This window comes from Schistocerca serialis, chromosome 11 (assembly GCF_023864345.2).
Source record: "Schistocerca serialis cubense isolate TAMUIC-IGC-003099 chromosome 11, iqSchSeri2.2, whole genome shotgun sequence".
NCBI classification, from domain to species: Eukaryota; Metazoa; Arthropoda; class Insecta; order Orthoptera; family Acrididae; genus Schistocerca; species Schistocerca serialis.
The window spans coordinates 149,240,928-149,504,578 of record NC_064648.1 but is presented as its reverse complement, the minus strand read 5'-3'; the positions used below and the strand labels follow the sequence as shown (position 1 = coordinate 149,504,578).

At 41.4% G+C, this 263,651-nt stretch overlaps 2 protein-coding genes across 4 annotated transcripts; one reads left to right on the top strand and one right to left on the bottom strand.

The window, feature by feature from the left end:
- Window positions 1-51,459: 51,459 nt before the first annotated feature.
- LOC126427353 (ankyrin-1-like) lies at window positions 51,460-148,928 on the bottom strand. The gene is made up of 5 exons (XM_050089685.1): window positions 148,884-148,928; window positions 76,711-77,284; window positions 74,374-74,514; window positions 56,498-57,013; window positions 51,460-51,559 (listed from the first exon to the last, which is right to left on the bottom strand). Exons 2-4 carry the CDS (start codon window positions 77,271-77,273, stop codon window positions 56,533-56,535), a joined length of 1,185 nt encoding a protein of 394 aa, XP_049945642.1. The 5' UTR covers window positions 77,274-77,284; window positions 148,884-148,928; the 3' UTR covers window positions 51,460-51,559; window positions 56,498-56,532.
- Window positions 148,929-157,027: 8,099 nt separating this feature from the next.
- Window positions 157,028-218,658, top strand: LOC126427192 (ankyrin-1-like). 3 transcript variants are annotated; one of them, XM_050089418.1, is made up of 5 exons: window positions 157,097-157,147; window positions 197,842-197,980; window positions 202,991-203,567; window positions 215,038-215,184; window positions 218,085-218,658. In XM_050089418.1, exons 3-5 carry the CDS (start codon window positions 203,002-203,004, stop codon window positions 218,566-218,568), a joined length of 1,197 nt encoding a protein of 398 aa, XP_049945375.1. In that variant the 5' UTR covers window positions 157,097-157,147; window positions 197,842-197,980; window positions 202,991-203,001; the 3' UTR covers window positions 218,569-218,658. The 3 variants fall into 3 exon arrangements, with proteins under 3 accessions (XP_049945376.1, XP_049945375.1, XP_049945377.1); XM_050089419.1 differs by lacking the exon at window positions 197,842-197,980 and having other exon boundaries at window positions 157,028-157,147; XM_050089420.1 differs by lacking the exon at window positions 215,038-215,184.
- Window positions 218,659-263,651: the final 44,993 nt, after the last annotated feature.

Below are 263,651 nucleotides of genomic sequence, written 5' to 3'. Positions count from 1 at the left end.
CTTCGCCACAGCACTGTTTAAGTAAAATGTTAACAACGTGCGTTTTTAAGTATGAAGTAATATGTAAACTGAACACTGTAGGTTAAATTCGAAGCTTAATTTCCTGTGCTGCTCACTTAATAGAATACGTGTACAGCCTTGTAATACAACAGAAAATACACGTAATGTGACGGATTCGTTTACTCCTGTCCTGTACAAGATAGTCCTATTGGGGAAAGTGTGAGTACGCTAATCCAAGTTTTATGTGAGATTTGGAAATTGCTCGATTTCTCCAGCTACAGCATGTTTATAACATATGAAGACATCCAGATCGAAAAGGTTGACAGTGTTACCTTTCTGGGACTACAACTCGATAGTAAATTCAGTTGGGAAGGGCATACCACAGAACTGATGAAGTGCCTAAACAAGTCTGTATTTACAGTGAGAATGATGTTAGATGTAGGAGACATAAGTATAGAAAAGCATTCCGCTACACCAACAAAAATCTGCAGGAATCGGACACTTCCCTTGAGCAGTATGAGTCAACCACATACCAAAACACCAGTACCCACAACTAAAAGTACGAAAATTGGAATCAGACGTTTTCCATGACTTACATAGGTCAACCTCAGATGACGATACCAAAACATCAACACCTACAACTATGAAAATGGGAATCGGTCATTTCCTGTGACCTATATAGGTCCACCACAACTACTGATGCCAAAAAACCTACAACTGCGAAAAATAAAACCAAAACCACAACCCCAAAAATCCACAAATCAAACATCGCTACATAAATTAAAACACATTCAATACTCCATAAATACACAAAACATCACAACTAGAAAAAAATTAATTACCACCAGCAAATTCCGGCACTGCATACTAGATCGGCGAGCCCCCCCCCCCCCCCCCCACCCCACACACACAAAAACAACTCATAAACACCGTGCCGTATTGACATTCACACACCACAACATCTTTACGTCAAAGCAGACGAGTGGAATCAGACGCTTCCATTGACCCCTCCTTCTACTCTTTAGATGAATATCGTAACAGAGACTGATAGACCAGCTTAAGTAAAAATTCTGCTATATTTCAGTTTTGACAGCACTTGGTCGCAACAGTCATGATCGGGTATTCTGTGAACGATAAATTTATTAAAAGTGCATAACTGTGTTTTGTTCTGGAAGTTTATCAATTCTGTAAATATTAGCAGTTACTGTAATATATTCAGATATTTTGACAATCTCCTGACAAATGAAGAGGATAATAATTATTATATTCAAACGTATTATGTTATACTTTCTGACATCATTCGCGATGGCCAGCCGCTATTTCCGAAGAAGTATGAAAATATTTGTTTGCTCCAGTTGCTATCCTTCCTGCAAATATCACCGGGGTCCAAGACTAGAGTAACTGTGTCAGGAACACAAACACAGTTATTCCGCTACCAGCTTCCAGGCTACTTGTAGAGGTAACTCCATAACTGCCAGAGAAGGTGAACTGTGAGCCAAATACGATAACCACAAGTGAGGAATACCGATCTCTGACACTTATTTCTATAGTCGCTCCAATTCCTTATGGTAACTCTCCTTGTACTATCCGTCCAAGCTAAATTAACCCATAAATCGGTGGCTCAAGGGATCGACTGTACTTGTTAATGCCTGTACTGCAGCTCCTATCACCCACCGCTCGGACATAAACTTTATTTAATGTTGATGATTTTCACTTATGGACCGTCTGACAGCAACTGAATAAAACACAATTTTAGTGCCATACGCGTTTCGCCTTTATTTTCTGCAAGGCATCATCAGTGGCAGGTTGCGTAGACAGTTTCTTACATATTACGCTCCTGTTGCATTTTTGGTCTTGTTCTTCTTCCTATGAGCGCCAATTTGCTGTTTTTTCTGCATTCCACAGCACTATGCACTGAACGCTTTTAATGCAATGTTTTGGTTTCTGTTGCCAACTGAGTTGGCAACAGAAACCAAAACATTGCATTAAAAGCGTTCAGTGCATAGTGCTGTGGAATGCAGAAAAAACAGCAAATTGGCGCTCATAGGAAGAAGAACAAGACCAAAAATGCAACAGGAGCGTAATATGTAAGAAACTGTCTACGCAACCTGCCACTGATGATGCCTTGCAGAAAATAAAGGCGAAACGCGTATGGCACTAAAATTGTGTTTTATTCAGTTGCTGTCAGACGGTCCATAAGTGAAAATCATCAACATACCGTAGTATTACGCGCAACTGAGGAGGACAGGACCAAAAAATTGAAGATGTTTATTTAATGGTTTGTGCTAAAAGTAACGAAGGCCCACGAAATAGTACACAGTTCTTATCAACAGATGGCGCGCAGTCTCACAGTTATTCCCATGGCCTATAGAACGCCTTCCAAATGCGCAGTACGATCTTCGGTCAACAGATGGCGCGATGCACTGTTGACACTAGAGAGTTATTGAAATAACTGCCAGAATCAGAGGAACGGTTATCGCAGTAACCGCTACTTCTCAGTAACCGGTTATTTCTATCAGTTACGTTATTTTTTTGCCACCTCTAGCGTGCAACGGGCCGCCACGCGGCCAAAGCGTCTCATGCTGCGCCATTTAACACAGGAGCTATACATCACGTTCACTCAGGGAAAGATGAACAATCTCCCTCCCTTTGTAATTTTATTTTCACGGCAATAAACGAGAACATGTGAAATAAGCTTGGAAGCAGCATCGCAGACGTCGACACCTTGTCTGGCAGCACGACGTTAGTCAGTTGGTCCCGATAAAGATGGTGTACATTCTTGTCCTCGTGTTGAATTTTTATTCAGATCCTTAAAATGTCGAGAATGTTCGAGAGCGCCTGGCGCAACAATCTCGTCGCGATCTCACTTTTAACGGAGCACAGCTGTTTCCGCGGTACTTGATGAACTGCTCGTGGTTACAATTGCTCTGTTATCTAATGCTGAGGAATTACATACCAATAAACTGATGAGAAATATGATTCAAATGATGATTTGATTAAGGGCTTAGCTTGCAAGACAGATCGATAACGCAAAAAATTGGCGCCTACGCTTTCGCTTCAGAGAGTTCAACGTTGAGCGTGTTAGCTCAAATTCCACTGCAGAGTGGAAATTGATTCCGAAAACTATAATCGTTGCTTACACAAATTTAAGTTTAATTAACATTAATACTGTCAGTCTTCAATCTTTGATAAGGAAGACGATTGCCAGACGTCCCGGTTTTCCGGGACAGTCCCGCTTTCGGATTTAAAAAATGAGCGTCCCGAAAATTGCTTTCGGGACGCCACTTTAGCCCGGTTTTGTGATGCTACAGAAATACTCTCATACAGTTGAATGCAATGGACAGTGTCTTCAAAGGAGGGTATAAGATGAACATCAACAAAAGCATAATGAGGATAATGGAAAGTAGTCGAATTAAATGGGAATGAGACTCTTAAAGTAGTAAAGGAGTTTTGCTATTTGGGGAGCAAAATAACTGATGATGGTCGAAATAGAGAGGATATAAAATGTATACTGGCAATGGCAAGGAAAGCGTTTCTGAAGAAGAGAAATTTGTTAACATCGAGTATTGATTTAAGTGTCAGGAAGTCGTTTCTGAAAGCATTTGTATGGAGTGTAGCCATGTATGGAAGTGAAACATGAACGATAAATAGTTTAGACAAGAAGAGAATAGAAGCTTTCAAAATGTGGTGCTACAGAAGAATGCTGAAGATTAGATGGGTTGAACACATAACTAATGAGGAATAGAATTGGGGAGAAGAGGAGTTTGTGGCACAACTACCATGTACGGAAGTGAAACATGGACGATAAACAGTTTAGACAAGAAGAGAATAGAAGCTTTCGAAATGTGGTGCTACAGAAGAATGCTGAGGATTAGATGGATAGATCACATAACTAATGAGGAGGTATTGAATAGAATTGGGGAGAAGAGGAGTTTGTGGCACAACTTGACTAGAAGAAGGGATCGGTTGGTAGGACATGTTCTGAGGCATCAAGGGATCACAAATTTAGCATTGGATGGCAGCGTGGAGTGTAAAAATCGTAGAGGGTGACCAAGAGATGAATACACTAAGCAGATTCAGAAGTATGTAGGCTGCAGTAGGTACTGGAAGAAGTTTGCACAGGATAGAGTAGCATGGAGAGCTGCATCAAACCGGTCTCAGGACTGAAGACCACAACAAAAACAACAACAGTCTATTTCTTCCCAAATGGAAGCGTCTATTTGTATTTTAACTGTCACTTTTAGGCAAAATAATGATTTTTGTTTCATTGTTGCACCTGCCAGTGTCTATTAGGGGCGTTTATTGCGCGTAACGCTTCTTTCTGTTATTAACTCTTATCTTGCGATTCTCTTCAGTTGAGGCGTTACAGGTACGCGGTTCTCTGTCGGAGGCTAAGTTCATATTTTTGTGTGTGTGGAGTGAGCTCCGAAAGTTTTCCTATCAACACAAATATACAGAGGAATGGTCTTTCCGTCAAACGAGAAAGACATGACTATGAAGTGGAATGTCGAATATTTAAGTCGTATTCTTCCATTCCACATGGAGGAAGGGCGGATATTACAGATCATTTAGGCAGCCAAAAGCATAAACTAGACATGTCCTCCGCTAGGACTTAAAAAAAGACAACTTTTTTTATTTGAAAATCATCAAAACAGAGCCAATGAGTAGCAGCTGCGCAATGAACAATATGTTATCATACCGTTACACATCATATGTCTTTGAAATGTGTAGACTGTACTTCTAGGCTAAGCTGCAATCTTTTTAACTATTCTGTCACAGCGAGGAGTGTGACATCGGGCAGAACCAAAACAACAGCACTTTTGAGAGCAGTTATGGCACCTGACACGGTCAAACAAATATGCGACGATCTTTCAGTGGTCCGCTGTAATTCAATAGCTACAGATGCGAGTAATCGCAAGGCCGAAAAAATATTTCAATTAATAGTTCAATATTTTACATCTCAGAATGGCATTCAAGCAAAATTGCTTAAATTTGTTTCGCTACCAAATGAAACAGCCGCTACAATAACTATGTACTACAATACTGAACTAGAAGAAAATAAAATTGATAAGAGCGAGTGTATTGCATTTCGCAGTGACAATGCTTGGATGAGTGCGACGAGCAGGTACAAACAATGCATTTGCTAGACTGATAACTGAAGTAAACGAAAATCTTTTAGGAGTTGGCTGCCCTGCTCGCATACTGCACAGTGCTGCCAAGACAGTGGCTGGCGTGATTAGTGTTGACGCACAAACCTCTATAATTAAACTTTTCAATTACTTCTCCACATACACAGTGCGAACGGGGCGTATAAGGGAGTTTTGTGAGTCGCATAGATTGCATTGTTGTCACATACAAAAACAAGGTGGTTAATTTTTCTTTCTGTAGAGAGAGCACTGAAGTTCTATGATGCTCTTAAATCATTCTTCCTCTTAGAAGAAAAGGCACCTAAATTTCTGACAACCCTCTCTCAGAATCCGTTAACGGAAGCATGTCCGTGATTCCTGCATAGTCAGTTGGGCGTGTTTCAAGACAAATACTTAAACTTGAGAAAGCAGACAGCAGTGTTATAAAAGCAGCTGCCATTTTGGAAACTACTAGCAGAATCATACAACATCGTAAAGAAAAAAGTTTTATTCCACTCAAAGTGACATCTCTATTGCAGAACATCAATGTTGAATTAACTAGTGAAATTCAAAAACATCATTTTGATGTAGAAGAGCTTTATGAAACGTGTACAACTTATTTAGAAAAATAATCAAGAAATAGATATTGGTGGACACAGAACCTGAATGGAGCAATGTGACAAGCACAGTAACATTTGTACAGGGAAGAGGATTGTCAGTAAATGAAAGTTTATTGATCGACCAGTTTTATTTACTCAAGCAGTGCTCTGAATCAGAAATCAATAAAAATAGCGGTAACTGGGGTAGTACATCATGCCAGGAGAAATAGACCTACTTCTTCCGACAGACTGGATGCGAAGAACATTATTCTCAGCCGCTGAATCTGTGTGAATTCGTCTTCAGTATTCCAGGGCATGATGCAAACCTGTAACGAGTATTTTCTCTCATAAATGTGTAGTGGACTGAGCAACGAAACAGATTACAGGTACCAATGGTCGAAGCAATATTTAAATATATTTTTGAGTATCAAATGAATTGCTCTAATTTTATGAATACATCATACAGCGGAAAGATGTTCTTCCCAAAAGCTCAGAATTCAGATAAATATGTGGCGTAGGACAACAAATTATGTGAACTTTGCTCTTGAACATACAGTGTTGCAGTAAACAATTTTGTATCTCGTATTAATGTTTGTAAATAAAAAAATTCTTGTGTTACCAGTACTAATAATGTAAAACGTTATAGCCATTTGAATCCTCCCCCTTGGGTTTTATTAAATTAATGACAGTATAAAGTGTTCATTAATTTTTTTTATTATACTAAATCAATTGGATACAGCAGTAATTTGTACAAATATTTCACTTTTTTAACGTTAAGCAAAGTGTCGGTTTATGATTCACAAATTATGGTCGTATTTAGCTAATTTTATAGAAACGTCTCGGTTTGCTAGCGACAAATGGTGCCAGCCTTAATAAGGAATAGCTTCTCAGTGCACTGGCATGACATTCTATACGCATCAGAGAACTGATCTAGTCATACCCTTTGTAGGATTCTTGTAAGAACAGCGTATAGCTGTCAATGTACACCTTACGCTGCTGTAATCATTTTAGAAGACTCATCGTCATTTGAAGTTATTTTCGTTAATGGTAGACATCAGCTACGCAGTCAGAATCTGTGGTGCAGTGGTTGGAGACTGTACATGAGTAATTAACCGGAAGTATGTGTGAGTGCGTACACAACGATGTGTCATCAAGCAGTGGGTCAACTACACTGCAAAGACTGACTGCAGCTGTGGTTTATAACCAGTTGGTCATTGGTTCGATATCGACACTAGCTGGCAGTGAAGATACAGTCTGAGTAAGGTAAATAAACGTTACCATTCGTATCTAAAACTGTGTGTTAGGGACGTGTACTTGTTGTTTAGTGCGGAGTTGGTGGCAGTAATTGTTATATTTTTTGTGAAAATATCACACGGCAATTTTCTAGAGTGCTTTCTTCAATCAGCTAGTTAAAGTGATGAGCAGAACGAAGTCACAGCACACCAACTGCCGACATATTCAGTTTCTGGAGACAATTATTTCAGGACACTTCGCACTGTTCGTCGCCCTGGACCAGGGAGTGGATTTGTGGAACGTAGCATCCACACGTCCATACCACTCCAGTTGTTTCTGTTCCGTCCTTTGTACCAATCCTGGGCTTATTTCCACCTTTCTCTTGCTGTCTTCACTTCCTACCTCGTCCACGAATGCGATTTTTCAACTCATTGTCCTTTACAAAACATCTATTACATGTAACCTTTCTTTTATTTCCTTTGAACAGTGGCCACGTTTATGCCCCATGCGACAGAGCGCTTTCCACAAAACCCTTCTACGGTCGCTCCTTTAACTTTGAAGAGGTTGTTACGCCCTACCTTCCAAATTTTTACCATGGTTGTTAGCATTATGACAACACAGTGCGTATTCAAGTTCGTATCAAGTTATCCATTACCGTAAGGTGTATAGAAAGGGAATACGTACTGATCGTTGTCTGCATAAATAGCCTAACCACCACATTAGACAAAGAATAAGAAGAGGTGTAATAAAAACCTTGGTAGAAAGGGTGTACAAAATTTGTGAACCTGTTTATTTAAAAGGTGAGACTGAACACCTACGGTCACCCTTCGTGAAGAATGGCTATTCTAGCAAGGAGATAGATCGATGACTTCGCTGTAGGCAGAGAATCACGAGCAACAACGAACAACAGCCGCCCAATGGCGAGGTTTTTCTTCCGTTCATTGGTAAGGTTACAGATCGCATTGGGAAAGTGTTAAGCAAGCACAGGGTGGAAACTATTTTCAGACCCACCAGGAAAATAAAAGAATATTTAAGATCGACAAAAGATGCACGACATGCTTTGCCTACACTGGGGGGGTATATACACTACTGGCCATTAAAATTGCTACACCACGAAGACGACGTACTACAGACGCGAAATTTAATCGACAGGAAGAAGATGCTGTGATACGCAAATGATTAGCTTTCCATAGCATTCACACAAGGTTGGCGCCGGTGGCGACACCAACAACGTGCTGACATGAGGAAAGTTTCCAACCGATTTCTCATACACAAACAGCAGTTAACCAGCGTTGCCTGATGAAACGTTGTTGTGATGCCTCCTGTAAGGAGGAGATATGCGTACCATCACGTTTCCGACTTTGATAAAGGTCGGATTGCAGCCTATCGTATCGCGACATTGCTGCTCGCGTTGGTCGATATCCAATGACTGTTGGCAGAATATGGTATCGTTGGGTTCAGGAGGGTAATACGGAACGTCGTGCTGGATCCGAATGGCCTCGTATCACTAGCAGTCGAGATGACAGGCATCTTACCGTATGGGTGTAACGGATCGTGCAGCCACGTCTCGATCCCTGAGTCAACAGATGGGGACGTTTGCAAGACGACAACCATCTGCACGAACAGTTCGACGACGTTTGCAGCAGCACGGACTATCAGCTCGGAGACCGTGGCTGCGGTTACTCTTGACGATCGCAGACAGGAGCGTCTTCGATGGTGTACTCCACGACGAACCTGGGTGCACGAATGGCAAAGCGTCATGTTTTAGGATGAATCCAGGTTGTGTTTACAGCATCGTGATGGTCGCATCCGTGTTTGGCGACATCGCGGTGAACGCACATTGGAAGCGTGTATTCGTCATCGGCATACTGGCGTTTCACCCGGCGTGATGGTATGGGGTGCCATTGACGGCACTTTGAACAGTGGACGTTACATTTCAGATGTGTTACGACCCGTGGCTCTACCCTTCATTCGATCCCTGCGAAACCCTACATTTCAGCAGGATAATGCACGACCGCATGTTGCAGGTCCTGTACAGGCCTTTCTGGATACAGAAAAGTGTTCGACTGCTGCCCTGGCCAGCACTTTCTCCAGATCCCTCGCCAATTGAAAACGTCTGGTCAATGGTGGCCGAGCAACTGGCACGTCACAATAAACCAGTCACTACTCTTGATGAACTGCGGTTTTTTTTTAGATGGGGCCCCTCCACGCCCGCACCAACGTGGAGACCAAACCAAAAGTTCTACTGTCACCTCTGTCAACATGTTAGTTATCTAGTAAGTGGATCACAGGATGCTGGGCTGTGGTGTTATCCGTGCGTCTGTGTAAGACTACGCATTAACACGGTCCATCAGGTGATAGATAGTGGACGAAACGCGAGTGAGGGTAGCGATTTGAAGAGCAGAGGGAAAAAAGTGCCAAGGCTAGTGCCGTGGGAAAAAAAACCTCTGCGACAGTGGGATGGGTAGTAAGAGCAGTAGTGGCTTACTAGCTGCGATAGTTCGTGCAAGGTTGGATTTGTTAGTATGGGTATCATGCATCATTACCGTGGCAAGCGATGGCAATGTATCCCAGTTGCTGCAGCCGCTGCATTCCTGGAACAATCAAGATCGTCATACAGTAGTGGGAGATCGGCCATAGATCATCTCACTGTGTGGGGGATGTGTGGAGCTCGTCTGCATGCAGTGTACGGTACGGCTTCCCTGCGTGGTGCCAGTTATTCGGCAGTGTATTCCAGCTGGATATCCAGTAATGGCGTCTGATTAACAGGTGCTCACCTGTACCGTTGTGTTTGCGTGTGCTTGGCCATAGATGTTAGGTCCTTATAAGTATGTCTTTTGGCCTTTTATGTTTCCATCTATGGTTGTGGTCGTAGTTTCCCAGATTCAGAATAAACGGGTTCTGCGAATGTCTGGAGTTTCTGTATAGTCTTGTGGTGAGTTTGCGGATTACCTCCGTGAGATTCTCAAGTCGGTATTCCCGGTGAAGGTCCGCGATGCGTGTGTATCGTGGAGCATTGCTTATGATTTTGAGTACTTTGTTCTGTATGAGCTGCAGACGGCGCAGGCGTGTAGGCGCAGCGTATCCCCAGACAGGGGCTGCGTACGTCATCAGGGGTCGAATAAGTGTCATGTACATGGACCTCTACACCCTTCAGTGTGCTACGCCTGTTGAGCATGGGGTAGAGCTGTTTGAGCCTCGCGCTAGCTCGGTTGGTCATGTGTTGTATGTGGTCCCCCCCAGAGTAATTTCCGGTCCAGCCAGACACCGAGGTATTTGACTTTCTCACGGAAACGTATTGGGCTGCATGTAGAGTTATTGGTCTGCAGTATCGGTGTTTGCGCAGTCGCTTCGGTCTTCTAGTAAACAGAACGGCTTCGCACTTATCGACGTTTACTCTAACACGCCATTTCTCCAACCAAAGCTCAGCCACTGTGAGTGCGGTCTGTAAGCGTGACGTAATGTTTGATGGTTTCCAATCTTGCGCAAGGATGGCTGTGTCATCCGCGTAGATTGCCATCATTGTGTTGCGTGTGGTTGGGAGACCGTTTATGTAGAGGTTAAACAGTAGGGGCCCTAGGATGCTTCCCTGGGGTGCTCCTGCGTGTATACCGTGTCGTGTTGTTTTCCCTGCACGTCAGTGTTGAAACTCCTGTTGGTTGGTTGGTTGTTTTGTGGAAGGAGACCAGACAGCGAGGTCATCGGTCTCATCGGATTAGGGAAGGACGGGGAAGGAAGTCGGCCGTGCCCTTTCAAAGGAATCATCCCGGCATTTGCCTGGAGCGACTGAATATGTCGGCAGTTGGTGTGCTGTAACTTCGTTCTGCTCATCACTTTAACTAGCTGATTGAAGAAAGCACTCTGGAAAATTGCTGTGTGATATTTTCACACAAAATATAACAATTACTGCCACCAACTCCGCACTAAACAACAAGTACACGTCCCTAACACACAGTTTTAGATACGAATGGTAACGTTTATTTACCTTACTCAGACTGTATCTTCACTGCCAGCCAGTGTCGATATCGAACCAATGACCTACTGGTTATAAACCACAGCTGCGGTCAGTCTTTGCAGTGTAGTTGACCCACTGCCTAATGACACATCGTTGTCTACACACTCACACATACTTCCGATTAATTACTCATGTACAGTCTCCAACCACTGCACCACAGATTCTGACTGCGTAGCTGATGTCTACCATCAACAAAAATAACTTCAAATGGCGATGAGTCTTCTAAAATGATTACAGCAGCGTAAGGTGTACATTCACAGCTATAAGCTGTTCTTACAAGAATCCTACAAAGTTGTATGACTAGATCAGTTCTCTGAGGCATATAGAATGTCATGCCAGTGCACTGAGAAGCTATTCCTTATTAAGGCTGGCACCATTTGTCGCTAGCAAACCGAGACGTTTCTCTAAAATTAGCTAAAAACCTAAATCAGGATGGCCGGACGCGGGATTGAACCGTCGTCCTCCCGAATGCGAGTCCAGTGTCTAACCACCGCGCCACCTCGCTCAGTGAAACTCCTGTCTGTGAGGTATGAGTGTATTAGACGCAGCAGCCCGTCGGGGAATCCCGCGTCGCTGAGTTTGCGAATGAGGCCGTTGTGCCATAGGCGGTCGAAAGCCTTTTCGATGTCCTGGAACACCGCCCCTGTTGCTTTGTTTATGTTGAGGCCATGTGTTATATGTTCAACGACCCGTAGGAGTTGTTGTGTTGTGGAGTGGTGATTCCTGAAGCCGAATTGCGCCGGTCTCAGGATGTCATTTGTTATGCAGTGCCTAGTGATGCGTTTGAGAATCAGCTTCTCAACAATCTTACTGAGCGAGCTCAGAAGGCTGATGGGTCGGTAATTTTGTGGGAGGCTGTGGTCTTTCCCCGGCTTCCTGAACACCAGGACCTTGGCCGTGTTCCAAAAGGCGGGGAAGTGTTGGTGTTTTAGTATGGCATTCGTTATGTGTGTTAGGTACTCGGTAGCTTTATCCGTGAACTCCTGGAGGACACTGTTTTGTTGAAGCTGCATGGGCAGCTGTACCTGTACACGCCATCCAAGCTCTGTTTGACTCAATGCCCAGGCGTATCAAGGCCATTATTATGGCCAGAGGTGGTTGTTCTGGGTACTGATTTCTCAGGATCTATGCACCCAAATTGCGTGAAAATGTAATCACATGTCAGTTCTAGTATAATATATTTGTCCAATGAATACCAGTATATCATCTGTATTTCTTGTTGGTGTGGCAATTTTAATGGCCAGTAGTGTAAAATTCCTTGTAGTTGTGGACAGGTTTATATCGGTACCACAAAGAGAAGTCTTAACACCCGTCTAGTTGAACATAAGAGGAATTGCCGCTTGGGTCACGCAGGTAAATCGGGCGCAGCAGAACATGTTTACCAGAAACGTAATCATGAAATAAAATGCAGCGAGACGAGCGTCATATCTGAAACCTCGCATTTCTTTCCTAAATTCCTGAGGGATCAAACTGCTGAGGCCATAAGAACAACACAGACACACACAAACGCGCACGCGCTCTCTCTCTCTCTCTCTCTCTCTCTCTCTCTCTCTCTCTCTCTCTCTCTCTCTCTCTCTCACACACACACACACACACACACACACATACACATCCGTGCCCAAGGTAGGCTTGGTACCTCCGGCGGGAGTGGCCGCGCAGTCCGTGTCATGGCGCCTCGAACCCCGCGGCCACTCCGCGTGGCATCGCATTCCTATGTGCGCATACAAAGAGAGTCTATCGAGATTGATAAACAACGTAATAATTTCGACAGGAAAGAGGAAGGTGTTATACCGGATAAAATTTTGATGTCAGCTTTGCACCGGAAGCATGTCGATCGATTACTTTCAATCGAGGCCGGCCGGTGTTGCCGTGCGGTTCTAGGCGCTTCAGTCTGGAACCGCGTGACCGCTACGGTCGCAGGTTCGAATCCTGCCTCGGGAATGGATGTGTGTGATGTCCTTAGGTTAGGTTTAAGTAGTTCTAAGTTCTAGGGGACTGATGATCACAGATGTTAAGTCCCATAGTGCTCAGAGCCATTTGAACCATTTTGGAACTTTCAATCGAGAACGTTGGCATTACCAGAGACAGTCTGATAGCAAGCGCCTCGTGATGGACAGCGGCGCCCTCTGCACGGCCTATATAATCAGCGCTTCCTCGAGTTCTCCTTGCAGTTCGCCGTTTTACCTCCGAGGATGTCTCCCGCAGTTGGACACGAAACGTTAGGGGAGAGTTTTATACATCGGCCACGGCCTACCAGCCCGGAAGTAACTACAGTAGCGGCCGTGAAAGCCTACATTGTGTGATTATCCGTTATCTAAAACTTCATGGCAGATTAAAACTGTGTGCCAGACCGAGACTCGAACTCGGGACCCTTCTTCCACAGTACTAGTTCTGCAAGGTTCGCAGGAGAGCTTCTGTGAAATTTGGAATGTAGGAGACGAGGTACCGGCAGAAGTAAAGCTGTGAGAACGGGGCGTGAGTCATGCGTGGGTAGCTCAGATGGTAGAGCACTTGCCTGCGAAAGACAAAGGTCCCGAGTTCGAGTCTCGGTCTGGCACACAGTTTTAATCTTCCAGGAAGTTTCATATCAGCACACACTCCGCTGCAGAGTGAAAATCTCATTCTGGAAACATCCCCCAGGCTGTGGCTAAGCCACGTCTCCGCAATATCCTTTCTTCCAGGGGTGCTAGTTCTGCAAGGTTCGCAGGAGAGCTTCTGTGAAGTTTGGAAGGTGGGAGACGAGGTGCTGGCGGAAGTAAAGCTGTGAGGACGGGGCGTGAGTCGTGCTTGGGTAGCTCAGTCGGTAGAGCACTTGCCCGCGAAAGGCAAAGGTCCCGAGTCTGGCACACACTTTTAATCTGCCAGAAAGTTTCATATCAGCGCTCACTCCACTGCAGAGTGAAAATTTCAATCCGTTACCTAGTTCTTCAACATCACTACAGCATGGGGTGCGTACATTTGTTGGCAGGATTCTATGAAGCTGTGGTTCATGTGTTGAGTAATTCATACAGAACAGACTACTGAAACCTGTATCCCAGTGTTTGCAATCTTTATTACCTGTCGCAATATCAGACAGTTAAACGAGTTTTAAGGCATGTTGCAACGATCTTAGCGGGTCAGTATTGTGCAGATAAAAGTGTAACTGGGATCAACAAGGAGTTTACATGAGACTGTCACGAGGAAAGGCAACCTTTCTGCAAAACCCAGTTGGGTAAATTCAGAAAACAGGCGCTGAAAATAAAATTTGCAATAGCTTCGCTGGCTGTTTCGTTTACCTACATGGGGACTTTGAGAATAATGTGAGGCACTTTACGTCAAATGTGGAGGCAACACAGGAAATAATTTTTCCTGGCGCAGGCCGCAAACGAGTGAATCAGTACTGATATGGTGAAGACCTGGACACAGCCATTTACTGTACAGTACTCGTCAACGTTTCTGAACATTTCTCCTTGAACAGCTACACTTCGTAACCCATTGTAGTACATGGTAGAGGATGCTTTCCGTGATTCCGCATTCTAAGCACTGTTCCCACTCACCTCTCGTATGCAGCTAAGGAAGAATGAGTGAGAAAGTTGCTTCTGTGGGCCTGCAGTAATCAGTATAGTTTTCACTCCGTGGTCCCTTGTAATGTTGATGCATTAACTTGTTCTGAAAGCGGTGCTGATATTCAAGACAATAAAAGCGTGTTAAAAGCCATGAGCTATCTGGGGAAGTTAACCTTGCATTACTGAGCAACTGTATCACCAGGTATCCAGTCTAGCTTACCAAATTCCCAACCAGACTAACATTAATTATAATCTTTTAATAGTCATCTTAGGACAACCGGTGATATACACTCCTGGAAATTGAAATAAGAACACCGTGAATTCGTTGTCCCAGGAAGGGGAAACTTTATTGACACATTCCTGGGGTCAGATACATCACATGATCACACTGACAGAACCACAGGCACATACACACAGGCAACAGAGCATGCACAATGTCGGCACTAGTACAGTGTATATCCACCTTTCGCAGCAATGCAGGCTGCTATTCTCCCATGGAGACGATCGTAGAGATGCTGGATGTAGTCCTGTGGAACGGCTTGCCATGCCATTTCCACCTGGCGCCTCAGTTGGACCAGCGTTCGTGCTGGACGTGCAGACCGCGTGAGACGACGCTTCATCCAGTCCCAAACATGCTCAATGGGGGACAGATCCGGAGATCTTGCTGGCCAGGGTAGTTGACTTACACCTTCTAGAGCACGTTGGGTGGCACGGGATACATGCGGACGTGCATTGTCCTGTTGGAACAGCAAGTTCCCTTGCCGGTCTAGGAATGGTAGAACGATGGGTTCGATGACGGTTTGGATGTACCGTGCACTATTCAGTGTCCCCTCGACGATCACCAGTGGTGTACGGCTAGTGTAGGAGATCGCTCCCCACACCATGATGCCGGGTGTTGGCCCTGTGTGCCTCGGTCGTATGCTGTCCCGATTGTGGCGCTCACCTGCACGGCGCCAAACACGCATACGACCATCATTGGCACCAAGGCAGAAGCGACTCTCATCGCTGAAGACGACACGTCTCCATTCGTCCCTCCATTCACGCCTGTCGCGACACCACTGGAGGCGGGCTGCACGATGTTGGGGCGTGAGCGGAAGACGGCCTAACGGTGTGCGGGACCGTAGCCCAGCTTCATGGAGACGGTTGCGAATGGTCCTCGCCGATACCCCAGGAGCAACAGTGTCCCTAATTTGCTGGGAAGTGGCGGTGCGGTCCCCTACGGCACTGCGTAGGATCCTACGGTCTTGGCGTGCATCCGTGCGTCGCTTCGGTCCGGTCCCAGGTCGACGGGCACGTGCACCTTCCGCCGACCACTGGCGACAACATCGATGTACTGTGGAGACCTCACGCCCCACGTGTTGAGCAATTCGGCGGTACGTCCACCCGGCCTCCCGCATGCCCACTATACGCCCTCGCTCAAAGTCCGTCAACTGCACATACGGTTCGCGTCCACGCTGTCGCGGCATGCTACCAGTGTTAAAGACTGCGATGGAGCTCCGTATGCCACGGCAAACTGGCTGACACTGACGGCGGCGGTGCACAAATGCTGCGCAGCTAGCGCCATTCGACGGCCAACACCGCGGTTCCTGGTGTGTCCGCTGTGCCGTGCGTGTGATCATTGCTTGTACAGCTCTCTCGCAGTGTCCGGAGCAAGTATGGTGGGTCTGACACACCGGTGTCAATGTGTTCTTTTTTCCATTTCCAGGAGTGTATATATATATAAAGAGAATTTAGATAAAAAGAAATAAATCGGTTTATATTTGGACATTTATTTTAACATTGATCATTGTTCCGTTAAAATTTCAGCATATTAAACTTGATTCTTAACTAAACTGGTGCGTTATTTAGGATTGTGAAAATGTGAGTTTGTAATGTTACGGAACACATCAAATATGGAACCAAGATTTGGAGACTGCATACAACACTGCATTCATAGAATAAGACACGAAGAACGGTGAAACACATGCAAGAGGAAATTAACCACAACCAACCGATTCAATTTTCATCCAAAGAAGTTACGTTCGTAGCGCAATCCTGTCCGCCATGAAATTACCACACACTGGTATACTAAATTCATACTAACTCTCTGTGAAATCTTCCCGAAAAGAATAGCTGAGGGCTACTTTGATGATTACACCACATGCTTCACGTCGTCAACTTGGTTTACACAAAGAGTGTAACTCCACCATAATTTTAATAATTAAAATAAATTACATCGAAACGCAATTTACAAAAGAAAAACCTCGAACTGGTTACTATTGTCATACTATTAACCTGATGGGTCGAACAATTGTATAAGCACGTGGTACTGGTCTCACAAAGTACACCCCACATGGGTTGAACATAAAGAAAAGTTGCTATATTGAAAAATATTGTCAAGACGAGACGTTATAATCTCACGCACATTCGCATTTAAGATTGATGATCTTAGTTAGAGTTACGGATCCTCAACACGTGGTTCCACTTTACTCACAAAGTAGTGACAAAGAAACTACTGGAAGATATTCTGAACTTCACACTCGAATTACACTGTGTTGCAATTTAAGATAACATAAGATATTTTAAGTCTAAATCTGAAATAAAGGTGATTAAATTGTCAGTTAGGCTGAACTTAAGAAATCCATTGTCCTACGGACTTAGCAGACACGCGCTTAGCCGGAGATCTTACCACTTCAGACGCTCGCCGCGGACAGACTGCCGTGGTCCCTTCCTGAGGGTGCCTCACAAATACAAACGGAAGTGGCCAGAGAGGCAGCTTCCTATACCAACATGACAAGGGATGGACAGGACCATACTAAGAATAGAAAGCTCTCTGCTTTTAGAAAGCGTAGCTACCTGTTGCAACGTTGGTCCTACTGTTCTCTAGCTGACAGGCTTGTCTGCTACCATCAAGCATGCAACTAGAAACACATTTGCTCATCCATCCTTTCACACAGAAGGGAAGGGGGATGACAGTATCATATACAGTATATAAAAGAAAGCAGATGTAGGTTCCGTATGAGACTGTGTGACATGAATTACATATAAACTGTGTTTTCAAGGGTAGTAGTGTGACATATCGTTCTTGTTTATGTGTAAAAGTAACACGTTCCACTGCTCAGTCTCCTCCCAGATAGAGTCAGAAACACCACAGCAAATTTAGAAGAGGAATTTATGCCGTAGATGACAACAGATTTAAGAAATTAACATGAAAGGATTCCAACAGACACCTTTCACCCTTACGTCGAGGGTGTGCAGTACACTGCTGCACACGTCAAGTAAACTTTGAAATGTGCTACCTTCGGGCATCTGCCAGATCAGGTTTTTCGCTACTTCTGCGGCGCTCTTTCGTGGATGAGAGAGACCTGTGGCCACTAGCGCTGTCCTTCGTCCTACAAATTCTTACCCCCTGTCAGTTCTAATGGCTCTAAGCACTATGGGACATCAGTCCCCTAGACTTAGAACTACTTAAACCTGACTAACCTAAGGACATCACACACGTCCATCGTGCCCGAGGCAGGATTCGATCCTGCGACCGCAGCAGCATCGCGGTTCCGGACTGAAGCGCCTAGAATAGCTCGGCCACAGCGGCCGGTCCTGTCAGTTCTCTTTGGTATTGCTGAAATCCGCAAGAGCAATATATATATATATATATATATACACACACACACAAGATAGATGTTTCGTAAGTACTGGGTGAGCCTATTGCCCTCGTACAATTATCAATATACTGAGGTGATGAAAGTCTTGGCATAGCGATATGCACACATGCAGACGACGGCAGTATCGCGTTCACAGAGTGTAAATGGACGGTGCATTGGCGGAGCTGTTATATGTGCTCAGGTGATTCATTTGAAAAGGTTTGCAACGTGATTGAGGCCGCAAGACTGGATAACAAAGTTTGAAAGCAGTATAGTAGTTGGAGAAAAAAATGGGACATTCCCTTTCGGATATCGTTACGGAATTCAATATTCCGCTATCCACCGTGTCAAGAGTGTGCCGAGAATTCCAAATCCGAGGCATCGCCTCTCACCTCGGACAACGCAGTGGGCGACTGCCTTCACTTAACGACCGAGAGCAGCGGCGTTTGCGTAGAGTTGTCGGTGCTAACAGACAAGCAACACTGCCTGAAATAGCCGCAGAAATCATTGTGGGGCGTACGACGAACGTATACGTTTAGAGAGAGCGGTGATATCTGGCATTAATGGACTATGGCAGCAGACGACCGACACGAGCGCCTTTGCCCGTCGCCTGCAGCACCTCCCGTGGGCTCGCGATCATGTCGAGTGGACTCTAGGCGACTGGGAAACAGTGGCCGGGTGAGTCCCCATTTCAGCTGGTAAGAGCAGACGGTAGCGTTCGAGTGTGGTGCAGACCCCACGAAGCCGTGGATCCAACTTGTCAACAAGGCACTGTGGAAGCTGGTGGTGGCTCCATGATGAAGTGGGCTATGTTTACGTGGAATGGACTGGGTCTTCTGGTCCAACTCAAACGACGATCGACTGGAAATGGTTATGTTCTGCTACACGGACTCTATTTGCAGCCATTCACGAACGTCACCTTCAACGGCCGTTGTGGCCGAGCGGTTCTAGGCGCTTCAGCCTGGAGACGCGCGTCCGCTACGGCCGCAGGTTCGAATCCTGCCTCGGGCATGGATGTGTGTGATGTCGCAAGGTTAGTTAGGTTTAAGTAGTTCTAAGTTCTAGGGGAAATTGCCCCTGAAGGCGGAAGAATCAGCAATGATCAACGACATGAGGATGAGGAAGGCAATGGAAACCACTGCATTAAAGACACGTAACGTGTATCCACAGGACATGTGGCCTGTAATTGAAGAAGTGACATGATGATCTCTCCATTGGCAAAAGATTCCGGAATAGTCCCCCATTCGGATCTCCGGGAGGGGACTGCCAAGGAGGAGGTTACCATGAGAAAAAGATTGAATAATCAACGAAGGGATAACGTTCTACGAGTCGGGGCGTGGAATGTCAGAAGCTTGAACGTGGTAGGGAAACTAGAGAATCTGAAAAGGGAAATGCAAAGGCTCAATCTAGATATAGCAGGGGTCAGTGAAGTGAAGTGGAAGGCAGACAAGGATTTCTGGTCAGATGAGTATCGGGTAATATCAACAGCAGCAGAAAGTGGTATAACAGGTGTAGGATTCGTTATGAATAGGAAGGTAGGGCAGAGGGTGTGGTACTGTGAACAGTTCAGTGACCGGGTTGTTCTAATCAGAATCGACAGCAGACCAACACCGACAACGATAGTTCAGGTATACACGCCGACGTCGCAAGCTGAAGATGAACAGATAGAGAAAGTGTATGAGGATGTTGAAAGGGTAATGAGAGTATGTAAAGGGGGACGAAAATCTAATAGTCATGGGTGACTGGAATGCAGTTTTAGGGGAAGGAGTAGAAGAAAGGGTTACAGGAGAATATGGGGTTGGGACAAGGAACGAAAGAGGAGAAAGACTAATTGAGTTCTGTAACAAGTTTCAGCTAGTAATAGCGAATACCCTGTTCAAGAATCACAAGAGGAGGAGGTATACTTCGAAAAGGCCGGGAGATACGGGAAGATTTCAATTAGATTACATCATGGTCAGACAGAGATTCCGAAATCAGATACTGGATTGTAAGGCGTACCCAGGAGCAGATATAGACTCAGATCACAATAAAGTAGTGATGAAGAGTAGGCTGAAGTTCAAGGCAAAAGTCAGGAAGAATCAATACGCAAAGAAGTGGGATACGGAAGTAATAAGGAATGACGAGATACGTTTGAAGTTCTCTAACGGTATAGATACACCAATAAGGAATAGCGCAGTAGGCAGTACAGTTGAAGAGGAATGGACATCTCTAAAAAGGGCCATCACAGAAGTTGGGAAGGAAAACATAGGTACAAAGAAGGTAGCTGCGAAGAAACCATGGGTAACAGAAGAAATACTTCAGTTGATTGATGAAAGGAGGAAGTACAAATATGTTCCGGGAAAATCGGGGATACAGAAATACAAATCGCTGAGGAATGAAATAAATAGGAAGTGCAGGGAAGCTAAGACGAAATGGCTGCAGGACAAATGTGAAGACATCGAAAAAGATATGATTGTCGGAAGGACAGACTCAGTATACAGGAAAGTCAAAACAACCTTTGGTGACATTAAAAGCAACGGTGGTAACATTAAGAGTGCAACGGGAATTCCACTGTTAAATGCAGAGGAGAGAGCAGATAGGTGGAAAGAATACATTGAAAGCGTCTACGAGGGTGAAGATTTGTCTGATGCGATAGAAGAAGAAACAGGAGTCGATTTAGAAGAGATAGGGGATCCAGTATTACAATCGGAATTTAAAACAGCTTTGGAGGACTTACGGTCAAATAAGGCAGAAGGGATAGATAACATTCCATCAGAATTGGCAATAAAACGACTATTCACGTTGGTGTGTAGAATATATGAGTCTGGTAATATACCATCTGACTTTCGGAAAAGCATCATCCACACAATTCCGAAGACGGCAAGAGCTGACAAGTGCGAGAATTATCGCACAATCAGCTTAACAGCTCATGCATCGAAGCTGCTTACAAGAATAATATACAGAAGAATGGAAAAGAAAATTGAGAATGCGCTAGGTGACGATCAGTTTGGCTTTAGGAAAAGTAAAGGGACGAGAGAGGCAATTCTGACGTTACGGCTAATAATGGAAGCAATGCTAAAGAAAAATCAAGACACTTTCATAGGATTTGTCGACCTGGAAAAAGCGTTCGACAATATAAAATGGTGCAACCTGTTCGAGATTCTGAAAAAAGTAGGTGTAAGCTATAGGGAGAGATGGGTCATGTACAATATGTACAACAACCAAGAGGGAATAGTAAGAGTGGACGATCAGGAACGAAGTGCTCGTATTAAGAAGGGTGTAAGACAAGGCTGTAGCCTTTCGCCCCTACTCTTCAATCTGTACATCGAGGAAGCAATGATGGAAATAAAAGAAAGGTTCAGGAGTGGAATTAAAATACAAGGTGAAAGGATATCAATGATACGATTCGCTGATGACATTGCTATCCTGACTGAAAGTGAAGAAGAATTAAATGATCTGCTGAACGGAATGAACAGTCTAATGAGTACACAGTATGGTTTGAGAGTAAATCGGAGAAAGACGAAGGTAATGAGAAGTAGTAGAAATGAGAACAGCGAGAAACTTATCAGGATTGATGGTCACGAAGTCAATGAAGTTAAGGAATTTTGCTACCTAGGCAGTAAAATAACCAATGACGGACAGAGCAAGGAGGACATCAAAAGCAGACTCGCTATGGCAAAAAAAGGCATTTCTGGCCAAGAGAAGTCTACTAATATCAAATACCGGCCTTAATTTGAGGAAGAAATTTCTGAGGATGTACATCTGGAGTATAGCATTGTATGGTAGTGAAATATGGACTGTGGGAAAACCGGAACAGAAGAGAATCGAAGCATTTGAGATGTGGTGCTATAGACGAATGTTGAAAATTAGGTGGACTGATAAGGTAAGGAATGAGGAGGTTCTACGCAGAATCGGAGAGGAAAGGAATATGTGGAAAACACTGATAAGGAGATAGGACATGATGATAGGACATCTGCTAAGACATGAGGGAATGACTTCCGTGGTGCTAGAGGGAGCTGTAGAGGGCAAAAACTGTAGAGGAAGACAGAGATTGGAATACGTCAAGCAAATAATTGAGGACATAGGTTGCAAGTGGTACTCTGAGATGAAGAGGTTAGCACAGGAAAGGAATTCGTGGCGGGCCGCATCAAACCAGTCAGTAGACTGATGACAAAAAAAAAAAATTTCTAGGGGACTGATGACCACAGATCTTAAGTCCCATAGTGCTCTGAGCCATTTGAATCAACGTCATGTTCCCAAACAGCGATGGTAGTTGTATGGATGACAATGCGCCAAGTCACTGACGTACTACTGTTCGCAATTGGTTCGAAGAACGTTCTGAACAGTTCGAATAAAGGATTTGTTAACCTGGGTTGCCCGACATGAATCCCATTGACAGATATGGGACGTTATCGAGAGGTCAGTGCACAAAATCCTGCACCGGCAACAATTTGGCAGTTGTGGGCGGCTATAGAGGCGGCATGGCTCAGTATGCTTGCATGGGACTGCAACGACTTGTTGAGTCAACGCCACGTAGAGTTTCTGCACTACACTTCGCAAAAGAAGGTCCGATACCATAATAAGGAGTATCGCATGACTTGTCAAAAATGGCTGAAAGGGCTCTGAGCAGTATGGGACTTAACATCTGAGGTCGTCAGTACCCCTAGAACTACTTAAACTTAACTAACCCAAGGACATCACACACATCCATGCCCGAGGCAGGATTCGAACCTGCGATCGTAGCGGTCGCGAGGTTCCAGACTGAACCGCCTAGAACCGCTTGGCCAGAACGGCCGGCATGACTTGTCACCGCAGTGTATTTATTAAATAAAAATAAAGCGCCAAAGAATATGGTACAGGCATGCGTATTCAAATACAGAGATATAAATAAACAGGCGGATTATGGTGCTGTGGTCCGCAACCCCTACACAAGACAGAAAGAGTGTGGCGCAATTTTAAGATCGCTTACTGCTGCTACAATAGCTCGTTATCAAGATTGAAGTGTCTAAATGTGGTGTTACAGTCGGTGCACAGGCTATGGGACACAGCATCACCGAGATACCGATGAAGTAGGGACTTTCCCGTACGACCATATCACGAGTGCACCGTCAATATCAGGAATCCGGTAAAGCACCAAATCCCCGAAACAGCTGCGGCCAGCGAAAGATCCTGCAAGAACGGGACCAATGACGACTGAAGACAATCGTTCAGCGTGACGGAAGTGCAGCCCTTCCGAAAACTGCCGCAGGTTTCAATGCTGGGCCATCAACAGTGTCAGCGCGCGAAAAATGCAACGCATCCTCATCGATGTGAGCTTTCGAAGGCGAAGGCCCACTCGTGTACCCTCGATGACTGCACGACACAAAGCTTTACGCCTCGCCTGGACCCATCAACACCGACGTTAGACTGTTAATTACTGGAAACATGATGCCTGATCGGAAGAGTCTCGTTTGAAATTGTATAAACGTGTACGGGTATGGAGGCAACCTCATGAGTCCATGGGCCCTGCATGTCAGTGGGGGAGGCTCTCTAATGATTTGAGGCGTGTGCAGTTGGAGTGATATGGGGCCTAACATACCTCAAGATATGATTCTGACAGGTGACATGTACGTAATAATCCTGTGTAATCACCTGCATCCATTCGTGTCCACCGTGCATTCCGACGGACTTCGGCAATTCCAGCAGGACAATGCGACACGCCACGCGTCCACAACTGCTACATGGGTTTCGAAAAAGACGATCGTGTGAAACCCAGCTCGCGCTATTCGTCCACGATACTCAGAGGGCCATAGACACGGGTTCCCAGGTAGATGCCGTGTCTCTTGACTTCCGCAAGGCGTTCGATACAGTTCCCCACAGTCGTTTAATGAACAAAGTAAGAGCATATGGACTGTCAGACCAATTGTGTGATTGGATTGAAGAGTTCCTAGATAGCAGAACGCAGCAGGTCATTCTCAATGGAGAGAAGTCTTCCGAAGTAAGAGTGATTTCAGGTGTGCCACAGGGGAGTGTCGGAGGACCGTTGCTATTCACAATATACATAAATGACCTTGTGGATGACATCGGAAGTTCACTGAGGCTTTTTGCGGATGATGCTGTGGTGTATCGAGAGGCTGTAACAATGGAAAATTGCACTGAAATGCAGGAGGATCTGCAGCGAATTGGCGCATGGTGCAGGGAATGGCAATTTAATCTCAATGTAGACAAGTGTAATGTGCTGCGAATACATAGTAAGAAAGATCCTTATCATTTAGCTACAAAATAGCAGGTCAGCAACTGGAAGCAGTTAATTCCATAAAATATCTGGGAGTACGCATTAGGAACGATTTAAAATGGAATCATCATATAAAGTTGATCGTCGGTAAAGCAGAAGCCAGACTGAGATTCATTGGAAGAATCCTAAGGAAATGCAATCCGAAAACAAAGGAAGTAGGTTACAGTACGCTTGTTCGCCCACTGCTTGAATACTGCTCAGCAGTGTGGGATCCGTACCAGATAGGGTTGATAGAAGAGATAGAGAAGATCCAATGGAGAGCAGCGCGCTTCGTTACAGGATCATTTAGTAATCGCCAAAGCGTTACGGAGATGATAGATAAACTCCTGTGGAAGACTCTGCAGGAGAGACGCTCAGTAGCTCGGTACGGGCTTTTGTTGAAGTTTCGAGAACATACCTTCACCGAGGAGTCAGGCATTATATTGCTCCCTCCTCTCGCGAAGAGGACCATGAGGACAAAATCAGAGAGATTAGAGCCCACACAGAAGCATACCGACAATCCTTCTTTCCACGAACAATACCAGACTGGAATAGAAGGGAGAACCGATAGAGGCACTCAGGGTACCCTCCGCCACACACCGTCAGGTGGCTTGCGGAGTACGGATGTAGATGTAGATGTATTGGCTCCAGGAACACTCTTGAGTTTAAACACTTCCAGCGGCCATCAAACGCCCCAGACATGGAACATTAACGAGCATATCTGGGATGCCTTGCAAAGTGCTGTCCAAAAGAGACCTCCTCCCCCTCGTACTGTTACGGATTTATGGACAGCCCTGCAGGTTTCATGGAGTTAATTCTCTCCAGCGCTACTTCAGGCTTTACTCGAGTCCATGCCATTTCGTGTTGCGGCGCTTCTGGGTGCCTGCTGGTATCCTACGCGACATTAGGCTGGTGTACAACTTTCGTTGGCTCTGCAGTGTATATAACGTAAAAATTTGTTGTTAGTGACACGTGAAAGAATGAATCACTAGTTTTGTTTGCATATCTTCGTTGCGTGAAGAAGCTGAGTAGAGAGCAGTACAATTGCTGTCGTCGTAAAATGGCGACACGCGAGGACAAGGCGCAGTTTGTTCTGAGGTATCACGAGACAAAAGCAGTATGGAAGGGAAGCACCTGGCAGAAGAGGTATTGTTCCGCGATACGTGAAGTTTAAACATGTCGGGAGTGGGTTGCGAATGGGTTGCACCTTCCACAAGCAGAGCGGCTCTCGGTCGGTGAACAAAGTGTGGGAGCTATTAAGGAGGTGCCGTTCCGAATCGACTTGTCACGCATCTCGTGAATTAGGGATTTCTCGGACCACAGTATGAAGAATTCTACACACCAGATCGCACCTGCAGTGGTATAAGATCCAGTTAAGACACGCATTACAAGCATATGATGGAACTCATCAAGCAGTTTTTGCTACTGAGATATTAGCACGAATTGACACCAGCGTTGACTAGCATCAACGAATTTGTCTTTCAGGCGAGGCAGCTTTCCACATAGAACAGAGTTAAGAAGCACAATGTGAGAATCTCGGTTTCGTAATGCCCACATGTTACCTTAGATCACGTCAGTCATCTGGAATTTCCGTAGTATGAAAGCTGTGAGTACCCTTGGAAAGGCATTCACCTATCTGTATATTAAATCATCAACCTATGAGATGAGACCTAATTTTTAAAAGACATTTGTTTTATATAATTTACGTAAAGATGCGCATCTAGCGCGGACGCTAATACATCGATTGCGCAGTCAAAGAAACATTTTAACAGAAGCTGAACTGACGTTCCGCTTCGATCTAAATAAAAGATGACAGTAAAAAAAAAAAAAAAAAAACTTTTGTAGATCTACAGATTTTAATGTACTACCTCTGTTTGTAATGTGAAAACGTAAAGAAGGTCGACTTTAAGCTAGAAAAGTGAGCGGTCTTGCCAGCGTGCAGACAACATTATTAATTAATAAAATTCAAGTAATTTATGTTCGAAACTGTAAATCGGCAAGTTATTGTTGTCTTTAACGAAGGAGAAAAGTAATGACTGTAATTTGTGACAAAAACGTAAACCAAGGAGACAGCACAGGGCAGGCTGAAATCTGATCGCACCATACAGTTAGAAAAGTACATATGTAAGTTATGTTGTTTATAAATAAGCCCTAATTTGACAGTGAGAATTGTTTGAACATATTTAGTGTTTACCAGATTTCTTATTCTGTTCTTTTCCTTTATACTTTTTTAACCTCCATCCCATATTATTTTTATAAATGCCAAACAGCCTTTATTACAGCAAAGAATACTGCGGCATCCTGGTCGTGTACAGAAGGCCGCCCCTTGTCTTCTATACAACTCATAGCTTCCCCATTTATTAATGATTCCATTCGCAAATGAAAATTTTTTTTTACTATTCATTGTTAAAGGTCCCTTAGGTAATTATAAAATTCATACTGATTACGTAAAGAAATCCGGGTTGTTCTTTTCCAAATAATAGAAGTCTTTGCGTAATCAGAAACTAGCCTCCTTCTGACAACGATCAGGAGCCGACCAGAAGGCGGACGTCTTCGACCGCTTTCGTGTCTCCTGTGGCAAAGCTGTGGCAAACTGGGAACACGGCATTCTAGTATGAAACACGGATTTAAATTGAAAGAATTGAAATATATTTAACCTAATAATTTTTTTGATCATACTAGATGTGGCGCGCGAACAGGGACCTGTAAATTTTTTTTAATCTATTCTGTAATTGTTTCATGACATCATCCGGTGGACATCGGGAAGCCGTAAAGTAAGTACTGAACAAAACCGTGGAAGTAAAAAAAAAATTTCGAAAAATAACAGCAGTGCGCAAAACGACTAATGTAAGTACGGTTTTCATTACGCATAAAATCTCGCGTCTTGTATAAAAAAAGCCGATTTCCGGAATTTCTTTCCTTACTGCTTCATTTTATCCTATCGCTGTTATTTCCTTGCAGTTTTGCTTATTTACGTAGTTAGAATTCATTTCTGATCATCTCTTCGTGCAAAGTTTATTTGTTAGCATTATTAGCATCTTCATTGTTGCTATGGTTAAGAACACAAGATGGATGCCATAATAGCAGGATTAAGTGTCTAGTAGGTGTTTGTCACTTATTTTCAAAGTTAGGTGCCATCTTGTCTTCTGCCGGGTATAGCTCTGCAATTGTCACCTACCGCGGTGTGACGTTTGAGTCGCAGCGTGCGCATCTGAGAGTTGACAATTGGCGTGCTGCGATAGATTTCTTTGAGCAGTTACGTCACAAACTTGAAAATAAACATGTCAGATGACAGAGGCAAGCCGACAAACAGTCTGGATGACGGTGATGACACAGTTGTCAAGTCATACCCACTACGTTCGCGAACGGGAACAGGCAGACCCGATTCGCGAATGGAGAGAACGGTAGACGATGATGGTGTGCGTGACGTATCGTCACAGCAATCATCGTCACAGCAAGCGGGAGAAAATTCGATGGTTGAAATGATGAGAATTTTTTTTTTCAAGAAACTGGAAAGGGATGCTTATAAATTACAAAAACAACGAGATAGACAAGAAAGGGAACAAAAAGATAGGGAAAAGGAACGGGAGACAGAGCGAAAATGGTTTGACCTAAATACCACGATTGGGACAATGAAAAATAGGTTAGATAATATTGATGCCAACTTAGAGGTGGAATATATCTCGGAATTAAGTAGTAAAGTTAATGAAAGGATAGAAGGTATTCTGCAGACGGTAGATGCATGTGAGAGCACAGTAGGTAACGTGCACAAAGACATCAAAGTACAAATCGAAAGTTGCCAGGCAGTTACAACAGAAGTTTCAAAGAAGTCCGCTGAGGTCGGAACTAAAGTAAAGAAGCTTGCAGACAATGTCGTCACTCTGCAAGGCCAGGTCAATGACCTGACACAGGCGCTATCCGAAATGAACATTGAAAAGAGGGTGAATGATGCTGCAGCAAACGTACGTTCCACGATAGGAAAAGAATTTGTAGAATGGGTCGAGACTAAGGAACAGTACATAGAAAACAAGGTTCAACACGACTTAAAAGAAGCCGTTAAGTCAGCCACAGTTGAAGTTTTAGCTGCTCCAGGTACATCAGGAGATACGATTCTCACTGAGTTAGGAGAGATTCGTAGAGTTTTTCACCGAGATCTTCCCGAGTGGAAACGACACCTCACTGAGGAAATCGAGCAGTTGAAACAACAAGTCAATGATTTTCCTAATGACAATAGAAGTGAGTATTCACACTTGCTTTCTTCAGAACATGAATACAATGATAATCCCGTATCTCGTGTAAAATTGTCTCCACTTGTACATGGTCACAGCAGTAAGAATCCGTTAGTACGCGACCAGAATGATCAAATAACTCTTGTCGAGCTCATGAAAGAAGAAAGCGTTCTCAAGCACCGCGTATTCCAGCCTTTTCTGCCAGAGAAACGCAACATCCACCCAATGGTTTTTCTGAAGTCATTTAATGGTGTTTTTCCTGAGAGCTGGGATGACAAGCAACGTATGCGCTTCATAGTAGGTTACATTCAAGGAGAGGGTTCTGTCTGGGGAACAGAAGTAATTGACAGATGTAATAATTACGCTGACTTCGAAAAGCAATTCCTGAACAAATTCTGGAGTTCAGGCATACAACAACGCCTTAGGAAGGAAGTATATAATGCTGAACCGTTTAATACGAGAAGTGCTGGTCTCCGTAGGTACTTTGAGAAATATCTGCGGCGTAGGCGCAGACTCAGATATGTCATACCAACCCAACAAAAGTAAAGGACACAACTTGCCGTGTGATAATAACAAATACTATCGCCGCAACGGGAAGCAGAAACATAAATTCCAGGATCAAAACAGGTATCACCCCATATACCAGACAACACAACAGCAATATGGTAATTCACCGGTTAATTACAATGACCGCTATTACTACAATAACGATCGCTAAGGCAATAATAATGATTTCAATGGAAAAGGACGCTGTATTAATACCGACAGCCAACATTAGTATGGTAACCAACCTAGATTCAAGCACTGTTCTCAAGGGAGAAATGCTCCAGATCCTTCCAAGCAACACAAACAACGGTATGCTCCAAACTTTAGGAATAGTCCGCCGCCTTTTACTAACAATCAGCTTCAAAATCATGAACTTCAAACTTCTCGAATCTATGCCCGAGCAAACCGGCCAACACACACAATCTCGGCTGAAATTCCAGCAAATAGCCCTCAATTTATGTGGAATACGGAAGCAAACTTCCTACCAAGCGTACCAACCAGTACTTCAAAGGTAATTATGAGCGAAATTCAACCTAATGAACATCTGGAAAACAAAAAGCAGCTTCTTTTTCTTGCCTCCTTGGGGAAGCTGTGGAACATGTTTGGGGCGATTTCGTTAGAGGACAAAACAACATTATACGATATGTGACGTACGGGATGACTTGTTGAAAGAGAATTATGTTTTGAATGGTGAGGATTTATGGGAAAACCAGGTTCAGGCATCCACTATGATTCATATTCATGATGTACCACTATATTAGATACTGGTGCCAATATCAATGTTTTGTCTTTATGTGTATATAAGAAAGTGTGTTATGTAGCAAAAGTTCTGTCATTGCCAGTACAAGGGTGTACTGTATCCCCAGCTGTAAGCTCTTTGGTTCAAAAAGTGACGCTACAAATTCATGTACCAGTGAGATTTGCATCAGACACCGTACCATGTACTTTTCGTTGTTAAAAAATCTGTCAGTACGTTGCCTTCTAGGAATGGAGTTTCTACGTAAAAATCGTGTCATCATAGATTTGTATGAAGGTATATGCACTCTCAGATGCAGTGATAAGAGTCTAGTCATTCGACTTATGAGGACCAAAGTAAAGTTGTCCAGCCAAGAAAATTAGGTGACCGACAAAGAAAGGAACTATACGACCTGTTGTCACAATTTATCAATGTGTTTTCTAAGAAACCGGGATCTATAGCCAACTATGTATTCGACATGAAAGTTAAGCCCCGCAGCACCTACTGTAAAGCCACCTATGCAGTTGCACAATCCTGCAAGGAAGCAGTACGACAGGAAATCAGCAAAATGTTAAAACTGGAAAATAATTGAGCCCTCTGACTCTCCATATTTGAGCCCATTATTGTCTGTATTTAAACACGACGGAAGTGTTAGACTTGTTCTAGACGCTAGGAACATCAACAAAATTATTGTTCCTGCGTGTACCCGGCCGGAAGCACTGGAGGAGCAACTACAAAGGTTTTATGGTATTAAATTTCTGACCTCCATCCATCTTCGAAGTGGCTATTGCCGGGTGAAGTTGTCGCCATCTTCAAGAAAGTACACGGCCTTTATGTTTGTAGGTCGGTCATATCAATTTCGTGTCGTACCCTTTGGATAGGCCTTGAAAAACTGAACACAGATCAATCGAGAAAACAGGAAGAAGTTGTGTGGAACTATGAAAAAATAAGCAAAATATACAAACTGAGTAGTCCATGGCAATGTGAGCTGTTTTGGTGATAGTTATCAATTTCGGTCTATCAATTTCATTAGCAGCGTTTATTCGCGGTTTGAACACTATAATTCCGACAGAACGTGAAGACAGAATCACAACGTATACAGACGACATCCTTATCGCAGAAGCTAACTGGTCTGAACCAGTTTGATTCTTGAACAACCGTTGCAAACTTTTCGTGCACAAGGACTCACAGTTAATCTTAGCAAATCGCACATTGGCAAAACTTCCATAAAATTTCTTGGACATGTAATTTCAGCAGAAGGCATCGCGCCTGACCCAGAAAGACTTCAAGCTTTACGTGACATTACTGTTCCAACGACCAAGAAACAAATACGCAGCTTTCTGGCTTTAATTAACTTTTTCCGTTAATTAATTCATTACTCTGCATTAGACACCCCTAGATTATGTCAGTTGACGGGTAAAAACGCTATTTGGTCCTGGGATAGCCAAGAACAGTCTGAGTTTGTCAATCTGAAACATGCCTTGTTGAACGCACCTCTTTCATCACACCGAGATCCTACCAGAAATTCCATTGCTACCGACGGTTCTAACACCGCTTTAGGCGTACACATTCAGGAAATTGAAGAAGACGGTGCTACAGTAATTAAAAACATCGCCTTTGCAAGTCGCATTTTGTCACCTGCTGAACGCAATTATTGTGTTACAGAACTTGAAACATTTACCACATTTGGGCATTTTCTTTATGGAAGACATACTACCGTACATACAGATCATAGAGGTATACTGTTTTTACTTTCCTCTAAATTTACACATGACAGGCTAAGCAGATGGAAGCTTTATTTACAGGAATTTAATTTTACGATTTTTCACATTCCCGGTACACAAAATATTGTAGCAGACGCACTATCCCGTTTCCTCAGCAACAATCAGCAAGACACCGCAACCGAGTTCTGCCAAGCAAATTTTAGCGTCATGTATATTCAAGTTGCATTTGAAAATTTCATTTCGTCGTCATTACGAGACATAGCACAAGAGCAGAGCAAGGACAACGTATGGAAAGAAATTAAACTCCTTTGGCAAGATAGGAATAACGTTACCATCTGAAACAATTATGCTGTACGCAACAGCATTCTGTTTCGCCACACTCACCCTGACAGCAACAATTGGTTATTGTGCATTCCTGACAAGCTTGTTAACAAATTAATTTGGTATACTCATTTACGTTATGCACATTATGGAACCACAAAATGTTTTCTTATACTGAGACAGAACTGTTACTTTGCCAACATGGAGAAACGTATTCGACGAGTTTTAGCGTCATGTAAAAACTGCCAGAAAGCTAAATCAGACACGACTTCACATATTCTTCCATTACATCCCATTGTACCGATTAAATTGTGACATATAGCCGCTGTAGACATTTTTGGACCGATTCCCAGATCTAATAGAGGCTTTTGTTACATCTTTGTCACTGTTGAACTCACTTCTAAATTTGTTACCTTCACTCCGTTACGTAAAGCTACTGCTAAATCTATTTTGAATGCATTTGTTAAACATTTTCTATTTCATGTAGGGCATGTATTGAAAGTGATTTCCGACAATGGACCACAATTTCGATCTGCGATATGGACACGTATATTAGGAGCTAGAAAGATTTCTCCGATCTATGTATCCAGGTGTCACGCTTCTTCGGACCCTTCCGAACGATAAATGAAAGAAATAGTTAGAATATACTGCCATAAAATACATATTGATTGGGACACACACATACTCTCATTCCAGGATGTAATTAACTCCATACCAAATGAATCTACTATGCTATCTCTAACTGCTATATTGAAAAATGTTGAACCACCTAATAAAATTAAAGAATTAGTATCTTTTCCTACATCTCGTCGACTGCGACACCATGAAATAATTGACATTGCGCTCAACATCAAACGTGTCGCAGAACGCCGCAGAAAACGACGAAAACAGGTTTGTACACGCCGTGAATTTCACAAGGGACAGAAGATGTTAGTACACACACTATTTATCCAACAGAGGAAAGAGTAGATGCAGTAAATTTGAGCTTCTATACGCTAGTCCATATAGAATTCGCAGCATTCCTGACCCCAATGTAGTACATGTCGAAACTTCGAGGGCCAGAAAAACCAAGGGCAATCACCATATTTCCAATATTAAACCCTTTATTGAATGAACATACTTCATGATTTATCACACTGTAATGCCGTTTCCTGATATTCATATGACCACTTATGCACTTATATCTATGTGACTACTTGCTGATAATGATCATATTTTTTCTTGGCAAGTGCCTGGCAAGGTAAGGTTAGCAGGTCGCTTTTCTTGTCATATATCAGACCGTGTACTTATTCCATTTTTTTGTATATATGATGATTTTCCTATCGAAAGTAGAATTTTCTCTGTATGCACTATGAAATCTTTAAGATATAACAAACACCAGTTGATTTGACATTTTGCCTTATGATATCCCAATATCTTGACTATGTTACATTTTTTGCTATTACATTATGATATTGTGTGTACATTTTTGCACTTGAAAATTGTCTATGGTTTTGACCTAATACGTTTTCTGATATGCTGTGCTATATGCTTAATCATATCATTAGAAACACGCTTTCATTTAATGGGTATATGATTTAAATGCAAGGTATTAATAAATATTCATCATTTTTAGAAAGCAATAACGTGTAAAAGAAATAAATTAAACAACCACAGTATGAAATGGAAATTTTACCATCAGAATGAAAGAATGAAGATACAATACTTTGTCATGAAAAGTAAATAGATTGCAGTTAACAAGCATTAACAAGAACATACTATACACACTGTATGATAGCAGTCTTGACTAATAATTTTTCTTTCAGAATGTGAGGCGATTGTGGCAGGCTGTCAGACAAAACTACTCATGTTAATTTTAGTGATGGATGCTAGAAGTAAGAAACTCTCTGATATATGAAATAATGAATGATAATGAATAGTTGTATGAAGAAAATGGTAATAAGAATAATGAATAATGAAGTGTCTATTTTTTGCAGATGATAATAAATGATGATGAATAGTTATATGAAGAATATTGTTAAATGAATAATGAAGTTTTTCTTTGCAAATGATGATAATGATGAAGTTTATATATTTACTATTAGTTAAGAGATGCTATGTTGTTATCTAAGTATTTGTTGCAGTTCTTTTTGACAGTATGTCATATGTCGCATAGTCTAATGACTGAATGTTTTGGAAAAGACAGCCAGAGTACATACAAATTAAGTACACGTTTCATTGCCTGTTAATTTGAAGTTTACTACTTTTCAGTATAATATGAATACATTTCTTCTTTCAGCTCAATAATACACTTTGTATTTTTTCCAGGAGAAGCATTTCATGATATTAACATCATTTCTGAAATATGTCCTTATGTTATATACTACAGGCACTCAGTTATTAAACCTGTTCTAGTACTTGCATTTTTTTACCCAGTTGTCTATCATTCATGAATGTGATCACATATACTCTACTTGTTTGATAACCTTGCTACAGCTAACTTATGATGAATGATGTTAATAATCCTTATTTCCAGCAATAAGTCAAAAGCAAATATTTTCATGCCCCAGCAATTGACTGTTTATGCCAATGCAATGAATTGCTAGTACAACAAAGAAATTATTACTAGTCCCAACTATTACCAGTATACAACTGAATAACGCTAACCATTTAAGATTATTTCTAATCTTAAATATAATGCAAAGTTTTCTGATGTATTGATAACACTATGTCTCTGTATTATTGAACTAAACACCTTGAGTACTAGTTCCAATGTCTTACATTTTAGATATGTCTTATGTCACATGCATGATATCGAATATAGTCACTAGCAGCTTGTTGCTACACGCAGTAATTCCTGTTTTGAATGATGACTTCTGAATAATACTGAATAATGTTTTGTATTACTACATAAATGCTTTGTAACTGGCCAGTGAGTGCCAATAATTATTCAAATTCGATGATACACTAGTGTAGTGTATCATTATGACATTATGACAGCTGCCACCCATTCCATATCAAACAATCCCTACCCTACAGCTTAGGTCTTCATGGCAAACAATCTGCTCCAGTCCTGAATCCCTGAACCATTACACCAACAACCTGAAAACAGCTTTCGCATCCTGTAACTACCCTCCCGACCTGGTACAGAAGCAAATAACCAGAGCCACTTCCTCATCCCCTCAAACCCAGAACCTCCCACAGAAGAACCCCAAAAGTGCCCCACTTGTGACAGGATACTTTCCGGGACTGGATCAGACTCTGGATGTGGCTCTCCAGCAGGGATATGACTTCGTCAAATCCTGCCCTGAAATGAGATCCATCCTTCATGAAATCCTCCCTACTCCACCAAGAGTGTCTTTCCGCCGTCCACCTAACCTTCGTAACCTCCTGGTTCATCCCCATGAAATCCCCAAACCACCTTCCCTACCCTCTGGCTCCTACGCTTGTAACTGCCCCCAGTGTAAAACCTGTGCCCTGCACCCTCCCACCACCACCTACTCCAGTCCTGTAACGATCAAAGGCAGAGCCACATGTGAAAGCACCCACGTGATTTACCAACTGACCTGCCTACACTGTAAAGCCTTCTATGTGGGAATGACCAGCAACAAACTGTCCATTCGCATGAACGGACATAGGCAGACAGTGTTTGTTGGTAATGAGGATCACACTGTGGCTAAATATGCCTTGGTGCACGGCCAGCACATCTTGGCACAGTGTTACACCGTCCAGGTGACCTGGATACTTCCCACTGACACCAACCTATCAGAACTCCGGAGATGGGAACTTGCCCTTCAATGTATCCTCTCTTCCCGTTACCCACCAGGCCTAAACCTCCACTAATTTCATATTGCCGCCCCCCGTACGTCACTTGTCACTCAACAACATCTTTGGCTCTGTACTTCCGCCTCGACTGACATCTCTGCCCAAACTGTTTGCCCTTACATATGTCTGCCTGTGTCTGTATATGTGCGGAAGGATATGTGTGTGTGCGCGAGTGTATACCTGTGCCATTTTCCCTCTATGGTAAGTCTTGCCACTCCCAGGATTGGAATGACTCCTTACCCTCTCCCTTAAAACCCACATCCTTTCGTCTTTCCCTCTCCTTTCCTCTTTCCTGATGAAGCTACTGTGGGTTGCAAAAGCTTGAAATTTTGTGTATGTGTTTGTGTGTTTTTTTATTGTGTCTATCTACCAGCACTTTCCCGTTTGGTAAGTCACAGAATCTTTGTTTTTAATATATATACATATATGTATATATATATATATATATATATATATATAAGATTCTGTGACTTACCAAACGGGAAAGTGCTGGTAGATAGACACAATAAAAAAACACACAAACACATACACACACAAACACATATATATATATATATATATATATATATATATATACATATACATATACACATATACATATACACACACACACACACACACACACACACACACACATATATATATATATATATATATATATATATATATACACTCTGTGACTGCAGAGTTAATAAACTAAATAGGTTATAGAGTAATTTATTGCTTATGGCAAGTCCAACTGACTCACCATCGTTGCCAAATTTTTACCCTCCCCCCCCCCCCCCCCCCAGTGGAGGGTTATGTAAGAGATCCATGACTAAGGAATTTATTGCTAGCGCAATCAAGCAGATGTAATTTCAATGGATTGCTCACACACTGCCTGCGATTTGTATACTACAATAGAATTGCAGACCAGAGAGCAGTTCCGTCAGCAGTAGTAGTTGTAGCTCCGGCAGCATTAGGGGTAGTAGCTCGCAGTCAGGCGGTTGGGTCGGACGTGGAGAGCGATGGCTGTACATGAAAGCAGCTGCATGTATATGTAATTTGTAACAACTGATTTTGTATTATTGTTATATCAAGTCCCATGTAAATGTTCTTAAAAATTCTTTTAATAATAATCTTTCTTATAAAATTAACTTTTGACAATCATTCATCTGAATTTAAAGATTTTACTAATTTCTCCTATCCATGGTCATTCCGATTATCATAAAGAAAAATCAGTTCTTTCTTTTTATACATGTCAAACCTAGTGGATAACATTGCACTGGGCTGTGCCAGAAAAAATTCTTATAGGAGCAGATATATACACGTTATCCGGCGACTTCATTGAGGTGAGAATTTTCAATCTATTCAGAATGATTTTCTCAGTGCCATGACACAGCATTGCTGACGTCCAGATTTACCAGTTTAGATTCACGGTCAGTTAAATGTTGAAAGGTTATATATGAGTCACAATTTTATTGAGGGGTTAGTCACATTTTATTATTCCGAGCTTATGGAAGTAAACTGTTGGGAGATTACAAAGTAAATGATCGTTATCTTCCGTATCCTATGGCGACATTCTTACCACTACGCCCATCTCAATTTGTCCATGGATCCCAGGGCGAAGCTGTGCTTGTTTGATAAACCGTATCAAGGACATGATGGTATTACCCTAGCACTCTTCTTTTTCTGTCTTGTTGTGGTGATACCTTTATCGGTCAGATCAACTTTAGAGGTAGGAGCAGGTTTTTAGCTTGAGGGGGCCCAGCTGGTCCATGGTTCAGCTTTAGCCGATCAAAGCGTACAATTGAAGTATGATTCGGTAACTTAATTTCAGCATTCACCGCGAAATTGGTGCTGTGATCTAGCTGTGTTTGTGTGGCTTTTCAGTTCTTTCCTGCTAATGCTTTTTAAAATTACAAACAAGTACAAGTAAGTAAATGATCCTTATCTTCCTTATCCTATGGTAATGTTCTTATCACTATACATGTCTCATTTAGTCCATGGACCTCAGGGTGAAGATGAGCTTGTTTCTTAAACCATAGCGAGGATGTAATGATAGCACCATATCTTTCTTCTTTTTCTGTTTTGTTGTGGTGATACCTCTATCCATCAGAGCAACTTTAGAGGCAGGAACAGGCGGTGCTGACTGAGCGAGCTCAACCAGTCTGTGAAACAGGTTTAGCTGATCACAGTGTACTATTGTGGTACGATCCGGTAACTGAATTTCGGCATTCAGAGGGAGGTGATGCTGAATAGAATACCAAGAAGTAAACTATTTAGTTCGTCCTTTTTTTCTATGGGATTTCGGAGCAATACCATGTTTATATTGAGAGAGTGTAGTGCCTTTGTTGCTGTGTTGTAGTTGTTTTTGTGTGGCTTTTCAGTTCTTTCCTGTTAATGCATTTTTTAAATACAAACATGTAAGTAAATGACTCGTATCTTCTTTATCCTATGATGACATTCTTACCACTACGCACGTGTCATTTAGTCCATGGACCTCAGGGCATAGGGGTACTTGTTCCTTAAAAAATAGCGGCTAAGTGACGACATCACCATATCTTTCATCATTTTCTGGGTTTTTTTTGTGACTGAAAGGGTATCTGCACAGGAATTAAATATCGCTAGAGATATGGTCCCCGCAACTACACAGGGCACGACTAGATCACTAATTGCGAATATGGAGAACAGCAATGAAATCTTTCTTATGCATAATTGTTATCCGATAATGCGTACCACGGAACATTTTTTCAGTGAGGAAAACGTGACAGGGAATAGAGGAGAGGATGCCCAAGGTAACGATAGACAGGAAAAGTTAGCGCCAAGTGACAGTGTGATAGGCCGAGCGGGAAGAAACTCTAATGAAATTTTCGATTTTAAGCATTTTATATCTGTACGAAAATTTCAACACTACAAAGACGAGGGAGACAAGGGACAATTTGATTTATCACTACCTCCTCACTGGCCTCTGATGTACAAACTGGACAAGCACGAAATAATGGTGAGCAGAGACTTTGAGAGTTCAGGGTTCCATAGTCCGGCAAAGTTTTTCAAAAACATGACCAAGAAAAATCAGTATTTGGACGATCCATGCACACCGGCTGAGATCATAACGTTATGTTACATGAAGTGCCAATTTCCTACCAGCAAATACTCGTCGGCCGATGTGGCAGTGATGTAGAAGGGTTCAAAGGTATCCTAAGACAGTTGGAGTTCACTTTCAAGGAGCAGCAGGCCCGAGAAAAACGTAGGCAGAGAGACGTGCAAGGTAAAAGAAAGGAGAACAACTGAGGGAATAATAGAGGCCATAATTGGCAAAACATTGTAAATCGTGCGCCTCCAAATACAAGGACCAGAGTTATCGTAGTGGGAATAATGGACAATGGAGGAACTATGGCAGAGAATATAGGCAACAAAAAGACTGGAGATGGGAGCCACAAAATAATGGCGCATCATGGGGTGACAATAGAGAAACTTGTCAATGGTCAGATCAAGAATGGGGTGTAATGAATAGCAACAGGCATCGGGAACACTCATTTGAAATTAGACCACCCAACCCTGGGAGAATGCAGCAAAATAGCGTAGAATAAGGAGGAAGAATGAAAGTGAGTTGGTATGGCGAAAGTAAAGTATTGTATATAGTTAGGAATTAAGTATTACACTGAAGGTATCTGTAGATGTACCAAATTTTCTATAATATTATCATGTTAAAAGAGGTACTACAGTACATAAAAGGGCGGGATGTCTTGGGTAAGAAAATTAGGGTAAGTTTTTTGTGTGGACCATAAATATGTGCACAGCAAGCTGAGTGTACAATTTTAGAAAGTGTTTAGAGTTTAAGATGTGCTCTCTGTCCATGAAGGAATAAAGTCAAATTGAGAAACGTGTGGTACTGTAAAAATGTTGTAAAGATGTGTGAATAGATAAAAAATTGTTAACCAGTTGGTGTAGAACGTATTAGGAGAGAACGTCAGAAAAGATTTAGAAATGTGTGTCTATTTTACATGTTAAGCAATAGGATAATAAATGAGTGACTTGCTAATAGGTTTTCCGGTGCACGCAGGTGTGCCTTCCAAGTATGATTTGTCTCCATTCAGAGAAACGGGAGATCAATAGGTGGCCAGCTCCACGTGTCTATATGAGAGCTCACCGTTATTTGTATGGGACAGTTGTATTTATGCTGTACAAAGAGATGGAATAGTTGTGTACATGGTGGCCAGTTCTGCGGAATTCCGTATGAGTGCACCAAAATAATATTTGTGTGTTAGAGGAATATGAAATAGAAGTGTAATAAGGGGATATAGACACGCAAAAGGTAATAAAGGAAAAGTGCGAAGCTGTACGTTCAAAGCACATGTCACACAGGTTAATACGTAAGGACATGCAGTCATGTTGATGAGCAGTAATTCTATACAACGTACTAAAATCTTTATATTTCCAGATACCATTCATAAAATGTAACTTTATTAAGATAAAAAGAAGAGACCACCAGAGAACGGTAACAGCAGCAGATCTGCAAAAGGGGGACAGCGACAATGAAGGTAGTATTGAGGAAGACCATGAGAAAAGGCACGTAAAAATATGATTAAAGAAGCTAGCAGCAATTTTTACTAAACTTGCTATGGAGTTAACAATTGTCTGCAGGAAACAAACCAAAGCATGAAATGAAGAAGAGGCCCACCTAATCATTCATCTGTGTATGTTTGTGTGTGTGCGAACGTGCACTTTATTGTTCACAGATATTCACGACGACAGCCACGACGGAACCAAGATCCATGAGATCGAATGATCTTGTGATACCCACGACAGTGTAGTAGTTAGACTAGTACAAAAATCCTACTGGCCAGTAATTAACAGTAGTGTAACAAATAGTTAACAAGTAATTTGCAATTATTAACATTGGATCTGGTGATGAGTATAATGCTACTACGGTTGTATGACAATTAATGAACATGTATTTTTTTTATATGTATACAGGTGCCGACAGATATTTAATAATTACAGTACAAAGGTTGGGGTGTGTTCTCTTATTAGTACCATTAACTTTTTATATGAAAAAATTATAAAAATAATAATAGTAAATACGTGTCTTGGCTAACAATACAAATAAAACAGAAATAAATGTAAAGGTAAATATCCTCACTAATGACGGCATCTTAAAATTTTATGTTTCATAAATGTCCGTAAATTGTGTTATGTATTGTATAGTAATTGTTGTAAATCGGAAACTAATTGTGGGCGTTAGTGAGCACAGGATTCGCAAAAAACTTTGCGAGTCACACAGGCAACAACATGATGTGCGGATGGAACGGGAGGCTAGAGGGACGCCGTATGTAAACCAAAGCCCAGTTGCGGACGTGGGCAAACAAATGGGCTATTGATGGGCGATCTGAAGATCTCTGGCGGCAGACAATGACGGCGCAGGTAACAGGCAGCAACCGCAACAAAAAATGGTTCAAATGGCTCTGAGCACTATGGGACTTAACATCGAAGGTCATCAGTCCCCTAGAACGTAGAACTACTTAAAGCTAACTAACCTAAGGACATCACACACATCCATGCCCGAAGCAGGATTCGAACCTGCGACCGTAGCGGTCGCGCGGTTCCAGGCTGAAGCGCCTAGAACCGCTCGGCCACACCGGCCGGCAACCGCAACAGTCCTGTTCGTTTGGGGCAACATGGCTATTTACACGGCCACTGATGATTTGTCTCCACTGTTGTACTACATGATGGAGATGAGATAAGCCAATTATACACATAATACAGTCAAGTAAGCCTACAGCAACTGATAATAGCTGTACGGAACTGTCAACTGTGTTTGCTTTCTTCTGCAGTCCTCCGCCATCTTCTGCACTCACCTGCCATTGACTTTTGAGGAATCTGAGTCACACACAACGACTCCAGTTCCATGTATACGGTCACCAAACAGCTAACCTACCTGTCCACAATTATCGATATCCTTATCCAGAATACAATAGTTATATCAAGATAAAGAAGCGACATGAAGAACAGAAAAGTAGAAACACACAGTAAAAGAAGAAACATGAACTGAAGACTAGGCACAATTACACTTCTCTTAGCCGACGCAGACGAATTCTAGGTGACCTATAACGATCTTTCCTGACTGTACCGCTCTCATTATGTGCAAATTCGACGAAAACCTGGCTGTTTCAAATCATACACCCACTTATCTGGCTGTATAATCTGAGGATCCATCCGCATAATCAATTCTGCGAGAGAATGGTAACCTGACGAGATCAACAACCGGCTAAGGGTCCCAAGACTGACTTGTAAAGGCAACATGTCCGATCTCGAACAATCTTCGTGTCCTAACTTCACAAAACTGGATCTTCCATCCCCACACACAAATGAAGACGAAAGTGTGTCGTGAAATCCGAATCAGTGTGTGACTCTTGATAAAAAAGGTAGTGAACACTGAACAGTTACACCCACAAACTAACAGTTTCCGATATCTACCATTTGTGTAAACGTTTTGTACTTATTTTCCAGGTTAGTCTTAAGAAAATATTTGTGTATGTATTAATGTAAAATATTGTTTGACATTCTCTTTGATAATGACGCGATGTCCTTCACGGTTTTTGTATATCTGCGTATTTCCAGAATTTTATTTGTGTAAGTATTTGTGTAAAATTATTGCTTGTCATTTCTTTGTTAATGATACTATGGGTTGTTAATGGCTTTATGTATTACATTTAACACACTGTGATCAAACACATTAGATAAATTGGTGGTCAATCCGAACTCTTATTACAAATATTAATTGTCACAGTAAATGTAAATGCAGTCATCAAAGAACACTTTAGAACAGGGGCGGGCAAACGTTGCACGCGGCTCATGAGCGCACAGCGCTGCAGGTGTGCTGCTCGCGTGCAGCCGTCGAATGGGGCTGTGGCGACAGCCGGCAGGTCGCGGCAGTGTAGTGGCAGGCTAAGCTGGGGGCGTTGAAGCGAAGCGACCACTACGTAGTGAACGTTGTATTTCAAGAACCGGAAAATGCAGAATGAATCAAGGAAACGGAGAAGTGGAGATTTGCCATCTTTTAAAAAGGAATGGGAGAATCATTTTTCCTTTGTGCAAAAACGTGAAAATTCGAAATGTTTAATATGTGGCAGTATTCTCGCTGGTCAGCGGAAGTTTAATATTGAACGCCATTATAATAAATATCACAAGGACGAGTACAATTTATTGTCGGATTCTGAGTGGGTGGGGAAATTGACTGGCCTTAAGAAGAGCGATCTGACGATACTAGGTGAATCTGACTTAAGTTGCTGTTGTCACGAGAGATCTGCGACTTTCTTTGGTCGTGTCTCTCTTCTAACTGATTTAACATTTTATAGAACACTGTTTACAATTTCTCAGGACGACAACAATGATAGCCCGGCGGTACGTGCAACTTATAAGATTGCGCTTAATATGGCGAGAGCTTAAAAACCACTTGCTGAAGGTGAATTTATAAAGGAGTGCATCAATGACGCTGCTGATATACTTTGCCCACTGAATAAAAATCATTTTCGAGCTATCACTCTCTCGGCAGACTGTAAGTCGTCGAATAAGTGCCATGGCAGGTGACATTTACCGTCAATTAAGGAGTGCAGTGCAGAAGTTTATTGCATTTTCCATCGCACTTGATGAGTCCATGTATATTTCAGACACCACTCAATTAGTGATTTATGTCTGCGGCGTGGACACTGCTCTGCACATAACAGAGGATTTTTTAGATATGACATCTTTAAAAAGCAAGACTACCGGCGCAGACATCCTAAAAGCCGTTGAAGAAGCTGACGATTCAGCTGGATTAAACTGGGAACGTTTGGTGTCAGTGAAAACAGACGGAGCACCTGCAATGAAAGGAGAACAAATGGGATTTTTTGGACTACTAAGAAAAAACCCTCAGCGTACAGAAGAGTCATTGTACAGCGTCCTCTGCATTTTGCACGAAGAAGTACTCTGTGCAAAAGCAGCAAAACTGGGGTACGTCAAGCAAGTGGTTATTCGGGCAGTTAATTATTTGAGATACCACGGTATTACATATAGTTTCACACATATTTAGCTGAAATTGGAGAATTGTTCCGTGACATACAGTACCACAGTGAAGGCCGCTGGCTTAGCCTCGGTAACGTACTCAAAAGATTTTTTGAGATGAGAATACCAATAAATCAGTTTTTAAACGACAAAGGAAGGTACGATCCCAAGTTAGAAGATCCAGAGTGGATAACAACCTTACGTTTTTAGTGGACATTACCGTACATGTGAATGCGTTGAACACAAGTTTGCATGGAGAAAATCGTCTACTTTGTGAAATGACTGAAAAGGTGCAAGCTTTCACTAGCAAGCCTGAGTTGTGGGAACAACAGCTCTCATCAGGGAACGCACTGCATTTCCCTACTCTGTCTACTGTGCGAGAATAGAATCGCAAGGAATATGTTTCCGTACTTAGTGCAATAAATGAGGAATTTCTCAAGCAATTGGGGGTTTATCATATTTATCCCAAGCTTTTGAACGATTCTCGAGACCATTTGCTGTTTCTATGGATGATATTCATCCCAATTTGCAAATGGAATTAATAGATCCAAAAACAGTTCAAATGGCTCTGAGCACTATGGGACTCAACATCTGAGGTCACAAGTCCCCTAGATCTTAGAACTACCTAAACCTAACTAACCTAAGGACATCACACACATCCATGCCCGAGACAGGATTCGAACCTGTGACCAGAGCGATCACGCGGTTCCAGACTGAAGCGCCTAGAACCGCTCAGCCACATCGGCCGGCAATTAATAGATCTACAGTGTAATTCTCGTCTGAGACACAAGTTCCTTTTGACAAGACATGTAATAGACTTATCAAGACTTTCGACAGCAAGAGTTTCCTCGTCTCCATTGTGAAGGAGAAGAAGGAGAAGATTAGTGTTTAACGTCCGGTCGACAACGAGGTCATTAGAGAAGGAGCGCAAGCTCGGCTGAGGGAAGGAAATCGGCCGTGCCCTTTCAAAGGAACCATCCCGGCATTTGCCTGAAGCGATTTAGGGAAATCACGGAAAACCTAAATCAGGATGGCCAGAGATGGGATCGAGTCCAGTGTGCTAACCACTGCGCCACATCGCGCCATTGTGAAGCCACGAAGATAATGTCAATGTGTGCTTCGACATACGCATGTGAGAGATTTTTGAAAATTAATAAGTCTCGGTTGGAGCAAACATCAGTGATGAAAATTTGCGTAACTGTTTGCGTTTGTCAGTATGTAGAAATTTTGTTCCAGACATTAAATGTATTGTAAACTCCACCTGTGATAAATAAAACTTATCGTAAGTAATAGGTACTCTTTCAAAGCATGATTTCTTTCAAGCACTCCTACAAACGTTATCCCTTCATTCAATAAAGCAAGCTAGGAAACAAAACGCATTACAGGGGAATGAGCGGAGAGACGGTATGGTGGGGATGGGAGAGAAGCGGGTGGCCAGCTTGCCCCTGTGTGCACGCAGAACACCTATTAACTGCACATGAGCAAGTGCACCTCACACATGCAGGATTCCCGCCCTCCCCTGCTATAGAACATAAGATTTTGGAAATGTTTAAAGAGTATATACGTTAGGGTAACACTACACTTGGTCAATCAGTTGGTAAAATGATGTTTTTTGTGATGTAAACCAAGAGCATGAATATGACCCGTTAAAAATTACGCAGAATGTTTCATAGAATTTTATATATCTGGATAATGAACAGTAGATAACCTCTTGAATAATTGATGTAACTGCTTGTCCTGCATATTAATGGCTAAATGAAGCACATATTTATTGGACGACCACTTTGAAAAGATTAGGATACTTTAATATATCTTGCCTCAACCTACGTCTTAGGGGTGGATGAATGACAGAGAGCGTGGGACTTAAGTCTAAAGAAAGATGGGAACTGCCATTTTTAAAAGAGCATTAAAATTTTTGGAATGTTAGATAATTTCTTTTGATGTTGTATATTCCAATTGTAACGTCTCGGAAAAGTGTCCCAAACATAAATAGCAGACAGATTAGCCGGTCGAAGTGGCCGAGTGGTTCTAGGCGCTACAGTCAGGAACCGCGCGACCGCTACGGTCGCAGGTTCGAATCCTGCCTCGGCCATGGATGTGTGTGATGTCCTTAGGTTTAAGTAGTTCTAAGTTATAGGGGACTGATGACCTCAGATGTTAAGTCCCATAGGGCTCAGAGCCATTTGAGCAGACAGATTATAATAAACATGTAATAAGTAAACTTATGGCAATAAACCCATCAACGAAGGCAGAATGACTTTAGAAGAACATATCATGATTCTAGTGTTCCTCTGCCCTCGTATTTGATACGTTGTGGTATGGGGAAACTTAACCAAAACTTAAGCAAAACTCAAAGGCTGCAGGAAGTGAAAGCGTAGACCCAAATGAGGTTACAGTTTCAAACACAATTTAATTTTATTAAACATTAAAAAACACTTGTTCACTGGTATACATATATATATCACAAAACACAATAAAATTTTTTAAACTCCAGACCTGAAGGGCCGCTGAACATTCACAACTGTAATGTCAGAATGGCAACCTTACGATTCAACATAAGGAGATAATTAAGGTCTGAAAGACCCAACACCTTTGATTAATTATTGACCAATACAATAAGTTACTGAAAGGAACGACTTTAATCATTTGACCAGAAGGGCCAATCAAATACCACAAATGCTGTTTTGATAATGCTACAAGAATGCAAAACCAACAGTTAATTTACTTGGTCCAAAGGAGTAGTAAAGACCAAACGACAAATTCATATACCAAAGGTTTTTTTTAATGATACAAAGTAACAAGATAAAATTAATAACCAAAAGGGGTAGTGACGTCGCCACTCGGCTTGAAGGGCATGAATATCAGTAGCAATAAATATTTGAGAATTGTTGAAGTTAGTGAGTTAGCACTTAAAACCAGCCTGTGCTCCTCACCACTAGAAAAAATTTACAATCAGCTGTGCAAGGACTGCCTGCTTTAGCAATTTGGCACTGATCGGCAGAACAGCTAGAAAATTCAACGTGGCGAATCGTCCACAAACGGCACGACAGCAACTCTCTATACCACATAAAATAAAAATTACTAAACATTGAAACGCATGGTTCAAAATATAACGCCTATCTAGGCAGGAACTGTTAATGACGCCCACTGGCTTTCATAAATCTTCGACTTAGTAAATGCGACGACCAGTACCAAATAATAATACCACTCAACAAATTGTAAAATACAAAATCGTTATTGCACTTGGGTCAGAATAAAATTTCAACCACAGATAATATTTTAGGTTCAGTTATTAAGGCACAGAGAGTTAACACTCTTTTCTAGTGACAGTTACACTTGACAGAATAACAGCACATCAATGAACCGGGATTTCGGGCACGCCTGAGCGTACTAAAATTGCGAAACACCCGACGACACGGGCAGAAATTGAGTGAGACACATCAAGTCAAGAAATTCTCACCGTTAGTCCAGAATGCAGACAAGCATTCGGCGACAGGTTGCAACCAGCACCAACTCGAGTTATGTCGATCGACCCAGTTCCGCCATTGCAACGTGGACACGTCGCGTCAACAGTTGCCACGCCGAGCTTCCTTATCACACAGCCCGTCCAGAACGACTGCCGCCGTCCCGAGTACACACGTTCGTAGCAGTCACGTGCGCTCACAGCAAGTTATACCACCTTTCCCGCAACATTGCGCTGCCACACAACCGAAAACTAAACTCCCTGTCTCACTCCGGCATCAGCACTCGATACTCTCGTCGTCAGCAGGTCTCTCTCCAGAACGCAGCGCCCTCCGAAATTTAAAAGCAAACGGACCAATCGCGGCAGAGCAAAGCCAAGGCTCCGGAAGACGACACACCACACCTAGGCAAAGATGAAGATGATACGGTTCAGTATTCTTATTACTTCGCTTGTACAGACAATTGATGGTCATATGATTTTAAACTGGATAAGATAACACTGTAAGAATTACCGCATCCTATAATTTCGCACCTCACAAGCACTCATCCACATACTTCGCCGTGATCTACAAATATAATTAGGTATCATGTGATAGATTGTACATCATATATATGAATATATAAAGCAAACTAACATTGTCATGTACGTCTTGTAAATAATTGTTCATTCTTATTGCATGAAAGGTGATAGAGTGTCTTTATTGTAAAAACAGTGTAATGAATGATTGCCCATACTAGTAGGGGTTGGAACACCAGTGGAAATGAAACTGCTGGCGAAACTGAAGTTCTGGGTGGAAGGCCCACACAGGTGTGACGGTCCTGCTTAAACACAGGAAATAGCGAGACGGACGTCATAGCACCTAAGCGCTGGAGCACAATAGAGTCGCGACCGGCCAGTGTTGTAGCTGAACCCGAAGGAAAATCTTGGACCCAGGTGAGAGGAATGAAGAAGCGGCACCTCGGAAACCACACAGATGTGTTATTTCCAAGGATTTTTACTCAGAAGCGTACCATTGTACGAGTATAGGTTTTTCCTGGCAAACTTTCAGAGCTGGACGACAAAAGACTAAAATATGTTTGATCGGCGTTTGGAAGAATCTGTAGAGCGGGAGAATATATCGTGGTTTCGGGAATATGATTCGTTTTCGGAATAACAATGGTGTGGAGCTGAGCTTTGCTGGGGAGCCAGCAGTAGAGAGACATGGTCTTCCGTTCTGAATGTCCGTGCGTGACGGTCACTCGGTATCAGCTTTGTTGATGCAGACAGACTTCCTGTTTCCTGTATTGTTTATAGTTATAACAGTTACGCACTGTACTGTTCGGAACCTATACGATTGTAGACTTCACCTCTGGGTTGGAAGTCGTAGTTGAGTATGCAGCATTCAGTAATTGAATGCACTTCCTCTGCCTATACTTATGTTGAGACATTATCTGAACTCTGTCTTTGGGGCTGCGAGTTGGTGCTTCTTGTTTATAGAACACAGAGAGGAGAAGACAGTATTATAGTATAGCCTTCTGCCGTCCTATTACTTGAAAAAGTTTATTTGTGGCTGGAGTTCTTCTAACACAGCAGACAAGTACGAGAACCATCACTTTGATGCACCGGATGCAGACGGTGATATCGCAAATTTCTTCAGCTTATTTTTCCACTGATATTCCACACCACCATCGATCATCTTTGAAAGTAGTGTCTTCCAGTGTTCGGTATGTGGATGATGTCAGTCATTTTGTGTTATTGATATTAGATCGCACATCATAATAAGGGGCAAAGTTTGGCAACTGATTAGTAATTTTGCTTAGGAAATGTAAACTTTGTAATATAAAGGTTTTTTTAAGCTACAATAAATATATAAGCAGGGACAACGTTTACCATTTTGTAGGATTAGTTGCCTTCATCATTTATGTTTAGGTTGTAACTTATATGTTAAAGTCCATTAACAGATCCTGAGATCTGATTCAGGGAGTAGTCAGACAGGCCAAATCTTCATTTTAGAGTTTTTTATTTTTCGTTGCGCACGTTTATTTTACACCTGCCTGGAGTAGAATCTTGGAATATTATGGCTGCACCATTCCGCTCTTGACCAAACTGTGAGGTGAAATGACTAGTGTGTGCGTTCAAGGGCCAAATGAAAAAGTTTGTGTGGAATCTTCACCAGATGGCTGGCCGGTGTGGCCGAGCGGTTCTAGGTGCTACAGTCTGGAACCACGAAACTACTACGGTCGCAGGTTTGGATCCTGCCTCGGGCATGGATGTGTGTGATGTTCTTAGTTAGGTTTAAGTAGTTCTAAGTTCTAGGGGGCTGATGACCGCAGCAGTTAAGTCCCATAGTGCTCAGAGCCATTTGAACCATTTTTTTCACCAGTTGATGCCCTTCTCAGTTTTCTGAGCACCTAATACTTCATGCCTATAGGGAAGCTGAGCAGTCTGGTGCCTTTTTTCTGACGTCCACATAGCTGAAAGGCTGGTGGCATGCCTCCTTGATCAGTTGTGGCCCTGGTCGCCATCAGAAGTTATCAGTTTGTGGATGTTGCCTCCATCGCTGCAGCCTGTTCTGACCCCCCACCCGCCACCCCACCCCAGCTCAAACCCGTCACCTGCTGTGGAAGCACCCATGTAATATCAGCTGTCCCCGACATGGGGCGTCCTGAGGTTCCAGTTTCGAGTCCATTGTTGCCACCTGCTGTTCCAGTTGGGCCACCTCCACCAGCCCCCTTGCCTCAGCCATCATTGCCAGTGGGTTCAGCCAAGACTTCCGTGCACTGAGACCTGCACTGGGTAATGGCAGCCTCCTCCGCAGTGCTGTCATTCGGCGGTGGCAGGCCCACTACCGTTGGACATGCCTCCACGCGTTGTGGTCCTATCATCTTGTGCCTGCTTGGCACATTTTTCTGCTCCTGCTGTTGGCACTGACTGTCGCGACTTCAGATCCAATGGATGTGTCTCTCATCAGGTCTCTGGCATCTCCTCTGTTGTGTGGGCACCCTCTCACATCATGGAGTTGTGTGCTATACCCTGCTGCTAGTGTGTGTGAAGTTGAATGCACCAAGTGTAGAGTCACTGTGTGTGTGTGTGTGTGTGTGTGTGTGTGTGTGTGTGTGTGTGTGGGTACTTAAATCAAGCGCCAATAGCAATACCATGGGCCAGCCACCAGAGGCCGACTGTAGGAGACATGCACGTGGCACAGTCTCTGCTGTGCTGTCTACTGGGGACTAACCCCTATATACACACACTATGTTCTTTTACTTTGTTCTGCTGACGTCAGTTGACCTGTGTATCGCTTATCTTGCACCTTCTGTATGATTCTTTTGTCTTGTTACGTGTGAAATCATGAGAAGCTTATTTCTGCTATTGTTCAGACTATTACGAATAAAACGAGATTCGTGTTACTTGTATCGATTTCGTCTATTACTTTATTACTACATTCTCAAGCAGTTTTACCAGTCTTCACATATTTTCGGTATACAGGAACAACCGACAGATCCACTTCAATGCTCTAAGATAAAGTATCAGAGGAATTTGCAACATTTGGTGAATTCAAAGGATTACGTTCCATGATTATCGTATCTGGCACACTATCATCAGAATTGAGACTGCTGACATTTTCAAATGGTGGCATTCTTTTCATACTAAATACTCATTTTCGTACATGTCTTAGCCTGTGTTGTGTTCTATAAGTGACATTGTTTTCGTCAGGTGCATCTGAATCACAGGAGTCAACTTCAGAGTCAGAGTCTTCCAAAAACATCTCTGTCATCTGCATAATTTATCTGCTTCACATGTTAGACGCATTTGAATGCATATTTCCAGCTATTGCACCCTAAAAAACCAGCCTGACTTAGAGATCAAGATAGGCTAGGACTTCCTTGCCGAATATAATTAATGAAAATAGTTGTAAAAAGGGTAGCAATCTATCTTCACAAATCAGCGAACAACCAAGAAACAAAGCTAAAAATTAATGTAACATAATAAATTAAATAAAAATTGTTACTGTGTAAAGTACATAACTATGTACAGAAAATGTATTTCGAGGGCGTAGTAGTTTACAAAGACACAAAACGACACTAAAACGAACTCAAACCATACTTAAAAGTAAATAACATTGTAGCTGCGATTTTTATGAGCAAAGTTACTCACTCCTAATTCCTCTAAGCAAACTCACTAAGACATAACTTAAGCTTTAGTGAATTCAAGTAACTTAAAATGTCACGTAAAAGAACTTACAAAGAATGTGTTGGATTATCTGCTTGTGAGGCACAATAATGCGAGTTCAGGAACATCAATCTGTAAGGCAGGTGAATACGTGCTCTTACCTCCACCATCCATCCGAAAGGCGGTGTGGGTCTGGAATGGAAGCAAGTTTTGTTCAGTAACTTGGCATGACGAAGCACGAGACCTTCACTACACTATGACTAAATTTCAAATGAGACCCTCTTTGGCTGGATAGAATTGTAGCGCATTTTTCGGTGTCTCTAGTGGAACAAAAGTGAATATAGCTGCCTTTAAGGTGGGTGTTCCATTGTAGGTGTTAAACGAACATTTGTACGTCGAGTTGGAATTAGAAAAGTGTACATACCTTTCAGCACGGACTTGGTGGCACCAGTTGGGAAATTGTGTGAAAATATATTACAGCTACTTTTCAAAGTACTTACTTCAGTTGGCTAGTGAACCTGGATTTGATGAACAGAACAAACTTGGAGTAGACCAATGGTCAACTTTACACAGTGTTTTCTACACCTTTTTTTGACTGAGCTACAGTGTATGTCACCCAAGACCAGGGAGGGACTTGTGGAACATACAAGGGCATGTGAACGCAAGTAGATAAAGCATAAGGAAGCCCCATGTTTTCTTTTCTATCCTCTGTGCCATTGTTTAGCATATTTCTTCCATTTTTTGATGTCTTTATTTCCTACCTTGCACATTAACAACTGTCAATATTACGGTAGCATTGTGAGTATGCAGGTTAGTGTCAGGCTATCTGTTACCTAGTGATTCAGCATCTAAACAGCATGGGATATTCACATTTATTGGGAAGATTAGCTGGAAGTGCAGTGCATCTGTTCAGTAGTTGACATACAGCGGACCATGCGAACTACTCAAGTGCACAGGTGTTTTGTTGGCATGATGCAAGACATTGAATGAGTTTTAAGACTTGTTCCAGTGACTTTAGCGGCACAATATTTTGTAGTGGAAAGTGTAACTAGCATTGTGAGATAACTTAAATGGGACTATTTCGAAGAAAGACAATCTTCTCACAAAATCCTGCTGGATAAATGCAGAACAAAGTTATTGAAAGTAAACTGTTCTACATTTTTGTTGGCTGTTTAGTTTTCCTGCACTGGGACGTCGACAATAATGAAAGGGACAGTATGCCTCATACGGAGGCAATACAGTTAATATTTTTTCCATTTGAGAAACAAATGAATCAATGTTAACATCAAGTACACTGTCATTTACTGTACACTGCTCAGGTGTGCTTTTGAACATTTCTATATCAACAACCAAACTCTGTAAAACACTGAAGTAAATGGCAAAGGATGCCTTGCTTTGTACTAAATGCAAAGGAGAGAGAGAAGAATGACCATTATTATCTCTATGTATGCTGTAATTATTCTAATCTTGTCTCTTATGTAGCGGTTCGTACTATATTCCCATAATGCTCATTCAATGTCAGTTTTCAATTTTTTTTAATTTTCTTTTGAAAGATATTTTTATATCTTCAGGCATCTGTCATTTCAGGTTCTTTTTTTTAGCATTCTTGTGACACTTTCTTGCAGAACAAACAAACCTGTGACTATTTACCCTGCCCTTTTTTTCTAAATGTTTAATATACCTCATTAAGTCTATTTCATGTGTTGTTAACAACATAGCAATATTCCAAAAAATATGCAAAACAGGTATAAACACTTTCCCCAGATCCTACATATGAACCAAAGTCTGCCACCCTCTTTATCTACAACTGAGCATATACCATCATTCCATTTTACATCCCCACAAACAGTTACACCTAGGTATTTCTATGAGTTGACTGATTTCAGTTGGCACTAACCGATTCAAATAGGATACTACGTTAAACATTTTGCGAAGTGCACAGCATTTCTCATCATTTAACATGACTGTCAATCTCTGCACCACTTTTAACTCTTATTAAGATATGAATAATTGTGCGTGTTTTTTTATCACACAGCACTTCTATACAGGTAACTCATCGACAAAAATGCTCACATTCTTTTTATTGTCTGCCAGGTCATTAATATATAATATGAACACCAAGGGTACAGACAGACTTGCACGGTGTACACCAACTTCTTTTGATGATCCTCCATCCAAGGTAAGATGCTGCTTCTTCCTGATGCAGAAAGCCTCATTACAGTCACAAATTACATTTAATGTCAGTGAGTCAAACCCTTCACCCTTTTTAGAAGTCAAGTTAAGAAATACTGCATCCACATGGCTGCCCTGACTAATGGCTTTTGGGTTTCATATGAAAAAAGCATGAGATGGAATATACATGCTTGATGAATTCAGAATCCTTGCTGGTTGTCATAGATGTGGCCCTTCTGTTCAAGATACTCTTTCAATGATTGTATCAACACATGTCAAAATTATATTTAATGTCCTATTTTGTTTCTTTGTTGAAGCTTCAGAGCACAAAATAGCTGATGCCATAAGAAGCACCCACTGCTGTCATAACGACGTACCAAGTGTATATTGCATATAAATAACCCAAATCATCTGTACTAAAACTAATGTGCAACCACTTTTGAATGAAAACTTCTCATGAAGATCTCAAACTGGCTGATGACTCACTGTGTGAATGACATTAGTAGTGCAGCTTTATTGAGGCACTGAAGTAAGAAAGGCTCATTGTCTGCAGCTGCCATTACGAGCATCAATACAGAATAGCTTATCTTTTACAAAAATTGAGAAAAATATATTTTGCTTTAACATTCAGTTAAACTCGGAGAAACTGTATAATATCAGTCAGCAAAGATATCTACATTGCTGCTGACCAATGCTTACAGTAAGTCACTTTTCACACGTTCAGACCTCTGTTCAGTTAGAATTATTAAGTTGATTTATGGGCCAGAGAAGCAAAATTTTATTTACTATGCATCTATGATTTTCACTACCGCCTCACCTGCGTGATTCTGCCTGATGTGTGCCACATTTCGTGTGCAGAATTAAGAAATGTGTCTTCTCTTGTTGTGCTCACGAGTGTAAATCCCTGTCCTGACTCAAGCACAGTTTCAGTTTTTTGGACAATTGTATTTTGATGAAGAAATGTATTCATGACAATATTATGAAGATAGAGATTTTATTCCTTGCAAGTACAATCTTTTATTTCTGTGTGTATTACTGCTTCTGGCCACTTCTCAAAATGTTTTATGGTAAACAAATCGGTCTTGAAACTTAATGGTAGATTAAAACTGTGTGCCAGGCAGACTTGAATTTGGGATATTTGCATTTCATGGACAAGTGCTGCACTGACTGCGGTGCGCAAACAGGACTCATAACTCGTCCTCACTGTTTTACTTTTGCCAGTACCTAGTCTCCTACCTTCCAAACCTCACAGAAGCTCTCCTAAGAAACTGGCAGAACTAAAGCTGTGAGGGCAGGCCATGAGTCGTGCTTGGGCAGCTCACCTCTTACCCAAAGGCAAAGGCCCTGAGTTCGTATGTCAGTCTGACACACAGTTTCAATTTGTCAGTGAGTTTCATATCAACAGAGTGCAGAGTGAAAATTTCATTTTAAAATCAATCTTTAGGTTATACTCCATTGTAGACTGTTTAACTATCTCAAAATTCAGATACTAAATTTCTTAACTTTCCATGAGAGCTACGTTGCAGGTTGTAATATGGGCTGTGGTTACTATTTGGTAGTCAGTGGCAATCTCCAAGAGAGACAAGGTTCTATTGTTGTTGGTTGGTTGTTTGATTTGGGAGAGGGAATCAAACAGCAAAGTCATTGCTCCCATCGGATTAGGAAAGGATGGGGAAGGAAGTTGGCATTTGCCTGAAGCAATTTAAGGATATCCCAGAAAATCTAATCACGATGGCTGGATGCGGTTTTGAAGTCCAGAGTGCTAACAACTGCACCACATCACTTGATGTTCTATTGTTATCTTATCTGTTTTAGATAATTACGAATTTCTGTCTATGTGCATAGTAATCTTCTAAAATATTACAAGCATTATTGGTTTTTATTCCTTCAGAGTCGATGACCATTCATGTCTCTTGTGACATATGTAGTTTTGTAATCCTCCCATCAGATGTACATTTCATCTGAGCCCTAATTGGGCAAACTGCCAGCTGGGGCAGTGAGGGTGCCATTAGCAATACCGCCTGCCCAGCTAGGGTTGCTATTCAGGTTGCATGGTGGATCCTCAGGTACAGTACTGACATGACACCAGGCTGAGGGAAATTCACTGAAGATCTAAGTAAGGAAAATGTGGAAAGTGGGAACATTTGCTGTTACATTCTGTAACATGAGATTGGTATAATTACCTGACAGATATTAATATGTTTTCATAATAGTAACTTTGCACCCATGTGAGGATCTTTCAATTTTACGTTATTGCCCACTTCTCCTTTATGAAATGTACACTGGTTATATGATTCCATACAATAAGAATATGGTGTGAGTTTAATATTGCAAGTAATGTAGTATTATAATTAGATACAGAAATTATTGCACCATCTGCATTGTAGAGATAAGTAAATTTAGTCCGTGCAGATGCATTCCAACTATATAGCTTACGTGGCAGTAATCTGGGTATGATGCAGTTTACACTAGTTTAACATGTTCCGACCTCTACCTGTCAGTAACCAAATTATGTAGAGGTCTGGTCAAACAACTTATGGGGATACAGCTAGATTAACTTCTTTGAGAATCTCTGATATATTGCCATTTGTATGTTGAAAACAATTGGGTGTGTATCTGTCAAAATATTGGCAGTTGTCAAAGATACCATATGGCTGGATTACAGTGAGTTGTTTGACATCGCACACTGGGAGGACAGAAAACTGGAATTTATTGGTAATGAAGCGAGTGTTTTCAAATTTTGAGTTCTGTAAAGGTTTGTCATTGGGTGTAGTTCAGACTGCTTTATCAAAAGGAAGGTTACTTACATTAGATAGAGATGTTTCCTGTTGTCAAGCCCATAGAGGTGTTACCAGTGCACTTATACGTACTACATAATGGCGGGTAGAAATGAATGATGATCAATTTCTTTTATTCTGTATATTAAAAATAATGATAAGATATACAGCAAAGTTTTACTTGTTTTACTGCAGATGTCCGTGAGACTTCAAGCTTCATGTCAGCAAATCAACAATTTGCTGGTGGCCATTCTCACTGGCTAGATGACGAGGGATGGCTCCACTGTCATCCCTGGCCCATTTGTTGGCTCCTGCCTCCAGCAATGCAGCTGCTGCCTCAATATGACCACAGTATGCTGCCCAGTGCAGCGGTGTCCTCCCCAAATTACCCCTGGCGTTAGGGTCTGCAGAATATGATGTCAGTAGCCTAATCACAGCTGCATGGCCAGCAACTGCAACTGCATGAAGAGGCGTGTTCTGCCTTATATTCCTGATCCCTACCTCGGCACCACTCTCCAGTAGAGACCTCACCGCCTCTACGTGTCCACCCATTCCTGCCCACTGCAGGGCAGTCCTCTTCTCCTCATCCCAAGCATTCACGTCTGCCCCTGCTGCCACCAGTGCCTGCAGCTCTTGCACTGCACCCGCCCGAGCTGACTCAATCAGCTTCCTTCCTTTCTCTTCTGGAGGAAGACTCCTGCACAAAACATCAAGATTATTACACTTTACCATAAATACACATGCCAAATGAAGGAAAATGTCATGGAAGTGAATCTGTGAGCAGTTTTGAATACCCATCTGTCCAATGACAAATCAAATACCTCCCTTCCATAACACATAAAAATCCAAAAGTCAGTGTAGAAGATACAAACAGATAACAGTGTCCCTTCGTCAAAGTGTTCATTTACTTGCCATTAAAACTTTCTAAATTCCACCTAAAAACTAATTCACTCTCATATTTTGTCAGAATTCATTACAAACAGTGAGTTACTTTCACCTCAGAAAGCTGCTTATAACGAACTTTAATACATTGAAACATACAATTAACACATGAAAAACAAACTCTCTATATGCAGGAGCCCCTACTGACATTTAAGAAGGAAAAACATGAAAGCAATCATGTGTATTTAAAGAACTTTTTCTTAGCTGACAGCGAAAAGTTCAGCCAAGTTATTTGCAAATTTTATGACACAATGTCACCAAATAGAGAAAGTAATTGCTTCACATGAGATTCGTTAGTCAAAATATTTCAGGTGTAAGAATAACCCTAAGTCAATTTTTCCCACCTGCCCTCTTCCTGTAAACTAACATTGGCTTCCTGAACACTCTGGATACCTGACACCACTGGTGTCTCTTGCCCAGTTGCTGCATTTGCACTAATGCCTGGCCAGACAAAGCTCTGTTTCATCAGAGCTACAGATGCATGGCCCCCAGGGAGTCTGAGATCATGAGAATGGAAAGGTACAAGAAGGAAGGGGGCTGATAGACCTTTTGGGCTGTGATAGATCTTTGAGCATATTCCATCAGATTTTACACTCAGAGCTTACCACAGGAAGTAAATGGACGTTGATGAGTCCTGAGGGGACCAGTTTAAGTCTGTGTAATCGTCTTGGGTGATAGCTAGAGCACTGTAATTTAGTGGCTCGGTGGTGGTGCAGGAATGGCTAAGGCAATCTGCCACAATATTATTGACGCTGGTGACAAGCCAGATTTCTGTAGGGAATTGCTCAATGTACACTTGTAGTCTAAAGTGTTGGGGGAGACCTGATTTAAATCTTTCCTACAAAAGCTGATGGTGAGTTAGCACTGATCATTACAGACCGTAAAGATGCATCCCTCAACTGAGAGTTGGAAATACTAAATGGTTTCATAGACAGCAAGAAACTTTTATCTGTGTGCAGCCCACCAGCGTTGTGCATCAGAAATCTTGGAAGAGCTTCCAGATGTTGCCCATGTGTTACTGGAGGATGACTTGAATAACACTTTGCCTTTTATCTACAATAATTGCCAGGAGGGTGGGTGGGACAAACTGTGGCATTGGTTAGGTCCTATTTTGTCTTTTCAAAGCTCTTGATCATGCCCTGTGTCCAAGAGACTGCTTTATGACTTTTCTTCTTATCAGTATGAAGTGCATTACTAAGAGGCTCTTTAGTACTGGTGGCATCCTTGAAGTGGTGTCAGAAAAAGCTGACCATTCTGATTAAACACCAGAGTCCTTTGTAAGTGGTAGGCTGTGGGAAGTTCGCTACTGCCTGTACTTTCTTGGGGAGAGGTGGGAAACAGCAGTTGAGACTACTTGTATGAGAAATTCAACCTCGTTTGCCCCAAAAACACATTTTTTAGTGTTGGCTACTACCACTGCTTTCTGTTGGTGAGAAAAACTTCATGGGCTTGTTGGCAGTGTTCTTGCTGTCTCTGCGGTAGATGGCTAATGGCTCTGAGCACTATGGGACTTAACATCAGAGGTCATCAGTCCCCTAGAACTTAGAACTACTTAAACCTAACTAACCTAAGGACATCACACACATCTATGGCCAAAGCAGGATTCGAACCTGCGACCGTAGCAGTCGCGCGGTTCCAGACTGAAGCGCCTAGAACCACTCGGCCACACCGGCTGGCGTGGGGTAGATGAATATATCATCTAAGTATACAAAAGGATCTAGTGCACCGCACAAGATGTTGTCTAAAAATTGCTGCCAAGTTTGTACAGTACTGCAGAGGATGAATGTCAACTGTGCTATTGAACAGGTCAAGAGGCACAATTATGGTTATTAGTTCAATGTCCTCTGAGGCGACCGGGCCTTGGATGCAGTTTTTGACGCAGTTTATCTTACTGAAGGTAGTTGCTTCCAAGGTGCTGCATAGGAGTGGAATGGTGCAGATGTTGAGCTTATGATAACTGCCACACAGGCACCAGGAACCGCTCAGGCCAAATGGCTTTTGGAAGGGCAAAGCATGCTGTTGATGAGCTGCTCTTCAAACTCATTCTGTGCAATTTTGCAAGAAGCTCAGCATATGGGTCTGAATATGCCAGGTGCATCACAGCGAAACATATAACAGAATGGGCACTGCAGCAGATGGACCTGCCGAAGGTGCTGTCAACTAAATAACACTTTGCTATGTTGGCCAGTAGACAGTAATGGCCAAGAAAATCGGTGCCCAGAATGGGGTCCACAACATCTTTGCTACTATGAAGTTCCACAGGAGTTCAAGATGAAGGCAGAAGTTGAGCGACCAGGTACGTACGTCATAAGTAGTAATGGTCGAGTTGTTGGCACTGGTAATTAGAATGGGAGTGACAGGCCCTGGATTGGGAGTAGTTTGTGAGGAAAGGGGGAAAGGTCACAGCCAGTGAAATGAAACTTGGGGTTGATTTTTATGAAAATAATCCTGTCTTTAGTCCAGGGATCTAACTATTACAACATACATGAACCGATTGCTAATTTAAATGACCACATAAGATATCACTGAGGCAATGTTCAGTATCTTACAGTTTCTAAAAATATTAACTTGAGCTCATGCGTGGGACCTGGTATGCCAGGGACAGATGAGAGATGCACTCGCTAGTGTTCATTCCTTACACACGACTCACACAAACAAAGGAGAGATATTTTGGTTACTATACAAAACAAAATTAAAACTAAAGAATGAATTTGTCTGGCAGTGAAGGGAACCAGCACAGTCAGAAAGGAATTTGTCTTTGGGCACACTTGTTGGTGAAAGGGTGCCAAAACATCCAGGTGCGTGAATTGTAAAATAGGTCAACTAGTACTTCCAGCACTCAGTATCACATCACTGCACTAATAATCACTTCACATGCTTAGTACTCCAGCACCAATACTGGAAGGATGTGCCAGGTATCTGGTGTTACATTTTTCTAGTACTGAACCTTCCAAAAGATCATAACTCAAACAGCGTGATTGTAGAATTACTTCCGCTTGCTGGGCTTCGAGTAACTATGATAACTGACTCTCAATATCAAGCTTTACCATTGAAGCTAACGCCATTGAGGCATGATGGCTAAGGTAAACCACGTGTCATTGTGCAGGCAGAGTTGTTGTGAGTGCTGCTGGGAGACATTTCCTTATAGAAGTGGGAACAAAGACAGTTAAGAGTGCATGGCTCCAGGTCGAGGTCAAAAAGCTACCTGCAGCAAAAGTTATTAGTACAGATGCTGGAGAAAAGCTGTGGTACATTAACTGACAGGAGCTGCTGATGTCTGGCAGGTGCAGCGCATCATTGGCTGTAGTCAGTGGGGTTGAATGAAAGAAGTCACCACAATGGAACACCACTATATAGTTGCTCAAATCATCACCAAACCCCCTCCATGTGCCCACCCTCATGGTCAAGGTCTCTAACGCACTCTTTTGCGGCGATTCCTCAACCTGGGGGTAAGCTGGTTCAAATCCTGATTGTGGAAAAACTTTTCACTCCCAGTATTTGGACAGCAAGGGAAGAAGAGGTAGTGGTGTTAAGTTCTTGATCACCAGAATTTGTGCCAGTGGCTAGGGTCAAATACCAAAACTATCTGCAGTGTCTCATGTGACACTATGATAGTGAACCACCCATCAGATGGGGATGTCAAGTTTGACAGTGCCCTTTGTGCTATCTGTGAGTACTAGACTCTGTTCTGGCAATGTGTTTTATCCTCTCTCTTCTCGTAACATCATCATCAGAATCATCATCATACAACACGCACACGCGCGCGCGTGCGGCCATGCCCGCACACACAGACGCACACATACGTGTAGCATTAAAAATAAATAATAGAGTATGACGTAAACAAATAAACACAGAACCTGCATGTTTCACTCTTGGGTGGAAACTTGGCTAGAAGTTGTAAACAGTGTGAAACAAGACTCATCCAACTAATGACACAAAAAGTGGATTTGGCTTGTGTAGTGTGTGAGCAGAATGACAGAGGTGGGGGACCAGTTGTTTTGTAGGTTAGAGCATTCAGTGTCAGTAGTAATGGTGCAGTGGACCATGCATCATAGCATTTTCGCTACTGAACATTTTTTAAAAAGTAATGACTCCTTGATGACAGTTCAACGACTTTTCCATACACATTTCACTGTTCTGATAAATGGTTGAAAACCTGATTACAGCAGAATGTTGCACTGGGTTGCCTCTTGTTGCACAACCAAGTCATTCTTGAAGCAGACATTACCTGGTCGTTCCCACATGGTGTACGTGCAGGAAAAGTCGATAGAGTAGAGAATCTGTTCTTCCGAGTCCTTGCTACTCTATTAGATGCCGCACTTCAACTCTGGGCTTTTCTCGTCGCTTGCTACAGCACATCCTGAAGGATGAGTTATGTTTTCATCCTTAGAAAATTATGATGGTGCAGAAGATTCATGATCTTGATTATGATGAACAGAGACAGTTTTGTGAGAGAACGCTTTATGTACTTGCTGCTCATGATGATGTGTTGATGATGAGCGATGAAGTGCAATTTCACAGACAGTTATGTAAACAAACGAAACTGTCACTACTGGGCAGCAGACAACCCACAAGACGTGCATCGAAAGTCAGTGTGCAGCATGTGAAGTGTCCAAAGTGGGAATAGTTGAGCTTTATTTTTGTGAAGAAAGTTGTGTTAGTGTAACAGTGAATGCTGTACATTAAGTTGCAATGATACACAATTTCATGCATCCACAACAGGACAGTATAGGGATGAACATAGCAGACATGTGGTTCCAACAACACCCCCCATGGCTAATGATCCCTTTGGTAGTTTTTCAAGAAATGTTTCCCCAACATGAGGTCTCATGTTTAGTGAGCCACCACGCTCGCCAGATTTGTCAGTTTGTGACTTATTCTTATGTGTTACCTAAAAAGTAAAGTGTACTGTAACAAACCTCATACACTCAATGACGTGAAAGTTGCAATACGTTAAGAAACTCCTGCAGTTTCACTACATGTTGATGAAATTGATGGTGAGCTTCGAAGAAAGACTTTTAATGTGTATTTATAAAGAAGGCCGGTATCTGCCTGACGTTTTTACAACATGAAAAACGTGACAATTTATAGATTGGTCACATTACCAATTGTAGTGATGTGAGTACATTTTTTATGTGATGAAAATAGAGCCAGTTACACTAGTTTCAAATCCATGCATTCTTTTTGTGCCACCCCGTACTTTATTCCACTACTCCATCATTCTTCCACTACTCCATCATTCAGGTTTTATGGCTTTGGCACTGTGTTTTCCTGTTAAGGGCATTTCCATCGCTGATGAGTGGTTCTGGAACTGCAACATAACATGTGGTTCTCTGCTTATGGAGCTCCCTTTATGTTGCTTTGGTGCTGGCAGGGTTTGTGTGTGTGGCGCTCAGTTCTGCAATGACCTTTGCACCCTCTTATTTTTTCATCACAGTTCTCTTCAATGAGTGTCCACATGATGGACACTCTGCACACATTTGTGGCCACATTGTGACTTAGCTTCTGCTGTAAGTGGTATAAATATTTGCTAGGAGACTCTTGAAACACTAAAAACTAACCATGGTTAACCAACATTTCAGTTCACTTAGCTCTTATGTAATGAACTAACAACTACACAGAACAAGCTGTTCTGACAAGGACTGACACTTGCAATGTATTGAAAACATAGCGCAGGTGCCATTTGTGGTCAAATATGAGGACAAAACCAGCAGGCCTGCCTAACACCTGCATTTATGTTTAAGCACACATTTTGCATGATGTGCCAGTATTTTTCATCAAACTCCTCTGTTAATTATTGGAAAGTAACAGAATTAGCTGACTTAACGAAAACAAGTACAAGTGGGCTGTGTGATATCACTTTGTAACGCATATGTGAAGTGCAGCAGCTTAATAAGCACACACTAAAATATAATTTTTATCTAAATTCAAGGAATAATGATACTCTGAGCACAATAATGATGAATTAAGGTTAATTGTCATGAAATATAGTATCCACTCAAAAGCATGCACAAGGAAGGTAAGCAAGAGCTGAAACTCAGACTTAGAAAATTTAGACATCAAAATCTAATTTTAGATACTATTCAGCTTTATGTAAAAGTGCAGGACTTATGTAAACACCAAAATCAAATTTATATTTAAAAAGTTATAATGTTTTGTAAAGTTATTACTGTGGAAAGGTATTTTGAATGTTTTGGCAATGATAACAGTATTATTTCAGCATGTTTATTATTATGAAGTGATTTTAATGATTTAAAACTCTAATTCTGTAACCTTTACTGGAGAACTACTACACTTGTAATTCTAAGCAATGCAGTTACTTTGTTAAACAATGCCTGTACTCATGCCTGGATCACTGTAAACTACCAAGGAATTGCGCCAACAGCTGAGAGAGACTAGAATTTTTCTAGTCTGTAGAGGTCAATGTTAAATTCATTTTCAGACATGAAATGTGTGCTAGTTTTTTATGCGAATATCACGGCTGGTTAATAAAAACAGGTTGATTTTTGCCCTAGCTTCCGTTATAAGTTCCCTATCTGTACCATAACATTTGAAAAGGGCAAGTTTTTATGTATAATATCCACAAGTGGCAGCACTCTCATATCAATAGGCAGCTTGTGGGGCGGCGGTTAAGTTTGTAAAAATAAATAGCTGTTTGCTGTATAAATGCTTGCATGTTGAATCAGTTTCAGGCTTTTAGAATGTCGTTAATGCTGTCTTTCGCCGTTCTCAACACTGGCTCTCTATTTACTTTTTAGCACCCAGAAAGTGATTTAACAAAACGTGGAGCCAGTAATTAGAGATCCTAGTGCCCACTTCATCTGAGAATACCATTATAGCTGCAGCTTATAGCTCTGAGGAATTAGGAGATTGTCCGGGATTTCTAATCAAAAACGGTTTTCCAAAATAGTTGAGTATATTCTGAAATTCACTGATAAAAAAACACAAGTATCCCTACAACCTAACTAACAGAGCAGTTCAGAGTCTAATGCGCTGATGCAACTATAAATGTCCGAATTAAATGTTAAAAAGAATGCTCGCCATAATTTGATGAAAATATTTCATCAAACGCCACGCTAAATAATTGGTAGAATGTCTGTCCCGCGACGGCACGTGAAAATACGACAATACGCAAACTGAAGCTGGATAATGAAAATCATCCCAGAATTAACCCTTCACTTGAAATGATTTCATGGTTCCGCGTATCTCTAGTAACTTAATATGGCACCCGAGGCTGTTTGTAGCAGTGACACTGATGCGACGCGGCTCCCGACACAGATGGCGTTTCATTCAGCGTCTGGAGAGAACTGGGGCCTTGCTTCCTCATGCAGCGTTCTTATATATAAAGCCGCGGTGCGGACGGCTAAGGGAACGCCTGATCAAATCGGCTCTCCCGACTAGCTGCTGGGCTAGTAACACACCACTTCAAGTTACATAATAATTTATAGCTTCTTTTGCTGATGGCCGATGAAGCTCGTAATTTAAATGTGCATTCAGCACGCAGGTAAGTATTGATAATAAAATTTTGACGTGGCTAAGTTAAATATTTTGGGCGAGAGAAATAATTTAATTACACTGCACGCAGTAGATGAGCTCTGAACTGGTCCTTTTGAGATCCGCTATCGCTATTATTTTATAGGTATTCAAAAGAAACTTTTCACATCTTCATAGTCATAGCGGACCTCCAACCTATTTAAATCTAAACATCCTAGCCTTATTTATTAGCCTACTTAATCTATCTTGCTTCCTTCAGTTTTGAGACGAAAACCAGAAAATCATGGATTTCCACTAAAGTCTTAATTTGTGAAATCCAAAGTACTGTTTTTATTAAATCATTCTGAAAGATGAATCTAAATATAAATTTTGAAGTCTCTAGCTCTTTTCTGTTGCGCCAATGATTTTTTCAGAAAAACGTCCAAATTTCGAAAATGGCTGAAGTTATCGAACTGATATTTAACACACATTAATTTAGTATTATTCCTGACATGCTAGAAAAGTTTTAGGTCATTTGCTTGATTTTTAAGGTATTGCGCAACATTTATTTCAGAGCTAGTTACAGCAGACTGGCTGGCACACAATGGAAACTGATTTGAATTTACTACAGCGTGAGTAGGCTGCTTCCCTACAAGCTGTTATTTGCATTTTGCATACCAGATAGTGGAGGTGATATGAGAGGAGCAGTTCAGCACAATAAAATTCTATGTTCACTGAAACAAAAAGCTGCAACAAGTGTAGGTTAAAGACGCACTGCCTCATGCAACCGTGTTTAGGTAGTTAAAGGAATTCAAAGAGGGTCGAATTGTCCATGCTGAGGAAGGCAGGCCTGTTGTTTTGGCTTCTGCTGTGACATAAGTCAATGTCTACACAGCTGGTGTGACTGTCCGTGAGGATTGGCAGAGAACATTACACAACCTCAGTGAAGTGTTGAGAGTTTCATACGGCAGTGTTTTTACAATTATGCATTACCATCTCCATCTCCATATGACCCGTACTGTGCCCATTGTGTGTCACATCTGTTGGCTCTCAAACAAAAGGCTGTACAAGTGGAGAGAAGCTGTAAGGTGCTGTGTCTCTTTTCTGATGGAGGAGGTGCATTTCTGCAATTGGATATCACCAGTGAAGAATCATGGCTGCATGATAATTATGTTAAAGAAAATGAGATAGCAAATTGTGTAAATCGCCTGGTTCTCCAACACCAAAAATGACAGAGTTGTTCCATCTGCAGGAAAGTGAAGTTGATCACATGTTTTGACTGTGGCGGAATGACTTACCAGAATGAAACTCCCCCTCATACTACGGCTACAGCAGCATAGTGCAAGTCAGTATTGGCTAAACTGAGGAAGCAAGGAAGTGACTAGAGCTTTCTCAGTGTCAGTGGCGACTTCATCAGAACAGTGTGTGGCCTCACATTTCCCATCACTAAAGGCAAAGCTTTCTGGCATTCGATTTGAAAACTCTGAAGCAGTGCTCATAAAAAGTCAGATGACTCTCAAGGACCTGACAAAGAATACCTGCAAGACTGGCAGAGATGTTATAAAAAGTGAATTCAAGTAGGAGGGAAGTACTTCAAGAAAGATCATGTAAACATTGAAATAGAGTAATAAACATCTGTCAAAAAACAACAGTCTCAGTCTTTGTTGATCAGCCCTCATAAATAACAATTCTAAAGCAATCAAAAGTTTTGGCAACATTATTTTCATATGAGCAACAAAACAGGAATTGCCTGATAGTGCAGACAACCTGAGATTTCCTTTCAGGTACAGATAACTGCAGCAAAAGATATACACCTCAAATTGCTATCATCAAGAAACTGCAAGTTAAGCCTTGTTTGTTGACTGGGGTCCTTCTAGACTTCAAGACTCTTTTACCTACAAAGAAACAGTTTAGACATATGGTTCACATCCTCCTGATATGCTTTTTATGGACTTTTTATTATAGGTGGGCAAATCATTTATGCATGTATCACTGTTCAAAGTACAATTTGAAATTTTTCCAATAGGGCCAGAAAATATTCTGAGTATGTAATATATGATTTCCAATATTATATTTCTTTACTATGGAAATAAAAACTTGGTAACAATTTATCTTCACAACCAACATTTATATGTCCACTGTTATAACCAATTCATAGAAAATACATACTAATGCATGGTTGGAACAAATTCATAGTTAAGAACTGTGTTTTGTTGAAGTAAGGTGTGGTGTTATATTTGATACATAATGGATCATGATATACACTTTGAAAGGGACTATAGACTCAAACAGGTTTTAGCACAAAGATAATGAAACAATTTTTGGAAACAGAAATAAAAGGTTGCTGTTGTAGGTGCGACAGGAAAATATACAGGTTGGAGATGAGGTGCATGTTAATAAGTGTGAAGATGATGATAATGGTATTCACGAAACTAGTGTGCTTACTCCTGTATCTAGTAGTGGACAGATGACCTATGACATAGTACCTGTTGATCAAGCAGACTTCCGAGAGTGTAACACCGAAACTGCACATAGTCCATGTTACCTTAGACCACAAATACAAAGAAGGGCAGAGTGTCTCAGGATTTTCATCACCAGTCACATGCAGAATCTGCTATAGTGCATACAAATGATTGTGCACAACAGAGTGAAATTCTATACCCATATCTTGAATGCTTGACTAAAATTGACTCTGTAGAACCATGGTATTCTTTGGTCTACTAATAATAGCTGGTTTATACACGGCACATGTGAAACTTCTGAGCAAATTTCAATCAGATGGATATTGCTTACCCATTTTTTGAGACAAAATGAGCTTTTCATGATTTTGTGGTGTTTTGGTGCACCTCTGGTCTGATGATAAAGTTACAAGAGAAGAAGGAAAAGCAGTTTCTGGATCAAAAACTGAACCTATATGGGCTGTGTTTAAAATGTTCATTGGTGCAGGTATTTTGTCTTGTATCTGTGAGCCTTACATTACCGTTTATGAGAACCTGTTTACCTCCAAGGGACAGTGCCCATTCCAGGTGTGCATTCGTTACAAAGCTGGACAGCACTAGATAAGCCACACGGGGTAGCCATGTTGTCTGATGCGCCTTGTTATGCTTCACTCGTCGGAGGTTCGAATCTTCCCTTGGGCATGGATGTGTGTCTTGTACTTAGCATAAGTTAGTTTAACTTAGATTAAATAATGTCTACGCTTAGGGACCGATGACCTCAGCAGTTTGGTCCCATAGAACTTACCACAAATTTCCAAATTTCCACTAGATAAAAGTGTGCTCTGCAGTAGATTGTGAGACCAATTATCTCACATGTACAATTGTATATAGCAAAACCACGTGACAGAAGTGCAACCCTACTGATATTGGCTGCAGATTTCAATGCTGGGCCATCAGCAAGTGTCAGTGTGCAAACCATTCAATAAAACATGGGCTGTTGGAACCAAAGGCCCACTTGTGTACCCTTGATGTCTGCAAAACACAAAGCCTTACACCTTGCCTGGGCCTGTCAACACCACCATTGGATTGTTGATGATTGGAAATGTGTTAATTGGTCAGACAAGTCTCATTTCAAATTGCATTGAATAGATGGACAAGTATGGGTACGGAGACAACCTCATGAATCCATGGACCCTGCACATCAGCAGCAGACTGTTCAAGCTGGTAGAGGATCTGTAATGGTGTGGGGCGTGTGCAGTTATATGGAACCCATGATATGTCTAGATATGACTCTTACAGGTGACACGTACATAAGCATCCTGTCTGATCATCTGCATCCATTCATGTTGTGCATTCTGATGGACTTGGGCAAATTCCAGCAGGACAATGCGACATCCCAAACGTTCAGAGTTGCTGCAAAGTGGCTCCAGGAACACTCTTCTGAGTTTCTTCTCTTGTCCACCAAACTCCCCAAACATGAACATTATTCAGCATATCTCAGATGCCTTGTAACATGTTGTTCAGAAGGTATCTCCTCTCCCTTGTACTTTTTCGGAATTATGGAAAGTCCTGCAGGATTCATGGTGTCAGTTCCCTCCAGCATTACTTCAGACATTAGTCGAGTCCATGCCACGTCATGCTGCAGCACTTCTGCATGCTCACAAGGGCCCTACACGACATTATGGAGGTGTCTCAATTTCTTTGGCTCTTCAGTGTATATTTCTGAATCTGTATACTGTATTCATCTCTTGGTTTCCCTCTGCAATTTTTAACACCACACTTCCATCTAGTACTGATTTCTCAGAATGTGTTGTACCAACCGATTCCTTCTCTTAGTCAGGTTGTGCCACAAATTTATTTGCTCCCAATTCTGTTCAGTGTCTCCTCATTATCTATGTGATGTACACATCTAATCTTCAGTATTCATTTGGAACCCCACATTTTCAAAGCTTCTATTCCCTTCTTGTCTAAACTATTCACTGTCCATGTTTCACTTCCATACGTGGGTAAACTCCACGCAAATACTTTCAAAAAAGACCTCTTGACACTTAAATCTATACTTGGAGTTAACAGATTGCATCCTCTACTTCAGCAATCATCAGTTATTTTGCTTCCCAAATAGCAAAAATCATCTACTACTTTAAATGTCTCATTTCGGGATCTAATTCCATCAGCATTAACTGATTTAATTTGAACACATCCCATTATCCTCGTTTTGCTTTTGTCCATGTTCAGCTTATATCCTCCAGTTCATTCACCTGCTCAGACAAAAGCAGACATATGTCTGTATATGTGCGGATGGATATGGGTGTGTGTACAGGTGTATACCTGTCCCTTTTTCCCCCTAATGTAAGTCTTTCCACTCCCGGGATTGGAATGACTCCTTACCCTCTCCCTTAAAACCCACATCCTTTGATCTTTACCTCTCCTTCCCTCTTTCCTGATGAAGCAACCGTGGGTTGTGAAAGCTTGAAATTTGCGTGTGTGTGTTTTTATTGTGTCTATCTACCAGCGCTGTCTCGCTTGGTAAGTCACAGTATATATATATATATATATATATATATATATATATATATATATATATATATATATATATATAGTTCTTTCATACATGTCTTAAACAACAGACACCAATTTGATCCAACAGCCTTTATGAATTAAGACACACAGGGATTTGAACCCAGATCTCGTACTTACTAGGCAGATGCTCTGACCACTAAGCCATCTGGACACAGTGATCTCTGCAACTGCACAGACTACCCTAGCAAACTTCCCTTCAGACACAAATTCTCAATGTATCAATCATGGACTACCAATCAAGAGGGACACTACTATAGTAATGTGTGGATACTTTGAGAATTTGTGTCTGATGGGAGGCATGCTGGGTAGTCCAAGCAGTTGTGATAGTAATTGTGTCTGGATGGCTTAGTGGTCAGAGGGTCTGCCTAGTAAGCATTAGAACTGGGTTCGAATCTCAGTCCAGCACAGATTTTCAACTTTTCCTATTGATTTAAATCAATGCCCACTTGGTATGAATATAGATATATGGATGAAGAACATCACAAAAAGTTTACTCATAGTGTGGACACAGAATCAAATGCAAGATCTCTAGTGAATTTTTACAGTGTATTCAGTAATGAAAGTTTGATGGGAGAGGACGACGATGACAATTATTTTGATGGATTTGGCTTACATAAGTTAATGACTAATGTTGTAGCATATATAGATGAAGAGTTTACAACTAATGTTGATGCTACAGTCATGTATCTGGCGGGGGGGATTGCATTAGATGTTAACAGTAAAGAGAGTGAAAGGAATGTGTTAAATGGTTATGATGAGATTAGTGATTATCAGTAATGAGGATAGTGAAGATATTGTAATGATGTCGAGCAGAAAACAGGAAGTGAAATAGATTTGTATAAAGGATTAAGATGGTACAATATACGTAGAAGTTCGAGAGAGTGTTTTCGAGGGAGGTAGTTATGAGAACAGTGATGATAATTATGCCTACTTAGGCCAGAACTGTGACAAGAGAGGAATGTAAGAGTAAGATTTTACCAGTTGATATTATTGATTACAGGTAGTTGTTATGAAGATAAAAAAAAGAGTTTGATAAATGCATAAGGAATGAAATTTTAAAAGTTACTTGGAACCATTGTTATAATGAAAGTAGAGATGGTACAATGATAAATGCAGTGGAAAGGGTACGTGAAAGTTTGCATCCAGAATGGTGGGAAGAGACAAGAAACAATTCAGATAACTTAGAACATACTAATACTGCTGTGGGTACCATGCAACTAAGAGTAGAAAGACACACACAGATAAAGATGAAATAATAGATGCAGGCTTAGCAGAAATTGAGAAATATGTTTTGTATGATGAAGAAAATAAGGACGATAGTAAGAGACAAGGCAGTCCAGACATTCATATGGAAATTGATAAGTTGAGAGGGAATCAATTGAATTGGAATTCCAATTTCTGATGTGTATGAAAGTTAAGGGGTAGAACAAAGCACAAACAGATTTTGTTGAGTTGTCTGTGGTGGGTATTTAGATTAAAGTAGCAATGAGGAGTTATAGTGAAGTTGTGAGTAAGTAGATTCTACTGTCAGAATCAATAACCTAACATTTATCCAGGGATACTTTGTGACAGCTGATCCCAATGAGAAAGTTATTTTGGGGATGAACTGAATAGAAAAAACTAAAGTACGATTTTGCAGGGCAGCCAAAGAGCTCAGTTTTAATGAACAGTAAAGTTGTATTTCTTCTCAAACAAAATTAATCATTATAAATGGGAATATAATTTATCAGATCAGGGGGGAGGTGTAAAGTATACAGGGTGTTACAAAAAGGTACAGCCAAACTTTCAGGAAACAATCCTCACTCATTATGTACTGTACTTCCTCGATTCACCGTCAGTTGGCCCAATTGAAGGAAGGTAACGTTGAGTTCGGTGCTTGTGTTGACATGTGACACACTGCTCTACAGCACTAGCATCAAGCACATCAGTACGTAGCATCAACAGGTTAGTGTTCATCATGAACGTGGTTTTGCAGTCTTTGCAATGTTTACAAATGCGGAGTTGGTAGATGCCCATTTGATGTATGGATTAGCATGGAGCAATAGCCGTGGCGCGGTACGTTTGTATCGAGACAGATTTCCAGAACAAAGGTGTCCCGACAGGAAGACGTTCGAAGCAATTGATCGGCGTCTTTGGGACCACGGAACATTCCAGCCTATGATTCGCAACTGGGGAAGATCTATAATGATGAGTACACCTGCAATGGACGAGGCAATTCTTCGTGCAGTTGATGACAACCCTAATGTCAGCGTCAGAGAAGTTGCTGCTGTACAAGGCAACGTTGACCACTTCACTGTATGGAGAGTGCTACTGGAGAACCAGTTGTTTCCATACCATGTACAGCGTGTGCAGGCACTATCAGCAGCTGATTGGCCTCCATGGGTACACTTCTGCGAATGGTTCATCCAACAATGTGTCAATCCTCATTTCAGTGCAAATGTTCTCTTTATGGATGAGGCTTCATTCCAACGTGATCAAATTTTAAATTTTCATAATCAGCATGTGTGGGCTGACGAGAAACCGCACGCAATTGTGCAATCACGTCATCTACACAGATTTTCTGTGAACTTTTGGGCAGGCATTGTTGGTGATGTCTTGATTGGGCCCCATGTTCTTCCACCTACGCTCAATGGAGCACGTTATCACGATTTCATGTGGGATACTCTACCTGTGCTGCTAGAACATGTGCCTTTACAAGTACGACACAACATGTGGTTCATGCACGATGGAGCTCCTGCACATTTCAGTCGAAGTGTTCGTACACTTCTCAACAACAGATTCGGTGACCGATGGATTGGTAGAGGCGGACCAATTCCGTGGCCTCCATGCTCCCCTGACCTCAACCATCTTGACTTTCATTTATGGGGGCATTTGAAAGCTCTTGTCTACACAACCCCGGTACCAAATGTAGAGATTCTTCGTGCTCGTATTGTGGACGGCTGTGATACAATACGCCATTCTCCAGGGCTGCATCAGCGCATCAGGGATTCCATGCGACAGAGGGTGGATGCATGTATCCTCGCTAACGGAGGACATTTTGAACATTTCCTGTAACAAAGTGTTTGAAGTCACGCTGGTACGTTCTGTTGCTGTGTGTTTCCATTCCATGATTAATGTGATTTGAAGAGAAGTAACAAAATGAGCTCTAACATGGAAAGTAAGCGTTTCCGAACACATGTCCACATAACATATTCTCTTTCTTTGTGTGTGAGGAATGTTTCCTGAAAGTTTGGCCATACCTTTTTGTAACACCCTGTATAGATGATAAAGGTTACACTGAAGAAGAGGAAAATAGTTTAAATGAGAGGGAAGATTGGGAATATTAACATTGTTGTATCTTTCTACTAGTGTGTGTGAGGGTGTTGAGTGAACAGTGTTGCAGTGTGTACACAAATCGACCACTAACTGCATCAGTGCTGGCCAGTCACTAGAGGCTGCCTAGAGGAAACATGCACATGGCAACGTCTCCACCATGGCATCTACTTGTGATTCATGCCTGTATATGCATGGAGCAGCACTAATTCACCCTCATTATGTTCTTTTATTTGCACCCAGTCACTTCAGTTTTTCTGTTTATGGCTTATGTTGCGGCTTCTGTATGATTCTTTTGTCTTGTCACATTAGAAGTCACAAGATGATTATTCCCATTATTGTTCAAAGGTTTATGAATAAAGCCACATTTCTGTTACTTCAATTGGTTTCATGTTTTACCTGGTTACTACAATCATAATTTTCAACTAATGATCAACTTCCATTGTGATTTGTGGCTGATGATCTCCATTCACGATTTCCAAATGCTAACATCATAGGTACTCTTTATATATCCTTTGCACTAAGGTATGTCATGGTCCTCCATCAACTCTGTTCCCCACTTGTTGTTATTCCCACATACGCCATGTGAGAAGCTCTGATACTAGTGTGTGAACATCATAAGTGGGAATATCAGTGACAATGAATGTTGGAGTCTGGATTGGAGACACACTCAGACAGTGTAATAGTTACGGTGACTGCTTGTGTTAAGCATGATAGCCAGGTTCTATTTTGGCAGAAAATTTCAATATTTAGGGATTCAAAAAATCATTTGACTAGATATCAAATCACATTGGAATGCACCCATAGCAAGCCATAAGCTCACTCAGATGTTAACATTCACTGTTTGCCTCATTTTTCTGCTTAATGTTGCTTCAAGATGTGTTTCTGAGAAACTCCAATTAGTAATTCTCACAACATCTCGGTTTCCTGGAATGGCAGTGCACCAAAACCCTGCTTTCACAACAGTTTCCTTGAGGACTAAATTTTATGACACACAACCATGACAGAGAGCAGAAACTACATTGAAGAATCTCTGGGAAATAATACAGTTTCTATGGCACACTTCCCATATAATTGCATTTATGTGACTTTGAACTGAACATAGTTCTCACTGTTAATCCAGAAAAGGATGTACACCTCCTTCATGCACACCTGTTCAAAATTTTAAATGTCACCATATCATAACTCAAAAACATAAAATAAGATTTTTCCTCATAAAGAGGAAAAAACAGGAAATTCAATTTTACAGTAACATATTTAACACCAAAATAAGTAGCACTGTGAGCGTGGAAACAGCACAAGTGGAACTCACCTCATGCGAGAGACGATGGCATTGTCCGGCGGAGGAGTATGGCTGGGAGCTGTGAGTTGCGCATTGGTGACACGAGTCTGGCTGTGGTCCCTGTGGAACTGAGAGCTGGAGGTGGGGGTGCTCCCTGTAGTGGCCAGCATGCTGTGCATAGAGGCAGTGGGTGGGTGAGTGCTTTCACATGGGGGTCAGGAGGTTGCTTACTTCAGGCAGTACTGCATTGCGATTGGGTACAAATGTAATAGAACACATGCTGCCACCAAAAATGGTCTATCATTTAACATAAATTACTTACAGTCTCCACAGGTGTACCTTACTACAAACTAAACAACAAACTGTTCAAAATTATGCACAAAGTAAAGGTAAATATAAGTGCCAATAGTATTGCTGGACTAACAGGAGAATTACTGTACAGAACAGTTCTAATACATCACTAAAGCAATAATCACACAGAAATTATAAGAGCATTAATGAAGTTGTCTCACATCTGTAAATGTATTTAATGTAAGACTGATCATCAAATGTTGTTCAAATCATTTGTAGCTTGTGTGTCACAGACTAGGCTATAAGAGGACAGAGAAATGAACAGAACAGACATAAGGTTTTGAACATAGCAACAAAGGCAATTCAGAGAAGATGGCATTCCACAAGGGTGATGATTCATGACAGAATGGAGCTAAATCAGTGGCAAATTTAGCTGCCATTAAAAATATTAGTAACACCATAGAGAACTTCAAACAAAGCAGGAGAGCAGAGATTAGATACCTATTTCTAATCTAATCTAATCTAATCTAATCTACCATGCTGACAATTGTGTTAACCAGTACACACCATCCATGTCTGCACTGTAGAATGGAGTGTGCTAAAATAGAACTCACATTCAGGGCTACGGCTTAATAGAGAGGAGTCAGTGTGAAAGGAAGATCCAGCATCTTCTGTGAATGCCTGCAGCAGCTATTTGGTTATATTGATTCGTTTGTTTTCTTTTAGGGTGTGCATCAGGTGGGTTACAAGTTATCAGCTAGATCCTACTGCGCCTGTGCTTACAGCACCTTGTTTATGGGATGTCCTGGATACACAACTCCACTGTGGCCCATACACTTCTTGTTAGAGCCTGGTGTATTTCGTATGATGTGCCTTAAAAATTATATCAGATACCCCCTGTACTGTTTGGAGGTAATAAAATAATTTACTAAGGAAATTGTTGGCACATTGTTGTCATATACTGAGGAAGTAAAGCCAATTACACAACACCCAAAGTTGTACGATTCCGTACTGTGGCAGGCACACGATGTGGCAGGATGAAAGAAATGTCAGCTCTTAATTACAGACCAATACACTGCACTTCTAATTAGGTGTTTTTATCCAGTGCAATCATCAATATTAATGTGGCTGCTTGTGAAAGTTGGAACTGCCAGTTACTAGGCTTCTGACATATGAAGAGATCTGTCTGTCAGCTCTAAGATGTGGTTATGGCCACTGAATGTGTACTGTGGGACATGAATGTGGGAAAGCTGTGGGCCTAGTGATAAGCTTTATTACATGTAAAAGTTGTACTAGGTCAGCATTTATAGTTGGCAACATGAGAAATGGGACTCTGTAAATATGTTATTCCCTTCCCTCTCTCATGTTTGAGCATACTACAACGCCCCTGGTGCTAGTAAAGAGTGACATACTTTCTCAACTTCAACTTGTTTCTAATGCTGCCATTTATAGGTGTATCATTATCAACAGCAGTAAAGACACAAAACTACAGGAGGCTGCTTTTTGTAAAGAGGTTTACTGTGACCTTTAAATCGTGCAAAACAAGAACTGTGAACTCGCTTCTCTAGCTACAAACTGCTTCTGTCATTGTGTCTGTTTTTGTGTTGAGAAGCGCACCTTTGTAGCCCCAGCGTGAATGCTATCTTCTGGGTACACTGTAAACAATTCTTTGTTCAGAAGCTTGATGCCAAAATTTAAATAACAATGTGTTGTACACAAGGAATATAACTGAAGTGATGAAAAAATAAGAATGGATTTGTTTAAGATGAAAACAGGTTACGAAGCTACAAAAAACTATACATTTCCACGATCTTCTAGCTTACTTAACTCCAAATAGACGTTTAGAGAACCATTGAACCTGTTATGAAAAGGAAATGAAAGTATCGTTAGTTACTTCGGAATGACCATCGATGGTGCATATTACAGCACAGACAAATCTAATGAAAATCAGTGACAAACAGTTTAACACACACACACACACACACACACACACACACACACACACACACACACACACACACACACACACACCAAACAAAATGGGAATAAAAGAAGAATTGCTTGTCTTGTGCTTACCTGGTTTCTGCTGATGGCTCAGCGAGGAGCCTAGTTACTTCAATCACATCTTCAAGCTGGTTCCGCATTGCATCTGCCCAACACTGTGTGGCCAATACTTTGTGCGTGTGGGCCTTCACGAAAGCGATGGCGGCCGCAGTGAGGTTCTGACATGAGTATCTCACAGCGAGGACAGCCGCGGCCGCTGCGTTGTCGACGGCCAGCTGTGCAATCACCTGCTGCTCACACAAAGATTTCAGGGCTGACAAGCCGTATTTGTCTGCGACTGCCAGCAGTTTGGGGGCCATGTTGGGCAGCTTGGGGGCCTGGAGCGTATACATATAGGTCAGCATCTGCCTCAGCACTTCGCCTTCCACGTCTGGAATAGTGACTTGGCCACTGCTGGCCTCCAGCGTGTCGTGCTGGAACATGGCAGCCAACACGGGGCTCCTGGCAGACAGGACTGCCTTGTGCGCCATCAACCGTGTCTCCCCCGCGATCATCGTCACAATGGCGCCATCCTCTGCATCCAGAAGGGCACCCAGGTCCACGGCTGCAGTCTCAACATTGATAATGGGTGCCATTGCAGATGTTTCTGAAACATAGCATCACTGAGCAGCCCTTTTCCTTTACACAGCACTCTCAATATTTGTACATTGTACAGGCGGATGAAACAACAGTTGGTAAATACCTTATTGTGTGTAGCTGATCCCACAGATAATAGCTACAGATCTTCAACAACACAGCATTACTATTTACAGATCTTCAACAACACAGTATCACTATTTCCCTTGTTGTTTCAAAATACCCTCATTCTGCACATGCCTTCAGAATGGGTGAAGACTGTTTCTTCAGTTTCTAGCTACAGTGCTGTGTCACTGGATCTCGAAGTCTTTCAAGGTGTAGGTCTAGCACAATACCAACAAGGTCAAAAAGAGCTATTGAAGTGCTACAGTAGATGCCTTTATCTGATAATCTCCCCACAATAACATGTATTCTGACGTTTATGTTTATGGCTGAAGCTCCAAAACTGGAGTACAGCTTTTTGAGTTATCAACTGTTGTTCCATGATGTGTCACAATGCTTGTGACCTCAAGAAAATATTTAACATCAAATCCTAGATTTATTGTGTCATAGAATACATTTTAGGCTAATGATGTATCACAGAAAACAGAGTTTTCTCATCAGGATAAAGAGTTGACAGATGTTAAGGATGTATATCTCTACCCATAATTCAGTTTATAATAAACGGGGAAACTACAAGTGAAAACAATCTCGTCATCTTAAGCACTATAATGATGATCAAAGTAGCAGTAGTTTAACTAAACAATAAATGATAATCAAATGTATTGAAATACACATTGCTGCACACTGTAATTGAAGAGTTCAGTGTTAAAGGTCACGTCCCCCTTCTTCTTATTCTGGGGTGTGGAAGAGTATTTATAATATCACTCTTTTCTATTGAGCAAATGTCTTCTCTAGGAGGGACCTATATTGTGGTTTGGCCACTGATAAATGAAGATTTCCTCGACAACAAAAAAATGGGGTCAACTGCATCAAATTTAAGCACCTCCCCCACATAATGTCTTAGTTAGGTTTTACCAGCGTACCTTACTACTGTGCAGTCAGTTGTAGTTAATCGCTCTACAGCTTTCAAAGCCCAATCATTCCTTTGTTCTGCTTCTTTCTCCACAGTTCCCCATTCCTCCTCTTGTGCCACACTCTCCTCCAAAACATCACTGTAGTAGTCCTCGTCGGATTCTCTGAGGCTGTACTCATCACCGCCTCATTCTGAAGTACCTTCCATAATTTATGAAGCTCCCGCATGTTGCAATAATTATAGGTCAGCAACTTCTGTTAAGCACTACATCCGAAAACCAGCCAAAGTTTCAGATTTCTCTTTCTTTATTCACTCAATGACCCATTTTCAGATCATTTTAACATATTCAAGAACAGTAATCCCAAAAATGCAAAAACCATGTCAAGAATGCACAAACGAACAGTTACACTGCATAGAGATAACTGGGCTGTAGTGTTTCTTTGCGCATTTTTAGCACACTTTTTGCATTTTTGGAAATACCATTTTTGACTATCTTATGATGAAAATTGGTCCCAGGCCGAAACTAGTCACTGAGTAAAAAAAGTGAAATTTGCAGCTTTGGCTGGTTTTACATTGTACTTCCATAAGCTGTCTCTTTTTAGAGATTCTTTTGCGAGAACCAGCAACCTTCCTACTGGTCATCCCATCAGCCTCATTTTTTAGTGATTTCTTAACTTTACGATCTTGTTTCAACTTTTCAATTGCTTCCGTTTACTTTTGTCGGGATATAAGCCTCTTATGCATTCATGTGAAGTTTTTACCTCTTGCGTGGGTAAACTCCTCCATTTAGAAAGCCTGTCTAACGGAAGGGCCTGTCCTCTCCCCATGAAAATTGAGTGCTGCAGCAAGTGAACAATCCTTTCCCCCACTGTTGAATTTTCATGGAAAAAATGAACAGCAATGCAAACACACATAAAATGTTTGAAAGGCTAATGCATTCGTTAAACTACAATATCAACACTATTTACTTACCCCCACAAAACAGAAAATATTGCAAACAATTCCTTGACGATAATATAGAAGCGCTGTTGATCTCAGTAACCTTACTGTAATGGGATGCATGACTAAGAAGCTTCTAGAAATGCTACGACTGATACCAGTGCATTCTACGTTAGAACGAAACACACATAGTTCACTATATGACCACACGGTGGCAGTTCTGCAAGTTCATTCACACTCACATACAAATTGATCACACTTATGAGAGACACTGGCCTTCTGCTCATTAATCTCACAAGTCCCACAGTTTTGTGAGGCAAGACTGGAAACAATATTCCTATAATGCAGGGAACAGCTTTCTGACTGGGCCTCACTGTGCATGGACGATTGTACTGATGGTGACAAAGGCTCTAACAGTGTAGGACCATAACGTCTAACCCAGTACATCACAGATTTCCAGGTGGTTCTGTCACATACACAGTTCACAGAAACAAGCGTAACTCTCATTCGAGAACAGTAGCCATTTTACTGATCTATAACTTTGATGTAAATCATATACTATTTCTATAACTCTATTGATATGCTGTCTCCATATCTGGAGCGTTGTTTGGGCTGAAACTTCCTGGCAGATTAAAACTGCGTGTTTTACTGGCATTCGGACCTGGGATCATTGCCTTTTGTGGGCAAGTGCTCCATTGACTGAGATATCCAAGCTTGACACACAACCTGCCATCACAGCTTCAGCTTAACCCTTCCAGACCCACTGGCTAAAACCGAGTACGTTAATGTTTAGAATGTATTAGCTGCAACAGCAGTATTTTCCCTCAATGGAAACCTGATGTGCATATCTGTGGGTGTTCAGTCTTTTCATCATGCACATGTGCTGCCACATGTTGGACATCACTGTACAAATATCAACAAGCGAATGTAAACACAGTCTTTGTGCAGCAGCTTGTCACCACAGGAGTTCACGGAAGTTGTTGGTTAGTGATACTGCACTGTATAACTGAGTATCATTATTATTTTCGAATGGTAATAATTGAATTATCAGTGCATTTGTCACAACAGTGTATATTTCAACACAAATTATTTTAGTCCATAAAATGAAGCACACTGTAAAAAGTATATATTCGAAACGAATACATATATTTGTATAAATTTTGCGTCTAAAATCATTAAAAAATCAGCTAAGATCATTAGAGCATAAAGAAAAATTTTTCTCCCTCCAGCAAAAAATCAAGTCTGAAAGGGTTAATTTGTTGTTGTTGTGGTCTTAGTCCTGAGACTGGTTTGATGCAGCTCTCCATGCTACTCTATCCTGTGCAAGCTTCTTCATCTCCCAGTACCTACTGCAACCTACATCCTTCTGAATCTGCTTAGTGTATTCATCTCTTGGTCTCCCTCTACGATTTTTACCCTCCACGCTGCCCTCCAATGCTAAATTTGTGATCCCTTGATGCCTCAAAACATGTCCTACCAACCGATCCCTTCTTCTAGTCAAGTTGTGCCACAAACTTCGCTTCTCCCCAATCCTATTCAATACCTCCTCATTAGTTACGTGATCTTCGGCATTCTTCTGTAGCACAACATTTCGAAAGCATCTATTCTCTTCTTGTCCAAACTGGTTATCGTCCATGTTTCACTTTCATACATGGCTACACTCCATACAAATACTTTCAGAAACGACTTCCTGACACTGTAAAAAGTGAAACGAATTAAGAGGCTTAGCATATTCCCGTACATGGCTGTAAAAGATAGAGACTGCACCAGTGGCATCATGAGACACTGCATCACCCGAGTGAGGGCGGTGTGTGGTGGCTAGCATCGAGGGGTAAGGGGTTGCCACTTATCAATCACACGGTGACAAGTAGGTGGAAAAATAGGACATTGTAACAAGTGGATCAGAGCAGATGAATTATTTTCTCACCTACTGACCCCAGTACCGTACTGGATTAATTTTTTCAATGGTAGAATGGTCGGCAAATGTTATTTTCCAACAGCTTACAGGGCACCAGACCAATTTCTGGGCAGGTACCCATTCACCTTTCTACCTGGTGTGGGTTCACTACGTTCCTTATCGATGTTAGTGGTCAAATCCACATCTACATAGCTACTCTGAAAATCACACTAATGTGCCTGGCAGAGGATACATGTAACCACTTTCATGAGAATTCTTCTATTAATCCACACTTTAACAGCATCACGTGCGAAGAATGGGCTCCTACATCTTCCTATCCTATATCCTTGGGACGTGTGCAGAGTCGGAGGCATTGAGTGGCATGATGTGTTTTTTACTAACAATCTTTTGTTCAAACTATATTCCATCGATTTCACAGACCAACAGGATGCTGTGAATTAAAAAAATACTACCCCATACATGTGAAGAATATCGATTTAATTAACTTGCATAAATTTTTTATATCATCGTGTTAGCAGTACAACAGTTAAGGGGAGGGTGTGTGCGAGTGGGTGACATGGAGCAGAACAGCAGATTAAGTGCAGAACGCTAGGTTAATTTACATAATTTTTATGTAAAACTCAGTACAAAAGTTTAAGGGAATGGGTGACAAAGAAGAAAGCGCCAGAAATGGAGTTCAAAAGCATGTCAAATTCGAAAAGTGTACCAGAAAATGGTGGGAGGACGTAACTAATTACTTCATTTGGTATCAAAGGCGGTACAATAGTTTAAGGAAATATGGGTGACATGTAAAAGCACTTAACAGAACAATAGGTTAAGTGCCAACAAATGGGCAAACATTAGGTTGACACCCAGAGCATAGTGCTGAACATTAGGTTATGCATCATGCTTGTCTATGTAATTACTTCTTACAGACCTACATGTTTCCAAACAGCAGAGAATGATGAGCAAGAGAATTCCAACCCCCACAAACTGATTTTTTATAAATAAACAACATACCCTTGATTTTCCCGTTATGAGGCCCTTCCTCTCCATCACCAGACCGCCATCTTGGATTATGTCAAGGAAATGATGACAGTGCCCTCTGGTGGCAGTACTGTGTACTAGGTCAGTTGGACTCCAGACATCATTGCAACCACACTGTTCCCTGCCATCTTGGATAACAGTACTTGCATCATCAGCTGTCTTGGATTACATCATGGGTGAGAGTGCCCTCTGGTGGTGGTACTGTTTACTAGGTCAGTTAGAGTCCAGACCTCATGGTGAACACATTGGATGGCTGTATTGCATCAAATTGTTTAAATAAATGGTGTGTGCAAAATAAAAAACTTTATATCTAATGAAGGTTGAGTCCTCTCCTCACCATTTCCTAGGATGAGGTGGCAATCGGGTGACTTAGGTTAGTGGAGGTAGTCCAAGTGCCCTTTCTTTTTCACTATTTTCTTAGGTTAGTAGAGATAGCTTGTTGACATATCTACCAGACTTCCTGCTAATCCCAAGGAATAGGTGGTGGTCGGATGACTTAGGTTAGTGGCTGTACTCCAAATGACCTATCTTTCCGCCATTTTTCTTAGGTTTGTAGATGTGTGTTGCATTATCCTGATGGAATTTGAACTTGCCGCCATTTTCTGGGGGAAGGGGTTAAGTTATTGGAGGTAGCCCAATTGATCTATCTTCCTGTCAAAATTCAAACCCCACCATAATCTGCCATCTTGAATTACGTCATGGTCGCCATATTGGGTGATGTCATGCACTTTTACCAAGTCTACACGTCGCAATCTTGGATGACATCATCGCCGCCATCTTGGATGCATCTGGCAACAATGCAGAGTGGCTCAGAACTGGCCTTGTCCCAATACTGGCATGCACTAACAGTTTGCACAGGCATAATAGCATCTTTAGGCTTTGGAAGAACAGTGCCTAGTACTAACAAATACTGAAATTGTCGATAAAGCCCGTCTACTACGGTTTATGGTGTCATCAAAATGCTGAAAAATCACATGTCAAATTCACGGTAACTAAAAATGCGCCATAACAATACTTATAGTTGGTGTAGAAAGTTGTTAGCCCAAGAAGAAACAAATGAAGAGCGGTTCAGACTTGATCCTAAGAACAAATGGGTGTACAATGACTACTTGGCCTTTGTAGATGACCTGGCCATTTTTACTAACAACATAGAGTCAGCAGTTAACAATTTCAATAGGCTGTCAGGAGGAAGATAGACCAGGCATCACAACCATACTGTAGCCTGTCATCTTAGGCTACGCTATAGATCAGACTGCCAGCACAATGTACATCACAAGACATAAAAACTAGGTACCAAGTAAATATCATCAGCGTTCTGTCATATCTCTGCCTGTGCTTGTATGGTATCACATGGCACATCATTACGCCATGGGTCGATGCCGCTCCCGTTATAGGTAGGTGTGGCCTATCCCAGTTTAGACAGTTGCCTAGTCTGGAAATATCAGTATATGCAGAACATAAGGAGTAGCGAGGCATTAAGAGAAGTGAAATGTAGACGTAAATACCCGACGGAAATCACAGCCAACTGTACTGTGTTAATTAAACAGTGGCTAAATTGTTATTAATAAATGCATCACAACCACGAAAATGAAATCATAGCAAATAATCATTATTGATAGCAAAAGAACGATTTTTCAAATATTTTATTGTAATGTTAACCTGTTTCAGTCTAGGCGTTGATCATCAGACCATTACATATCTCTGAAATGCAAATAATGTTTTTCTTAGAGGGAATCAGGAGCAGATAAGGAGAATATAAGAGATTTATAAACTTGGGTGGTGTGCAGAGACATGAGGCAGAACAAGAAACGTAAGGGAGACATTCACGGACGTATATAAGGGGGGAGGCAGGGGGTCCGGACCCCCCCCCCCTTCCTTAGTTTACACAAAAAAACGCCAATATTAGAAGAATACCCGCTTTTGAAACTCCGTGCCACAAAATGGTAGCACACTGCGCTTGTTTGACGTAGTGACAACTCATGGAGGAATGTGGCTGCAAAAAAATAGCTGTGCCCTGCGGCGGGGTGTCTACCCCCACCCGCACTGTGTGTGCAACGGAAGTGAGTGCAATCTTGCCAACCGTAGCGGAATTCCGCTACGCGTATTGGAGTTTTTTGGCCTTCGTGGCGTAGCAGCGAAATTATGAAATTGTTAAAAATTTAGCGGAATTCAACTTTCTTTTGCGAAATGTAAAACCCTCGTAAATTTTCACTGCCAAGTACAAAACATGTAATATATGCACGGGAATGCAGATACCGAACAGTCTTTCTCCATGATGACAGGCATTAAAACTAAAAGGCCTAGTATGAATAGACTTCCAAAACAAGAACCGTTATTGATCATTATTATATTTCGTACGTAATTACGGAGGGACATTTCCGTAAGTTTGAAAAACGTATCGATTATTATCTGAGAACTGAAGGTGATCAAAATATTGCTCCATCAACAAATTCATACATTTCACTGTGATTTTAATAAACATTGAAACGTTTCACACACACAATGCTAAAAAAAAAAAAAAAAAACCTTGTAAATTAATTCCTTACGCCTTAGCCAGATCAGATTGCATATACAGAGGAAAATTACCTGTCGCATCAAACTACAATTACTATATTAACAGCTACTATTTGAGTGAAGCACGATATTCAGGTCCACCAGTGAACACTGTCGTCCTAGCTGTCGCTGATCGTTAAATGCCCCAGCTGGAAAGATATGGGAATATATTAGTTTATAGCTTAAATTATTTATTTAGCCTGTATATCGTCAGGAATTATGTAGACTATATCATAAATTACATTTGAAACTGTAGTGGAATTTGGAAGTGCTCGTAGCGGAATTAACTTATTTTTGGCTGGCAACACTGAACGGAACCAATCCAGTGTGTTCTGTCGCTTCCCCTTGGATGGACACAATTAGAGATGGGCAAAACTGAAACACGTAACTGTTTCGAAACAAATGAAACAGTACAATGTAATGTTCCGATACGTTGTTTCGAAACAGTGAAACAGTTTGTGTTTTGTAATCTAATAAACCTACACATTTTATCATCTTGAATGTCTACTCTATAAGTATGTCCATATAAACACAAATGACGTGCGAGAGCGCTAATCATATCGCAGAAAGTATGAAACTATCACTTAGGCGTCTTGGCAGTTTCGTATTTCCTGCAGCAAATGCGCTGCTTTCGTGTCGTGTGGCTTTCATACTTTTCAATTGGCTGAGGGCAGCCATAGCTGAAGACAGAAGAACCACCACGAACGGAACTGGGGGTGGGAGCAAACTGCAGAAACAACGGATATGCTACTGGGATTTCCACATTCCCTTAGTATGGGTTATATACCCATACTGCTAATTTACATGCACACAAAGAGAATCATTGTGGATAATAGGCACAGTGACTATAGACTCACAAATAACGCAAAATAATTCGAATAAACAACAAAATATAACAGAAAAAATTTTTGTCTTTCGAGGTGTTTCGAACCGCTACTATAAATTCACCATGCTTCCCAGCCCTTCCCGTTCACCATTAGACTATCAGTGATATGTCAAACAGATTGCTGGCAATTATACCTACATCAAATTTATGTATATGTCTAATAACTGTCACTCTGCGCCTTTTTTTATTCAAAATGTTTAGGCTTACTTGCGTTACTCAATATGATTACTGTACATGAACAGAGAAGCGTATGTTATAAAAAAAGTGCAATTTAACTGAATGATTTTCACATATTTATTATTTTGAATGTGAATAGTATGCGTTGTTTTCTTGTTTGGTTAGTGTTTATAAAGCATTTGTTACGCCATTTCGTAATAGGACAGTCAGCTAGAAACGAAGCTTTATTTTCGGATATCCTAAGCTTCATGATATTGCCTGTCAAAAAGATTTCGACACTCTTGAAAGTGTCTCATGAAGTGGTATGTTAAATGTGTTTCAGTACCTGTGCCGAGCCCGAATCTCGTCCGACACAGAGCGGAATGAAACATCACTGTTTCGATGCAATCAGTCCGTTCCAGGCACAGGTGGAATGGAACAGCCTTATTTTGAAACAACGATACAGTTTCTGTGTCTGGCTCGAGATCGAATCTGGTTCCGTTATCCGAGAGAGGGGCGGAATGAAACACCACTGTTTCGAAACAATGAACCACAGCCGTTGCGAAACACTGAAACAGTTCCACGTATCGATACACTGTATCGATACATAGAAACAGTGGCCAAGTCTAGACACAATTAGAGTGACGAAGTTTGGGACGTCGTGTGTTAAGCCAGCTTAAACTGTGTGTGCGTGTGTTTGGTTGTTAAAAGAGTCGTCTTTGAAAAAAAAAAAAAAAAAAAACTATGAAACGGACAAGACAGAAATCCCTTCCGTTTTTTTTTTTTTTTTTTTATAAAACAGAGACACTGAATTCTGATGCACTTCTTTCGAAAGAGAGTGGCATGTCACCACGTGATGCGGAATCTCAGCATGAAGAAGCGGGACCATCCACGAAAACTGAGGATGAAGCAAAGAAGGGTGAGTCTCCTATTTACCATTATAAAAAGGGTTATATGATTTTGAGCCGCAGTTTTGTAAAAAATAAAGAAGAATCTTCTAGTTTAACATTTAATTACAAGTGAACAAATGGGCCTATCGCAAAATACGTCACACCAATTTTTTCTAGTTTAATTCTGCGTTAGGTTATTATATGAGAGAATTTGCTTATAATGTTTAATAACTATTTTCTATTTATATTTATAGTAACAACTGTCTGGATTATGGGCGTTTTCCCTAGGAACTACTCACTTCAAAACTCTTGAAACGTGTTAGTCTGATGTTAATGAAATTTCATGTGGTTACAGGCACATGTATTGGCAGTGTAAATCTCAACTTACAGAATTATTCAATCACTTATTGAAAGTTTCTTATAATTTTTCTAAAATAAGTTTTCCATGGTCAATATAAACATAGAAAGCGTGTGATTGTTTTGGAGCTCTCTTTTTGTGGTACCTAACTTGAAACTATGATCACTGAGACTGTACAGTGTGATATAATTTTATGAAGTTTAATATCGGATAATGGTTGCAACTATGTCCATGTTGAAGTAGCTTTTTATGCCAGCAAAAATGGTGACTGTTCATTGGATGAAAAGTAAATGTAACAAACTGTGGCGGATAAAAAAAATTTACAACCCTAAACACACCGTATTATACGCGTCCCACTTCATTTTGTGCGTTTGTTTTTGTCACTCTTATTCACGTTAAAGACACTTATACAATTGTCAAGCAACACCTGCACAAAAAAAATTTGTACATAAAAAGTTCCAGTTGAAAATCGTACCACACTGTACACGAGGAGAAAGCTTTTTACTTTAAACACAACACTGACTAGTTTGGATTACTTGACCAAACTGTGCTATGAGATAAATGAGATGATGATATGGCATTGTTGGCCGGGAGGCCCCATGCGGGGAAGTTCGGTCGCCGTATTGCAAGTTCTTTTTAGTTGACGCCACTTCGGCGACTGGCGAGTCAATGATGATGAAGAACACACAACACCCAGTCATCACGAAGTAGAGAAAATCCCTGACCCCGCCGGGAATCGAACCTGGGACCCTGTGCACAAGAAGCGAGAACGCTACCGCAAGACCACGAGCTGCGGACTGCTATGAGATAAAATCGTTAAGACAAGAATGACAATGCAGAATAATTTGATTTCATTGTCGCCTCTTTCTCTATTCTCAATGAACGTTAACTTAATAGCCGACAGCATTATGGCAATAATAACTTTTGAAAACTCGATTCCAGACGGAAAATGAGTGTTTATATTTCCATTGAGTCGCCAAGTAAACTAACAACATCTCAAACTTGTATTGTCGATTGTCGTCGTTACGGCTTGTTCAAACTACCAGGTTATTTCACAATATTAATCATTCTTGTCATGTGTTAGAGCAGTTATTTTGAAAACATAAAATATTCAATCGAATGCAAAAAAATGCCGACCTCTAAAGGTACCGCCCTTACGCTCGTGCCTGGTGGGCCTATACGTAAATCCATCTCTGAAGACAAAGGTACAGGTACAGTGCGTAATAGACTTGGCCACTGTTTCTTTGTATCGATACAGTGTATCGATACAGTGTATCGATACGTGGAACTGTTTCAGTGTTTCGGAACGGCTGTGGTTCACTGTTTCGAAACAGTGGTGTTTCATTTCGCCCCTGTCTCGGACAACCAGACCAGATTCGATCTCGAGCCAGACACAGAAACTGTATCGTTGTTTCAAAATAAGGCTGTTTCAGTCCACTTGTGCTTGGAACGGACTAATTGTATCGAAACAGTGATGTTTCATTCTGCTCTGTGTCGGACGAGATTCGGGCTCGGCACAGGTACTGAAACACAACATACCACTTCGTGAAACACTTCAAGAGTGTCGAAATCTTTTTGACAGGCATGAAGCTTAGGATATCCGAAAATAAAGCTTCGTTTCTAGCTGACTGTCCTATTCCGAAATGGCGTAACATCTGCTTTATAAACACTAACCAAACAATAAAACAACACATACTATTCACTTTCAAAATAATAAATATGTGAAAATCATTCAGTTAAATTACACTTTTTTTATAACATACACATCTCTGTTCATGTACAGTAATCATATTGAGAAACGCAAGTAAGCCTAAACATTTTGAATAAAAAAAAAAGGCGCAGAGTGACGGTTATTATATACATAAATTTGATGTAGGTATAATTGCCAGCAATCTGTTTGACATATCACTGATAGTGTAATGGTGAACGGGAAGGGCTGGGAAGCATGGTGAATTTATAGTAACGGTTCGAAACACCTTGAAAGACAAAAATTTTTTCTGTTATATTTTGTTGTTTATTCGAATTATTTTGCGTTATTTGTGAGTCTATAGTCACTGTGCCTATTATCCACAAAGATTCCCTTTGTCTGCACGTAAATTAGCAGTACGGGTATATTACCAATACTAAGGGAATGTGGGAATCCCAGTAGCATATCCGTCGGTTCTGCAGTTTGCTCCCACCTCCAGTTCCGTTCGTGGTGGTTCTTCTGTCTTCAGCTATGGCTGTCCTCAGCCAATTGAAAAGTATAAAAGTCACACAACACGAAAGCAGCGCATTTGCTGCAGGAAACTGCCAAGACGCCTAAGGGATAGTTTCATACTTTCTGCGACATGATTAGCGCTCTCGCACCTCATTTGTGTTTATATGGACATACTTATAGAGTAGACATTCAAGATGATAAAATGTGTAGGTTTATTAGATTACAAAACACAAACTGTTTCACTGTTTCGAAACAGCATATCGAAACATTACAGTGTACTGTTTCACTTGTTTCGAAACAGTTACGTGTTTCAGTTTGCCCATCTCTAGTGTGTAAACTTTTAGATGGCAGACCTCTCCCTAGTCCTGAATCGGCAGAAGTCGGTAAACGTCGGGAGGCTTCGGTAGGCACGCAGATTCGACTGCCGCCAACATTACGTAGCTGACTGTGTTGTACAAGGTAGCCATTGTCGTCTGCTTCGTTAATGTTTTGCGCTGTACTGTTCTGCGTGTTTTCATTGTGCAGTTGTGCTAAACATTATCAAAATGAGTGAAGAGGCAGTTGCTTTTTTTAACACGTTTGCGAAACGTGTTGCGAATAATGTTAGTAGTGAAGAAATAACAGAACAAAACGTCATGCCTGACGCGGCACTTTTTCACGCATCTCGATGTTTACCACGTCATATCTCCTGAATTATATGTCGTAAAGAGACATAAATCTGCCGGCGCATTTACTGATATATGTGGATACTGTATGCGAAATATATTGCGATTAGAGTTAATAGTAACTAAATAATACATTAAAACGCCATGCCTACTGGGGCAGATTTACGGTATGTACTGAGAAACTGTAGTAAGCGACAACCTTTTTCCCCTTTCATTATTTTGTGACGGGAGTCAGCGAGAAAAATTTTCCTAAAAGTTTGAAATTGTATGTAACGTTTGTTGCTAGTCGCTAAGTGCTCTCGTTCTCAAACAGTGGATGCATAAATCTGGGTATTTTCCCGCGGTGGCATCTCATTGTTTATGACTTCATATCTCCTCAAGAATGTGTCTTATCTCTTTTTTTTCGACTAGGAACCTTCGTGGGCGTACGGAGAACAAATCATCAAAATTTCACCGCAATCGGATGAATGGTTTGGGAACGCACAGAGGGCAGGCATACATACATTCATTTTTATATATAGAGATTGACAGTTACGTTATACTATATGACCTGTTTAAATTTTATAATTAATAGTTTAACATTGCGGGGAATGAAATAAAATGAAATAAAAATTGCGAGCAGTGGGAATCAATCCCGTGTCCGCTGCATGACAAGCCTTTAACTACTCAATTGCGCTACGGATGCTACAGTGACCTAATCGTTGAAACATTGTGCATTACTCTTTTCGGGCGTTCGGAGAACAACTCACCAAAATTTCATTGCAATCGGATGAATGGTTTGTGAGCGCATAGTAGACAAACATACATACATTTATTTGAGCCACCTACCGTTACCGCTGGATATATTTCGTAAACCACATCAAATACTGACGAACCGATTCCACAGACCGAACGTGAGGAGAGGGGCTAGTGTAATTGTTTAATACAAACCATACAAAAATGCACGGAAGTACGTTTTCTAACACAAACCTACGTTTTTTAAATGGAACCCCGTTAGTTTTGTTCGCACATCTGAACATATAAACAAATACGTAATCAGTGCCGTTTGTTGCATTGTAAAATGTTGATTACATCCGGAGATATTGTAACCTAAAGTTGACGCTTGAGTACCACTCCTCCGCTGTTCGATCGTGTGTATCGGAGAGCACTGAATTACGTAGGGATCCAGAGGGAACGGTGATGGACCTTAGGTACAGAAGAGACTGGAACAGCACATTACGCCCACATGCTAACACCTTTTTATTGGTCTTTTTCACTGACGCACATGTACATTACCATGAGAGGTGAGGTACACGTACACACGTACACACGTGGTTCCCCTCTCCTCACGTTCGGTCTGTGGAATCGATTCGTCAGTATTTGATTCCAGCGGTAACGTTAGGTGACTCATCCTTATACATATATTGATTTCAGTTTCATTTACGAACAACATTTAAAGCGAGTTTTACTTCCAAGCCTTTCGTCTGCTTTCGTGTGAGCTTCCTCCTCTGACCGCACTCCCCTCACATCTCCGCCGTCTTACAGTTAAACACACTGTAAGTCAAGTTCACAGGAGTTGAATGGGCAGTAGCAAGTACAAATCGGTCGATGCGACTTACTGACGTTCTCTGTCTAGCTGCTGCCATCCTCAGTGATCTGATACAGAACTTTGCATATGAAGCTACTGATAAGTGATTGTTGTGCCAAGTTCTTTTCATTGACACAATGTAAGTTGTACAACTGTAGTTCTTTTAATTTCGAATTGTCTATGAGTTGTTGTTGTGGTCTTCAGTCCTGAGACTGGTTTGATGCAGCTCTCCATGCTACTCTATCCTGTGCAAGCTCCTTCATCTCCCAGTACCTACTGCAGCCTACAACCTTCTGAATCTGCTTAGTGTATTGATCTCTTGGTCTCCCTCTATGATTTTTACCTTCCACGCTGCCCTCCAATACTAAATTGGAGATCCCTTGATGCCTCAGAACGTGTCCTACCAACCGATCCCTTCTTCTAGTCAAGTTGTGCCACAAACTTCGCTTCTCCCCAATCCTATTCAATACCTCCTCATTAGTTATGTGATCTACCCACCTAATCGTCAACATTCTTCTGTAGCACCACATTTCGAAAGCTTCTATCCCTTCTTATCCAAACTATTTATCGTCCATGTTTCACTTCCATACATAGCTACACTCCATACAAATACTTTCAGAAACGACTTCCTGACACTTAAATCTATACTCGATGTTAACAAATTTCTCTTCTTCAGAAACGCTTTCCTTGCCATTGCCAGTCTACATTTTATATCCTCTCTACTTCGACCATCTTCAGTTATTTTGCTCGCAAACAGCAAAACTCCTTTACTAATTTAAGTGCCTCATTTCCTAATCTAATTCTCTCAGCATCACCCGATTTAATTCGACTACATTCCATTACTCTCGTTTTGCTTTTGTTGATGTTCATCTTATATCCTCCTTTCAAGACACTGTCCATTCTGTTCAACTGTTCTTCGAAGTCCTTTGCTTTCTCTGACAGAATTACAACGTCATCGGCGAACCTCAACATTTTTATTTCTTCTCTATGGATTTTAATACCTACTCCAAATTTTTCTTTTGTTTCCTTCACTGCTTGCTCAATATACAGATTGAATAACATTGGGGAGAGGCTACAACCCTGTCTCACTCCCTTCCCAACCACTGCTTCCCTTTCGTGTCCCTCGACTCTTATAACTTCCATCTGGTTTCTGTACAAATAGTGAATAGCCTTTCGCTCCCTGTATTTTACCCCTGCCACCTTCAGAATTTGAAGGAGAGTTTGCCAGTCAACATTGTCAAAAGCTTTCTCTAAGTCTACAAATGCTAGAAACGTAGGTTTGCCATTCCTTAAACTTTCTTCTAAGATAAGCCGTAGGGTAAGTATTGCCTCACGTGTTCCAACATTTCTACGGAATCCAAGCTGATCTTCCCCAAGGTCGGCTTCTACCAGTTTTTCCATTCGTCTGTAAAGAATTCGCATTAGTATTTTGCAGCTGTGACTTATTAAACTGATAGTTCGGTAATTTTCACATCTGTCAACACCTGCTTTCTTTGGGATTGGAATCATTACATTCTTCTTGAAGTCTGAGGGAATTTCGCCTGTCTCATACATCTTGCTCACCAGATGGTAGAGTTTTGTGAGGACTGGCTCTCCCAAGGCTGTCAGTAGTTCATAAAAAGTATAGTAAACATTTTTCGACAATCTCCACTTCGGGACAACCTTTTGAAGAAAATTTCAGATCAAACTGAAGAGCGTAGCGTTCCGAAGGATTGGAAAAGGGCACAGGTCATAACCGTTTTCAAGAAGGGACGTCGAACAGATGTGCAGAACTATAGACCTATATCTCTAACGTCGATCAGTTGTAGAATTTTGGAACACGTATTATGTTCGAGTATAATGACTTTTCTGCAGACTAGAAATCTACTCTGTAGGAATCAGCATGGGTTTCGAAAAAGACGGTCGTGTGAAACACAGCTCGTGCTATTCGTCCACGAGACTCAGAGGGCCATAGACACGGGTTCCCAGGTAGATGCCGTGTTTCTTGACTTTCGCAAGGCGTTCGATACAGTTCCCCACAGTCGTTTAATGAACAAAGTAAGAGCATATGGACTATCAGACCAATTGTGTGATTGGATTGAAGAGTTCATAGATAACAGAACGCAGCATGTCATTCTCAATGGAGAGAAGTCTTCCCAAGTAAGAGTGATTTCAGATGTGCCGCAGGGGAGTGTCGTAGGACCGTTCCTATTCACAATATACATAAATGACCTTGTGGATGACATCGGAAGTTCACTGAGGCTTTTTGCGGATGATGCTGTGGTGTGTCGAGAGGTTGTAGCAATGGAAAACTGTATTGAAATGCAGGAGGATCTGCAGCGAATTGACGCATGGTGCAGGGAATGGCAATTGAATCTCAATGTAGACAAGTGTAATGTGCTGCGAATACATAGAAAGATAGATCCCTTATCATTTAGCTACAATATAGCAGATCAGCAACTGGAAGCAGTTAATTCCATGAATTATCTGGGAGTACGCATTAGGAGTGATTTAAAATGGAATGATCATATAGTTGATCGTCGGTAAAGCAGATGCCAGACTGAGATTCGTTGGAAGAATCCTAAGGAAATGCAGTCCGAAAACAAAGGAAGTACGTTACAGTACGCTTGTTCGCCCACTGCTTGAATACTGCTCAGCAGTGTGGGATCCGCACCAGGTAGGGTTGATAGAAGAGATAGAGAAGATCCAACGGAGAGCAGCGCGCTTCGTTACAGGATCATTTAGTAATCGCGAAAGCGTTACGGAGATGGCAGATAAACTCCAGTGGAAGACTCTGCAGGAGAGACGCTCAGTAGCTCGGTACGGGCTTTTGTTGAAGTTTCGAGAACATACCTTCACCGAGGAGTCAAGCAGTATATTGCTCCCTCCTACGTATATCTCGCGAAGAGAGCATGGGGATAAAATCAGAGAGATTAGAGCCCACACAGAGGCATACCGACAATCCTTTCCACTAACAATACGAGACTGGAATAGAAGGGAGAACCGATAGAGGCACTCAAGGTACACTGCGCCACACACCGTCAGGTGGTTTGCGGAGTATGGCTGTAGATGAAGATGTAGATCTCATTCAACGCTGATCTCCCTTTGTGAGAGGCGGTGGACCGAAAAGCATGTGGCTATTGAGAGAATTGCAGAAATGCTTCCTGTAGTACGCGCAACACTTGAGGCCCTTCAAGTCCCTGCTAGTAGGGATGTCGCCAGTGAAGCGTACTAGCTGCAGACTGCGATGGAAAATAGCCAATTTATCGTGTCGCTTGTTATATTACGAAAAGTTTTTTCGTATACAGCGAACCCGAATAAAGCAATGCAGAAGGTCAATGTTGACCTGATGAACACTTGCAGGTATGCGAAAACAGTTAAAAGTACTCTATAAAATATTCGGAATGAAAGTGAGTTCTCAGTCATTTTCGAGCAGGCAAAGCAGATGAGCTCAAGTGACATAACTGTTCCAAGAATGACTGGAAGGCAAGCCCAGGAGAAACTGCTGAAATATATTATCGTCGAAATGCATTTTACCCTTTTATTGAACATGTGATCACAGAACTTGATGCTCGTTTTAAACCACATGAAGCAACAGTCGAAGGAATTCAGATGCTTCTGCCCGAAACAACCGATAATGACTCCAGGACAAAAGAAAATCTTAAGAAGATAGTGCAAATATTTCTCGGTGAGAATGTAGGCACAACAATTCTGAGTGAATACGAGATACAGCACAATCACTGGAAATCTGTAGAGGAAAAACCTATCACTGCAATACAAGTTATTGATCAGTGTGATGAACTATTTTTCTCTTCGACAAAAAAGCTTCTTATCATATTAGCCAGAGTCCCTGTGTCAACGGCGGGCGACCCCTGAAAGATGTTTCTCGACTATGAAGAGGCTAAAAACTTACATAAGGAATAAAATGGGAGGTGAAAGACTTACTGGTCTTGCTCTAATGAGTGTTCATCGTGATCTGGCGATGCAACTAGATTTTGAAGAAATTATTAGTAAGTTAGCAGCAAGACGTAAAAGGCTAAATATAATACTTTAAATTAAATTAATTAATGTTTATTTTTAAATTAACTTACGACCTGAAGTTAGAGCAAAATGCCAAAGTGTCACAATTTAAATACAACGACTAATATAATAATGTTATTGCTTAATATAAATGATTAATAATGATATTCAAAAATATATAATTACCTCCAATGTTAGCTTACAATTAGTTGCTTTTTCATAAATAAATACCTCATCAGCTACAATACATATGTTTTATTTAAAGACGCTTGGATCATTTAGTGTTTCTCTACAGTTTTACCCGCATGTAATTAAATTTCTGCTTGATTTACTCTACTGGCGTTAACAGCAAAATCTTTTTAAGTGGTGGGCGAAGACAGGTTTACCTTCCTAAAAGATAGTGTTGGACCCCCCCCCCCGCCCATGCAAAAGCTGTAGGTACGTTCCTGGAGACATTCGTCGGATGCTAACTAGCGTAGGAACGATATGCCTTAGATGGGTGAAGCTCCTTCTCTCAGCTACTGCACGAGTACGGAAGGAGGCGTATGACGATACCGTATGAAAACGCTTAGAGTTATCAGTATGGGTGCATTATAAAAGAAAAAGTATAAAATAACGACTTAAAATTGCCTGCTGTAAACATTAATTACACTTCTGAAAGAAAATAATTGAAGTTACTTAGTCGAGAAATAAAAGGGCAGTACGTGGAAGTAACGACAAAATCGTGGATACGTGACCGATGCGAAGATAAAGGTAGAGGACGCCGTCAGTTGTCATGGAGTCGGACGTATATCAGCAAAGCACGTCTGCGATAAGGCTGATAACATACCAGAGATATAACGGCGACTGACGCCGCCCGCCGTCATGGAGATAAGGGCGTCGATGAACAGATATACGGGTGAAGGACACCGTTGGCCACCATGGTGACAGGAACTTTGTCTGTTGCTTCACAATGTTTCTATGTGTTGTTATGACTTTTACTGTACAGGTTATTATCACTTATTCGTTTTTTGTTGCCGAGTTCCTCTAAAGAAAATGTTGTTTAGACCTCGGGGATATGTAATGATGTGATGATGATGGTAAAGATCGAAACTAGTTACCATTAAAATAAAATACTTAAAAAATATACAGGGTGTTACAAAAAGGTACGGCCAAACTTTCAGGAAACATTCCTCACACACAAATAAAGAAAAGATGTTATGTGGACATGTGTCCGGAAACGCTTAATTTCCATGTCAGAGCTCATTTTAGTTTCGTCCACCTACGCTCAATGGAGCACGTTATCACGATTTCATACGGGATACTCTACCTGTGCTGCTAGAACATGTGCCTTTGCAAGTACGACACAACATGTGATTCATGCACGATGGAGCTCCTGCACATTTCAGTCGAAGTGTTCGTACGCTTCTCAATAACAGATTCGGCGACCGATGGATTGGTAGAGGCGGACCAATTCCGTGGCCTCCACGCTCTCCTGACCTCAACCCTCTTGACTTTCATTTATGGGGGCATTTGAAAGCTCTTGTCTACGCAACCCCGGTACCAAATGTAGAGACTCTTCGTGCTCGTATTGTGGACGGCTGTGATACAATACGCCATTCTCCAGGGCTGCATCAGCGCATCAGGGATTCCATGCGACGGAGGGTGGATGCATGTATCCTCGCTAATGGAGGACATTTTGAACATTTCCTGTAACAAAGTGTTTGAAAGTCACGCCGGTACGTTCTGTTGCTGTGTGTTTCCATTCCATGATTAATGTGATTTGAAGAGAAGTAATAAAATGAGCTCTAACATGGAAAGTAAGCGTTTCCGGACGCATGTCCACATAACATACTTTCTTTCTTTGTGTGTGAGGAATGTTTCCTGAAACTTTGGCCGTACCTTTTTGTAGCGCCCTGTATATTCGTGCGATAAAGACTGATTTTTTCCCTTTTAAATTTCAGCATAGATTGCTCGGTTTCCAATAATGACATCAAAGATCATAAACGAAAATAAAACGTCAGTGAATGGGATGTCGCACTCACATGGGCCAGTTCTGCGGCTCGTGCGAGTATCATGTAAGAACACACTGAAAAATTTTATGTAACTATCACAAATTCTGCACGTGAGCAAACAGCTTTACAATTAAAATCATTCAAAAACACTGTTGAAGACACTGCGTTTTCTAAGCTTCAATTGTTCTGGTCGGTTACTCAAAGTGTAGGTTGGAGCCAATATACGACTAGACGAAACCATCCTCAAATTCGTCGCTAAGCTCGAGTTTTAGCTGCCTGCGCTGCCCCAAGGTAGTCCTCGTCTCTCTACTTCCTCTCGTTATTGTGTAGCGTGCCAAATGGAATGCAGAATTCGTAGCTCTGTGATTAGTTCGACATACCATAGACATAGCGAAGATTCCAATCCTTAAGATTCAACCTTTCCCTTCTTCCAACTTCACACTTTTTTCCCTTTGGAAATTCATGGCAGTGACAAAATTATGCGCCACAATCTTATATTTGCGAATGTAAAACTAGCTTTGAGTGTACTTGGGTAGGACATGCGGATTTGTTGATTTGGCTTTGTGTGTTAAATACTTAATGAAACTGATTCGCTTCTTTCGATAGGCTTTACTTCTTCGACAGGAGGAACGAATTTATTGACAGAGTAATTCTGTAACGGTTCTGTTTCTGCCGACTGATGTTTGGAACCCTAAAAAGCTATGGAATGCAAAGGCCCTTCCTTAACTTGCATTGCGAACCGTAGGCATACAGCTAGTGGAAACTGAAAATGGATAAATCACAATCGGTTCATACAGTTCATACATTGGAAAGAACTGGGGCTACACACATTTCTAGCTTCGTTGAAGGTTGCACATAAAAATGTGCACTGCCCTTTCATCGTGTCAATTCAGAGTCAAGTAAACAAGTTGGTGATTGACAGTTCAAATAGCTCTGAGCACTATGGGACTTAACATCTTTGGTCATCAGTCCCCTAGAACTTAGAACTACTTAAACCTAACTAACCTAAGGACGTCACACACATCCATGCCCGAGGCAAGATTCGAACCTGCGACTGTAGCGGTCGCGCGGTTCCAGACTGAAGTGCCTAGAACCGCTCGGCCACACCGGCCGGCTAATTGACAGTATCGTGTTTACTATCTTTCACTCTTTTGTAACAAAAGAGTTGATAAATTCACAACCACGATGGTAACAACTTTTCTGCAAAACGAGCTGCATGGATATCAACGCTGTAGCGGGACTCTGAATTTCTCCGCGCCACACTCGTTCCCTCAGGGATCAATTATAGTGTCGCAGCGGTATGAGCGCTCGACGGCAGAGAAAACAAGAAAATGAAGGTACAAAAAATTGTAACTCCATTTGTTTTCTGTCCGTCTTTTGTCTATTGAGAGCGGAAGCTTAACTTACTTATTAGCTAGTCTTGGTCGGATTAAGACGAAAAACCTTATTGATGTGCAGACGTATTGTGGAATGAAATTTGGAGGATGGAAGCAGCAACGTAAAATACATTGCATTTAATATCAAGACGGTTTTGTATACATAAGTAATTCCTGGACAATGAAATTTATTGCAAGATTTCGGAGCAGCTACGACTTTTCACGCAGAAATGAAGCATGAGATTTTTGAAGACCTGGGACGCCGCACGCGAGAAGACATGTTAACATGGTAAAGGATGAACTCTTATCTACGTCATTTCCCCCTGTTAATCACATTTTGTTATTCTCTGTTCTCTTTCAATAATTTTTGTAGTGGAAATTGGTTTGACTTTTGCTCAGAAACGCCACAAGGACCACCCCAAAAATAGCTTTTCGGAATCACGAAGTCCGATAACTTTTCTGTAATACGAAGTCCGATTTGCATTTCATTCTTTCCCTTTTTCACGGTCATTAACGATTTTAAAACCCCCTTTTTATTCACCATTTCTTCCCACATTTTCAATCTTTCCTTTTCTTCTTTTCTCTTTTATTAACGACTACAACTCGGTTCAAGTAAAGTTTTCTGCGGCACAATTAAAAATACGACTTTCTTTGTAACTATATGTCGTACGAAAATTCCGCAGAACGCAACATGGGTACCGGTACATCGAAGCCCGACGGAACTGAATTCCGCGCAATTTTCCGTTCAACCCATGTTATTCTTGTTCGCCTTTATAGCGATGACGTGGCGATGACTGGGTGACAAACAACGGGTAGTAAATCACTGACCGCTCGATTTATAAATTGCTTCTTATTGCTTGTGACGACTCCACTTTTTCTTAGGTAATACAAAAAATTAGGTAACAGCGTTCGAACAGTCGTTCCACCCGCACTCTATACGGGAATGGAACGGCAGTTTGCGCTAATAACTGGTACGATCGGAAGTACCTTCTGATATGCACTTTGCAGTGGTTTACAGAGTACGCACGTAGAGGCGGCGTTGCTTTGCCATCAGCTAGCACCAAACCACAGAAACGTGTACAGGACAACGGAGCGACATTTCCAGCCCCGAGAAATTCTAGCACAGTTCGGCTGGTCTCCTTACCTTTCTATGTTGTTGCAGTGGAAAAGAGCACCGTACTTGGCTTATTGCTGATCGACTCGCTTCTCTGCAGAGAACTGATATGCGCGCACACTGCAGTAGACCGTGGTTGACGTCAAAGTGCGATGTTGCTGCTCTGTACCTGGCGCGTGCGGGTAAGACCCGACGGAATGAAGGCCAATTCACACTTGAGATGGCCAAACTATTTCATCCTTGGGAACTACTTCACTGGTGATTGATCTTTTTTTTGGGGGGGGGGGGGGGGGGAACCGTTCATTATTACTCGTTCACCGTTCACTTGTGCATGGTATACGGTTTTATGGGAAATTGAAAACTAGTAGCGTAGGTGACTGAAGGATGGAGGGCACCAACAGGGAGCACTTGCCTCCCATCTGGAGTAGAGAGTTTTCATTCATTACAGAATACTCGCACACTGCAGAAGTAGTTTTCGTGATTCTGCAGAACCTCTCGTTTAGCCAACTGTAGAGTTACGTGGCTGATCGTAGTGAAATAATATAAGGTGGCACACGAAAAAGCGGCCCCGAGTACAGACTGCTCGCCAGTTACGCACGATTTGTTGACCGCTACGAGCAGAATAGGTAAACGTGTAATAATCAGGCAGTGAAGAAATAACAAATAAGCTAATTCGAAACAATAGATGACGACTGGTGGGCGACAATGAGCAGACTAGTAGACGGAGCCGATTTTTCGTGCGCCACTGAAATACTGTTGTAGGAGTTATCGTATGCTCTTTACAGAATGTGACACCAGGCACTAGATTATGGAGCGCGGGCTTCATTCGGTTGTAAGTCGGTTTCCCATAACAATGAACATGCTGGATTTTTTTTTTTTTTTGTCATCAGTCTACTGACTGGTTTGATGCGGCCCGCCACGAATTCCTTTCCTGTGCTAACCTCTTCATCTCAGAGTAGCACTTGCAACCTACGTCCTCAATTATTTGCTTGACGTATTCCAATCTCTGTCTTCCTCTACAGTTTTTGCCCTCTACAGCTCCCTCTAGTACCATGGAAGTCATTCCCTCATGTCTTAGCAGATGTCCTATCATCCTGTCCCTTCTCCTTATCAGTGTTTTCCACATATTCCTTTCCTCTCCGATTCTACGTAGAACCTCCTCATTCCTTACCTTATCAGTCCACCTAATTTTCAACATTCGTCTATAGCACCACATCTCAAATGCTTCGATTCTCTTCTGTTCCGGTTTTCCCACAGTCCATGTTTCACTACCATACAACGCTGTACTCCAGACGTACATCCTCAGAAATTTCTTCCTCAAATTAAAGACGGTATTTGATATTAGCAGACTTCTCTTGACCAGAAATGCCTTTTTTGCCACAGCGAGTCTGCGTTTGATGTCCTCCTTGCTCCGTCCGTCATTGGTTATTTTACTGCCTAGGTAGCAGAATTCCTTAACTTCATTGACTTCGTGACCATCAATCCTGATGTTAAGTTTCTCGCTGTTCTCATTTCTACTACTCCTCATTACCTTCGTCTTTCTCCGATTTACTCTCAAACCACACTGTGTACTCATTAGACTGTTCATTCCGTTCAGCAGATCATTTAATTCTTCTTCACTTTCACTCAGGATAGCAATGTCATCAGCGAATCGTATCATTTATATCCTTTCACCTTGTATTTTAATTCCACCCCTGAACCTTTCTTTTATTTCCATCATTGCTTCCTCGATGTACAGATTGAAGAGTAGGGGCGAAAGGCTACAGCCTCGTCTTACACCCTTCTTAATACGAGCACTTCGTTCTTGATCGTCCACTCTTATTATTCCCTCTTGGTTGTTGTATATATTGTATATGACCCGTCTCTCCCTATAGCTTACCGCTACTTTTTTCAGAATCTCGAACAGCTTGCACCATTTTATATTGTCGAACGCTTTTTCCAGGTCGACAAATCCTATGAAAGTGTCTTGATTTTTCTTTAGCCTTGCTTCCATTATTAGCCGTAACGTCAGAATCGCCTCTCCCGTCCCTTTACTTTTCCTAAAGCCAAACTGATCTTCACCTAGCGCATTCTCAATTTTCTTTTCCATTCTTCTGTATATTATTCTTGTAAGCATGCTGTTTTACCTTGGATAAAAAGAGACGGAAAATGGCCACTTATGTGTGCTGTGTCGACTTCCTTTGCATGTGTAATAACAAAAAAAACTTGTGCTTTTATAAGTGTGTCTTCTGCTATTTTTCGAAATAGTGAAGTAAGCTGATATGCCCTTTTCTTACCTGAAAATATGTATGTATTACATACCACGTAATATTTATGTGATTTACGTAATTATAAAATACATTTTCATTGCCTGTCGTGGACGACGAATAAAACAGAAAAGAACCAGAATCAAAATATCCACGGGTGTACTGCCGGTCTAAAGTGTCCAACGGGCACAATATTTCGGCGATCACACATGTCGCCATCATCAGGTGAACTGACGGACTGAGCTCTTGTGAACGTGCCGGCACGGAGATCCGTACGCTATGGGTGCTCAGAGGGAACTGGGTTCGGTCGCGGCGGCGGCCGATTTAAATACCCTCCGCCCGCGGCGCTCTCCCTCCGCCGTCCGCGCCCCGCGCCACGGTCGCGCGGTGGAACAGATTGCGACGGCGTCTGAGATGACGTCGGTGTGATGGCTCTGTCCGCCGTGGTCGTCACAACTATACGTTTGCTCGATTTACTCTCGATTAACCCAATCGCTGGTTCCCAAGCCTTGCTAGGATTATAGCCACAGTCACGGTTTATGAGGTCGTCATTGGTGCGAATTTCGATGGCCTCTCTAACAACGCTGTCCCAGTATCTCGACGTCTGTACCAGAATCCCCGTGCGTTCATACTCCATGGCGTGATTTTCCGACAAACAATGTTCAGCGACCGCCGACTTGCTCGGATACATCAGTCGAGTGTGCCTCTGGTGTTCACGGCATCGATCCTCGACGGTACGCATCGTCTGACCAATATACGACTTGCCACATTGACACGGAATCTGGAACACGCCGGCCTTCCTCAAACCGAGGCCATCGTTGGCGCTCCCCACCAGTGCACGAGTTTTATTCGGAGGACAAAACACAGTTCCGACCCGGTGTTTCTTCAGAATGCGGGCGATTTTCCCCGAGAGTGCGCCTGTGTATGGAATGAACGCAGTGCCTACCTCCTCCCTCGCGATTTCATCCATCTCCACAGGTTGTGCTGTAGTGGTTGGGCGGAGAGCACGTTGAATCTGCCACTCTGAGTACCCATTTTTTCGTAATACAGTTCTCAGATGTTCCAATTCCTGGGGTAGACTCTCTGCGTCAGAGATAGTTCGCGCCCTATGTACTAGAGTTTTAAATACCCCATTCCCCTGTGAAGGGTGGTGGCAGCTGTCTGCGTGCAAATGCAGATCAGTGTGCGTTGCCTTCCATGACCTATACTCCATTCACCGAAGCAAGAAACGTATTCTAAACACGGCAACGCGCGTGACCACAGCGCTCCCGTCGAGGGGTGTACAAGGCAGGGGCGTCAGAAATTAAAAAACGAAAGTCGTGTTTAATTTGGCACCTGAGCATGATAAAGTGATCCGAGAACTACCTACCGACCCCTTTTTTTACATTACATTAAAATTTATTGGCACTGAAAAAGAGAAATATTTAAGCTTTCAGGAAAAGTTGTTTTATCGCGTTACTCTATATTCATCACGCCATATCTCCTAAACTGTGTGTCGCACAGCAAAATAATTTTATAATTGCTTCGGTACTATATGTTGATGACGTCCGCAAATTTTCTGCGCAATAGAGTCAGTAATTGTGAAGTAGTAAATTAAAATCTCACGTCTGATGCAGAATTTTTACCAAATCATCATCCGAAATATAGTAAGCGACAAACTTTTCGCCTTTAAATTTTTTTGTGGGGGTGTAAGCGAGAAAAGTTTCAGAAAGGTCTGAATTTAATTTTGTAGTTTTTTCGAATGCGATGGGCGCAACCGTTTGTCCTTTGCGAGTGGAAACTCAAATGTGGAAATTAAGACTGCATTATAGAGGAGAGAGAGAGAGAGGAGCGGTTTGTTATAAACCTCAACGAAAACAGTTCAAGTTCGACAGAGTGAACCTTGTTTCGTCCTTTCTCATTATTATTACTGGTATTGTTATTAAAATTAACAATTGTGTGTGAATGGAGCGTTTTGTTAGCAACCTGAATGAAAATAAATCTGCTTCGCCGGAATGAACTCAGTTTAACATTATTTTAACACTATTGTTAAATATATTTCGTACATTGTTGCCCAGGTTTCTCACGGTCCGCTGAGACAGCTCGGCAGCCAGCCGAACGCCGCCAACTGCAAAACGTGAGCCAAGGATTTTCCACACCCCTACGTATCACGTGAACAGCGAACGCTTTCTCTGGAAACGAGCGTAGTCGCTCACGTGACACTGTTTATGTTTCGTCCCAGCTCTCGGTGAATAGACTGTAGGGTACCGTCAGCCCTTCAGAAGTCCAGAGTTCAGTAAAAGTTTAAAACAGATCTAGAACGGTCGTGCGTAGCGAACGAAACGGACAACTCGATTCTCAACTAAGCAGCAGCAGTCGGCAGTGGAACTGCCACGAGCGGCCACGCGAAGAAGGACGAGTCCAGCCGACGGAGAGCGAGAACGAGACAGAGAGGCGAACGGGACCGAGGCTGGAGCGAGACCGGCCGAAGTGCCGTTCAGGGAACGAGGCCGACCGCTTCCCCGTTCCCGGGAAATACCAGTAGAAAGCCGCGACCGAAGTGAACTACGAAAGACCGTTCCTTTAGAATTCGTTCCTCGCTCATTCCGTCCATCTTGGTGAACCGTTCCTATGGACCCGTTAGTTCGTGAACGACCCATCACTAAAGGCCTGGCCAGACAGAACGCGCGGCCTGGCCGTCCGGCCTGTGGCCTAGAACAGCAGCCGGCAGGCAGCACTGTTGAATCGCTCGCTACTGTAGGAGGATGCTAAGTTCACCGGACTTGGATACGATGTGACGTCATTATGGCGTATCACGCTACATCGAACACGATAGAAACCGTATATCGACTATTCGACTTTTGTGGACTTTCGAGAGGTTGTAACAGGGTAGCGCTGTGCTCTGCGCCATTCGTTTAAATGTGTTTTGCGTTCCTTGCGTTTAAATCGTGTATTGTACTCTGTGTGTGTCCTGTGCGTTGTTTTTCGTTGCTCGTCTCTAATTATGTGTTCAGCATTCGAGAGACTAATGAGACAAAAGCTGAAAAGAGTTCAGCATCGATGACGACGGGCAATTGCGTGGTTATTGTGAATCTCAAGCAGAAATTGATGTACTTCTGACCCAGCTGAAGTGCGTCGGTTATTCGTACTCGGTCAGAAGAAGCACTCAGCAGCCAAAATCTTTAGATGCGTCAAGACACTAACCTTTCGTTAAGATTACATTGAGAAATCCACTTCCCCTCGTATTTCATCTCCGGTCGACGATTTTTCTTCAACAATGCCTCATATTTTTCTTTTTAAGTTCGAAATTCAATCATTCTACACACCAGTCATTACTGGACACTAAGGTACCTGTCTCTGCGGTCCGAGTGTAAAATTACTTGGAATTATGGTTGATAAAAGACTATCTTGTGATGGACATATAAATTATTTAACTAACAAACTTGCACGAGTTCTCTTTCAGCTATATAAATTAAGAAAAAAAAGTCAGCAAGAGTACGCTGCTACAATATAATATGTACTGACAAGACCAATTCGATGAAACCATACTAAAATATTGATAATAAATAAATATTATTTTCGGCGTAAGCATTCAATACAACAATCACACAATCTTATCTGGTCTGGACATAAGAAGACTTCACTTTTTTACGAAACGTGTTGTCCATGGTGTTTTCAAGGCCACGGTCAGGAATATTTCTATTAATATCCAGCACTTTTATTTTGGTGAAATACATTTACGCTGCCACACTGAGCTGTTATCAGAATCGAACGTGTCAAAACAAGCCACTAGCTGACGACAGTTTAGAATCTCGAACGTTCGTAAAAGTCGATAGGTGTGTTAATCGACTAAAGCGTATATACGTCATAATGACGTCACATCATATTCAGGTTGGGTGAACTTACCATCCTCCGCTACTGTATGGCGGCGGTAACACAGAGTGCGGCTCTGACGCACCGGCCGCCGCCGGGTTGTCACAGATCACAGATTCGCCGCAAGCCGGGGCCGCTGCCTGCCACTGTTGGCGCATTCAACAGTCAGTGTTGCCAATTTAGCGACTTTGTCGCTAGAAATGGCGACTTTTGCCTTCGTCTTAGCGACAAAAAAAACTTTTTAGCGACAAAAATTATTTAGCGACTTATCTGGCGACTTTTGGAGTACTGACGACTTTTGAAGTACAAATCAAAACTATTTTGGGCCAGTATTTTCATTAACAACACTAAGATTTTAACTATAGAATGGATGGTACACTGACTTTGTTCTAGATTACTAAGTTAAATTAAGTTCTTAGCACACCATGTAGCATTGTTCGGCATTTAGTAAACCTGAATGTGGGAATTGCTTACAGAGTAAGAAAACCTTGACCATAGAACAATTCATTATTCATTACCCACTAGCCTGTTGTCGTCGATAGCGTATCGATCTGTAATTCTTCACCTTTTGAACTCCCTTTATTTTTCGAATTGACAAAAAACATACGTAACATTAAGTATAATAAAATACATTTCTTTCTAGCAACCTCTAATTTTCCGAAATGTTAACTCGCAGTCAAATTATTACCACATGCACAGTGGTAACGCAAGAACAATTCGGTGGGGGTATCTCAGACATTATTACGTTTTAAACAATGAACAATAGGACTGATATCGAGTTACCGAATGAGTAGATTGTTTCATGACCTCTAGTTCGCCTGAGTTTTAATGTATTTTCAGTGGTTATAAATTAGTGAAACTTACGTTGTGGTGGCTTGCATAATGGATTTACCGCAGAAGAAGAAGCAGTACGCTGAAAAATATCGGGATGCGTGGGAAGCAGAACCTGAATTCAATGGGTGGCTGAAACCAGTCGTTGGAGACTTATCCAAGGCAAGATGCCAAGTATGTGCAACAGAGTTTTATGCTAAATTGTGTGATATTAGAAAGCATTCGAAAACTATTAAGCATAAACAAAAAATTGATTTAAAAAAAACACAAACCACCTTACCTGAAAAAAATGTCAATGCTGAAAGTTGAAGAAACACTAAACGTGAATAAAAATAATGTTGTAGCGGATGTAGCCTAAGAATTGGGTTTTAGTTGCGATTTCATAGACGGTATGCTGTAAGAATGGCATAATATCAACTTCATTAGGTGGAATAACATTACTAACACTGTTCGATATAGGAGTGAGGTTTTGCAGTATAAAAATGCCACAGGGGAAAATCCTTTTTCTTTGATTTCACAGCTAGCAATGACTGTTCTATGCCTACCGCATTCAAATACAGAAGTGGAAAGAATATTCAGTTCTATGAACATTATAAAAACTAAACAACGTAACAGATTATCGTTAAAGACAATTAATGCTTTGATCATATTGAGAGACCAGCCGAAGAAGCAAAATAAAGATTGTGCATCTTTTGACATACCGTCAGACGTATTGGAGCTTTTTGGAACGAACAAAAGTTACTCTTTTGCGACAAAACCAGTCGAACTGCAACATCATCTTTTGAGCAGTTCTGTCAGAGCATGAAACAGAAGAGGTATTCGATCTTCTGAGTGACGACGATGAATAGCTCACATACCGGTATGTAGATATTTTGTAACCTAATTTGAGTTCCTGCTTTCTCTTGTTGCAAATATAGTTGTATATTTCTAGTACATTTGACTACTGTGATTGAAACAACAATTTATGTGTTGCATCAATTATGATAACATGTTTAATTAAACGTTAGCGTATTTTATATGTATGTTGTTGCAAGCGATGCGTCATTTAATTAAGACAATATAGCAATTATGTATGAGACAATTTTTATTAATATTTTAGTAACCCCCCACTGGCTTATTGCACCATTCACAGCACGAAATTTTTAGTATACTACTAGTAAAATCAGTTTTTGCGACTTTCTAGCGACTTTTTATATTGAATCAAGCGACTCGGGTTTTTTAGAGTTGGCAACACTGATTCAACTGCTCTGTTGTCAGACTGGAAGCAGCGGCGTGAGGCGGCTTTTGTCTTGCAGCTCGTAGTGCATGCATCGTGGACACAGAAAGACTTACAGAGGAGGTGAGAGAATACAGCTTTTTGTATGATACACGCGACCCTGATTTGGAGGTATAGTCCGTGAGACGAGTGATTGGTACTGACAGTTCCGGCGGGCAGACGGCGCTGTTGCCGAACGTGGCTCACAGCACGCGGCGCCCTGTCTGCTACACGCATTCTCTAGCAGCAGAAATAAAAGCGAGACAAAATACGTATTGGTACGTGTGAATTTATTTAAAGTTGATGCTTGAAATATATTCACTCGAAAACTGATAAGAGCTATTTAGTACAAGTATCTAAGATGCTGAAACATAATAAAGTTATTTGTTAAACTTCACAACTGAAATGAAAACTATTTTCGCAAGTTGTTGAACATTAGCAGTTTTGGTTTCCATTGTTAAGTATTAGCATTATTAATTTGTTCTACTACAAGCTACAGAATAATTAGTCAGTGTATTAAGAGTTTTAATCTGAAGAAAGTACTCACAATATGATGATCTGGTTGTAGGTCGATAGCAAACTCCCTCCTTACATTCCTGAATACGTTGTAGTTACTGTAATGGAAAAACACCACTCACATCACTGTCAGAATCTGATTTGACATTGTCTTCCTAGGCACTACTCGAACTATCACTGCTCTCTCCCAGATGTATAATAAAATTTTCCATGCATTCTTCCACAACCCCTTCGGTTTTGGTCGCCTCTCTGATGGCACTTGCAGTGCTGTTCACAATTTTAGCCCACGTCTCGCTTGTCACTTTATTGATAGCTGCTGGAAGGAGAGTTTCCACTTCAGAGATCGTGAATTTTTTATTGTTTGCAGCAATGTAATTTTTTATCTGCGCCCACACTCCTTCAATTGCATTGAAGTGACAGTGGTATGGAGGAAGCCGAACGATTTCGTGCCCGTGCCTTTTAGCAATCTCGTCAATTACATATGTTGGAAACTGGGGTTTCTTTTGTGCCACAATTTCGAGCAGTTCCGCCTTCCTTAAATCTTCTCTGAAATCTACTTTTCGCCGTTTCAACCACTGAATGATATCGTCTTTTTTTGTTGCCAAGGTTGGTGCCTTATCGTGAACAACGGAATGATAAGGCGCATTGTCCATAACAATCACTGATGGACTTGTCAGATTCGTCATAAGCGATGTCTCGAACCATTCTTGAAATACTACACTGTTCATTTCTTCGTGGTAATCTCCCGTCTTTTTTGACCGAAACATTTTCAAGCAGTTTGGCACAAAACCTTTCGATGTTCCTGCATGTAAGACAATAATACGCCCTCCTTTGCCAACAGGCACTGCCATTGTCCCCTCGGGCGTTCCATCATTCCAGCCTCTACGTAAAGAATGGCTGGCATTGACCCAAGTTTCATCTAACCACACTATACTTTAGAATTCCACACCCACGATCCTGCGCAGAAATCTGCACCGCCATGCAACTACATCTGTCCTTTCCATTAATATTTTGCGTCCGTTGAACAGTGAATAGCTGAAGCCTATGTATTTCAACACTGTACGCAATGAAAATTTTCTCCCTTTAAAAAGATCGTCTTTCTGAAGCGACACCAGTAATTTAGATAGAGTGGGATGTTCCCTTCTCTTATAATAGCTGTATATATGACGACGAATAGCGTCTTTCTGAAAATCGTCCAAAGCTGTCACCTGCTTGCTTCTCGGTTGCTTCTTTCCCGGTGTGTGCAGCTTTGTTGTGCCACTCTCGTCACAATCTACACTATACTTTCCCTATCTTTACAACAGTGTTCTTACTTATTTTCAATGCTGCTGCAGTTCTCTTCCCAACCTGAACAACAGGAATTAAGGGCCCACCTTTGTCCTTTTCTTTCTCCAAGTAATCCCTCACAGGGCACACGAATTCACGGGCCTGGGTGTGTAGCACACTTTTCTTCCTCCGTTTCACTTCTTGTGTTGGGCTGGTACTACCCGCCGCACTAGACATTGTTTACAACGAAACACTAAAAACGAAATGAACTGCGAATTCAACTTCAGACAAACGACGAACGACCGCACCGCCTGCACGCGAGACACTGGTAAGTTTCATAGGCGCGCACGACCAGGTTTCAGAGCGGCAACGTGGGCCTTGCTACCTGCTCAAAGTCAGGCCGTCATTGGCTGCCTGCCTGCGGTCGCTAGGCAACGGAAAGACGCTACCGAGCTGTCAATACCAAAGACTCGTCTCCCAGACTATAGAATACTTTTGTCCTCGATATACTCTTGATAGAAAACAGAATAGTGTTGTCACTGTGACGTCCATAACTTCCAATATCAACTACTGTAAACTCGGTAGCATGGATCAACGATCGCCAGGAGAACTAGCGAAAAGAACTGTTTGTAACAGAAGAACTGGGATCCAGTAACCTGATAGCCTTTCCGTCTGCGCTTCCAAGGCAGTTCGGAAACCCCCAGTTCTATAAATCCTTCTTCAGATTTCTTCCACATCTCTGTTGTAGGAGTAGGTAAATACTTGGGCTGTAGAACAGTCCACATTGCCTGGCACACTTGTTTCGCAATATCTGAGACTGTTGAACGTCCTAACCGAAAAGAAAAAGCTATGGTCTGGTGACTGTCGCCTGTAGTCAAGTATCTGGAAAAGATTAAAATCAATTATGCCGATAGAACGAATAGATAAGTTAACAACCAAAGATATGTTTGTTTAAATTCAATGACAATGTTATGAATACAATGTCTCTAGTGGGACATACTGAACTAAATGTTACTATCGTTTGCTGTATTCGTAAACAATGTAGATAAATTTATCACTCCACTCGTAACTACGTTGTGCCATAGCACTTTCTTCCACCGAATCTTTCATATGATACAGCAAAGCTGCAATGGAAGCTGTGAGTACCGGGCGTGAGTCGTGCTTCGGTAGCTCAGATGGTAGAGCACTTGCCGGCGAAAGGCAAAGGTCCCGAATTGGAGTCTCGGTCGGGCACACAGTTTTAATCTGCCAGGAAGTTTCAGTTGCAATGGAATAATTTATATGACTTCTATTTCAAGCACAAAGAGGCCACAAACGGTAAAACTTACCTCAAACAAACGGCTTGTCTGTGCCTTGTATCAATTGGCTTTCTCCAGTTCGTTGTGCACTTCTCGGTGCTACCTTTTTATCATGCGATGCATTTCCTCGAAACATTCTCGCGACATACGAAAATATTTGAAGAACCTATCTTCGTCAGACTCTAGATCAATATACAGACGATGGTATTCTCCTAAGCTTTCTCTCTTGCTATCAATGTCGTGCACCCAACATCTCCTCTTCTTCGTGCCATTTCGTATCGCTAGTGCAAGATAACGTGTCGCGCATGAAGATTCCAAATCGTCTAACGCAAGACAATCGCGCTACGCATGCAAGCTTCATAATGGGTTTCGGCCCCTTCCACAGTGTAACACAGCTGACGCATCAACAGTCGCTGCGGCCGGACGGCCGTTGCCTGTGTGGCGTCCCTGGCCGCTGACGGGTTATACCACCACCACCTGGAGACAAGGCCGCGGCGCGAAATTCATAGCAGGTCGTGACGTCACTCGAAGCGGGCCACCATGTTGTGTTTCGAAGCGTTTGTTTATCTACACGCTTGTTGGATCGAGAGCTATATTCGTGCTTAAAACTAGCGATTACAGTGTTTACGTGTAGTGAAGCTACTGTGAACATGGTTTACAAGTGTTGTGTGCCAAGGTGTCGTGGGAATTACGGAACTCGATCGAAAGTAATGTTGTTTTCCTTTCCGAAACATGCGAATCTGCGTTGGAAATGTCTTTCAGCGATTCATCGGGACAATTTCCAACCCACTGAGCGCACGAAGGTATGTAAAAACTATATACCTAGTACAATTTTTATTTTTTTCTGGTGGAATATCTTGCATTTTGGATACATTTGACTAAAATTGTGAGCAAAAGTTCGCAGTAAATAGGCCTAGTATTCGTTATCAAGTGGCTTTATTTTGATTTTGAAAACGAAATATAAATTTGTGGCTCGTGTTACTTTTTATTCGTGTTCAAATTTCTTTGCAGTTAGTATTTTGTTACGCATTACCGTTACGCTTTATTCTCTGTTTGTGAGTGGGTGTTGTTTTTCACTCTCGCTATAGTTAGCATGAGTGCTAACGAATGTTGAAACTGCTGTTTTCATGTTTAAAAAGCGATCTCTCTGTATGAAGCATATCTGTTTTATTTTTCGATGTGTCAAACAATGGAACAAATTAATCTAGAAATAGGTTAAATTTATTATTGACGTTTTTAGCTTGACGCATTGTCTCATTCCAACTGCTGCAAATGTCTGCTGAAGGTTTGTAGATTTTCACTGTTGACTTATGCTCAAAATCTGCCATATTTTTACAGGAAAGAAAATTTACATTGCAATAACAATGCATAATTGTTTATGTGAGGTGAGTTAAAAGTGATTGTTTGCTTGGGGAATGTACTCAGCTTTCCTGACGGAGCTCTATAAACAGCTACACAATATGTATTTAGGATACTAAAGGCAGAGGAATTTAATATTATACAATGTATTAGTGCAGAATTTTTCAAGTGAGTGTAAATAATAGTTGTCTGGTCCAGAAAGAATGTACTTTATCACAGTGCATTTTTCACAAATGTACCTTGTTTTATCATGTATATCGCAATATTATTTACATCCCGCACTCGTACGTTTTCACTGGCTATTGATAAGTCTTATGCAATTACATTACCGGTAAAAAAGAATTATAAACTATAGTTTCTGCTATATCGTGATTGATAAAGTTACTTAATTTAACCATTCGGCAAAGTACTCTCCTCTTTGCGTGGTATCATTTGCCAAGATCTCGTTTCGTTATCTCCATCGGTTTACGAGATATGACAGGCATTATGAATTTTTCATTCCCGCGCGTTGCGATCGGAAGTGAAGTTGCTGCAGATGCTCAATTTTTTTCGAGATTGGAAGCAGATATTGATCCAAAGTTTTACGAAAATTTCAAAACCTCATCTGTATTTTATACTCAGCAATAGAATGTGTAATATACATAAAACACAAATTCATAGCGACCCCTATTTTTGATGGCAACGTTCTCAAATTTGATACTCATCTGTGAAATACCACAATAGTTATGACCATTATCGAAATGATTGGCACTTCATCATGAAGCTGCCATATAAAGCTAAAAGTATTTCAGAAATTAATTATTTTTTACGGAATAGGTTCTGTAAAACCGTTTGACAAAGATTTGCAGGCCGTGCGTCTCCATTCTTTAAGCGCAGCGCCAAGCCAACCCTGGCCCGCTTTGCGTGACGTCACAAGAGCACGCCGTGGCCTTCTCTTTAGGTGGTGGTGGTCCGGTCCACCGCTGCGCCGTCCGTCGCAGCGGCAGGCCGGATTCTGTCTGGCCAGGCCTTAACAAAGGTCGGGACACGCATCATGTCCGGACCGTGTCCGTGCCGAGACACGTCCGAGTATCGGCCGTCACCCGCACAACGAAATACGCCATTAAAACAAACGTGGCGTCGCGGGCCCCACTTGACTGGGCCCTGCACTGGGAAAGTCAACGGGCCGGGCGCGATTTGCCGTGTTTAATTTCTCACGTGACGGACACGGCCGGACGGTAGAGTTGTATTGTGAGCTGTGCAACTGCGCAGGACTGTTCTGTCTACAAAACATGGATGTGGAACGACTAATAGAAGGAGTTCGTAAGTTTCCTGCTCTTTACGATCAGGGAAGTGAAAACTGCAGGAATATCGAGTACAAAGACAGAGTTTGGAAGACAATTGCAACAGATCTACAAGCCAAAGGTAAGATAAAAACTATACAAATTTTAATACCCGAAAGATATTTATTTACTTTTTTATTTTACAAACAGATGTTTGGTTTATGTCATCGTTATATCGCCAAGGCGACATGTTCTTGCCATTCCACAGTCCCTTGTCGAGAATTCAGGAGTTTTTTGAGTTGTTCTCGTACAGCAAATGCAGCAGCTGTTGATCTCCCACGAATTCGAGGTAGGTTTCGAAGATTTGATGATCTTCCGGATCCCTCAGCAGTTTCCTTTTGATCCATCCTCTGTTCGGGCACCCTATAACCTTCCATTTTTCGTATAAAGTTGTACACTACACACGCAGCCGTCACAATCATTGTAAGGTTATTAGGATCTCCCTGAAGGATTCTTCTACATATTCGAAATTTCTGTTGCAATATACCGAATGCATTTTAGGATATTCTTCTTGCCCGACTCAAATGATAATTAAATATAGCCTCGTCATTTGTTAAGTTCCTGCCAGGATATGGTCGCATCAAGTATGTTTTGAGAGGGAAGGCTTCATCGCCTACAATTACCATTGGAAGTTCAACATCAGTTCCAGGTAAAGTTTTACTCTTTAGGACGCTAAGCGTACTTGTTTTCCAATGACTTTCCAAGGTTTGAATTTACTAGAATGCCTCCATCAGAGTTTTTTCCGTACGCTTGTACGTCTATTGCAATAAAATTATAACATGGGTCAACCAGAGCAAGAAGCACAATGGAATATGTTTTTTTTTTGTAATTCCAATAGAGACTTCCTGAGTTGTTTGGAGCCTGTATTGTTATGTGCTTTCCATCTAAAGATCCAATGCAGTTTGGAAACTGCCATTTTGTCCAAAACTCCTCAGCTATAGCATTCCATTTTTCTTCATTCGGCACAGGCATCACCTCTTCTAACAATAAATCGATAACTGCTCTAGAGGTGTCATGGACGATAGCTCCAACTGTGGAATTTCCCTACCTGTAGCTGAAGGAAATACTTTTAAAGGAATCTCCTGTAGCAAGGAACCTGAAAAAAATTTAACTGTATAAGATGAGAAATACTGTATAATCTATAAAACATTTGCGGCATTTTAAACATTGTAATATAAATACGCGATTTAAAATATTTTTGCTACAGGTGGAATAGAGGAATGCAAAAAAAAAATGGTCATCTGTTCGTGACCAACTAAGGAAGACCGTGCAGAAAAGGAAAATTGTTTCAGGGCAAGCTGCTGTTCATCAACATAAATACAAGTCTGAAGATCTCTTAACATTCCTGCTACCTTACATGGTAGAACGAGAAATAGTTTCCAATGTTCCTTACATGCAAGACAATAATGAGCATAAACAAGAATCAAATACAGATTCCCAAGAGGAGCAGTCTATTGTTGAAAACGAAAAAGAGTCTACACAAGAAGACATTGCAGATGAAGAATGGATCATTAAAACACAGGGTAGTGAAACAGAGAATTTGATAGAGCGCACTCGGCATTCCCAGGCGCCCTCAGCTCATTCGTCCGTCACTTCAAAGAAGAACACTTTTATGAAACCACCACTGAAACGAAAATTTCAGCGTGAGGTTAAACCACAAGAATCTGCATCAAGCCAGCTCATGGCTTACATTTTGGCAGAAAAAAAAGCTGAAAAACAGAGAGATATACAAAACCCAGTTGACGCTTTTTTGGCTGGTATAGCACCAGCCCTAAAATCGTGGCATTCACTACTTTTTCATCAAGCTAAAAGTAGGATTTTTTCAATTGTACAAGACTTTGAACTGAAGCAACTCACGAATGACGTATCAGTCCATCAATTCACTCCATCATCCTCCAATTCCTCAGAAAAATCTGTTTCAACACCATATCCTTCACCTGTGGAAAACGAGTCAACAGAACCTACACAGCAGCTTTTGGATCTGCAAAGGGATTCGCACAATTCGTATATAAATAACCAAAGCCATCATCCTCCAAGTTCCCCTGCATCCTCATCGGCTTCAGAAACTAATTCACTGAATAGTCCTATTTTGTTTTTCTTAGGGTAGTAGAAATTTAACTGTATTATTTACTAACTTATGTATTTATCTTTCAATTACTAAAGTAATAAAATAAAAATGCTGTCCTTAAAACTTCTTATTTATTTGTGTTCTGTGTACTTTTCTTTAACCTACCGTAAAAAAACAGCCAGTCTTTCTCTGGGTGAAACTGATACTCTCCAGAACGTGTCGTTTTTTCGCAGCCTTGGTTCTAGTTTCTTTAAAAGTTCACAGAAGTGTACTGCGTCATCTTAAATATTCATAAAACTTAGTCTCATAATCTACGAGGTGAGAAAATAGTGTTCGAAACTCTCCCTGTACTGGTCTCGTTTTCCAGGCACTGTGGCTCTGAGCACTATGGAACTTAACATCTATGGTCATCAGTCCCCTAGAACTTAGAACTACTTAAACCTAACTAACCTAAGGACAGCACACAACACCCAGCCATCACGAGGCAGAGAAAATCCCTGACCCCGCCAGGAATCGAACCCGGGCGTGGGAAGCGAGAACGCTACTGCACGACCGAGAGATGCGGGCCAGGCACTGTGGATCCATAATTTTCTTCGTCTTGTTTACCTTCGTTCTTTTTCCTCTTAGTCTAAAGCAAGTGCTGTAAGTCCTAATTCACTATTACGAAAATTGGTGAACATGTTTTACAGCTTTCACAAACAGAAACACAGATCACCGCGTCCGAGTCACTACAAGGAACAGCAAAGACACGGGTCATGTGTGGCCCCTGCAGGAACGGACCGGAGAACAGCCGTCACTCGTCCGACGCTCGGCCCTGACACGGTCCGGGCATGTGTGTCCCGACCTTAATTCACACCGGCCCTCGAGGCACCGTCACGTCAGAGCACCCGTCTCGTCGAGACGTGTTCACACGGTCCGTCACGTCAAGTCAATTCAAGTCACGAGATGTCAACTCGTGTGGCTGTCCTCAGTCGTTTTTCCTGGGAATTGCGATCTTCGCAAGATGATTTTAAACTGCATTTGCGTGAGAACTGCAGTTTGCGGGAACAGCTTGTAGATTACAGAAGAAAGACACAAGTTCAAAATGACGCAAAAAGAATGTGGATCCAAAAAAAAATGTCATTACGTTGCACAGAAGGGGAATTTCACACACTGCATGAGGAGCTTTAGGAAGAGGAATTTGTATTTTATGAGTCTTATAATTAAATTTTCCTCTAGATATTTTATAAATATTTTTAGTAAGTCGAAGCACCAGTTGTTTCTTTCTTTTACGTCAAATGGCACCCGGAATCGCTATAAAGAACTGCCACCACATCCTGTGAAAAGTCGTTTTGTGTAAGGTTGAGTTTAGTTGCCAGTCCAGTGCAAATTTTTGTGCAATAGTCATCTCTCCCACGTTACCATTCCCTTCATGATTTATAGAATGATTTTTACATCTTGTATTTGGCTTTTAATAGTTCAAGTGCTTTATTCCTGCCGGCCGGAGTGGCCGTGCGGTTCTAGGCACTAAAGTCTGGAGCCGAGCGACCGCTACGGTCGCAGGTTCGAATCCTGCCCCGGGCATGGATGTGTGTGATGTCCTTAGGTTAGTTAGGTTTAATTAGTTCTAAGTTCTAGGCGACTGATGACCTCAGAAGTAAAGTCCCATAGTGCTCAGAGCCATTTGAACTATTTGAACCAGCTTTATAAAGAACACAGTGTTACGAACTGCCAACATATCCTGTGAAAAGTTGTTTTGTGTAAGGTTGAGTTGAAACGTCCCCTTAGAACAATTGTACAGAACTGTGCTTAAACTGACACACAATATTTTTTAGCGCAACGCAATCTGACTTTCAATAATCCCTACAAAACAATGGCCCTGACTAACATTAATCTGTACCTTTCACAAATCACTTACCTCACAAAAATCTTCATTACTCGAACTACTGCAATACAGCGAGCGCCACTACTGCCAGCTAAATAAAAGATTCAAACTACGGAAGGCACTAACTACTAGTAGCAAATGAAAGATTTTAATAGAGAACAAACAATGTATTTACCTTAATAGTCATAGTATATATAGCAGTTCATGACATCCATTCTGTACTCAAAAATCCTCCATCTCATTTCCCCACATCCACCACTGCTGGCGGCTCACCTCCAACTGCGCAACGCTACGTGCTGTTCACATCCAGTTGCCGCTGCCCAACACTGCAATGGCTGACAACAAAGCAAACTGGCCACAGACTACACACAGCACAGCCAGTGATTTTCATACAGAGCGCTACGTAACGTTGCCAATAAGAAAACATAAACAGCCTACTTACATAGCCCCCATGCTCCCCACAAAAAATTTTACAAATTGTTTTGGGCAGTGGCCAATAATGATTTCAAAAATTTTTTCATGATTACAATAACAAAGATATCAAATGCACACACTTATTTATACAATGTTGGTCAAAAGCTAAAATTTTCTCACAGTCCATAAAGACAGGCCAGATTGTTCATCACAGTAAAATATCAGTGTTTTTTTTTTTTTTTTCAAAGTCTGAGCAGTAAAAGACAACGCACACGGAAGTAGTGGATTTCCATGCAGTCTTGAAGAAGTAGTGTTGTCCTTCCAACTGAAAGACAGTGCTGACTCTTGACATGCTGACAGGTAATGGGCCACAACAGAGTAAACCCACAGCAGAGTCATTCGAAGTTTTGAAGAATATTGGTAGGTAGGTCATCACAGAGCAGATCACTGTAGTCCTGGTAGAGATTACGGTATTTGTGGGCCACCAGAGGTGCAGACCCACTGCAGTCCTTGTAGAAATAGTGGACAGGCCCACTGTAGTCCTGGTAGAGATTGTGGTATTGGTGGGTCATCAGAGATGTAGACCCAGTGTAGTCCTTGTAGAGATGGCCAGCAGCCATCTGTTGTGACTGTGCGGGTGCACAATCACCATTGAAGAGTCTTGCAGTTAATATAGCAAGTCCATAACCACCACTTGTGCACTCACAAAGTTTTTGGAATTGTCCTTAGAACCAGCAATGCTGTTATCCAGTCCCTTGCTGAATTATCAACACACGTGCAAACACTAACAGTCCCTACTTCTCACATATTGTCCATATACTATGACCAACAGAAAAGTGTGCAGTGAAATGTAACTAACAAGTTAATAATATGATGAACTGGTATCAATTACAATTTTATAACATAAGAATACAATTACAAAGGTACAAAATACATCATTAAAGAACATAACAATACAGATAACATTTGTAGTACAGGCTTTACAACAGAATAGAAATAAACATATACATCATTGTTACAGGAATTATGACATAAGTCAATACATAAAAGATCAGAATAATTATTGAAACATCAACTTCACACATGAGCATTAAAACAAAACAGAATAAATAATGTCTAAGCATATTTACAAGGTAAATAACATATTATTAATGCCAATTATATTTGAGGATAACAGTATTCCTCATCATAGTGAATGTAGCTTAGTATTAGAAGAAGAAAAAATTCTATGAAACTACACAGAGACACAAAGAAAACAAATACACAAGGGTACACAAACATATAGTGGGATAACACAAAAGGAAAGAACGGGGTTCGTTTTCAGTGTAACATTTGGTACTGCAGTCCATCCCAAAACTTCATTCCATAGATCTTTCGTCTTATTTCAACCTTTGCTTCCACCAAAAAAACATCCTATCCAAGCATACTTTCTGTATTCTGTTCACATCCTCTTTCAAAAATAGTTTTTCTCCACTGTGCACTACTTTTTTGGCCAAACTATTTTCTTATAGCTTCTTAATGCATTTCTTCCAATTCATCATAGTTAGTTTCTTATATAGTCTACCCCCTCTTAAGCTAACTTAAATCTACTGAGCTCAGATATATATACCAAGGGATGAGGCAATGCAGCAGCATAAAACAATTGATACAAACAGCAATGACAAAAATTCAAATTGGCAAAGTAAGCAACAATATTACAACTAATATAAGGCAATGAGCAGCAAACAAGAATAATAAATTAGTAGCAAAACAGGCTTAGCAGAGTAACACAAAGTCAAATTCAGTAACACGATGCCTGGCAAACAGCAGCAGAAAATGAAATACCTAAACATGACATAGCTCAAGCATAAAAATATTACAGTAAAGACAACAATGCAGACAAGGGAAATGTATATTCACATCTTATTGTCTATGTAATTAAAGTGGTGCACCACAAAAACTAATTCTACAAAAAATTACCAAGTACTTGAAAAGAAAATTATATATGCAGTTATTGTTATCAGTCCCTTCTTATTGTTCTTTCCATTCCAAGAGCTCCTTTTTCGAAGAATGTGGATCAGAACATAATTATTTAATAGATCTGTTGACAGAAAGTGTTCACATTAGGAGATGCATTTAAGTTTATTTTTTAAAACCAATGCTGCAGCACAGCTGGAAAACAGATATCAAATGAAATAAGCAACTATGAAAGGCAAAGCATAAAAATAACATTCAATAGTCATGTGACATTTCATAAGTTAGTAGAAATTCTCTCAACTCTCGTAGAAAGATACTTGTCATAATCAGGTGTGCAGATGTAAGAATGTTTCCAAGTAATGAGCGTGTCGTATTTGCAGTGCTTTCTATAAAGGAATGTCAATAGCGAGGTTAATGGCTTCCCCTTTTTTTTCTACCTGTGCCTCTGAAAAGGACACTCACTAATGACTTGTTCTCCCGGCGTCTGACACAGCTGGGTGCCCACGACGCATTACGTGCAGGTGGTCACTTAACTTTCTTACTGAAATATTTATGACAGCAGTTTCCGCTACAGTGACAGTCTCATATAAAAATATTTCACAGGTCAAGAATTTGCGTTACAAATCTGTAGAAACAAAATCCTATAAATATAACAGTGTCCAAAAAATTTTCGCCGTTATTGTGATACATTCACGCATTTACATACATTTCATAACTCTTAAAGTATGATTCTTGGTTTCCAACAACCTTATTCACAAACCAGAGTCCCTAACCACTACTCATTATTCCTTACCTTATTACACATACACATATTCATATTCATCAACACGTCTTCAGTATTTCATCATAATAACTACATAGCATAATCAGATTCCTCATATAACATCAGCTTATTGATCATAAATATACCTCAACAGCATAATACACATCGTCGTCGTAAAAATAACATCATAACACCTCAGTAAAATCTCAAAAAAGTCGTAGCTTTCTGCAATAATTTCAAACCATAAAAAATATTCTCTGCTCATTTCAATAGCGTCATCTACCTCGAACGTACTTTAAAATCATGCTCCCTCACCAAATACATCATTAAAAGCTCTCATAGTATCACAATGGTTCCAAAAAAAATGAACAATTCACAAAGAACAGACAAAATACAATTTCATAAGTGTGAAGTTACCCAACTGTGTAATTACGTAAACATGTGTCACTGACATAGTAAAAAAATGTTTATCTCTCAGTTACATGATCAGATAGCTGTGTAATTTATGTGTTAGAGAAATAAGGTACCGATGTGTCAAGTTGTATAAGCAAATACCATATTAGCTAGGGATCCTTGTGCTTGCCAAACACATGATACACAAAGAAAGCGTGTACCCCCCTGAGGATTAATGTAATTATACCCTCAGGTGTTACAGATTACAAGAATGGAATTAAATGTATTAAGGAAACCCTTTGTATCATTGTATTTCAAATATGTTTAAAAATAAATGATTTAAGTACAAAATTAATCACTCAAATACGTGTCCTGTAGCGCTAAATGTGCGTCTTGCTGTAAGATAATCTCTGTGGAAGTGTCGTAGTTATTGTTCTCCGAAAGCTAAGTTCTGCAGAAGTCAATGTACTTACCTCATGATAAACAAAAGTGAAATGCTTTGCGTATAGATATCTTAGTTATTACGCTTATTGTTGTGATGAAGAAATTACTGTGCTGTAACATATTGTTGTGCTACGGAAAAGGCTGTCTCATTGTAGCTATACCACAAAAGTTGCTACTAAAACATGTTTTACTCTCCAGAAGAATTCAGAAAAACTGTGCAGATATAAAACAGAAACACCGCAAAAGCAACATTGTAAATTGTCACTCATTAGTAGCATCGTGATAAAATCGTGTAGCTGTCACATAAACTAACCACTGTCTCATCTGGTATCTCACAGAAAGTACTTTAAATCCAGAATGTATTTTCAAGTAAACCAAAATGTTGCATTAGAATCTCATTAGCAGTACCAGTATATGTTCTAAGTATGTGAGCCTTATAGTCGTTACTTAATTGTGTAACTAACAAGCAAGAATGTACACACACAATAACACTGTGTCGTCTGTTCGCAATAACAATGCATTCGTAATTTCTGTTTAAATAAGTTCTCTTGGTTCTTGAATGGATATTTAACTTCAAACATTGTTGCATGGTAACAGTTTCTAAAGCATACTAGTAACGTGAAGTGAAACGTTTTATGGCAAAGACAAAGTTAAAAAGCAGATTATCTTTCAATAAATGGTTTCACATGTGAAATGTGGTGTAGCTCTTTGCTCTTCCTAGTACGCAGAGTTTCAACTTGAATGCAATTATCATGCGGTATTCGTCCGTAAAGAACACTGGAATTCTGCTCAAGGTTAGCGTCAATGTTATTTTTCCCTGAGCCAGCGGGCGCAAGTGGCTGCCTGCGGTGTGAGTCATTGTCTGTTTCTTTGTTGGCGCGCGTCGTTACAGGGATTAGGAGACCTAACTTCTACAAATTCGCCTTGCCGAGAGGGCCCTGCTCTGTTTGAGTCCCGCCAGTTCTGATGAAATTCAGGTTTGTCGTTATGATTATATCGTCTGTCGTCATGTCGGTAGATCCCACAGTTTCTTTCTTGTCGGTCACGTCGTGGAGAATTTCTCCCTGAATCTTAACTGCCCGCTGAACTGTTGCGTCTGAAATTATTCTGTCTCCGTTGATAATAATAGTTCTGGTTACCATATTGTCTGTTTCTATGATTGTCTCTATCATATTCTTTACTACGGAAATGCGATCTTTCTCTGTAACTATTACTCTGCCAGTGGTTGTCATACGGGTGGTGTCTGTTTTGGTCACGATTTGTGTTGTGAGAATATCCTTGTCGTGTCCAGTTATTATTTCTGTCGTCACGGAATTCTGACAGATGTGACCTGTAGTGATTGTTTCCCTGTTTTCGCATCCCGCGACTGTCTGTGTCAATTTCCAGTTCTTGTAACAGTCCCTGAAAAGCTTCAATGTCGTCTTTGCAACGTCCTGCTAAAATAATATGTCTCAAATGTTCAGGCAGTTTGATTAAGCAAATGCGGATGAGTTCTGTGGGGTTGTATGGGTTTGACAGGTACTGATTCTTGTGCAACATGTCTTCAAAATATTTCACAAGACTGGAAAATTCAGATTGTTCGAAATGTTTCATCATTATGATGCTATGCTTTACTCGGTCTTGTGTAGTTTGAGACCAATATGCTGAGAGGAATGCATGGTAAAATTCTCCTTCACTGTGACAATCGTGAATGACCGATCGCATTCTTACAGCTGGTTCATTCTCCAAGTAGCCACACATAAATTCTAATCTGTGTTCTAATGACCAGTTGGGAGGAAAACAATGAGAGAATTGATGGAGCCACGCTTGTGGATGAATGTCGTTGGCAGAATTCTTAAACGTTATGAATTTACGTGTAGTAATGAACAGCTTATAGTCAAAATCATCGTGTCGGCGAGTCGCATGTCGGTCATTGTTACGTCGTGTCGGCGGTTCCATCTCAAAATTCGGTTCACATTGCCAATTTCTTTCATAACTTCCGAAATGCCCTGTGTTATTATTTTGTGGCTGTTCCGTATTTCTATGTCCCTCTTCCCGTATTGGGGCGCGAGTGTCCTCTGAACTACGTAATTCTTGTATTACCTGTGTCAGCTGAACTTGTACTTCCCGGATTTGTCTTTGGTGTTGTGTATTAATTTCATTCTGATTTTGTTTGAATTTCCTAATTTGTTCGCACTCTTCTGTGTCATTAAAGACTACTGGTTTTGTGTCATTCAGATTATCATCTACCTTCGTAGATAAATTATTTAGCTGATCCGAAAGTTCAACTACTTTCCCTGATAATGAACTAATTTCCTCCATGTGTCTTTCTGAACCAATTTTCAGAGTATCTACTGTGTCCTTTAAGTCTTCTTGAGTATTTGAAAGTTGCGTAACCAAATCGGTAGATGCAACTGAGTCAATTTTAGCTTGCAAGGTCTCATGATTTTCATGAACAATAGTTTGCAGTTCTTTTATGGCTGCTTCGTGATTCTGTAATGCATTTTCATGCCGCGAAAAAATAGGTTGAAAATGCTCACAAATTTGTGTTTTTACATCATTACAGACTTTTTGACATTTTGATTCAATGTTATGTAACTCAGTAGTTAAATCTTCACGTGTTTGTTCAAGCTTATGTTCCACTGTGTCTAACTTTTGAAGATTTTGTCCCATTTGTTTCTGATTTTGTTCAAGCGTTGTGTCTAACTTTTGTAGCCTTTGTCCCATTTGTTGCATTAACTGTAATAACAGTGCACTGGTGTCTGAAACATGTTCCTCAGCGCTTTCGGCAGTGAATTTGCACCGGAACATTCACATTTTGACAAGCGGAAAATGTGTCTTGACTCATTTGAGAAAACGGTGAGAACCCAAAACCTGAGTCTACAGTATTTGCAATATTGTGTTCTGTCATTCCCGATTCCTGAGGCGAGCTGTTGCCGACCGATCGATCGATAATGCTTCCCTGTTCTCTACCTGTTTCACTGTCTACTCCATTATTTGACGCCCGCTCCATTTCCCTATGCACAGTTACCAAATTACTACTTTGAATATTTGTTAATTCATTACATGGTGGCGTTAACACACTGCTTTCGTCTTCACTGTTTTTTCTCAGTTTACTTTGGAGCCTAGTATTACGTTTTTCACACGCCATTATTGTCACAATATTTCACACGACAACACAGAAAAGCACAATTTGAAGAGCAAAAATAAGAGAACACATTAACATAGCACTGCAAATAATATCTAGTTAATTGCAGCTGCGAAATACTTGGTGCAAATCTACATGCGTGCCACACCTGTTGTACTGTACAACAATGAAAGACTGCAACTACAAAGGAAATTCTCTCTATAATTACGCGCTAGCAATAAACAATAGCTACACTAATTGCACAAACTACAAGAAAAAAATCAGAAGATTCCAGTGAGGTACCCTAGGCTAAGGGTCGACATATGAAACGTCCCCTTAGAACAATTGTACAGAACTGTGCTTAAACTGACACACAATATTTTTTAGCGCAACGCAATCTGACTTTCAATAATCCCTACAAAACAATGGCCCTGACTAACATTAACCTGTACCTTTCACAAATCACTTACCTCACAAAAATCTTCATTACTCGAACTACTGCAATACAGCGAGCGCCACTACTGCCAGCTAAATAAAAGATTCAAACTACGGAAGGCACTAACTACTAGTAGCAAATGAAAGATTTTAATAGAGAACAAACAATGTATTTACCTTAATAGTCATAGTATATATAGCAGTTCATGACATCCATTCTGTACTCAAAAATCCTCCATCTCATTTCCCCACATCCACCACTGCTGGCGGCTCACCTCCAACTGCGTAACGCTACGCGCTGTTCACATCCAGCTGCCGCTGCCCAACACTACAGTGGCTGACAACAACGCAAACTGGCCACAGACTACACACAGCACAGCCAGTGATTTTCATACAGAGCGCTACGTAACGTTGCCAAAAAGAAAACATAAACAGCCTACTTACAGAGTTTAGTTGTCAGCTAGTGCAAATTTTTGTGCAACAGTCATCTCTCGCACGTTACCATTCCCTTCAAGATTTATAGAATAATTTTTACGCCTTGTATTTGGCTTCTAATTGTTCAAGTGCTTTATTTCTACTGGGATTAGCTAGTGAAACCACATAAATATTGACCACTGATGTTTGCAAAACAGTTTCACACACAATACAGACAACTACTTAACAATAACTAAACTTGCGAGAAACACGTATTCAAACAAACAGCTCTAGTACATTATTTGATGTATACTTCACAAAATCGGCATTATGTTAGTGTTGCAGTGCCTGAAGGTTTCAACAGCACAAATACCTGGCAACATACAAATAATTCCCATTTCCTAATCAGTTGGGTTCTACCCACAGCACATATTTCGCTTCAACTTACAGACATACTACAATGCATCTCATTCTAAGCCGGCCTTGGTGGCCGTGCGGTTCTAGGCGCTGCAGTCCGGAACCGCGTGACCGCTACGGTCGCAGGTTGGAATCTTGCCTCGGGCATGGATGTGTGTGATGTCCTTAGGTTAGTTAGGTTTAAGTAGTTCTAAGTTCTAGGGGACTGATGACCTAAGATGTTAAGTCCCGTAGTGCTCAGAGCCATTTGAACCATTTGAACCATTTCATTCTAAAAAATTACGTACGATACCGGTATGTACAAAAATGAACTTTATAAATGCAGTATGGGACAAGTAATTTTGTACGCTCACAATTCAGACGGCTGCCTCACTGCTTCAGTTAATTTTTCGTCATCTATTATAAAATTATAACTTTGAACAAAAGAAGTAACGAAACGACACAATTTATAACGAATAAAGAACAACAAAAAAACTGATAACAACCATGAAAACCACGACGAAGCGAAATAGGGAAATGTGCACATGGCATTGTATGGGGCGGAAACGAGCTCCGAGGTCACGTGATCGACAACGCCGGCCGTCAAATCTTTCTTCCGGACAAACCTGAACGGTGACGTGATGTGATATGAGCTGACACGACGGCCAGTATGGATGCTGCCATTTGAAATCCATTGTTGCGGAATGTTGTGACGGGATGTGACGTGAGGTAGCGTGACGGAAAGTGTGATGATGATGATAATGATGATGATGATGGTGGTGGTGGTGGTGGTGGTGGTGGTGGTGGTGGTTTGTGGAGCGCTCAACATCATGGTCATCAGCGCCCTTACAAGTTCCATTCTTTCCATTTTCAGTCTTACCACTACCCGAATGATGATGACATGATAAGGACAACACCGATACCCAGTTCCCGGGAGGAGAAAATCCCCTACCTGGCCAGAAATCGAACTCGGCACCCTGTGATCCAGAGGCAACAACGCTAGACCAAGAGCTAGTGCTAAGGAAAATTTGTATTCTGGTTTCGTCATCCAGATGTTAGTAAAAAAGTGAAGAAACCGTTATATCCTAGACCAAACAAACACAGAAAAATATCGGTTCTTCAGGACTAAACTAGCAGTATCCGTTTCAGACGGTCAGTTTTTCGCGTCCCTACCGCCTAATCTATAAGCAAGGGAACCATTAGGATAGTTTCTAGGTGTGTGTGTGGGGGGGGGGGGGGGGGGGGGTTCCTAGATCTGTGGATGTGGAGTAATTTTAGTATTTTGGAAGAAACAGAGCAACTTGTAAGAAGCCAAAAAAAAAGGCGCAGTTCTGACCTCACAAAAACCTGCGTAATACCAACTTTCATGTAAATTTCTGGAAGAAAAAACACCTGGATGTTTCTTTCCTTCCCCTGGGAGCTGGCCGGGGGAGGGGAGGCGGGGGAAGGAGGGTCGGACCCCCTTGCCTAACAGATAAGGGCATCTTTGTGCGTAATTTATTTTACACGCCAGTATTCGAGTAAACGTGTTCTAGACACTGAAGCACCTTCAGTTAAGCGCGGGCAGTCCCTATCACTGTCGGTGTAAGGCATCTACTTCTACATGATTACTCTGCAATTCACATTTAAGTGCTTGGCAGAGGGTTCATCGAACCACAATCATACTATTTCTCTACCATTCCACTCCCGAACAGCGCGCGGGAAAAACGAACACCTAAACCTTCTGTTCGAGCTCTGATTTCTCTTATTTTAATGATCATTCCTGCCTATGTAGGCTGGGCTCAACAAAATATTTTCGCATTCGGAAGAGAAAGTTAGTGACTGAAATTCCGTAAATAGATCTCGCCGCGACGAAAAAAGGCTTTGCTTTAATGACTTCCATCCCAAGTCGCGTATCATATCTGCCACACTCTCTCCCCTATTACGTGATAATACAAAACGAGCTGCCCTTTTTTGCACCCTTTCGATGTCTTCCGTCAATCCCACCTGGTAAGGATCCCTCACCGCGCAGCAATATTCTAACAGAGGACGAACGAGTGTAGTGTAAGCTGTCTCTTTAGTGGACTTGTTGCATCTTCTAAGTGTCCTGCCAATGAAACGCAACCTTTGGCTCGCCTTCCCCACAATATTATCTATGTGGTCTTTCCAACTGAAGTTGTTCGTAATTTTAACATCCAGGTACTTAGTTGAATTGACAGCTTTGAGAATTGTACTGTTTATCGATTAATCGAATTCCAACGGATTTCTTTTGGAACTCGTGTGGATCACCTCACACTTTTCGTTATTTAGCGTCAACTGCCACCTGCCACACCATACAGCAATCTTTTCTAAATCGCTTTGCAATTGATACTGGTCTTCGGATGACCTTACTAGACGGTAAATTACAGCATCATCTGCGAACAACCTAAGAGAACTGCTCAGATTGTCACCCAGGTCATTTATATAGATCAGGAACAGCAGAGGTCCCTGGACGCTTCCCCGGGGGAACACCTGATATCACTTCAGTTTTACTCGACGATTTGCCGTCTATTACTACGAACTGCGACCTTCCTGACAGGAAATCACGAATCCAGTCGCACAACTGAGACGATACCCCATAGGCCCGCAGCTTGATTAGAAGTCGCTTGTGAGGAACGGTGTCAAGAGTTTTCCGGAAATCCAGAAATACGGAATCAACTTGAGATCCCCTGTCGATAGCGGCCATTACTTCGTGCGAATAAAGAGCCAGCTGCGTTGCACAAGAACGATGTTTTCTGAAACCATGCTGATTACGTATCAATAGATCGTTCCCTTCGAGGTGATTCATAATGCTCGAATACAGCATACGCTCCAAAAGCCTACTGCAAACCGACGTTAATGATATAGGTTTGTAGTTCGATGGATTACTCCTACTACCCCTCTTAAACACTGGTGCGACCTGCGCAATTTTCCAATCTGTAGGTACAGATCTATCGGTGAGTGAGCGGTTGTGTATGATTGCTAAGTAGGGAGCTATTGTATCAGCGTAATCTGAAAGGAACCTAATTGGTATACAATCTGGACCTGAAGACTTGCCCGTATCAACTGATAGAACATATGTTTTATTAAGTAACTTACTATCATTATTTACCACTCTTCAGTTGTATCACGTAATTTATCCATACAGTTGGTGAACAAAGTATGAATATCGATAATGTGGTGTTGATTGGTAAGTCTCTGATGAAGTTAACTGCCACGTTGTTATCTTTTTACCATGTGACTGATTCTGTGCAACTATGGCTGAATTTCAAGCAACATATGGTCCACCTTGTTCAGCGTCGCGTATTGCTAGCCTGAGAGGTCCGGGATCGATTCCCGTCGGAGTTGGAGGTTTTGTCGCTCGGGCAGTGGGTGTTGTGCTGTTCTTACGGTCGTATCATGAGAAATGACGTTCCACTGTTGAGGTAGCCATATGGGAGCGTTCTAAAAGCCAACAAATACAAAGAAAATACCATGCATGTGAACAGCACTAGTGTACAGAACATGTTACTCGTTTCAGTGATAGGAGCCGATGACTCTGCTATCAGTAACCTTGCTGTAGTGACCCTCTGTGCTCGCAAGAATGGTCAGTCTTTGGCACTGTGGCAGATGTATTTATTGGTCGACCACAGTATTATAGCACCTCAGAGTGAGGGCGGTTCGGTCAGCTTATCGCGAGTTGTTATCGTTTCATTTGTGAGGTAGCGGGCTAGTCGTCGCGCCTTGATAATATTCTAAGTTCGGAGGAAGCAGTGGCGGTACGGGCCGCTCGGCAGGCCGACCATGTCTTGGCAGACGCTGGCCCAAGCAAGAGGGGTCCAGCCGCGTGGCTGGGAATTCCACGGTGACGCTGTGTTGATGCAGGAGACACGCCGGCAGCGCCAAAGACGGCGGACTTTGTGAAACCTTAATGGCAGACATTTCACAGTTCGTATAGAAATTAATAGTAGCCAGATGAATCATGTCCTTGACAAAGCATACGGCAGCGATGCGGAATACCCGCACTGCAGTACTAGGCAAGGTCCTAGTGGAGGTGGTTTACCTTTGCCTTCCTCCGACCATAATGGGGATAAGTGATGATGATGAAGACGACACAGCAACACCCAGTCATGTCGGGGCAGGTGAAAATCCCTCACCCCGCTGGGAATCGAACGGGTTCGAGAAGCGAGAACGTTACCGCGAAACCACGAACTGTGGACTTACTGAAATGAACTGTTGTGAATATACACCACTGTCCATTAAAATTGCTACACCACGATGATGTTCTACAGACACGAAATTTAACCGACAGGAAGAAGATGCTGTGATATGCAAACGATTAGCTTTTCAGAGCATTCACACAAGGTTGGCGCCGGTGGCGACACCTACAACATGCTGACACGAGGAAAGTTTCCAACCGATTTCTCATACACAAAAAGCAGTTGACCGGCGTCGCCTGGTGAAACGTTGTTGTGATGCCTCGTGTAAGGAGGAGAAATGCGTACCATCACGTATCTGACTTTGATAAAGGTCGGATTGTAGCCTATCGCGATAGCGGTTTATCGTATCGCGACATTGCTGCTCGCGTTGATCGAGATCCAATGACTGTTAGCAGAGTATAGAATCGGTGGGTTCAGGAGGGTAATACGGAACACCGTGTCTTGTGACAGCCAGAGCGAGAGCACCAGCAGCAGCGAGTACTGTTTGTATAAAGCGTTTATTTTGCATTTTGTTTACGACCTTCCACTAAGGAAGGGATTCTATTTGTGTTTATTTGCTCTGCATAGTAACTAACAGTTCTTGATAAAACTTTACGTAGTTTTCGTGTTAGATTTCTTAGTGTTTTCTTGATCGTTTAGAACAGAAAGCGCCCTAAAACCGTCTTTTGTTTGTTTCGCGGCCGTTAGCCACTAGTCACTTGAATCAGCAGTTGTCTTGTGACAGCCAGAGCGAGAGCACCAGCAGCAGCGAGTACTGTTTGTATAAAGCGTTTATTTTGCATTTTGTTTACGACCTTCCACTAAGGAAGGGATTCTATTTGTGTTTATCTGCTCTGCATAGTAACTAACAGTTCTTGATAAAACTTTACGTAGTTTTCGTGTTAGATTTCTTAGTGTTTTCTTGATCGTTTAGAACAGAAAGCGCCCTAAAACCGTCTTTTGTTTGTTTCGCGGCCGTTAGCCACTAGTCACTTGAATCAGCAGTTGTCTTGTGACAGCCAGAGCGAGAGCACCAGCAGCAGCGAGTACTGTTTGTATAAAGCGTTTATTTTGCATTTTGTTTACGACCTTCCACTAAGGAAGGGATTCTATTTGTGTTTATTTGCTCTGCATAGTAACTAACAGTTCTTGATAAAACTTTACGTAGTTTTCGTGTTAGATTTCTTAGTGTTTTCTTGATCGTTTAGAACAGAAAGCGCCCTAAAACCGTCTTTTGTTTGTTTCGCGGCCGTTAGCCACTAGTCACCTCAATCAGCAGTTGTCTTGTGACAGCCAGAGCGAGAGCACCAGCAGCAGCGAGTACTGTTTGTATAAAGCGTTTTTGTACTTATTTGCTGCGCTTAGCTTTTAAATAGTTTTTCTGGGAAAACCTAGCGTAGTTTCGCGTCTCGTATTTCAGTGAGTGTTTCTTGATTATCAGAGTAGCTCATCAGAAGATTATCTTGGGAATTTGTCACCGTATAGAGTAGGGTAAACATAGTCATGTGTAGGGACTGTGGTTGTTGTGAGCGGACGCAAGGAGAATTGGCCACTCTTCGGGGGCAGGTGGAGGCTTTGTCTGTTAGGCTCATCGAGCTCGAGGCGCAGGCGTCGGTTCGTAGTGGCGTTGGGGCAACTGTGGTGAGACCTATGCCTACTTCGGTGGCCTTGGAATCACATGGAACCCCTGATGTCGCTGCGTCTTCCGGCAGTGAGCATCTTACCGGTCAGCCATCACTCCAGGGTGAATGGCGGACAGTGGTGGGCTCGCGCGTGCCTGGCCGAAAGGCGAAGGTGGGATCTGGCCGCGTGGCAGCTGCCTTACCCCTTTCCAACAGGTACGGGGTGCTTCCTAGTGGTGATGACATCGTTTCCGAGCCACCACAGGATGCCTCGCCTGTTGGGCCAGTGGCCGATTCTCCGGCAAGGTCCCGACAGTCACAGAGGGCGGGCCTATTAGTTATAGGGAGCTCCAACGTTAGGCGGGTTATGGAGCCCCTCAGGAAAATAGCGGGTAGGTCGGGGAAGAATGCCAGTGTGCACTCGGTGTGCTTGCCGGGGGGTCTCGTCCGTAATGTGGAGGAGGCCCTTCCGGCAGCTATTGAACGCACTGGGTGTGACCGGCTGCAGATAGTAGCACATGTCGGAACGAATGACGCCTGCCGCTTGGGTTCTGAGGCCATCCTTGGTTCCTTCCGGCGGCTGGCTGATTTGGTGAAGACAACCAGCATCGCACGCGGAGTGCAAGCTGAGCTTAATATCTGCAGCATAGTGCCCAGAGTCGATCGCGGTCCTCTGGTTTGGAGCCGTGTGGAGGGTCTAAACCAGAGGCTCTGCGACTATAATGGTTGCAAATTCATCGACCTCCGTTATTGGGTGGAGAACTGTAGGGCCCCCCTAGACAGGTCAGGCGTGCACTACACACCGGAAGCAGCTACTAGGGTAGCAGAGTACGTGTGGCGTGCACACGGGGGTTTTTTAGGTTAGAGGGACCCCCCTTGGGCGAAACGATAAAATACCTGACGGCTTACCAGGGAGGACATTATCATCGTTGATAAAGAACGTCCGTCCTCAGAGACCAAAAACAGGAAAAGTTAACGTAATATTGGTAAACTGCAGGAGTATCCAGGGCAAGGTTCCTGAATTAGTATCTCTTATTGAAGGAAATAGTGCGCATATAGTATTAGGAACGGAAAGTTGGTTAAAACCGGAAGTGAACAGTAACGAAATCCTAGACACAGAATGGAATATATACCGCAAGGATAGGATAAACGCCAATGGTGGAGGAGTATTTATAGCAGTAAAGAATTCAATAATATCCAGTGAAGTTATTAGCGAATGCGAATGTGAAATAATCTGGGTTAAGTTAAGTATCAAAGGTGGGTCAGATATGATAGTCGGATGCTTCTATAGACCACCTGCATCAGCAACCGTAGTAGTTGAGCGCCTCAGAGAGAACCTGCAGAACGTCGTGAAGAAGTTTCGTGATCATACTATTGTAATAGGGGGAGACTTCAATCTACCAGGTATAGAATGGGATAGTCACACAATCAGAACTGGAGCCAGGGACAGAGACTCTTGTGACATTATCCTGACTGCCTTGTCCGAGAATTACTTCGAGCAGATAGTTAGAGAACCAACTCGTGAAGCTAACGTTTTAGACCTCATAGCAACAAATAGACCGGAATTCTTTACTGCTATAAATACTCCTCCACCATTGGCGTTTATCCTATCCTTGCGGTATATATTCCATTCTGTGTCTAGGATTTCGTTACTGTTCACTTCCGGTTTTAACCAACTTTCCGTTCCTAATACTATATGCGCACTATTTCCTTCAATAAGAGATACTAATTCAGGAACCTTGCCCTGGATACTCCTGCAGTTTACCAATATTACGTTAACTTTTCCTGTTTTTGGTCTCTGAGGACGGACGTTCTTTATCAACGATGATAATGTCCTCCCTGGTAAGCCGTCAGGTATTTTATCGTTTCGCCCAAGGGGGGTCCCTCTAACCTAAAAAACCCCCGTGTGCACGCCACACGTACTCTGCTACCCTAGTAGCTGCTTCCGGTGTGTAGTGCACGCCTGACCTGTCTAGGGGGGCCCTACAGTTCTCCACCCAATAACGGAGGTCGATGAATTTGCAACCATTATAGTCGCAGAGCCTCTGGTTTAGACCCTCCACACGGCTCCAAACCAGAGGACCGCGATCGACTCCGTGAATGTAGAAGAGGGTATCAGTGATCATAAGTCAGTGGTTGCATCAATGACTACAAGTGTAATAAGAAATGCCAAGAAAGGAAGGAAAATATATTTGCTTAACAAGAGTGATAGGGCACAAATCGCAGAATATCTGAGTGACCACCATCAAACGTTCATTTCTGAGGAAGAGGATGTGGAACAAAAATGGAAAAAATTCAGAAACATCGTCCAGTACGCCTTAGATAAGTTCGTACCGACTAAGGTCCAAAGCGAGGGGAAAGACCCACCGTGGTATAACAATCATGTACGAAAGGTACTACGGAAACAAAGAAAGCTTCATCATAGGTTTAACAGTAGTCGAATCATAGCTGATAAGGAAAAGCTGAACGAAGCGAAAAAGAGCGTAAAGAGAGCAATGAGAGAAGCATTCAACGAATTCGAACATAAAACATTGGCAAACAATCTAAACAAGAACCCTAAAAAGTTTTGGTCATATGTAAAATCGGTAAGCGGATCTAAATCCCCTATTCAGTCACTCGTTGACCACGATGGCACCGAAACAGAGGACGACCGAAGAAAGGCGGAAATACTGAATTCAGTGTTCCGAAACTGTTTCACTGCGGAAAATCGTAACACGGTCCCTGACTTCAGCCGTCGCACGGACGCCAAAATGGAAAATATTGAAATAAACGATATCGGAATTGAAAAACAACTGCTATCACTTAGTAGCGGAAAAGCATCCGGACCAGACGAGATACCCTTAAGATTCTACAGTGATTATGCTAAAGAACTTGCCCCCTTTCTATCAGCAATTTATCGTAGATCGCTGGAAGAACGTAAAGTACCTAGCGACTGGAAGAAAGCGCAGGTCGTTCCCATTTTCAAGAAGGGTCATAAATCAGATGCGAATAATTATAGGCCTATTTCGCTTACGTCAATCTGTTGTAGAATAATGGAACATGTTTTGTGTTCTCGTATTATGACGTTCTTAGATAATACAAATCTCCTTCATCATAACCAACATGGATTCCGCAAACAGAGATCATGTGAAACTCAGCTCGCCCTATTTGCCCAAGAAATTCACAGTGCCGTAGACACTGGCGAGCAGATTGATGCCGTATTCCTGGACTTCAGGAAGGCATTTGATACGGTTCCGCACTTACGTTTAGTGAAAAAAATACGAGCTTACGGAATATCGGACCAGGTTTGTGATTGGATTCAGGATTTCCTAGAAGAAAGAACACAACATGTCATTCTTAACGGTTCAAAATCTGCAGATGTAGAGGTAATTTCGGGAGTACCGCAGGGAAGCGTGATAGGACCTTTATTGTTTACAATATACATAAATGACTTAGTTGACAACATCGGTAGCTCCGTGAGGCTATTTGCAGATGACACGGTTGTCTACAAGAAAGTAGCAACATCAGAAGACTCGTACGTACTCCAGGAGGACCTGCAGAGGATTAATGCATGGTGCGACAGCTGGCAGCTTTCCCTAAACGTAGATAAATGTAATATAATGCGCATACATAGGGGCAGAAATCCATTCCAGTACGATTATGCCATAGGTGGTAAATCATTGGAAGCGGTAACGACCGTAAAATACTTAGGAGTTACTATCCGGAGCGATCTGAAGTGGAATGATCACATAAAACAAATAGTGGGAAAAGCAGGCGCCAGGTTGAGATTCATAGGAAGAATTCTAAGAAAATGTGACTCATCGACGAAAGAAGTAGCTTACAAAACGCTTGTTCGTCCGATTCTTGAGTATTGCTCATCAGTATGGGACCCTTACCAGGTTGGATTAATAGAAGAGATAGACATGATCCAGCGAAAAGCAGCGCGATTCGTCATGGGGACATTTAGTCAGCGCGAGAGCGTTACGGAGATGCTGAACAAGCTCCAGTGGCGGACACTTCAAGAAAGGCGTTACGCAATACGGAGAGGTTTATTATCGAAATTACGAGAGAGCACATTCCGGGAAGAGATGGGCAACATATTACTACCGCCCACATATATCTCGCGTAATGATCACAACGAAAAGATCCGAGAAATTAGAGCAAATACGGAGACTTACAAGCAGTCGTTCTTCCCACGCACAATTCGTGAATGGAACAGGGAAGGGGGGATCAGATAGTGGTACAATAAGTACCCTCCGCCACACACCGTAAGGTGGCTCGCGGAGTATAGATGTAGATGTAGATGTAGATCCCAACGGCCTCTTATCACTAGCAGTCGAGATGACAGGCATCTTATCCACATGGCTGTAACGGATCGTGCACCCACGCCTCGATCCCTGAGTTAACAAATGGGAACGTTTGCAAGACAACAACCATCTGCACGAACAGTTCGATGACGTTTGCAGCAGCACGGACTATCAGCTCGGAGACCACGGCTGCGGTTACTCCTGACGCTGCATCACAGACAGGAGCGCCTGCGATGGTGTACTCAACGAAGAACCTAGGTGAAAGAATGGCAAAAGGTCATCTTTTCGGTTGAATCCAGGTTCTGTTTACAGCATCATAATGGTCGCATCCGTGCTTGGCGACATCGCGGTGAACGCACATTGGAAGCCTGTATTCGTCATTGCCATACTGGTGTATCATCCGGCGTGATGGTATGGAGTGCCATTGGTTACACGTCTCGGTCACCTCTTGTTCGCATTGACGGCGCTTTTAACATTGGACGTTCCATTACAGATGTATTACGACCCGTGGCTCTACCCTTCATCCGATCCCTACGAAACCCTAGAATTCAGCAGGATAATGCACGACCGCATGTTGCAGATCCTGTACGGGCCTTTCTAGATACAGAAAATGTTCGACTGCTGCCCTCGCCAGCACATTCTCCAGACCCGTGATTCTACCCTTCATTCGATCCCTGCGAAACCCTACATTTCAGCAGGATAATGCACGACCGCATGTTGCAGGTCCTCTATGGGTCTTTCTGGATACAGAAGATGTTCGACTGCTGCTCTGGCCAGCACATTCTCCAGATCTCTCACCAACTGAAAATGTCTGGTCAATGGTGGCCGAGCAACTGGCTCGTCACAATACGCCAGTCACTACTCTTGATGAACTGTGGTATCATGTTGAAGCTGCAAGGGCAGCTGTACCTGTACACGCCATCCAAGCTCTGTTTGACTCAATGCCTAGGCGTATCAAGGCCGTTATTACTGCCAGGGGTGGTTGTTCTGGGTATTGATTTCTGAGGATCTATGCACCCAAATTGCGTGAAAATGCAATGACATGTTAGTTCTAGGATAATATATTTGTCCAACGAATACCCATTTATCATCTACATTTCTTCTTGGTGTAGCAATTTTAATGGCCAGTTGTGTACTTTCGTCAATTAAATCGTAATTTTTCACGGTAGGTCTTGTTGGTCACGTATTTTGAATCAAACTGAAAGCAAAACATGTACAGAATTAACAGTGAACTGGAGTCTGCTGCAAAAATGAATAAATAACCACCTGTACCTCTATTGCTCAAGGCACTGTGCAGTGTGCGGCAAACTGCACTCACGTCACAGACGCCACTACGCCCCGCCGTCGCGGTAGAGCGGTTGTTGCCCCTCTCCCCCCCCCCCCCCCCCGCCCTCCTACCCCCTCCCCTCCACTTGCAACACCACAACGGGTTCCAACCAGTCTGGCCGCGTGACGTCACCTCCCAGCCTCAGCTGTTTTGCCTGCACTGTGCGGGCGGCCGTTTCTAGCCTACAGACCACTTGCTGTCCTATAATCTGAGCCCAACTGACGGACATGTTTTTCGCCAAAGTACAGGGTGACACAGAATAACGGGACTGTTCGAAATGAGTAGCGGCACCCATGGGCAGGTGGCAGCACTGCAGGTTCGTGACAGTTAGCGAGTAAACAGTCCGCCATTTCAGTAATCATGGATCAGTGGAACGGACAACAGCGTGCGGTAGCCATAAAAATGTTTTATAAAACTAGTGGTCGTTTGGGGGGTTTCGACGTTTCTATAATTTAGGCCGTCATGATGCCGTTCCGTCGAAACACTTGGTAAGATGTTGGATTAATAACTTTGAAGAGACCGGATCTGCCCTCAAGAATAAACCAACAGGACGACCGAGAAGTGTGCGTTCTCCAACAAACGTAGATGATGTACACGAGTCTGTCTTACGGAGGCCACGGCGTTCAATTCGTAAGCAAGCAGCAGTGGTCGGGATGTCCCGGGAGAGTGTTCACAGAGTTCTTCATCTTGATTTAAAATTTCACCCGTACAAACTACAGATGGTGCAACAATTGAAGGTCAACAATTGCTAGTTAAGAGTAGGATTCTGTCAACAAATGATGACAAAAGTAAAGAATGACGACGAATTTCTAAACACGTTGTGGTTGTCAGATGAGGCACATTTTCATCTCACACATTATGCGAATAAACAGAACTACCGTTACACAAATCCTAAGGACGTTCGTGAACGCCCTTTACACGCTAGTGAAGTGGCAGTATGGTGTGATGTTTCATCACATGGGATTACCGGAGCGTATTTTTTCGCAAATGAACAGGGAAACACAGTAACTGTCAATGCCGATCGTTATGTGCAGATGTTACGAACTTCCGTTACACCTGCATTGAACAAGTTTCCAAACGTTCAAGAAGCCTGATCACAACAGAACGGAGCGACATCAAACACTGCACGGCACTCAACGGCATATGTGCGACAGTTGTTTGGCAACCATGCGATCTCACTATTCGATGATATTCCCTGGCCCCCTGGATCGCCAAATTTATCCTATTGTGATTTTTTTCTTGTGCGCCTACCTCAAGAGCAAAGTCTGCAGGACTCGACCAAAAACTCTGGTGAGTTAAAACAGAGAATTGGGGATGCAATTCATAGTATCCCAGCTGAGATGTCGCAGCGGTCAATGAGGAATCTCAACAGCAGATTTCACGAATGTATACGCCATCTAAGCCGTAATTAAAAAAAAAAAAAAAAAAAAAGATAAATGCCATCAAATGGCAAAGGGCAAAGTTATAAAGGTTCCGATTACTACGAATGCAAGTTCTTTCTTTCATTACTTCTAGGTTTATTGGATTATGGAAATGTACCTATTTTCCTGTGTCACCCTGTATAACATATTCTCACTTATTTACATATGAGTCACAATGAGAGTGGAGATTTCTAACTAAATGTGCCAAAGAATTCGTCGTAAATACGAGCGGGCGCTTAACTCTGAACTGCACTAATTATTGCAAACATAGTTTTTGCATTTCTAGATTTCCACGTAACCTAACATGAAGGAAAAGACAGGCCATAGATTTTCGCAAAGACAACTGGGAACCAGGACCTGTTGCTCAATTCTGTTCTGTAATTTACGATGTTGTTGTTGTTGTGGTCTTCAGTACTGAGACTGATTTGATGCAGCTCTCTCCATACTACTCTATCCTGTGCAAACTTCTTTATCTCCCAGTACCTACTGCAACCTACATCCTTCTGAATCTGCTTAGTGTACTCATCTCTTGGTCTCCCTCTACGATTTTTACCCTCCATGCTGCTGCCCTCCAGTACTAAATTGGTGATCTCTTGATGCCTCAGAACATGTCCTACCAACCGATCCCTTCTTCTGGTCAAGTTGTGCCACAAACTTCTCTTCTCCCCAATCCTATTCAGTACCTCCTCATTAGTTATGTGATCTACCCATCTAATCTTCAGCATTCTTCTGTAGCACCACATTTCGAATGCTTCTATTCTCTTTTTGTCTAAACTAATTATTGTCCACGTTTCTCTTCCATACATCGCTACACTCCATACAAATACTTTCAGAAACGACTTCCTAACACTTGAATTAATACTTGATGTTAACAAATTTCTCTTCTTCAGAAACGCTTTCCTTGCCATTGCCAGTCTACATTTTATATCCTCTCTACTTCGACCGTCATCAGTTATTTTGCTCCCCAAATAGCAAAACTCCTTTACTACTTTCAGTGTCTCATTTCCTAATCTAATTCCCTCAGAATCACCCGACTTAATTCGACTACATTGCATTATCCTCGTTTTGCTTTTGTTGATATTCATCTTATACCCTCCTTTCAAGACACTGTCCATTCCGTTCAACTGCTCTTCCAAGTCCTTTGCTGTTTCTGACAATTACAATGTCATCGGCGAACCTCAAAGTTTTTATTTCTTCTCCATGGATTTTAATACCTATTCCGAATTTTTCTTTGTTTCCTTTACTGCTTGCTCAATATACAGATTGAATAGCATCGGGAAGAGGCTACAACCCTGTCTCACTCCCTTGCCAACCACTGCTTCCCTTTCATGTCCCTCGACTCTTATAACTGCCATCTGCTTTCTGTACAAATTATAAATAGCCTTTCGCTCCCTCTATTTTACTCCTGCCAGTCAACATTCTCAAAAGCTTTCTCTAAGTCTACAAATACTAGAAACGTAGGTTTGCCTTTCCTTAATCTTTCTTCTAAGATAGGTCGTAGGGTCAGTATTGCCTCACGTGTTCCAACATTTCTACGGAATCCAAACAGATCTTCCCCAAGATCGGCTTCTACCAGTTTAATTTACAATAATATAAATAATTATAAAAATGAAATCAGTCGTAGGCAACTGCGTTTCTTCCCACCGCCAAAACTTTACTGAAGCAGTTCGTCTAAAAAGATTTCGGTTCCTGAGAGTTTTCGTAGTTTCCAAAGTGGAGAGCAATATTTGTGATGTATTTAAAAAATGGTTCAAATGGCTCTGAGCGCTATGGGACTTAACTGCTGAGGTCATCAGTCCCCTAGAACTCAGAACTACTTAAATCTAACTAACCTAAGGACGCCACACACAGCCATGCCCGAGGCAGGATTCGAACCTGCCACAGTAGCGGTCGCGCGGTTCCAGACTGCAGCGCCTAGAACCGCTCGGCCGCCCTGGCCGGCTGTGACATATTTATGTCGTTGTCTTAAACATACATACAACTTAACGGAATTTCTTATATGGCTAGTGTAGGACGAGTGATACTTAAGATATTTTATAGTGGATTGGTCATTGTGAGGGAACCTGCACAGGTAACGTGACCAGTTTTGACGCAACTCAACAAGCAACAAACCTATCATGAAGTAGAAATGAATACTGGTTAAATGCTAGATGAATGAAACTGTTAATAAATATTAGTTTCTCTGTGACAGAAAACGTCTTTTAATCATAAGTAAGTACGTTAAGAAATGCGAGATTTTTATTGCACAGAGGGGTCGGAAGGGGGGGGGGGGAGAAGAATAAACACCACTTTTACAAGTGCCTATATGTGGGTAGAAATTGATAAGTAGACAGAGGTTGTTACTACATAACAACCATATTTAAAGACATTGTTACCGATTCATACAGCAAAGTATTATTATATTTCAGTCTTCCCGTTATATGAAAAGGGCATTCTAGATACCTCCATACACATTAATTGATGATTAGAACGCTTCTACGAGTAATATCAAAAATTTTATAAGAAATATCGTATAAAGTTGCGTGTATAGATTCATCGCTCCCAAGATAAACATTGCCGATTGCTCAGGGTTGGGGGAAAAGATGTCGGACGATTCAGCCTATTATATAGGAGCTCCATGTCCCGCACTGAGGACGCGCTAGACGAAAACACTTGCGCGACCGTGCTTGATCAAGCACGCCCAAAATCCTCCCGCCTGTACATGGTTCAAGGATACTTGTACAACCATCAGTTCATTTGTCAGGAAATGTCAAACTCAGACAACGATGTCCTGGGTTTGGCGGCCTTTTGGCTCGTGTTAATGAAAAACAAAACAAAATAGAAAATGTTATATGTGTATCAAAGAATGGTCAGAGAAAGGAAAACATTATTCCCGTACTATTTGCGGTAGGCACACTGAGGAAGTTGTCTCATGGTACTCTTGTTTTTCTTCTATCTTCTCCCTGAAATATTGCATTCTTTCAGTTTATCTACATTATAGTACAACCTTTACACGTAATGTACTATTCAAATTTATTCAATGTTAGGCTCACAGCGTCTAACATTGAAAAAAAGGCGAATTCAGAGAACTAGAAAAAAAGAGAGAAAAATACTAAGAAAAATTCTAGCTCTTGAGAAAAACAATGAAAATAGATGGATTAAAAGGAGAAATGAAGATTTATACGAAAATACGGAAAATATAACAGATACAATGAGGAACAGACGGCTAGAATTTTATGGGTATTTAATAAGAATGGAAGAAACACGCATTACAAAGAAAATTTTTAATTAAGTTAGTAAGCTGAAAAAAAAACTGTAGGATGGATAGAAGCAGTAAGGAAAGATGCCAACAAAATAGGTGTTACAGAAGAAACAATATGTGACAGCAATCACTTCAGGCTACTGATAAGAAACGCAAACTATGAAGAAGATGAGCCAAAACCTCGACCTAAGAGAGTGTGGACAGATGAGCAGAGACAAGCAGTTGGAGAGAAAATGAAGAAGTACTGTGAAGAAAGGAATAAAAAGAAACACCATAAGTCTTAATTTGTATGCGGTCCATAGCTGGCCAAATTCATAAAAAAAGTAGTATAACAAGACCAAATAAAAATTGAGTGAAGTTACTGACGAATGCTTCCACAAGCCTCCCCTATTCTTGGCACACATGCTGAATCCTGCAGACCCTTGAATGCTTCCACAAGCATGCATAATCGAAATTCGATCAACCATCAAGTTGCTTGTACGGTTTTGACGCTTGCGCAAGTTTGTCACACACTCGGTCAAGCGTTCTTGTGCAAGTGTGTTTGTCAAGCATGCAAAACGTGTGTTGCCACCTTTACAACCTTCGCACCTGCAGGCAGAATGTTTACGGCAGCGTCCATCAATAGGACGCCAACCACGCCTGGACGATGAGGCAGATCGGACGTCTGTGCCGTGAATGAGGCATCAGCCCGGTCCCCTAGTTCTTACCAGCTGAGTTATCCAACCACATCTTACAGCAAAGCTTGAAACACATCTAGGCGTGCAGTGTAGATGCAACAAATACTTCACAGACGTAACCATTCTGCTAGTTCTAGAACGGCATAAACTCCACCGCATAGTTTACTATTCATTTTACACTACAACCAGTAAATGACCCACCCAAGATGCTTTAACGAAATGCGCTCCAATATATGTACCAGTTCCAGTCTTCTGATTACTTTACAAATGAATTAATCTTTTACGTTAAGCATGTAAGCGAGAAAAACGTAGGAAAGCTTCGAAATTACGTTTAATATTTTTTGAAGTCACTAACTGTTGTCATTATCTAACACTGAATGAATATAGTCTCGGTAGTTTGCGCTCCAGAAGCAAAACGTAGTTTTCCGCATGTCTCAGTGTTTCCTAGTATCGCCTGTGGTCGAAATTTGACCAACTGCGTCAGTGGACCTTATCTGTGATAGCAAATGTCATGTAGCGTATCTGAAATTTTAGCTGCAGAACTGATCTGTGGCACGTGCTACACTGTAGCTACGAGTGTTCTAGAAATAGCTCTTCCATTTCTCTTTAATTGCCCAGTTGATTTTATTTTATTTAGTGTTACATAGGTCCAACTGGGTTGAGTTCATAAGGACCCGAGTCACTTTTTTACAAATACAACATGATAATCTTATAGCATATACAGACATTTGAGTACATGATTATGTAAAAATTTATACAGTGTCTTTGAGCAGCAATACAGTAAAAAAGACGACACATATTTTCTTAGAATCAATAAAGCACTGCGGGAAAACAGATACACACAGATACCGAGCTCAAGTTAAATAACCTTCTTAGCGGTGTTACGTCAACTTGTATTAATATAATATTAAAATTTATAATTTATTTATTTAAAAATTCATCTGGATTGTAAAAAGCTTTTCTAGCAGAAATATTTTTAGTGCTTTCTTATACTCCTGTGATGAATCTCTGCCTTTATTTCAGGAAGAAGAGCATTGAAGAGTTTTTTTCCAGTATAGTGGACAACCTTTTGCACCAATTTCTATGCTCACTGTGTATATCATTCTTCCTCTGTGTGTTACGCTCATGATAATTACTGTTTGGTTGAAATACCTATAGTTTTTACAAACAAAACACATGAGAGTAAAAATATTGGCATGTAGTTGTGTATGTTTTAAGTTTTCGAAAGCAATTTCTTCACGAGTCTCTTGGGAGCAAACCACATATAACTCTTAGAGCAATGAACACTTTCCTTGCTAGTGGCTGGTTTCCCCAAAAAATAATGCCGTATTCAAGGAGTGAGTGAAAATAGCCATAGTATGCCACTTTTGTAGTGTTAGGTTCAACACATGTAGTGACAGCCTGTAAAGCATACGTAGCAGAGTTAAGCCTCTTACAGAGCTCTATAATACGTGAAGACTAGTTCATTTTCTTGCCAATGTGCACTCTAAGAATTTTTGTTGTTTCCATTATTTCTATTCGCTGATTACCACATGTCACACTTATCTCTCTCTTTTTCTGATTTTCTACAGAACTGAATAAAGTTGGTCTTACTGGAATTTAATGAGAGACCATTCACTCTGAACCAATTAACCACAAAAAATGGTTCAAATGGCTCTGAGCACTATGGGACTTAACATCTGAGGTCATCAGTCCCCTAGAACTTAGAAATACTTAAACCTAACTAACCTAAGGACATCACACACATCCATGCCCAAAGCAGGATTCGAACCTGCGACCGTAGCGGTCGCACGGTCCCAGACTGAAGCGCCTAGAACCGCTCGGCCACCAGCGGCCGGCAATTAACCACATCTGAGAGTATGTGATTAATGGAGTCCTCAAGATTACTATATGTTCTACGGGTAATAAAAGTTGTAGTGCCATCAGTAAATAGTGTAAATTTACATGGCAGGCTTCTACATGATGGTAGATCATTTATAAAAATCAGGAACAATAGAGGCCCAAGAATTGAGCCCTGAGGCACTCCACCTGTAACGAAAGTCCGTTCAGAATGTGAGGAAACATCACATACTCCACCTGAGCTATTAACTTTTTGTTTTCTGTTTTGGAGATACGACTGTAGCCAATTACCTGCAACACCACTAATTCCTATAATTTTGCTTTTTGCAAGAGAATCTGATGATCAGCACAATCTAAAGTTTTAGACAAATCACAGAAAACGCCAAATGCTACCATTTCTTCATTAAGAGTTTCTAGGACTTCATTTGCAAGTGCATAGATTGCGTCTTCTGTTGAATGGTCCTTTTGAGAGCCAAATTGGCTTGCTGAGAATTCCATTCTTTATGAGATGATCAGCAATTCTTACATGTATTAGCTTTTCTAGAATTTTAGAGAAAGCTGCCAGCAGAGAGATAGGTCACAGTTAGTTCAGTTTGATCGTCCTTTTTTTACAGGGGCTTCACAATGGCATTCTTAATTCTGCTGGGAACAACACATTTCTGTAGGGACCATTGAAAATATGACAGTATGTCCCTTATCCAGACACAAGAATATTTCAATAAATTACTAGAAATATTACCAAACCCTGCAGAGTTCTTACTTTTTGGAGACATATTTTTTTGAATTTCATCTACAATGACAAGATTAAGGTGCGTTTGAAAGATGTCTTTGATACAATGCTTTGAAAAATAAATTTTGTGTTTATGGCGGCAAATTAAGTTATCCCTTATTACAACACAATGTGAATGCCGTAAAGTCACCTCAGACGCGAAATAATTTGCTTTACGAAATCTCCAATGGTTCAAATGGCTCTGAGCACTATGGGACTTAACTTCTAAGGTCATCAGTCCCCTAGAACTTAGACCTACTTAAACCTAAGGACATCACACACATCCATGCCCGAGGCAGGATTCGAACCTGCGACCGTAGCGGTCGCTCGGTTCCAGACTGTAGCGCCTAGAGCCGCTCGGCCACCATGGCCGGCGAAATCTCCAATGTAAATTCATCAAACTGTAATTACAGTTCTCAGAAGTATTTGAAATTCTGTTCAGTGCACATTTAAATGCATCATTCAGAACGACAATAGAATGATTACTATCAAAATCTGCATTACTTTTCCTATGCAAAAGCTGTGTCCCTCTAGCTCTTCCTCGGACTGTCAGACCCTTTAATGTTCTTCTTCGGGGCAGGGTAAAACAAGTATTGTTTCCTTGCCATAAGAAACGCTGTGACTACTCAAAATAAAGATACTGAAAGTTGGGAACACACTAAATCTTGTAGCAATGGCGGCAAACGAAAAAGAGTTAGTTCCGTTTACTCTTATACCAAATTAACTGAACAAAAGACGCTAGCCGGCCGGGGTGGCCGAGCGGCTCTAGGCGCTACAGTCTGGAACCGCGCGACTGCTACGGTCGCAGGTTCCAATCCTGCCTCGGGCATGGATGTGTGTGATGTCCTTAGCTTAGTTAGGTTTAAGTAGTTCTAAGATCCAGGGGACTGATGACCTCAGAAGTTAAGTCCCATAGTGCTCAGAGCCATTTTGAAAAGACGCTAATAAACCACGTTTGTTGTCCCCGACGGCTTCGTTATTACGTTTGGTTTTCCACTGTTGAAAACATCAGTTGCGGCGCCCCAGCTGTCCAGTATACGACTGTTACTGCATATGAACTATCTGCAACGTTTAAACATCACTGTCTCTGGAATGCAACTTCACGAAACGTTGTTACTTTCGTGTTTAGTTTCTATCGTAGCACCTGATCATTAAGCCTGTTGGTAGCAAACACGAAGGAAAACTTTTCTAGTGTTTGTGTGTACGTGTGGCGCGTGCGCGCACGCGTGTATGTGTGTGTGTGTGTGTGTGGTGTGTGTGTGTGTGTGACTATATTTCGTCACCTAGAAGGAAAACTTTTCTAGTGTGTGCATGTGTGTGTGACTATATTTCCTCAACTAATGGCTATGTATACACATGATTTTGTTTTCTTTTGTCTAGAGGAAAGTAGTATCACACGAAAGTTGTGAACAAATCAGTGAGGATTTGCAGAAAATAAGTGTGTGGTGCAATGACTGGCAGTTGTCTCTCAATATTAGTAAGTGTAACCTACTGCGTATAACAAGGCGAAAATCCCCATTAATGTACGAGTACAACATAAATGCCCAGTCTTTGGACGCCGTAACGTCCGTCAAGTGTCTGGGTGTGACTATTCGAAATGATCTCAAATGGAATCATCAGATTACACAAGTAACGGGTAAGGTGAACTCTAGATTGCGGTTTATTGGTAGAATCCTGAAGCGATGCAGTCCTTCAACAAAGGAAATTGCTTACAGTACGTTAGTTCGACCAGCTTTAGAGTACTGTTCGTCTGAATGGGAGCCTGACCAGTTGGGTCTGATTCTAGAGATTGAGGAGGTCCAAAGAAGAGCGGCAAGATTCGTGACTGGCACATTTAGCCATCGCGAGAGCGTTACAAATCTCATAGAAAGTTTGAAGTGGGACACTCTTGCAGATAGACGGCGCGCTAAACAGCAGGGGCTGCTCACTAAATTCCGAAATCCGATCTTCGCCGAAGATGAAGAGCATATATTATTACCACCAACTTTGAAATCACGCAATGATCACCATTCAAAGATAAGAGAAATTAGAGCTCGTACTGAGGCATTCAGACAGTCGTTTTTCCCTCGCGCGATCCATGGTTCAAATGGCTCTGAGCACTATGGGACTCAACTGCTGTGGTCATTAGTCCCCTAGAACTTAGAACTACTTAAACCTAACTAACCTAAGGACATCACACACATCCATGCCCGAGGCAGGATTCGAACCTGCGACCGTAGCAGTCGCGCGATCCGTGAGTGGAAAGACGGGGTGAGGGTGGGGGGGGGGGGTGGGGGGAAGGAATATGACTGACGCGAATTGTGCCCTCCGCCACACACCGCTTGGTGGCTAGCGGAGTATATATGTAGATATGTAGATGTAGAAGTTCCTTCCGAATTGTATAAGTTTCATTGACATCTTTATATAATTAATTTAAAAAATGTTTAGTTCAATTTTCGATGGTCACGTATTAAAATTATGATCGCTATTATCATTGTAATGTCCACATTGTTATTACTTTCTCTATGCAAAAACTGTCTGTTTAGCCGTGCGCTTTCACTCTGACCCGCTAGCATTGAACTTACAACATCAGGAGACAAGAAAAATCGCATTCCAGTGAAGACTGTTATGGACCTTGTGTATTTCTTGGATGTTCTCTTAATTTTAGCTTGGATATAAACGACACTTTTTCACATGGAAAGGGATGGTTCACCGTTGCCATAGTAAGAGGTGGTAGCGGAGTTTCTAGTGTACCTGGTCTTGAAAGTTTTAATGATAGAGATGTAATTGCCTATCGTACCTATCATATGTTTGAAATTGGTATTAAACATTTTGGTAAATCAGCTTATGACTCAACATCTCCTCTTGTCTTGTATATTCGTAGCAAAAGAAAAATTAATCAAAATGAGTGCGCTTTCACTCTGACCCGCTAGCATTGTCCATTTAGGCGTACACAGAAACTAATACAGTTTTCGCACAATAAGCGAGAGTCGGAAGTCGTCGTAATTGAAACTGAAGAAATCATATGTTAGGAACTTGCTTCAAATTTTGTGGTACTGGCAGCAAATGACCACGCGGTTACTCTTACAGAAAAGTAAACGAAATACCGACGCCGACATGCAACGCTATTTACACACTCGGTTACTACGATACGTTGATTTCTACTGCTGACAAGATATCGACGTAGCAGCTGTCGCATTGCAGTTGTGCGGTATGCCATGTTTTACTGCAAATGAACCACGTAAACACGAAAGCCCACAGATTGCGATTTCGCGAAATTCGCACAGCCACTGACACCAGTGGACACCGCTTTTGAGGCCACACATTTCGCGACTCGCCACTTCCAGCTCCAGTAGATAACTGTCTGGATGTCTGACTTTATAATATCGCGTCTTTCAAAACTGGCTCAGCTGTCCTACCTCTGCTGTTCACGCGTCTGCCCTGTTGCACGCTCTGCTTGACACGTATCGCGAACGACTGCCCAACAAGAGCCAGCGCGGCAGCAGCTCTGACGTCACGCGGAACCCTCCCTCCCCCTCCGCCAATGCTGGCGGAAGGCCAACCGCGCGAGTCGTGACCTTCGCGTCTTGCAGCCTTTCTCCACGAACGACTTGCTGCGACTGACGTCATACAGTAATACAATACGCACACGATGCACGGACAGTATCAAGAAGCATATGAAATTAATCAGTGTCACCTATGAAAATGCCCTTGACAGATCCAAATGGCCGGCCGCGGTGGCCGAGCGGTTCTAGGAGCTTCAATCCAGAACAATGCGACCGCTTCGGTTGTACTATAATGTAGATAAACTCAAAGAATGCAATATTTCAGGGAGAAGATAGAAGGAAAACAAGAGTACAATGAGACAACCTCCTCAGTGTGTCTACCGCAAATATTACGGGAATAATGTTTTCCTTTCTTTAACCATTCTTCGATACACATAAAATATTTTCTCTTTTGTTTTGTTTTTCATTAACACGAGCCAAAAGGCTGCCAAAGCCAGGACATCGTTGTCTGAGCTTGACATTTCCTGACAAATGAACTGATGCTTGTACAAGTATCCTTGAACCATGTACAGGCGGGAGGATTTTGGGCGTGCTTGATCAAGCACGGTTGCGCAAGTGTTTTCGTCAAGCGCGTCCTCACTGCGGGACATGGAGCTCCTATATAATAGGCTGAATCGTCCGACATGTTTTCCCCCAACCCTGAGCAATCGACAATGTTTATCTCGCGGGTGATGAAACTATACACGCAACTTTATACGATATGTCTTATAAAATATTTGATATTACTCGTAGAAGCTTTCTAAACAGCAATTAATGTGTATGGGGGTATCTAGAAAGCCATTTGCATATAACGGGAAGACTGAAATATAATATTACTCTGCTGTATGAATCTATGCTCGCAACTTGCGTGATAATTTGTAAATAGTAAATGTAACGAGTTAAGAACTCGGTAACAAAATGGTTCAAATGGCTCTGAGCACTATGGGACTCAACTGCTGAGGTCATTAGTCCCCTAGAACTTAGAACTAGTTAAACCTAACTAACCTAAGGACATCACAAACATCCATGCCCGAGGCAGGATTCGAACCTGCGACCGTAGCGGTCTTGCGGTTCCAGACTGCAGCGCCTTTAACCGCACGGCCACTTCGGCCGGCCCATACTCGGTAACAATGTCTTTACATATGGCTGTTATGTAGTAACAACCTCTGCAAAAGTCCCATTTTGCTCGAGATAAAATCAAATTTTTGGGTCATCTTATAAATGAAAAAGGCATCTTACCGGACTCCGAGAAACTAAAGGCAATCAAAAACTTTGCAGTTCCAACAACAAAAAGACAGTTAAAGGGCTTCCTCGGAGTTGTTTCTTTTTTCAGGCGTTTCATTCACGACCACTCTATTAATGCAGAACCGTTGTACAGCTTGTTGCGCAAAAATACTCCGTGGGTGTGGACGCAACAATGTCAGAATGCATTTGAAGCAATAAAACATGCCTTAGTCAATTCACAAATATTATATCATCCGGATATGAGCCAAGAATTCGGTTTAATGGCAGATGCTTCGGAAATTGGAATAAGTTCATGCCTCTTCCAAGTAAAGATGATAGATAGGAAATCAACTTTCTGTCCAATAGCTTTTGCTAGCCGACTCTTAACTGCTTGTGAAAGAACATATACGACTACCGAAAGGGAAGCATTGGACGTAGTCTGGTCATTTAAGAAATTTTACTATTACTTATATGGAGCGAAGACAACAGTATACTGTGACCACAAAGCGTTAAGTTTTTTGCAAACATGTAAATTATTACATCCAAGATTAGCAAGGTGGACGCTCTCACTCCAAGAGTTTCAATTTGAAATTAAATACCTAAGCGGACAGGATAATTTCATTGCTGATGCACTGTCTAGAATGCCAGATGGAGATTTGCCAACTATCAACATCACCGGCAATCCGTCCGAATTTAATGTTCTTATAATGACTGATAGAATATATAGGAAACATTTTCTTGACATGTGTAAGAACATGGAAAAACTACAGAATGAAGATGCTCGTTGGCATTCAATAAAGGAAACTTTAGCAAAGCCTGGAAACGATGATCTGAAGAGACTGTACAAAGTTGAGGACGATGTCTTATTTTTCAAAGGGCATCTTGATTCAGATAATTGGAAGGTGTGTATTCCCGAGAAGAATGAGAATGACTTAATTTTGCACACGCACATCACTTGGGGACATTTTGGAGTATTAAAGTGTGCTCGGAAGATTCAACCATATTGCTACTTCCCAAACATTCGCAGGAAAGTGCACAGACAGTTAAGGAAATGTAAAATTTGTCAGCTAGCCAAACCAGGAAGTTTTTGTGCGAAAGATTTCCTACATCCTATTATACCCACTAAACCGCTGTCAATCATTTCGGTCGACGTCTGTGGTCCTCTACCATCATCAAGGGGAGGATGCAAATATATTGTAGCTTTTCTTGATATATTCACTAAGTATGTCAAACTTTATCCATTAAAATCAGCTACTGCTGCATCCATAGCCAAGAAGCTGGTCAAAAATTATATAGTCAAAGTAGGCAAACCAGAGGCTATTCTTTCTGACAATGGGTCAATGTTCACTGGATTTCGTTGGAGGCAAACATTAGCCAGTTGTGGTATAAAACAAATTCTAACATCAGTGTACCACCCTTCGGCGAATCCCGTGGAACGAATTTTTCGTGAATTAAACCGGTTCATGAGAACATATTGCCACAACCAGCAACCCAAATGGATCGATTATCTTCACGATTTTCAGGAAATTGTAAACAATATGCCACATACTACGACAGAATACACCCCATACGAACTGATGTTTGGAAAACAGGAACAGAATGACTGGATTCGACCAATTCCTAAAGTAGCTATTAACAAAATAGACCTACAAAATAAGGTACGACAATCCTTACTCAATATAATGGACAAGGCAAGAAAAAGGAAAATATATTTTGACAATCGACTTGGAAAAATAAAAACATATAAAGTGAAAGACCAAGTTTTAGTAAAAACTCATCCTAAGGCTTCACTTATACAGAGGAAGAACACAAAATGGCAATTATTGTATCAAGGACCATTTGTGATTACCAAAATACCCCATCCAGGAACTTATGTTTTGAAGGATGTGAAGAATGGAAAGGTGAAAGGAATGTATCCTCATCACTTGTTAAAGCAATTTCATGATGACTGAAGATTCTGAATATTGAAAATACTATTCTTATCAAATAATATTGATTAGAGAATTTTCATTAAACCTATGAATCATACTTAGGATAGTTTCTTTTTTTTTGCAATTTAGTAGTTAGTTTTTCTTTTCAGGCATACTGTACGAGAGATATGCAGACATTATGTATAGGTTTTCCACTGTAAGGATAAGTTTTCTTTTCAGTATGCAGAGAATTTAGCTATAGTATGAATGATTTCTTTTAAAAAAATTTTATTTAGTAGATAGTAATTTCAATCAGGTTTCACAATGCATAATGACCATGGGTTAGTGACTCAAATGAATCTGGTCTATGGCAAGATATTTTTTCTTATGTCAACTTAACAATCTCAATGTATGTTTGTATTTGCTTTTTTTACTCGCTGAGCTGAAGTCTTGCTGTTCGGAAGGGGTAACCCGTTCTCAGTTTTAAAAGGACGCCTATTACTTTGTTTCAATCTTTTGTGATGAACATTGTCTTTAGAATTGTACTATTGTTGTAACATACCTGTGTATGTAAATTATGTTATATCAATTGTTGCTCGCGAAGTTACCAACTGAGCGAATGCCTTTCAGTTATAAGCCCATCAACAAGTGTTAAAGCCCATCTGAAAGATGACGAGCATAAGTTGACACGGCAGCTCCAGTTGGATTTGTGTATAGTGCATTCTAGGGTTGTTGATAGAAATGAAGAACACCTTACGACTTCCGAATATTTCGAATTCAGGACAGAGAATTAGAAAGAACTTTAGATTAGATTCTATTTCAGCTCAGCATAGATCAAACACCTTTTCCACGGAACTTACACTGACTCTTATTTTCATGTTAACCATATGCGGAAAACCATAATACCCACGAGGAGACGGTGAAATGGGAATAGAATTCCATCAGTTACCAGGAGATGACTGATAGAAGGGAATCGTAGATGGACGTAAACCAACGAGTCGACGGTTCACCTCAAGACACAGAAGATTAACAGTGTTGTGTTTCTTTTGTGAACAGTGTTTAAATTCATTTAAAAAATATCCATATTGTAAATATTTTTTTTATTTTCCATTGTAATTCAATTAATTTTCTTTGCAAATGAGAAATACGAGGATGGTAAATCTACCCCGAGGTTTTCCTTGGTTTTCCTTTGTGGGGCTTGGCCGAATGGCTAGATTATCCGTTTGAGACATCCCAAGGCGAGTGACAGAAGCTTTGAGTGATGATGAAAAAGGTTTCTGATCACATCTCATGCCATCCTCGACAAATGAATAAAAGCAAGCATGTAAGCTATGCATATATGCTGCATCAGGAATTCAGCACAGCCTTTGTCAGCAGTATAGGCACCCAAATCTATAATTTACATTTAGATAGTCATTCACTAATACCAAAATATCATAAGAAATACAGTGGACATTAATACTCTAGTGGACTTTAATACAGCGTCTTAAACAATCACCGATATAGTGTTGTGTGAACGCTCGTGTTTGTTTTTGCCCAAAAAACGTTCGTCCACAAGAGGGGCATATATGACGTATCATGCAGCGTAACTTGCTGTGACAGTGCGAGAGAGAGACAAAGATATTGTTTATTACTCTGTGGCGGACAGCGCTCACATAATTATTCTTAGGATATAGTTTTGTTTGTTCTGGTTAAGAGTAATTTTAGTAGAGGAGAGCCATTCTTGTGATGTAAAAAATCGACGCCATTGCGAGTTTTTGATTCACATTGTAAAATATAAGTGCATATGGAAGGAAATCAGTTAATAGAACAATAAAATATTGTTCATTTCAAGAAGGTACGTCTTATTATACACCCAGCGATGTACTGCTATTGTGATTTACTAATAAACACCAGTTGAGAACAGTTCCGACGGGAGCGTTCAGTTCTAGTGAAATAGTTCGATGTTTTCTTCGGAAAAGAAGTCACTTCATGGATCATTCAAATCCACAATAGTAACTGGACATTTCTCAGAACTGAAAGCAATCTGATTGCTATGCAACAGACCCCCGAAGAATATTTCTACGTATTTTGGTTACCACTTTCAGCTCAACACGGTATCTGCAGCATCTGGAGCAGATTTCTACAACAGCGGAAGCGTGTAATCGCCATCAGTTTCACACACCGCCCTGTGTACGCTGTATGTATTTACCCACAACAGTGAACATACAGTTACTCACACAAATAGAAAGACAATACTAGGTGGTGTGGGGAAACATTTCAGTGTAATGGCCCTGTAGAGCTAAACAGTAATTAGCCTAGTAATAAGAGGAGTCGTTATAATCTGTAATGAAGAACTGTCTGAGTGAATCTGTACAGATATTCAGTCAAATCTTCATAAGATTTCCAAGTGCAGCAAATATTGCCAACTTGCTTTGTTGTACAGAAATGTGAAATTGCTCATATCAAAAAGACGCATGAATGTTCTATTCTATTACTGTAGTGTCAGTATCAATTGCCTTCAGTCAGCTTATGATAATATGGGAATATGAAATGAAATGACTAGATAGGCACTGCCTTAGGTAAAACAGGTGGCAAACTTTGGTTTGTAGTCAGGACATTGGGTAGCAAAATGGAGACTGCTTACAAATCGCTCTTGCTGAGCATCATAGAACAATGATAAAGTGTGTGCGATTCATTACAGATAAGACTGCCAGGGAATATTGAACGTATACAGAGAACGGCAGCACGAACAGCCAAAGGTGTGTTTGACCCACGAGAGAGTGCCACGCAGATGCTGAAACCCAGAACTGCCAGACGATGATATAGAACAACTATTCTGAGAAAGCCTACCTCCAAAGTTTGAGGAGTAGTTGAGAGTATGAAGTGAGGTATCTGGGAACATAGACCAGCCTCCCATGTATCACTATCGTAGGGCCGGCCAGCGAAAACAGATCAGACCGATACAGTGCACAGAGAAGCTATAAAGCAGTCATTCCTTCCGCCCTCCTTGGAATGGAAAGAAAAACAATGACTGTTAAGTGGAAAGTAGCCTCTACCATGGCCTTCATATGGGCTTGCTGTGTGTATTTACAAACAAACACACACACACACACATACTCAGATGGGCACATACAAACACAGATGCACTACGCTGTTTATGGAACTGGTGTTTATCAGTATAGTCACTCATAAACGTGTCCTGGCAGGTGGTTGTTTGGAATGCTGTCCTGTGCTATGCTATGTATTAGTGTGTTACAGTGCGCGAACAACTGACAGAGAATTTCTCCTCTTTTTCGAATAGTACACTTCGATTACACTGACTGGGAATTGGTTTCTGATGCCGCTATAAATTTGTTAATCTGACCATCCCAGACTTCGCTACCACAGCTTAGATGCTTGCTGGAAGAAACTTATTTTCCTTAATAGCTGACGCGGCAGGTCCCTGAGTCATAGAGTAACTATCTCTGGAGTGAGTATTCACATGCGCAGAACAGATTTTGTGTTGTCAACATACATTGCCGGCCTGGTCACGTGTTCTCGGGACGTCGTGTGTTTGTCCGTATAGCGCTCTGTATGTTTAGAATGTCACTACATCCCTACCACAGACGGATTCGTTTCGAACGTGTCGTGGATTGTTTATATATGTTGCGCAGACATTTTAACAGTATCGGTTTGATACCGGGAATAAACCAGCTACGTAACTTTTAAGGTTCAAAAATGGCTCTGAGCACTATGGGACTTAACATCTATGGTCATCAGTCCCCTAGAACTTAGAACTACTTAAACCTAACTAACCTAAGGACAGCACACAACACCCAGTCATCACGAGGCAGAGAAAATCCCTGACCCCGCCGGGAATCGAACCCGGGAACCCGGGCGTGGGAAGCGAGAACGCTACCGCACGGCCACGAGATGCGGGCCAACTTTTAAGGGCAAGTGATGTTACATCCTGCTTCTTTGCGATAGGTGTCACAGTTCAGATGCACTCGATTTTTGGTAGTTTTCGGTACGATGCGGCACTTTATAGTATTACAGGGCCTGACGTACGTTTTTGCAGTGATAGTCCTGCAAAACGACTTGACAGTACGCTAGTACTTTTGCAAGTGTCCGAAAAACACCGAATTTGCCACACATTAGCGATTATATCCCTGCTAATTCGTCCTTTTTTTTTGCTATTTCTGCGTATTTATTTTCTCGTTTTTGCGACCTAAACCACAATTTTTCTTAATGGTGACACTTTGAAGTATTTATTTAACGCATTTTACGTACTTGCTCCCAGTTTATTAAATAAATAGTAGATCGAGTAATCTATACACATAATCGACAAATCACTGATAAATGCATGGAGCATAGTATTTGCTGAAACAACTAACCATTCCCTTTCCTGTTCCACTAGCAAATTTACGAGAGGAAGCGAATGTTTGTAAGCTTTTGTACGAGCCGTAATATCTATTATATAGTCATAAAATCGTAGAAAAATAGGTCTACAGAATCAAGCCTTAATTATAATGCGTCTCGAAATTTTTAAACACATACACTAATATGATAACTATAATTAGAGCTACATGGTATGTACCCATGAAAAGTTACTATCTCTCCTTTCACATAGTTTTCTTTGCATCCGTAGCAACAGTAGTAATTCACCATCGCTATTACACTATCAACAAACGGTGAAACACAACAAAAACTCTTGATATTATAAACTTCAAACGCTGCAGAAAGCAAACACGCACAGCGAAGTCCCGAAAACACGTGACAATCCTGGTTTAATGTTGACAACATGCGCAGAACGCAATGCTCTCTCCAGAGACTTTTACTCTATGCCCTGAGTACGAGACTACATCACGCCGTTTGTTCTCCAGAACACGCGGCGGAGCGCAGTTGGTACCGCCGTCCTCTCAGCCGTTGGCAGCACTGATGGCGTGGTGACCTCCAGACGCTTCCGTGCAGCGCCGCATTACTTGCGATGGAGTTGCGGAGTGAGGGCGTGGCTTCTTTGACACTCCCACATCGTTAGTTAAGGTAAGGACGACTTCTTTTAATTCGTGCGCATTTTTACAATTTATCTTATTGCGTAGCGATGGTTGTTTTACGTTCTCAGTCAATTCACCGTCGAGTCCAGTACAGATAAAGCTTTTTCTGTTATTACGCTCTCAAAATGTTCGCGAATTTCGTGTTAAGAATGTTGCGTGTATTAGCAGGCCCACCGTTGTTCCCGTAAATTCTGGCGCTTCACAGATTGTAGCCACGTCTTTGAAAATTATTGGACGGTTGCGAATAGGGTGCCGCTAGGACGATTCCACTTTCTTAAAACGTAGGGAACGACATAATTATGGTACTGCACACGTAAACACGTGGTACGAAGAGAGCCTGCCGTCCTTATAACTCGGGAATACCGATACAGCATAGCGCGACATAATACTTATTTTTTAGTCGAACAAAGCGTTTTCCTTCTATAACTTTCCGTTACTTCACATGCATGGTCGCAAATTTTTTTGTCGTCAGATTACGAGTTTCGATCTATAGTTATCCTCTTCAGATCTGTTTTATAAAAACAGATCCTAATATACTCGTGACATGTTTTTATAAAACAGATCTGGAGAGGTCGTTACAGACCGAAACCGGTAGTCTCATGAGAAAAAAAGTTTGTGACTATAGACGTGAAGTAAAGGTGTATAAACACAACGTATGCCCAGCTTTTAGCTCCTGGTACTGTATCACCAAATCGTGGCGTGTGACGTCACGCAAATGTACAGCAAAGCACTTTAGAATTAAATGTTGATAGTTTTAATAATTGCTTTTTAGAATAAAAGTTTGGTAATATCTGAGATCCGTTGCGAGCGTGCGTCTCTCATGGCACCAGAGATCGATTAGTTTTCGACTTTGTTTACAACGTTGAATCAGGGCATTAACCAGCAGTGCCCTAATTGCAAGCATTCTATCTGCGGGAGACACAAGCGCTGCCCTCTAGCCTGCATTCTTTTTCTTTCCTTGATATTGTGGTGTGTCGGCCGTCGTAATTTAATATATTATTATTGTTATTATTATTATTTTTTGATTGTTGCCGACTTACGTGGTGGGCTTTAATAAAAATGATATTGCATTTAATTTTGATTTTACGGTTAAATGCTTTCCTGAAGTTCTCCTTTTTAACAATATTAATCTCAAATTATTTGTTACGTTAATGAATGTTAGACTTGCTGCATCTTAAAACATGAGCATACAAGCTGAACAATGTAATAAACTTTTCATATTAATTTCCTCGGCTGGTCAGTTCACTTTAAAGCAAAAGATCTTTAGTTATTAATTATAATTGCGGCCCACACACGCGCGAGAGTATTTTTCTTACCTCCGTTAACCATTGTATTGTAGTCGGAGTCCTGCCTCTGGCTGTCGGCTACGGAACTGAAAATAAGAATCTTAAAGCTACGTATTTCTGCAACTTTGTGCGGCTGTGGAGAAAAATTAATATTATGTTAATAGCGGGCGAGTATTTCGCTTCCGCTAATTTTTCATAAGCTAATATCGCCACGTAATGGCGTCGTTGGTTACATCGGCCGCTGCGATTGTTGAACTGTAAATTACTTGAATGCAGGTTAATTCAAGGAAGGCGGACATGAAATCCGGATCACCTCTTACAAATTAAAAGTGCACAATAATATTCAATTAGTATATTATCTGCTTAACTCATACAAATATGCTTACATTTGTCAGCACTCGCAAGATGTCCGTCTATACACACTCAAGACAAAAGAGGAAGTGAAGACGACTAAAAAATTGACAAAAGAGCGTATCTTGTCGTCTCTTTAGACCATTTTGTCATAAATTATTTCTTTGCAATCTAAACCTACACAGAGAAATTATTATTTTACGGCTACATGATAAAAATATATTATTCAATTTTTTAATGCCTCTTCTTTATAAATATTGTTTTTTAAGTCTTTTCGTAATATAGCACTGGGGACGCTATATTGCCCCCCGAAATGTTTATGTCATAAAAAATGTTCGTGTTTTTTGACATATATATTTCCTCTTTCATGTCCACAGTGTCCACACACAGATTTTTCTTTCACAGTCTACGCATGTCACATCGTATGTTTAAACCGTAGTTAATTACTGAGGCGCGTTGCACACAAGGTGTAATACAGATGAAGTTATCTACATACCAATGAAATATACAATTTGTTACGTATGCAGTCATGTACAAAAGAAAAGGACATAGAATACAATTAGTTTCATTTTGGCTGCTTCTTTTTAGGGTTACAACTTTTGCAGTGTTCAAAGGCGTGAAAGAACTTGACTTTGAGAAACACTATCTGTATCTTTCCAAATGCGTACCTCCCTGTGTTACCGCACATTACGTGTCACTGTTCCCATTTGTTGTGAGACTGCAGCACACGCAACGTGTCTAGTTGCTTTCAACGCTCAGAGTGAAAGCCAAGCGGTTTCTGATAAAAGTTCACCAGGCTGCACTCTTCTATAGATATCTCGTGTGCAGAAAACAGCACCGAGGTCGCAGATCTGTGGTTTTGAGACTGTAATAAACTGCTAGCGAGGGACTGTTACTACGCACATGGCCGAGTCTATGTTACTTTTTTGGGGTGCCAGTCGTGTTTATTCTAGCAGAACACGGGAAACTGTGAATTACAATCTTTTCCACCGTCTATTTAAAATTTCGCACGTCACTGATGTTTTCACAAGCCCTCTCTGTTAACACCGGTCATTGATCAGAGATTTACTTATTCTTTTCACAGTCCAAATGGCTCTGAGCACTATGGGACTTAACTGCTGTGGTCATCAGTCCCCTAGAACTTAGAACTACTTGAACCTAACTAACTTAAGGACATCACACACATCCATGCCCGAGGCAAGATTCGAACTTGCGATCGTAGCGGTCGCGCGGCTCCAGACTGTAGCGCCTAGAACCGCTCGGCCACTACGGCCGGCTTTTCACTGTTCTGGAGTTAACATTTCCTTATACAATCCAGCCATCGTTGATCACACCTGACAATGTATCCGTGCCTTATGACTGCTCATTTCGGAATGATTAAGCACCGTGCTCCAGTTCGCTTGTTCGCGCGTTTCAGTGACTCGAAGGTGCCCGAAGCGCTTCGTCTCTATTTTTGTTTAACTTTTGTTCTTAGTTTTGCTCATTGTTGTGAATTTTGAAATAAGCGGCGATACCCTGCTAGTTAGATATGCTTTTATTTTAGTGTCAAGGAACTTTAATGCACAGTTTTCATAATATTAATAATAAAAAAGTTAGCGTTTTGGCACGCCGTCTCCGAACAGAGCAGCCAGTCACAGTGGCAGACAACAGCTCGGGCGGTCTTCCCCACTAACGGGGTAGCAGTCGTTATCACCTGCTACTGGTACCTAACGTTACTGATTACTAGACATGTTGTTGTTGTCTTCAGTCCTGAGACTGGTTTGATGCAGCTCTCCATGCCGTACAGTAGGCGCAACAACAACAGAGGGGTATCTGTTGAGAGGCCAGACAAACGTGTGGTTCCTGAAGAGGGGCAGCAGTGTTTTCAGTAGTTGCAGGGGCAACAGTCTGGATGATTGACTGATCTGGCCTTGTAACACTAACCAAAACGGCCTTGCTGTGCTGGTACTGCGAATGGCTGAAAGCAAGGGGAAACTACAGCTGTAATTTTTCCCGAGGGCATCCAGCTTTACTGATTACTAGACATGGGCAAACTGAAACACGCAACTGTTTCGAAACAAATGAGACAGTACAATATAATGTTTCGAAACGGTTTCGAAACAGTGAAACAGTTGGTGTTTCGTAATTGTATAGGCCCACACATTATATCATATTGAGTGTCTACTGTACAAATATTGCCATAAAAACACAAATAAGGTCGAGAGAGCACCAATCATATCGCTGAAAGTATGAAAATTTCACTTAGGTGTCTTGGCAGTCTCGTATTTGCTACAGCAAATGCGCTGTTTTCGTGTCATGTGACTTTCATATTTTCAATTGGCTGGTGTCAGAGTTTGTATGTTTGACGCAACAGATTTCGCCAAACTCGTTTCCCTGTATTCTAGTGCCTAATTTTGATAGATTTCATGAGTGATGATCTGTATGTGCTCTTCAAAAGGCATATCGCAGAATATAATTTATTGAGATAGCATTCTGGGAAGCGAGGCACTGAATTAACATTTATGAGTGTGCCACTCACACTTTTATTACTCACAGTTAAATTCTCCCTTGTTTGCGGTATGTTTCCTTGAAGTATAAAATCCAAACTAAAGTTTAAAACAATTCATACAGTGTAATGCCTTTGTGATACCTATATCATGGCAGATCTGGCTCTACACTACTTACAATTCTTGTTAAGGAAGTTTGGTTGAAGTACAGGTGTATCGAGTTCCCTCAAGTACTCGCAACAAGCAGATGTATTATCATTTTATTATTACAAACTTCCCCAGGAAATCAGAGATAAAGTTAAGTTGCTGTCGAAATGCAATTTTTATCACAGCATCTGAAAGCCAAATCCAAAAGTTTCTAAGTACTGTTGTTGGTTTGCCTGAGAATTATCTATGATACACAAGTTAGATGCCTATAGTGTGTAATAACCAAACATAGCACATTTACAACAGACAAACATATACATACATAAATCAGATAATTATTCTCGAACACATAAATAAATGAATGTACTCACAAAAAAAATTAAACTCACTGAATGCTGAGCAAATACGGAGGTGTCTTCTGCGTGCAACAAATCTGAAAAAAAAATGATCTTAGGTAGCTACATCTAAGATTTAGTGGGCTAAACAAAATCCAGTCAAATACAAATTCAGTGCATATTTGCCAGAGAAGAACAAATTCATCTGAAATTTTACTGTTTCATTTCTGTGTAGATCTACTGTATCTGTTCTAAGTTGTAGTTTAGAAATACCATTTTTGATACTTTTTAGCTTGAAAGACGGGATAGTCTGTCTGTTATTGTTTGCCCCTGCTTTGATAATATGCGCTCACATGGAACAGAGGTGGCCATAGCACAAAGACGCCGTTTCATTATTTCAAACAGCGTAGGAAACAACACATAATTTTCTTTCCACCACAGCAATGGATCTTGTGATTCGCGTATCAGTGGCATCTTCATACATTTATCAAGCTCGACCGTAGTTGCAGCAAGTGTATGTTATAAGAGATGTGTAATTTAACTGAATGTTTTTCACACTTTTATTAGTTTGAATGCAAATAGTGTGCGTTATTTTGTTGTTTGTTGGTGTTTATAAAGCAGATATTACGCCATTTCGGAATAGGGCAGTCAATTAGAAATGAAGCTTTATTTTCGGAAGCCTTAAGCTTCGTGCTGTCGTGTGTCAAAAAGATTTCGACACACTTGAAAGTGTTTCATGAAGTGAGGTGTTAAATGTGTTTCAGTATCTGTACCGTGCCCGAATCTCGTCCGAGACAAGAGCGGAATGAAACGTCACTGTTTCGACACAATTAGCCCCTTCCAAGCACAAGTGGACTGAATCAGCGTTATTTTGAAACAGCGATACAGTTTCCGTGTCTGGCTCGAGATCGAATCTGGTCCCGGTATCCGAGACAGAGCGGTATGAAACACCACTGTTTCGAAACATTTAAACATAGCCGTTTCTAAACACTGAGACAGTACCACGTATCGATACACTGTATCGAAACATAGAAACAGTGTCCAAGTCTACTGATCACGTCAGCTGGTAAATGCTGCAATCTGAACTGGCCCGAGGACGGGGACCACTCTCGTAATTAAATGATAAACAAGTTGGAATGAGGTTTTGATTTGGACAAAATTAATAAGAAAGACTGATGCACTACTGGCCATTAAAATTGCTACACCACGAAGATGACGTGCTACAGACGCGAAATTTAACCGACACGAAGAAGATGCTGTGATATGCAAATGATTAGCTTTTCACAGCTTCCACACAAGGTTGGCGACAGCGTGCTGACATGAGGAAAGTTTCCAACCGATTTCTCATACACAAACAGCAGTTGACCGGAGTTGCCTGATGAAACGTAGTTGTGATGCCTCGTGCAAGGAGGAGAAATGCGTACCATCACGTTTCCTACTTTGATAAAGGTCAGATTGTAGCCTATCGCGATTGCGGTTTATCGTATCGCGACATTGCTGCTCGCGTTGGTCGCGATTCAATGACTGTTAGCAGAATATGGAATCGGTTGGTTCACGATGGTAATACGGAACGCCGTGCTGGATCCCAACGGCCTCGTATCACTAGCAGTCGAGATGACAGGCATCTTATCTGCATGGCTGTAACGGATCGTGAAGCCACGTCACGATTCTTGAATCAACAGATGGGGACGTTTGCAAGACAACAACCATCTGCACGAACAGTTCGACGACGTTTGCAGCAGCACGGACTATCAGCTCGGAGACCATGGCTTCGGTTACCCTTGACAGTTACCCTTGACGCTGCATCACAGACGGAGCGCCTGCGATGGTGTACTCAACGACGAACCTGGGAGCACGAATGGCAAAACGTCATTTTTTCGGATTAATCCAGGTTCTGTTTACAGCATCATGATGGTCGCATTGCAAGCGTGCATTCGTCATTGCCATACTGGCGTATCACCCGGCGTGATGGTATGGGGTGCGATTGGTTACACGTCTTGGTCTACTCTTTTTCGCATTGACGGCACTTTGAACAGTGGACGTTACATTTTAGATGTGTTACGACCTGTGGCTCTACCCTTCATTCGATCCCTGCGCAACCCTACATTTCAGCAGGATAATGCACGACCGCATGTTGCAGGTCCTGTACAGGCCTTTCTGGATACAGAGAATGTTCGACTGCTGTCCTGGCCACCAATTGAAAACGTCTGGTCAATGGTGGCCGAGCAACTGGCTCGTCACAATACGCCAGTCAGTACTTTTGATGAACTGTGGTATCTTGTTGAAGCTGCATGGGTAGCTGTACCTGTACACGCCATCCAAGTTCTGTTTGACTCAATGCCTAGGCGTATCAAGGCCGTTATTACGCCAGAGGTGGTTGTTCTGGGTACTGATTTCCCAGGATCTATGCACCCAAATTGCGTGAAAATGTAATCACATGTCAGTTCTAGTATAATATATATTTCCAATGAATACCCGTTTATCATCTGCATTTCTTCTTGGTGTAGCAATTTTAATGTCCAGTAGTGTAATTGAAGCTCTTTTTATGAATTTCTAAATTTTTCAGTCGTGCTTCGTCTCGATGGTACGTGAATTACTGCGCGGGAAAATTTTTCGCGCCTTTTCTTTTTTTTTTTTTTTTTGGATGTGAGGTCCCGAGTTTTCTTTTCTTGTTGTTGTTAGCTTATCAGTTTTTTATGTCTCAATGGAGAGACGTCTACAGACTCTGGCGTGCCACAGGGGAGTTTTATGGGACCATTGCTTTTCACAATATATATAAATGACCTAGTAGATAGTGTCAGAAGTTCCATGCGGCTTTTCGCGTATGATGCTGTAGTATACAGAGAAGCTGCAGCATTAGAAAACTACAGCGAAATGCAGTAAGATGTGCAGGGAGTAGCAACTGACCCTTAACATAGACAAATGTAATGTATTGCGAATACATAGAAAGAGGGATCCTTTATTGTATGATTATATGATAGAGGAACAAACACTGGTAGCAGTTATTTCTGTAAAATATCTGGGAGTATGCATACGGAACGATTTGAAGTGGAACGATCATATAAAATTAATTGTTGGTAAGGCGGGTGCCAGGTTGGGATTCATTGGGAGAGTCGTTAGAAAATGTAGTCCATCAACAAAGGAGGTGGCTTACAAAACACTCGTTCGACCTATACTTGAGTATTGCTCATCACTGTGGGATCCGTATATAAAATAAAAAAATAAAATAAAATATTAATTGTTATATATGTATGATAGTGATTGGTTGTAATTAATATTTGCTTATCTAGAACGTGGACTTATAATTATTTTGTATCAGACGCTTGACAATGGCTTTTTCTTAAATGCAATGTTATTCGTAGTTGACCGTGAAATGTGACTCAAATAATCGGACTTCGTATTTAAATCGTTTCCAAAGACTGCTGCGGTAGGTGCGGACTCAAAATCTCAATATTAGAATAATTTGCCAGCCATGTCAATACGTCGTACAGAGCTGACTGTCTACTAAACATAAAAAAGTTTACACAGTTAGTTAAATCAGATATATTCAACGAATAAGCCTACAGTTAAATAATTCAACTTACTTTCAAAAATATAGAATCTTTACAGAGTCGAGTGCCTAGTGAGATTGCAACTCGCAGTGTTCTTATATAACATCAAATATGGCGGTGTGCCAGTTAATAAAATATACGTGCCTCCCGCACCAGCTATTGTACAAGACCTACTTCTTCTTAATGAAACATAAGAGTGTCCTAATTGTATTTTTGTTTTATCAGCGACATAGCGCTGCAGTTCTGTGCCATAGGCTTTATTTATTTGTCGGAGATTAATTATTTAATTAAGATTTCGCGTTTCCGAGGAAACTCATGCACGGCATGCAAATGTGTCTTTATACGTACCAGGTCGGGTTGACAGAGAAGATAGAGAAGATCCAAAGAAGAGCGGCGCGTTTCGTCACAGGATTATTTGGTAAGCGTGGTAGCGTTACGGAAGTGTCTTAACAACCCTACCACAACAAAGGTGAAACTTTAATAACGATTGTGGTGTTGCTCACGCTGCTAAATACTGCATTTCGGGCAACAACAGTCATATTATGTGGCAGGTGTCATTAGAGCACAGTCAATAGTCATTTCACGTAATAATTAAAAAACTAGGCACTCATCTTTTCGTGTTTCCCACGCTGGTCTCGTCGTAAAATCATGGCTCAATCGTTGAAAATCTAGGGGGTTATGATTCCAAGCTCGGATGCAAAGATGCCTCGGTTTTATCCTGCTATATTCAAAAGTTATTTACATGCGCTTCACAAACCATTCTTGGAGATTAAACCTTTCAAAGTTAGAACAATGGTGATATATAAAAAAAAAAAAAAATCAGAACTCCGAAATTAAGTTACACTTCTTCTTAATTGCAATATCACGTAAACACAAAACATCACTTCACAATATACAAAACATACTTGAAAACATTTTCCTGACATTTTATAAACCAACTATAACATGCGTCTTTCCAACATTGACGTCCAAGACTTGACCTTTTCAAGGTCCGACTGTCTAACAACTTAACAACCAACTAATAATCGCTTACGCGCCCAAAAATCGGAGTTACAGGTACGTCAAAGATCATAGTGACAAAAGAAAGAATACACATAAGAATAATATCATTGCAATGTAAACATATCGATGTATCACAAATGAAATCAAATCTGAATGTTGTCTCAGAAATATGTTAAGTAGTTAACAGAAACACAGTAGAATATTACTGGTATCGAGAGGTTCAGGTGAGGTACCATAATGGTAACGTAATTCAAGTACCATTACAAGTGGCAGACTCTACAAGAGAGGCGCTCTGCATCGGGGTGTAGATTGCTGTCCAGGTTTCGAGGAGGTGCGTTTCTGGATGAGGTATCGAATATATTGCTTCCCCCTACTTGTGCCTCCCGAGGAGATCACGAATGTAAAATTATAGAGATTCGAGCGCGCACGGAGGCTTTCCGGCAGTCGTTCTTCCCGCGAACCACACGCGACTGGAACGGGGAAAGGGAGGTAATGACAGTGGCACGTAAAGTGCCCTCCGCCACACTCCGTTGGGTGGCTTGCGGAGTATGAATGTAGATGTAGATAAAGTAATTACAGAGACGTGTATGGTTGGTATCCTTCATTTTTAAAGCTCATGAGACGACCGGACACAAAGGAGGTGGCTTACAAAACACTCGTTCGACCTATACTTTATTGCTCATCAGTGTGGGATCCGTACCAGGTCGGGTTGACAGAGGAAAAAAAAATGGTTCAAATGGCTCTGAGCACTATGGGACTTAACTTCTGAGGTCATCAGTCCCCTAGAACTTAGAACTACTTAAACCTAACTAAGGACATCACACACATCCATGCCCGAGGCAGGATTCGAACCTGCGAAGTAGCGGTCGAGGGGTTCCAGACTGTAGCCCCTAGAACCGTTCGGCCACCCCGGCATGCTTGACAGAGGAGATAGAGAAGATCCAAAGAAGAGCGGCGCGTTTCGTCACAGGATTGTTTGGTAAGCGTGATAGCGTTACGGAGATGTTTAGCAAACTCGAGTGGCAGACTCTGCAAGAGAGGCGCTCTGCATCGGGTTGTAGCTTGCTGTCCAGGTTTCGAGAGGGTGCGTTTCTGGATGAGGTATCAAATATATGGCTTCCCCCTACTTATACCTCCCGAGGAGATCGAGGCTTTCCGGCAGTCGTTCTCCCCGCGAACCATACGCGACTGGAACAGGAAAGGGAGGTAATGACAGTGGCACGTAAGTGCCCTCCGCCACACACCATTGGGTGGCTTGCGGAGTATGAATGTAGATGTAGATGTAGAAAAAGTAACTACAGAGACACGTGTGGCTTGGTATCCTTCATTTTTGAAGCCCATCAGACGACCGGCCATTTTTGTGCGTCCGCGTGAGTTTCCGCAGGTCCGCCGCGCGTCTACGAGATTCCGCGTGTGGCGAGGGCGCGCCTTCCGCAGCGGCAGGCTCCAGGCTGAGGGAGTGTGTGCGGGCAACACCGACTCACAGGAAGGCCTCGGCGCTTGTTGGTGACGTCACGTCGGCTAGGCACGGCGAACGCCAGGTCTGTTGCAGGCAGAAACGCCTGGGCGCGCTTATCACTATAAATCTCTTATTTTTGGACAAAATGTTCGGTACTGTTTTGGATTCTGCAGTTTTGTTTTGACGAAAGATTTTCTTACTATCGTAAAGCTACAAATGAAGATCATAGTTCTGTATTACTGAACCCTGTCCAAACAAACGTAGATCGATATGAGAAGACGCTTTGCCCCATTGCAAGCTTCGGAAATTTCACATTCAAGTAACTACGAGGGCAGTTCAATAAGTAATGCAACACATTTTTTTATGAAACAGGGGTTGTTTTATTCAGCATTGAAATACACCAGGTTATTCCCCAATCTTTTAGCTACACAACACTATTTTTCAACGTAATCTCCATTCAATGCTACGGCCTTACGCCACCTTGAAATGAGGGCCTGTATGCCTGCACGGTACCATTCCACTGGTCGATGTCGGAGCCAACGTCGTACTGCATCAATAACTTCTTCATCATCCGCGTAGTGCCTCCCACGGATTGCGTCCTTCATTGGGCCAAACATATGGAAATCCGACGGTGCGAGATCGGGGCTGTAGGGTGCATGAGGAAGAACAGTCCACTGAAGTTTTGTGAGCTCCTCTCGGGTGCGAAGACTTGTGTGAGGTCTTGCGTTGTCATGAAGAATGAGAAGTTCGTTCAGATTTTTGTGCCTACGAACACGCTGAAGTCGTTTCTTCAATTTCTGAAGAGTAGCACAATACACTTCAAAGTTGATCGTTTGACCATGGGGAAGGACATCAAACAGAATAACCCCTTCAGCGTCCCAGAAGACTGTAACCATGACTTTACTGGCTGAGGGTATGGCTTTAAACTTTTTCTTGGTAGGGGAGTGGGTGTGGCGCCACTCCATTGATTGCCGTTTTGTTTCAGGTTCGAAGTGATGAACCCATGTTTCATCGCCTGTAACAATCTTTGACAAGAAATTGTCACCCTCAGCCACATGACGAGCAAGCAATTCCGCACAGATGGTTCTCCTTTGCTCTTTATGGTGTTCGGTTAGACAACGAGGGACCCAGCGGGAACAAACCTTTGAATATCCCAACTGGTGAACAATTGTGACAGCACTACCAACAGAGATGTCAAGTTGAGCACTGAGTTGTTTGATGGTGGTCCGTCGATCATCTCGAACGAGTGTGTTCGCACGCTCCGCCATTGCAGGAGTCACAGCTGTGCACGGCCGGCCCGCACGCGGGAGATCAGACAGTCTTGCTTGACCTTGCGGCGATGATGACACACGCTCTGCCCAACGACTCACCGTGCTTTTGTCCACTGCCAGATCACCGTAGACATTCTGCAAGCGCCTATGAATATCTGAGATGCCCTGGTTTTCCGCCAAAAGAAACTCGATCACTGCCCGTTGTTTGAAACGCACATCCGTTACAGACGCCATTTTAACAGCTCCGTACAGCGCTGCCACCTGTCGGAAGTCAATGAAACTATATGAGACGAAGCGGGAATGTTTGAAAATATTCCACAAGAAATTTCCGGTTTTTTCAACCAAAACTGGCCGAGAAAAAAAATGTGTTGCATTACTTATTGAACTGCCCTCGTATATTTACTCGATCCATTTTGTTATCGAAACTTACTCAAACCCCCTTACAATGAACTCGTTTCTTTCATTTATTTATTTATTTATTTTCGTTTGACATCGTCACTGGAAATGTGAACTAATTTACATATTTAAATGTCCAACTGTTGCCAGTCATTAGATTACACTCGTTTTCAACGAAAGGAATTCTAAACAGGAAACAAAATAGCTTCATACATCGAAAATACTGCTGAGCTTAAACTTTTTTAAACATGCTCATTAGAAAACATAAATATTCCCCTCTTGCAACTGAAAGGTGTAACTTTATAAGATAAAAAAATTTTAATTGATAAAACAAGTATCTCTCTTTTGCCTCTTCTGCTGTCCCCCACCCCCTCGCCCAACGTGTACAATCGCAAGATATTTCATTAACATTCAGTGCTCCTCACCACATAGTCAACCGAGATACCTAAAGAAGAGCACCAATATTTTCACAGCTTCTTGTAAAAGCAACCCAGTACAAACGTAACTTCCTCCGATTTACAAATAAGGTAAAGAAGCACGAATTCTGTTGCTGCTGGACAATGAACTTGTTTTTGTATGTCAATCCTTAAAACAGGTGGCAATTTAAGTTCAGGCGTACACTATTTGTTAAGAAGTGTAATGAATTGCACAATTAATTGATTGCAGAAACCTCTCAGAACAATGTGTGTTGGTCAACTACCGCCAATAGTTTCACATTATCCTGCGTCAGAGAGGGAGACACCACCATTATGAGTATGCCTGCAACAGACCTGGCGTTCGCCGTGCCTAGCTGACGTGACGTCACCAACAAGCGGCGAGGCCTTCCTCTGAGTCTGTGTTGGTGCGGGGCGTGTGTGGCAGAACAGAAGGCGACGCTCAGGACCGTAGTCAGCGCGCTGACCTAGTCACTTCCCAGATCGACGTTTTGAGAATATACTGCGCTGTCAGGCGAAGCAGCGGGCCGTGTTGGTGCTACGGAAATCTCACGGGGCAGGCAGATCAGAACTGGAGCCAGGGACAGAGACTCTTGTGACATTATCCTGACTGCCTTGTCCGAGAATTACTTCGAGCAGATAGTTAGAGAACCAACTCGTGAAGCTAACGTTTTAGACCTCATAGCAACAAATAGACCGGAACTTTTCGACTCCGTGAATGTAGAAGAGGGTATCAGTGATCATAAGTCAGTGGTTGCATCAATGACTACAAGTGTAATAAGAAATGCCAAGAAAGGAAGGAAAATATATTTGCTTAACAAGAGTGATAGGGCACAAATCGCAGAATATCTGAGTGACCACCATCAAACGTTCATTTCTGAGGAAGAGGATGTGGAACAAAAATGGAAAAAATTCAGAAACATCGTCCAGTACGCCTTAGATAAGTTCGTACCGACTAAGGTCCAAAGCGAGGGGAAAGATCCACCGTGGTATAACAATCATGTACGAAAGGTACTACGGAAACAAAGAAAGCTTCATCATAGGTTTAAGAGTAGTCGAATCATAGCTGATAAGGAAAAGCTGAACGAAGCGAAAAAGAGCGTAAAGAGAGCAATGAGAGAAGCATTCAACGAATTCGAACATAAAACATTGGCAAACAATCTAAACAAGAACCCTAAAAAGTTTTGGTCATATGTAAAATCGGTAAGCGGATCTAAATCCCCTATTCAGTCAGTCGTTGACCACGATGGCACCGAAACAGAGGACGACCGAAGAAAGGCAGAAATACTGAATTCAGTGTTCCGAAACTGTTTCACTGCGGAAAATCGTAACACGGTCCCTGACTTCAGCCGTCGCACGGACGCCAAAATGGAAAATACTGAAATAAACGATATCGGAATTGAAAAACAACTGCTATCACTTAGTAGCGGAAAAGCATCCGGACCAGACGAGATACCCTTAAGATTCTACAGTGATTATGCTAAAGAACTTGCCCCCTTTCTATCAGCAATTTATCGTAGATCGCTGGAAGAACGTAAAGTACCTAGCGACTGGAAGAAAGCGCAGGTCGTTCCCATTTTCAGGAAGGGTCATAAATCAGATGCGAATAATTATAGGCCTATTTCGCTTACGTCAATCTGTTGTAGAATAATGGAACATGTTTTGTGTTCTCGTATTATGACGTTCTTAGATAATACAAATCTCCTTCATCATAACCAACATGGATTCCGCAAACAGAGATCATGTGAAACACAGCTCGCCCTATTTGCCCAAGAAATTCACAGTGCCGTAGACACTGGCGAGCAGATTGATGCCGTATTCCTGGACTTCAGGAAGGCATTTGATACGGTTCCGCACTTACGTTTAGTGAAAAAAATACGAGCTTACGGAATATCGGACCAGGTTTGTGATTGGATTCAGGATTTCCTAGAAGAAAGAACACAACATGTCATTCTTAACGGTTCAAAATCTGCAGATGTAGAGGTAATTTCGGGAGTACCGCAGGGAAGCGTGATAGGACCTTTATTGTTTACAATATACATAAATGACTTAGTTGACAACATCGGTAGCTCCGTGAGGCTATTTGCAGATGACACGGTTGTCTACAAGAAAGTAGCAACATCAGAAGACTCGTACGTACTCCAGGAGGACCTGCAGAGGATTAATGCATGGTGCGACAGCTGGCAGCTTTCCCTAAACGTAGATAAATGTAATATAATGCGCATACATAGGGGCAGAAATCCATTCCAGTACGATTATGCCATAGGTGGTAAATCATTGGAAGCGGTAACGACCGTAAAATACTTAGGAGTTACTATCCGGAGCGATCTGAAGTGGAATGATCACATAAAACAAATAGTGGGAAAAGCAGGCGCCAGGTTGAGATTCATAGGAAGAATTCTAAGAAAATGTGACTCATCAACGAAAGAAGTAGCTTACAAAACGCTTGTTCGTCCGATTCTTGAGTATTGCTCATCAGTATGGGACCCTTACCAGGTTGGATTAATAGAAGAGATAGACATGATCCAGCGAAAAGCAGCGCGATTCGTCATGGGGACATTTAGTCAGCGCGAGAGCGTTACGGAGATGCTGAACAAGCTCCAGTGGCGGACACTTCAAGAAAGGCGTTACGCAATACGGAGAGGTTTATTATCGAAATTACGAGAGAGCACATTCCGGGAAGAGATGGGCAACATATTACTACCGCCCACATATATCTCGCGTAATGATCACAACGAAAAGATCCGAGAAATTAGAGCAAATACGGAGACTTACAAGCAGTCGTTCTTCCCACGCACAATTCGTGAATGGAACAGGGAAGGGGGGATCAGATAGTGGTACAATAAGTACCCTCCGCCACACACCGTAAGGTGGCTCGCGGAGTATAGATGTAGATGTAGATGTAGATCGGCGCTTCTAACAACGGAACGTTCCCATCGCACCCCCCTCAGATTTAGTTACAAGTTGGCACAGTGGATAGGCCTTGAAAAACTGAACACAGATCAATCGAGAAAACAAGAAGAAGTTGTGGGGAACTATGAAAAAAAATAAGCAAAATATACAAATTGAGTAGTCCATGCGCAAGATATGCAACATCAAGGATACTGTGAGCTCAGAAGCGCCGTGGTCCCGTGGTTAACATGAGCAGCTGTGGAACGAGAGGTCCTTGGTTCAAGACTTCTCTCGAGTGGATAGTGTAATTTTTTATTTTCAAACAATTATTATCTGTCCGTCAGCGCGATGCGAGGTAACTGCGCCGTAGTATGGGGACGCTACACCTAAACAAACATCGAAACAAACGACGTCAGTCGACTACAGCGCACGGAAAGAGTATTCCTGCTAACGAGGCTCCCTGACTGGCAGTTGACTGATCGCTACTTACAAGGTAACCTCCCCATCGCACCCCCCTCAGATTTGGTTATAATTTGGCACAGTGGTTAGGCCTTGAAAAACTGAACACAGATCAATCGAGAAAACAAGAAGAAGTTGTGTGGAACTATGAAAAAAATAAGCAAAATATACAAATTGAGTAGTTCATGCGCAAGATATGGAACATAAAGGATACTATGACCTCAGGAGCGCCGTGGTCCCGTGGTTAACATGAGCAGCTGTGGAACGAGAGGTCCTTGGTTCAAGTCTTCCCTGGAGTGAAGAGTTTATTTTTTTTTTTCAGACAATTATCAAAGTTCAAGCACTCACACACAATTAACTTCGCTCTCCAAAATTCCAGGACATGTTCAGATTTGCTTGGACATATGCAGGAATTGACGGTCTACACACGGAAAAATTTGAAAACGTTAAAAACATGTTTTGACAGAGCACAGAGAAAACTGTGCGACTGTGAAACTGTTGCATTCATTTGTTGCAGTTTATGTGACAAACTCTTATGTTTTCATCACTTTTTTGGGAGTGATTATCACTTCCATGATAAAACCTAAATCGGGCAAAGTAGAAGAATCTTTTTACCCATTCGGCAAGTGTACAAGTTAGGTGGGTCGACAACATATTCCTGTCATGTGACGCACATGCCGTCACCAGTGTCATATAGAATATATCAGACGTGTTTTCCTGTGGAGGAATCGGTTCAAATGGCTCTGAGCACTATGGGACTCAACTGCTGTGGTCATAAGTCCCCTAGAACTTAGAACTACTTAAAGCTAACTAACCTAAGGACAGCACACAACACCCAGCCATCACGAGGCAGAGAAAATCCCTGACCCCGCCGGGAATCGAACCCGGGAACCCGGGCGTGGGAAGCGAGAACGCTACCGCACGACCACGAGATGCGGGCAGGAATCGGTTGACCTATGACCTTGCGATCAAATGTTTTCGGTTCCCATTGGAGAGGCACGTCCTTTCGTCTACTAATCGCACGGTTTTGCGGTGCGGTCGCAAAACACAGACACTAAACTTATTACAGTGAACAGAGACGTCAATGAACGAACGGACAGATCATAACTTTGCGAAAATAAAGAAAGTAAACTTTTCACTCGAGGGCTGACTTGAACCAAGGACCTGTCGTTCCGCAGCTGCTCACGCTAACCACGGGACCACGGTGCTCCTTAGCTCAGCGTATCCTTGATGTGGCCTTCTTGCACATGGACTACTCAGTTTGTACATTTTGCTTATTTTTTCATAGTTCCACACAACTTCTTCCTGTTTTCTCGATTGATCTGTTTTCAGTTTTTAAAGCCGTATCTTCTGTTCCAACTTATAACTAAAGCTGAGGGGGGTGCGATGGGGAGGTTCCCTTGTGAGAGAGCTCGGGCAGCTGGTTTTGCAGAGCGCCGTCGCGGCTGCAGCGGCATGCTCGATGACCTTGAGGAAGGTGGTGGGAGGAGGGGACACGGGGGGGGGGAGGGGAGAAGTGGGAGGGCACTGCAAGGATGCCACTGACGCGACTGCTCCTGCTGCGACTTGCGTCACCGTTATACAGCGTGCTACATTGATAGTGACTGCTGTTGATATACTTTCCGGGATGTGAGGTCGTGGTCCAAGAACTTTTCTGCTCCTTACGTTTCGTCCAGGACTGCGCTGGACTTCCTCAGAGGCGCTGCTCCGCTGAGTCTTGCCGACTGACTGGTCGGGTGTCTGAGAGCGACTTATATATTGTGAGAAAGGGGGGCGTGGTTCAGGTGACACGTGATGAGCAGTGATAATCCATAGCAAAGATGTTGACTATCGATTACCACCTTGTCAAAGATAAAAATTGTTAGCAATTTTGTAGAGCCACTGTCCGTATATCGCTAAGTTTCATAGCCTCCTCTTTCCTATTAAAATTATCGTGATGTTTATAAATTTCGATAGCTTCTCTATATAGCCGTGGATAGTAATTTAACGTTGTAGATAAAACTTCTGTATCCCTTTCTCACAATATATAAGTCGCTCTCAGACACCGCGCCACGGAAACACCGCCACACCTTCACCCGCCCATGTTAGGCAAAATTTTTCTGCCTGACTCATGTAATACTATCACCGTCAGAGGGTGGTACGGGACTAAAAGTCCCACCGCCACACCTCCAAAGTGAATTGCAGTGACGCAGTCACTGCCCTGTGGAAATTTACTGCCTCACCAACACAGTTAGACCGCAATAGACCGGTGATGCTGTATTGTAACATATCACCCCGGACTACAAGTCCATTTAAAAAAAAAAAAAAAAAAAAAAAAAAACCCGACCAGCCAGTTGGCAAGACTCAGCGGAGCAGCGCCTCTGAGAAAGTCCAGCGCAGTCCTGGACGAAACGTAAGGAGCAGAAAAGTTCTTGGACCACGACCTCACAGCCATGTCACCCGGTCGTGAAAGCCTTCATTCTATGATAGTGACTGCGCCAAATATCTCACGAAATAAGCATCAAAGAAAAAAACTGCAAAGATCGAAACTCGTCTAGCTTTAAGGGGGAAACCAGATGGCGCTAAGGCTGGCCCGCTAGATGGCGCTGCCATAGATCAAACGGATATCAACAGCGTTTTTTGTTAAATAGGAACCCCCATTTTTTATTACATACTCGTGTAGTACGGAAAGAAATATGAATGTTATACAGGGCAAACCGGACGTGCTTTCATCGTCAGATATAAAGAACATCTTTTGAGAAAGAACGGCACCGGTCCCCTAAATTCATCCTTTGCCGATTATCTCTTAATTACTGGACACGTGCCTAAAGCCCATAACAATATTCTGCATACCGAAAAGAAGGGGCGTAGGTTAGATGTCTTAGAGGAATTGGAGATTTTCAAACATCTCACTTGTCATGATGGCCTCATTCTCAACGAACAGCTGCAGCTGCGAAATAAAAACTTTTTTGACTGTATAAAGCCATTGCTCGATCTTTGTTTCAGATTTCCTCATGCAGTTTGCCGAAATGTCGTTTTCCTGTCACATCATTGCTGTTTTCTTGTATGTCATAACTAACTTTTTTACGTTACAAAATGTATCTCTATTTAAAGCAGATAAATATGTAACTTCATCCTGTTATTATTAATGCTTACGTTATGCCTGAATCAACTGCATCACAATTTCATGTGTCTAATTTTGAATGTACAGTAGCCTAGTTGTTTCTGCGGCTACTGGATGGCGCTCGTAGCAACACCATGTTTTCTTGCCCACACTTTCTAGAGTGGGCACCTCAGCCTTGTTGCAACCATTGTCCACAGTACGAGCAGCCCTTAGCGGCTCGCCATCGCACAAGTGTTCATGACGTCGTCTTTCCGGCTTAGATCTTTTTTAATATGTGACTTGTAAGTACTGCATCTTTTCGAGTCAGTACAAACTTTAATTTTATTTATGTACTATATACCTAATGTTTTAGTACAGTTAGTCTAATTCTGAAGACGACGCTCATAGTAGCGTCGAAACCAGGTCAATTTTGAGTTAATATTTGTGACCGTGGGCTTATTTGTTACAATATAAATATGAATGTTTTAGTTGGGCCACTTTTTTCGCTTTGTCACAGATGGTGCTGTAATAGTCACAAACGTATAACTACGTGGTATCACGTAACATTCCGCCAGTACAGACGCTATTTGCTTCGTGATACATTACCCGTGTTAAAATGGACCGTTTACCAATTGCGAAAAAGGTCGATATCGTGTTGATGTATGGCTATTGTGATCAAAGTGCCCAACGAGCCTGTGCTATGTATGCTGCTCGGTATCCTGGACGACATCATCCGTTCGCCGGATAGTTACATTATTTAAGGAAACAGAAAGTCTTCAGCCGCATGTGAAACGTCAACCATTTTCTTTACGTACTACACGAATATGTAATAAAAATTGGGGGTCCTACTTTAAAAAACGCAGTTGATATCCGTTTGACCTATGGCAGCGCTATCTAGCGGGCCAACCATAGCGCCATCTGGTTTCCCCCTTCAAGCTAGACAAGTTTCGTTCTTTGTAGTTTTTTCGTTTGATCCTCATTTCGTGAGATATTTGGCCCGGTCACTAACAATGAACCACCCTGTATACAGCTGCTGCAGACAACACGCGCGCATGCACAGTGTTTATGCTGGACGGCAAACGTACAGTACATACTTTATTATTGATTCTGCGTGTTGAAGATTTACAAGCACATCCTTAAATATATCCTGTCATTCAACACAAAAAGTCAAACTAAGTAACGTAAATTTACCGATTATACACTGCACAGCCAAAGAAACTGGTACACATGCCTAATATCCAGTAGGGCGCCCGCGAGCACGTAGAAGTGGTGCAACACGACGTGGCGTGGACTCGACTAATGTCTGGAGTCGTGCTGGAGGGAAACTGACACCATGAATCCGTAAGGATATGAAGGGGTGGAGATCTCTTGTGAACAGCACCTTGCAAGGCATCCCAGATATGCTCAATAATAAAAATTTGTTGGCCAGGCGGAAGTATTTAAACTCAGTAGAGTGTTCCTGGAGCCACTCTGTAGCAATTCTCGAAGCGTGGGGTGTCGCATTGTCCTGCTGGAATTGCCCAAGTGCGGCAGAACGCACAATCGGCATAAATGGGTGCAGCTGATCGGACAGGATGCTTACGTACGTGTCGCCTGTCAGAGTCAGTCGTATCTAGCCGTATCAGGGGTCCCATATCACTCCCACTGCAGACACCCCACACCATTACAGAGCCTCCACCAACTTAAACAGTCCGCTGCTGACATGCAGCTGATCGGACAGGATGCTTATGTACGTGTCACCTGTCAGAGTCAGTCGTATCTAGCCGTATCAGGGGTCCCATATCACTCCCACTGCAGACACCCCACACCATTACAGAGCCTCCACCAACTTAAACAGTCCGCTGCTGACATGTCGGGTCCAGGGATTCGTGAAGTTGTCTCCATACCTGTACACGTCCATCCACTCGATAGAGTTTGAACGGAGACTCGTTCGACGAGGCGACATGTTTCCAGTCATCAACAGTCCAATCTCGGTATTGACGGACCCAGACGTGGCTAAACCTTTGTGTCGTGTACACGAGTGTGCCTTCGGCTCCGAAAGCCCATATCGGCGATGTTTCGTTGAATGGTTCGCATGCTGACATTTTGTGACGGCTCAGCACTGATATCTGCAGCAATTTCCGGTAGGGTTGCACTTGTGACACGTTGAACGATTCTCTTCAGCAGTCGTCGGTCCCATTCTTGCAGGATGTTTCTCCGGCCCCAGCGATGTAGGATTCCTCATATTCACGGTACACTCGTGAAATGGTCGTATGGGAAAATCGCCACTTCATCGCTACTTCGGAGACGCTGTGTCCCATCGCTCGTGCTCCGACCATAACACTTCATTCAAACTCACTTAATCTTGATAAGCTGCCACTGTAGCAGCAGTAACCGATCTAATAACTGCACTAGACACATGTTGTCAGGCATTGCCCACCGCAACGCCGCATTCTTCTTGTTTACATATCTCTGTATTTGAATACACATGCCTATCCCAGTTTCTTTGGGGGCGTCAGTGTAAGTTTCACTGTTGTTGTGGTCTTCAGTCCTGAGACTGGTTTGATGCAGCTCTCCATGCTACTCTATCCTGTGCAAGCTTCTTCATCTCCCGGTACCTACTGCAGCCTACATCCTTCTGAATCTGCTTAGTGTATTCATCTCTTGGTCTCCCCCTACGATTTTTACCCTCATGCTGCCCTCCAATACTAAATTGGTGATCCCTTGATGCCTCAAAACATGTCCTACCAACCGATCCCTTCTTCTAGTCAAGTTGTGCCACAAACTTCTCTTCTCACCAATCCTATTCAATACCTCCTCATTAGTTACGTGATCTACCCACCTTATCTTCAGCATTCTTCTGTAGCACCACATTTCGAAAGCTTCCATTCTCTTCTTGTCTAAACTATTTATCGTCCATGTTTCACTTCCATACATGGCTACACTCCATACAAATACTTTCAGAAACGACTTCCTGACACTTAAATCTATACTCGATGTTAACAAATTTCTCTTCTTCAGAAAAGCTTTCCTTGCCATTGCCAGTCTACATTTTATATCCTCTCTACTTCGACCATCATCAGTTATTTTACTCCCCAAATAGCAAAACTCCTTTACTACTTTAAGTGTCTCATTTCCTAATCTAATTCCCTCAGCATCACCCGATTTAATTTGACTACATTCCATTATCCTCGTTTTGCCTTTGTTGATGTTCATCTTATACCCTCCTATCAAGACACTGTCCATTCCATTCAACTGATCTTCCAAGTCCATTGCTGTCTCTGACAGAATTACAATGTCATCGGCAAACCTCAAAGTTTTTATTTCTTCTCCATGGATTTTAATACCTACTCCGAATTTTCCTTGTGTTTCTTTTACTGCTTGCTCAATATACAGATTGAACAACATCGGGGAGAGGCTACAACCCTGTCTCACTCCCTTCCCAACCACTGCTTCCCTTTCATGTCCCTCGACTCTTATAACTGCCATCTGGTTTCTGTACAAATTGTAAATAGCTTTTCGCCCCCTGTATTTTACCCCTGCCATCCTCAGGATTTGAAAGAGAGTATTCCAGTCAACATTGTCAAAAGCTTTCTCTAAGTCTACAAATGCTAGAAATGTAGGTTTGCCTTTCCTTAAACTAGCTTCTAAGATAAGTCGTTCGGTCAGTATTGCCTCACGTGTCCCGATATTTCTACGGTGTCCAAACTGATCCTCCCCGAGGTCGGCTTCTACTAGTTCCTCCATTCGTCTGTAAATAATTCGCGTTAGTATTATATTTCACTAGTATGCACAAATACCACACAATAAAAGGATAAGGAACTTCACTAAACACCAATGGTACGAATATATTTTCGCTGTTCATCCAGTGTGACTAGCAGAACGCTAAACTGTACCTAGACAGAACCTGTTTTAAAGTATTATCCATCTGAAAATTTGCCTTGGTACAAATTTACACAGTCCAATAGAAGACGCAGGTCGTAAACCTGTATTAACAGACGATTGCAAAATGTTGAATCAGCCAGAAATGTAGTTTTTTCTTGTAGAAGGTTCGTTTAGCCTTGTAGCTTAGGCTGGGCCGGCCGGTGTGCCCGTGCGGTTCTAGGCGCTTCAGTCTGGAACCGCGTGACTGCTACGGCCGCAGGTTCGAATCCTGCCTCGGGGCATGGATGTGTGTGATGTCCTTAGGTTAATTAGGTTTAAGTAGTTCTAAGTTCTCAGATTTTAAGTCCTCAGATTTTAAGTCCCATAGTGCTCAGAGCCATCTGAACCATTTTGGCTTAGGCTGCCTTCACACTGGCACCGCGAACAGTCGTCAGACACCGTCGCCAGAGGTCGCCCGATGACATCGGCCGACAGCCTGGTCAGAGTGCGTCCGATCCCCTCCGTCAGTTTCAGGCAGGGTCAAGAGGTGAGGTTGGGTTACAATCTGTTCTGTGTGAAGCAGATTACATTTTAACCTCTTAGGGTGGGGTGGATACCACGACGCCTCTGTGCCTGGATACGAGATCTCTATGGTGGCTTCTGCCCATTAAAGAGACGCCATATCAATGGGCTTTCCTGTCCCGAAAAGAGCGCGGCTAGTGCTGTACACTCCGTCCTTAGTTATCGGAATAACCAGGCGTTTTATGAATATACGAGGTTACAGGAGAAACGCTCTGTTACATAGTGGTGACCTAGAACAGCGAGTTGTAAACACTCTCTTTCGCTGTATTTATTAAACGTCATGTTGACATGCGTCGCCTAATACGAGGGTTGTTTTTTAAGTAAGGGCTGTTTTTATTTTTTTAAAAAGATACAAATACTTTTGTAAAAAAACTTTTATTTTCTGATTCTACACACTTTTACCTATTTTTCTACATAGTTGCCTTGTTTATTTAAGCACTTGTCATACCGTACAACTAAGTTTTTAATTCCCTCTTCAAAGAATTCGGCCGCCTGCTCCGACAGCCAAGAGTTCACGGCCGCTTTCACTTCATTGTCGTCATTGAAGCGCTACCCGCCAAGATGGTGTTTCGGAAAAGGTGAAAATCGCTAGGAGCAAGATCAGGGCTGTGTGGTGCACGGTCCAGAACTTCCCAGCCAAAAGAATCAATCAAACCCCGAGTCTTTTGAGAGGTGTGAGGCCTAGCGTTATAGTGCAGGAGCAAAACTCCTTTTGTCGGCATGCCGCGCCTTTTGTTTTGAATTGCTCTGCGGAGCTTCTTTAGAGTTGCACAGTAGGCATCTGAGTTGATTGTCGTTCCTCGTGGCATGAAGTCCACTAGCAAAACACCGCGCCGGTCCCAGAACACAGTTGGCATAATCTTGCGCTTTGACAGCTTCTGTTTGGCTTTGACCTTGACGGGTGAGGTTGTGTGTCGCCATTCCATCGATTGTCGCTTGCTTTCGGGAGTGATATGGGATACCCATGTTTCATCTCCAGTGACAATTTGACTCAACATGTCGTCCCCTTCTTCCTCGTAACGAATCAAAAAGTCCAATGAAGTGGCAAATCTCTTCCCTTTGTGGTCCTCTGTGAGGAGTCTGGGTACCCACCGAGAACATAGTTTCTTAAAGTTTAGGTTTTCAGACACAATTTTGTACAAAACCGATCTTGAAACTTGTGGAAATTCCGAAGAAAGAGTGGAAATTGTGAATCTTCTGTCCTCACGAATCTTTGTTTCGACTGCAGCCACCAAATCATCACAGAGTGCCGGCCTGAGCGTTCTTCGTCACGGACGTTTTGACGGCCATTTTTAAACTCTCTAACCCATTGACGCACTTTACCTTCACTCACTGCATTCAAGCCATAAACTTCCGTTAACTGACGATGAATTTCTGCAGCTGATGGGCTTCTCGCACTCAAAAAACGTATCACTGACCGTATCTCACACGCGGCGGGCGATTCAATAATCGTAGCACAGCGATGCGTACACGTCAGCTACAGAGCTGCAACTTGCATCAGTGTGAGCGGGAAGGATGCCGGCAAGTGGCGCGGTGGCTTGTTGCGGCGTCCGCGCGAACTACGGGACTATGCGCGCGAACGGCCCTTACTTAAAAAACAACCCTCGTAGTCAGTGACTGTAATTTAGCACACGAGTAAAAGGCAAGAATAAAGCGTATAATAAGGTACTATGAAACCGTAAAGCACTTACAAGTCGACATACATACCGTATACCACATTTGCAAAAGACTTCATTTTAACACTATCACTATTCTTACTTTCGGTTACGCCATAGTCCCGCAGTGATCACAGGGTCGGCGTAGTTACAAAGGATTCGGCAATGTTAGTTTTAGCGCTGGCCGGATGCTCTTCCTGCCGCCACCCCGTACCTCCCAGGGATGGAACCAGTGTACCCCAACTGTCTGCGTCTAGTGTAAATCGTGAATTAATGCGGACGTGTTTCATATATCTGCTACGCGTGTAACTGAGGCGGAACGTGGGGACCAGCCCGGTATTCACCTAGCGGGATGTGGAGAACCGCATAAAAACCACATCCAGGCTGGCCGGCACACCGGCCCTCGCCGTTAATCCGGCGGACGGATTCGATCCGGGGCCGGCGCGCCTACCCGAGTCTAGGAAGCAGGGCGTTAGTGCTCTCGGCCACCCTGACGGGTTAACGCTATCCCTATCCTATGGGTATAAAATCCCAGAAAGTAGTAATAATAATTTGTAAACAACTAATGACAACCTACCACAAAAAAGGTACAGTACTGTAGATACAGTACATATAAGATACACCTCACCCTTCATTTGAACAAATTAATTTTTGAGGTTATAATCTGTGCTCAAAATTTCCAACAAAGATTTGGCCTGTTTGAGGTTTCGAATAAAGATGCGATTTCAGTCCATAGATTCCGAACTATATTCCGATTACGGTATTTTCATCCTCAGGATGCCACAAATTCACTTTTTCTTGCAGTAAACTTATCAGTTCCTCACACTCGCATATTTCGTGCCCGAGAACATCGGTCGAAGTGACCTGAGTAAACAAAAGAATTGGTTCAAATGGCTCTGAGCACTATGGGACTTAACATCTGAGGTCATCAGTCCCCTAGAACTTAGAACTACTTAAACCAAACTAACCTAAGGACATCACACACATCCATGCCGGAGGCAGGATTCGAACCTGCGACTCTAGCGGCCGCGCGGTTGCAGACTGAAGCGCCTAGAACTGCTCGTCCACAACGGCCGGCCCTAAGTAAACAAATAGATTTGAATTTCACCTGTTGTCGTCCGAAGTCTCTACCTTCTGAAGACAGAATCGGCTACAGTGCGACGGCGCACGTAGTGGCGTACTGACGTGAAAGGATCAGCCGTCTGCGCCCGATGTCGGTCGTAGGCAGAATCCACCGATATCGGAACCGCTGTGACCGCAGCCTTTTAAGCCGTCGGCACACGGACCGTGCATCCGAACGTTGAGCGTTGAGCGTGCCGAGTTTCTGACGTCATAGCGTGGAACAGCGCGTTCGGGAGTCTTTCCGAACGTGCAGGGCAATATCTGGCATGGCAGATATTCTGAGCGTGCGTCTGAGCGTTGACCAATGAGATGGCACAACGCCACCTACGTCACACGCACGCCGTCCCCCTTCACTACAGAGTTGTGAGGCGCCATATTGGCATTCATTTCAAGCCTATATGTACATATGCCGTTTCTGAGCACCAGCAAATTGAGAATCACTGAAAAACCCGTTGTTAACTGTGTGATTCGTTCCAATTAAATAATGAAAAACATCATATTCGTGGCAAAAGAATTATTGTAACTTGCGTATAATGAGAGTAGGCTATTTGAAGGCAGCGACACACTGAAGATCCACCCAAAACGCATTGTTCTTGGTACAATTTGTTATAATTCAATTTCAGTTAGTAACATATCTACGATTAATGTTTTTAGCATGCGCTAAGAAACTATGATCAGTGCCAATATGTGAGATGTTGGTTTAGCGAAATGAAGAGCGTGAGTGTTCTGTAGGGAGTTCTTTTTGTTGGGGCAGTGGTTCGTGTCCTGACACAACCAATTTTTTTTCTTAACATTCACGTTTTTATTAGGTTCCGATACTTTATTATTAGTTTAATATAAGTGTAGACTATAATATTCGATGTTATGTAAATACAAGTTCACCTTTTTTTGGGGTGTGACTTTGTTCGATTGGCTTAATCTAAAGGACAGCTTGCGCTACTTGTTTAAAGATATTTTACTCCTTCTTCTTTTACGCTTCGTAATTCACATGTTGCAAAGATTCTGCTACTGGGTAGGAACAGTGATCAAGTAAGACTGACCTTGGAGTTTTACTAAAATGTGGGACTCATGAAATAACGTTTATCTTATGCGGAGAAGTATTGCAAATATGTAACGCACTGTCTGTAACGGAACTTTTATAAGCCTGTGTCCTTACTGATTGGTCATGGTACTTTCCTTTTCGTGGACGATGGAAGAAATGTGCGTTTTAATAGAGCTAACGTGGGAATTACGCGCACCCGTTGAGTAAACAGTGTGATTTACGAACTAGAAACATCCCTCAACTGTCGCTGGAGTGCGTTGCGATCGCATATACCACGTTGGGGCCCACGTACCGTGTGCACAAGTCGCATCGTTGCTGAGCGTTCAGCAGCTCGTTGAACTTGGCATGCTCAACGTTAACGTTTTAGATTAGAGAATTCCCTCCCTAGGCTCGACAAGACGCCTCCTGAGACGCGGCAAGGTAGGAGTAGGCAAAATGCAACAGGGAATAACAATATTAATGTGCTAATAGTAAACTGCGGGAGCGTCTATAGAAAGGTCCCAGAACTGCTCTCATTAATAAACGGTCACAATGCCCACATAGTACTAGGGACAGACAGTTGGCTGAAATCAGATGTAAACAGTAATGAAATTATAAACTCAGATTGGAATGTATACCGCAGAGACAGGCTGGACAGTGAAGGAGGAGGCGTGTTTATAGCGATAAGAAGTGCAATAGTATCGAAGGAAATTGACGGAGATCCGAAATGTGAAATAATTTGGGTGAAGGTCACGGTTAAAGCAGGCTCAGACATGGTAATTGGATGTCTCTATAGGCCCCCTGGCTCAGCAGCTGTTGTGGTTGAGAAGGATAATTTGGAAAATATTTCGAGTAGATTTCCCCACCATGTTATAGTTCTGGGTGGAGATTTTAATTTGCCGGATATAGACTGGGAGACTCAAACGTTCATAACGGGTGGCAGGGACAAAGAATCCAGTGAAAATTTTTTAAGTGCTTAATCTGAAAACTACCTTGAACAGTTAAACAGAGAACCGACTCGTGGCGATAACATATTAGACCTTCTGGTGACAAACAGACCCGAACTATTTGAAACAGTTAACGCAGAACAGGGAATCAGCGATCATAAAGCGGTTACGGCATCGATGATTTCAGCCGTAAATAGAAATATTAAAAAAGGTAGGAAGATTTTTCTGTTTAGCAAAAGTGACAAAAATCAGATTACAGAGTACCTGACGGCTCAACACAAAAGTTTTGTCTCAAGTACAGATAGTGTTGAGGATCAGTGGACAAAGTTCAAAACCATCGTACATAATGCGTTAGATGAGTATGTGCCAAGCAAGATCGTAAGAGATGGAAAAGAGCCACCGTGGTACAACAAACAAGGTAGAAAACTGCTGCGGAAGCAAAGGCAACTTCACAGCAAACATAAACATAGCCAAAGCCTTGCAGACAAACAAAAATTACGCGAAGCGAAATGTAGTGCGAGGAGGGCTATGCGAGAGGCATTCAATGAATTCGAAAGTAAAGTTCTATGTACTGACTTGGCAGAAAATCCTAAGAAATTTTGGTCTTATGTCAAAGCGATAGGTGGATCAAAACAAAATGTCCAGACACTCTGTGACCAAAATGGTACTGAAACAGAGAATGACAGACTGAAGACCGAAATACTAAATGTCTTTTTCCAAAGCTGTTTCACAGAGGAAGACTGCACTGTAGCTCCTTCTCTAGATTGTCGCACAGATGACAAAATGGTAGATATCGAAATAGACGACAGGGGGAATAGAGAAACAATTAAAATCGCTCAAAAGAGGAAAGGCCGCTGGACCTGATGGGATACCAGTTCGATTTCACATAGAGTACGCGAAGGAACGACTCCCTTCTTGCAGCGGTGTACCGTAGGTCTCTAGAAGAGCGTAGCGTTCCAAAGGATTGGAAAAGTGCACAGGTCATCCCCGTTTTTAAGAAGGGGCGTCGAACAGATGTGCAGAACTATAGACCTATACCTCTAACGTCTATCAGTTGTAGAATTTTGAAACACGTATTATGTTCGAGTATAATGACTTTTCGGGAGAGTAGAAATCTACTCTGTAGGAATCAGCACGGGTTTCGAAAAAGACGATCGTGTGAAACCCAGCTCGCGCTATTCGTCCACGAGACTCAGAGAGCCATAGACACGGGTTCCCAGGTAGATGCCATGTGACTTCCGCAAGGCGTTCGATACAGTTCCCCACAGTCGTTTAATGAACAAAGTAAGAGCATATAGACTATCAGACCAATTGTGTGATTGGATTGAAGAGTTCCTAGATAACAGAACGCAGCATGTCATTCTCAATGGAGAGAAGTCTTCCGAAGTAAGAGTGATTTCAGGTGTGCCGCAGGGGAATGTCGTAGGACCATTGCTATTCACATTATACATAAATGACCTTGTGGATGACATCGGAAGTTCACTTAGGATTTTTGCGGATGATGCTGTGGTATATCGAGAGGTTGTAACAATGGAAAATTGTACTGAAATGCAGGAGAATCTGCAGCGAATTGACGCATGGTGCAGGAAATGGCAATTGAATCTCAATGTAGACAAGTGTAATGTGCTGCGAATACATAGAAAGATAGATCCCCTTATCATTTAGCTACAAAATAGCAGGTCAGCAACTGGAAGCAGTTAATTCCATAAATTATCTGGGAGTAGGCATTAGGAGTGATTTAAAATGGAATGATCATATAAAGTTGATCGTCGGTAAAGCAGATGCCAGACTGAGAGTCAATGGAAGAATCCTAAGGAAATGCAATCCGAAAACATAGGAAGTAGGTTACAGTACGCTTGTTCGCCCACTGCTTGAATACTGCTCAGCAGTGTGGGATCCGTACCAGATAGGGTTGATAGAAGAGATAGAGAAGATCCAACGGAGAGCAGCGCGCTTCGTTACAGGATCATTTAGTAGTCGCGAAAGCGTTATGGAGATGATAGATAAACTCCAGTGGAAGACTCTGCAGGAGAGACGCTCAGTAGCTCGGTACGGGCTTTTGTTGAAGTTTCGAGAACATACCTTCACCGAAGAGTCAAGCAGTATATTGCTCCCTCCTACGTATATCTCGCGAAGAAACCATGAGGATAAAATCAGAGAGATTAGAGCCCACACAGAGGTATACCGACAATCTTTCTTTCCACGAACAATACGGGACTGGAATAGAAGGGAGAATCGATAGAGGTACTCGAGGTACCCTCCGCGACACACCGTCAGGTGGCTTGCGGAGTATGGATGTAGATGTAGATGTAGATGTAGATGTAGAACGTTCGACAGCACGGTCCGTGTGCCGACGGCTTTAGGCTCACTGGTGCAGTTCGGTAGTTCGACCTTTCCTGGTCACGTGAAGGTCGGCGGATGACGTACGCGCCGCGGCCCATCTTTCCAACACCGACTCAAACGAAGGCCTCGGCGCTTGTTGGTGACGTCACGTCAGCTAGGCACGGCGAACACCAGGTCTGTTGCAGGCATACTCATAATGGTGGTGTCCCCCTCTCTGGCACAGGAATATGTGAACTATTGGCGGTAGTTGACCAACACACATTGTTCTTACAAGGGAACCTCCCCATCACACCCCCCTCAGAGCAGCTGCGGAACGTGAGGTCTTTGGTTCAACTCTTCCCTCGAGTGAAAGGTTTACTTTCTTTATTTTCGCAAACTTATGATCTGTCCGTTCGTTCATTGACGTATCTGTTCACTGTAATAAATTTTGTGTCTGTGTTTTGCGACCACACTGCAAAACCGTGCGGTTAGTAGACGAAAGGACGTGCCTCTCCAATGGGAACCGAAAACATTTGATCGCAAGGTCATAGGTCAACCGATTCCTCCACAGAAAAACACGTCTGATATATTCTATACGACACTGGTGACGGCATGTGCATCACATGACAGGAATATGTTGTCGACCCACCTAACTTGTACACTTGGCGAATGGGTAAAAAGATTCTTCTACCTTGCCCGATTTAGGTTTTCTTGTGGATGTGATTATCACTCCCAAAAAAGTGATCGCATCGGACGGACAGACGGACAGATATAATTGTCTGAAAACAAAAAATTAAAATTTTCACTCGAGAGAAGACTTGAACCAAGGATCTCTCGTTTCACAGCTGGTCACGCTAACCACAGGACCACGGCGCTCCTCCCCTAACGCTCTCCTTGATATTGCTTATCTCACTTGGACTACTCAGTTTGTGTATTTTGCTTATTTTCTTCATAGTTCCACATAATTTCTTCCTGTTTTCTCGATTGATCTGTGTTCAGTTTTTCAAGGCCTATCCACTTTGCTAACTTATAACTAAATCTGAGGGGGCTGCGATGGGGAGGTTCCCTTGTTAGAGGTTTCTGCAATCAATTAATTGTGCAGTTCATTACACTTCTTAACAAATAGTGTTCTCCTGAACTTAAATTGCCACCTGTTTTAAGGATTGACGTACAAAAACAACTTCATGGTCCAGCAACAATAGAATTCGTGGTCCTTTACCTTATTTGTAAATCTGAGGAAGTTACGTTTCTACTGGGTTGCTTTTACAAAAAACTGTGAACATATTGGTGCTCTTCTTTAGGTATCTTGGTTGACTATGGGGTGAGGAGCACTGAATGTTAATGAAATATGTTGCGATTGTACACGTAGGGGGACGGGGTGGGGGACAGAAGAAGAAGCAAAAGAGAGATACTTGTTTTATCAAATAAAATTTTTTTATCTTATAAAGTTTCTCCTTTCAGTTGCAAGAGGGGAATATTTATGTTTTATAATGTGCATAATCCATGGAGAAGAAATAAAAACTTTGAGGTTCGCCGATGACATTGTAATTCTGTCAGAGGCAGCAAATGACTTGGAAGAGCAGTTGAATGGAATGGACAGTGTCTTGAAAGGAGGATATAAGATTAACACCAACAAAAGCAAAACGAGGATAATGGAATGTAGTCGAATTAATTCGGGTGATGCAGAGGGAATTAGATTAGGAAATGAGGCACTTAAAGTAGTAAAGGAGTTTTGCTATTTGGGGAGCAAAATAACTGATGATGGTCGAGATAGGGAGGATATAAAATGTAGACTGGCAATGGCAAGAAAAGCGTTTCTGAAGAAGAGACATTTGTTAACTTCGAGTATAGATTTAAGTGTCAGGAAGTCGTTTCTGAAAGTATTGCTATGGAGTATAGCCATGTATGGAAGTGAAACATGGATGATAAATAGTTTGGACAAGAAGAGAATAGTAGCTTTCGAAATGTGGTGTTACAGAAGAATGCTGAAGATTAGATGGGTAGATCACATAACTAATGAGGAGGTATTGAATAGAATTGGGGAGAAGAGGAGTTTGTGGCACAACTTGACAAGAAGAAGGGACCGGTTGGTAGGACATGTTCTGAGGCATCAAGGGATCAGAAATTTAGCATTGGAGGGCAGCGTGGAGGGTAAAAATCGTAGAGGGAGACCAAGAGATGAATTCACTAAGCAGATTCAGAAGGATGTAGGTTGCAGTAGGTACTGGGTGACGAAGAAGCTTGCACAGGATAGGGTAGCATGGAGAGCTGCATCAAACCAGTCTCAGGACTGAAGACCACAACAACAACAACAATGTGCATGTTTAAAAAAGTTTTACCTCAGCAGTATTTTCGATGTACGAAGCTATCTGGTTTCCTGTTTAGAATTCCTTTCGTTGAAAACGACTGTAATCTAATGACTGGCAACAGTTGGAGATGTACGCATGTAAATTAGTTCACATTTCCAGTGACGATGTCAAACGAAAATAAATAAATAAATGAAAGAAACGAGTTCATTGTAAGGGGGTTGGGGTAAGTTTCGATAGCAAAATGGATCAAGTAAATATAGTTACTTGAATGTAAAATTTCCGAAGCTTGCAATGGGGCAAAGCATCTTCTCATATCGATCTACGTTTATTTGGACAGGGTTCAGTAATACAGAACTATGATTTTCATTTGTAGCTTTACGATAGTCTAAATAAAACTGCAGAATCCAAAAGAATACCAAACATTTTGTCCAAAAATAAGAGATTTATAGTGATAAGCACGCCCAGGCGTTTCTTCCTGCAACAGATCTGGCGTTCGCCTTGGTGATGTGATGTCACCAACAAGCGCCGAGGCCTTCCTTTGAGTCGGTGTTGGTCTTTCTCGTGGGGCTCGGAGTGGGAGGCTGTCCCTCGTGACGTCACTGATGCTCGGCTGCAACCGCTGCGCTTCGTTTTCCGTCTTGACAGCCGGAGCGTCGATGCACGCTCGGCTGGCGCGTCTTACGCCCGCTTTGCTCAATTGCTAACGACTTGAAGATAAACGCACTCGTTTTGCTGTCGCGCTAATTTGCACGTGAGTATGTCGGTCATCTCCAGCTGCGGAAGGAGCGCCGTTTCGCAGTGCAGTGGTGCTCTGCCTCCTCGAGTCCTTTCTTCGTGACTGGCGTCACCGAACACTACTGGCCAGCCTGTGACGTCGTTTTCAGTCGCAGCATTGGCAAGGGCTGTTCGCCAAATGAAATAGTGTTCTGCCGTGTTCGGCTCGCATTCGCTAGTATTCGCTCGTGTTCCGCTGGCTGTGTCACTCTTTTAATCAACCACCAAAGGAACATTGCGTTTTTGCCCGCCTCGGCAGCTGGGCGGTCAGCGCTGCAATTCCTGACCGGAAGTCAAAAAAATGGTTCAAATGGCTCTGAGCACTACGGGACTTAACTTCTAAGGTCATCAGTCCCCTAGACTTAGAACTACTTAAACCTAACTAAGGACATCACACACATCCATGCCCGAGGCAGGATTCGAACCTGCGACCGTAGCGGTAGCGCGGTTCCAGACTGTAGCGCCTAGAACCGCTCGGCCACGCTGGCCGGCTGACCGAAAGTCCCAGGATTCAATTCCCGACCGGGTCGTAGCTTTAATCAGCGCGGAGTTTGGATGTGGTGTTCGCCTTTCGTCTGTGCCGTCATAATTGACATTCCCCTGTTGAGATGGCTGTCTGCACACGTACGGAAATCCTATAACAATAAAATAAAAGTTTGTGTCCTCTCCTCTTCACGCTTTTGTGGTTGACATGGGTTGTGTGAGCGATGGAGTGGTCCAAGAATAACCTGATGCTGCTGGTAAAAAAATATAGATTGCCTTCTTGGATCCACCAGGTTGTTGTTGTTGTGGTCTTCAGTCCTGAGACTGGTTTGATGCAGCTCTCCATGCTACCCTATCCTGCGCAAATTTCTACATCTCCCAGTACCTACTGCAACCTACATCCTTCTGAATCTGCTTAGTGTATTCATCTCTTGGCCTCCATCTACGATTTTTACCCTCCACGCTGCCCTCCAATATTAAATTGGTGATCCCTTGATGCCTCAGAACATGTCCTACCAACCGATCCCTTCTTCTAGTCAAGTTGTGGCACAAACTCCTCTTCTCCCCAATTCTATTCAATACCTCCTCATTGGTTATGTGATCTACCCATCTAATCTTCAGCATTCTTCTGTAGCACCACATTTCGAAAGCTTCTATTCTCTTCTCGTCTAAACTATTTATCGTCCATATTTCACTGCCATACATGGCTACACTCCATACAAATACTTTCAGAAACGACTTCCTGACACTTAAATCTATACTCGATGTTAACAAATTTCTCTTCTTCAAAAACGCTTTCCTTGTCATTGCCAGTCTACATTTTATATCCTCTCCACTTCGACCATTATCAGTTATATTGCTCCCCAAATAGCAAAACTCCTTTACTACTTTAAGTGTCTCATTTCCTAATCTAATTCCCTCAGCATCACCCGACTTAATTCGACTACATCCCATTATCCACCAGGTACCAGGCACAAATGCCGAAGAAAAAGACTGTGATCGGTGGGAAACAGTCGAATTACTTGAAGGTCCTACCGGAGATGTGAGGAAGACAACAAATTCAGTAGATACTTGTATCAGGTAGGAACGGAGCAAATACGAACAAACTTTGCAATTCTTTTTATTCAAAACGAAAAGCAGAATAATTTCTTTGTATCTAAACAAGTGCAAATGCGTACCTGTTCGGCTGATTAATATTAAAAATGTACAAAATACCTTGATCAGTCTCTCTGATAACAATCAGGGCAGTTGTAATTACATGCCTGATGAATCACTGTTCTGTCCGAGAATTTGGAGGCGGCCGTTTTGGCCGAGCGGTTCTAGGCGCTACAGTCTGGAACCGCGCGACCGGTACGGTCGCAGTTTCGAATTCTGCGTCGGGCAAGAATGTGTGTGATGTCCTTAGGTTAGTTAGCTTTAAGTAGTTCTTAGGGGACTGATGACCTCAGCTGTTAAGTCCCATAGCGCTCAGAGCCATTTGAACAATTTGAGAATTTTGATGACTAATAAGAGTGGTTTTTATGCGATCACGCTTTCTGGCCTCCAACAAACTGTATAGCAGATGTTGCAGGTCGTATCTGTATTTCACGTCTCATTAATCGTGTTCTGTTGAGATTGTTTTCCCTTGATGTACTTTAATAAAAACGAGCACGTGCTTTGCATACGTCACTGCAGACATCAGAATACCTGGGATGTAGCAGCTACAGAAAGGGGAAACAGTCACTAACAAACATGTCTCCGATCGCCTTTCTTCAGATTATGTTGTTCGTCGGTAATTATTGTTCTGTTTTTATATTTCCACCACAGCTGTGAAAGGAAGCTAATGAAAGGCGTCAGTCTATATATGTGCAAATTTTTGGACTGATGCTAAGGAAAGCAAGAGCTGCGATTCAGTTTTAGGTGCAGCTCCCGCTCCACGCACTTCATGTTTACGTAACAACTGAGACACCTAAATTTTTCCTTTGCTACACCATTTTGTTTCTTCGTCAAAAACAGTGCACTCGGCACGCAAAATAATCCTCTCTGATTATCAAAAGTTTTCCGTCGTGGCTCTAACAACGCAGCGCGAGGCAGCTAAGACAGACCAGTCCAAATGTAACCAAAATGATTAAATAAATAGATCAGCAGTTTTCGCCCAGCTATAGCGGACAATAAGACGAATTACCAGACGTTCACGAGTAATTTTTATCGTTTGCATTCGCCGAATTGCGACATCGAATTTGTTTTTCGTTCTACATTTGTGGCACTTGAAAGAAGTTTCTACTGAACTTTGAACGACATATCGTGGAGTGTATGGGACTGGATCAAACGGTATCGAGATAACAGTGCGTTAAGGGTTTGCTGAAATTTGCTACACTGGGACAGACTTTAGTGGAATCTCTTTTCCCGAAGGCGGGGGCCGTGGTTTTTCTCTCCTGTTACCTTGATATTATTTGATGAAGCAACATGTATGTTATGTTGTTCAGGTTCTCTTAGAAGCTTCTTTCAAATGCCGGAGAAGAGACAAACCGGCGTCACAATTCGATGATCGTGAACGATAGAAGTTAGCTGTGAACGTCAGGAAGTTCATCGTATTGTCTGCTATAACTTGGCGAAAACCGTACCTCAATATATTTAATCGTTCTGCGTATATCTGGGGCGGCCTTGTCTCAGCTGACTTTATTCGGCACATATCTTTGACAAAGATCTTTTGACGTGGCACTTAAAAGGGATTTTACCATAAATATCTCTGGAGTGAGCATTCACATGCGCAGAACAGATTTTGTGTTGTCAACATACACTCCTGGAAATTGAAATAAGAACACCGTGAATTCATTGTCCCAGGAAGGGGAAACTTTATTGACACATTCCTGGGGTCAGATACATCACATGATCACACTGACAGAACCACAGGCACATAGACACAGGCAACAGAGAATGCACAATGTCGGCACTAGTACAGTGTATATCCACCTTTCGCAGCAATGCAGGCTGCTATTCTCCCATGGAGATGATCGTAGAGATGCTGGATGTAGTCCTGTGGAATGACTTGCCATGCCATTTCCACCTGGCGCCTCAGTTGGACCAGCGTTCGTGCTGGACGTGCAGACCGCGTGAGACGACGCTTCATCCAGTCCCAAACATGCTCAATGGGGGACAGATCCGGAGATCTTGCTGGCCAGGGTAGTTGACTTACACCTTCTAGAGCACGTTGGGTGGCACGGGATACATGCGGACGTGCATTGTCCTGTTGGAACAGCAAGTTCCCTTGCCGGTCTAGGAATGGTAGAACGATGGGTTCGATGACGGTTTGGATGTACCGTGCACTATTCAGTGTCCCCTCGACGATCACCAGTGGTGTACGGCCAGTGTAGAAGATCGCTCATCACACCATGATGCCGGGTGTTGGCCCTGTGTGCCTCGGTCGTATGCAGTCCTGATTGTGGCGCTCACCTGCATGGCGCCAAACACGCATACGACCATCATTGGCACCAAGGCAGAAGCGACTCTCATCGCTGAAGACGACACGTCTCCATTCGTCCCTCCATTCACGCCTGTCGCGACACCACTGGAGGCGGGCTGCACGATGTTGGGGCGTGAGCGGAAGACGGCCTAACGGTGTGCGGGACCGTAGCCCAGCTTCATGGAGACGGTTGCGAATGGTCCTCGCCGATACCCCAGGAGCAACAGTGTCCCTAATTTGCTGGGAAGTGGCGGTGCGGTCCCCTACGGCACTGCGTAGGATCCTACGGTCTTGGCGTGCATCCGTGCGTCGCTGCGGTCCGGTCCCAGGTCGACGGGCACGTGCACCTTCCGCCGACCACTGGCGACAACATCGATGTACTGTGGAGACCTCACGCCCCACGTGTTGAGCAATTCGGCGGTACGTCCACCCGGCCTCCCGCATGCCCACTATACGCCCTCGCTCAAAGTCCGTCAACTGCACATACAGTTCACGTCCACGCTGTCACGGCATGCTACCAGTGTTAAAGACTGCGATGGAGCTCCGTATGCCACGGCAAACTCGTTGACACTGACGGCGACGGTGCACAAATGCTGCGCAACTAGCGCCATTCGACGGCCAACACCGCGGTTCCTGGTGTGTCCGCTGTGCTGTGCATGTGATCATTGCTTGTACAGCCCTCTCGCAGTGTCCGGAGCAAGTATGGTGGGTCTGACACACCGGTGTCAATGTGTTCTTTTTTCCATTTCCAGGAGTGTACATTGCCGGCCTGGTCACGTGATCTCGGGACGTGGCGTGTTTGCCCCTGTATATTTAGAATATCACTACATCCCTAGTACAGATTGATTCTTTTCGTACGTGTCGTGGATTATTTATATATGTTGCGCAGACATTTTAACAGTATCCATTTAATACCGGGAATAAACCAGCTACGTAACTTTTAAGGGCAAGTGATATTACATTCTGCTTCTTTGCGATAGGTGTCATAGTTCAGATGCACTCGATTTTTGGTAGTTATCGGTACGATACGGCACTTTATAGTATTACAGAGCCTGACGTACGTTTTTGCAGTGATAGTCCTGCAAAACGACTTGCCAGACGCTAGTACTTTTGCAAGTGTCCGAAAAACACCGAATTTGCCACACATTAGCGATTATATCCCTGCTAATTCGTCCTTTTTATTGCTATTTCTGCGTATTTATTTTCTCGTTTTTGCGACCTAAAGCACAATTTTTCTTGCTGGTGACACTTTGAAGTATTTATTTAACACATTTTACGTACTTGCTCCCAGTTTATTAAATAAATAGTAGATCGAGTAATCTATACACATAATCGACAAGTCACTGATAAATGCATGGAGGATAGTATTTGCTGAAACAACTAAGCATCCCCTTTCCTGTTCCATTAGCAAATTTACGAGAGGAAGCGATTGTTTGTAAGGTTTTGTACGAGTCGTAATATCTGTTATATAGTCATAAAATCGTAGAAAAATAGGTCTACAGAATCAAGCCTTAATTATAAGGCATCTCGAAATTTTTAAACATATACAGTGTCTCTTACTAATATGATAGCTATAATTAGAGCTACATGGTATGTACCCATGAAAAGTTACTATCCCTCATATCTCATATTTTCCTTTGCATCCGTAGCAACAACAGTAATTTACCCTCGCTATTACACTATCAACAAACGGTGAAACACAAGAAAAACTCTTTATATTACAAACTTCAAACGCTGCAGAAAGCACACACGCACAGCGAAGTCCCGAAAACACGTGACAATCCTGGTTTAATGTTGACACCATGCGCAGAACGCAATGCTCACTCAAGGGATATTTACTCTATGGATTTTACTAACGCTTCTATAAGTATGAGCTGGCGCATCCGCCATTTTGTTTCCCAGAGCTGCGGTGCTATATGATTTGCGTCCCGGCACTTTAGCATGAAATTATGGGTGGCTGTGCTGACATAAACAGTTCTAACCATTCTAGAAGTGGACGTAGAATGATTCGTTTCCCAGAAGATACGGAAAGAAGAAAAAAATGGACTGTTAACTGTCGTCGCGAAAACTGTTACCCCGCACAGTTATGCATTGTAAGTAAATACTATTTGTTAGGACCTGAAGCAATATATAATAGTAAAAATCGTGTGTGATATTCGAGCGCAGCTTTTTATTTAGCTGTTTTGAAAGTACTGCCTCTTAACAGAGGTTCTGCCAATATCATAACACAGCAAAACATTCAAGAACATACAGTATTCAGAGTACGATATTTGTGTGTTATAGTATATTGACATCATTAATCAAATACAAGCCACGATCGCTTAGAACTTTTATTTAGATGACCGTTTTCGGCAGAATTCGGCCTAAACTGCCGTCATCGGATCTGTATCACAATAGTAATCACAACACTTCAGAGCTGTCTGCTATTTTCAAAGTTGAGCAAGCTCGCCAGCGTGGGACGGTGCACAACGGTTTACTTCAGATTTAAAAAAGAATGCAGAATGTTGAAATTAACAATACAGATAGTCGACCCTTTGTCAACTTTAGCCATTTTCCGTATTTACACGTAACTTGTGCTTCACCTTGGAGAAGGAATTCTGTAGCGTGAGACTGTCAAGTGTGTTCTTGTTGTGGTGTCACCGCCAGACACCACACCTGCTAGGTGGTAGCCTTTAAATCGGCCGCGGTCCGTTAGCATACGTCGGACCCGCGTGTCGCCACTATCAGTGATTGCAGACCGAGCGCCGCCACACGGCAGGTCTAGAGAGACGTCCTAGCACTCGCCCCAGTTGTACAGCTGACTTTGCTAGCGATGGTTCACTGACAAAATACGCTCTCATTTGCCGAGACGATAGTTAGCATAGCCTTCAGCTACGTCATTTGCTACGACCTAGCAAGGCGCCATTATCATTTGCTATTTATCTTGTGATGCATGTACCGTCAGACCGATGTTCACCAATTATGAATTAAAGTTAAGTATTCCAGTAGTTACTTACGTTCTTTGCTACTATAAATTCCCTTAACTGTTCCAGACCTCACGCCAGCCTGCGTGAGCTTAAACGTGTGCCTTTCGGCTTCCTCCTAGTGGCTTGGCTGTCTTGCCAAGTCACAACACTTGTGTGTCCTGGAAATTTGAAGCGAGCCTTCATTCGATCAGAAGTGCCGTGTTTGGTGAGTTTCGTATTTATACGTGGTTATTGCGCAGATATGCACTTCAGACGCAGCCACGCCAACTCGTGCTTATAGGAGCCTGGTACATGATTTAATAAACGTCATTATCGAATATTCCGCGAAGAAAATAAAACATAAACATGGTACGCAATTCTATCAGAGAAATATAAGTCTTTCTTGCACCTTTATTCTTCATTCGGACAGCAAAGAAAAGCAGCAATAAGCAAATAAAACGCGAGATTTTGTGTCTAGTCCACAATCGATGTAAATATGAGCGGGAATCAAACCTGTGAAATATTTCAGAAAACTTGAACAGAACAACACAGTTACATGCTGTGTTTAGCATTCGTTGGGAAACAAAATGGCGGATGCGCCAGACTGTGTTTTTAGAAGCTCTAGGTATTACACTGTTGTCACAATTTTTCCTGAAATTTCTAGATGGCGGACAACAACTTGTTCTTATGCGCTGCAGTGGCTAGTACCACAATTGAATTGTGTGTGTCTTTGGAAGAAAGACGGCGGAGAAAAGGAAATACGCTGTGTATGTATTACGTCGAGATAGTAAAAGCATTCAGCAAAATTTGTTTCGTGAGCTGCAAGTGGAGGACATCAAGTCTTAATATATAAATTACTTACGAATAGTATTTGCTCAGTATAGCACCTTCTTATATTACAATTCAGAATACTCTCTTGGGAAATGCTATTTGTGCATAAATTTATAAAACACTAAAGGGGGAAAGTGTGAAGGTAAGTAAATGTTTAGTACACTATATGGGCAATAAAAACTACTTTATTTCTGAATAATTTCATTAATCGAATTAGTGCTCCAACAACCACAAAATTAATAAAAATTACGAAATGATGAATCCTGCATCGGGAATGGATGTGTGTGACGTCCTTAGGTTAGTTAGGTTTAAGTAGTTCTATCTATGGGACTGATGACCTTTTAAGTCCAATACTGCTTAGAGCCATTTTTACGCTCCTTACGCGAAGCGAGGCGTCGTTTGGCATTTACCTGCGTGATGTGTGGCCTATGGGCAGCCGCTTCACCATGAAATCCAAGAGTTTTCACCTCCTGCCTAACTGTCATAATACTTGCAGTGGATCCAGATGCAGTTTGGAATTTCTGTGTGATGGTCTGCACAGATGTCTGCCTATTACCCATTACATCTACATCTACATCCATACTCCGCAAGCAACCTGACGGTGTGTGGCGGAGGGTACCTTGAGTACCTTTATCGGTTCTCCCTTCTATTCCAGTCTAGTATTGTTCATGGAAAGAAAGATTGTTGGTATGTCTCTCTGTGGGCTCTAATCTCTCTGATTTTATGTTCATGGTCTCTTTGCGAGATATACGTAGCAGGGAGCAATATACTGCTTGACTCCTCGGTGAAGGTATGCTCTCGAAACTTCAACAAAAGCTCGTACCGAGCTACTGAGCGTCTCTCCTGCAGAGTCTTCCACTGGAGTTTATCTATCATCTCTGTAACGCTTTCTCGATTACTAAATGATCCTGTAACGAAGCACACTGCTCTCTGTTGGATCTTCTCTATCTCCTCCATCAACCCTATCTGATACGGATCCCACATGGGTGAGCAGTATTCAAGCAGTGGACGAACGAATGTACTGTAACCTACTTCCTTTGTTTTCGGATTGCATTTCCTTAGGATTCTTCCAATGAATCTCAGTCTAGCATCTGCTTTACCGACGATTAATTTTGTATGGTCATTCCATTTTAAATCACTCCTAATGCCCACTCCCTGCTTCCAGTTGCTGACCTGCTATAGTGTGGTCGGCCGTTGTGGCCGAGCAGTTCTAGGCGCTTCAGTCCAGAACCGCGCGACCGCTACGGTCGCAGGTTCGAATCCTGCCTCGGGCATGGATGTGTGTGATGTCCTTAGGTCAGTTAGCTTTAAGTAGTTCTAAGTTCTAGGGGACTGATAACCTCAGATGTTAAGTCCCATAGTACTCAGAGCCATTTGAACCAATTTTTGCTATATTGTAGCTAAATGATAAAGGATCTTTCTTTCTATGTATTCGCAGCACATTACACTTGTCTACATTGAGATTCAATTGCCGTTCCTTGCACCATGAGTCAATTCGTTGCAGATGCTCTTGCACTTCAGTATAATTTTCCATTGTTACAACCTCTAGATATAGTACAGCATCATCCGCAAAAAGCCTCAGTGAACTTCCGATGTTATGCACAAGGTCATTTATATATATTGTGAATAGCACCGGTCCTACAACAGTCCCCTGTGGCACGCCTGAAGTCACTCTTACTTCGGTCACTTTACGACCCACTCCAACTGTCAGTGGTCTCTGTCAGTCAACAGGCGGGGTCGGCCTGTACGCTTTTGTGCTTCACTATCACATGGGTAACAGTGGACCTAAGTATGTTTAGGAGTGTGGAAATCTCGCGTACAGGCGTATGACACAAGTGACATCCAATTACCTGACCACGTTCGAAGTCTGTGAGTTCCGCAGAGCTCTCCATTCTGCTCTCTCACTATGTCTAATGACTACTGAGGTCGCTGATATGGAGTATCTGGTAATAGGTCGCAGCACAGTGCACCTAATATGAAGAATGTATGTTTTTTGACAGTTACTTCTGATCACATATTGTATGTATTTTGTTGACGTTTTTTAATTCACTGCATCGCAGGAGAAGGCTGGTGGTTACAAGTATTTAGAATCATTTTCAGTTTAATAGGAGTTTTGCAGGAACTGTTAGGCAACCCTCATTACGAGTTTTCTGGATTGCTGACATTGCTTGTATTATGGGCTATGGGGCTTAGGGGTGAACACGGAGAAAGATAACACATTTGGCAGTTTAATGAAAGACTTATTCTCACTGACTGGCTCAAGATTTGAACTGTGCAATTTTTTCTGTCGTCTTGTTGGAATCTGTCAGATATTCGAGAAGGCGTTGCAGTGTGACTGCACCCGATATGGTGATGCAGTGTTTACTGGTAAGGCGCCACTGAGTGTAGTAGTTGGGAGCAAGTCCACTGTATGAACCACCTCCTAACGGCAACATGGTGAAATAGCTGTCAAGGGCAGGGCAAAACAGATTCTGGCAGCAAAATTTCATTTTCCTAAATATACAGGGTGTACAAAAAGGTACGGCCAAACTTTCCGGAAACATTCCTCACACACAAATAAAGAAAAGATGTTATGTGGGCATGTGTCCGGAAACGCTTAATTTCCATGTTAGAGCTCATTTTAGTTTCGTCAGTATGTACTGTACTTCCTTGGTTCACCACCAGTTGGCCTAATTGAAGGAAGGTAATGTTGACTTCGGTGCTTGTGTTTACATGCGACTCGTTGCTCTACAGTACTAGCATCAAGCACATCAGTACGTAGCATCAACAGGTTAGTGTTCATCACGAACGTGGTTTTGCAGTCAGTGCAATGTTTACAAATGCCGAGTTGGCAGATGCCCATTTGATGTATGGATTAGCACGGGGCAATAGCCGTGGCGCGGTGAGTTTGTATCGAGACAGATTTCCAGAACGAAGGTGTCCCGACAGGAAGACGTTTGAAGCAATTGATCAGCATCTTAGGGAGCACGGAACATTCCAGCCTATGACTCGCGACTGGGGAAGACCTAGAACGACGAGGACACCTGCAATGGACGAGGCAATTCTTCGTGCAGTTGACAATAACCCTAATGTCAGCGTCAGAGAAGTTGCTGCTGTACAAGGTAACGTTGACCACGTCACAGTATGGAGAGTGCTACTGGAGAACCAGTTGTTTCCGTACCATGTACAGCGTGTGCAGGCACTATCAGCAGCTGATTGTCCTCCACGCGTACACTTCTGCGATTGGTTCATCCAACAATGTGTCAATCCTCATTTCAGTGCAAATGTTCTCTTTACGGATGAGGCTTCATTCCAACGTGATCAAATTGTACATTTTACCAATCAACATGTGTGGGCTGACGAGAATCCACACGTAATTGTGCAATCACGTCATCAACACAGAATTTCTGTGAAAGTTTGGGCAGGCAATGTTGGTGATGTCTCGATTAGGCCCCATGTTCTTCCACCTACGCTCAATGGAGCACGTAATCATGATTTCATACGGGATACTCTACCTCTGCTGCTAGAACATGTGCCTTTACAAGTACGACACAACATGTGGTTCATGCACGATGGAGCTCCTGCACATTTCAGTCGAAGTGTTCGTATGCTCCTCAACAACAGATTCGGTGACCGATGGATTGGTAGAGGCGGACCAATTCCATGGCCTCCACGCTCTCCTGCCCTCAACCCTCTTGACTTTCATTTATGGGGCCATTTGAAAGCTCTTGTCTACGCAACCCCGGTACCAAATGTAGAGACTCTTTGTGCTCGTATTGTGGACGGCTGTGATACAATACGCCATTCTCCAGGGCTGTATCAGCGCATCAGGGATTCCATGCGGCGGAGTGTGGATGCATGTATCCTCGCTAACGGAGGACATTTTGAACATTTCCTGTAACAAAGTGTTCGAAGTCACGCTGGTACGTTCTGTTGCTGGGTGTTTCCATTCCATGATTAATGTGATTTGAAGAGAAGTAATAAAATGAGCTCTAACATGGAAAGTAAGCGTTTCCGGACACATGTCCACATAACATATTTTCTTTCTTTGTGTGTGAGGAACGTTTCCTGAATGTTTGGCCGTACCTTTTTGTAACACCCTGTATAATAATGGGAGTGGCTGGAGGGATCAATGGTGTAGTATAGTAGTACTGAAGTTCCTTCTGGCCTAGTTAGTTTCGTCGTGCTAAAAGACTTCATGATCAGTAAATGTCGTGTCCAACTGTTCTGAGCGTATGTTGTACACAATAATGGGAATGGAAAGTTTTAAGGGATATGTTGTTGAAGATTTGTATCTATTCACCTGTAGCGACCATTTTACACAGGTAAGATATCATTGTGTTGCATACAGGTCTGCATAACCATTGTACAAGTATTGAGGGTGTTGTATAAGGACAAAGGACTGCTCAGTGGCACTGTGTTTCAGATTCATCTAAAATGGCAGCAGTTAAAGAGGTTCAAGAGACCACCGCCGTGCGCCTGGGCGCCCTTCTGGACGCTGGTGATGGCGCCACGGTAACGCTGGTGGCTGGGGAGACGCGGCTGGTGGCACACAGAGCCGTACTGGTCTCCAGGAGCCCCGTGTTCCAGGCAATGTTCCAGTTTGACACGCTGGAGGCCAGCAGCGGGCAGGTCATCATCACAGACGTGGAGGGCGAGGTGATGGGGGAGCTGCTGGACTACATGTACACCCTCCAGGCTCCCCAGCTGTCCGCCATGACTCCGCAGATGCTGGCGGCAGCTGATAAGTACGGCTTGTCGGCCCTGAAGACTGTCTGTGAGCAGCAGGTGTCCGCTCAGCTGACCATTGACAACGCGGCAGCTGCAGCTGTGCTGGCAGTGAGGCACTCGTGCCCAGGCCTTACTGCGGCCGCCATCTCCTTCATAAAGGCCCACAACTGTCAGGTGATGGCCACCCAGGGCTGGGCGGATGCGATGCAGAACCATCTCGAAGATGTGATAGGAGTGACTAGACTGCTTGCTGATCCACCAGCAGAAACGAGGTAAGCACCAGACAAGCCATTTGTCTGTGTTTCCCAACCCTACATGTTTCTGTATTTTTATCATCAATCCTATAGTGTTTGCCACTGAGTTCTCTTAGACGTGTCTGTGCTGTGAAACACTCCATCATCGATGACCATTAGCTGACAGCTCACAATGCTTACATTGCATTCTCGTACCGGGATCTGCAAATATGTAAATACAACTATGTGCATTAGCGGTTAAGTTAGCTAAAAATTCATGGAAAAGTGAAGTTCTTCGAAGATTCATAAATTGTTTTGGCATTTAAGCAATCCATCCTCATTTGGATTCATTACATTTCTTGTGTACAACAGTTTGTTATTTAGATTGTGGTATCAATCCTATCAACAAACGATATGTTGACAGTTTACTTAACAAGTCGTATTCTCACTGCAGACCCAAAGATGTGATTCATAGCACACAGACACACAAGTGGACATCTGGAGTTTATAGTTAGGCATGTTAGTGTTAGGGCCTTGTTCTGTATGATGTATGAATCACTGTACATCCCTTTACAAACAGCAGGCTCTAGTTGTTTGGTTGCACTGCTGCTGCTGATAGTACGAAATGTATAAATGCTATCATGCTGCATAAAGAGAAGTGTGAGATGAGGAAATAATATGTCACTCTTTACCAGCTCCACAGACATTGTAGTACCCTGTGACACAATTCACAGAGGCCAGTATGGTATCAACAGTATTGAGAGTCTCATGTTGCCATCGAGTAAATCACGAGTTGTTGAGACTGTAAGATGTACTAAAGCATCTCAGCATTGCTACATCATCCCCAGAATCACATTAAGCAGCACCACCACCTTAGAGCTGATGGGCATAGCATAGAGGGTCAAATGATGAGAGTGCTTAAGTTAGTTAAGGGTAGGAGTCTTGTAGTAACGAAGTTACCTAAAATGTGAAGGAATATAGGGAGTTTGAAGCTGTATATGTGTTGCATTCTGTTGTGCAGTTAAGTGCTATGAGACTGTGGCGTAGTTGGGTCAGAAGAGCGCCATGTTAAGCAACAGGAAGGGGAACACTGCGTCATTGACCAGCGGAAGACTTGACAAGGAGCAGCTCACCACATGCTGGGCTGTCAACATTGAGTGCAGTAATTGGGTCAGTTATGCCAGCCGAGACAACACTAGAACACTGACCTACTGGGGAAGAATAACAGCAGACATCAGCAGCAGAAAGCCATATTTAAGGATCGGCAGCCAGGTGGTCAACATCGTCCATCATGAGGAGTTGGAGTGACATAGAGCCACCAGAGTCTTCACTACCATCGCAAGCATTGTAATAGTCACCGTTGTAATTCAGTTCAGTGAAGCCACCACAATAACTATCATCGGACGCTGTCACCAGGCAGCCAAATACGTGCGAGTCGTCGCTTGTGGTGCGCTACGGTCATGTACTGTTACCAACGTCCTGGGACACTGTTGTCACAAACGCCATGACCAAGGCAGGAGCTGGAGACCATAGCCCACTGACGACAGACAATCACCACATGGGATGGTCACTGAGATGGGGCACTGTCTCGTCCCACTGCCGCCATCACAACAGAGGCCCGTGGTGCATGGTTCCAGCTGCTGCAGTATGACCCACCACAGCCGGAGTGCCACTGTCATGGCAGTGGATTCGAGTTATGCCAGTATGGTTGCAAAAGCAGCAGTGTGCACCCTGGTGACCATGCACTGGCCACTTCTGATTTCGCCGAGAACATTATGAACAGAAGCAAACCTCACCCAGAAGGTCTACAACCAGTGTACAGGGTTATTACAAATGATTGAAGCGATTTCACAGCTCTACAATAACTTTATTATTTGAGATATTTTCACAATGCTTTGCGCACACATACAAAAACTCAAAAAGTTTTTTTAGGCATTCACAAATGTTCGATGTGTGCCCCTTTAGTGATTCGGCAGACATCAAGCCGATAATCAAGTTCCTTCCACACTCGGCGCAGCATGTCCCCATCAATGAGTTGGAAAGCATCGTTGATGCGAGCTCGCAGTTCTGGCACGTTTCTTGGTAGAGGAGGTTTAAACACTGAATCTTTCACATAACCCCACAGAAAGAAATCACATGGGGTTAAGTCGGGAGAGCGTGGAGGCCGTGACATGAATTGCTGATCATGATCTCCACCACGACCGATCCATCGGTTTTCCGATCTCCTGTTTAAGAAATGCCGAACATCATGATGGAAGTGCGGTGGAGCACCATCCTGTTGAAAGATGAAGTCGGCGCTGTCAGTCTGCAGTTGTGGCATGAGCCAATTTTCCAGCATGTCCAGATACACGTGTCCTGTAACGTTTTTTTCGCAGAAGAAAAAGGGGCCGTAAACTTTAAACCGTGAGATTGCACAAAACACGTTAACTTTTGGTGAATTGCGAATTTGCTGCACGAATGCGTGAGGATTATCTACCGCCCAGATTCGCACATTGTGTCTGTTCACTTCACCATTAAGAAAAAAATGTTGCTTCATCACTGAAAACAAGTTTCGCACTGAACGCATCGTCTTCCGTGAGCTGTTGCAACCGCGCCGAAAATTCAAATCGTTTGACTTTGTCACCAGGTGTCAGGGCTTGTAGCAATTGTAAACGGTAAGGCTTCTGCTTTAGCCTTTTCCGTAAGATTTTCCAAACCGTGGTCCGTTTAGCTCCCTGCTTGCTTTATTCGTCGACTTCCGCGGGCTACGCGTGAAACTTGCCCGCACGCGTTCAACCGTTCCTTCGCTCACTGCAGGCCGACCCGTCGATTTCCACTTACAGAGGCATCCAGAAGCTTTAAACTGCGCATACCATCGCCGAATAGAGTTAGCAGTTGGTGGATCTTTGTTGAACTTCGTCCTGAAGTGTCGTTGCACTGTTATGACTGACTGATGTGAGTGCATTTCAAGCACGACATACGCTTTCTCGGCTCCTGTCGCCATTTTGTCTCACTGCGCTCTCGAGCGCTCTGGCGGCTGAAACCTGAAGTGCGGCTTCAGCCGAACAAAACTTTATGAGTTGTTCTACGTATCTGTAGTGTGTCGTGACCATATGTCAATGAATGGAGCTACAGTGAATTTATGAAATCGCTTCAATCATTTGTAATAGCCCTGTATTGCAGTTGATCAATAAATGTTGTTATTCTGTCATCAGAATTATTCTATCCTCTTCCTCATGCCCAGCAGAGAACCCATGTCTGAACCTGGCATTGGGCAAGTGAGTCCCCTGCCCGTTAACATGTCTCATTTACACTGGTATCAGACATAGGCGATTACACTGGTGTCAGTAAGAGTGCTGAGGCATTGTGGAGGACGGATCATGCCAGATTAAGAGTTACCAGTATGGAGCTCCTATGACTATGGTGTGCCATGAACCAAAGAAACAAAGTGCCGATTTCAGTTATTTTGGTTTTGAGCCCATTGGGCTGTTCCTTTTCGTGTCTATTGCCTGGATCATTTTTGTATTCTTTGGGTATACTTTTCTCTTGATTAAATTTTAGGGATTCACAGCTGCTGAGACATTGGTTACCCACTTTCAGGGAAACAGGGGGATGATATTATCTTTTTTGACATCTATCATCAGGAGCCATTTGGGGACACACCCCACCATCTCTTCCTCATACCCAGCAGAGAACCCATGTTCGAACCTGGCGACAGGCAGAGGAGTCACGTGCCTCTTAACGTGCCCCCTTTACACTGGTATCAGACGTGGGCATTTACAGTGCCACTGCACGCATACGCAGCATAGCATGACAGCTTCAGCCTTCATGAGCCTTTCAAGAGATGATGACATGTGTGGAAAACCTTCTGTTGGTATTGGTCACCACATTGGAGGATATTAAAACTCAATTTCTCACAAGCATGACATACTCACTGCTGTTGGGACTCGAATAACAAGGAGCTATTCAAATTACATGTAGAGATGACCTCTCAGCTCAGTTCCTCGATATGTGAATGGATTAATGGTCTCACATGGGTCACAGTATATTTCACACAAATGTAGGCTATTGGTTGTCAAACATCAAAATTTGAATGTATATCAGAGAGATAATCATTTGAAGCTGTCTGCGAGACTGTCATCAATTTCTCAACCAAGCAGCTGGCTGAGGACATGGTTTCACTGCTAAGAAAGAACTCAGTTTTGCACCTAAATCTGCACCTGTCATCGACATCATTAGTGCAGTGGAATGGGCAGCTGCACGATTCTACCTGAAGCAGCTGAAGATGTACACCGCAAAACCTGTTGTTTTTTCATGGGAACAAAACTTTTGAAACCAGCTCTTATGGCAAGCAGAGGACAGCTGTACAAGGGCTAAGAGAAGATTCAGGCATAATGGTCTTGTCAGCCAACAGAGGCAATAGAACTATGGTGCTACAGCAGCAGGATTACTCTGAAGAGGTGTGAGTCCTGCTAGAAGACAGTGCACACCAGATGATTGACATTGGTCCTAACAGGAGGGTGGATGTGAAGACTATGACGCTTCTCAGAGAATCCAACTTGACTGAGGAAGTTGTTAAGCAGCTATTACTGAGATTTCAAGTTCCATTGAGACTTTATCAGCTCTAAAGGTTCACGAAAATTGGATACCTTTATACCCCATCATTAGAAGCACTGCTGCCCCTACATACACACTCATTATGTATCTGAAGTACTTGCTTAGCCCTTACGTTGGTAATTGTTCACATCGTATTTGCAGCTCTGTAGGTTATCATGGATGTCTTAAGCATACTGACATCCATGTGAAGTTTGATGTTATCTCTCTAGTCACCAGAGTTTCTATATAGCAGTCCTTAGTACTTGTTGGCCAGAAATTTTACATGGAGATGACCAAACGTTTTAGTGATGTCTTGACGTCGACAGTCTTTATTTTTGACGGTGGCTCCTTTGAGCAGACGGTAGGACCAGCTGTGGAGAGTCCACTATTACCAATTGTCACCAACGTGCACATGATCAATTTTGAAGAAGAAGTGCTCGAATCAGTCCAGTGGAAATGATCTGATTTTTCGTGGTACGCAGATGACATATTCGTCATATGGCCATATGAAAGAGGCTAGCTGAATTACTTCCATACACCAGAACATCAATTTTATCGCTGCAGTGCTCCCCCTCTCAAGACGTCCTATTAAAACGATGAGTAGATGGCATGTTTGGCCACTGTATGTACCAGAAGAAGAAGTGCACAGATCTATATCTACTTTGTCATGGATAGATGGCACCAACCATCATGAAGGAATGAACAACTGAGAATGGTGTTCTGGAAGAATGGCTACACAGAGTGGCAAATTCGGAGAGCCCTGTCTCTCATAGACACTGTATCACCAGCAGAAACAGAATAGGGAACTCAGAAGGATGCAACCATAGCGTTTATTCCATTTTGTGGTGCATTTTCAGAAATGTAGGACGAATGCACTGGAATGCGAATGAAGACAATTTTCTACTTACCTCCTAAATCATGACACTACTTACTAGTTTCAAAGACGACAGAGATTATAGAAATCCAGTCTATTAGATAGCCCACCAAGGTGGGAAGACATGGTACACACTGTTGGAGATTGTTGCTGCGAACTCTAGTGGTCCACCAGATTACAACAGCCTATCGATTTGGCAATCATGGAAAATTGCCTAACGGAATAGCATGGAATGCATTACGAGCATACTAAGAGTCTGGCACAGACGTCTAACTTCTGGGACATTGTCTGATGTATCATGATGGTGGCTACATCTTTAGTAGCCTTATTAATGCATGTCATAGCACTTTTCCTGTGTTTATTATATGGACAATAATTGCATATTCTTCTTTTTCCTGAAACAGGTTGTTGGTTCGGCAATATGACATCTTTTTGAACACCACATCTTTGCATGGCATCAACGATTTTCTTTGAAAGAGTAGGGATCTGAATACGAAATTCCATTAGTGGTCTTAACATTTCCTCTGCTAAATCTCTTAGGAACAAACGCCTTTTATCACTTCTTCCTCTATGGTATTTCAGATGTTGGGCGGAAAATGAAATTTCACTGTTCATTGCTGCAACGTCCATCATATCCATAATGCAAATGGCCATCTACTTGTTTGTCTCTTGCAAGTGTAATAACGAATTTTCTGGTCCATTTGATCTACTCCACCCTTTGTAGAGTTATAGAACTTTATTATATCTGGTTTCTTTTTTGCATGAGTTTCATCAATGCTTCTGTCATGATGCAGTGTGCTAATGAGAACTACAGACTTTTTCTTTTTGGGAGCATAACTCACCATTGTAATGTCCCCTTTAAATGCAAACAAAGAGGAATGAATCGCTCTTGAGGCAGATGCTTTCATCTCATTAAGAATTTCTGGTTTATTTTGTTTCATTGTTCCCACCACTGTAATTTGCTTCTGAAGGATCTATTCTGCCAGCTGCCACTAGTAAAGAAGTTGTCAACAGTAGTATTTTTTGATGATCCTTCAATGCTTTTAGCAAGATCTTTCACCACATTCAATCCAAGATTTTTCTGAATAGGTTCATGGGGCTTCCTTCCCGTGTAAACAATTCCGTCTAAAGCATATGCAGATGTAGCATCACATAACCAAAATATTTTTATGCCATACTTTGCTGGTTTAGAGGGCATATACTGGGTGAAGCTGCATCTTCCACGGAATGGGACTAGCTGTTCGTCAAATGTGAGCGAATCATTGAGAATCATTCTATTTCTACACTTGTCAAGAAATTGTTCCCATACATAGCGAACAGCTGCAAGTTTTTCATCTGCAGACCGAGCTTCACGGGTACACCTGTCATCAACTCTAATCATTCTCCTTATATTCTCGAATCTATTTACTGACATGGTGGTCTTATATGTAGGATTTGCCTTTTCATCCAAGAATAACTCTCTAAAAGGGACATCCCAACTCTTCTCAACACCAGAAAGCAGTAAAAGACCAAGAGAACCCTCCATTTCAGCAAGCAAAACGTTTTTCCACATTTTACCACGTAAAGCAGCCACTCTTCTGCCTTCAATATTTGTGCAGTTGATAATTTCCTCTAGTATTTCCTTGGAGATGAAATATTCCCAGGCATCCTTAGGTTTACAGGTTTTCAAACCATGGGCTGGACCAGGTGCCTTCTTTACGATATTATGGACAGTTGTACGAAAAGTTGCAGGAGCATCTAATTTCCAAATCGTTCCATTCCAACTAATGTATGTGTGATCTTCTATACCTTTTTGTGGTGGTTCTTCGTTTTCAGACTCTGATGAAGTAATATTATCGGAAGGACTGTCATCTGCCTCAATATTCACATCTGCAGGTTCATTGGCTGATACTTCACTACTTGCATCTTCAAAAATATTTCCTTCCTCGCAAGAATCATCTTATTCAAACCACTGACCCACAACACTTTCAAAATTAGCTGCATTTGCACGTACTGACTCTCTTGCTTTGCGTGTCGAAGCCACAGCAAAAGGCGTGTCTTTAGAACAGCAGCTTGTGCAGCACTAAACGAGTCATACTCGTAACAATATGGGCCTTGCAGCAACAAACAAACTACAGTAACAATGAGGCTGACAAGAGCAGCACAGGATAACAATACTATGCAATAATAAAACATTTGATAGCAAAAAGATCAATAATACACCGGCATCGCCAATATGTGAAAGTAGTGTGTATTATTTTTTAGTTATACTATTACTACTACAGCTACTGCTGCTGCTGTTGGCACTGCTGTTGCTGGAAACACCACTACAGTTATTGTTGAATTAATAACTGCTCCCAACCAAATGTTGAAGACAATATAGGCTAAAGAACATTTATAAATGTGTGAGGGCTTCTGAAGCCCTGCTTATGCATTCATGGTGCATGGGTAAACGTATTGGATTATACAAAAAACTTAAAAAGGTATCTCGTTCAGACTTGATAGGAGGAATGTCACAGTGTTAGTGAAAGAGTACTGGAAAGCAGTTTGAAATCAAACAAAAAATTACAGAATTTTTTTAAAAAATGAAGGCATACAAGGGCCTCGGAGGCCCTGTATATGCATCCTAGGGTTAAGAAAATGAAGGAGATATTCCACAATGAGCTGACACTTCAGGGGAAGGGGGAGGCAGATCAGCAGCAAAGATGCCACCAGAATGCATCCCTGGGCACAAAGAGAGGATTTTACAATGTGTTGGCAGGTGTAGGCTACAGAACTTCAAAGGGACAGACGCGAAAAAGCCAGCCTTTAAGCAGTCAGTTCAATAATGCACCTCATGACGGAAAAGTACTCACTTGCCAAAATATTCTGTCCTTTGGACACATATTTGGCCCTTCACCCATGAACTATATCATCATAAAAGGAGTGTGACGTACCTATCAGTCAGTATATGCAATTTTCCAGCAATATGCCGAGTAAAATTATATTATTACTGCCAAGTACTAAAGGGGAAGTTAGAAATAAGTTTTAAGATTCGTCAAATGAAGCACACCTGGCTCTATAGTGAAGGGTGCGGTTCCCATTCAGGTTGTACATGCAAGACATCATGTGATGTGCTGTGAGCTCAGGAGCAGTAGGTTGTAGCTGCTTACTCCTTGTACACCTTGTGTCCAACCCTCAAGACAACAAATAACTCCACACAACATGGTGGCATCTTTGCGTACTCCAACACCCTATTGGGGCTTTCCTTCTCATTTCCTTTTCATTTTATTTTCCTCTCTGTTCATCCCTGCCCCAGAATATGTACTGTTCTTTGGTACACTTCTTTCTATTCGCAGTGTGTGCTTCGCCTGCCTTGCTTGAAGTTCACTGTGCCATTACTAAAGCCTGTCCCTCAAGTTTGCTTCTACGAGTGCATAGTAGATAATCTTCTCCATCCTGTCAATTGCAGCCACTGAGACATGTCTAACAAACTTGACGTTGATGAGAATTTTACGTCACACTATCATCGTAACACAACATATCAAATGTGTATGTGCTTCATGCAATTCTGGTTCTTGAGATAAAAATACAATCTTGGTTGCTGAGGTTTTAATTTTCAAATTTCAGTGAAGTGTTTCCCCTATGCTAGGCTTCTCCAGATTATCTACAAGGAAACGTCCGTATCCCACCTTGTGCAAGAAGATACTATACAGAAAATGTTTCTATACAAACTTACAGAAAATGGTCGTGGCCCACGACATCCAGAAAAATGATTGCATGATGCGAATACATCGGCAAAATGCGATTAGGACTTCAAGATTGATAACTGCGAATGCCAGTCATGTGGGTTCTTGAAAGAACCAGAATGAGTGCATATAGCGCAGTAGAATCAGATAGATGGCATTGACTAGTCTAAACGTTAACATTTGTGCAGGACTGTGTTCATACACGGAATGTGTGCCCCCTCCACTCGCCAGTACACAGAAGGTAGTAGTGTGGAGCTTCGAGGCTCATTGTGTCTCTGCCACCTGCAATGGGGGCTTGTTTGACACACAATGAGATGTGCCAATGTGCCAGCAGCTCTCTGTCGGTACAACAGAATCCTCAGCCCACTCTGTGCCCACTAACCTGAAGAAAAGCTGCACTGTTTGAAATCTGTTCTGGTGACCAAGAACTAAGGATGCAAAAATATGGTGACTGTAAATGGGAATGGATAATGCATTGTGAAACATGTTTTGTTGTGTCACAACCTACTCAGCCACATCTCCTGCATGTCAATCACAAGCATGGTTATCATTCAGCTTCCAAAATTTAGGTCCCAATGTCTTAACAGGCAAAAGTCATAGCCAGCTGATTGTAACTACCTATTTCATGAGCATTTACAGAGGTGCAGTTTGCCTGTTGCCTTTTGGAGCCTCTTTGACATTACTTTCACTGACATTGACTGCTCCATGCTGTAGGAGCTATTTCACTCCATATCAAATAAATATGATTACACCGAATACACTACTATGAGTAGATTAGATTACATTAGATTAATACTAGTTCCATGGATCATGTATACGATATTTCGTAATGATGTGGAACGAGTCGAATTTTCTAATACATGACATAATCAGGTTAATTTAACAACATACTTAAGTTAATATAACAACTTTATTTTTTGTGTTTTTTGTTTTTCTTTATTTTTTATTTTTATTTTTTAAATATTTTTTTCTTTTTTTTCTTAATTTATATCTAAAAATTCCTCTATGGAGCAGAAGGAGTTGTCATTCAGAAATTCTTTTAATTTCTTCTTAAATACTTGTTGGTTATCTGTCAGACTTTTGATACTATTTGGTAAGTGACCAAAGACTTTAGTGCCAGTATAAGTCACCCCTTTCTGTGCCAAAGTTAGATTTAATCTTGAATAGTGAAGATCATCCTTTCTCCTAGTATTGTAGTTATGCACACTGCTATTACTTTTGAATTGGGTTTGGTTGTTAATAACAAATTTCATAAGAGAGTATATATACTGAGAAGCTACTGTGAATATCCCTAGATCCTTAAATAAATGTCTGCAGGATGATCTTGGGTGGACTCCAGCTATTATTCTGATTACACGCTTTTGTGCAATAAATACTTTATTCCTCAGTGATGAATTCCCCCAAAATATGATGCCATATGAAAGCAATGAGTGAAAATAGGCGTAGTAAGCTAATTTACTAAGATGTTTATCACCAAAATTTGCAATGACCCTTATTGCATAAGTAGCTGAACTCAAACGTTTCAGCAGATCATCAATGTGTTTCTTCCAATTTAATCTCTCATCAATGGACAAACCAAAAAATTTGGAATATTCTACCTTAGCTATATGCTTCTGATTAAGGTCTATATTTATTAATGGTGTCATACCATTCCCTGTACGGAACTGTGTGTACTGTGTCTTATCAAAATTCAGTAAATTTTTAATTTTGAAACTTTTAATTGTGTCAGTAACGTATGTAAATTGTTTCTCATTACTGATCATTCTCACACACTCGTTCAGCATTGCAAATGGATTATGCTTAACAGCTGCCCATTGAATAACAGTGCTCATAAGGTCATGTGTTTCAAATCTTTGTGCACTGCTACGTTCTCTGACTTATCTTCCTTGCTAAGTTTAAAACGTCCTGCCCTATTTATTTGTCCTGACTCTTATGGCATGTGTTACAAATGTGTCAAACAATGTCTGATGGTTGCAGCCTATAAATTCCCTTAATTTACAGATGCAAAACTGCTTGGTTACTGTTTTTAATTTCTGTATGATAATTACTTTAGTTCTGCATTTGATGAGTCCTGTTGAATTCTTCTTATACCAGTTCACCAATATTGTTTGCTCTTATATTTACATTTAGAGTATGCTTCTCCATTTTCAACAATCTGTTGTATGACACGCTAAGCTATGCCTATGGGGAATGCAGGAGAAGAAGCATAGAAACTGATTGGTTCATTGTAAGTCGTTCGTGTTAACTGACAACCTGTTCTTGTTTGCAGAGTGTATTCAATTTTCTGGTCTAGACAGGCCCTCAAGGTACCCGTGTGAGTACTTTCACCCACACAGTGCCTCTCTTTGGACAGTGCGCCAATCAGTACAGGTGGCGGGTCAACACCTGGAACTCACCACCAGCCCCACAGTGACCACGGCCGGACTCTTCCCTCAGCTGCACCGGCCATAGCTGCCCACAACACAGACCCGTTTTTCCACATCATCGTCGCTCTCTTGCGGTGAGTTCTGTCAATACACATGAACCATTTTCACACTTGTGGTGGCCGGCCAGTGTGGCCGAGTGGTTCTAGGCAATGCAGTCCGGAACCGCGCGACTGCTACGGTCGCAGGTTCGAATCCTGCCTCGGGCATGGATGTGTGTGACGTCCTTAGGTTAGTTAGGTTAAAGTAGTTCTACGTTCTAGGGGACTGATGACCTCCGATGTTAAGTCCCATAGTGCTCAGAGCCATTTGAACCATTTTTGAACACTTGTGGTACCACTTATTGTGGAGCCAACCAAATGTCATACTAGAACAATCGAATTTCCTTTTTTAGCTTATTTTATTTGTTTTATTTTTGTATTTGTGGATAAAGCAGAGATTACAACAGCCAGGATAATTTATTTTTTTTTTTTTTTTTTTTTTTTTTGCAGTGTACCACACAGAGCATATCCTTTCTCAAAAGTTCTGTGTATATTGGTGTGTTTAATACAATTTCTGCTAACAATAATGCTAATGTACCTTGCAAATTAGGCATGCACGAATGTGTGTGGAAACGAGTTTGTCATGCATTGACTTTCAGCAAACCTAGAAGTTATGCAAATGTATAATTGTGGATATAAGTGTAAGGAGCTTCTCAAGAAGAAATGATGAAGCATCAGCAAGCAGAGGGTCAAGAAATTAATGTTCATCATGGCAGTGAGGATATGGCTTATTTTGAGTGTTTGTGTAAATGTAGCTTGAATTTTCTTTAAATGACTGTTTTGGACGCTTACATGTATAGTGACCAATGGAAATTGGGACTTGAACACGGATTTCCTGTTGATCGCAAGCAGTCACCTTAACCATTAGGCTGTTGCAGCTTGCCTCCAAGCCTAACTTAAACTTTTTTGGTCACTGTTGTTTCCAACTTTGATTTCCAAACATGGGTATCAGAGTTTCTTCCGCACGGTATGTCAGAATAGTCCGGTCAGTTGTGTTGCGGTTATGGTTGAGTGGAGACATTTGCAACATTGTGCTGCTCACCAGTTGCAAGCAATGGCCTGCAGCTGATGGAGTTTAGCAGTCATTGTGAGTACAGTATTCTTGTTCATTATGGAGCTGTTGCTGCATAATTATATCCTAAAGTCCACTTTTCTTTTTGGAGATAAACTCAGATGCAAGCAGCCGTAGGTATTTAGTTTAGTGACAGTAAATACCAATGACTAATGGTGAATTCCTATCCTTCTCTCCTGTTAACCGAAATTCTAAATGAACTTGTACCATTGTCAGCATCTCATATCAGATAATGGGTCCATGTGAACCAGTGCACACTCCAGAGCCAGACAAAGTCTCACCAGGCCTAGGAACGCACTGTGAGCTTCAAGATGACTTCCAGACTGTTGGTTACTGTATTGTCGTTCAACATTCACATTTTCTGTGTCACCACTTGACACGAACACATAGAACCATTTTCAGTATGTGAGCTGTTTGAATTCACAGTCGTTTCATGTGTTTATAGAGATTTATTTTCTGCTTAAGCTGTGTGGTTAACATCTCCATATAAACATAATATTTACAGAAAAAGAAACTGAGTGTTAGGCTGATGTATATTGTTTTTATCAGCTGTGGTATCTGCATAAACGGGAAAAGAAAAGGCGTTCGTTCATAGCTGCATTTGCTTTATAAAGCATTAGCTGCATTTCATTTGTCACCACATGTAACACAATTTTTGGTATCAGAATGTAGGTATCGTTTGTTTGGCTCATTGTAATGTGGTTGTCACAAATCTGTTACAATGTGTGACTGGCATGACATATAAGTATGCACAGTGTATCATGCAGGAATATATGCAACAGTAATGTAGACAGGTAAACAAAATACTAATTTAGTTTCAGAGCCTGCTGATGCATTCAGACACACAGCAGCCACAGGCATGGTAGGTTTAATGCTCAGTTGATGCAAGGTGCCACTTGGAGCATCAAACTAAGAATTTCCCAGTTGCAAGATTTATATAACAGTGTGTATCAGAGTTAGTAGGGGAAACTAACTTGGGTTAAAGTTTAGTAGCGGAAACTAACTTTCATTAAAGTGTAGAAGGGAAAAGGAAGGGGATGTACTTCCAGTAATAAGTTGCTAGAGTCGAAAGGAGCTCTCAGACTAGCCCTTGATACTAGAATCCAATTAAAAGTGTGTTTGTGTGTGTCTGGGTGTGTGTATGTTTTACAGGATGGATGTTTTGCTGGATGGACATTTATGTGTGCACATAAGATTTAACACTCACACACACACACACACACACACACACACACACACACACACATAAACACATATGGAGTATATATGTGTTTTCAATGGACAGAAGATGGGTGTGGTGAGAGACAAATTGGTGTAATTGAAATATTTCGAAAAACTGATTTTGTGCACAACTGTAACTTAATGTATTTGGTGATGGTGTGTCGAAAAATTTGCGAATAATTTGACTGAAATTTTTGGCTGCCATGTGACTAAATGCTCTTTAAAGAACAAAAGATATGCTTAGCTTCATGTTGCTTCCTCCTAAAGTGTAATAAGGGATTGCTGCAGACATGGGGCTAGTGTTAGCTGTATGAAGTGTATGTTTCAGTGGAGCTCGAAGATTGGTTAACAATAGAACTCTGAGGTGAAAGGAAATCGCTGTGTGGATTGATTTGCCAAAATGTGAGAGCTGAGTCATTTATGAGATGCATTGTAGGAATTTTAATAGAATATGTATGAAGACTTGATTAGGGGATACTGATATACATTTGTAGATTATGCATTAACAGTTCTGTGCTAACAATGAGATTGCTAAGGTGCTGGACGTATGTGTATTCAGAGCTGCTCCCAGCGTCGCTGCTATTTTAGTTTTCTTTATTTATGGTGTGTGTTTAGAGTGTAAGACTCTTGATTTTTTGTGTAGGAGACTTCCTATACAAGACAGACTCGATATGCTGACCTGGGCAGTTATGTATGGGAGAGTGGAGGATCTGAGGGCTCTGGCAGCAGCTGGAGTAGTGGAGGAGCAGATTCGTGGTCTCGTGTTGGGACAGACTGCACTGCACACGGCAGCAAGCGGGGGACATGTGGAGGCGGTGAGAAGTCTGCTGGACGCCAGAGCGCCGGTGGACTTCCGGGATGTTGACTACCAAACGCCTCTGCACCTTGCTGCAAGGAATGGCCACACAGCTGTGGTGCAGCTGCTGCTGACATCTGCAGATTGCAACGCTACAAAGAGTGGTGGGGATACGCCGCTGCACCTTGCAGTACGTGAGGGCCATGCCGACGTGGCGGCTGTACTTCTCCAGGCTGGAGCTGACAGGGGAGCGAGGAATGAGGCGGGCAACACCCCTTTGGACCTCGCCAGGCAGGCAAACAACCAGCAGCTGATAGACATGTTAACATAAAGCTGGCAGTCTTGTCTACATCTGTAGAGGAAAGCAACACTTCAACTCAAAATTTTTTAGGTTTTGAAAATAAAGAATACAGAAAGCTAATGCTACCACCATTTACCTGCCCTGCCATCACCATATTGTTGAGGAAGATCAAGCAAAGTGACCAGAGAGTGACAACTGGCTATTGCAAATTTTTTGCCTGAACAGTGCTGCTACATGCTGAGAAGTGGTCAGACCAGTTCTATCATCGCTGCTGTAACTCAGTTTTGCAGAGGGGTCTTGTCACGTTATCTCTTACTAAAACGTCTCTGATTATCAATTGTCCAATGCAAGATAAGTCAATTGTATTATCTTTCTTACCTCACACATACAGCAATAATTCTTTTTTTATTTTTTTTAATTTTTTTATTGTTCCGTGGGACCAAATTAAGGAGAAGTCTCCATGGTCATGGAACGAGTCAATACATGAAATTATAACACGATATTAGAAACAGATAACATGAAATATAAAAAAAACATATTCAGGTGACAAGTCGTAAGTTTAAATGAAGAAAATCAACAATGTAACACTGGAATTTGCTTAATTTTTTAGCTCTTCCAGGAGCTCCTAGACAGAATAGAAGGAGTGAGCCATGAGGAAACTCTTCAGTTTAGACTTAAAAGCGTTTGGGCTTCTGCTAAGATTTTTGAGTTCTTGTGGTATCTTATTGAAAATGGATGCAGCAGAATAGTGCACTCCTTTCCGCACAAGGGTCAAGGAAGTGCATTCCACATGCAGATTTGATTTCTGCCTAGTATTAACTGAGTGAAAGCTGCTAACTCCTGGGAATAAGCTAATATTGCTAACAACAAACGACATTAAAGAAAATATATACTGTGAGGGCAATGTCAGAATTCCCAGACTATTGAACAGGGGTCGAAAAGAGGTTCTCGAACTTACACCACATATAGCTCGAACAGACCGTTTTTGAGCCAAAAATGCCCTTTTTGAATCAGAAGAATTACCCCAAAAAAATAAAACCATATGATAAGCGTATGAAAATATTCGAAGTAGACTACTTTTCGTGCTGAAGTGTCACTTATTTGAGGTACTGTTCTAATGGTAAATAAAGCAGCATTTAGTTTCTGAACAAGATCCTGGACATGGGCTTTCCACAACAGCTTACTATCTATCCGAACGCCTAGGAACTTGAACTATTCCGCCTCGATTATAATATGCCCATTCTGTCTGATCAAAATATCGGTTCTTGTTGAATTGTGAGTTAGAAACTGTAAAAACTGAGTCTTACTGTGATTTAGCATCAAATTATTTTCCACAAGCCACGAACTTATTTCATCAACTACATTATTTGTTACTGTTTCAGTATTGCACACAAGATCGTTCACTATCAAGCTGGTGTCATCAGCAAACGGAAATATTTTTGAATCACCTGTAATACTACAAGGCATATCATTTATATAAATAAGAAATAGCAGTGGCCCCAGCACCGACCCTTGGGGAACGCCCCACTTAACAGTGCCCCATTGGGACTGAACATCACTACCACTCTCAATATTGTGGAGAATTACCCTCTGCTTTCTGTTCTTAAAGTAAGAGGCGAACCAATTGTAAGCTACTCCCCTTACTCCATAATGGTCCAACTTCTGCAGTAATATTTTGTGGTCAACACAATCAAAAGCCTTCATTAAATCAAAGAAAACACCTAGCGTTCGCAACCTTTTATTTAATCCGTCCAAAACCTCACAGAGAAAAGAGAATATAGCATTTTCAGTTGTTAAACCATTGCTATAACCAAACTGAACATTTGACAGCAAATTATGTGAATTTAAATGCTCCAGTAACCTTGTATATACAACCTTCTCGATAACTTTAGCAAACACCGATGGCATAGAAATAGGTCTAAAATTGTCAACATTATCAATGTCTCCCTTTTTATAAAGTGGCTTCACTACCGAGTACTTTAATTGGTCAGGAAACCGACCACTCCTAAAGGAAAAGTTACAGATATGGCTGAGAACTCGGCTAACATACATAGAACAATACTTCAGTATGCTGCTAGATACCCTGTCATACCCATGAGAGTTCTTGGTCTTTAGTGATTTAATTATTAACTCAATCTCCCTCTTGTCAGTATCATGGAGGAGCATTTCAGGTAACAGTCTCGGAACACTTTTTTCCAAGAGCGCTATATGATTCCCTGTTGGGACTAGGTTTCTATTTAGTTCACCTGCTATATTCAGAAAGTGATTATTAAATACTGTACATATATGCGACTTATCAGTAACACGGACATTCCCACTACGCACTGATTCTATATCCTCGACCTGTCTCTGCAGACCAGCAACTTCCTTTATGACTGACCATATGGTTTTAATTTTATCCTGAGACTTAGCTATTCTATCTGCATACCACTTACTTTTTGCCTTCCTAATAACATTTTTAAGCACCTTACAATACTGTTTGTAATGGGCTGTTGCATTTAGATTTTGACTGTTTCTAACGTTTTGATATAATTGCCACTTTGTTCTACAAGATATTATTATCCCTCTAGTAAGCCACCCAGGCTGCCTGTTTGTGCTAGTACTCTGTTTTAAACGTTCTGACGGAAAGCAACTTTCAAAGAGCACGAGAAAAGTCTTGAGAAAAGCATTATATTTATCGTCTACTGTATCAGCACTATGAACATCTTGCCACTCTTGTTCCTTTATAAGGTTTACAAAGGTCTCTACAGCAACTGGATCAGCTTTCCTGAACAGCTGATGACTATATTTAACACGTGTTGCAGCACAAAAATCTTTTAAAGTTAAAATTTGTGCATCATGATCTGAAAGGCCATTCACCTTTTTGCTAACAGAATGTCCTTCTAGTAATGAGTAATGAACAAAAATGTTGTCTATGGTTGTTCTACTGTTCCCTTGCACTCTCGTTGGAAAGAATACGGTTTGCATAAGAGTATATGAATTAAAAAGGTCTACCAGCATCTTCTTCCTTGCACAATCACTTATACAATTAATATTGAAGTCACCACATATAACAAACTTTTTGTATTTCCTATAAAGTGAACCAAGAACCTCCTCTAGCTTTAACAAAACTGTTGTGAAATCGGAGTCTGGGGACCTATAAATAATAACAGTTAGAAGTTTAGCTCCGTTTTTAACCACACCTGCACAACATTCAAACACCGTTTCAGTGCAGTACTTTGAAACATCAATTGAATCAAATGGGATGCCGTTTTTCACATACACGGCTACTCCCCCACACCGCAAAGAGCTCCTCGAAAAGCTGCCAGCCAACCTGTATCCTGGTAAAGGAAGCCTCTGAATTATCTCCTTATTTAAGAAGTCTTCAGATATACCAATAATTTCAGAGTCAACATCTATAAGCAGTTCACTAACTTTATCTTTAATACCTTGTATATTTTGATGAAATATACTAATTCCCTCATTACTCGGATGCCTAAGCTTTGTCAAAAGTGATTCCTTTGTTAGAGAGACTTCCCTTAAGCAGGAATACCTATCAGCTGACTTCAATCTAAAAAAGGTTCAGCTCTAACACTCACTACTGCAGGAATTTTACCATGAGTGATCCCACCAACCCCACCTACGCTGTCACCTATAAGCTTTGCTTTACAACATCAGTTATTAAACAATGACTTTTTGCCTGCCATTGTAGTTCCTTATTGTTTGCTTCGGCTTGATAGTTTCATTTGCCAACCACTACTGCCAACCTATGTCCGATCTGGAACAGTGGGCAAAGTGTTTACCACAATAATGTCTAGTTATTTCCATATGTAATGGATGATACCACAGCTAAGAGTGATTTGTAAACCATTTTATGAACAAAGGTGTCATATGTCATTCTACCCCTTGTGACCATTTTGAATTAATTTCTTTATCTAACTTACAACAACCTCCATCCTGTTACATTTGGCCTATCACAAAAATCCGATTGAAAGCGTTCTGCTGCAGCTGGAATGACAAATGTTGCACTGAGAATGGCCACATTACCTCTTAGATAGTGAAAGTGGTCACTATGTGGACTTTTGAAAAATGCATACACTTCCTGTATATTATTACCTTTTCACTTAAAAATATTTGGTGTGATACCTTGTGACATGTTGATTGAAATAGCATGTGGCAACCTTCTGGATACAGCCATGGTTTGGTGAAAATTCGATTTCTCTCAGAGTGGCCACTTTACACTGTGGTCCCCTACATGTACTCCATTAGTACCACAACAAATATGACAATGGGAGATATGCATATACTAATATAAGTAATTTTTATTCTGATGAAACAGTTGGAGCAAAATTAAACAATAACTGACAAATACTCCCTTCATTGCTAATAGTCGCCGGCCGGAGTGGCCGAGCGGTTCTAGGCGCTACAGTCTGGAATCGCGTAACTGCTACGGTCGCAGGTTTGAATCCTGCATCGGGCTTGGATGTGTGTGATGTCCTTAGGTTAGTTAGGTTTAAGTAGTTCTAAGTTCTAGGAGACTGATGACATCAGCAGTTAAGTCCCATAGTGCTCAAAGCCATTTTTTTTGCTAATAGTCACTAATTGTCTCTGTTAGACATCACTTCCCCCCTGCACATAAAATTATCAAGCAACCCGCAGATATGCAGACATCTGTCATCTCTGACTTCTATTGACATTTCGACAGCTGGACATCCAACCCTTTTTAAGGCACATATTTCGAAATCACAGCACACGTCAAAGAAATTAGCCAACTGCATTGCCATAAGTCGTTTCAACCAATCCTCCAGATCAGTTATTTGATTACAGAAAAGTACATGGTGGCAGCTTGTATGGTACTACATTAATCTAGTGTCAACTACACCATATCTAGATTACTGTTATAGAAGCTGTATGTTTAGAATGCAAATTAAGTTCTGATCTGACATTGAATTTACTTCCATGCCTACACTATAGACAGTGAAACAGTTTATGTGTTTATTACTATAATAGAGGGAAACATTCCATGTGGACCCAGTATTCACACCACATCATGGACTTATCATCTGGATTCATGTCATCAGTTTACATTTGATTGGAGAGAATTGAGAAACCACTTCAAACCCTTCCTTTTCCACACAGCGGTAATGCTGCTGTTACAAAACATATCGAGATTTGTCAGGTAAGATGGACCGTATTGGATCACAATACTGGATAGCTATGTAGCGTGACGTGTCAATACTGCTCTGCTCCAATAGAATATAAACCAATGATGTTTGTAATGTTGTACGAAATTACCATGCGGATAGAAAGAATTTCGCCATTTGGTAAAATCGGTAACAAAATAATACAGTCGGCAATCTCCATTGTCAAAGAGAGGATTATCACGCACTGCTTGGTAGTATACAGCCTTCCTCACAAGTTGTGATACAGGAACAAAATCTCTCACAAAGTGCGACATTGTTGTGAATAAAACAGTGACGCGTATATACAATAAGTTTCCTTCACTTTACATCTATGGTCACAAACTTTTTGTTAACAGATTACCGGTTTTGGTCTATAATGACCATCATCAGATCTGTTTTGTAAAAGCAAGGTCCTAATTTACTGCAGCCGTAGTGGCATAGTCAAATGTTAAATGCAGAATCAGCACCAGCATCGTCAAATAAATATAAATAACATCATATGCATGAGCCATGTTGTCAGTAGCAGTGCTGTTCAAAACAGACTGAAACCGGTAATCTGTTAACAAAAAGTTTGGGACCATAGACATAAACTAAAGGAAAGTTATTTAACAAAATCTCTATCATTTCAATATTTTCAAAATCATCAGACTACAACTGTCCAAGGAACTGAAGCTTTACCTGAGGCATGAGAGAGATAGTTAACTGCGGTCGGTCAACAGAACAACACATTGCTGAATACGAAATGTGACGCACATCAGGCAGAAACGTACAGGTGAGGCTGTAATAAAATTCGTAATAGTACAAGAAAGAAAATGCTTTATTTTGGGTCATAAATCAAGTAAATAATTGTAATTGTCAGTGTAAGTCTAACAGATGATTTATCGTTAGGTTAGTTAATTAAAATTCAGGCACAATTAGTGATAGAAGTTATATAGTTCCTCCAGTTTTCGTTATATGTTAAAGTAGAATGTCTTTTCCGAATTTTTGTTAAAAATTAGCTGTCATGTATCAATGCATGTAACCACAGGTGGAGATAATGAGCTTTTCGTACTTCAGTGCCTCGAAAAAAGCTGCGCAAATTCATTTCCTTCAACAACTAAGTCGTCGGCCTCAGTTTTAAAATATGATGGGAAGTTTTCATTTGAAAGATGATGTTAATATTTCGTGTGTGCAATATATGGTTGCTTTGTCACTAAGACAGCATTCAGTGCTTATGACGTCACCTATTTTGCATCCTAATTCCTCAACAACAAAAAAGAAGAGTTACAGTGGATATAAATTTGACATGGTTCGATATGATTATTGAGTGAGTATCTCGAACGGAATAACCTCCATGGCAACCAGAATGCATTTAGAAAGCACTGATCATGTGAAATACAGCTTGTCCTTATCTCACACGACAGCCGAAAATAGTCAAAGCTGTCAGGCACGTGCAGTGTTTCTCGACTTCCGAAAAGGACGTGATTCGTTGGCACAGCAAAGTTTGTTAACGAAACTACGATCGTATGGCATATCAAATGAAATGTGTGACAGTGTTGTAGTTTTATTGGTAGAGAGCAAGCAGCATATTATCTTAGATGAAGCCAGAAGTAACTTCTCATGGAAGTGCATTGGTACCCTTGCTTCTCGTACTGTATACCAGTCACCTGGCAGACAGTATCCACAACAGCGTAAGAGTCTTTGTAGATGACACTGTTATCTATAATAAAGTCCTAGCTGCAAGAAAAAAAGAAGAACCTTATTAATGTTATTCAAAAGTGCTGCAAACACAGGCACTTGCTTTTTAAATGGTGTGGCACATAATACTGTGCACTTGACAAAAGGCTAAAACTTAGTATCCTAAGATTCCAATCTCAGTGAGTCACATCTGAAATCAGTCGCCTTGTGCAAAAAGCTGGTTGTAATAGTTTGTGGGGATATGGAATGGAAGGGCCCCACAGACTCAGTGGTACGTAAACTTGATTGCCAATTTCTGTTCACTGGCAGGATACTGGGTACAAGTAGTACGGTAGTGGGGGAATGAGTGCAATTTTGATACCAAGTTGATATGCAAATTAATTAAATTGATAATTCTGCCCCGACCAAGTGCACCCCCACCAGGAACCACGCCCAACCCCCCCCCCCTCCCCAGGATGACGTAATGCGTCTTTCTCACCCTGTAGACGGGCTCCAGCCTCCTCCCTCCCCCTCTCCACCCTCCACCCATCCCCTCCCCACCTCCGACCAACACTATTGGTGGGAAATTAGAAATTTGGCGAGAATTTCGAATTTTGGCGGGAATTTTAAATTGTGGTCAGAATTTCTTTGTCGCAGGGCTGTGCTGACACCACACTCCACCCCCAACCCGGGAATTGGCTGGAAATTAAAATTGGCAGTGCCATTACAGGGACTCAAACCCTGATTCTACTGGATGGAAAGCCCAAGTGTATTCCGCAACACATGGAAACTGTCCAGATGCAGGAGAGGAAGGTTAGGTTAGTGTACTTTATTTATTTTGAACCGGAAATGAAGTAAGGATAGGTCCTAATTACGTAATTAATCATAAAGACTGGGCCTAATTACACAACGCTATTCATAGCGCTACCCAAGGACAGCCTGAAATCACAATACAGAATTGAGGGTTCCATACAACTGGTGTTATCCTGTTGGGAAAAAATTTCGCAATATCAATCGAAACTAGTGACAGCCACACTCAAACTCTACCCTTCACGTACAAGCTGGCAGGAAAAAGGCGAGGGTGTAAGGTACCATCTTTATTCTTTTTTGCTGAAAATACGTTCAACTGACAAGATGCTGGTGTTGGACAGAGATGAGTTTCAAAGTGTATTACCTGTAGGCATACAGTATCTATCTCTGTTTGACGAGTTTGCTACAGATGCCTGCTCAAAAACCACTCTGCAGTCCAGGTAACTGATGTAAGAAATGCATCACAGTTCGAACTTCGAAACGGTGTAAAAACCAGCACTCATAATCAATGGGTCATAATGCAACACATGTACGGGGGAAAATTGTCGTCCTGAAAGACTGCAGAGGGGTCGGGATTCAACGTCTGTTGTCTTCGATGTTGTTGTTGTTGTGGTCTTCAATCCTGAGACTGGTTTGATGTAGCTCTCCATGCTACTCTATCCTGTGCAAGCTTCTTCATCTCCCAGTACTTACTGCAACCTACATCCTTCTGAATCTGCTTAGTGTATTCATCTCTTGGTCTCCCTCTACAATTTTTACCCTCCACGCTGCCCTCCAATGCTAAACTTGTGATCCCTTGATGCCTCAGAACATGTCCTACCAACCGGTCCCTGCTTCTTGTCAAGTTGTGCCACAAACTCCTCTTCTCCCCAATTCTATTCAATACCTCCTCATTAGTTATGAGATCTACCCATCTAATCTTCAGCATTCTTCTGTAGCACCACATTTCAAAAGCTTCTATTCTCTTTTTGTCCAAACTATTTATCGTCCATGTTTCACTTCCATACATGGCTGCACTCCATACGTATACTTTCAGAAACGGCTTCCTGACACTTAAATCTATACTCGATGTTAACAAATTTCTCTTCTTCAGAAAGGGTTTCCTTGCCATTGCCAGTCTACATTTTATATCCTCTCTACTTCGACCACCATCAGTTATTTTGCTCCCCAAATAGCAAAACTCCTTTACTACTTTAAGTGTCTCATTTCCTAATCTAATTCCCTCAGCATCACCCGACTTAATTCGACTACATTCCATTATCCTCGTTTTGCTTTTGTTGATGTTCATCTTATATCCTCCTTTCAAGACACTGTCCATTCCGTTCAATTGCTCTCCCAAGTCCTTTGCTGTCTCTGACAGAATTACAATGTCATCGGCGAACCTCAACATTTTTCTTTCTTCTCCATGGATTTTAATACCTACTCCGAATTTTTCTTTTGTTTCCTTTACTGCTTGCTCGATATACAGACAGATTGAATAACATCGTGGAGAGGCTACAACCCTGTCTCACTCCCTTCCCAACCGCTGCTTCCCTTTCATGCCCCTCGATGTACAACCACAAATTGCCGAAAATCGAGTCCCTCTCACCTCCCCTCACGACTCCCCCTGCCCACTCCCTCCCCCCACCCACCTACGGGGAGGACACTGGCTGTTTGAAACGGCCAGTTACTCCGCCAAATGCCTGCCAGCACGTTTCTGGCTGCTATCTGCACTAGCCCTTCCGCCCTTTGCTGTTTTTCTGCGGCCGCTGGCCTCACCAGGCCCTTGGCCAGAACGCGGCATGCCCTGAGGTGACAGTCTTAGACAACACAAAAGCGAACTTTAGCAGCACTACCCCGCCCCTTTTTCAAAGATTGCCGCTTGGGAAAGAGGAAGTCTTCCACCTAAAACGACCGCAACCTCACACCGCAGTGGCTTCAGTACAGTGAGTTCTGGCGAGCATGCTGCTGGGCTGTCGGCGTTATCGACGCCAACAAAAGCTATACGTACAGTAGAGCAAGACTGCGGGATCCCTTGGAACAAAACCGTGATAAATGAAGGCTATCCTGACTGCAGCTTGTTTGTCTGAACTCTGGCCTGTAACATTATTGAATTCGACATCAACATGACTCCTATAATAAAGCAACTATTAAAAAAAGGAAAACACAATCGTGACAATAATGAATGTCCTCTTTGGACGAATATTGGGACAGTTCATTTTCTTTTAGTTTTGGGAGCAAAATCGGTATAGTTTTTAGGTTTGACTGCAGTATAAAATTTGCATCTCATTATTGTGTGATGTCCAACGAAGTGCACTGCCACCGATCACAAATGATCAGCAGAGACGTGACCACCCTGCGTATAATCAGGAAAAAAAATGCTTCCAGAGTATTTAGTTGCGAAAATTACCGATCACCGCAGAATGTCCTCATTATCTCGAAACTGTCATTGGAGTAAAGAAAAAGAGAGAATCTAAGCTCCAAAGAAAAGCTCCAAAGAAAAAAAAATCTATATTAAGCAATTTCTTTGAGCTTGATGAACAAATTATACAACCTGGGAGTGTCTCACATGTTTAGTGTCTGTAAATAAACTGCCACGCACGTGTGTATTACAAACAGGTCGGATATATGAAATAACATAAGAGAATACAATCTTTCACGCCATTGGCTCACATGTCGGAAAAAAAAAAAACACATTCGCTTTCGACAACAACAAGCTATAACTCAAGAGGACGTAGCTGTTTTGTACACTGTGGCAGGTCCCATTTTACCAATGTGATGCTACGTCGTACTTTACGAAAAGTATCTTCAGACCCTGTCTCGCCCTGTGTAGTTGGGAGGTTGAAATTTCGATAAAAAATATCACAAAAAAAAGAAAAAGAAAAAGAAAAAAGAAATGCCTCTCAAGAATCATTCCGTGGTCCTCAAGGCATCTCCTCCACCCACCAGGTGGCACATCATTGATATGAATTTAATAGGCTGGGTAATTAAATTGATCATGAGAGTCAGTTTGCATGATGAGTAATTTTTTTTTCAGTAGTCGGGTTGCACTAACCGGGTAGGTCAAATGGGAATCTAAGGAGGGAAGACGGTGTTCTTATTGAGAAACACTATTGAGATCCGACATTTGAAGGTGACCGCAGAAGGATTCTACAGTCCACACCATACAGTTCGCATGAAAACTGCGGTATTAAAAACACGATCATAGTGACTATGTTACCGTCACCCTGCATAAAACGTGGTCTTGAATCTACAGGCACACACACGAGTTGCCGACAGCGTTACGCTTTCTGGTGGAAATGCTGTCTGTAATTTGGAATCAAGTCTATCCATTCTACCACATACTTGTGTTGGATCCTGTAGAGATGTCTATTAATGATTACAGCCACTGGTGAATCATATTCGTGCCACTCTCATATCTCAAACGAGTCACCTTTTTCGAACCTGTGTGCTAAGCCTCCCATACAGCAAATGTAACTGTTCCTCAGTCTCTGCCCCGCTGTCCCTGCAGCTTCGGCCATGTAATCGTTCTAGTTTAAAAGTCGGACCTGAACGGAAGCCAGAGAGTGCTATATCTAAGACCTTTTGCGTCTCGTGGAGAAACAGGACGAGCTGAGTTAATGCGACAGAAGCGAGTTTTGACCATTCGGAGGAGATGGGAACGTGTTGTGTAGCTGTGCCAACTGTGTACAGCGTATAAGGCCAGTGCCAAATGAGGCTTTCCCCTGCAACACGAGGTAGTAGAAGAGATAGTACGAGCAGTTGCTGTGGTGTCTCTTGTTGGGAAAATTAGGAAGACTTCGCATCATACAGGGTATGGACGAAGGAGGAGGATTTTCCACTGCATTTCGACACATCTCCAAATTATATACAGGTACAGCAGTCCGAAGGGGATATGCGTCTCTCACGGTGCATTCATGTTTATCACCCAAGCGTTCTGTGCCACCTTGGTATTTTGTACCATCCAACTGAGAAAACCTACGAACTATAAAAAGTCCGCTAACACCATCTGTTAGAGAACTCGATATTACCACATCCCTGTGTTCTGTTACATTTGAAAAAAATACCGTCTGCTTTGCGGCATTGACAATATGTGGCGATCCTGTTCAATATACAGGTATTGGTTGATTCTTGATGGAAATCGCTTCCACAGACTGGTGTAAAGCTTCATCAGCTGTACTGTAGAAGGACCATATCCAACGCACTATCAATCACACGAGAGGGTTCCTGTACTGCTCCTTCATAAGCAGTTTAACACATTCCAGAATGAGATTTCCACTCTGCAGATTAAAACTGTTTTAATCTGCCAGGAAGTTTCATATCAGCGCACACTCCGCTGCAGAGTGAAAATCTCATTCTGGAAACATCCCCCAGGCTGTGGCTAAGCCATGTCTCCGCAGTATCCTTTCTTTCAGAAGTGCTAGTTCTGCAAGGTTCGCAGGAGACCTTCTGTAAAGTTTGGGAGGTAGGAGACGAGATACTGGCAGAAGTAAAGCTGTGAGTACCGGGCGTGAGTCGTGCTTCGGTAGCTCAGATGGTAGAGCACTTGCCCGTGAAAGGCAAAGGTCCCGAGTTCAAGTCTCGGTCGGGCACACAGCTTTAATCTGCCAGGAAGTTTCAGTTTAATACATTGTTTTTATTTGTAACACTCCAATCAGTGTACACCGCCATACACTTCATTTTTTCCACCATGAGTTAGAGGTCAGAATCAACTGCTGCTAAAGTGACATTAACACGCTTCGAAGCTTTGGTTCTCACAGAAACCTGAACATCGCATGGTGTAAACTATACAGCCGTAAGCCTGAGCTGAGATAGTAAATCAACTGGCATTTTGTAACTTAATATGAAAGACAAGGTGCACTGTAAAAATAATTAATTGTCGTAGTGAAAAGGGAAGTATTTCATGTTGCAGAAGTTAACAATGTGACTGCAAAAACTTTGAACAGTATAAACTGCGTGACTAATAAACTTGGACATGAAATCTAGAGAAATTGGTTTTGCAAAATTTCGTCACAAAAACTGCCTCTGAATAACGTAAGTTGCCCCTGATCGAATAAATAAAAATTGTTGTTGTTGTTGTTGTTGTTGTCTTCAGTCCTGAGACTGGTTTGGTGCAGCTCTCCATGCTACTCTATCCTGTGCAAGCTTCTTCATCTCCCAGTACTTACTGCAACCTACATCCTTCTGAATCTGCTTAGTGTATTCATCTCTTGGTCTCCCTCTACAATTTTTACCCTCCACGCTGCCCTCCAATGCTAAATTTGTGATCCCTTGATGCCTCAGAACATGTCCTACCAACTGGTCCCTTCTTCTTGCCAAGTTGTGCCACAAACTCCTCTTCTCCCCAATTCTATTCAATACCTCCTCATTAGTTGTGTGATCTACCTATCTAATCTTCAGCATTCTTCTGTAGCACCACATTCCGAAAGCTTCTATTCTCTTCCTGTCCAAACTATTTATCGTCCATGTTTCACTTCCATACATGGCTACACTCCATACAAATACTTTCAGAAACGACTTCCTGACACTTAAATCTATACTCGATGTTAACAAATTTCTCTTCAGAAACGCTTTCCTTGCCATTGCCAGTCTACATTTTATATCCTCTCTACTTCGACCATCATCATTTATTTTGTTCCCAAAATAGAAAAACTCATCTACTAATTTATGGGCCTCATTTCCTCACCTAATTCCCTCATTTTGGTTTTGTTGATCATCATCTTATATCCTGCTTTCAAGACACTGTCCATTCCGTTCAACTGCTCTTCCAATTCCTTTGCTGTCTCTGACGGAATTACAATGTCATCGGCGAACCTCAATGTTTTTATTTCTTCTCCGTGGACTTTAATGCCTACTCCGAATTTTTCTTTTGTTTCATTTACTGCTTGCTCAATATGCAGATTGAATAACATCGGGGACAGGCTACAACCCTGTCTCACTTCCTTCCCAACCGCTGCTTCCCTTTCATGCCCCTCGACTCTTTTAACTGTACAAATTGTAAATAGCCTTTCGCTCCCTGTATTTTACCCCTGCCACCTTTAGAATTTGAAAGAGTGTAATCCAGTCAACCTTGTCAAAAGCTTTCTCTAAGTCCAAAAATGCTAGAAATGTAGGTTTGCCTTTCCTTAATCTATTTTCTATGATAAGTCGTAGGGTAAGTATTGCCTCATGTGTTCCAACACTTCCGCGGACTCCAAACTGATCTTCGCCGAGGTCGGCTTCCACCAGTTTTTCATTCGTCTGTAAAGAATTCAAGTTAGTATTTTGCAGCTGTGACTTATTAAACTGACAGTTCGGTAATTTTCACATCTGTCGACACCTGCTTTCTTTGGGATTGGACTTATATAACACACTGGCAGATGACGTTCAGTGGGCATTCGACATAGCCACACTCTGCCATCGGATCGCCACATTCTGCACCGTGATTCGTCACTGCACACAAGGTTATTTCACTGTTCAATGTTTACGCTCCTCACACCAAGGGAGGCGTCGTTTGGCATTTACTGGCGTAATGTGTAGCTTATGAGCAGCCGCCCGACTATGAAATCCAAGTTTCTCACCTCCCACCTAACTGTCATAGTACTTGCAGTGGATCCTGATGCAGTTTGGAATTCCTGTGTGATGGTCTGCTCTTTCACATTACGACCCTCTTCAACTGTCGGTCAACAGACAAGGTCAGCCTGTACACTTTTGTGCTGCACGTGTCCCTTCACGTTTCCACTTCGCTTTCACATCCTAAACAGTAGACCTAGGTATGTTTACGAGTGCGGAAATCTTGCGTACAGACGTATGACTGAAGTGACATCCAGTCACCTGACCACGTTCGAAGACCGTGAGTTCCGCGGAGCGCCCTATTCTGCTCTCCCACGATGTCGTTGATATGGGGTTCCCGGCAGTAGGTGCCAACACAACGGACCTAATATGAAAAACGTATGTTTTTGAGGGTCTCCGGATACTTGTGATGACATACTATATTTCCCTATAAACCTCAAAAGGGTGGTGGAATAATGACACTGTAATTTAATTTGGTGACTAGATGAGTTACCATAATTTCTGAATCCTCACGCAAAACGAGTGAAGTAGTTGCACTGAAGCATAACATGGACATGTTTAATAACATCACACGAACATGAATCAGTTACAAGCAATTAAGGTCGGCGGAGGTCCATGACAGGAGCCGATAGGTGGGTCGCTACATTAGTTGCACACCGATCCTTTTCCACGATCTGACGACAGTGACTGCCAAAATTTGAGTGCTTAAAACTATACACATCAGAAGGGTGCCTTTCTCCTAATCATTGACACTGTAACTATTCTTTGAAAACCAATCCTAGCCTCTCACAAGAAGTCATCCAGTTAAAATGTCAGTTCTCCTGGAGAGTCTGCCATTTCTCAAAATTTTCCAAAACTAGTGTGTCAGACCAGCCTGACCTATGATATTCCCACATTTTAGCGCCCAGAAGCCTATAACTAAAGAAAGAAATTCGCGTTGCCTATGTCCTGTCTGTGCTTCAAAGGAGTGCATTATTGTGTTACAGCACGTTGTTTCCTATCCGCTTTATATACAATGAAGCGTCAAAGAAACTGGTTTAAGCATGTGTATACAAATACAGATATATGTAAACAGGCAGAATACGGCGCTGCGGTCGGCAACACCTATATAAGACAAAAAGGGTCTGGCGCGGTTGTCAAATCTGTTACTGCTGCTACAATGGCAGGTTACCAAGATTTAAGTGAGTATCAACGTGGCGTCATAGACGGTGCACGAGCGATGGGACACAGCATCTCCGAGGTAGCGCTGAAATGGGGATTTTCCCGTACGACCATTTCGCGAGCGTACCGTGAATGTCAGGAATCTGATAAAACATCAAATCTCCGACATCGCTGCGGCCAGAAAAAGATTCTGGAAGAACGGGACCCACACCGAATGAAGAGAATCGTTCAACGTGACAGAAGTGCGACCTTCCCGCAAATTGCTGCAGAGTTCAATGCTGGGCTATCAACAAGTGTCAGCGTAGAACCACTCAACGAAACATAATCGATGTGGGCTTTTGGTGCCGAAGGCCCACTCGTGTACCCCTGATGACTCCACGACACAAAGCTTTACTCCCCACCTGGGCCCATCAACACCAACATTTGACTGTTGAATTTGCCTGGTTGGACGAGTCTCGTTTCAAATTGTATCGAGCGGATGGACGTGTACAGGTATGGAGACAACATCATGAATGCATGGACCCTGCATGTCAGCATGGGACTGTTCAAGCTGATGGAGGCTCTGTAATGGCGTTGGGCGTGTGCAGTTGGAGTGATATGGGATCCCTGATACTTCTAGGTACGACTCCGACAGGTGACATGCACTTAAGCGTCCTGTCTGATCACCTGCATCCATTCATGTCCATTGTCCATTCTGACGCACTTGGGCAATTCAAGCAGCACCATGCGACCCCCCCACAAGTCCAGAGTTGCTTCAGAGTGGCTACAGAAGCACCCTCCTGAGTTTAAACACTTTTACTGGACACCAGACGCCCCAGATATGAACATTGTTGGGCATATATGGGATGTATTGCAACGTGCTGTTCAGAAGAGATCTCCACCCCCCTCCCCCCCTCGTATCTTAAGGATTTATGGACATCCCTGCAGGATTCATGGCAGTCAGTTCACTCCAGCACTACTTCAGACATTATTCGAGTCCATGCCAAGTCGTGTTGCGGCACTTCTGCATGAGGGACCAGCTACAGGTATTTTTTGGATGCTTATGGAATCCTCACACCTTGCCTGCCGTGTACTACCGAGAGCATACAGCTTTCGCAGAGCCTGCATGGTGTTCTCTGATACGTTCCACTCGTATGTGCAGACTGGAGCCGTCTTTTCCGCAATCTGTGCCCAAGGCTCATCGTTACTGGGACCTTTAATGTGCTTTACGATGCCTTCACCACAAGAAAACCCTTTAGGAATGTGGGAGCAGCGGTCATCTCGTGCAGAATTCCGAGTCCTCTGCAGCCATCCAGACAACTGCAGCGTTATCTGCTGTCCGCATTGTGTCAGCTTGCGAGCGCCTGCTCGTCCCATCCAGTACACAGAACAACCAGCGATGAACGCTTCCCTAGCTGGCGTCGGCATCACCTGTTACAATTTCTGTTACTTTCCTTCCTAATCGGGCTACTCGACTGCGATGTAACTGACTGTGATCGCATGTGCCTAATGAAATTTCACTGTGAATAAGACCATCGCTACCGAAGCAAAATAACAGCGGTTAGTTGGAGAAGAGTGTACAATAGACTCTTCTGAAGGAAGAAACTATTCTAAAGTTAAGCTAAATACTGAAGATAATTTTGAAGTGGGTGGAATATAGTGCAATCGCTCACAAACTGCACAGGTGGGGAAAAAATGTACCACGCAGTATTTACCACAAAAATTACTCATGATACAAAGAAAACACTGATTAGGTAAAAAAAAGGTATAGCTGTCCTGTGTGGCCGAGCAGTTGTAGGCGCTACAGTCTGGAACCCCGCGACCGCTACGGTCGCCGGTTGGAATTCTGCCTCGGGCATGGATGTGTGTGATATCCTTAGGTTAGTTAGGTTTAAGTAGTTCTAAGTTTTGGGGGGACTGATGACCTCAGATGTTAAGTCCCTTAGTGCTCAGAGCCATTTGAACCATTTTGAAAAAGGGTATAACTAAACGGTCGCCAGCCCGCTATGGTAAAGCATCTCCAGAATCTTAAGAAAAGTAATGACAAAGAAATTTAAGCAATAATCACTGGCGTGGCAACAGGAGCTTATCACACTTTTCCACTGCACGACAGTTCACTAGAAAATAAATGAATCAGAAGGCACTCACTTCACAGTTACTTAACCCGAAATACTAAATTTTGAAAGTAAAATTAAATGGAGTTACTGGTTAAGTAAATGACTGGCTTAACTTAAACTTTGTTATGTAAAAAATGACTTTCAGTAACATCAGTGTAAAGTAATGCAAAATTCAGGGAAAAACAGGTGGTTTACCTTTGATTATTGAAAGACTGAAGTGAATCCTTTAAGTGAATGAGCAACTGATTTTACTTTTAAAACAACACCAATAAAATACATGCCAATCCAATAGAAGTCTCTCACTAAGCTAAATACAGAATAAATGAAATTGCTCACTCTTAATTTGTGCTTTAGTTATTAGTTTTGCCAGTGGTATTTCGCGTTACTTTCAGTAGCCTCTGTTATGCAGTACAAAAATGAACAGTTGCTGAGGCAGAATATTTACACTAAAACTGGTCATTAACAAACACACAAAACTGTCAGTAAATAGTTACCAATTTTCAAATTCTTACGACACTCGACGATTTCATTGAAAGGAAGGGAACCTGCCTGGCAATAATGTCTGAGGACAGTGTCAACACAGGTGCCCTACACGTTTTAACTACTGCAAGTTATTGTTCAAGAAACGTAACTTTGTGAAAGAAATGCCACTGGCTAATAATGCTTGTACAATACTAGATAACAGTCTTAAGATGTTGTAGCTGTGCGGACGACGAAGAATGTTGCCGACAACAATGTTGAGCTGCCGTTGTAATTGCTGCTGCTGTTCCTCGGGAAGAACCTGAACTCATCTCCAGAGCCACGTATAATTATAGGGCAGGCAACTGTTGGAATTCCGGCTTGCTCTGCCTGTCCACTCCTGCCGTGCTCTCAATACTCGCGGGCAAACGAATCGGGCGCGCCCACACTGGCGCGAGAACACAGCTGCACCCCGCGCCTATGGGAGCGCCCCACGAAACACCTCCGCACTCTTTCGTGACTCAGGCTGCTCTGCCTCCTCTCTGCTCGCACCGTGACACAGACCCTCCACACGCAAAGATCAACAACGGCACAGCTACTGCCATTTCGTCGTTGCTATCGATATATTTAAATAAAGTTCCCTTGGCTATAACCCATCAATTTGCAACATTTTCATTATAATTACAATCAATTACATACAGTCAGAAATAAATACACTGTTATATCGATTACTTATTAAATTTAGTTTTCGTGATACAGCTTACAGATTAAGAATCGCAAGTAGGGTACAAGTTATCAACGGATATTAAATGGCAAAATTTTTGCATGGCGCCAAAGGTATTTTATCTGCATTTTCGGTGTCACAATTTAATGGTGCTCTTCGCTGCGCATCGATCTGCTGTCTGTGAAATTGCCAGCCTAGCTGCATGTACGAGGGCCGTTCAGAAAGTAACCTCCGGTTGATTTAAAAAAATACACCAAGTTAAATAAAAATATTTTAATGTATACATCTTACAACTACATCTTTGCACTATTTTTCTACATAGTCTCCATAGCGATTGAGGCACTTATCGTATCTCTTCACAAGCTTTGAAATTCCCTCTGCATAAAAATCACCCGCTTGTGCCTGGAGCCAGCCTGTGACCACTTCCTTGAGCTCTTCGTCGTCATCAAACTGCTGTGACCCGAGCCATTTCTTCAAATGCATGCAGAGGTGATAATCACTTGGCGCCAGGTCTGGGCTGTAAGGTGGATGGTTGATAACGTCCCACTTGAAGGACTCAAGAAGGGCCGTTGCTCTGCGAGCAGAGTGAGGACGGGCGTTATCGTGCAAAAAAACGATACCGGAAGTCAGCATACCACGGCGTTTGTTCTGTATAGCCCGTCGTAACTTTTTTATTGTTTCACAGTACACGTCTTGATTAATGGTCGTACCACGTTCCATGAATTCAACCAACAACACCCCTTTGGCATCCCAAAACACCGTTGCCATCAGTTTTCTGGCAGAAAAATCTTGCGAGGCTTTTCTTGGTTTGGTAGGCGAATTTGAATGTGCCCGCATCTTTGATTGTTCTTTTGTCTCAGGGTTCACGTACTTAATCCAGGTTTCGTCACCGGTCACGATTCTGTTTAACAATCTTTCTGAACCGCCCTCGTAATTCTCAATGAATGAAACGCTTACACACACTTTCATCTCTACATCTACGTGATTACTCTGCTATTCACAATAAAGTGCCTGGCAGAGGGGTCAATGAATCACCTTCAAGCTGTCTCTACCGTTCAACTCTCGAATGGCACGCGGGAAAAACGAGCACTTAAATTTTTCTGTGCGGCCCCTGTTTTCTCTGATTTATCGTGTTGATCATTTCTCCCTATGTAGGTGGGTGCCAACAGAATGTTTCCGCAGTTGGAGGAGAAAACTGGAGATTGAAATATCATGAGAAGATCCGGTCGCAACGAGAAACGCCTTTGTTTTAATGATTGCCACTCCAATTCATAGACCATGTCTCTGGCCCTATCTCCCCTATTTTACGATAATACAAAACGAGCCGCCCTTCTTTGAACTTTTTCGATGTCATCCGTCAGTCCCACCTGATGTGGATCCCACACCGCACAGCAGTACTCCAGAATAGTGCGGACAAGCGTGGTGTAAGCAGTGCACCTTCTAAGTGTTCTGCCAATGAATCGCCGTCTTTGGTTTGCTCTACCCACAACATTATCTATGTGATCGTTCCAATTATGGTTATTTGTAATTGTAATCCCTAAGTATTTAGTTGAGTTTACAGTCTTCAGATTTGTGTGACTTATCACGTAATCGACACTTAGCTGATTTATTTTAGTACTCATGTTAATAACTACTCACTTATCTCTTTCCAGGGTTGATTGCCACTTTTCGCACCATACAAACATTAAAATTGTTTTGCTATTCGTTTTGGTCATCTGATGACTTTATAAGACGGTAAATGACATAATCATCTGCAAACAATCTAAGACAGCTGCTCAGATTGTCTCCTATGTCGTTGATATAGATCAGGAACAATAGAGGGCCTATAACACTTCCTTGGGGAACGCCGGATATTACTTCTGTTTTACTCGATGACTTTCCATCACTTACTACAAACTGTGACCTTCCTGACAGGAAATCACGAATCCAGTCGCACAACTGATGCAGGACTCCGTACGCACGCAGTTTGGTTAGAAGACGCTTGTGAGGAACGGTGTTGAAAGCCTTCTGGAAATCTAAATATATGGAATCAATTTGACATCCCCAGTCGATAGCACTTATTACTTCATGAGTATACTGAGCTAGTTGTGTTTCACAAGAACGATACCTTCTGAAACAGTGCTGACTATGTGTCAATAAATCGTTTTCTTCGAGGTACTCCATAATGTTCGAATACAGTATATGTTCCAAAACCCTACTGCAAATCGACGTTAGTGATATATGCCTGTAATTCAGCGGATTACTCCTACTTCCCTTTTTGGATATGGGTGTGACTTGAGCAATTTTCCTTTCCTTTATTAAGTGATTTAAGCTGCTTCGTTACTCTGAGGATATCTACTTCTACGTTTCTCATCTTAGCAGTTGTTCTTGATTGGAATTCTGGAATATTTACTTCGTCTTATTTGGTGAAGGAGTTTCGGAAAACCATGTTAAATAACTCTGCTTTAGTGGCACTGTCATCAGTGACTTCACCTTTGTTATCGCTCAGAGAAGGTATTGATTGCGTCTTGCCACTGGTGTGTTTTATGTATGACTAGACTCTCTTTGGGTTTTCTGCCAGGTTTGGAGACAGAATTTCGTTGTGGAAATTATTAAAAGCATGATGGTTAATCTTCGCAGTATTAGAGCGGAAACGATTTGCGACGACTGTACATTATGACTCGGGCGTGCAAACGTGCAGTCGTCACTGCAGCACTTTGCTGAGTTCAGGCGCCTACTTCAGGACCCCAGTTTTCATGTCGTACTTCTGCTGGAGACGTGGCTTAAGCCGAATACCCCTCCTGGCTCTGTAAGCCTCTGCAACTACTTGCTTCTCAGATGTGACATGTAGCATAGTGTACATTCGTGCAAACTTACTCCGCAATGTCGTGCTCATGTCCAAAAACGAGGACAAACAACCCGAATTCAGTGGAATTAAACCTCTTAACAGAAAGTATCTTATCAACTCTCTAGCTTTGAGTCCGCACTCTCACGTGTTGGATCTTTGTACGAACACGTAATCGTAGCCAGAAATGTGGACATAAATTTTATAACGAACAGTCCTGCATTTTCTGAATGCAAGTGGACACTTTCCTCCTCAAATCATGCACTGCTTCCGCTTGGGCCAACTCGGCATAGGACAGATACTCGTACCTCTATCGATATATATGCAACCAGGACTTGAAGAAGAGCCATCATTCGCACTGATCAAATTTATGATCTTGGCTTATCTGCTCATGGTGTAATATTTGTGAATTATCATTGCAATGTCCAAAGAACAAACCGCAAGGGGACACTTTTAAGAGATTTTAAGAGCTTGAATATATCTGAACTTACAGCTGACACCTAACTGACATACAAGGGTTACCCAGAAAGTAATGCACCACTTCTCAGCCGAAAACAATGGCACGATTGCGAAACGTTACGTATGCATTATCTGAAGTCTCCATCACTGTGAAGCTAATACATTCATTCTTCTAGACATATTTATAACATAGACAGGATAATTTTCAATAAAGCTGAATGGACTCACATTAACATCACCATTCAATTGTGCAGTTCTCTTAAAATCTAAGAATGGATCGTAAGCTTTTAAATAATTCTTTGGCGGATCTAGATTCCACATTTCTTGAGGGAAAATCTCGTTTCTTCCATTTTTAATGTAGATATTCTGCAATTTAACATGCTCGAGTAAGGAAAAGTCAATTAACTGATAATTTTTCCTTTTTGCATGGAAAACAACGAAGCTCAAATAAGGCATATCAGTTTCTGCAGAGTAACAGAAATTTGTAATATCTAACTCAAAATTGGTTATCAACTGTAGATTAAGACTGAAGAAACTGCAAAAAGTTGGGAATTTAAGGAGATGAGACCTGGATAAACTGAATGAACCAAGGGTTGTACAGAGTTTCAGGGAGTGCATAAGGGAACAATTCACAGGAATGGGGGAATGAAAGACAATAGAAGAAGAATGGGCAGCTTTGAGGGATGAAATAGTGAAGGCAGCAGAGGATCAAATAGGTAAAAAGACGAGGGCTAGTAGAAACCCTTGGGTAACAGAAGAAATATTGAATTTAACTGATGAAAGGAGAAAACATAAAAATGCAGTAAATGAAGCAGGCAAAAAGGAATACCAACGTCTCAAAAATGAGATCGACGGGAAGTGCGAAATGGCTAAGCAGGGATGGCTAGAGGACAAACGTAAGGATGTAGAGGCTTATCTCACTAGGGGTAAGATAGATACTGCCTACAGGAAAATTAAAGAGACCTTTGGAGAAAGGAGAACCACTTGCATGAATATCAATAGCTTTGATGGAAACCCAGTTCTAAGCAAAGAAGGGAAAGCAGAAAGGTGGAAGGAGTATATAGACGGACTATACAAGGACGATGTACTTGAGGACAATATTATGGAAATGGAAGAGGATGTAGACGAAGATGAAATGGGAGATATGATACTATGTGGAGAGTTTGGCAGAGCACTGAAAAACCTGAGTCGAAGCAAGGTCCCCGGAGTAGACAACATTCCATTAGAACTACTGACAGCCTTTGGAGAGCCAGTCCTGACAAAACTCTACCATCTGGTGAGCAATATGTATGAGACAGGCGATATACCCTCAGACTTCAAGGAGAATATAATAAATCCAATCCCACAGAAAGCAGGTGTTGACAGATGTGAAAATTACCGAACTATCAGATTAATAAGTCACAGCTGCAAAGTACTAACGCGAATTCTTCACAGATGAATGGAAAAACTGATAGAAGCCGACCTTGGGGAAGGTCAGTATGGATTCTGTAGAAATGTTGGAACACATGAGGCAATACTGACCCTACGACTTACCTTAGAAGAAAGATTAAGAAAAGGCAAACCTACGTTTCTAGCATTTGTAGACTTAGAGAAAGCTTTTAACAATGTTGATTGGAATACTCTTTCAAATTCTAAAGGTGGCAGGGGTAAAATACAGGGAGCGAATGGCTATTTACAATTTGTACAGAAACCAGATGGCAGTTATTAGAGTCAAGGGACATGAAAGGGAAGCAGTGGTTGGGAACAGAGTGAGACAGGGTTGTAGCCTATCCCTGATGTTATTCAATCTCTATATTGAGCAAGCAGTAAAGGAAACAAAAGAAAAATTTGGGGTAGGAATTAAAATCAATGGAGAAGAAACAAAAACTTTGAGGTTCGCTGATGACATTGTAATTCTGTCAGAGACAGCAAAGGATCTGGTAGAGCAGTTGAACGGAATGGACAGTGTCTTGAAAGGAGGGTATAAGATGAACATCAACAAAAGCAAAACGAGGATAATGGAATGTAGTCGAATTAAGTTGGGTGATGCTGAGGGAATTAGATTAGGAAATGAGACACTTAAAGTAGTAAAGGAGTTTTGCTATTTGGGGAGCAAAATAACTGATGATGGTCGAAGTAGAGAGGATATAAAATGTAGACTGGCAATGGCAAGGAAAGCGTTTCTGAAGAAGAAAAGTTTGTTAACATCGAGTTTCTGAAAGTATTTGTATGGAGTGTAGCCATGTATGGAAGTGAAACGTGGACGACAAATAGTTTAGACAAGAAGAGAATAGAATCTTTCGAAATGTGGTGCTACAGATGAATGCTGAAGATTAGACGGGTAGATCACATAACTAATGAGGAGGTATTGAATAGAATTGGGGAGAAGAGAAGCATGTAGCACAACTTGATGAGAAGAAGGGATCAGTTGGTAGGACATGTTCTGAGATATCAAGGGATCACCAATTTAGTATTGGAGGGCAGCGTGGAGGGTAAAAATCGTAGAGGGAGACCAAGAGATGAGTACACTAAGTAGATTCAGAAGCATGTAAGCTGCAGTAGGTACTGGGAGATGAAGAAGCTTGCACAGGATAGAGTAGCATAGAGAGCTGTATCAAACCAGTCTCAGGACTGAAGACCACAACACAACACAACTCAAAATTTCTTTTTTCATCTAATCCAGAAATCTAAACTGTCTGTGGTTCAAAGAAAGATACGGGGATTTTTAGATTTTTAAGTCTATCTTGTTATAATCCAAGCGAATATTCTGGTTCAAATTTAACAACAGGAACAAGAATTTCCATTCATTCTATAACAATTTTTCCCTGTTTTGGAAGTGTAGTTACATCTTCAACTCCAGCTTGGTTACGATCTGACCAACGAAAAATTGAATCTCCAGCACTCGATGATCATGTAAAAATAACTGTTAAATCTCCTTCCCAAATCAAAAATTCACCAAATAATTCTAATGGATAAACTACTTCATTTTTCTTATTTTTTGTCTTTCCATTATTAAGGATATGACCTTCCATGGTTAACTCATTGGCTGTAGTCGAAGTCAATCGAATAAGAGCCGATGAAGAAGTAAATGGAAATTACATTCTAGGCAAAATATTGTTACCTTTCTTTATGGTGATAACATCAAACAGTTTTACTACAGAATTGTCGATTAATTTCTTATTGGATTTTCCATCATAAGTTGGATAATCTGTATCATCAGTTCCCATAATACTGAAATTCATGTGCAGTAGAGCATGATTTGGATGAACCCAACCATCTCCAAAATTTGTGTTCATCTCTGTGTTCTTGTTGGGGAGATTCAAATTATTTTTAGTCTTTTCATTCACAGGGAATGAATAAAACTGATAACTTTTGACTTTGTTCATGATTTATTTACGAATAAAAAATATTAGTTTCAGCAAAGCAGACTAAGAAATATCTCAAATAACTGTTACACAAGCACCATTAAAGTCAATTAAATTATCGTTTTCATGAGTTACAGTAATTTCTAAGTCTTGAATTGGATCAAAAATTGGAATATTTACAGAATGATTCGGTCCATGAATTATTGGTCCACCAAATTCTGCATTAGGCTTGACTGAAGCTATAATATTAGTTTCTCTGTGAAAATGCTCAGTATGCTTCACAAACATTCCATCAGCCAGATTGAAATTTGTATTGATTAATTCAAAAGGAATTATTTAGAAACATCTTTAGCTGCAACTTTGTCTTTAGCTTGAAGAACTTGATTACTAAAACCAAGTAAATTTCCAATACTATCTGCTATATCCATATACAATTTATATCACTTGCAATAACAATTCTGTTTAAAATTTCATCTGCTTTAATGTGAATATTTGGCTTCTTTAAATGAATAAATTTTTCTAAATTTTTCAAACTCTACTGACCTACAGCAATTTCTATTGTTTCTCCATCACAATAAAGTTTATTACTTTTTGATGTAATATTAGGAGTTAGGAAGGTTGAATAAAAACCAACTAATGAAACACTACTAAAACCATTCTGGATTGGAACAGTTATCTTTTTTTGAGAACAGATGACTTACCACTTACTTGAATTACTCTAACCATTTACTATTACAATTTTTTTATTAATTAATGATCAAAACAGATTGGGAACCAAAAATATGAATTCCAGAAAAGAAGTCGAAAAACAAACATTGCGAACTTATACCAAATTCTCTTAGATGTGCAATAATTGCACCAAGTGGTTGTGGTAAAACAATGTTAATGATTGATAATTATATTTTAGCTCCAGGATGAATGAATTGGAATAAAATTAATAATTTGTATGTTTATACAAAAAGTTAAGATCAGCCAAAATATCAAGAATTTATAAAAAGATGTGAAAAAATTCGAGATAAGCCAAACGAAAAAATAGCTACATTCATTGGAAATAATGTAGAAATAGTCCCATTAGATCAATGCCTAGATAATTCAGTTGTTGCATTTGATGACTTCATTCTAGAAAATTAAGATATTGTTCGAATTTTTTTTACTAGAGGTGAGACACAAAGGAATAGACTGTTTATACTTAGCTCAAACTTACTCTAAGCTACCAAAACAACTACTAAGAGATAACTTAAAATTTTAAATATCTTTAGACAAGATGATACATGCATGGTTCGCAGGAGAGTTTCTGTAAAGTTTGGAAGGTAGGAAACGAGGAACTGGCTGAAGTAAGGCTGTGAGGACGGGGCATGAGTCGTGCTTGGGTAGCTCAGTTGGTAGAGCACTTTCCAGCGAAAGGCAAAGGTCCCGAGTTCGAGTCTCGGTCCGGCACACAGTTTTAATCTGCCAGGAAGTTTCATATCAGTGCACACTCCGCTGCAGAGAGAAAATTTCGTTCTGGAAACATCCCCTAGGCTATTGCTAAGCCATATCTCTGCAATATCCTTTCTTTCAGGAGTGACAGTTCTGCATGGTTCGCAGGAGAGCTTCTGTAAAGTTTGGAACGTTGGAGACGAGGTACTGGTAGAAGTAAGGCTGTGAGGACAGGGCGTGAGTTGTGCTCGGGTAGCTCAGTTGGTAGAGCACTTGCCCATGAGAGGCAAAGGTCCCGAGTTCGAATCTCAGTCTGGCACACAGTTTTAATCTGCGAGGAAGTTTCAATATGATACAACTTCAAAGCATATTTACCATGAATTTGCTGGAGGAGATTAAAAGTTTGATAATTTTAAAGAAATATGTAGCAAATGTTGGAATGATCAGTTTGGATTTTTCACAGTAGATATGTCTAGAAAACTAAATGAAGGTAAGTTTAGAAATAAAATACGTTTCATAACAACTTATAATTTTAATTAATGTTTTTTGTTCCTAAATAAATGTTTGTAAAATACGATCCAGAAATCGTTAAAAGATCTAGACAGAAGAAGAGAGTAAAATAACAGTTAAAAGAAAAATTTAAAAAACGGAAAAAATATCCAAGAACAGTATGAAAAATTTAAAAAAGATGATCAACCAGTTATCGATGCCATTGAACAAGTAAAACAAGGAATTGAAGGATTAGGTGACAATGTTCTGAAAGCTATTGAAGAAAATAGAGAAGATGAAAAACAAATGGTTCCTTATTATTTTGATGAATTTAACAATGTTCCAGCAATCAAAAGAGATTACACATTAAGCAAATCAGAAATAATGAAGTCGTTAGATAATTATGATGAAGAAAGAAAATGGTTAAAAGACATACCATCATCAGAAAACATTAAAAAATAAACGAAAGTGAAAGAATGTTAGAACACATCAATCATAGTGAAGATAAAGTTTTAGAATTAAAGCCTGTTGGCACATTATATTTGTTGGTAGATTTCCTGTAAAATATGAAGGCAATAAATTAACAATTGGTAATTAAAAATATGAAGGAATTGATGGATTAATGAATCTTTTAACTAAAAAACAAATAACTATAGATGGTATGGACACACAATTCAGAAGTTGTGATCTGTCAAATTACGCAGATATATTAATTGAATCAGGAGCATTATATTCTGACAATAATCCAAATAGAATCAAATCAAGTAGAGCTAATAAATATAAATATTTGATAAAAGAGATCGTTGAACTTTATCTTACCAAGAAAATTACATGAGATTTAGATGTAAGTTTAGACAAAAAAACTGGTGGAGGCTTATTTAAAAAATATACAGAAAAACCAATTGAATATGTCTGGTTGAATGATGTTAGACAATTAATTGAGAGATTAGCAGTAATGCATGGCAAAGAACTAGCTGGAAATAAAAATTATCACAATGAAAGAGTTGGAATAATGCAAATGTTGACAAAAAAATTTAGTGATTTTGTCGTTAACAATCCAAAAGAAATTCCATACTTAATTAGAATTTTGAATAATCTTTCAAATACATTTTGGAAGAGCGAAAAACATGGTAAAGGATTAGTCAATTGAGTTTTAAATAATGTTCCAATGTCTCAGATGCATCTATCAATATTCAATTACTGTGGACCATTCACTAAACTTGAAGAACGACTAGCAAGAGGAGATAAAGGTAAAAATCCATTAGATGAAGCTTGTAAGCAACATGATATTGCTTATCATGATCATAAAGATTTAGAGAAAAGACATGAAGCTGATAAAGAACTTCAGTTAGTTGCCAAAGAAAGAATGAATGCAAGTGATGCTTCTTTAGGTGAAAAAGTTATAGCAACAGCAGTTAGAGGAATAATGTATAGGAAACGAAAATTAGGAATGGGTTTAGGTGTGGATGACAATGGATGGGGAGTATAAAAATATTAATATTTATTAAATTTTTAATTCTATATAAATGAACAATTTTACTATTGATTATACTTTGCTACCTAGTGGAAAGACTAAACCAAAATCAATTAAATTAAAATTGAATAATGACCAATTAAATGCAATTGAACCATTTTTAACAGATGTTCAAAAGAGACAGAAGGAAAAGAAAATTGGGGGAAATTTACTTGTTACATTAGGTATTCCTGTTGTAAGAAAAAATTATTGAATATTTAACAAAAAAGAAAGAAGGTAAAGGACTAACGCAAAATGAAGGTGGATTTCTTCCATTATTATTAGCTGCATTACCTTATTTAGCAACAATTCGTCCACTGCCTGGAGGATCTGCAGCAATTTCAAATGTAGTAATAAACAAGAAATAAGCCAATAAGGAATTAGAAGAACTGAAAACACATAATGTGGAAATGGAGAAGAAAGCTGGCACTGGACTAATGAAAGTGAAAAAAAAATTCGGAAAAGTAGTTGATAAATGTCCTAAAGCATTAAGCAATTCCGATGTAGGAAAACTTTTTAAACAATTGAAAATTAAACACTTTTATGGTGTATACATGACTGTTGAATTGCCAAACCATCCAAGAGAATATGAATCTGCAATAGTTAATTTAGATACATCTGATCAACTTAGTTCTCATTGGATTTGTTATTACAAAGTTATAAATTTAAAATTTATTTTTTATTCATTTGGTGGTAATATACCAAAACAGCTAGTTAACTATTTAGGAAAAACTGAACTATACTACAATACAGAAAGAATACAGAATTTTAATGAAGTAATTTGTGGTCATTTCTGCCTCTTTGTTTTAAAACTGTTATGTGAGAATTATATGTTTAATGAAATTTTGGATTTAATGAATGGACATATTTGGAAATAAAATAGGCCAAAGTGAAAGTCTTAGCGGAAGTGCATTCAATCTAGAAAATATGATAAGCAATTTCGATCATTAACAGATCCAAAGATAGCCAATGCAATGAAGCAACTACAGAAAGAATTTAATGCTATTTTTAAAATAACTAAAGGTTATATTAGTTTTAAAAATAGAAGACTTGTTAATGTAAATGATCCTATTGGTGCAAAAGTTGTAGTTAACAACATTATTTTGATAATGGGCTATTAAATTTTGTCACTAAACCAGAATATACAAGCATTTTAACACAGTTTAATAACTATGTCACCAAATCGTAATTTAATGAAAAAATGAATCAGATTAATCAAAATAACGACATAACTATTAAGAATTTCATTAAAGTAGAAAAAGTTTTTCAGGCTATTTCTCAAAAAAGTAAATAGAAAAAGCTTTTCGGGATTATTTCTCAAAAACAGATTTAACTCCATACTTAGAATAGTTAAGTAATCTTACAGATAAAGTATATGGTGAACAATTAATTGAATTTACTTTCATGACAGGAAGTCAGCTAAAAATGTACAATTTCTAATACGATTTCATGCTTAAAAGAATTATTGTTGTCAGTGAGGATATAAATAGAAACTTGAATTTTGATGATTTTGATATTACAGTAAGTGTTGCTGATAAGCTATTCCAAATAAATAATAATAATTAATCCATAAAGGTACACAAATCAAATTTTCTAACTGTAATATTGAAAGATTCAGTTAAAACAGTTCCAGCTGATGTGAATATAATTCTGTTTGGTGAAATAGTTTAAAAGTTCAATAAATTTTATCTGTATGTAAATGGACAATCACAATTCACATGATTATCACATTTATTACTTGAAGTGTAAAAAAGAATTGAAGATCTTTGTACAATTTGTAAAAAGAATAAAAGTAAATTAGTCAAAAAAATTTGTAGGATGTGGCGACCTTTTTTCGTGAAATAATCATTAATGAATTATATGAGCCAATGAGAAACAATTTTAAAAGAAGACATGTGTTTTCTCTCGGTATAGATGATTTATGGCAAGCTCATCTAGTCAAAATGGATTCTGGCAAGTCAAAAGGAATTTCAAAAATAAACAAAGGATATAAATATTTATTGACCGTTATTGATGTCTTTTAGAAATTTTTATGGGCTGTTGCTGTTAAAGATAAAACAGGTAAGAATGTGGCTGATGCATTCGAAAAATTTTAATAGTTAGAAAACAAAAAAATTTTCAAACAGATAATGGTAAAGAATTCTATAACGAAGATCTTCAAGAATTGATGAAGAAATACAGCGTCGATAATTATTCCACTTTTTCAGAATTAAAAGCATCTGTTGTTGAACATTTTAACAGAACACTTAAAGAAAAGGTGTTGAAGAAATTTGCTTTACAAGGAAATTATAAATGTATCGGTCTAGTTTCGAAATTAGTTGACAGATACAATAAAACAGTTTATTGAACTTTAAAAATGAATCCAACAGAAATTACTGAAAAAATTTTGAAGTAAGTAACATTGTATATAATGAAAAAGCTAAATTTAAAAATGTGATAAAGTTAGAATTAGGAAACTAAAAGGTTATACAGGTAATTAGTCAACAGAAATTTTGGAAACTGAATCCATCATTCATTCCAATCCATATTACGTATAAATTGAAAGATATTGAAGGTAATTTTTATGAGCAAGAGCTACAAAAAACGAAATATGCAGGTGTATATCTCATTGAAAAAGTTCTAAGAAAAAAAGGAGATAAAGTTTATGTTAAATGGTTAGGTTTTGATAATTCACACAATAGTTGGGTAACTAAAGATAAAGTAATAGTCGGTTGACCACAAATCTATGACAAAATTATTTCTATTTAAATGCATAAAATAGTACGAATGAGGAAACTGACACTTTCATTCTTTCTATTGTGATGATGATGAAGAAGATATAATCTCTACATTCATAAATCAATTAACTGACGAGTGTGTGAATTATTTATATGATCTCAATGGAGATGAAACTTGTATTGTTTGTGAATACTTTAAAAAACAACACTGACTTACATTAATTCAGTTTGGTGAAGAAGATTCATTATATCATCAATTATTTCTTATTGTGTATAGTATGCAAAATACTGAAATAATTTATTTTATCAAAATGCATATCAACTGTTTCCCTCAAATTTTCGATTTGTTTTTTATCCAATTCATGTATTTGACATAAATATTTTTTTGTATTTATAAGCATCAATTATCTTATATTCACCATGTTCGTGAATTACTGGTAAAACTTCATGTGTAACCCATTTTCAGAATGCTTCTGCTTCTGCTTTTTTTTTAAATCTTAATATTAAGTAGTATAATCATGATTCATTAATAAATATAGTTTTTGTATCAATATTTTGAACACCTTGTTTTATGGTGTCCATAAAATCCTTAATCTTTGTTTATCGTCATCATCCACATGTTTTTAATAGCATCCCTAGATTTTTTACTGTCTAATAATTCAGCAACATCTTTACCTTTAAACCATAGTTCATTATTTTCATCAATAATTACTAAAATATTTTGGTTGTTATAAATGAGCTTCTTATTCTTTAGATCAATAAGGGCCTCCATTTATGTAGAATTAAAATACATTAGTAAATTAAAATTCTACAGCAGGGACAGTTAAAATTACATCATAAATATTTTTCTCTCTTCATTTACTTCATCAGCAATATTGTTGGATTGATCACATAATTTCTGAACTAAGTAAGATAGTATGTTGAACTGTATACTGCATATTTCTTTTCTTTCATCTACTCTGTATACACCAAAATAAATATTAAGTATTTGCTCTATTAATTTATAATTGGTACATTTATATTATCTAAGATAAAATATTTTATCGTCTTTAGGTCTTCCACTATTATAGCTTGAAAATCTTTTTGAAAGACGATTTCCAAATAATACGTCATCAACTTTAAAATAATTTTTCTTAGCATACTGCTCAGATGTGGCAATGTGAATAATTTGTTCTTTCTTCATCTCCACTACATCAGATATTACTTCTTTTAATTGTAGACATTCTCTTTCTTTTTCTTTTAATTCTATTGCTTGCTGTTCGATAATTTTTTGAGATTGAATGGCTTTATATTCTTTAGATAGTCAGCATAATCGCGAAATATTTCTTCAAGAGTAATATAGTAATCTTTCATTTCATTAGCTACTTTAGTTCTCAAACTCATTACAAGTTTTTTAAAGTTTCTAACTGACACTAAAATCGATGTTTTTTGGACTAAATTTGATTCATTTTGAATGTATTCATGCTTCAGCATTAATGGATCATGTTTTATTTCTTTGTATTCCAGATTATAATATTTCAAGGACTTAAGAAAATCTCCTTTTATCCATTAGTATTTTCAGGATAGATGCTTGGCAACCCTGCAATACCATAATGAACAAAGTATAAAATGTCGTTTGTTATCAAAACATCCTTTTTATTAAACAAAGGAATCTAAATGTCATTGAACCAACTTCCTAAATTTAATTCATACTTCTTTTCTTGAATGAATTCCAAAATGTTCAGCATAGATGAGTCTGAACTAGCGACAGCTGCTATTTATATAGAATGAAAATACATTAGTAAATTAAAATTTTTCATTACCTCTTAAGGTGAACGAATCGTTCACCTTTAAATTTTACTATCAGTAGGCATCATGGTATGTAAATTATTCATACATCTGCAATTTCTTTAAAAGTATGTCATTAAAGATAATAATTTCAATTTATTGAAATGTGTATTGTACTACAGACTCATAAATGAAATAAAAAACACACAGTAGAAATACTAGTCATAGAAGGAAAATTAAGAATGTAAATAGTTTATCTATACAGCTATCAAGCCCACAGCAACATTATGGAGGATTCATTTATTAAGGACCAATTTTAATTATTAATGAAAATTTTATCTCAATAAATGGAAGTACACAAGAAGTGTAATAAATGTGGAGAAGTCAATTGATAACTTTTATTCACATAAGTACTCAAAGGATAAGCTTTCGTATATGTGTAAAGAATGTCATAAAATGACTGCAAAAATGCATATAATAACAAAAAGAATGTTTTGAACAGTTTATATCTAATTACAAGAGTCCTTTGGCAATGTTTAAGGATATGAAAGATTTTCTTACTTTTTACAGACAACATCAGTTAAAACATTTTAAAAAATGTATTGGCTGTCAAGAAATTAAAGATGTTGGCTGTTTTTACTTAAGTCTTACATCTAGAGATGCATCTTTTCAAAGCTAATGTTTTTTAATCCCTTAATAAATGGAAGCCTCTCTGGGAGATTTTACATGTGCTTAGCTTTGTGATTATTGCAAAAGGAATAATTTAAAAGGATATAATGCACTTAGAAAGGATGATCTTATCAACTTAATTATTTCAAATAATTTGTTCCCACAAAAGCTCTCGAAAAATTAAAAGCAAGTGAGCTTAAAGCTAGAGCTAATAATCTTCGTGTTAAAGGACACACTACATTTAAGAAATCAGAGTTAATTAATACCATTGTATTATAATTGTTTAAATTTCATCCAGATGTATTTGAAAAAACTAGATTAAGACGAAAGAGTGAACTGGATATAAATTACTTTTACAGGTTCGATGACGATCTTATTGAAAAGCCTTGTCCACCAAGAGAGGAAAAAATAGTAAGGTTAGATCACCTCTACCCATTTAAAAGTAAAATATTTGATAAAGAAAAGGAAGCTGAGCCATCTGTAAAGCATTTATTTGAGATTAAAGAAATTAGATCTAACATTGCTAAAATCGATGCTGTTAATGAGAAAACAGATTATATAACGAAAGCACTCAGTTCCATGGTAAATGTAGCTAAAAAGAGGACTAATTTCAGAAAAGGAGATAAGCTGAATATAACAGTCAATCACCCAAAAAAAATTTATCCAATTTCTACAGGTTAAAATGCATTGAATAATATTCGAGTGTCTCTTAAAGTTTTGTGCAATAAAATGAGGGACATCTTAACATCAGATGAAAGTGTTGATATAGCAGAAACATCGTTTAATATTCAGATGTTAGCAATTCCTAGAGGTGGTAAAGGAAAAAAAAATAATAAATCTAACTGAAGACAGAGAGACAAAGAGATGCATTACAAGAATTAAACATGATAATAATCTGTGCAGTCCTAGAGCTGTGATTGTGGCTCTGACATACCAAACAAATAATATTTTGGGAAGAGAACTAACTAAACACGAGATTATGAAAATTAGAGAAGCAGATAAATACAAATTACAGAAAGAGTTAACTGATATGTTACATAATCATTTGGGTGAATACAACGAAGAAGGATTTACTTTAGATGACATTAAAAATGTTGAAGAATTGTTAGGTATGCAAATAAATGTTGTATGTGCCGAAAATTTCGATGTGGTTATTCACAGTGGTGCTGAGAAAGATATTAAGATTTATCTGTACAAAGATCACAACCATTTCGATGTAATTAACCGTATGACTGCTTTCTTGGGATCAGTATACCTCTGTGATAAATGCAACATGCCATATAACAACAAGGATGCTCACAGATGTAAAACAGACAGAAAAGTGTGCATAATATGTAAACCTCTGAACATGAAAGTGAAGAAAATAAGATTTATTGTAAGAAATGCAATAGGTACTGTTATAATGAAGAATGCTTCAACAATCACCAAGAAGTTTGTGATACAGCTTACAAGTGTGCAGGATGGAAAAGATTTGTTTTAGATCTAAAGAACATAAATGTGGCTTTGAACTTTGTAGAAATTGTAGACATGTAGTGTAAATTGGAAATCATAAATGTTATATGCAACCTGTATTGCAAAAAGGTGGTATCTGTGAAAGAAAATTTGGTGAAAAATTTATAGAGCAAGGTTGCCCAAATTGTAATACAGAAGGCTGCTATGTTAATGGAGAATTTAAAGATTGTCATATTTAGCAGTGCTTTGTATGTAATAAAATAGTTGGATGTAAAGAGTTTAAATGTTGTAAAAAAGGCTTTCCAAAGAAAGTGAATTGTACCTACACTGAAAGATACATGTGGTTTGATTATGAAGCAACTCAAGAAACTGGAACACACATTCCAAATCTTATAATTGTCCACAATTTTAAAGGTGATACTGTTTATAAATTTAAGACAAATGATGAATTCTGTAAGTGGATGATGTCTGAAAAGAACATTTATCAGACATTCATAGCTCACTATTCAAAAGGTTATGATTTATTTTGAAGTACTGTGTTGAAAATACAATAAGGCCATATACTATCTACACAGGAACTAAACTGATGTTGGAAATCAAGCAATTGGGTATAAAAATTGTAGACAGCAGTAATTTTGTACAAGGACCACTTAGTAGTTTTCCAAAAACTTTTGATTTGAGAGAACTGAAGAAAGGTTACTTCTACATCTACATCTACATCTACATGATTACTCTGCAATTCACATTTAAGTGCTTGGCAGAGGGTTCATCGAACCACAATCATACTATCTCCCTACCATTCCACTCCCGAACAGCGCGTGGGAAAAACGAACACCTAAACCTTTCTGTTCGAGCTCTGATTTCTCTTATTTTATTTTGATGATCATTCCTACGTATGTAGGTTGGGCTCAACAAAATATTTTCGCATTCGGAAGAGAAAGTTGGTGACTGAAATTTCGTAAATAGATCTCGCCACGTCGAAAAACGTCTTTGGTTTAATGACTTCCATCCCAACTCGCGTATCATATCTGCTACACTCTCTCCCCTATTACGCGATAATACAAAACGAGCTGCCCTTTTTTGCACCCTTTCGATGTCCTCGGTCAATCCCACCTGGTAAGGATCCCACACCACACAGCAGCATTCTAACACAGGTCGAACAAGTGTAGTGTAAGCTGTCTCTTTAGTGGACTTGTTCCATCTTCTAAGTGTCCTGCCAATGAAACGCAACCTTTGGCTCGCTTTCCCCACAATATTATCTATGTAGTCTTTCCAACTGAAGTTGTTTCGTAATTTTTACACCCAGGTACTTAGTTGAACTGACAGCCTTGACAATTGTACTATTTATCGAGTAATCGAATTCCAACGGATTTCTTTTGGAACTCATGTGGATCACCTCACACTTATCGTTATTTAGCGTCAACTGCCACCTGCCACACCATACAGCAATCTTTTCTAAATCGCTTTGCAACTGATACTGGTCTTCAGATGATCTTACTAGACGGTAAATTACAGCATCATCTGCAAACAACCTAAGAGAACTGCTCAGATTGTCACCCACGTCATTTATATAGATCAGGAACAGCAGAGGTCCCAGGACGCTTCCCTGGGGAACACCTGATATCACTTCAGTTTTACTCTATGATTTGCGTCTATTACTACGAACTGCAACCTTGCTGACAGGAAATCACGAATCCAGTCGCACAACTGAGACGATACCCCATAGGCCCGCAGCTTGATTAGAAGTCGCTTGTGAGGAACGGTGTCAAAAGCTTTCCGGAAATCTAGAAATACGGAATCAACTTGAGATCCCCTGTCGATAGCGGCCATTACTTCGTGTGAATAAAGAGCTAGCTGCGTTGCACAAGAACGATGTTTCCTGGAACCATGTTGATTACGTATTAATAGATCGTTCCCCTCAAGGTGATTCTTTATGTTTGAATACAGTATATGCTCCAAAACCCTACTGCAAACTGACGTCAATGATATAGTTCTGTAGTTCGATGGATTACTCCTACTACCCTTCTTAAACAATGGTGCAACCTGCGCAATTTTCCAATCTGTAGGTACAGATCTATCGGTGAGCGAGCAGTTGTATATGATTGCCAAGTAAGGAGCTATTGTATCAGCGTAATCTGAAAGGAACCTAATCGGTATAAAATCTGGACCTGAAGACTTGCCCGTATCAAGCGATTTGAGTTGCTTTGCAACCCCTAAGGTATCTACTTCTAAGAAACTCATGCTAGCAGCTGTTCGTGTTTCAAATTGTGGAATATTCCATTCGTCTTCCCTGGTGAAGGAATTTCGGAAAACTGCGTTCAATAACTCCGCTTTAGCGGCACAATCGTCGGTTACAGTACCATCGGCACAGCGAAGGTATTGACTGCGTCTTGCCGCTTGTGTACTTTACATATGACCTGAATTTCTTCGGATTTTCTACCAAATTTCGAGACAATGTTTCGTTGTGGAACCTATTAAAGGCATCTTGCATTGAATTCCGTGCCAAATTTCGGGCGTCTGTAAATTTTAGCCAAACTTCGGGATTTCGCGTTCTTCTTAACATCGCATGCTTTTTCCGTTACCTCTGCAACAGTGTTTGGACCTGTTTTGTGTACCACGGGGGATCAGTTCCATCTCTTACCAATTTATGAGGTATAAATCTCTCAATTGCTGTTGCTACTATATCTTTGAATTTGAGCCACATCTTGTCTACATTTGCATAGTCAGTTCGGAAGGAATGGAGATTCTCTCTTAGGAAAGCTTCTAGTGACACATTTATTCAATAAGCCAGAAAATGAAAACTACATAGGACTAATTCCTGATACTGAATGTTACTGTGTTGACACTATGAAGCCACAAGATAAAGAAGCATTTCTTAAATGGAAGAGCTCCAGAGTTAACAAATATTATGTGTTCAACATGAGGAAAGAAATTAACGAGTACTGCAATTCTGATGTAGGCATATTAAGAAGAGGTTGTTTGGAAATAAGAAAACAATTTCTGGAGATTGTTAACATTGATCCATTCTGTTCCTTAACTATTGTTGGCGTTTGTATAGCAATTTAAGAGATCTAAATATTTATGGAAAAATACAATTGCAGTTTTGGATAAAGAACAGAAAGAGAATTATAGTAAAGTATCCATAGCTTGGTTGGGTAGTTTAAATAATAGCAACATTCAACATGCTCTTAATGGTGGAGAAGTAAGAGTTGCAGGAGCAAAATTAGATGGATTTGATAAGAAAACTAATACTGTTTATCAATACCATGGCTGTTATTGGCATGGGTGTAAAAGATGTTTTTCAAAAGTTAAACGATTAACAATGAAAATAAGGAAACAATGGATGATCTTTATAAAAAGACTTTAACAAGAAGTGCAGAACTAAGAGACGCTGGATACAATTTAGTGGAAATGTGGGAATGTGATTGGCTGAACTCAACAGAGTATAAAACGCCTAAAAAATTAAAGCAGTTACCTTAAATTGTTGAACCATTGAACCCAAGAGATGCATTTAATTGTGGGCGAACAAATGCAATAAAATTAAGAGCTAAAGCAGATGGCATTAGTTCAAATATAAAATATATTGATGTATGTATCCTAATGTGCAATATTATGATTATTATCGTGAACAACATCCCAGAAAAATATATAGACCAACATATTATTCTAAAAATTGGTATGTCTTAATAAAATGCAAAGTATTCACACCTAGAGGATTGTATCATTGTGTTTTACCTGTACGCATGCAAATTGATAAAAATGAAAAACTATTGTTTTCTTTGTGTGTCAATGTGCAGAAGAACAATTAAGTAAATGCAATCACAGTGATAAAGAAAGAAGTTTTATTGGAACTTGGACGACTGATGAAGTGAAGAAAGCTGTAGAAAAAGGATATAAAGGTTTAGATGTGTATGAATTATGGGATTTTAAAAATAAAAGCAATATTTTGTTTAAAAATGATATTAAAGACTTTATGAAAATAAAATTAGAAACTAGTTCACATAATTTTGAAAGTGATGAAGAATACATCAGAATAGTTAAAGAGAAATTGGACATTGACTTAGATTGTGATAGAATAAAGGAAAATCCTGGAAAATGAGCTGTTGCTAAGATATGTCTTAATTCATTATGGGGCAAATTTGGACAAAGGCAAAATATGAGTCAAACAGAATATGTGACAGATTTGCAACGATTTTATGAGATACAACTGGATGACGGATTAGATAACTTAGATGTAAATTTTATTACAGTGCAGATGGTTCAGATGAGGTACAATTTCAAGGCTTACTATGAGGAAAACAATGCAGCTACTAATATTTTCATAGCTGCATTCACTACATCAAATGCAAGGCTTAGATTGTATGATATGTTAGATAAACTAGGAGAATCTGTTGCATAATTTGATACTGATTCTGTAGTATGTATTGATAATGGCAGAAATACTGTGGAAACAGGTTGTACGTCAGGTGAATGGACTAATGAATTAGGAAATAATTGGATTACAGATTGGGCTTCCACAGGTCCCAAAAGTTACTATTACGAGAAAAATGATAAGAAGACAGAAATGAAGGTAAAAGGATTCACATTAAATTACAAGAATATTCAAAAGTTGAATGGTGAATCTATGATAATTGTAATAGAACGTGAAGTAAAAGAAAATATACAGTTAGAATACAATCAGATAACCAGAGATGTTGATACAAATAAAATCTGGTTATAAAACAGGTTAAGAAAGAATTTACAGTTCAGTATGATAAAAGACCCCCCCCATGAACCATGGACCTTGCCGTTGGTGGGGAGGCTTGCGTGCCTCAGCGATACAGATAGCCGTACCGTAGGTGCAACCACAACGGAGGGGTATCTGTTGAGAGGCCAGACAAACGTGTGGTTCCTGAAGAGGGGCAGCAGCCTTTTCAGTAGTTGCAAGGGCAACAGTCTGGATGATTGACTGATCTGGGCTTGTAACAATAACCAAAACGGCCTTGCTGTGCTGGTACTGCGAACGGCTGAAAGCAAGGGGAAACTACAGCCGTGATTTTTCCCGAGGGCATGCAGCTTTACTGTATGATTACATGATGATGGCGTCCTCTTGGGTAAAATATTCCGGAGGTAAAATAGTCCCCCATTCGGATCTCCGGGCGGGGACTACTCAAGAGGATGTCGTTATCAGGAGAAAGAAAACTGGCGTTCTACGGATCGGAGCGTGGAATGTCAGATCCCTTAATCGGGCAGGTAGGTTAGAAAATTTAAAAAGGGAAATGGATAGGTTGAAGTTAGATATAGTGGGAATTAGTGAAGTTCGGTGGCAGGAGGAACAAGACTTCTGGTCAGGTGACTACAGGGTTATAAACACAAAATCAAATAGGGGTAATGCAGGAGTAGGTTTAATAATGAATAGGAAAATAGGAATGCGGGTAAGCTACTACAAACAGCATAGTGAACGCATTATTGTGGCCAAGATAGATACGAAGCCCACACCTACTACAGTAGTACAAGTTTATATGCCAACTAGCTCTGCAGATGACGAAGAAATTGAAGAAATGTATGATGAAATAAAAGAAATTATTCAGATTGTGAAGGGAGACGAAAATTTAATAGTCATGGGTGACTGGAATTCGAGTGTAGGAAAAGGGAGAGAAGGAAACATAGTAGGTGAATATGGATTGGGGGACAGAAATGAAAGAGGAAGCCGCCTGGTAGAGTTTTGCACAGAGCACAACATAATCATAACTAACACTTGGTTTAAGAATCATAAAAGAAGGTTGTATACATGGAAGAACCCTGGAGATACTAAAAGGTATCAGATAGATTATATAATGGTAAGACAGAGATTTAGGAACCAGGTTTTAAATTGTAAGACATTTCCAGGGGCAGATGTGGACTCTGACCACAATCTATTGGTTATGACCTGTAGATTAAAACTGAAGAAACTGCAAAAAGGTGGGAATTTAAGGAGATGGGACCTGGATAAACTAAAAGAACCAGAGGTTGTACAGAGATTCAGGGAGAGCATAAGGGAGCAATTGACAGGAATGGGGGAAATAAATACAGTAGAAGAAGAATGGGTAGCTTTGAGGGATGAAGTAGTGAAGGCAGCAGAGGATCAAGTAGGTAAAAAGACGAGGGCTAGTAGAAAACCATGGGTAACAGAAGAAATACTGAATTTAATTGATGAAAGGAGAAAGTATAAAAATGCAGTAAGTGAAACAGGCAAAAAGGAATACAAACGTCTCAAAAATGAGATCGACAGGAAGTGCAAAATGGCTAAGCAGGGATGGCTAGAGGACAAATGTAAGGATGTAGAGGCCTATCTCACCAGGGGTAAGATAGATACCGCCTACAGGAAAATTAAAGAGACCTTTGGAGATAAGAGAACGACTTGTATGAATATCAAGAGCTCAGATGGAAACCCAGTTCTAAGCAAAGAAGGGAAAGCAGAAAGGTGGAAGGAGTATATAGAGGGTCTATACAAGGGCGATGTACTTGAGGACAATAGTATGGAAATGGAAGAGGATGTAGATGAAGATGAAATGGGAGATACGATACTGCGTGAAGAGTTTGACAGAGCACTGAAAGACATGAGTCAAAACAAGGCCCCCGGAGTAGACAATATTCCATTGGAACTACTGACGGCCGTGGGAGAGCCAGTCCTGACAAAACTCTACCATCTGGTGAGCAAGATGTATGAAACAGGCGAAATACCCTCAGACTTCAAGAAGAATATAATAATTCCAATCCCAAAGAAAGCAGGTGTTGACAGATGTGAAAATTACCGAACTATCAGCTTAATAAGTCACAGCTGCAAAATACTAACACGAATTCTTTACAGACGAATGGAAAAACTAGTAGAAGCCAAACTCGGGGAAGATCAGTTTGGATTCCGTAGAAACACTGGAACACGTGAGGCAATACTGACCTTACGACTTATCTTAGAAGAAAGATTAAGGAAAGGCAAACCTACGTTTCTAGCATTTGTAGACTTAGAGAAAGCTTTTGACAATGTTGACTGGAATACTCTCTTTCAAATTCTGAAGGTGGCAGGGGTAAAATACAGGGAGCGAAAGGCTATTTACAATTTGTACAGAAACCAGATGGCAGTTATAAGAGTCGAGGGACATGAAAGGGAAGCAGTGGTTGGGAAGGGAGTAAGACAGGGTTGTAGCCTCTCCCCGATGTTGTTCAATCTGTATATTGAGCAAGCAGTAAAGGAAACAAAAGAAAAATTCGGGGTAGGTATTAAAATTCATGGAGAAGAAATAAAAACTTTGAGGTTCGCCGATGACATTGTAATTCTGTCAGAGACAGCAAAGGACTTGGAAGAGCAGTTGAATGGAATGGACAGTGTCTTGAAAGGAGGATATAAGATGAACATCAACAAAAGCAAAACAAGGATAATGGAATGTAGTCTAATTAAGTCGGGTGATGCTGAGGGAATTAGATTAGGAAATGAGGCACTTAAAGTAGTAAAGGAGTTTTGCTATTTGGGGAGCAAAATAACTGATGATGGTCGAAGTAGAGAGGATATAAAATGTAGGCTGGCAATGGCAAGGAAAGCGTTTCTGAAGAAGAGAAATTTGTTAACATCCAGTATTGATTTAAGTGTCAGGAAGTCATTTCTGAAAGTATTCGTATGGAGTGTAGCCATGTATGGAAGTGAAACATGGACGATAAATAGTTTGGACAAGAAGAGAATAGAAGCTTTCGAAATGTGGTGCTACAGAAGAATGCTGAAGATTAGATGGGTAGATCACATAACTAATGAGGAAGTATTGAATAGGATTGGGGAGAAGAGAAGTTTGTGGCACAACTTGACCAGAAGAAGGGATCGGTTGGTAGGACATGTTCTGAGGCATCAAGGGATCACCAATTTAGTATTGGAGGGCAGCGTGGAGGGTAAAAATCGTAGAGGGAGACCAAGAGATGAATACACTAAGCAGATTCAGAAGGATGTAGGTTGCAGTAGGTACTGGGAGATGAAAAAACTTGCACAGGATAGAGTAGCATGGAGAGCTGCATCAAACCAGTCTCAGGACTGAAGACCACAACAACAACAACAACAACAACATGATAAAAGAGTTGTTCTAGTAAATTATTATACACTGCCTTATGGATATTAAAAATTAAATATATCTTCTAATGTAAAGAAAAAAATTCATATCACATTCCTTATAGAAATGGAATAAATTAGTTGCATTCTACATTGTCTAAGTCTTTGGCTATAGAATGATAAACTTATAAAAATAACAAATAGGCTTTAATGTAATTTTGTAGGGAAATTATTAATTGGCAAATTAGAATTCACTATTTGCTTTACCATCTTAGAAAAGAGAGAATCGGAATTTTCCATTTCCTCCCATATTTTTATATCTGTTTCCTCATAGCTATCAAATTATTTTTCATTTTCTTTTCTGTAAATTCTCTTTAATGCTCTAACATGTTTGGTGTGATCCTGACTTCTCAAGTGTTCTGTAATTAATTATGGTTTAAAATATGCTTTGCAAGTAATACATTCAACTTGTTTCTCTCTTGGACTATTACTTCTTTCGACAAAGATGTCAAATTGAAATTCATCCCATACATTACTCATATTTATAAAGATTCAAAATTTAAAAGATTATTAAAATTTTGTTCTATATAAATGACACTCTACTGAAGAAGCTCAGTAATGCAAGCAATTCTAATCTGCTTAAAAAGATTAGTGAGCTTGATGTAAATGAGTGTTATTATATTACTGATTCTGAATATTTAAAAGCTGTATACAGTGATAGAATTGCTCTTGAGCTCGATAATAAATTTAAAATTACTTTGCCTGAAAGGTTCAATAAAATAATAGATAACTGGGACTTCCAATTTATTAAAGACAGAGAAATTAAACTAAAATATACAGGAATGAAAAGAACTAAAAGTAATGATAACGAATTTCATGACCTGGAGTTTTTTGTGTAGCTGCAGAATTTTAGTTGAAAATTTTTGTTTTTTATGGTTTGCATCCATTTATAAAAATGTTTAGTAAGTAAGTGACTTGTGTGTGCAGCCTAGCTGTTTATAAGAAATAACTGTTTGTAAGAAAAGGACGAAAATCATTAAATCATCTGCAACTGCGTTCAACGTACCCACTTACTACTAATGGGCGATTTTTTATTGATGACAAATTAAACGAAATTAGTGGAAAACTTGTGCGCTTTTAGTTTAACTTCTGGCACTTTTTTTTCCATCCACAATTCTATTTGTACAAATAACATTTTAAACAACTTTCTTTCTTATTTAAGATTACCACACAGGGTACACATTAATTTCTGATGACTTCTGCAGTACCTTCATGTATCTCTCGCTCAACAAGTCACCAATCTGTCTCTCAAACTCCAGACTCCAATCCCATGCAACACAGCTTCTTTTAATGGTTTGCATTCATATGAAAACGCATTTTACACTTACAACTAATTATCAGTGTCCTTTACTATAACATCTTCTGCCAATTTCTCGATTAGAACCTCCAATCAGCCCAACTAATGCTTTTAGACGCTTATCGACTCACTACTTCCATTCAAGAGTCTCAATGTCTCTTTTCCTCTGATTTCACATTGACATTAATTTTCCTTGGCATAGTTCTTGAAATACAAATCATATACACGCACAGCTTTTACACACATTTATAAAATTTGCATGTTTCTCATAAGATAAGTGATGTTAATAATTAATTGGATATGCATATAAATATACTGTCAATGAAAAATTCCGTCTCAAACTGGAGTGTAATGCTGTACAATATCATATGAGGTGAAAGCCATGAAAAACTGCCAAAAAAAGGTAATTCCGAGGAGCAATCGAAGATCGAATCTCAGGCTGTTCCATTTGCAGTGG

What these genes read in the sequence shown, in the direction of transcription:
- LOC126427192 (XM_050089419.1), top strand. Translation starts at nt 203,002, where the DNA reads ATGGCAGCAGTTAAAGAGGTTCAAGAGACCACCGCCGTGCGCCTGGGC. An exon ending in GATCCACCAGCAGAAACGAG is followed by an intron (nt 203,568 to 215,037) that starts GTAAGCACCAGA and finishes CTCTTTGGACAG; the next exon opens with TGCGCCAATCAGTACAGGTG. An exon ending in ATCATCGTCGCTCTCTTGCG is followed by an intron (nt 215,185 to 218,084) that starts GTGAGTTCTGTC and finishes TTTTTTGTGTAG; the next exon opens with GAGACTTCCTATACAAGACA.
- LOC126427353 (XM_050089685.1), bottom strand. Translation starts at nt 77,273, where the DNA reads ATGGCACCCATTATCAATGTTGAGACTGCAGCCGTGGACCTGGGTGCC. An exon ending in GAGCCATCAGCAGAAACCAG is followed by an intron (nt 74,515 to 76,710) that starts GTAAGCACAAGA and finishes CTCTATGCACAG; the next exon opens with CATGCTGGCCACTACAGGGA. An exon ending in GCCATCGTCTCTCGCATGAG is followed by an intron (nt 57,014 to 74,373) that starts GTGAGTTCCACT and finishes TGTTTTGTGCAG; the next exon opens with GAGTCTTCCTCCAGAAGAGA.